Source organism: Giraffa tippelskirchi, chromosome 14 (assembly GCF_054371585.1).
Source record: "Giraffa tippelskirchi isolate mGirTip1 chromosome 14, T2T-mGirTip1v1.2.pri, whole genome shotgun sequence".
Taxonomy (NCBI): Eukaryota; Metazoa; Chordata; class Mammalia; order Artiodactyla; family Giraffidae; genus Giraffa; species Giraffa tippelskirchi.
In genome coordinates, this window is record NC_137288.1 from 67,873,376 (window position 1) to 68,160,188 (window position 286,813).

General features: G+C 44.6%; 3 protein-coding genes, 4 long non-coding RNA genes and 1 other non-coding gene across 21 annotated transcripts; 2 read left to right on the top strand and 6 right to left on the bottom strand.

Annotated features, from left to right (window-relative positions):
- Nucleotides 1–48,543: 48,543 nt before the first annotated feature.
- Nucleotides 48,544–55,549, top strand: LOC145534738 (uncharacterized). Of its 2 annotated transcripts, none has more exons than XR_014074934.1 (3): nucleotides 48,544–49,347; nucleotides 49,641–50,325; nucleotides 55,186–55,549. It is a non-coding gene; the product is annotated as an uncharacterized LOC145534738 (long non-coding RNA). The 2 variants fall into 2 exon arrangements; XR_014074935.1 differs by lacking the exon at nucleotides 55,186–55,549 and adding an exon at nucleotides 52,054–52,723.
- LOC145534739 (uncharacterized) lies at nucleotides 48,550–52,803 on the bottom strand. The gene is made up of 2 exons (XR_014074936.1): nucleotides 51,851–52,803; nucleotides 48,550–50,588 (listed from the first exon to the last, which is right to left on the bottom strand). It is a non-coding gene; the product is annotated as an uncharacterized LOC145534739 (long non-coding RNA).
- A 213-nt stretch (nucleotides 55,550–55,762) lies between the features above and the next one.
- FECH (ferrochelatase) lies at nucleotides 55,763–91,289 on the bottom strand. Of its 5 annotated transcripts, none has more exons than XM_081562923.1 (11): nucleotides 91,225–91,289; nucleotides 85,380–85,506; nucleotides 79,046–79,165; nucleotides 77,259–77,407; nucleotides 70,810–70,944; nucleotides 68,091–68,197; nucleotides 64,666–64,764; nucleotides 60,582–60,689; nucleotides 59,963–60,127; nucleotides 57,879–57,938; nucleotides 55,763–57,397 (listed from the first exon to the last, which is right to left on the bottom strand). In XM_081562923.1, exons 1-11 carry the CDS (start codon nucleotides 91,268–91,270, stop codon nucleotides 57,263–57,265), a joined length of 1,251 nt encoding a protein of 416 aa, XP_081419049.1. In that variant the 5' UTR covers nucleotides 91,271–91,289; the 3' UTR covers nucleotides 55,763–57,262. The 5 variants fall into 5 exon arrangements, with proteins under 5 accessions (XP_081419049.1, XP_081419048.1, XP_081419051.1 ...); XM_081562922.1 differs by having other exon boundaries at nucleotides 70,672–70,944; XM_081562925.1 differs by having other exon boundaries at nucleotides 79,046–79,168; nucleotides 85,365–85,506.
- A 12,007-nt stretch (nucleotides 91,290–103,296) lies between these two features.
- NARS1 (asparaginyl-tRNA synthetase 1) lies at nucleotides 103,297–119,807 on the bottom strand. Of its 2 annotated transcripts, none has more exons than XM_081562936.1 (15): nucleotides 119,687–119,807; nucleotides 118,488–118,567; nucleotides 116,226–116,291; nucleotides 116,033–116,125; nucleotides 115,860–115,949; nucleotides 114,584–114,662; nucleotides 113,624–113,694; nucleotides 112,131–112,217; nucleotides 110,695–110,916; nucleotides 110,383–110,582; nucleotides 109,825–109,960; nucleotides 108,138–108,251; nucleotides 105,896–106,027; nucleotides 105,476–105,607; nucleotides 103,297–104,461 (listed from the first exon to the last, which is right to left on the bottom strand). In XM_081562936.1, the coding sequence occupies exons 1-15, from the start codon at nucleotides 119,727–119,729 to the stop codon at nucleotides 104,330–104,332; spliced, it is 1,677 nt and encodes a 558-aa protein (XP_081419062.1). In that variant the 5' UTR covers nucleotides 119,730–119,807; the 3' UTR covers nucleotides 103,297–104,329. The 2 variants fall into 2 exon arrangements, with proteins under 2 accessions (XP_081419062.1, XP_081419061.1); XM_081562935.1 differs by having other exon boundaries at nucleotides 118,488–118,570.
- Nucleotides 119,808–120,784: 977 nt separating this feature from the next.
- On the bottom strand, nucleotides 120,785–124,390 carry LOC145534744 (uncharacterized). The gene is made up of 3 exons (XR_014074939.1): nucleotides 124,093–124,390; nucleotides 121,465–121,614; nucleotides 120,785–121,087 (listed from the first exon to the last, which is right to left on the bottom strand). It is a non-coding gene; the product is annotated as an uncharacterized LOC145534744 (long non-coding RNA).
- On the bottom strand, nucleotides 121,337–121,439 carry LOC145535011 (U6 spliceosomal RNA). The gene has a single exon (XR_014075179.1). It is a non-coding gene; the product is annotated as a U6 spliceosomal RNA (small nuclear RNA).
- Nucleotides 124,391–124,438: 48 nt separating the features above from the next.
- Nucleotides 124,439–170,525, top strand: LOC145534743 (uncharacterized). Of its 2 annotated transcripts, XR_014074938.1 has the most exons (4): nucleotides 124,439–124,617; nucleotides 126,465–126,541; nucleotides 151,856–152,014; nucleotides 169,316–170,525. It is a non-coding gene; the product is annotated as an uncharacterized LOC145534743 (long non-coding RNA). The 2 variants fall into 2 exon arrangements; XR_014074937.1 differs by lacking the exons at nucleotides 151,856–152,014; nucleotides 169,316–170,525 and adding an exon at nucleotides 140,322–141,778.
- On the bottom strand, nucleotides 135,269–242,628 carry ATP8B1 (ATPase phospholipid transporting 8B1). Of its 7 annotated transcripts, none has more exons than XM_081562931.1 (29): nucleotides 242,079–242,628; nucleotides 185,161–185,363; nucleotides 181,486–181,583; nucleotides 179,512–179,625; nucleotides 176,740–176,838; nucleotides 176,564–176,625; nucleotides 175,253–175,325; nucleotides 175,031–175,101; nucleotides 173,163–173,245; nucleotides 172,661–172,819; nucleotides 172,409–172,497; nucleotides 169,832–170,022; nucleotides 166,421–166,629; nucleotides 164,918–164,961; nucleotides 163,698–163,854; nucleotides 160,666–160,668; nucleotides 156,487–156,675; nucleotides 154,290–154,402; nucleotides 152,540–152,704; nucleotides 151,683–151,794; nucleotides 150,464–150,539; nucleotides 148,204–148,336; nucleotides 147,429–147,717; nucleotides 143,201–143,424; nucleotides 141,961–142,044; nucleotides 140,791–141,036; nucleotides 140,333–140,471; nucleotides 138,167–138,297; nucleotides 135,269–136,981 (listed from the first exon to the last, which is right to left on the bottom strand). In XM_081562931.1, exons 2-29 carry the CDS (start codon nucleotides 185,339–185,341, stop codon nucleotides 136,757–136,759), a joined length of 3,759 nt encoding a protein of 1,252 aa, XP_081419057.1. In that variant the 5' UTR covers nucleotides 185,342–185,363; nucleotides 242,079–242,628; the 3' UTR covers nucleotides 135,269–136,756. The 7 variants fall into 7 exon arrangements, with proteins under 7 accessions (XP_081419057.1, XP_081419054.1, XP_081419056.1 ...); XM_081562928.1 differs by lacking the exon at nucleotides 160,666–160,668 and adding an exon at nucleotides 190,944–191,122 and having other exon boundaries at nucleotides 185,161–185,359; nucleotides 242,079–242,377; XM_081562930.1 differs by lacking the exon at nucleotides 160,666–160,668 and adding an exon at nucleotides 190,944–191,122 and having other exon boundaries at nucleotides 242,079–242,376.
- Between the last annotated feature and the right edge of the window lie 44,185 nt (nucleotides 242,629–286,813).

The following is a 286,813-nucleotide window of genomic DNA, read 5'->3' on the forward strand; positions in this document are numbered from 1 at the left end:
GTTCCTTCTGTGTTCAGAGTTTCATCATCAGGGGAGGGAAGGAGAGTGAGGGTCAGGAGTAGGGGTCTTGGTGACGCATCCTCTCCCGAGCCACAGAACCAAAGAATTTACAGAGGAATTGACAAGCCTCGTCTTCATGTGATCGCTACTTCCTAACAGGGCTTCATTTGGGGGTGGGGGGAGACATGTAAAAATGATTGTCAGTTTCTACTTTTCTATTAGCTTTTTAAAAAAATCAGCTGTAAAGTTGCATTTCTAAAGAAAGAGATATATATAATATATGAATACATATATAGCTTCAACTTGACATTGGTGATAACCCAAAGTTATTGCTGTTCAAATTCACGTCTTGTTTTTGTCAAGTGCTTCATCACTTAAGTACTCAGTTCAGAGCTTTGCTCACTTTTCATGCCATCCCAGAGTGTGGATGATTTAGAGTATTCCAATTTCTGTGAAAATTCCTGGGAAAGGTTGAAAGTCAAGTTCAAGCATTTCACCGTTTTAACGTGTTGATAAATGGGTCCATGGGACAAATGAGTGTTATTTGTATTTTGAGTCATCTCTGTTCTCTGTCTCAGCCATGATCAGGGTGGTGAGGGACGTCCATCCACCACGGCCGGGGAGGCGGGTGTTCATCTTCTCTAGCTGCTGGGGAAGCTCAGTGGTCCGTTCCCACCAGTTACAGAGATGAGGCCAGCCCAGACACGTCTTCTCCAGGACCCACGTCCTGTCGGCGTGTTCGAGATGCCCCTCCATGAGTAGATCCCCTGAGGGGACTTCTCACAGAAGTCCAGCTCCTGCTGCGATGGGTTCATCAGGTTTCCTCAGGGTGGCAATCACCAGTTTGTTTGGACAAGCCCATGTGCAGCCACGGCTGGCACTGGGTGAGGCAGCGGTGTTGGGGGGTAGGGGTGTCTCAGTCCTGGAGAGCAAACACAAGGCAGGGTTTAGGGAGGATCCCCGATTCTTGCTTGGAGGACCTGTTGTCTGTGATGCCAGCTCTTTGCCCCCTCCACGTTGGTCTCCCTTTGCAGAGGCAGCAGCCTGGAGCCACAGAAAGAAAGTGACTTTCCGTGGCTTTTATAATTCATCCTACCCAGGGATGTTCCTTGACTTTGCCCTGTGTAGCTTTGTCTCTTGCTCATTCTCTGTGTCTCCTTTGTCAGATGACCAAGAAAAGAGTGTATTTCAGCAGGGATGCTCCTGTTGGGTTGATAAAAGTGAATTTCAACTTGGGCATTTCTTAGTGAAACTTTGTGACTCGTGGCCAATGGAAATGCTTGTTCTTCCCGAGACTGGGCTGAGGAGCGAAGCCTACTTGGTTTGGTTAGTGATTCTTTGGCACGCCAGTCTCAGCATTTGGGTCTCTGGCGTCCTCTGAAGATGTCTACACTGAAAGAGGCTGCCTTCGTGGCCTGAGATTTCAACCCTGGTCCAACCAAGTGTAGACACATACACCCTCAGTGTTCCTGGGGACCAGAGGGAGATGTCATAATGTAAAAAAAAGGCAAGAACTTCCCTCCGGGGTTTTGATAAATGTCTCATAGCAAATAATGCCATACCAGAGGGAAGTGCTTGCTTCTGAAAAATTATTTACGTACATATATAAATACATGTGTGTATCTATATATTTGTGTATTGAAAAGTTAAGTCCTACAGAATTTCAATTTGTTAAAAATCTGAAAAAAAAAAAACCCTGCAAACTGAATTATAATGGAATTTGACCCAGTATGTCTTTCCTCAAGCATTTAAAAACTTATTTTAGGTTAACAATTTTAGAAAAAAACTGTTTGGACTTAGTTATAGTTTAGGATCCATTTCCTCAATCCAAGAAAAATTCCAGGCATTAGCAATGAGAAGGGCAGGGCAGCGTGAAGGGACAGTTCCAAACCAAATTCACATTCTTGAGACAATGGAAATCCAAAAGCTATTGGCTGGAAAATTCTTTATTTCTTTAGGGAAATAGGCTTGCCTCCATTTTTGTTTTCAGTGTGATTTTTGTCCTGAGGATGTAATTCTTTCATTCCGGGAAACTTTTATTTAAAAAAGAGCCAATATATTTCTTTTTTAAAAAAAGAAAACAGCAACAACAATAAAAACTCATCCACAATATTTAAAGGTCTTTCCAAAATGTAAAATAGCATGTAGGTTGTAACACTTAACAGTACAGGTGGGAATAAGGTAGGTAGCCTGACACTTGGGAGAAATCTCCTCTGCAGAGTCTCTTTTCCTGAGGGCTCCTGGCAACTGTGGGCTCTGGAAACTCAAGCTCATTTTTATTTCTAACTAAAATAAAATCAAAATTAGGAGTAAATCTGATACCACACACACACATTTTTGTTAAGTCAAACGATGTATTTCAGAGCCAAACATAAATGCCTTTTAGGTGATCAATCATTTTTCTTTGTGCTGGGTGCCCACCTATTCATGCTGATATATTAAAGTTGAACAGCTTTTTGAAAAATATGACTACCATCTGGGTGCAGGGAGACACTTTCCCACTTTTGAAAATGCTGGTAGAATTATAGAAGTGTCTATTGATTACTGTTTCTGAAGCATCGTGACAGTATACCTTTGTGGTGAACTCTGATTTTCAGGAGGTTGTATAGTAGGAATAGGAATTTCTTAAAAATAGAAAAAGAACAGGCTGGGTTCCAGTCTTGTTGAAGAATAATGGAGTATATGAAAAAAAGCAGAGAAAAAGATGATCCACGTGGTCAAGCAAGGTTGACCCCAAAGCCCAAACCCAAGTACTGTGACAGTAACTGTCACAATTCCTAACAAATCAGAGCTGATTTTTTTGTTGTTGCTGCTGCCAACGCCTTGTGGTTCAGACTAGTTAGCCTAACAAGGAAGAGCGAGTGAAAGATGGTAGACCGAAGAGGGATACAGTTGGTTTGCCTATAACGTTCTGATGTTTACTTGTAAGATTGGAGAGCTTTTGTACATTTAGCGAAGACCAAGTCGCCTCTAAAACAACAGCAGATTCTAGTTTTCCAATAAGGCCACAAAATCCTGACTAAAAGAAGCAAGTGTACCCGAGTTCGCTGTATAAATCTTATCTAGTTAATGACGTTGGCTTTAAATATGGATGTCCCAATGCCCATTTTCTACCTATGATTTTTTTCTTTCCAAGGGCCAAGGGGAGGGAGGGTTGGTTTATTTGTTGTAGAAAGTCTCAGAATTGGTTATAAAATTTTTTTAATGTATTGAAATAACATAGAGCCTCACTTAGGTAGGCCCTGAACTTACAGTTGAGGCTGATGGGCTATTCCGTGAACCCCATGGGGACCGGAAGTGTTCCTTGTTCTCAGATACCAAAAAGGCTCTGACAGCCGGAGGCAAGTGAAAGCTGGAGCCTAAGCTTTCCTTACTGGTGTTGAGTCTGGTGGCCTGGAATTAACCAGTTCATTCCCTTTTAATGGAGGAAAAACACACATGCTACAGATCTGTCCATTCCACGGAAGTCTTCCACTTTGCCCCAGCCTTGGCAGAGCTATTTCCCACCACATAAACCTTGGTAGATACATTTGCCTAATCCTTGTACCTTCTTCAGCTTGAGTGTAGACAGATTGAGACATCTCTTTCACCATGTATTCTCATAGGCATCTTATAGCAACACCCATCACCTGTGAGTGTCCAGACTGCACAGACACCTCCATACGTCCATACGTACTGTCCCCTGTTACAATAAACACATTTTAAATAGTCATTTCACATGGATGTGGTACTTCTACAGTGTACACTGTTTTTATTATTTATTGTAACATTGAAAACGAAAGTGCAGGGGGAAAAAAAAATCCCAGCATCTTCATTCCATACACTTGGAATTCCATTCATTTGGTAACATCCAAGATAAACTCAGCTTTCAAGAAACCTTGGATTTTATGTAATCATCTGTGTAAGAGTGACATGCGTGCTTGCTGACTTCGGTTGAACAGCTTTATTCTGGATCTCATTAACGAAAGCTAAATCCAAAGACCTGAAAAGAGAACACACACCCAAAAAAAAAGAAAAAGAAGGAAAAAGTAACAAAGTACGAACTAATAAGGAAAAAAGCGGGCTCTGGTTTCCAGGGTTGAGAAAATGGTGATGTGGTCTTGGGGGGGCTGTGCCAGCTGGAGGGAGGGACATGGTGATTTCTTTTTTTTCATGCTTGTCACATTTAAATGGTCTTTTTGAACCTGAGAAAGTTCAGAGGTTATCATTTTCTGCTTTATTTTCATTTAGACTGTGGAAAGAGGCTATACGTTTTGTCCATTGAAAAATGAAGACAAAAGAAACCTTTTTTTTTTCTCCCTTTATCTCTTTGGGTTATAACCCAACAAGCTAAATACCATTAATGTAATTAATTTATTTAAATTAGTTTTTAGCACACTGAATGTATAGGATTACTTAATCATCTTTGCTTACTCTGATTTTACACTTTGTGCTTATTTATCAGAACCTAGACCAATGGTGCATCAGAGATGCACAATCCCTTTTAGAATCCCCTTGAAGGTTTGCTTTATAAAGCAGAGAAATTCTGTTACAGACAGGGAAGAAATACAGGTTACAAAAAAAAAAAAAAAATTGAGGTATTTTTCCTTCTTGAATTAACTTTGAAAATAGTTTAAGTAACAGTGATTAAATTATTGAAGTTCGCAGCCCCACCTGGTACCAAGCGAACTTCACCTTTTAATTATTGGGGCCCTCAGAGCCTTCCTATTGTAACTTATTTATTTAACTTATTCAGCATCTGCAAAAGGTGCACAATATAGTTTATATTTTTTATTTAAAACAACAGAAAGCACTGCAGTTTGTTTGCTGTCAGACGAACAACAAAGCAAAGTTTGTGGACAAGCAATGACTATTCAACCTGAACCTGTGCATTCAGAAAACGCAAGCCGAGACCCTGCTCCACCAGCCTGGATTTCGGGGCTTCTATACAGAAACTGGAAAAATAAATTAAAAAAAAAATCAGAACAGCAAAAGAAACCCTTACACTAGCTGCTTCCAAGAATGAACTCTGTGTGTGTGTAAAACAACAAACAAAAAAGGAAAAAAAAAAAAAAGCAGAAAAAAGAAAAAAAAAAAGGAAAAACTTTCTATTTCTAGTGAGAACCAAAGAAGGCTACCTCACTGACTTTTTCCATTTGTAATTTTAATCGTGTTGATGACACCAAAGATACCAAAGATTTCTTTCTCTATGCGGTCTGCATTTTGCTTCTGCTCTTTTATAATTTTAACTCTTCTCTCTGACATATGGCATGTATAGCCACAGCTCAGATACCCCAAAGAAATAGTTATCTATGCGACAGTGGCTGCTGATTGGGAAAGGGATGTTTTCTGTGTTTTTCTTCGTGTGTTCGCTGTCCCCTCCATGTGTTCAGGATGCACGTTCAGATGTTGCCATCATTGGATTCCTGAAATTCCAAATTGATGAAGAAGCCTGGTTGGAAGTGGCCTTTGGTCCCAGCCACGACCTCTGTTCCCTGCTTTGGAGCTGTCACAGTTGAGATTTCCAATGATAGGAATCCTAATCATTGAACAGTAGAGCTGGAAGGGACCTTAGGAAGTTTTTAGTCCAGCCCCTGGAGGCCCAGAGGAGTGAAATACTTACCCAAGGCAATTAACTGATCCAGAGGCAAAGCCCAGTCAAGACTTCTGGGTCACTACTGTGTTCATGCCTCGTGCGCCTCTGCCTGAGACGGGCCACACGTTGGAAAGAGGAGGAGGGCTTGGAGCTTGTCATGAACATTTTTACCCTGTAGAAATAGTCACAGGTATTTTGGTATCTGTCTAGCTAGAGTTTCAACATAAAGTCACATGAGATCAGTTGCTTGTAAAGGTGGTTAGCCTTGATTTATTAGAGCTTACAGAGGGGGTTTCACCCTGGAAGTACGCACTGTTCCACTGAGATCACTGTTGAACCTCGCGGTTCCAGAGTGTTGTAGAGATAAGCTTCTGATTCAGTGAGAAGAGAAAGTTCATTCTTGGCCTGTTGAATTGAATAGTTATGCATATTTTTAGGTCAGTATTTGTCAGAGAAGGGGAATTCAATCACCGTTTACACGTGTGACATTTAAGCTGTTCAGCTTTTCCCTTTTCCTCTTGACACAATACATCATTTCGAGGGCACCTCTGTACTTATGAGAGAAGTTTAAGCCTTGTATCATCAGATGCTGAAACATTACTCACTGGGAACAAAAGATGACCACAAAATGTCAGAGGAGTCGATATGCCAGTTTAGGAAACAAGTGCTTAAAATTACTTCTCTTTTTCCTTCTTACTCATGAAGTGAATTGGTCTTAAGTTTCTTTGGAGTCAATTAACTGATTGATTCACCACTAAGATTCAGTCACTAGAGTGATTTGTACATGAGCAAGATGAATCATTCTCAACTGTTGACCAAATGAGTTTCAGACATACGTGAAGATCAGCCTCCAGTCTGGATGGTTGTTTATTGAATACTAGTATTTTGCATTTCAACTAATGTAGTTCTCTTTCAGCTTTGTAAACGACCATTTACACAAAGACGCTAAGAAGGGAAAAGACCAGTCAACTCCTCCAGTCCATGCTTCGATGTGAGTATAGCTAATAGAGGAAATTAGAAGCTAGACTGACAGACTTGAAGGAATACTCAGTTATCCCTTCCTGTAGTTTCCAAGCAGCATACTGACCCATGTGAATCTTCTTTCTGGTCCAAACGGGCTCCAAGCTCCATCTGCACCCCCCTATGCCAGGCAAAGGTGTAAGGCCTGACTTTCGGATAGCAAATTGCTTTGGTTTTCTTCCCAAATTCCTATTGGAAGTAGCATTCTCTGAACACCTGGGAGACAGGTGTTCTCCCAGACCAAGACGATCTGGTGGTTGAGCAGCAAAGTGCTCTGTAAGCCAACACCGCCTTCCCCAGCCTTCCGGCCACCAGGCCCCTGGAAGAGGGGGCACAGGGAGACAGATGGCAACTGAACACAGAAAACATGCCCGGTTGGCAGACCCTCCTCAGCAATCCCCCCTCAGCCTCATGCTTCACTTGCAAAGTGTGACGTACCCACGGGACGAGTGCCTTGCTTGAACCAAAGCAACGATTTAGCCAGTCTGGACTTCTCTGTGCTTTTTTAATCCTTCCTGTGAATACCTCAGCTTCCACTGGGCCCCCATACAGTAAATTGGTGGGCTTATTGTACTGTGGTGCTTTGCAATGCGACCCTGCAAACAACGAGATTTGTACTAATACCAAAGGTTCTTTCTCTGTCTCTCCTCTGCCTCCCCTGTTCTTCTCCCTTTTCTAGTTCTTCACGGTTCCAAAGCTTTAATATGAACCTGGGCATGTTGGCAATGCAGACCGCGCAATTCCTTACCGAATTTTCTCAGATATACCTCATAGATAATAGTGTTTAGAGTAATGTTATTATAGTGTATGTAATAAATTATTCACTGTTTCTTTTGGTAACTGTGATTTAAAAAAAAGAAAAAAAAGCTTTCTACGTTTTAGGTTGTGCTTTTGTAATAGACAAAAAGGTGAGCTTAAAAAAAAAAATGTATGGTTTTTTTTCCCCCCTTTGGATTTTATTTATTCTGGATTGGGGAAAGTTGCAGAATGAGCCCAAAGTTTACAGTTTCATATTTTGCTGAAGAAACAATCTGTGTTCATTTGCTCTGTTGAAAAAGAAAATTTATTATTTTCCACATTCGTGCTACTTTGTCTGAACAATTAATTGTTCTGTGTTAACAGTGTAGTATTATAATTAGCAACTGCCAATCAGTGCTATAATTTTATGCATGAGGCTAAAAATTTAGCAATGTGATGCATTGTGGTCTTAAATAGCAACGTTTTTCATTTTGAACTAGATCTTCCCCTTTGGTTCAATGGACTTTATTTATGCATGGGCGCCAAATTGTTTGTTAGCGGTTGTGGAACGGTTGTGTATACATTAAACTGTGAAAATGTACACAGTTCAGCCTCAGACAGTGGTCATATTGGTTTTATTGGGAGCTGTCTCACCTCGCAAACACCTTGGCCTCTGCTGGGATTTCAAACCGAGTCAGACTCAATCGAGTTCAAACTGGATGAGAAGAGTCATTCCAAGTTTGAGTTTGCCAGCTCGCCTTCCCCAGTCAGATTCTCATAACCCAGCTATCTCACTCCATGCGAGAGGGGTTTGGAAACAAGCATTGAAAAACAGCTCTGCATTTTAAGTTCCCACAAAAGAGTCATTTTGACTTTATGTTCCTGACCTCAGACATAACTGGCCACCTGTATGAAGAAGCAGATTGATCCAGGCCTAGCCTCTCCTGGGTCTTTGCTTGGGAATGGCCACTGTGTGCTTGGTTTCCTGGAAGAATACTATTTTGTCAGGTCGATTCAGATGACATCAGTATCAATAATTGTTCTCTGGCTTTTCTGTCCCTTTTCCTGGACAACTCCACCAGCTGTTCCAGTTTTTTGGGGGCAAAGATAGATGGCCATTCCTCAAAGCTTCACCTATGCACCCATATCATGGATTTTCCTCCCTAGAGGGAAAGATGATTCTAGCTAACTCTTTTTTGCCCAACAATGTTGCATCTATCCTAAAGCAGGTATAAGAAGTTTTGAAACCTAGTTTAGTAAAACCGTCTTTGTGTAAACTCCCTAATTATCTGAGGCCCCTATGTCTCAAAAAGTATTTTTCACTTGCAGTGGATTGGGCAAACTCATTCTTTCCTATTTTGGGTCCTGAAGCCCATTCTCAAGTTTCATACCTATCCCCCCAATCAACATGCTTGACATAAAACCAAATCAGTTTCCGAGCACACTTTATTTTGCATAGGAGTGCAGCTTAGGAAACAGCAGTGGGAAGGCCGCAGCCTGCTCTGCAAAATGTTGGAAATCACCCACGGTAGCACATTCATATGACCGTCCATGAGAATATACTGAAAATGTGCTTTCATTAATAACGCCAAGAAACATTTTATTTGGCCTTATAAAGTAGATCGTGATGATGAAAGCTTTGTAATAGATAGTCTTGATATTTCCCCTTATTAATCTGCCAAAGACAGGAATGGATACAAGAATTTTAAGTCGATTTTTGTTAAGACCGTTTATGATTGTAATCATGTTTAATCTTCCAGAAAGCTTTCTATGTTCTTCCGCCATAAAACCAAATGGATGTTTCAGTCAAGTTCTCCTCACCCTCACAAACCCACACACAAATCCTCTCGAAGCAGGTGTTGTAGAATCTACGAAGTTCAAATGTATTGTCGATCCAAAGTAAACAGGAGAGTGTCTGAGACATGAGTGTGCCCAACAGTTTTTATTATGAGAGACGCATGGGTCTGGCTTATTAACTAGGATTTGCCAAGAAGACTTGTCTTATGAAACTCGAGGTATATTTTGTTATGCCATTTTATGTCCTTTTTTTTTTTTTTTAAAAAAGAAAAAAACTTTGTGGAAAGTGATATGTTGAATCAAGTGTAAGCTGAGTTTTCCAGACAACTGAAGTAGCTACATCGTGAATGTTATTTTGTTATTAAAGGGTTTTTACTCAATGCTTTGTGCCGGTGGATGTCCTTTTCCTTGGAGACACAGAACTATGGAAGTGCCTCACCTGGGCCTGGGTTTCACTCCTGCTCTCTTGGGGACATGTGGGCCTGGCCTGGGAAATGGAAGATCATGGGCTTGAAGGTAGAGTGTGGCTCTAGGGCACGTGAACGTGAGAGTGTTTGTTGCTCAGTCGTGTCTGCCTCTTTGCGACCCCGTGGACTGCAGCCCACAAGACTCTTCTGTCCATGGAATTCTCCAGGCCAGCATACTGGAGTGGGTTGCCATTTCCTCAAGATCTGCATAACTGTCAGCTTTTGAAGAGAGCTGGGTCCAAACTTTCTAACCTCACTCTCTGAACCCCAACACTTCTCTGAGATCCCTTGGCCTTAAGCACATGCCAGCATGAAGGCAGACCCCGGTTCTTACAGGAAAGGCCAGGAAGACAAAGTAGCCATCCTGAATCCTCGGTCGCCCACTGGGCGCTCACCTGTCCTCCACCAGCCAGGGTTGTGGGTGGCCCATCTGTTGGCTTGACCTGCACCATCGCTGTGCTGCAGGGAGTTCAGGTCCCACACTGCGGCAGGGTTCGTTTAAGTCAGAGCCCCCCACATCACCCTTCCTCTGTAGCCTGGTTTAGCGAGTCCATCTGTAGATTTTACAAACAGTTATTTGGAGAACAAAGAAAGGTATAAATGGGTTTTTCTGTTGTTTTGTTGCCAGTTTATATTTTGGTTATTCCCAGTTCTTTGATCGCGGAGAAGGCAATGGCACCCCACTCCAGTACTCTTGCCTGGAAAATCCCATGGACGGAGGAGCCTGGTAGGCTGCAGTCCATGGGGTCGCTAAGAATCGGACACGACTGAGCGACTTCACTTTCACTTTTCACTTTCATGCACTGGAGAAGGAAATGGCAACCCACTCCAGTGTTCTTGCCTGGAGACTCCCAGGGACGGCGGAGCCTGCTGGGCTGCCACCTATGGGGTCGCACAGAGTCGGACACGACTGAGGTGACTTAGCAGTAGCAGCAGTTCTTTGATCTGGAAAATAGACGAGAGGAAAGGAGATGCTGCTGCCTCTCTGCCTGGCCCCTCTCTCGGGGGACCAGGCATGTTGCCCGTGTTACTGGTTTTTCTTAGAGGACAGGCTGAACCACAGCTATGGAGCCAACCAAGAACATGGCCCATCGATGCCTACTTTAATCCCCGTTTGAAAGTCCTCTTCGAAAGCCTATACAACGTGGGGGCTTCCCCCATCTCCCTTGCACGTGTGTGTGCATGCGTGCTGCGTCTCTTCAACTGTGTCCAACTCTGTGCGACCCCATGGACTGTAGCCCACCAGGCTCCTCTGTCCATGGGATTCTCCAGGCAGGAATACTGGAGTGGGTTGCCATGCCCTCCTCCAGGGGATCTTCCCAACCCAGGGATCAAACCCACATCTCTTAAGTCTCCTGCCTTGGCAGGTGGGTTCTTTACCACTGGTGCTACCTGGGAACCCTCCATCTCCCTTGCTTTGATCCAGTTTGGCATTTAGCTAAAGAATCCAATTATTATGTAGCAAACATTTTTCCAGATTATGACAGGAAACCTGCTACCTACCTGACATCAGAGTTAACCCTTCAAAGACCATCTAGCTGTTGAATCGGTAGTCATACCATTTTCAGATTATTTCCTTGAAGCTAGAATATTATTTCCCTTGAAACTAGAATATTATCTCCCTCCTTTACCATGTCTTTTTGTGTTACACAAGTCTAAATGGAGCCAGCAAACTTCATACCATGAATGGTTATAACGTGCCTGTTAATTCGCTTCAGTCGTGTCTGACTCTTTGCGACCCTATGGACTGTAGCCCACCAGGCTTCTAGGTCCATGAGGTTCTCCAGGCAAAAATACTGGAGTGGGTTGCCATTTCCTCCTCCAGGGAATCTTCCCCACCCAGGGATGGAACCCACGTCTCTTACGTCTCCTGCATTGGCAGGCGGGTTCTTTACCACTAGCGCCATCTGGGAAACCCACAAAAGGTTATAAGATACCTAGCAAATTGGAATTCTGAAAACAAGATAATCTTCCCACTGACAAAATGATAAAAACGTCTGCGTTTGGCAGGCAGGAACTAAGAGAATACAGACTTAATCTTGGTGTTGGCTCCTCTTTCAACCCATGCCTCCAATCACCTACTCTTATTTTCACTCGCTCAGTCCTAGAGCCATTGAGTCTCCTCTGGTCTCAGATGCCAAAGAACTTCATAAAGAGATTCAGAATTGACCAGCATTTTCGTTAGTTCCTTTCTTCATCCTTTGCTTTTCTTCAAGAAGGTGTTTTCCCGGACTGCAGAGAAAAATCCTGACCATTTTTTTCATCCTTCCTATTCTAATATTTCTACCCAAATTAATATTTTACTGGCACAGGTGCTGTAGATTCTTACTGGGTCAATGACCTCTTACTAGAGAAACTATCCTTCCACCAAAGTGAGTGAGAACAAGTTCCAATATCTTCCTTTGGTTTTTCTTCTCAGGATCGAATCAGTTAGGGCTCTTTTCTCCCTTTGGCCCCCGATGACCTCAGAGATGTTAAATTTGGGTATTAAAAATGCCTTTTAATTTAACATGCTGGCCTGTAGGTCGTGAATCCTTTCCAAGCTGTTGGTTGCTGTATGCTTTTGAAAGTGACTAAAATGAGAGAAGGAAGAGGAAGGACAGAGAGAAGAGTTTGTCCCAGCTCTATTTAAAGTTTTAAAAGGGGAAAAGACTCATTAAGTCACAGGCAAATGGCTATACAATCAGAGCACATGCTCAGCCACGGGGCTTCTCAGTCAGCTTTTCCAGAAACCCAGACCTTTAGTAGAAATCCAGGTACCTTTGCTAGGTCTCCACCCAGATTCTAAGAAAAGAGATCAGAAAGTCATATACATACCTCTTACTCTATTTCCTTGCTTTTACAGCTATTATCTCCAAGAAAATCATGGAGGAAAACTTTAAACTTTTACTTCCGGTCAATCCCTTTGATATCAATCACCTCTCCTACCTAAAATCAGGAAAACACACTCCTAAAATTTTCATTCCCTTCTGTTTTGAAAAAAAAAAAAAATCACACACTAGTTAATCCACATTATTTCCTTTTAACCCTCAGCTATACTGACAAAGCATGTTATGACCCAGATTTTGCCCCATCTCAGACCTGTTAAGGCAGACTGTGCTGAAAGATTTTCCAAGGATGGTCAATAGGGTGAATGTTTGGTGGCTGCCCTGAAATTCAGGTGAGGAGGAGAATCACGCCGTTCTCGGGGCTGCTCACCCCTTGATAAGCTCCCAGTCTTTTGGAAGATTTCCTTGAATGTTAATTGCATTTTCAGTTCTGCTCATTTCCCACCCTGGTGTTTTGTCTGCAACATTACTTTCACTGGATTCTTTCTATTTTTATCCCTATCATTAAATGGTAGTGCTGTAAATTCTGCAATTAATGTCAAATAAACTGCTTTCATTCCTTGACCGTGTCTCAGCTGGCCTCTTTCTCTTTTCGTGGAAAGGTCTGAGTATGCTTCTCCCTGTTGCATCCAATTGTGGTTTCATAAAGAACAGTCAAGTTGCTCTGCTTCATAAGACGGCAGCTTCTTACCTCTTAAAGGATGCAAGGCAGGTTTTATCATCACCAAATCTGTCATCCTTGCCATCAGTTACAAAGGGTTAGGGATGCCCCTGTAAAGATGGCCTTATTCTTAACTCATAGAGATTAAAAAAAAAAAAAAGTTAGAGGTAACTCATCCTAACTTTATCCTTATACGTATTCCATATGAGCATCAGATTCCATATGAGCCTCCTAAACCAGAAATGGAACATAGGTTCCTTTAGGAATCAGACCTCCCTTGCATTCCCCCAGTGTCCAGGTGAGAAATTTCATGGATTCTTACATTCTGTGAAGGCAAGGGAGGGCAGGAGGGGTTCTTCAACCTATCTATCTTAGTATCTTTAATCTTACTAGTCACCAAAGTCCATTGGTTGCATTTCTCACAATAGTTGATAGGCTACCATTTTCACCATTAAGATGTCACTTCTGGCATTCAGTGTGCTAATTAGCAGAGCCTGGCATGGACTGAGATGTGGATGGCTGAAGTACAGACGTGAGCAATGGCTGCCCGGGAATAAGACCCTTCAGGAACCATGTTCCTGCACACCCTTGATGAGGACAACTTACTGCCCCCAGATTGAAGCTTGAACACACACACTACACCACGCTCTCTATGTTCAGCCTGCTACAGTAAGCCAGAGTCATTATGACAACAGTTCAGCCTTTATTCACATCCTATGTCAGAAAAGATCGGAGAGTATATGTTAATTTCCATATAAATAACGATACTTTACACTGGCATTTAAAAAATACTTTTGGGGACTTGGTCCAGTGGTTAAATATCCATGCTTCTTAACTGCAAGGGGCACAGGTTCAATCCTTGATCAGAGAACTAAGATCCCACATGCCGTACAGTGCAGCCAAAAAGGTAAACAAAATAAAAATTACTTTTCTATTCCTTTATCTATTCATCTTATTTTTCCTGCAACCAGTAGTGCAGATATTATTCTTCTCATGGAATAATTAAGTGCAAACAGTTTCATACTCACCTAATAATAACAACTCACACGGATGGATAGTTACCATGTATGAGACTTTGTGCAAAACATTTTACACCATTTATCTCATCTTGTTCCCCCAACTGCCTTATAAGGCAGGTCTATAATTATCTCCACGTTACAGATGAAGGAACAGGTGTTGAGAGACCAGGTAACTTGCTGCGGGTCACTCATGAGGCAGCCTGACTCCAGGGCTGAGCTCTTATCTGTGCAGTTTCCTTGGGTTAACTGCAGAGTTTAGTAATCACAGCCTGGGACTCCTACTCCTGGGTTCTTTCAATAGGAAGTCCTATTCGTTAAACAGCAGAGATAGGTGGCCGTGAAGACCAACAGTCCAAAGGTCCTTCTAGCATCTCCACCAGATGTGTTCACAGCTGAACACTGGTTCTGTTATGACTGAGAAGTTGCTCACAGCTCCAAGTCTTCATTCTGTTCTTGGGAACTCCATCCAGGACATTCATGTGGAACTCCACGGAGATGACAAGAAATGATTTGGGACTTCCCAGACCACAGAGAAGCCTGCGGAAGTGCAGGTAAGATCTCACTGTTGGCTGTGGGTACTCAAAGTGCCCACAAAAATGAATTTTTAAAGGACGCTAAGAGCTGCAGAACTGAAACCACAAAGAAAGTAGCAGGTTGTTGGTACAAACCAGTGGCTACAAATACATCTCCTAACAGGATTATTTTTGAGTAACCTCATTTGAGATTTATGTGGTCCTTGATACCGTCACTATTATTGTCATTATTACCTTCATCTTCAGCATCTTCAGGAGACCAATAAATAACTCTCCTGTCTTCTCCTTCAAGCTTAGAACTAATTAAGAAATAAGACACAAAAATTAAACGTGAACATTTTTAATCTGTGTTATTGGTAGAGCTGAGTTGGAGAACATGAATTGGCTTGGACTGGACTGTGGCCAAAGGGGCTTCCTAATATAATCCTGCTGGGTTGAACTTACCCCCCAGACTGCCAGCCAGTGTTGCCCTCTGTTCAGTTCTGCTCTCCTCCGCACTCACAGGGGTTGCTCCCAAAAGCACATCCCAATAAACCTGGCCTCCCAGGGGACCAAACCTACAATGACAACTTATGTGTATTTATTTTGTTGTTGTTGGGGCGTAACTGCTTACAGTGTGGTGTTGCCCTCTGCCATACAGCAATGTGAATCAGCTATGTATATACATGTGTCCCCTCCCCCGAAGCCCCCCCTCACCCCCATCCTTCCCCTCGAGGTCGTCCCAGAGCACGGAGCTGAGCCCCCCGGGCTATTCCGCAGCTTCCCACTAGCGGCCTGACACCTGGTAGCGTCCATGTGTCCATACTACCCTCTCACTTCTGCCCACCCTCTCCCCCTCACCCCACCAGGACACCTACTTACGGCCCCGTAACTCTCCCTTCCCATGAAAATGCCAGACACTCACCTGGGGGGCTGGGGAGAAAGGAAAGGGGAGGCATCTCCAAGACCCAGCTGTTTTCTAAACCAGATTTTTTTTTACAACAAGAGACTGAGCTATGTGAACTGGTAAGACTTGCTCTGCTTCTACGGGTCCAGCAGAGAGAAAGGAGGTGAGGAATGTGGTCCCACTCTGACTTCTGCTAGGCTGGGGTAGATGGCCCGCCTCCACCCACAGGGCGGGGCAGGGCAGAAGGCAAGAGGCCCCGGGTCCTTGCCCTCACTGGGCTGAGGAAGGCCAGCCCAAGGCCCACTGGACCAAAGGTGCAGCTGCACCTTCCAGACCAACCTAGCCCCACGGCGCTCAGGACGGAGCCACACTTGGCCGTTTCCTTGCCTTTCTAGTGTGCGATAGGGAAAATGTGAGCTGCTCTCACACACGTGCCAAAGCCCCAAAGTGCACGATGTGTTCTTTGGGTTAAGTACAGCCCTTGGTGGGTACAGGGCTCCCGGATGGATGCACCCCAAACCGGGAGTCCCCCACCTGCTGGCTTTCAGGCAGCAGCCCAGCCCGCGTCTCCTGCAGCACCAGCTCCCGCGTGCAGCGGCTCCTCCTTCAGCTGCTGGGCGGGTGACTGCAGCTCCGGGATGAGGGTGTAGCTCTTCCTGCACCACTTGCGTCGGGGAGGTCGGTCTGGACACAGTGAGAGACAGAGTGGATTCCTGCTCAGCCCCGGGGTCCAGCTCATCCTTGCTTTTCCCGGTTGACATCATCCTCCCTTTGCCAGTCTGCGTTTGCTGTCATGTCTCAGGAACCATTCCCTCATTCAAGGTCATGAAGATTGGACACTTAGGTCTTCTGCGAAGTGTTTAATGATTTTTCACTCTTCTGTGTGGGTCTTTGATCTACTCTAAGTTTTGGATATGGGGGAAGGTAGAGGTCTAGCTTCTGTCTTCACGAATTCTTCGTTTTCTCAGCACCATCTGTTGAAAAGACTATTCTTTCCCCATGAATTTTTCTTGACAGCTGCCTCATTTGATATTTTCTACCAATACTGTGAAAGGGTTCCAATTTCTCTCTATCCTCATCAACATTCACTTTTTTCATAATTTTTTATTTTAGCCATCCTAGTGAGTATGAAGGCAGATCTCATCCTAGTTTTGATCTGCATTTCCCTAATGACTAACAAACAAATGATTAACAATGTTGAGCATCTTTTCATGTAGACATTAATTTTTTTAGTAAATTTTAATTTTTAGAAGTTTTAGATTTACAGAAAAATTGTGAAGATAGTACTGAGAAGTTCCCATATACCCAGTAACCAGTTTCCACCACTATTAACATTGTACCTTAGTATGAATCATTGTTTACAGTTAATGACCCAATAATGGCATATTATTAAAGTCCATATTTCATTCAGATTCCCTTAGTTTTTACCTAATATCCTTTCCCTGCTTCAGAATTCCACGCTACATTTAGGCCTCATGTCTTCTGAGGCCCCTTTAATTTCTCAGAGTTTCCTAATTTTTTATGAACTTGACCATTTTTCCCTTTTTTAAGAAATTGAGGCATCATTGACATATGATATTATATTAGTTTCAGGTACACAGTATAATGATTCCATATTTGTGTATATAATCACCACAGTAAGTCTAGTTAACATCCATTACTGTACAAAGTTACAAAAGTATTTTTCTTGTGATGAGAATTTTTAAGATTTACTTTCAGCAACTTTCAAATATGCAATGCTGTGTTATTAACTATAGTCAGCTTGCTGTATATTACACCCCCATGACTTATTTACTTTATAGGTGAACATGTTTTGACCCCTTTCACCCATTTGGCAGCCCCCCTCCCAATGCTGCCAGCCCCCTGCCTCTGGTGACCACCAGTCTCTTCTCTGTGTCTATGAGCTCCGTTTGTTCATTTACTTTTTTTAAGATTCTACATACAAGTGAGACCGTACGGTATTTGTCTTTCTCTGTTTGACTTATTTCACTTAGAATAATGCCATCAAGCTCCAGCCATGTTGTGGTAAATGGACAGTTTCCCTTCTTCTTCATAGCTGAATAACATTCCATTTCACACACACACACACCCTCTTCCTTGACTCATTCATCCATTAGTGGACACCTAGGTTGTTTCCATAGCTTGGCTATTACAAATAGTGCTGCAATGAACATGGGAGTATAGATATCTTTTCAAATTAAAGTCTCTTTTTTTCAGATAAATATCCGGAGCAGGATTGCTGACCTGATCTGGACCGTTTCGAGGAGGAGGCCAGGTGTTTTGTAGACTACCCCTCTACTGGGTTTCACCTGACATTTTTCTAACGATTAGACTGAAGGCATGGGTTGGGGGGAGGAAGACTGCAAAGGTAAAGTGCCATTCTCATCACATCAGATCAAGGGCTTATAGTATCAGCGTGACTCACTGTGGTTGAGGTTGACCTTGACCACCTGGCTGAGGCAGTGTTGGTCAGTTTTCTCCACTATAATACTCTTTTTCCTCCTTTCCATGCCATCCACTTCGGAAGGCAATCATTGCATGCAGCCCACATGTAAGGAGTGGGGTCCCTTTCCTATCCCCTACTCCCTGCCTCCAGTTTCCCATCTTTTCAGAATCTCCAGCTCACGCAGCTCTAGACTGAGAGCCTAGAGCCTACCTGCACGGCACAGACCTGCAAACCTGCCTCCCTCCTCCACTCAGGCCCTCCCACGCTCGGACTGGGAAGGAGCAGCCCTATCTTTGTGAAAAGTTACCTATTAACAGAGAGGACAATCCCAGAGTTGCCAGGAAAGTTCCAGTCTCAGCAATTCCATACAGCATTCCCTAAATATGCTTTAATCCTCAACACGATAGAGGGGAAAAAAAGCCGTCATCGGATCGATAGCACACATGTGCGCACAGTGTGTGTGCAGGGCAGGCCTGCGGCAGAACTCGGAAGCAGATGAGGTTTCCCTTTGATGCCCTTCCTCCTGTGGTTTCGGGCTCCCCCCAGACCCCCCCACCCCCCCATGCCCCCACGCTGAACACCCCTCCCTGGCCTGCTCTCCACCAGCCCTAGATTTCTCCTTCTCCTACTTCCTAGGCCAGATACCATCACAAGCTCATTAGCACTTGGGCTTGCAAAACTGTATCCAGAACAGGAAAGGGTGTGTTGGCAAAAGCAATGATTTTCAATCCATTTACTTGTCATTTCTTGAGAATGTTGAAAGCAAGCTACCTCTCTGCTTTTAACCTATAGAAAAGGCAGTCATCCTCCAACAGTAAAATTGATTCTGCCTCTAGGTGTTTCTATCCAGCCTGGGCTTTAAATTTGCATTTCTATCGTTCCCTCCAAGCCCGAGGAAGGTAACCCGCGCTTCCCACTTGCCTCATTAATTTTCTACCACTTTGGTTTCTCATATTCCTAATCAAACCCCATTTTGGAAACACTAGTTATTTCTCAGAAACTTGAGAAACTTTCTGCTTTCTCCTTGTGTGAAGTTTTAGGGGAAAAAAAAGTTTATTTTCCCCTCTAGCCTTATTTTGATTTAGCTGAAGTCACTGGAGACAGCATAAACTTTGCATTTTGATCAGGCCTCTTTCGAATACTCCAGCACTGCGGTTGAATTTCAATGATTCTCAACAGCTGAGTATCAAAGAAGCCCACTCCCGGGCCTTCTATGTCGATAAGTCCAGACCGTTCAGCATTTGTTGTGTATTTATTCTGAAGACAATTACATTTCCTTCGGATTCCTTTCGCAAATAATTAGGAGCACTTTCTTTGGGGTCCAGCATCTATGTTAAGCAACCAAAAGCACACAAAAAATATCAAATAATCCACATTCCTTCAGGAGCTCATAATCCAGTTGAGGGTCAAGGTGCATACCTAACATGCTTAAATAAAAGTATAAAGTAACATGAATGTGTTTAAAGAACTACTCTAAATGTGCGAGTGGGGTTCTACACCTAAATTCTGATGTGTGGGGGGTGCTCCCCACATATCCAAAAGCAAGCAGTTGTCAGGCACCAGCTGTTCATCCTTCAATTGACACAATGTGGACACTAACACCAGTCCTAGCATCAGATTCCACAGGTGAAGGGCTCAGCCCTATAAAACTGCCCCCTAGCCCCACTTCAGACGCCTCTATCAACTGGATATTGAGTTCAGGTTTCCAAGACCCCCTCCTTAGGTTTGATTAATTTGCCAGAGGGGCTCACAGAACTCAGAGAAACGCTTTCCTTACTGGACTCAGAAACAGGCAGATGGACGAGATGCACAGGGCAAGGGATGGGAAATGGGTGCGGAGCTCCCATGCCGTCTCTAAGCCACCCCTCTCCCAGAATCGCCGCGAGTTCACCAGCCAGGAAGCTCTCAGAACACTTTCCTTTGGGGTGTTAAAGGAGGCTTCATCACATGGGCAAGACTGATTATGTCATTGACCACTGGCGACTGAACTCAGTCTCCAGCCTCTGTTCCTCTCCCAGGAGGTCTGGCAGGGGGGCTGGAAGCTCCAGTTCTCTGAGCACACAGTTGGTTCTCAGGACTTGGCTGTGCTCAAGGCGCTCAGTTGCGTGGTCCTCCTGACTGCTAACCCCCGACCCTCAGGAGCCTTCCAAAAGTCACCTAATTAACCTAAGAGACACCTTTAAGCTCTCATCACTTAGGACATTTCAAAGGATTTAGGAGCTCTGCTAGAAACGAGACGAAGACAAATATATTTCTTATTCTAAATCACAATAGCACATGTACATATCCAACTTGAGGGACAAACCTCCCATACCAAAAGCGCCCCTGTGGTTCACATGTGTTTGGAGCTTCTGCAGGGCTCATTCCAATGCCAGTTTAATGATCACAAAAGAAAACCCACCTTCTCTGTTTCAACATGAGCGCTTGGTTTTTATGGTTGTTTTTAATCTTACAGCTTCCTATTTGATCACACACCTTCTTCAGCAGATTCGACTAGGAATGACTTGAAACCATTATAACAAATAATATCTATTATAATCTATTCTCAAAGGAGATTTTCCCAACCTGCTCTGTTCTGTCAGTTAATCAGGCTCTTGCCATCTTGATTTCTTTTCTTATTCAATCTAGAGTGCTGAACAAGCTCTCTAGTGAAGCTCTTGCAAAGCCCTTAATTCCTTCACCTCTGCTGGCTTCCATTCCACATACCATGAAACACCCCTGAAATTTATCCTACTGTGCTGCCTCGACTCCACACTTGGGCCCAAGAAGAAACTCACAGGGAACTGGTGCCACTACACATGCAGGGTTTCCAAAGTCAGTAACCCTCCCCTCCTCTGTTTTGGGTCAGCTCCACCTCCTGCGTTGTGGCCCAGGTTTTACAAACGGTTTTCACTCCTCTCAAGCCTGCTGTACTTCCCCACCTCCCCTCACAATTTCACCCATACGCTCTAAGAACTCTCGCAACCAGTTGCCAGCCTCGCTTCTCACATTCTACTAATTCATCTCAGGAAAGAACTACCCATCCTGCCTAAGCCTAAAGCATCCCCTTGAGGTCTGGACATCACTCCTGCCTTCTCTGGGTCCTGCCTCTATCAACTGGCCCCTGTCTTTTTGCTTTGTCCTCTACATGTCTACCTCCAATCTCCTTTCCTACCAAATAAATGAAAAATTGAAAACCCAACTGTCTACCCTGTATCTCCTGCTAACGATCACCCTCTTCCTCTCCTTCTCTACACAGCAAGACCTTTGAAACAATCCTTGACTCTCACCGTCACCGTTGCCTCAAGACTCATTCAGTCCTTAACCCTTTGTGATCTGCTGTCTGCCTGAACCACCCTCCTGAAGAAACGCTTCGTCAAGAAGAAATCTAAAGCCTTCCTGCCTTGTGAGCCCAGTGGACCCTTTCCATTTGCATCTTACAGTCCCTTTATGCACCACCCAGCACCACGAACCACTCCTTCCTTCTGGAAACATTCTTCTTTGGCTCCCCAAACACCATCCTGCTACACCTCTGACCACCCCTATTGAGTCTCTTTCCTGGGGCTCCTCTTCCTCAGACCAACCGTGAAAAGTCCCTGGTGTCCTATCTTCCCTAAAGAGGCTTCCTGACTGATCTCATCCATATGCTGATGAAAACTTTATTTACAGCCCTAACTTTTTCCTGGGCTTCATAGAAATATATCTAATTACATATCACGGCCCCAGTCATTGACTTCACTGCCCTGATTCAAGGTCTCACATCCCTCATTATAGGATCTTTAAAAAGTGTCTTGACTCATCTTGCCTCCAACACTGTCTCCCTCCAACTCACTGTCTACACTGTAGCCAGGTCACTATTTCTATATCGTGAATCTGATTTTGTCCCTTCCTTGAACAATTTCAATGGTTTTCTCCAGTGTTCTAGGATGAAATCCAAAATCTTGAGCATGACTCTCAAGGCTTTTCTCCATGTGAAACTGGCCCACATCTCCAGCCTCACCTGTTAATTGTCACTGAAAATGTGGGTATCGATTTCACCTGCCTTCAAGAATCAAGGTCATTTTAAGACTTGCATATCCTTCAAGACCCATATAGCCTTAACGATAAGAGTTATTTTCTGGCACTTGGAGTCAGCTGGGTCTAGTTGGAGCTAGGCTGGTGGAGATTGGTTAGGACCAGTGATCCTTCAACTGGACATGCGCGAGTGTCCCCTTGGTGACCTTTTGAGGGTGCGGAGGCCTGTAGCTCAGTTACACTTGTGCAGAACAATAATTATCACACCTTTTCCCAATCACCTTTCTCCACCTTCCCCACGTTCCCCATGCCTCAGACCCCTCTGTTGCTTTATTCATTTTCCTATAAATACCCCCAGCCCCTTGCCCTGGGGAGGAAGACTCAAGGCTTGTTTTTCTGTCTCTTTGCTCAGCTACCTTGCGAGTTAAGCCTTCTCTGCTGCAAACCTCAGCTTTTGGGCTTGTTGTGTATCAGGCCAAAAGACCCTGGTTTGGTAGCATTACCATCTAGCCTCCCACTTAAAAGCCTAATCCTAAAGTGCTAGTCACAAGTGTTAATACGTAAAAGCTCTGTTTTTTCTCTGTTGCGCTCTCTTCCCGGAACGTCTTTTTTGGCTGATGGACTCTTGCTTGCCTTTGAAGGCTTGTGTCTAGATTGGAGGTCCCTGTAGCCCTGTGTTTCACCAGCTCAGTTCTCTGTTTTCCTCACTGCCCAGTGAGCTGCTTAGAAGCAGGGCTGAATCTTGCTCATTTTTGCATCACCAGCCTCTTGTCTTCGCACAGTGGGATACAATGAAAGCGGGAAGGGTCAGGCCTGAGGGGAGAGGAGCCAGGAGCCACCTGACAAGGCAAGAGAAGTGAGGTCAGGAGCTAGCCACATGGTATCCTGGGCCTCAGCAGAGAACTGACAAAAGCAGTAGAGCCGGGGTGAGCAGAGCTCTGTTGGGAAGAGGGGCCCTGAGCCCCGGGTTGGAGCCAAGGAAAGCTGGCTTCTGGTGGAGGAAATGTTCCCAGGCGAGGGCAAGCCCTGGAGTCAGCCGGAGGGGGAGGGCGGGTGCTTTACTTCCTGTGGGAAGGCTCTAAGAAGCACCCGGCCACAGTGGTCTCTGGGTGACCACTCGGCTGAGAACTTACTGGGGCTGCAAACCAAATGAAAGAAACAAATTAAGGCAGGCTTACCTGGGATCAGGAGATGGGCCCTGAGCAGTCCAGAAAGCCCTTGACTTTTCTCCTATTCCCACGGAAATGTATAAGCTCACTAAATTTCTCCCTCCAGTTTTTGAAGTCTTGGTGCAAATGTTTCCTATTTGTGTGTATCTCTGACAAATAAATACACAGTGGCCCTGATAAGAAAAATCCCTGTCTGACGAGCTCCCATCTCTCTTCATACCATCTCCTGCCAATGTTGATACAATATTTATTAAGGCTTAAATAGCACCGTTAAGTGCACACGTTGATTTAGAATGATGGAGTATGTCAACACAAAGAACAGGAACTCAGCCGCAGAGTAGCGACCCCCCAAAGGACAAGTAGATGCATCATTAGCTAAAGACCGAAGCTAGCAAATGTCACCAGCAGGGAAGAATGACTCTGTAATTAGGGCTTTCTTTATGCCTATTAACACCAATTTTTATAAGTATATTTTCAAAAACATTTTGAAACGTATGCACAGTTTCAGAATTCAAACACGCTATTTACTGTGCTGTTATTGAATAAAAACTACATATCATCTCCCCTACCCAATACATCAGAGGAAACCCCTTTTAAGCTTTCATTCTCAATTCTCTACATTACCACCATAATTCTAAATGACATGCTTTGATCTCAGTTTCTTAATTTACTAGCAGTAGAAATAGTCATTTCCATTATCTGATGGAGAAGGAATTCAGCTCACATCTGAGTGTTACTAGTTATATTCATGTGTGTGGTTTTTCTATTAGTTCCTTTATACTTTGAAGTCATGTACATAATTTTGTTTATTTTTGGGTCTGTCTTCTTTATACATATCTCTCATCTCATCCCAAAGTCAAATGAGGCGGGTTGCACCCCTGCACTCAACCCTTCACGCCTCCTGCTCTTGACTTCTGTCAGCTGGAGCGTTACCTTTACAATGTCTTTTATTACATACACACTCTATCTTACAACTGAAATTAGGTCTTATGTTTTGATCATAAAAACTGAAACTAGTAACCATCTAACTATAATTATGTAAATATGATCATTTAACTATTAGTACAGAAGTGGTGTGATTAGATGCACTGAAAATACGATGATTTGTCACTGACTCTCTCAAAGGAGGAAGTCCCCAAGGTTCAAGTCAAATGAATCCTCCTATATTCCATCCAGTGATCAGGCCACACACAGTTTTGCTCCTTTTGTATTTAAATCAAAACTTTCTTCTCTGATTTTTCAATTGTTTTCTTGGCATTTCTTATTTCTCAGACTGTTTTTCTGTTGAGAGGGAAAAAGAAAACCTGTCGTCTTCCCCACTGAGTTAAGAGCTCCGAGCTTCTTAATCATCCTGCCTGTTACTTAATCCTCTTTCTAAGAGGAATTCCTTTTAGGGTTTTTTGACCTGGTGTTTGGAGCTGGGCCTTGTGTGCTGCTGTAGAGGCGGCATCCCTCCTGTCTCACACCTAGTTTCCACCACTGTTTCCTGGACCGGGAGCTGCTTCTCTCGACAGCACGCACGCATGCTTAGTCGCTCAGCCGTGTCCGACTCTCTGCAATCCCATGGACTAGCCGGCCAGGCTCCGCTATCCATGGGATAGCTCAGGCAAGAATACTGCAGTGGGTTGCCATTTTCTTCCTCAACTCTTGATAGAGGACACCCTCAAGTAAAAATTTTTGAAAGAAAGGTTGATTGGGACTTTCCTGGTGGTCCAGTGATTAAGACTCTGTCCTGCCAATGCAGGGGGCATGGATTTGATCCCTGGTTGGGGGGAAAAGACCCCATATACCACGCAGCATTAAAAAAAAAAATGAAAGAAACATTGCTTAGTAGATAAAGATTCTGATTTCATTCTGAATCCCGCATGGCTGAAAAAGTGTTTCTTTTACCTACATATTTCATTGATAAGTTTAATATAAGAATATTCGAGATCTAAGATTTTTTTCCCCCTCAGAAATTTAAAGACCATCATTTATGTCCTCCAGTGTTTTGACAAGAAGTCTTATGCCTTATGCTACTCTTATTCTTTTATTAGTAACCCCTCCCTCTTTCTCTCTTTCCCTCCATTTCTCAAGAGAAATATAACGTGAGTCATACGTGTAATTTAAAATTTTTCTAGCTGACACTTAAAAGTAAAAAGAAACAGGTGAAATTAATTTTATGGTATGTTTTCACTTAATCCAATATATCCAAAATAGAATTTCAACATGTAGTCAGTATTTTCCATGTTACTGTTGAGATCCTTCCCATTATTTTTCTCATGCTAAATCTTTGAAACCTAGTGTATATTTTATGCTTATAACACGTCTCAGCCTGGACCAGCTACGTTCATGATCTCAGCAGCCGTGTGACAACTGGCTCGGCACAGTGCAGGCATGTGGCTGTCTCCTTATTTCTGGGGTATATTACTTCACCTAAAGACATGAGTCTTATCTTTTTTCCCTTTCCTGCTCGGAAATTGGTGTGCCCTTTGAATTTTAAAATTTGTGTTTTTCTTTACTCGGTAGACAAATACAACTACAACTTGTGTTGTCATTTCTCTCCTTTATATTGTCTCTCGTTGCCTGAATGCCTGATCTTTTGGACTGATGACTCTGTCTCTTAATTCTCCTCTCATATTTTTCATCATTATTTTGCTCTGAGAGATTTCATCAAATTCATCTTCAGCCATTTTATTCTTTTTTATTCATTTTATTACATTTTTAACGTTAAAGTCCTATTTTTCTTTTTTTCATTTTATTACATTTTTAATGCTATCAGTCATATTTTTAACTTTCAATGATTCTTTCTGGTTTTCTGGAGTTCTTTTTCATAGCCACCTGTTTCTGTTTTGTGGATAAAAGACCCTGGATCTCGCTGAGGATTCTAATCAGATTTTTTAAAATTCTCTCCATTCTCAGGGCCTTTTTCCTTTGGGTTTTATCTTAGTCTTCCCCTGTATAATGCTTGTTTGTGGTCTGCTGATCTTGGACTGCCCATTCGTGTTTATGAATGAAATGCTCAGTTGACTAGCATAAGAAGCTATGATGGGTTTTCTCTAGGAAGATGTGCGTTCCTACACATCATCTGACCTTGTGCCAGAATCAGGGCAGTAGTGGTGGCTGATGGGGATCTCAGTTCTTGAGAGCTGGCACCTCCTTGTACCCCTTCCCTAACTCACTGCCAAAAGTTTCAAAGAGTTTTACTATATGGTACCAGTACTCACAGGAGAAGCCCAGCCTTCTCCAGACATCTCACTTCCTCCCTGTAGATGGCTCTGTTTGGGCTCATTAACTGAATCTCTTAGTGTTTAGAATCTCTGGGCTTCCTTTCTTGCTCTGTGATAGATTTATTCTTCACTGTCACTTCACTGGGCTTCCTTTGTGTCTCAGCTGGTAGAGAGTCTGTCTGCAATATGGGAGACCTGGGTTCGATCCCTGGGTTGGGAAGATTCCCCTGGAGAAGGTAAAAAGGCTACCCACTCCAGTATTCAGACCTGGAGAATTCCATGGACTGTATAGTCCATGGGGTTGCAAAGAGTCAGATATGACTGAGCGACTATCACTTTCACACTTCACTAGGATTTTGTGTTCACTTGCCATCTTGAACCAAAAGACCACTTACCTTCAAAGAAAGTATTTCTCCTCTCCTAAAGCCATTGTTTCCCATAAAATAATGAACAAGGGTTTGACTTTGCAACTTGATTTTCATGGTAGAACTTCTATTGGCCAAGGCATAGTCTTTTTTTTAATGTTGTTAACTAGTGATCTGTCTCCGTGGAAGTTTAAACAGTCCAATTTTCCTCTCCAAGATCCTAAGCTGAAACATTTTTAAGGATGTACAGAGATGCTCCCAACCCTTTCCCCTCCCTTTCTCCCCTAACAACTGAGTGCTTTGGAATTGAGGGTTTGCCTATGCTCTGTCATCTACAGTATAGGGGAAAACACTGGCCTAATGGTGAGGCAGCATGGATTCTAGTCTCTACATGGCCACTCTTGGTTCTGTTGCTGATTTCCTAACACTTCTCAGCCTCAGCTGTCTCAGCTGTAAAGAGGGCATAAACACTTCCTGCATTACTCATGGGGCCATATAAGGAGGAGAAGAGCTAATGTATCGACACATAGTCGCTCAAATTTTGTTGGCTGATCCAGTGAAGGGTTTAAGGTACGTGCCTTATTTTAAGGGCCTGCTGCTCTGCAGCTAAAGGCCAACAGAGCTGATCGGGTTCCCTGCCAGTGTTCAGCGGGGCAGGCAGACTGGACCAGTCCTCTGCCCTCTCTCCCAGAGGACTTTCCAGAATGACCCCGGGTATCACCCCAAAGGCAACGGAAGCTAGCTCTGGTCAGGACCTCCCCTGGTTCACTGGCCACTGACCTTCCCAAGCCAGCAGTTTCTCCTGCAGGGGAGGAACCACGACCTATGTAGCAGATACCCATTAACCCCCTGGGAAGGCTAGGGAGATGACGGCCTATGGGAGGCTGGGAACTGTGAAAGGGCCTGTGGCCACTTAGTCTCACACCCTCCATTTAGAGATAAGGGCCCAAGTGAGCCTGAGTGGGAAAGGGGCTTCCCCGGTTAGTGACGGAGAAAGGCTCTAGAGGTGCTCAGGCTTGTGTGAGATGGTCACACGCAACATCCCCCCAACGCAAAGCCTCATCGTGAAGCACTTCCTGGAAACAGGCTTCTTTAACATGGCCAAGCTGGGTTTTGGGACAGTGACCTGAACTTCAAGCCCAGGAAGGCTTTGGGCCCCAAATCTGTACAAGCACCTGCCGGAACTCGCAGCTTGTAAGAGACCTCTTGGTGGGGGCACATTTCCCCTTGCCCAGTTTCTAGGCCATCCTCCTTTCTGGTGACCTGAGTCCCCACCTGGCAGCAGCACGCATGCCCACACTTTGCCCCAAAGTGCCTGGCACACTGCAGGCTCCCACTGTCTCCAAGGGGGGCCCAGGGCCTGGCCGGAGGAGGGTAATGGCAGGAAGCCCATAATATATTAAAACAGCGGATTAAAACAAGAGCATTTTGGATCATATTACACATCACTCTCCTCACGTCTGACAGCAGGAAAAAAAAAAAAGCAAAGGCGGTAAAAGACAATCGTAGACCATAATGGTCTCATAACTCAGTGATAAAAGTGCTTGTGGGAGCCGTCTGCTCCTGGTGCAGGAGCAAAGCTCCCCTGCAAATCCACAGTGGTGCGCTCAGAGGCATTACTGCTTAAGTGCTCGTTTAAGACTTCCTCGAAAATGCAGCACGCTCGCTGGAGAATCATAATTAGGCCTCAGTTGTGGGCCGTATTCACACATTGTGCATCATCCTTAAAGATGACAGAAAAAAATTACCCAAGGCCATGTGGAATGGACGTCAGATCTTGCGCCATTGTCCTCCATGGAAAAAAAACAAAAAAAACTCCACTTAATAGTCCCCTGTTGAGACATGCAGCTTTCTGCATATGGAACACTATGACCTCTTGTTTTGAAATAGGAGGAGAAAAGTCAGGAATGCGGGAAGGCTGTGAGCCCCAGAACCCTGGGATCTGCACGTGATGGGGATGGACATGGTCAGATCCACGGGCCGGTAAGAGTGCAAGGCTTCTTCCATTCATCAGGCGCTGTCAAAACCCGGAGAGACACAGTCACAGCAAAAATCACAGATCAGGTTTATCAGGAGTATACCAGCCCCCAGCTGACTCAATACTTGGAGGAGGAAATCTTCAGAAAACCACTTTTGTCTGATAGTTTGTACAATGAAATAAAATGCTACTAAAACATTCAACTATTTGTTACTTTTTTCTTCCCTCAACCTTATCCTCTCAAACCCATTCCCATCCTTAAGTTTCTTTATTTTTAATATTTATTTATTTGGCTGCTCCCAGTCTTAGTTGTGGCATGTAGGCTGCCAACCCAGGCCCCCTGCATTGGGAGCCCAGAGTCTTAACCCCTGGATCACAGGGGAGTCCGCCATCCCTAAGTTTCTGCTACGAGAAATAGCTTCCCAGGAAAGGACAAACCTATCCGACCATCACACCCTTCACACCAGCATCAGTCTCCCCCTGCTGCCTATTCGCCATCAGAGGAAGAATTTCATTGAGGTCGACTCCACAAGTGATCAGACTTAAGCTTGCTTTCAAGTCATCTTTGTATTCCGAACTGGCCTACTGCTGTCATTTCTTCATCTTTTCTAAACTGTTCACACACACCAAGGGGCATACATTTATATTTATTGGTTGTCTGTTTGGGGTTGGTTTTTGTTTTTCTGTTCCCCATCACCAAGAGCACTTATGATTCACTGGCTCTTCTATGATCTCGTTTGGCCCTCGGCCATGTATGACTTGAGTTCAATTGGCTTTTTCATGGGTTACAATCCTCTCTGCTTGAGCACACACTAGTCCGTTCCATTTCAGTGTATTTCTCACCAAGACCCAGGGCAGTGCTCACGGCAGAACTCAACAAACCCTTGTTCTGTTGACTGAACTGTTGAATCCAGCCAGGGCTCATCTAGAGGCCTGGGGAATAAGAACAGCAATAAATGAACATCTCTAAACAACGCCTAAATGTCATTTCTGTTAATTTTTCTTATAACCTCCCACTCCCCGCCCCCCCAAATATCCTTCCCATCTTCGTAGACTTGGCTGGAAAACAGTCCATCTTTTCTTCTCTCCTAACTTTGCAAAATGGGATTATAAGCAATGAGAGACATAATTATGAAAAAGAAAGTTTTTATAAAAGGCCTGTAACACTCATGGTGGTTCAAACCCAAAGTAATCAACAGTTGACTGGATGTCATCACATGTGTTTTCTTTAGAAAAATGGTAAACACTTTAGCATCTATGTTCTCTTTCCTTTCTCTTTTTTATTAGCCACTGAAGCATTTGCAGAATGTTTCAGAATTTGAGAAACCGTGTCACATAGATTTATCTCATTCTATTTTCATGACAACTCTGGGTGCTGAGTAAAGGATTATTTCCACTTTTACAGATTCTGAAATCTGCAATTTGATAAGCGCCTCATGGCTAATAAAGAAGGTGTTACTAGTCAGTGCAAAAGGAATGAATTATTCAAATGTGATTTTTAGAAAAATTGGCTTTCTTGGTAGTAGGAAACATCTAAATATTCCTTTCATAAAATAAATTGAAGGTGTGTTAAAAATTATATTACTTCCACAATTATAAAAAACTAAAAGAAAATATAGGTAAATATTTGATCCCTGATCGGAAGAATTCTCCCAACATCAAACAGTGTGGGAAACTACAAAGGAAGAGACTAACAGATTATACCACACAAAGATTTGGGTGTCTAGTTTTACAAAATTAAAAGCATACAATAAATGGGAAAAATATTAGCCATGTACGTGTCAGGCAAAAGGCTACTACTCTTACTATATAAGAAATCTATACAAATCGATAAGGAAAAGAAATGGCAAAATGGGTAAAAGTTATGAATAGACAATTTACAAAAGAGAAAATACACAAGTCCACCTAATACACAGAAGAAAAGCTATTCAGCCAGAAAAAGTAATCAAAAAAAATAGTCACCAAATATAGCTTCTTGCTTATCAAATTAGTAAAATATGGAAAGATTGATAGTACCAGGTGCTACAGAGGTGAATTGAGAGAAATATAAATTTTATGACCTTTCTGAAAGGCAGCTTGTCCATGTGTATCAAGAACCTTGAAAATAAATCATGTTCTCTGACATGGTAATTCCTCCTTAAAGAAGGACTCAGGACTTCCCTGATGGCTCAGTGGGAAAGAATCAGCCTGCAATGCAGGAGACTCAAGTCAATACCTGGTCAGGAAGATTCCCTGAAGAAGGGAATGGCAACCCACTCCAATATTGTTGCCTTGAAAATCCCACGGACAGAGAAGCCTGGTGGGCTACAGTGTATGGGGACACAAAGAGTAGGACACAACTAAAGCAACTTATTAGCGCACATACATAACGGAACTCAACGTTCAGTCACATATTTCCACATACCCTGTTCTTCCTACCTTATCACAATTTTTCATTTCACAGAAGAGGGAAAAGACTCTTAACAGCTAAAAAGTTCACAATGCCCTAAAATCACTTCTGGAAGTTCCCTGGCAGTCCGGTGGTTAGGACTCTGCACTTGTCCCTGCTGACGGCTGGGGCTCGATCCCTGGCAAGAGAACTAAGATCCCAGAAGCTGTGAGGTGTGGCCAAAATTTTTTTCAAATAAAAAAATAAAATCACTTAAAGGTTGGTGGCTCTGCAAAGTCATAATTATATAGTTACTAATCATTAGTCCTCATTGGTGCTTCTGGGTTCTGCTTTTTCTGTTTGACATTATTTAATATTTAAATCCCCACATCAGTATAGTCAGTATGTACATCACTTTAAGATGGGGCAGTCACTGCTGTGTTCGCCGAACCCTATCGCCCTTCCAGCCTGGGCAGGTAGTAATGCATTCCCCAGGCTTCCATGCAGTTAAGCGCGGCGGATTGACTTCTGGCCGCTCGAATGTGGATCGAAGCAAGGTTGCCTCCAGACCTCCGGTTCTGGTTCCTGAATTCTCCCTTGCCGTCTGCCACCCTTGTTCCCGAATCCACCTGTGTGATGTAGAGAGGAAGCGGTGGAGCCACAAAATGGCAGGAACCTGGGTCCCTGAATGACTGAGTGGAGCTGAGAACCTCCCCCAGCCTCCCCCGGTTGGAATGTGACATGGGCAAGAAATAAAATTCTAACTGTGTATTAGAGCAGTTATCCTACCCTGACCCCAAAGACATAGCCAACTATTCCATCATCTTTCTACATTTAAAAAAAAATTTTGGCCGCAACCCACGGGCACGTGGGATCTCAGTTCCCCGACCAGGGATCGAACCTATGCCCCCTCCAGTGGAGGCGTGGAGTCCTAAGCACTGGACCGCCAGGGAAGGTCCTATCCTATCATCTTAACAGATCGTAGTCTGATTAACCCCGCTCCTGTCTTGGGTGTTTTTATTGTTGCTATAATGCCATGATTATCTTTGAAAAAAAGTATGCTGTTTTATTTGTTCCTTCTGGCTTATACTCACTGAGTATATTTCCCCAGTTGGGATGACCAGGGGCCCTACCAACTCATCAACAGAGTTTTAATTATTTCATAGCTCTTGTTTGTTATACTATTATCAAACAGCTCTCTAGAAATCCTGATGCAAAAGAGTGCAGCATCAGCAACGTTTCGTGTTTCCCACAGCCTCAGCAGCACTGGGTTTTAATGTTTTCAGTTATGTTTGTTAATTCCTTTGCACCCATAAGAAAGTGCCTTTACAGAGATGTTACTGAAGTCCTTTGCACTTTTAACACTTTGTGGGAGTTCCTCTACCCTAGAGTACGTGGCAGATAAAATTTTGTTCTTCCAGCCCTAGCATATTCCCTACCCTTTGGCCTGCCCTCTGATGCAGGCAGCCACAGGGACATTCACAAGCCCTGCGTTAGAAAAGTGATGACATTGCAAAATGCAGGAACAGGAATCAAGCTTTCACTTCTGTTTTTACAAAAGAGGTTTTTGGAAACTCACAGCAGAGACTAGAGTTTTAAGGGGGGGAGGAAGAAAGCTTTCCAGGTTTCAAAGCTTGGCTTTTGAGCCTGAGAAGCCTCAGGCCTAAAGGACTCAGGGCATACGGTGGAAGCATAAATAATAGATTTGGAAGAATAGGTGATCAGTCAGAGCCAGACAGCTCTGCCCCGGGCTAAGTAAAGTTTCTCTGGGCTGAGGGAGCTGAGAAGTATAGAAGGAAGAGAGGGCTTAATTGGTGGGTCCCCAAGGGCGGGCGGAGGTCCATGACAGAAGCCCTGAGGGGCAGCTTGAAGGCCAGTCTCCCACTGGCCTTCAAGCGTTCTGAGCAGAGTGGGGAGGGTATGGATTCACCCATCCATTCAGGAAGGCACTGCTTTCTGGAGCTGACATCCTAACAAGGGGATAGAGATGCTAAACAAACAAACAAAGATCTATACATAGACGCGTGTGTGCGCTCAGTCTGTGTCTGACTCTGCAACCCTGTGGACTGTAGCCCACCAGGCTCCTCTGTCCATGGTATTTTCCAGGCAACAATATTGGAATGGGTTGCTCTTTCCTCCTCCAGGGGATCTTCCCAACTTGGGGATCGAGCCCACGTCTCCCGCATCTCCTGCATCGGCAGGCAGATTCTTCACCACTGAGCCACCTGGGAAGCCCTGAGTTCAGGAGTATAGACTAAAGTAGTCAGATTATGTGAAGAAGTACCAGGGACATCAAAATATGAATCAACCTTCCCCGGAAATTGGTTGCTAACTGACATAAATAAACCTCTTGATTAGGTGAACATGATGAAAGAGGAGTTTTGTGTTTTTTCAGCAGCTTCTTACCTATTTTTCCACGTGGGCAGGTGAAACACACACAAGCTCTAAAAAAAAGGGATCAGGAATCGGGCCCCAGCTATCGACAGATTGCCACTGCTGTTGTAAATGAACTGCCCACCTGGGCCTCCTTTTCATCTCAAAGGCCACTTGGCATCACCCCATTCATCTGCACAGACTGTCAAATTCTCTCTCCCGGACTTCTGTGACCTTCATCTTCTTCTCTGCTTGTGCCTGAGTGTGGCAGCTGAATTGGATTGATTAAAGTTTTAGCCCTGTCTTGTTTTAATTCAAGAGCTAAACGGAGCATTTAAATGAACTTGTGGCAGGACTGACTGTCAGGATCCTGAAACCGGTTAACCGTTCTGCTCGGCAACCCCACCTCCCGTTATCACTGTTCTGGCTCCAGGTTGGTTTCTGGGTGATGTTCACAGTTTGTGCAAAATGACATCATCTGAGCAAGTGAAAGTAGATTAACATTCATTTCCATCCATCCGTCCGTCACTGGAGGCCCAGGGTTCATCAATTGTCCTGCAGTCACAACTGGCCTCCACTTTCTGTAACTCACCAAGGGCTCTAATGAAGCAGGCTTGAGTTTGTCAGTTTCCCCCAGCTTTGACCAGAAGGGAAAACAGTTCACTGGTGCCAAGCGTCTTTTATCCTGCAGAAGGAATGTAAGGAGAAGGGGACAGAGAGCCTGGCATGGTGATATAGATGTCTAAACATGCTGATTCATCATTTCTACTTGCAAACACCAAGAAGGTCTGCCACCAGATCACGGACGCTGAACTTAAATCTTTCCTTCTGCTCCGGGTCTTCAGTCTGATTGATGTTTTTGGGGCAGTCCCTTGGTCCCTCCACTTTGTTCTTCCTCTATAATTACCTAGGGCTCTTTTAACAGTGGAAGGAGCACAAGAGAAGGGGTGCAGGCATCCATCACCCAGGCCTGGATCGGGCACATAACACCATATAGCCCCTGCTAAATTCTCAAGGGTCTGCTCACCCTTCCATGCCATCCATCCAAGTCAAACCATTCAATTCAACAAATACTTATCAGTCACTTTCTGTGTGACAGACACTCTGCCAGGTGCCAGTGGTGTCTGAAAATGTACCAAGGATCTTGGTTTTAATTCAGGTTCAGTGAGACCAGCAGATCAGGAGATGGCTGCTGCTGCAGAGACAGTTCCAGACCCTCATCAGCCAGACAGATTCCCTCGTAAAAAGAGAAGAAACTGAAAACACATGCAATGACATGGATGAACCTCAGAGAATAATGATGAGTACAAGAAGCCAGATGCAAAAACAAGTAGCATATATTAACGCATGTAAATGGAACCTGGAAAGATCGTACTGATGGACCTGGTTGCAGAGCAGCCGTGGGGATGGAGACTCAGAGAACAGACTTATGGACACGTGGGGGTGGTGGGCAGGAAGGAGAGGGTGAGATAAATGGAGAGTCGCATGGAAACGTATACACTAACATGCAAAACAGATAGCAGAAGGGAGTTTGCAGTATGACTCAGGGAACTCAAACGGGGGCTCCACGACAACACAGGGGACATGTGTATGCCTATGGCTCACTCAAGATGTATGGCAGAAATAATGTGACAAGGGCTCAGGGCCGGGGCAATGGGATGATCCAGAAGGATGGGATGGGGAGGGAGGTGGGTGGGGGGTCCAGGAAGGGGAACACATGTAAACCCATGGCTGATTCATGTCAATGTATGGCAAAAACTATTACAATATTGTAAAGTAATTAGCCCCCAACTAAAATAAATAAATTTATAAAAAAAAAAAAAAAAAGATGTATGGCAGAAACCAACACAATACTGTAATTATCCTACAATTAAATAAAAGTTTTTAAAAAGCCAGATGCAAAAGAGGTCCATTTATACGAGGTTCAAGAACATCTAAAACTTACAGAAGTCAGAACAGGGGTGGGTGGGTGGTGACTTTGAAGGCACGCAGAGTACACAGGAACTCTCTGGGATGCTAAACATTCTCCATAAGATGCTCTGCGTGGGTGTGTTATGGCTGAATGCAAACGTGAAAAAGAAAAGATAGCTTGATACTTACACTTCCCAGGAGGAGGGTGCACCGTGCCACAGTATACAGGCCCCACGGAGAAGCACCAAGGCCACTCAGGATGCAGGAGTGAGGGGAAAGCAAGGACAAATGCCTTTACGATGGTTTTCAAGGGGAAGGATGGGTGAGGTTGAGGAAGCTTGGCATTGGATAGTCTGAAGAACTCCCCCAGGCTCTGGGCCACAGAGGCGGTCCCCTGTTCTCTGGTACCCAGCCTTGGGGTGATTTAGGATGGGAGGATAATGTCCCGGACTTCCAGCAGAGCCTGATGAAAGCAAGTGGGTGGGGTGTATGGATTTGGGGTTGATGGGTTTGCATATCAAAGGCAGGCTTGCAGTCCATTGATTGCTAGCTCTAGGAATTAACACTGGGAGGGGCAGTTTTCCCCAGTCTGCAAGGTCCCAAGATGTCAAAGCATCATACTATATGGAAAAGAAAAAAGATGATCAGTACACTGGACTTCCCAAAATGACAGACTCGACCCTTGAAGAGCTCTCAGACCTCAAAACAATCGCAGGGGAGCTCAATTCCACAATGGCACAGGGTGTACCAGTTATCTCTGGGGGTGTCTGCCCAGCTCACAACCTCAGACTCTCAGGAAACAGACTGAATGTAAAGGAGCAGCAGTAGCCTGGCTGGTAATTCATGACTTTACCACCACCACTGCCACCCTCACCATGGCTAACTGGACCAAAGTGGACCCCAGTCACCAAGCTGAGCCAGTCAAATGTCCTTTCCCACTAACTTGAAATTGAGACTCAGAGATGGTAGACCTGTGTGGGTACAAATTATAACAGGTAAACAAACACAGGAGTGAGGAGACAGTCTTACTTCCCCATACAATCCAGCAATACCCAACCCTGATTACACGAGTCATTTGGGGAACTTGTAAGAAATATTAATGAGGTCAGTCTCAACTCGGATCACTTACATCAGATCTCTGAGAGTGGGGCCAGGTGTCCGAGCCCCCGTTTGCAGCCTGATTCACCCTGTACACCCATCAAAACTCTCTACGGACCCCCCGGGAGCTCCACTGTGTGGAAATGTCGTGGGACTGTACTGCTGTCATTCAAGTGGCTGCTCCGCACGTCCACCGAGTCAGGGAGCCCTGCAGTGGGGACGCTAGGGAGGGCTTGCAGTCACTGTTCTCTGGCCAAGCTTCTAATAAAACGAGTGTCCATCCAAGGAAGATGTGCGGTGCACCTAGGATGTCAACACGTCAATTAACCAAGAAGTATTTTTAGAGAGGAGGATGAATGGGAGAAAAGATGAATGTCCTGCTCTGGAGGAGCCTTTAATTAGGTTGTAGAAGGAGTTTTAATGTCAGTGTAGACAAACACACATAGATATACCTGTGCCCACATGCGGTCTATTTAACTGATGGCAGGAAACCAAGCATCATACACGTTGAAATGGATGGTACTCCACGTGATCAGAAATGAAAGATCACTATGGGCTGGCAGGTCCAGGAAGACTTCTGGGAGGTGGGGCCGGTTTAACCAGTTCTTTTGAGGAAAGGTGGGCTTCAAGCAGTGGAGAAGGCAGGCCACACGGCAAAGCTCCCAGACCACGGTCATCAGCTGGGCGGGAACTTGAAGGATCACCTTCCCGCCCGCGCTGTGGAAGAGGAGGCTGCTCCTAGCGTCTCCCCACCTGGCCGAAATCATCCTCCCTTTATTCCCCTCCAACAGACTCAGGGTTGACCCCCCTCTCCACCAGGGTGACTTCTTTCTCTATCAGGCAAACCAGGGACACTCAGGAGCTTAAACTGCCCCAGGTCTCAATCCAAGCAAGCACAGGGAACCTCCCACAGACCCGATGTCAGGAGATCTTGTCTCACCCACGGGCGGACACCACCCTTCAAAGACATCTGGGCATCATTGGTTGTTGCCTAGTCGCTAAGTCGTGTCCGACTCTTTTGCGACCCCTTGGACTGTAGCCCACCAGGCTCCTCTGTCCGTGGGATTTCCCAGGCAAGAATACTGGAGTGGGTTGCCATTTCCTTCTCCAGGGGATCTTCCCAACCCGGAGATCGAACCTGCATCTCCCGCATTGGCAGGTGAACTCTTTACCACTGAGCCACTGAAACAGCCTTGGTGCGTCAAATACCCCAAACGCAGTCAATTCAGAACAGCTGCTGTAAGGGACAGAGACAGACGCGAGTTTTTGGTCCAGCTGCTGGGCTTTCCCCAGGAGCGAATCCCTAAACGCCCAGGCCCTACAGTAAGTGTAACACCTTGTCATTCCAGAGAAAACGTTCTTCCTGCCCGCAGCCAGTCCCTCCCCAGCTTGAGAAGAACCTGCTGCCCTAGAGACAGCCGTCTTTCCTCTGAGCCCCCCCCAGTGCCCCTGGCCATCCCCAGGACCCCCATCCTCCTCCTCGTCTCCCTTCCTGGGCCCCTCATTGCTCAGCTGCAGCTGACTCGCAAGTATTTAGCCTAAAATTCTCAAATATCTGCTTGGCTCTCTGCAGCCTTCACACCCACAGCCCCCAGGCAGAGTTTCAGGTCAGGAGGGTCCCTTTCTGTGCCCCCCGAGACGGGGGGACCTCAGATTTCCACTCATTTCTGCTCCTTTGTTGTTGCTCTTCAGTCACTCCGTCGCGTCCAACTCTTTGAGACCCCCTGGACCGCAGCACACCAGGCTTCCCTGTCCTTCACCATCTCCCGGAGTTTGCTCAAACTCATGTCCGTTCTGCGCCTTTAAAAGTGTCCTTTTCCTGAGATAGTTAGGGAGTTGGGATGGACAGGTCCACACGGCTATGTTGAAAACAGGTAACCAGCAGGCACCCACTGTGGAGCACGTGGAACTCGGCTCAGTGTTACGAGGCAGCCTGGAGGGAGGGGAGTCTGGGGGAGAGTGGACACATGTATGTGTACAGCTGAGTCCCCTGACTGTCCACCTGAAACTATCACACCGCTGTTAATCAGCTGTGCCCCGATACAGAATAAAAAGTTAAAAAAGAATCCTTTTCTTCCTCTGGGTTTGGGTTATGAGAGCAACCTCTGGGAACATCTGGGAGCTGATGTCTTGGGTCCACTTGGTCATAGGGCTCTGTTCCCCTCTGTACAACCAAGAGGGGACTTACCTCTCTCTGAAGACACCCCCACCTTCTGATCCCATTTACGGGCTTCCCCGCTACAGCAGCTTATCTGCAGCCGTCAGCTTTAAGCCAGGCCGGGTTCAGGTCCTTCCTTCTGCCCTGGTCCATTTCCTAACCACTCCCAAGTGGAAACGCTCCTCACGTGCATTTTTGAAAGACCTTGGAAACCTCAGCAGAAATCAGTGGCAGCAGCCCATTTACGGTTTTAGAATATTCTGGATAATTCATTTGATGTCAAGGAGCCTGAGCCCTCCCTCTCCACCTGGGCCCCCGGAGGGCCCCACTGCCTTTCCCTTGCATGTTTGTTTTGGTTTGCCCTGAAATGCTAGCCAGCCACGTGGAGACCTTTATCTTTATTCCGAATAGATTTTTTCCCCTTTGTAACGTGACAGACTCCTGGGGAGGTTGGACACTGAGCCAATGCTTCTTCCCCTTTAAAAAAAAACAAACAAACAACAAAAAACCAACAGCTAATATAGACTTCTTCCTTCCACACTGGGCAGGCTGCGGTTCTCAGATTTCAGCCTCACTTTGCTGTCCTTCCTAAATGTGAACGCTGAGTGCCAGCACAGAGACCCTCTCCTGATAGCTTCCTGCCCCCTTCCTGCTGGCCAGGGCAGTCACACAGAAAAGTGAACCCTGACTACGGTGACACAGTTAAAAAAAAAATAACCTCTCACATCCAGCAGGCTGCAGATGGAGCATGGTGCATGCTCTTGGGGCTGTCCTTCCAGAAATGGCTGAGAAAGAGGCAGCTGACATTTCCAGCAATTTGCATAATGTCCATCCCCCAGGGCGCTCTCATCCTTCCTGGCTTTGGACTGAGATTCAGATGTGCGGCCCTCCCTGCCTTTTTGTGGTCTCAATACTGCCTCCACCCGGAATCGTGGGGTCCGGCCCAAAACTCCATGTTCTCGCAGGACAGTTGGAATGGCAGTTTTAGTGTTTGTGCCTGATTTTATGGCCTCGTGATCTTGTGCCCTTTGCAGTTCAAAGGTCACATCAGGCAGCAGGCAGGGAGGTTTTTGATGTAACCTCTGAACCCCAGAAAACAAAAGGACACAGGCCCACAGAGACAATCCATCTAAAAACGGTCATCTGAAGAATGCAACTCAATCAGCCCAGAGCGTGCAAATCACCGGATATTTTCACGGGGGCGTCTTGCTAAATCCAAACTGAGACTCACGAGAAGGGACACAAATCCCCTGATCTGAACACATAAATCAAAGCTTGAGAAGAGCAAAGAAAGGAGTTTACAACTGGCCCAGAATGCATGGATTTGCAAGATGTCATTTAGAAATTGGTTACCTCCTCTCCTCCTGCCCCCATCCAGATGCACGTGCATGTGTGCGCACGCGCACACACACACACTCACACACGTGCGCACGCGCTGGTCAGTACTCGGCCACCACTTGAAAATCAAGCATTGCCCTTTCTGTAGGTTTGCCCAGTGGCAAAGCCCACCGTGGACAGATGTGTGAGGCCTATCAGAGGCCAAGGGTTTTCTCCTTGGCCACAGGAATCATTCTCAGAAACGGGCTGAGAGGCAGTGGAGAAGACAGCCCACAAGAAGACCAGGACTTGTCAGACAGGTGAGAGGCTGGCCCCACAACGCAGGTGGTGTTCTGCCAAACAGATGTCACCTCCCACACCACACAGATTGTCCCTCATCAGCCCTTAATACCTGGTACACATGCCCCCGGGCAAAGGTCAGACTAATTTCTGAACCAATGAGAAATACGATTCGAATAGTTCAGGAGCTGAACAGGAGGTGCTCCCATCACTCATTACGAAAGAAGCTTAATTTCTTTAAAAAATAAACATCTAAGTAAGTGCATCTAGCGTAGCCAGAGCAGACACTGGTGCTGGAAGACAGATCTTGAGAACGTTGCCCAGTAAAATTTCTGTTGGGAGACCAGACCGTGGGGTGGGGACAATAGATGTGCCTTATCCTTTTAAATGAAGATTTGGTTTGCAGATAAAACACATGACCTCCTCTGCAGTGAAACAGAAACATTGTATAGGATCATCTAGGGCCTCATTGCACACCCTCCATTTGGAAGAAATTTCCTCTCCACTGTATCTAATCCAGCCTCATCCTTTTCTTTCAACTTCGCATCCAACAGTCAATGCCCTGGGAGTCGTGACTATGTTTTTAATTACATCTGAACAGGAACACAATTGTATTGAATAAAAATGTGTTCTAAACAATTGGACCCCAAAACAATTTCTTTTTTTCTTTTTTGTAATTTTTTATTCGGCTGCGCCAGGTCTTAGTTGCAGCATGTGGAATCTAGCTCCCCGACCATGCGTTGACCCTGGGCCCCTGCACTGGGATCGAGGCGTCTTAGTCACTGGACCACCACTGTGTATGGGCTCAGTTGCTCAGTCGTGTCTGACTCTTTGCGACCCTGTGACCTGTAGCCCACCAGGTTCCTCTGTCCACAGGATTTTTCAGGCAAGAATACTGGAGTGAGTTGTCATCTCCTGTTCCAGGGGATCTTCCCAACCCAGGGATTGAACTCATGTCTCTTGAGTCTACTGCATTGGCAGGTGGGTTCTTTACCACTGCACCACCTGGGAAGCCCTCTGGACCACCGGAGAAGTCCCCGAAAGCAATTTCAGATGGAATAAGAACCCTAGAAAGAAAGAGTCCTGGTCTGAGAGTTGGAAGACCAGCGCTGTGTGGCCTTGCCCGGGTTACCTCATCTCTCTGAGCTTCAATTTCTTCTTCTGTAAATTCAGGTCACGCTTGTGTCTCCCAAGGGCCTGCTGAGCACAGGCTCTGCCCAGGGGCCAGGACAACCTCTAAACTGCCGTAATTCGTCTGTTTCTGGACAACCTTACCTCAACATAGGAGGATGGACTAAAGAGTTGGCTCTCTAACCCTGCTCTTTTTTTAAAGTAAATTTATTTACTTTCTTTTGGCTGTGTTGGGTCTTTGTTGCTGCGCACACGCTCTCTCTAGCTGTGGAGAGCGGGGGCTCCTCTTCGTGGCGCGCAGGCTTCTCACTGTGGTGGCTTCTCTCGTTGCAGAGCACGGGCTCTGGGCGCTCAGTGTTCAGCAATTGTGGCTCCAGGGCTTAGTCGCCCCACGCAGGTGGGATTTTCCAGGCCAGGGACTGAACTGTGTCCCCTGCACTGGCAGGCGAACTCTCTCAACCACCGGATGACCTGGGAAGTCCTCTAATCTTATTCTTTAATTCAGGAATCCCACAAGCTGTTTCCTTCTCAGGGAACGTGAAGTACAGCCCACTGGAACCCTTTTCCACAGGATAACTGAGCATCAAACATTATTTTTTTTAATGGGCTCCCAAATTTTCCATGTTCTTTTGGAAGCCCAGTCTAAGATTATATAGGAACTCTACTAAAGCTGGTCAAAGTTTAGAGTTGCCAAAGCCCAGGAGGGCTCTGGAGTCGTTTCTGCCGGCTTGAGGGTTCAAGGCTGCTGTGACTGGAAAAGGCTGGGCATCACTTGGTCAGAGCACCCCTTCTTTATCTGCTTCATAGACACTCAGGGCAGGACCACCAGAGCTTGCATGGCTAGTTGGGACCAGGCAACATGGAAGCTCAGGTTTCTCCAACCCCAGCCCATAATAATGGTTACCATAGTGAGTGGTCACTCTGGTCCAGAGCATTTGTGTTTGACGTGTCGTCTTGGTTCATCTCTGCAACAGGCGGCTGGTAGGTATTACTCTCATCTGAGAGGTGAGGAGGCAGCGTCTTGAGAGGTTTGGTTACTCAGGTCTCATATCTGATACATAGGGAGCCAGGGCTGGGTTCCAGGTCATGCTCGTAACCACCCACTCCAGTCCTGAGACCCCGTTTCTATGCTCTGAGCCTACCATGCTGCCTCATAAGCAGATGGAAGCATCTCAGATCCTGAGGTGTGAGTCTGAGTGGCTTCTGGGAAAGGCAAGAAGAGCAGGTGCAGGGGGTTGAAAGTGAAAGTAAAATGAAAATCGCTGAGTCATGTCCACCTCTGCAACCCCATGGACGGTAGCCCACCAGGCTCCTCTGTCCATGGAGGTTCTCCAGGCAAGAATACTGGAGTAGGTTGCCTTTCCCTTCTCCAGGGGATCTTCCCAACCCAGGGATCGAACCCAGGTCTCCCGTATTGCAGGCAGATTCTTTACCAGCTGAGCCACCAGGGAAGCAGGGGGTTGAAAGGTATCCTCCTAAAATATGTCTATGGCTTAACCCGCAGAACCTGGGATATGATCTATTTTGGAAAAAGGGTCTCTGCAGATATAATTAAAGATCTTAAGCTGAGATCACCTTGGATTATCCTGGTGGGCTCTCAACCAATGATACACCTCCTTCTCAAAGATGAAAAAGACGATGCAGACAGAGGAGGAGCCGTGGGGAAATGGAGGCAGAGATCACAGTGGGGCCGCCCCAAGCTGAGGAGCACCTGATGCTCCCTGAAGCTGGAAAAGGCAAGGAAGGGCTTTCCCTAGAGCCTTCAGAGGGAAAACAGCTCTGCCAACACCTTCATTTTGGACTTGCTTTCAAAACTGGGACAGAATAAATTTCTGGGTTTTTCATGCCACGGAGTTTGAGGTACATTGTTACAGTAGCCCTGGCGAATGAGGTAGAATAAAGATTTCCTCTCAGAAGAGTTGTGTGCCTTTTTAGGGGGTGTGGATCCAGATCCCATCTGTCTGCAGCATCCTAGTCCTTCTTGTGAAGCCAGAATAGTTACTTAGGCTTCTAAGGCCAATGCACCCAGTCCTGTCAAACTGAAATCTCCATTCCTGTGGGAGGGCTGGGATCTGAAAGGCCACCTGGTAAATTCACACCACCTCCCAGTCCAGACTGCAACCTGCCTTCCTTAAGCCCTTTACCATTTCAAAGCTTCGAATAATGGGGTTTTGTACTATTATTCCATCCATTTTCACCTAATGGAGCCAGTTTCTTTCCCAGTAAAACTTGGCAACAGACCCCAGACATGTTCTAGCCTGAGTCCAAAATCCAGATTTACAAATTAGCCAAGGCTAGAGTGTGTTAGAGAAAGATTCTTGACTTCATCGACGGTTTCCTTTAGATTCTTTCGCCTTCCAAATACATGTTAAATGTAATTAGATTTACAAAACCCGCCTCCATAGAGGTATTTAGGAACACACTTCTTACGTAAATTATGATCCATGGCACAGATTGTGGGTTTATTCACAAGGAACCCTTGGGTTATGAGATGAAAGGAACTGGACGTCCTGCTAAGATGAATCTGGGACAGGCAAACCAGCAGGTAGGGCTGATGGATTGAATCATCCTTCCCTGTACCTACTCTTCTCATCTATAAATCAGAAGGACCATCTGCCCCAAATGTAGACAGTTTAAAGAATCCTGGATCAGTGCTGTGCTGATGGCCAGAGATGAACGTCCTGGGAGGTCAGGCTAGTATAAGTCACCTCTGTCCATCCTAAGGGCTGCAGGGCCAGCAGGCAGCCAGACCACTGAGAAACCTGCCTGAGCACAAGAGTCAGGAAGTTCTGCCTTACAATTATTTTTAGTACCTATTTAATATTTAATAAACTCAATTAAAAAAAGAATAGTCCCAATCATCAGACACAAACCTTGGAAGGACAAATATTTGAAGATGCCTCCAAAGCAGATAAAAGGAGAGAGAGGTTTTGTTTTTTTTTTAATAAAAGCTTATGTTAAGATTTTTGATAAAATGAAATCAGCACAATAGCAAATTCTCTGGGACTCTCCCTGTGAATACTCACATGTTCAAAGTTTGCAAATCATTTAAGAATGAAAAAAAAAATCCATGAAAACAAGTTCTGCTGATCAGATAACCATAAATTAATCAGATGCTATTCTAGGTTAGAACAATAGATACCTAGAAATGATTGTTATTGAACAATATAGAAATTTAAATGGAAATGAATTTCAAGAAATCCAGATGTATCAAGATTAGTTTTTGGATTTTAAAAGAAAACAAGTTAATATTTTGAGTTCTTTTATTTCTGAGGGTTATAATAAATTACATCTGCATGCAATATAGCAATTCAGTGACTTCTTGGGTGGTCCAGTGGTTTTAAGAATCCACCTTTCCACACCAGTCAGAATGGCTGCTATCCAAAAGTCTACAAGCAATAAATGCTGGACAGGGTGTGGAGAAAAGGGAACCCTCTTACACTGTTGGTGGGAATGCAAACTAGTACAGCCACTATGGAGAACAGTGTGGAGATTCCTTAAAAAACTGGGAATAGAACTGCCATATGACCCAGCAATCCCACTGCTGGGCATATACACCGAGGAAACCAGAATTGAAAGAGACGCGTGTACCCCAATGTTCATCGCAGCACTGTTTACAATAGCCAGGACATGGAAGCAACCTAGATGTCCATCAGCAGACGAATGGATAAGGAAGCTGTGGTACATATACACAATGGAATATTACTCAGCCATTAAAAAAAATACATTTGAATCGGTTCTACTGAGATGGATGAAACTGGAGCCCATTATACAGAGTGAAGTAAGCCAGAAAGAAAAACAACAATACAGTATACTAATGCATATATATGGAATTTGAAAGATGGTAACGATAACCCTATATGCGAGACAGAATAAGAGACACAGACGCATGGAACAATTTTATGGACTCTGAGGGAGAAGGTGAGGGTGGGACGTTCTGGGAGAATGGCATTGAGACATGTGTATTGTCATATGTGAAACAGAACACCATTCCATGTTCGATGCATGTGACAAGGGCTCGGGGCCGGGGCAGTGGGATGATCCAGAGGGATGGGAGGGGGAGGGAGGTGGGTGGGGGGTTCGGGAAGGGGAACACATGTAAACCCATGGCTGATTCATGTCAATGTATGGCAAAAACTATTACAATATTGTAAAGTAATTAGCCCCCAACTAAAATAAATAAATTTATTAAAAAATAAAAATAAAAAAATAAAAAAAAATAAAAAAAAAAAAAAAAAAGAAAGGAATATCATCAGAGGGTGCAGCCTCTCCCACATTGAACATCTAGCATCACTGGTAAATTCATTGATAAGGTAGTTAATTGACCATTTTTGTAATTAGGTATAATTGGAAATTTGCTGGTAATAATATAAGTTGATAACTAATTGGTGACTATTGGTAATTGGTAACTAATTGGTTCATTAATTAGTAAATTACTTGGTAAATAAATTAATTGATAAACTTTTTTTCTGAAAAAAAAAAAAAAAAAAAAGAAATCAGCACAATAGCAAATTCTCTGGGACTCTCCCTGTGAATCATGCCAAGAATTAATCCTTGGAGTCTGGAAAATCCTTATGGATGTATAGTTTGGGGAATATATACAAGTCCAGGTTTCCTCCACTTTCAGAACAAAGACACCTTCCCTCCAACTCTCCCAACCTTCAGGTACACACACACACACACACACACACACACACACACACACTCGATGAACCAAGAAAGGAAGGAAAGAGATCAGTAATGAGAGAGCCCACTAATGGGTTGGCTTAAGTATAAAACAACAGCCCATCACTGTTCTAGAAAATAATCAATCAAGCACTTAATTTTAAACATAAAAGTAAGCTGCCAGGAGACTGCTAATAGATAACCAAATAAATTAACAGTTGTAGGTGGGATTTGAAGCCAGGTCAGATTTCCTTCCCCCCACCAAGCTCTGAGCCCATGCGGATAAAGGGTCTCCCCAGCTGGGCACTTGACGTCACACGGTTTCCAAGTGGGAAATCTCCTTTTAGCCAATATCCCCTCTCAGCGGGCTGGTCACTTCAGGGGACTGTCCTTTGTGCATCTCCCATCCGTTCTATAACACGGCTACTCTACAGTATTGATGGGCGACTTGGCCTTGGCCCAGGTCCGCAGTGGGTAAGTGTGGACGTGAAAACCTTCGGAAGCGTAGAAACAGGAAGGAACACGCTCCCTGCTGACCTTTCTTAAAGGGACAATTGTGTAAGTGCTGTGGTTACGAGTTGGAGGCCCAGCCCAGGTCTGATGGACGGCGCTGCCCTCTGAGAGCTGGCTAAGAGCCACATGGGGACAGCTGGACGTGCAGGACACACACCGGCACCGCCCAGGTACCCGCAGAACCATAAAGGGTAAGTGAAACGCACACGTAATCCCCAAGTTGTTTCAACCCGAAGCTCAGTTTTCTCCCAACATTCAAACTCTTTGCAAAGTTATTGATGAAGAAAGACTAATAACTTTATCGTCTGCCTCTTCTCCCTCTACCCATGACATTCTCAGGGCAAGTGACCAAAAGTAGAAGCAACAAGGAACATGAAAGGCAGGACTAGAGAACTGATCCCTGATTCCTAGAAAGGGTTTTGCGAGGGCTCTGAACTTCAAGGATAACATTCGTTCTGACATCACATCTTCATGAAAAAACAACACAGTGAAATTCCACCTCCTAGAATAAAGTCACACTGAGTACAAGACAGCAGTCATCTGCTAACCAAATGAGTAATCCAAGTCAAGAAGAGCTACCTTGAACTGAGTCTTTAACACAGACACCAAGCACTGCACCTTACTAAATACATTATGCATGTGATCTCCTTTAATCCTCTTTTAAAAATTTGCAAAAATATCCTTTGATCCAGAAAACCCACTTCTAGGGATTTTTCCTATGGAAATGACTGAGGATATGCCCAAAGATTTTTTTGTCTATAAGGCTATTTATCAAATATAAGCAAAAAATGAAAATAATTTCCAATAATAAACAGGTGGTAAACAAATTACAATACAAATTCATACAGTATAATATTGTATAGCCATTTAAAATCATACTGTAAAAAAATAGGTAATGACAGATAAAATTTGTCCATGAGAACAGCAATCAATGAGTAATGAGTATAGAAGAGTAGAAACACGATGAGTATTTTTAGAAGTTTAAAGTATGCAACATAAATATGCATAAAATACATGGGATGAGATTCATCAAGTGCCATAGGAATATGAGTGATTCTTTCCCTTCATTTTATTTCTCCTTCTAATTTCTTAAAGTTTTATAATAGGAAATACCTTTTAAAAATGATGACTCAAGGGACTCCCCTGACATTCCAGTGGTTAGGCATTTTCATTGCCAAGGGCCGGGGTTCAATCCCTGGTCAGGGAACTAAGATTCCATAAGCCACTCCGCATGACAAAAAAATAACAATAATAAATAAAATTTTAAAAATGACTCAAGTACTATGTCCAGTCCCTTGGAGGGAGGGCATGGCAACCCACTCCACTATTCTTGCCTGGAGAATCCCCATGGATAGAGGAGCCTAGCAGGCTGCAGTCCACGGGGTCACAAAGTCAGACACGACTGAGCAACTAAGCACACACTATGCCCAATTGTTCATAGATGTTAACTTAGCCCAGTTCACATACAAAGCCCTTCTAGTCTACAGCGTGGTTTTGCAACATTGTCTCAGCTGACCTTCAGAGCAGTCTTTCTGGGTGGACAGGGCAGTTTTTTCAAATTCTGGAGATTTCCAAACATATAAAGAAATTAAAGAGAATGATACAAACAGCCCAGAGCCTCCCTTTGCCCCTCAGCGGGCAGCACCCAGGCCTCACTGGAGAAGGGCTGCCCAGGCTGTGGTCTACTGGCCTGGTGCTCCAAGCCCTCCTGTCCCCTGAGGGTGCCGCAGCTCCAGCTGCCGCCTCCTTGGCTTTCAAAGTAACCTGTCTCATTACTGTTTTGACTTTTCCCCCCATGGGCGCTTGGGTTTTCCAGAATTCTGCTCTGCTCTGGACAGGAAGGGAATGTGTGGGAGGGGAACATTTCAGGATACACGGTCAGCAAAGTCTCCCAAAAGAACTGGAGTCGGCAGTGTGATGGAGTTGGCCTATGCTCACCAAAGCCAATTATTAGCATCTCTTCCCAACTCTGCCATCAGTGACATCACAAAGGTAGCTCAGGAATCCGCCAAGGTGAACATATTTACACCATGGAAACCAGCAAACCCTGAACATCGCAGGGCCTATTCCCTCCCAGAAAGCCAGTTATTAAGTTTCCAGCACAGGGCTGAGTGATCTTAGAACTAGAAATCCATATAGCGGAAATGAAGTTTGACTATTCGGACTCTTGCTGTAAACACGAGTATGCCTGCAGAGACTAATGCAGGATGTGAACGTTGTTTTGAAATGATGTCACAATCCAGAAAACTGCTTCCATATTTACAGACCTACCAATTTGCCTCCTCTCCACCCTCCTTGTGGCCACTTAATTCGAAGAGGATCCAAGCAAGAGGAAACAGTCAGAAAAAGGCCATCTAAGGCATTTTTAAAATCTCCAAACTTGATGGACACAAGTGATGTTTGAAACAAGAGCCACTTAGGTGTTCCATCCAGGACAACTCCACTGCCTTGACCCAAGGTCCCTCTCCTCCAAGTGTCCTCACGGGGGCTGGCGAAGGGGCTCGCTAGTCCCTGCTTTGGCTCCCAGTCCTGGGGCCACTTCCACGGCTCTTCCTGAACCAGCCCGGCTCTTTTCTGCACTTGTGGATGACTCAGCGGGGAGTGAAACTTGATCAGGAAATAATTTGGTCCAGATGGTGCTGATGCAGACAGAGATAACGGGCAGAAGCATTCAGCGGGGCACATTGCTAGTCTGGGGAAATCCATTTACATTTCTTTAAGGAGTGTCTGTACAGGGATGCCCCTACCTTAGAAGCTACCTTCGTTTACCTAGCTGCCCGCACACATCTGTGCACACGCCGGAAGGGACCGTCTGCTCTCTGGATGAAGGTAGGACCAGACTGACCTTCTCTGCCCAGCAGCATTGTGACTGCTCAGCTGAGTACTTGGCCTTCGGGGGATGTGGAGCGGATCAGGGATAAAGCCCTGAAGGCATCCTCAGCTCCCAGGGATCAAGGGATTGCGGCAAGGATAACGGGGGGCTGAAAGCATCGCGGATGCGTGCGTGGCAGGGTGAAGGGGCTGCCCAGAGCAGCGGTCTCCATTTCAGTCAAGTTCGGAGGCATAAAAGAGGCTGGAATCCACCGTTTGACCCAGGGTTTTTTTTTTTCCTCGTGTCACAGACTCGACATAAAAAAAGACACAAAGGAAGGACACTCCTTGTCTGCAGAGCCTAACCCTCAGAAGAGATGACTTTGTTTCAGGAAAAATAGACGTGAAACCAGAGACGCCAGGGTGTGATGAAAGGGCTGCGATAGGACCGGGGGACTCCGGGCGGCCATCGGGCAGCCTGGACCGAGCCCTTGTCTCATCCTCTCCAGGGTCACGGTCCTCACGAGGTCTGGCCCATCAGGGGAGTGGACCACAGAAAGGCACTCGGAGCCACGGGTGACCTTGGGAAGTGCTGCCCATGTTCCCTGAACAGAGACCCGCTCACTCACTGCAGCCTGTGGTCCTCGGGGCGAGTGACCTGGAAAGTTGTAGGAAGCCCCACTTTCCATGCCTCTGATGCTGGAAATCAGGCCTCCATCCGGCCCCTCCAGCCACAGCTGATTGGGACAAAGAAACCTTCACTCTTCACGGCCTCTCTTACTACCAACAGGTCCATGAGAATTTGTTGGACATAACTGGAATTTTACTAAAAACATTAAAATCTCTAGTCACCATGGGGTAGCTTCCACTGTAAAGAGACTGATCTATATAATGAATCTGGGAACAGTGCAACCTTGAAACCCACACAGACCATCTCCATCATCCTGAAAAGTTCCCTTTCAGGCTATAATGTTTTGGTAAATGGTCACCAACCAGGTATCTGAAAAAAACTATATGTGTGGATATTTATTATATTAATAACTTTCACCAGTATAAAAGACATAGGATGCACAATTTACAGCTGATAACAGAAGACATGATACTCTTTCCTGTAAATTCCATATAGTCAATCAATCCTCAATGCTTTCGTTGATTTTTATCAAACTCTTGCCCACGTGCTTCCCTGGTGGGTCAGTGGTAAAAAAATCCACCTTCCAAAGCAGGAGACACGGGTTCCATCTCTGGGTTGGGAAGGTCCCCTGGCAGAAGGGGATGGCAACCCACTCCAGTATTCTTGCCTGGGAAATCCCATGGACAGAGGAGCTTCGTGGGCTGCAGTCCATGGGGTGGCAAAGAGTCAGACGTAACTTAGCAACTAAACAACAACAACAGTGTTTATCTGTAGTCAGCCTATACAGTTCTGACATGAATGCTGATGACTTTATTTACATTAATGAGTAATATAAATGTGAAACAACTTCACTTGGAGACATCAGATACTACTTTTCACATAATAGGATATTTCCTCAAAGTTTTGTGCTATTCACAATGACTACAATGGCTACTGGAGAAGGAAATGGCAACCCACTCCAGTATTCTTGCCTGGAAAATCCCGTGGACAGAGGAGTCTGGCAGACTACATACAGTCCACGGGGTCGCAAGAGTTGGACACGACTTAGTGACTAAACCACCACCACCACAATGGCTACAGACATGACACCTTTTAAAACACACGAACATTTTTTCCATCACTCTAAGTCTAGGTAATCAACAAAACAAGCAAGCCCCAAGTTGTTGTATGTGCTGATTTCCAGTGTAAACAGCCCTCCTGTAGTCAATGTCACGCTACCCACAGGATGTCACTGAACAAAGCTGGAAAGAGCGGTACAGTAACTCATCATTATACAGTAGCTTCACCACGTAGGTGTCATAAACACAAATAACCTCTACAAAAATGATAAAATGGGGAGTGATTATTGTTATCCTTTAGAATATAACTTTACGGAAAGATATAACATGTTTTTGAATACTTTTATATTGTTTTCGGCTGTGCCGGCTCTCCTCTAGGTGTGGAGAGTGGGCTTCTCACTCCGGAGGCTGCTCTTGCCGGGGAGCACAGGCTCCGGGGTGTGGGCTTCAGTGGTCGGGGTTCCCGGGCTCCAGGGCTCAGGCTCAGTAGTTGTGTTGCATGGGCCTAGTTGCCCCTCAGCCTGTGGGGTCTTCCTGGATCAGGGATCCAATCTTCTCTCTTGCATTGGCAGCTGGATTCTTCACCACTGAGCCACCAGGGAAGCCCAAGATAAAACATTTTTAATGATTGCTGTGTAACAACCTGAAATTTTAACACCTGGCCAGCAAACCCCCGCTTGTATGCCTGTGCAGTTAATCCCATCCCGTAAGTTATATATATATACATGCTGTGCGGTGCTAAATCAGTTCAGTCGTGTCTGACTGTTTTGTGACCCCAGGGACTGTAACCCACCAGGCTCCTCTGTCCATGGGATTCTCCAGGCAAGAATACTGGAGTGGGTTGTCATGCCCTCCTCCAGGGGATCTTCCCGACCCAGGGATCGAACTCATATCTTGTCTCCTGCATTGGCAGGTAGGTTCTTTACCATTAGCGCCACCTGGGAAGCCTATATATTTTTTTAACAAGGAAAAAGGTGAAAATATAGAATACCGCCTGTATTCTCAGGGTAAAATGATTATTTCTTAAAATACCAGGAAGATAAAACTTCGGCCCGTCGGGGAGAGTGGAAGGGGGAACGCCGGCCTCGGTGTTTTCCTTTCGGGAGCAGGCTACTGAGGGGGCGCCTGGAACATCAGACAGCTGTCAAACCACCTGAAACGGGAGCTGGCAACTCCTGCTGGAGAGCTTGTCACCAAGATTCAAGCCAGGCTTTTCTCCAAAAATGTTTTTCATTCCAACATCCCTCCTAATGGCCTACTGTACACTAATTTAGCCAGGAATTATGCTAAAAATGGAAGCTAATGATTTCAGCAAAAAGTAACTAAGCTGGTACCAACAGAGTATATTGTAAGAAACATGATCACGGGTGCCTTTGTTGTCCACTTCCTCTTCCCTGTAGGAAGGCTTAATAAGACTCCCACAGCAAATGCACACCCGCTTCCTCCTCTCCTGAGAGCCTAGACTGTGAATGTGGTCTCTGGGGGCATCAACTCCCCAGAGCCCTTCTAAGGCTCATCTCACGCTGGGAGCCGTGGTTCCACTAAAGAGCGCCCACTGCTGTTGCTTGTCCTGACTGCCTTTCAGCGAATCCTGACAGCATCAGCTTCCTTCTCTCTGAGTGCCCACCGGTGCCCAGCACTCAGCTCTGTGCCTTATGGCTTGGCACACCTTATCCTTTCCTAAATACAGACATTGTAAAAAGCATGCTTTCAAGGCAAAGATCCCATATTATTCATAACACACAACTGTCCAACAGGGACAAATCTAGCAAAAAAAAAAATCAAGTTTTCAGGTGGTGCTGTTTGAATTAACCAGGAATGTTGGAAACTAAGCACATACACCTTCAATATCATTGTTGCTGTTCAGTCGTTGTGTCCGACTCTGCGGCCCCATGGACTGCGGCACGTCAGGCTTCCCGGTCCTTCACTGTCTGTCAGTTTGCTCAAACTCATGTCCATTGTGACATAATTAAATATTTCAGCTGGCAGTGATTGAAGCAGAATTCAGGTTTCTTGAGCCATCCGATGTTCAGATTTAATTCATTTGATGTATGTATCCTGAAACCATATCATGCTAACTTCTACTAATATAAAAAAGAAATTTGAGTGTCGCAGAAAGCCACCTAAACTGGGAGAAGTTACTAATGGGGCTTCTTACAATGGAATCTCAATCGTTAGGTGATTAGAACAAAATTCCTAGGAATGATATTTACAAAGTCCAGGGCACAACCTTGATGAAAGGATTTTAACTGTATAGTTTTTAGAAATAAAAAGAAATGATTAGGTTTTGTCTTCCTCTGAGGATATTAAGACAGAAACTGCAGGATCCTAATTTAGGGCACTTGTTTTAGGATCAACTCAGAATTTTCTTTTTCCAGCTCATAACATCTCAGTGAGTTTCCCATTTCCACCCAATGTCAGGAAGCATGTTCTTGGGCCATCTTCAGGATCCTGACAGAAGGGGTTTCGCGGGCCAATTTAAGAGCTTAGAGGTGCAATACCAAGGATGCAGTCAAGGGCTCTAGGCTTACACACCGGCGCATGCCTACAGGCACACAGGTGTTAGTTCCTTCTTACGGTTGCCAGCTTTGAACCCTGCCCTCTGGCTAACAGAGAAGTTGGCTCCTTACCCCTCCCCCCTCCCCCCTCCCCTCCCACAGGCCCCAGCCCCGGAGTGGAGGAGAGAACTCAGCAGATTCCTAGGATCACAGACCCACAAGGCACTACATTCTGGGACGGGGGCGCATCCTACCGCTGTGCCTGCTGTGGACCCACCCTCACGGTGCAGTATGTATTTTGGATAAACACAGTGGCATGAGATTGAGCAAACAACCTCTCTTCTTGCACACTTTAGGGTTCCTTGAATTAAATACCCAATTTATGAGAACAGATTAGCCAAGGGAAAAAAAAATGCAGTGACTTTACTAGGAGACTCATCCCACCAACCCAGTGTATCTTCCCCTAAAAGAAATAAAGAAAACGAAATATCTATTATTATGTATATGTCCTAACGTAAATGTAGTATTGTTAATGTACCTTCTGACAGGCCAGTTGGGACAATTTGAACAGAAAATCCACTGACTCTTCATATAGCTACATAATCATCATTGTCTAAATAATTTCAGCCATAAAGAAAAATGTGACAGAACTCTGGAGAAATGTCACCTTCTGCTTAGGGGATTACTTGAGCAGGGATGTGTACTCTGAGGTACTATCAGGGAAAGTCTTGGCTTACCAGTCAACATCAACTAGCCACAGATGTACACTTAAAGGGCTTTTTAATAATGAGTTCCATTTCTCCTGACAAAAATTTTCTTTGGGTGCAAAAATTTATTTTAATTTTAAAAAGGTCAGTTGCTACAGAATGCATATTCTATAGAAGAGTTCCTTCCTCTTGTGCTAAATAGCGTTCTGAGCCTTATAATAACCCTGGCAAGCTAAACTGCCTCATCATCACAGCTTCTGCAAGTTTGCCATATAAGGTGATTCATCACTTAAAGCCAGGTCTGGACACAAGTGCAGCTTAAAGAAACTGCCAGCCGTACACTGCTAATTATCAGGGCAAACATTTGTATTTATTTCAAAGCTGACAAATAGGATAACAATTCCCAAAGACCATTAGTTTTAAAAAGAGCAACTGTTGATTTCATCCTACCAAATGCTCTGCCTTCAGATATGGGCCCCTACCCATCTTGAGTTAACAACAGTTGAAGGTAACACTTCTTAGATCAACAAATACCATGGGCATTGATCCTCATAATTAAATCTCCCTTTGCCCTCTTTGCTTCCCTGGTGGCCCAGATAGCAAAGAACCTGCCTGCAATGCAGGAGACCCAGGTTCGATCCCTAGGTCGGGAAGATCCCCCGGAGAAGGAAATGGCAACCCACCCCAGTATTCTTTCCTGGAGAATTGCATGGGCAGAGGAGCCTGGCAGGCTATATAGCCCATAGGGTCGCAGAGTCCGACACAACTGAGCCACTAACACTTTCACTTTGCCTCTCACTACAAAGGCCAGTCTGGCCCAACTTAGAGTCAAGGATGCTTTTCCTGACAGCTGAGGCACTGTTGATTTGGAAGTTTCCTTAGCAATAAGGGTCTTCAGACACCGTAGCAAGAGCTGTTGGTTGGAGTTTCCCCACAGAATCTCTAAGATAACATATATTCAGCTCTACAGCAGTGGAGGTGAGCAGGCGAATTTCCTGGAGGAGGGAGAAGGGCTGCAGGCAGGACCAGGCTTCCAGCGCCAGCCCGTAGAGTTCACGTCACTGCAGCATAGTCCTTCCAAGTCCGCCTTGAACCCAGTTCCCCCGAAGTGGGCAGACACAGATGAGGAAAACTCGAAACAACTGTCTATGCTTTGTACCCTCTTCTGGAAACACAATCTACTAATAGGAAAGCCAATTTGGGAAGAAGAAAAAAAAAAGTAGATGCTACTCAAATTTCAAAGCTGTTATCAGCAGGGGGAAAACTATTAACTAAAGTGAATGGTATGTTTCCCGTACTGCGAAGTAAATTCTTGTTACTGAAAAATTTTGACTAGTAACAAGTTTGGATTGCTTTTAAAACAATATATTTATCTATTTGGTGTGCTGGGGTCTTAGTTGCGGTGCGTGGGGTCTGGTTACCTGATCAGGGATCAAACCTGGGCCCCCTGCGTTGGGAGCACGGAGTCTTAGCCACTGGACTCCAACGAACTCCCTCAATTACTTTTGATTTAACAGAGACAATGAGTCACACAGGTTAAAATCTTAATAATATCATATTTATTAATAGAGTAAACCCTGAATATAGAAGATCTATGGCTCCACTAATACTTTCACTGGCTTTAAAAAAAAAAAATCAAATAAATGCTTTTTTCAAGAACAAAGTTGTAACGCTTTATGGAAAGAGAAAGTAATTATTACAATTCACTGTGGATCCATCAGAGATTTTTTAAATCTGTTTAAATCCAGGTATAGAAGATCCAATTCTGATCCTACCTTATTTCCACCTTTTAGAACAACTTTTCACTCACAAATTCAAGGTTACAGTGGCATCTTAAATATTCACAGAAAATGACTCAATGTGAAATATAATAATATGATTGATAGTTTTCACATTAGAGTGGTTCTTTTCCTTTTCTCTTTTCCAAATTGCCTATAGCATGGTTACATAATTTTTATAATAAAAATTGTAAATTAAAAAAGAATTTGAGGTTACAAAACATAGATGACTTTACAAAAATGTTCAAACAAATAAGGCAGGAAAGGGGACATTCAACCAAGATGAAGATGCTGGGTGGAGAGGTCCTGGGAGGAGCTTTGAGGGGAAGCCCTTCCCTTGGTTTCCAGCTGCATTGCCCCTGGAGGCAGCAATCAGCAGGAGCCCCCTCTCCTGTGCTGCCAGGATTCCCACCAAGGTGGGAAGGACAAATGCGCAACTGCTATATGCTTATCAGCCCTGTGTACCTGGGGAATCTCAAAGCACTTTTGGAACCTACACTTGATTCGGTTTGATGGTAAGGAAAGTGAGGTTCACACACAAAGACCAAAATGACCGATTAACAGTGACCTCCCAGGAGCAGCCACTGTAGAAACCACACCATCGGACCGGCATTCTGTAACCCACGGGCTGAGGGAAAGATGAGGCGCCTTTCTTTTCTCAAATTATATCTCCTTTACTCGACTATGTTCATTTCAGAAAACAAGTGTGAGACTTTAAACAGACCTCACGCACCCCGACTGGACAAGGAAATGTCAGCCCACCCCAGCGTTCTTGCCTGGAGAATCCCAGGGACGGAGGAGCCTGGGGGGCTACAGTCCATGGGTTGCAAAGAGTCGGACACGACTGAGCGACTAAACCTCCACGCACACTGACAGCCCACAAAGCGAACTCTTCGTACCCTTGCAGGGCTGGTTTTTTTTTTAGAGGGGGTGGCTACAAAACCAAAATCGGTACTGAGAACGTGTGTGCATCTCAGAACATAAATTTTTAAAACTCATTTCAAAAAATAGCCTAGTGAACATTCCAAACTAGTAACTTAACCCAGAGGAGGGGGGACCATAAATGCTTCCTGTCTTGGTCTATAAAAATAGAAAGCCCTCAAGAAGGACTTCAGAGTCCGTTCCTTGAGAAAGCACACAGTTTGTGGCCAGAGGCTATGCTCGCACGAATGTAACTTCCTCCCTAAAGGCCAGATGCAGCCTCCACCGCCTCGGAGGTGTCGGGCGCCCATCCGCACCTCCCAGCGGCGTGCCGCCGGGGTCACAGCTGCTGGCTGGTGAAGAAGGATTTGGTCTCCCTGCAGGTGGGGTTCACGCAGAGCGGACAGCTCAGGGTTAGCTGCGTGGAGCAGCGCTCCTTGGACTGGAGGTGTGAGTGGACCAGGTCGGCCAGGGCCTGCAGGACAGACGAGAAGGAGGACAGATCGTCAGAAGCGTAGACACCGCTGCTCCCCACGCCGCCTCTGCACCCCTGTCTGCCCAGAGGAGTGCTAGGGCGTGGGGCTCCTCTTCACCTGAATTATTGATGTGCATCCTTTGAACCCAATTCTATAACGTCTTCCTTTCCTAAGAATTCTCAGCTTAGAGAAAAGGCGAAAATTCAGGTTTTAGAAAACGAGATCCCCACACCCCACCTGCCGAACCTTGTCTCTGAAAGGCAGATTTTAAATTAGACGCTGTGATGGGTGGGTAGAAACAAGAAAACAGGGACTCTCTGAAGGAGGAGAGAGCCGGAGTATAAGGAATTCGATTTTATTTTTCTAATTAATTGGAACTCAAAATGTTCTAATATGTGAGAAAACCAATATTCTGTAGGAGTTTCTCAGAGGACCGCTCTCCGACATGTTCTACTAAAACGGTTGTAACATTAGAGATACCTTGGAGAACAGTGGGTTTCCATTAAGAGACTCTGCTCTTCTGATGTTCTCAAGTCCACACTGAATCAAATGAGAAAAGGGAGGAAAAACACATACACATTTTATTTTCCTTTTTTTTTTTAAAGAAACTGCTACAAAAAAATAAATACACATACAGATACATACACAACTCAAAGTCTTGGTACCAAAGTATTCGCAGACTACCCAGAAATGAAAAACAGTCCTGAGACCAGGCATAGACATTGATTTTCACCTCTTTATTATCAAATTGCTCATCAATTTCTATTCCCACCCCCTAGCCCATGACCTTCCAACAGGTGCTTTGTTTCCAAACCATTTTTGAGGCTCTATCGGATAGAATACTCAAATGATTTAGATCTGCTTACCATTCTTTTTTAGTCCAGCTTTCTAATGCCTACTTATAGACTCTACCTAAGCAGAATGTTGCTTTAATGACTTAAATTTTTATGCATGCTTTTATTCCAAGTGCCAAAAGAGATAAATTAATTTAATGTGTATTGAAACTAGATTGGATCTAATATGCAGAGTTGGGATTTTAAATATATTCTCTCCTAGAAAAATCTAAATTAAAAACCTAAGGATTATTTCACAACCATCCTTACTCCCCTCTCCAAAAATATCCTTATTTCCAGCTAATTATCCCACAAATAATTAAGAAATATCTAACTATTATTTACTCAGGTAGCTAGGATTTCTCTTTCCCTTTCTGAAATGCTGATGGCTTTTTGGTTGCTCTATCTTTTAAGTTAGAAGACTGGAAACGGGAAAATGGTGAGATTCAGCAAACACATAGTTCTCAACAGATCGATCCTATTCTAAAACCTCATGGAGAGGTAAGCTGGTTATCCTGCTGTAGGTCACTGCTCTCAAACACTGTTTTTGTTTTGGCCACACCACACAGCATGCAGGTTCTTAGTTCCCTGACCAGGGACCGAACCCTCACCCCATGCAGTGGAGGCATGGAATTTTAATCACTGGACCACAAGGGAAGTCCCTAGAAAGCATCATTAAATGAAGTCCATAGACAACCCTACAATCTCATTTTAGCCAATTACAACTTTCCCGTAAATTCCTTATCAGAACTGCTGACAAGCACCTCAGGCGCCCTCTACCTTTCCGACCATCAGGCACACACAAAAACAGGGCGTGTGGAGGGGGAGTTGCTGCTGAAGCTCCCCCCAAGCCACTCTCCACCCTGCCCTGCACCTGCCACCTGGTCCCAGAGAGGGAGACGTATTCTTCAAAGCCAGGCCCCCACCCAGCACACGTGGGATGACCAGGGCCAGGAGCTGGGATGTAGGATGAGCGGGGAGGTCTCTCTGGGTCCCCAGGGTTCCACAGTTCCCACAGAAACAATGCTAGGAAGGGGACTCAGAAGCCCTGAGATGGGTCAACAGTGGTTTTACTCCATGTAGATGACAGTCACATCCATCTTCCATTACAAGACACTCAGGATGGTTGGTATTTGTTATTTCAATAATCAGATTGATCACAGCATAGTAGCAAACAGCTAATTAAGTGAGTGCATAGAAGAGGTCAGGGAAATCACAGCACATAACTGCTCCAGAGTTCATCCCATGGTCTTTCTTAAATGAGGAGGATCCTGGTGCCTCGAAACCCAACCAGAAGCAGCGTCACAGCCTGAACAAAGGGCACTATTAGGTGAAGAAAGGAATTATATACAGAACAATAAAATTCTTTTCTTCCAAGCTGGTGAGATATACACTTATTTTTTTTCTCAAGGAAATGTGGTTTTTATTACTTTCAATGGGTACAGTAACTCAAACTAAACCCAATGATGTTGCCTGCAGTGATGCCTGGGTCACCTGTTTTGCAAAGGCACGAAAGTGCTTTCCCACTGCAAACGTGGAAATGAAGTTGATGTGCTTGGATCAGTACTCGGATGAAGTATTATCCAGGACGATGAGGCCACAGTACATGCAAACACACATACCAAGCAATATTTTCAAATGATACAATTAGATCACTAGAGAGTTACCTTTTAAAACAAATCACATTTCAAAAAACAATGAAATAAAAATCGGATTAATAACCACACTTACCTCATTGGCTAGAACTTGAGAGTACTCGATGTCCAGCTCATACAGCGTTTCGATGTGATCGCTGGTAAATGCTATCGGAACCAAAAGGATGTTCTTTCTCCCCCTCTTACAAAGCCCTTTGATGGCCTCGTCTGTCTGAGGACCCAGCCAGGGCATCGGGCCAACCTATGAGAAAGCAGGAGGAGTGCACACAGGGACCGCGTCTCACCACAGCCCACTGCTCCGGACACACTCGCAGGCACGTACATGCACGCGCGTGAGCACACACACACACAGCCTCCCTGTAAGAGTGAGGGCCATGCTTTACACCTCACTAATGGGTTTTGGTATTTCTTTATTAGGCTTGAATCCTTCTAGAAGCTGGCAAAATAGAAAGAATTTCTGTGATTTCAACTGAAAATAATCTATTGTTTCAATGGAATCAATGGAATTCTGCTCATCACTTGTTTTCCTTTCCATCATATTTGCTTGAGAGTTCCTCCTGCTCATATGAGCAGTCAGGTTATTACAGAACATTCTGCCTGCGTGAAAAGGCCAAATCTGATCGTTTTATAACTAAGTACTAAAATAGACATCCTCCAAAGAGCTGACCGCCTGCAAACGTGTGGAAGTCACCTACCTTGGACTGCCAAACCAGTCGGTAGGGATTGGAGTAACCCAGCTTGTCCATGACTCTCTGGACGGTGGCGCCCACCTCCTGAGGATAGGGGTCCCCTCTGTTGACCACCTGTAGCGGAGACACAGGAGTTCCGTCGCCAACACTGTGAAGGGTTCTGAGAGCCTGGGGCTGGGTGGTGAGGTGGCCTGAGCCCTGCACTGGAGGTTGCCCCTCATCCTCCGCACTAATGCCCACACCAGCTGAGCTCAAGGCCCAACTCACTTGGATGGATTTCATCGGCCAAAGGAGCACAGAGTACCAAATCAGCTCTCAGGTTCCGATGAAGGCATCAGACTCTACATCCACGTCATTCATAGGAGATTGACAACATACGCTGCTGGAGGATGGGTTTTTCCAATCCCCCAGCTGAATTAGGGACAATGACACAGAAGAGCTGGCAAGGAAGGGGCAATATGGGGTGGGCCTTCACTTTTGGTAGTTACCTGAGGGCTGATTTTATTTTAATTTTTGACTGTGCTGTGTAGCTTGCAGGGTCTCAGTTCCCTGAACAGGGACTGAATCTGGGCCATGGCAGTGAAAGCACAGAATCTTAACCACTGGACTGCCAGGGAACTCCCCGACTTTAGAAATGGAACTGAAAGAATGCTGTATGGACAGTGTACAGAATTACTGAGTTCATGGGGACCAGGTGAACAAAAGGGGTGAACACTAGCGGAGTAAGAAAAAGCAGCAGCACGTGGTTTAGATTCCAGGCTCCTTGAGAACATGGCCTGTGCCTTCGCTTGCCTTCCAGCTCCTTCTCCCCACTCGTCCCGCAGCAGCGGCCCATGGCCACGCTTTGAGCACAGTCAATGTCTGCAAGCGCTCCTCACCTTTTGAAAGTTAACAGCTTTGAAAGTGTGCAACAGAAATTTTCTTTTTATTGCTTTAATATTTAGCTGTATTGTTGCTCTTTAGTTTCTAAGGCATGTCTAGTTCTTTTGTGACTCCATGGACCATAGCCCACCAGGCTCCTCTATCCATGGGATTTCCCAGGCAAGAATACTTGAGTGGATTGCCATTTCCTTCTCCAGGGGATCTTGCTGACCCAGGGATCAAACCCAAGTCTCCTGCATTGGCAGGTGGATTCTTTACCATTCAACTACCTGGGAAGCCCATTTAGTTGTGTACCAACTTTCTAATCCCCCCATCCTGCTTTATCTCTTCCCACAACACTTATTACCTTCTAATATTTCATACTATTTTCTTATGTATTATGTTTATTATCTGTCCCCTCACCCCCATCCTCTGGAGGCAAAGGTTTTTTTGTCTGTTTTGTTCATTCCCCTGTTTTGCGATAGGGGATAGAACAGTGCCTGGAATAGAGTAGGTGTTCAATAAACACTGTTGAGATGAAACGATGAGCTATTTTATGACATGACTAAAAGTGAGTTTGCCATTTGAAACATAAAGGCAGAAGGAATGAGAGAAATACAAAGTCACCATTAAACCAACACAGAAATATCCACTGGAGGCTAAAATGTAGTGAGCAAAAGTCTGGAAAACAAGATATTTGCACAATCTCCAAGTAGCTCACTTAGGATATTTTTAATCACAAAGAGACAATAGTAACTTTATAATGGACAAATCCAGAAGACACCACCTTATGCAAATGACCACGGATAACGTCATGAGTAGTAAGATGAATTGCCAGCATGGACTCCCACATTATGCATTCAGAAGCACAGGCCACCGGCGGGGGGGTAGGAGGGGTTATTCTTTTTGATAATAAACAACCCCAGTCTACGCATGAGAAAATACCCAACATATCCAAAGGGAGGAGCATGCTGCAAAATAACTGTGTGTGTGTGCATGCGCGTGCACGCTAGTCGCTCAGTCGTGTCCAACTCTTTGTGACACCATGGACGGTAGCCCACCAGGCTCCTCTGTCCATGGGACTCTCCAGGTAAGAATACTGGAGTGAGTTGCCGTTTCCTTCTCCAGGAGATCTTCCCAATCCAGGGATTGAACTCGGGTCTCCTGCATTACAGGCAGATTCTTTACTGTCTGAGCCACCAGGGTTGCTACAAAATCATGCTTCAAAAACATCAAGTTCAGGAAAGACAAAGACAGGAGGAGGAACTGTCCCAGATTGGAGGAGCCTAAGGAGCCGTGACAAGTAAATGCCCTGTGAGATCCTGGGAGAGCAATGTGACACCTGAAGGAGAGCGGGTGAAACGTGTGTGAAGCGCTCACGTGACAGCATCGCGCCTCCGCTCAGGCCTCAGTGTCCATCGCTGGACTTCCAGTTGTGTGAGATGTCAACATTAGGAGAAGCTAAGGGAACTCTGTACTATTTCTGTAACTTTTCTGTAAGTCTAAAATGACTTCAGCATACATAATATATATACATTTAAAAGTTATTAAGGGGGAAAGGGGCTTCCCAGCTGGTGCTAGTGGTAAAGAACCCACCTGTCAACGCAGGAGACGTAAGAGACAGGGTTTCGATCCCTGGGTTGGGAAGATCCCCTGGAGGAGGAAATGGCAACCCACTCCAGGATTCTTGCCTGGAGAATCCCATGGACGGAGGAGCCTGGCAGGCTACAGTCCATGGGGTCGCAGGGCTGAACACAACTGAAGCGACTTAGCATGCAAGGGGGAGAAGTCATTAGGAGCAAATGCAGGAGAGCAGAGCCTGCAGTAACAGTTCTCCTGCTGGACAATCCCTCCACCTTCCCGAGCCCGTCCTGACCCTCCTGACTTCATGGTGCGCCTCAGTTCTGCCCAAGACCCTAGGCAGAAAAAAAGACAAACGAAAAAAACACACAAAAAACCTGGAAGCCATGTGCTCAGTCCTGAGGGGGGAGAAAGGGAAGTGAAGAGAGAGAAAAGGGGAGAGAAGACAGCACCCGGACCCGTTCACGCGTGAACATGTGTCTCCTCCCCTCCCGGCTTCCCTCTGGCCCTTCAGACGCGGCCTCATCATACACGGGCGGGTATAAAAACCACGAGGGCCCAGTGAAGGGGCTGCGGGCAGTACCGGACAGGCAGGCAGGCAGGCTTCCCGCAGAGCAGCCTCTCTGCAGAGCGGTCTACTCCCAGATCGAGCCCCCCGGGCGAGACGGAGACACAGGCTGCAAAGGGCTCGCCACCCGTTCAGAAGAGGGGCCCCAGAGTGGACCCTGGGTTAACTCATTAACCCCGCAGCTAAAACCTTCATGATGCCTACGGCGGTGATTCTCTGCCTCTCCAGCTTTGACAGCGATGTTTTTAAGACACAAGGCTACTGCGAGCTGAGGAAATGGGCTGCTCACCCCAAGTGTTTCTGTACATCATACAGATACCAGCCCCATCACTCTTGTCTCCAAAAATGCGATAGTCATGGCACAGAGGTGGTATTTTAACAAACACCTGGTGTAATATGAAAAACTAAGGAGCAACCAGATCATAACTGGATACACTGAATATTGAGTGGCCAAAGTGTGCTCCCAAGCCTTAGCAAGTGAAAAACTAATCTCTTCCTGGAATTCAAACAGCTCTGTCAAGTCTTGAGGACAAAAAGAATGCGGTTGAGAGTGCTCAGTCTGAATATGGAAGCCCTACCATCTGAGCTCATTGAACAGGACAGGTGAAAGCAGCCTTCTTTAACTGTCCTATTTAATAAAATTCTCACATAGGAATATATCTTCAACTTATCATTTTAAAGGGACTTAGCAAGATAATATCTACTCACAATATCATAGTCTGAATTGTTATTAGGTTTCAAGAGCTTCCCTGGTAAAGAATCTACCTGCAATGTGGGAGACCTGGGTTCGATCCCTGGATTGGGAAGATCCCCTGGAGAAGGGAAAGGCTACCTACTCCAGTATTCTGGCCTGGAGAATTCCATGGACTATACATCCATGGGGTTGCAGAGAGTTGGACACGACTGAGCGACTTTCACTTTCAGGTCTCAAGAAATGAGTCTAGCTAAATTAGCGCCAAGCTCAGTTTGAGATTTTAGAGTCCCTCCTTGCACGGGGCTTAGGCTGAATGGAAACTGGACCCACATTATACATTTTGAACCCTCTACCATTGGGTCATCCAACAAAATGTTCTTACTTACAGACATTGGCAGTGAGTGAGCAGAAAAAAGAATGACCACCTCGCGTCTCTTCTCAGGAGGAAAGTGATCCAGCTCTTTCAGAATATGGTCAGCAAAGCACTGCAGAAACACCAAGATGGGGGGGATATGGAGGGTGGGGTGGGGGAGAAAGACATGGAAGGAGAAGAAAATATTCTGTAAACGAGAGTGACACCACAAATCTCAACGAAGCCCTCAAACACTGGAACTGTCTCTGTTGGAAAAAAAACAAAACTGCCAACTGTACAGTCTCTCTAGCTTTGGTTCATCATCAGAATGGCTCATAACGGTTCCAGGGGCCTGGGGAATTTGATGGGAAACTTCTAAAGCTCACTAATGGCTCACTGAAAATGAATGCTCTGGACCTGCTTCCCCGCGGGAGGCACAGGGCACACTTCCAGATGGAAAGCAAACGCAGATGGGAAGGAGGAGTTGTTTGAAGACCTCTTGCTTGCTCGGTTAGCAGGAAAACCGCTTACAGGGTTTTTCTGAATCTCCCTTAGTTTGGCTTTCAGGCATATCACATTAAAATACATTAGACAGAAATAACTGAGGGATAAGAAAATATGGTTCCGTTTTTACGACCTTGGCCTCCCTGAGTCAGTCTTCACAATGACCTTCCTAACAGTAGACAAGAAGGTTGCACAACTCTCATTCAATTCACAGAGAGGGGAGACGCGGCCGACTGGGGAGGCCTGTCGGGTCCCATCTGTGGAACCTGGGCCAAAAGGCAGCTCCCACTCCTCCACGTCTCTGTCCACCAGACCAGTCAATCCCCTTCCTTGGCCGGCACGTCCAGAATCACATCAGTAGGTGCTGAAATACCAGATCTGAGGAGGCTTCCTTTCATCTCACTCTTTAATCATGCTATCATTCAACTTATAAAGCAAATGGCTACAAAGGACATGAATGGGTCAATTGACAAAATTGGAGTATGAACGTAGGGTGGATAGATTTCAGTATCGATATGAAGTTTGCTGAAGCTGAATATTGTATCATTGCTATGGAAAAGAATATACTGTTTAGGTGTAAAGAGTGGTTTTATACGTCTGTGTGTGTGTATACGTATATATATCTTATTCTCAAAAGGTTCAGGAAAAAATTATACATAGACACACACATGCACACACACATAAAGGGTACGCAAATGATAAAGTAGGATAAATGTTAACACAGGAATCTAAATAAAGAGACGAGAGTTCTTTACATACTATTCTGGTAAGTTTTCTGCATGCTTGAAATTATTTCCAAATAAAAATGTTTTTAAAACATAATATTAAAAAATTATAAAGGACTGTTCACCAAAACCATGTAAATTTGCACTTGTTGGCATTTTGATACATCAGTGGTTAATACGACAGGATGAGCAATTACTCCATAACAAATATTGGAATATTATTCTCAGAACCCTCAAATTTTGATAAATTAACGCTCAAAGGCACAAAATGGTGCCTAGAGAGTTCGCTCCCTTTTCAAAATGTATAATTTACCTACAGAGTCAATGTGATAGGATTAGACACCGACATAAACAATATTTTCTGGTGGTCTTTGCAGTGTTAGTGGACTAAGGATGCTCAGAAAAGATTATATTTGTACAAGCCCAGATGAGGAGGCCCAGTGCGAAGTTTAGAGAGCCTGCAACATACATTTACTCTAAATATTCCAGCAGTTAGATAACAGGAGCAAAATGACTATTTTCAGTAATTACTACCTGTCATAAGTAGAAACGTAGATTAAACACAAGATTTTTAGTTCCAGCTTTTATTTTTTGTTTAGTTTGGGTTTTTTTTCTTTCCATTTCCACTAGATATCAGATCTCCTCGTGTAATCCACATAATACTCATAAACTCCAAATTTTTCTTTCCTCAAGATTTTAGTAGGATTTCTCCTTTTATCATCTTGCATGCAAGTAGAGACACAATTTGTTATGGCTTACAGCAGACTCTAAGCCGTCGTCAGCGCCAAGGAGCCGTGGGCAAGCAGAAGTGCCCTGAAATCATCTAAAACCCATCTGCGGTATTTTCCAGGCGCAGCCCCTCTGCAGAATGAAAGCGGCAGGCGGCTCTCAGAGCCTTCAATCACACCACGGAGGAGGGCGGATAAATGCCTCTAAAATTCCCTTTCATTTTATGAAGGGAGACTTCCTCAGTTAAGAGACCTTTCCATCTTTCTGCTTCCCCCCTTTTCAAAGGACTGAATTTTAATGCAAATCTAATTACTGCCTCGATCAGGGCAGGCAGATGCTGCACAGATCCCCGCTTCTCTGCTGCCACATGGCAGCGCTGACCTGAGACACCCCTCGTTTCCAAGCCTGGGCCTCCAGAGCAGAACCGGCAGGCCAGGTTGGGGCTGCAGGCAGTCTGGACTGAACTGCCTCCCCGGAAAGAGCAAAGTCGGTGGGGACACCACACCTGGACCAAAACGACACCCATCCCTGAGGGAAGGCGCCTTCTTCCCACTTCTCGCTTAAAACTGAATTTCAGCCTTTGCGTTAACCCTTGACAGCACCTACGTGCCTAAGGAAAACCCTGCTCGGGGGCGAGCCGGCCAGCGTTCCGCGAGGTCTACCACCACCTAGTGGTCATAGATGTAAGTGACGCCAGGCTTCAAACAAAAGTGCTTAAGCAGGTATTTCGCCCGAGAATGTCCGAGGAACGAAACATAAACTAGATGAGCTCCACGTCACTTAGTATTTCTTCCACCTAAACTAAGTCAAAGGTAGAAAACTTCCACAACAGAACCAAGCAGTATGTGTATGATGAAGGACAAGACCCAGTAGTACTCTCATATTCAAAGGGTGAAATAGTATATAACACCATTTCAAAGCTTTGGAATTGTAGTTTTAACTGATTCTCCTAAAACCAAGCATCTGTTACTATAAATATTACATATATAAACTGCGTAGGGAAAATATGAAACTTCTTCTAATATATGATACTTTCTCAATTGAAATGTTAAATGTATTCTGTGTCTCAGAGCATGTAGATATATTCCCTTTAAAATCTTCAGGTCTTGATATTTTAACGGATTTAGAAAATAGAGAATCTACTAGTTGGCTATTCAATCTGTGAATGGAGATTAGATAAAACACCCTGCATAATTCTTTTCCCTTGCATATTCTTTAATGTTCTTTTGGTCACTGTGAAATACAAAAGTCAAAACATAATTCTGCTATAGCTTGTAATTAATACTATTAATCTGAAGAAAGGGAAGAGTTAAACCTTTAACCTTTACATTTCTTTTCTCCTGGCATAATAAATCAAGACTCAAATACCTTTTTTTGATTCCCCAGCGCACGATTTAAGGAGGAGAACAGTAGGCTCGGAAGGACACCCACAAAGCGGGCTGGAACACGAGCCTGAGCCACACCAGGAGCTGGGGCGACGGGCGGCGGGCGGCCGGCTTACCTGGATGAGGAGGGGGTGCGTCGGCCACCTGTCAATCGCGCTCCACTTCATGGCGGGCTTCTTGCCCGCTTCATTATAGTATCTGTAAATGGCGTTTAAGCTGCTGCCTGAAATATACAGGGGCCACTTAGTACACGCGTGTGGATTATGGTGAAAATAAAAAAACAGACTAGTAAAGGCAGTAATTACGAGTTCAAAGCAGGTAACTTCTGCACTGAGTCAGTCTAATTACAAGCATTTCAATACTCCAAAATGCATATAGATCTAACTACCCTGCAAACGAAGATCACTAAAAAGCAATCAATTTCAACGACCTTTCAAAGATTAGTGAGGCTACTTCTCTAGAGAAGCACAGTGGCAGCGGATTTATGAAATATAAGCGGTCGTTATTTGCAAGGACCAAGTCTTACAACGGAAAGCATGTTACATTTTTCTTCCCCGTTATGAAGGGAATCAACCCCATCTACAGGAAGCACAGGGGGTGGGAAAGAGCGGAAAAGGAGACAGCCATGACCCCAGCGTGCGAGCCCAATCACTGCGTGATTCTAGCTAGTTCTTTCTAGTGATCTTTCTCTATAGCTGTGATGCTTCACAAATTAATTTCAGTATATGGGCACTTTTGTATCCTGAATATTTACAGCATTTTTACTTAGCATTATGAGATGAATATTTTCCACATTATAATAAAGGCTTTGTAATCATCCTTTTTAATGGCCCATTGATAAGAATAAGAGCTTATTAAGGCTTCTAAGCTCATTCTCTATTTTTATCTGCTTTATCAAATTATCCTCACTCCCTAGAATAAGTTAAATGGATACCAAATCCTTGTAGGTAATGTATCAAAACTTGTATTTCTAAGCAAGAGATGGTTAACATGAAAATTCAAGGACTAAAGAAAGGAAGGCAGATGGTGCCAACCCAGGGCAATTTTTTTCCTGGCCTAGAGGATTTGGCACTGGGGCTAAGCCCTAATCCTATGAAACCAAGCCTAGCATGGGGCCTCCTCGTCAATCTTCACGTGGGGCAAATGCTCCAAAACACGGCCATGCTGCCTGACACTAGCTTCTCTACTAGAACTATTCATCAGTTAGGTCTCCAGATAAAAAATGCTTGCCAGCACAAAGCCATACTGACATCACATGTACTCTCAGACTAAGACTCGATTTTCAAAAAAAAATAAATTGAGTTCCGTTTTCCTGAGCAGAATACAATGAGTCAGATCAATCCAAATGGAGTCCATCCCAGGTTCAAAACCCGTCTCTCCAGAAATCACGAAGTAGTCTCCGCCACCTGCACGCTGCAAGCCACATTTCACAGGGTATATTCATTTTCAGATGGATTGGGTTGGCCAGAAAGTTTGTTTGGATTTTTCTGTAACATCACGCCTGAAGGAACTTTTTGGTCAAGCCAATACAAAAGGTCTTCCGGAAGCCACAGGAGGTCTTCTGGATCACTTAGAAACATTCGATGAACTGCCTAAAGTAGTAATTAAGGGGAGAGCATAACTAAAAAAAAAAAAATTGCCTGATTAAAAAAAGTGATTGATACATCGAATATACTGGTGCTGCCGCAACACGTGTCTAAGTCAACAGATAAACGACACTCTGGGGGCCTCCAAGAATGACCATGCCTTCGTATCTCTGCAGTGAAGCCGCACCTTCCCTTATGTCCTAGGGAAAACACACAGGCAGAGGCAGCTGTGAGAGGCAGCGGTGGGCAATCCTTTGTCATATAAATAACCATCCTGTTTAATTTTGAGAGCAGAGATTTACATGGTGAGGTATATTTTTTAAAAGCAGGCAAAAAGTATAGCTTAAAAAGGTCATAATATTTTTCTCCAATAATGTGTTAGACATGTAACCAGACATTTTAAAGACACATATCCAAAAGAAATCACAATTCAAACTCTTGAGGGTGTCTGAGAACTTGGGCACTTTCACGGGTGCTCTGAATAAATATTTAAGGCACACACCAGGCTTCCTGGTGATTTCTTTCAGTAGCCTTTTGTTTTCTCCTTCCTGTTATAGAAATAATACGCTCTAATGTCCAAAAGCAATTTAGAAGTAAAAATGTGCTGACCCCAGAGCCTTGAAAAAGAATGCAAACAAACATAATTGTGGGTGACATTAGATGATTGACCTATGCCTAAATGATACTGCTGCATCATCCTCCAGCTCCAATTAAATATCTAGGAAACAACACCTAATAATACTTCCCCAAATCTAGAACACTGAGAGAAGTTAGCAAAGGAAACCCTAAACTGGGCTTTGGTTTGACCAGGAACCAACCCATAACCAAAATACATATCCAAATTTCCAGTGCTATATGGACACCTCTGCTTGCAAAATGGAAACACCTATCACCTTTGCTGCGTTAATAAGAATACTGGCGTAGCCATAAAAATAAAGGTTTATTACACAAACACAGAAAGCGGCTTAAGGTACGTTACAGATCCATTCTACAGCTGCATTAAAGCACTGGACCCTGGAAGCCGCTGCCTTTCACCCACCATTTGTAATTCTCAGTCCACTGGCTAATAACTCAAGGGACAGATGAACCATGAGATTTCAAATAGACTGACCTGAACTCTCGCGTTTAACACAGACAGGCTGGATTTGCCATTCAAATCGAAAGAGATTTATCCTCTCCTCCTGCCCTCCTCTCCCGGTTCTTCTCGCCAGGCCCAGAGCCGCCCCCTGCCGCCAGCGGGCAGGCTTACCCGTGGTGGAGCAGCTGTACTGGGGATACTGCGTGAAGGCGACCGCCCTGTGCAGGCCGTCCCTCTCCATCTCTTCAATCGCTTCTTCTGTCAACGGATGGACGTACCGGAATCCAATATAGTATTTGTGCGGGGCTGTTAGGAAGCATGTGTGGAAAGGAGAAAGCATTCATCTTGACATAGATTCCGAACATAATGCAGTGCCCAGAACAAAGGACAGTTAACCTAATTTCCTATGAGGCTGATAATGTGGGCAAGGTTAGAATATTCCTTGGATCTTCTCCAGCCTTTCGCTGGTAGATGGATTTTTCACCACTCTTTTCTGTGATCAACCTCCCCCATCACACCCATACTTTCATGGAGCACGTGGTTTTTAAAACTCAAGCTTCTGCGTCTTATTCTCTGCTCTTGGCCAAGACAAGAGAGACTTGAGAGCAAGGAGTCAAGAACTAGCATTTATTCTTAAATATAACCTCCTCTATGGACCAGGCACCATGGCAGACACTGCGCTTTTTCTTCTCATCTAAACCCCATTTTTCAGGTAAGGAAGCAGACTCTTAAAGGTTAACGAGCCCACCCAAAGGCACACCTAGTGGCTGGTTCAGATGAGATTTAATGCGGTCTCTTCGCCCCAGAGCCTGCGCTCCGTCCATGCCCACCACTTCAGCCCAGCCTTCTCATCACCCAAGTCCCCTTCTCCTGTCCCCTCAGACCCCTGGCCACCTAGTCTACAAAAAAGCTCTAGGATACTCAATAGAAGTTCATTGACGACAAATGATTGAAATGATTCTCCTCACTTATATGGAAAACAAAACCAAACCCAACAACGATGCTTAAGCTGGAGGCACTAACTGGGATTTAAAATCATTCTTCTGGGACTTCTCTGGCAATCCAGCGATTAAGACTCTGCTTCCAGTGTAGGGAGCGTGGGTTCAACAGGGGACTAAGACCTCACATGCCGAGTACGGTGGACAAAAAGTAAGAATAAAATCATTCTTCTGGCCCCTAAATGTCCCAAGTCAGGGGGTGTCTTTGTGTTCCCTCTTCCATCACTTTGCCAATTCTATTTCCTCCTTTATTATTTTAAAATCTCCTCAACCAATTTTTTTAGGCATTTATAAAATCATAAGACTGGAAGTTTCCTAAAGTTACCCAGGGCTTCCCAGGTGGCTCAGTGGTAAACAATCCACCCACCAAGAGGGAGACTCCAGTTCTATTCCTGAATCGGGAAGATCCCCCAAGGAAGGAAATGTCAACCCCCGCCAGTATTCTTGCCTGGGAAATCGCATGGACAGAGGAGCCTGGTGGGCTGCAGCCCATGGGGTCACAAAGAGTCAGACACGACTGAGCACTCACGCATCTTGATTACTTGTCTTTTCATAGGATTATACACAATTTATACTCAGGGATGAAATTGAAAATACACTACATAAACATTAAGTCTACTAAAACCAAGGTCATCTTACTGTCCAGGCCTCAGCCAGGGCTGCCACTAAGAATATGATACTAAATTGCCACAAGAAACATTTAAGTTGAAGAGAAGAAAAAGATGATACATTAATTGTGTGTGTCTCTGTGTATATACTATAATGTGTATTTTATACATATGTATATATGTGTATTATATATAAATGTGTATTATATATGTGTGTAAATGTGTATATATGTATGCATGTATTATATATATGTGTGTATGGTGAATATAGATACATAAAACATCCCTCAGTAACTTGACCAGGGGACTGAATCAGTGGACCGTGCTGTCAAGAACAGAGGCAGAGTATCGACAGGCGGGGAGAAGCACGTCTGTGCGTGGGAAGGATGGTCTGACTCAACGTTCTCCAGTGGCGACTACAAAAAGAGGAAGGAAGGGACACAAATGAAATCGTTCTTGGCTGCCTGTCCCTTCGAAGCTACCAATTTTCTGGTCTCTTGCATAAAATATGGTGACCTGCCATTAGAACACCCCAGGAGACACAACCTGGTAGGCAAAGTCCCAAGGATGGGTTGTTCAAAGATGACGTGGTTCACACTAAAACTGTCCATGATCACAGTATCATCAGGCCCATTTTTCAGGCGCTCTTGGTGCTCTGAGCTGAGGCTGAAGTGGAATTTGCTTTCTGATCTATTTTGAGACAATGCAACAGTCAAACTGACAGAGCAAGATCCCCTGAACGCTGTGGGTCCACCAGCTTCTGGCATTTTCCTTTCCACTGCCGGGAGTTGAGAGCCGCAGCCTAAATGCCCGGGGTCTGGGAGTTTTTCAGATGTTACAGACTCAGAGAGGTGGAGAGGCCTCCGTCACAGATAAAGGCGGGGCGGCGACCATATCTAGGGGTGAGACAGAGTAAAATACTCTGGAAAGAACAGATAATGCTTTCTAAACGGTCCAGTTCAAGATGTCCTGCAAAAACATGTTTCAGAAAAAGTGACAAGGCACTGGGCCTGTCCTGAGGAACTAACAAGCCTTCACAGAGGCTCCCGGCTGCCTCGCAGAGAGGAAGGTGGCTCCAGGGGGTCAACCAGCACCCCGTCTTGTGGGCAACACACCCGGCCAGAGCAAGCCCGAAACATACGACTTGCTGACCCCGCCTCGTCCACCCTCAGAGCAGCCGCCCAGTGAACACTCTGGTGAGAACTACAGAGAAGTAAAAAAAAGAAAAAGGAACAAACAGAAAAACCATTTTTTTAAACAGTAAAACTTCATTAACCTCCATTCCATTCATTTAGCGACAGCGATAGTTCAACTATCATGGGTGGTACGTTCAAATATCTGATTCGTACATGACTCTTTGAGAGAAGGGCGTGAAGTTATTATGCTGCTTTTTAATTTGTAGCAGACCATGGTGAATAAGAAAAGCTCAAATCTTCTGAATCTCTATCACGTAACCATGGTAATGCCTCTCAGGATTATCTGATTTTATGTTCACGGTGATCCTAAGAGTGGGAATGTGTTATCATCCCCATTTTCCAGATGGGGCTCAGCGAGTTGAGTCATCTGCCTGATCTCACACAATCAGGAATGGGGAAGCCAGCTGCACATGAAATGACCCCATTTTACATCCAATAAAGAATCAAAGTCTTTTACTGAATAGCACTTACTCAAGAGCCTCACTAAAAGCACCCACAGTCCATATAACTAGATATCACTTTTAAAATATATTTTACTGTGTTCCTTTTTGTAAACAAGGATCATGTGTTTATTTTTGGCTGCGTGGGGTCTCCGTTGCGGCACATGGGCTTTCTCTGCCTGCGGTGAGCGGGGGCTGTTCTCCAGCTGCCGTGGGGGGAGCTTCTCACTGCGGTGGCTTCTCTTGTCGCCGAGCACAGACTTAGGCTGCTCTGAGGCAGGTGGAACCTTCCCGGACCAGGAATAGAACCAGCGTCCCCTGCACTGGCAGGCGGATCTCTAACCACTAGACCACCAGGGAAGCCCTAAAAATGTATTTTAGGTTTAGACTTTTCATGAACTGAAATGACTACACCTCTCATCTGTATTCCTTCTATATTTCTTAAATGACTTCGGTGCAATCTGTTCCCTCGTGGAGTACACTGTATTTAGTCAATACTCAAGTCTGTGCAGAGCCTGTGCAAGTCTCAAACTGTCTGTCCTGGCTACCAAGCAACAACTGTTTGCCCCCCTAGATGGGAATATGAAACATTCTTATCTGGTTGTAATCATCACATTTTTTTGTTTGTTTGTTTGCCTAAAGAGAACTTTTCCAAATATACATAAACAAATAGACACAGTTCAGAAATCAACTTGATAATTTTATAGGATAAAAACTATAAGAAGGGAGGAGGAATGAGAAAGAGATGCAGAGACAGGGAAGCAGGAAGCGGGGAGGCAGGGAGGGACCCTGTGCTAGTCTCCGAGGCGGCTGGGGCCCATTGCCGGCTTCGGGTCCACCCGGCCAAGCGTGAACAGCAGGACAAAAAACTTCCAGGTAATCTGGGTGAGCCCCTGAGGGAGCCGCAGAGCCACATCTGTAACCGCCTTATTAGTCTTTCATGCAAAGTTCCCCCAAAGAAGCTGCCAAACCTTGAGACTGTTTGCAACATCCTCGTCAGCTGCCATACTGGTTTTGTAGAGAATCGCTCCAGTAAGCCTTCAAAAGATTTTCCTCTCGGTCCCTGGAGTAGCCTGGCCTGTAGCAGCAAGGCTCCACGAGACTAGAAGCTTCTTGTGAGTAGAAGCCATGTGTTTCGACTTTGAGTAGCAGCATCAACCAGGGAAGGGCCCTGGCTGGGCCACTGCTGAGTGAATGTTTGGGTGGTCGTGGGCCTCATTAAACACCCACACCGCCCCAGAGCAGGCCTGCTTGAATGACGAGATGGTCATCTACCACGCAGGAAAAAGGCAGAGTTACACTCGTCTGCCTCAGAGAGTCCCAAGCATGGGCCGCAGAGGCTGGTGATATGCCCTAGGGTCAACACCAGCTGTCTGACAGTGAGTAGGTTATTGCTGTTCAGTCGCTAAGTCATGTCTGACTCCTTGCACATCTGAACCCATGGACCACAGCACGCCAGGCTCCTCTGTCCTCCACCGTCTCCCAGAGTTTGCTCAAATTCATGCCCATTGAGTCGGTGATACTATCTAACCATCTCATCCTCTGCCGCCTTCTCTTTTTGCCTTCAATCTTTCCCTGGCTCAGGGTCTGGGACCCCAATGATCAGGGAATGGGATGCTGGGGTAAACTCAGGTCATTCTATGGGGCTCTTTCCAGGCTGCCTGGGGAGGTGGAGGCCACGGCTGGCCTGCCTGGCCTGGACAAACCAGTAGCCTCACCACAGAGAGGACAAGGAAGGATGCATGGGTAATCCTTTTCCAAGGCTGACAACTCCACTAGGGCCTTTATGGTGACGGGCGCTAGACTAAGATGTCAACAGGAAAAACAGTGTCTTCCCAGCATTGTCCACTGAGGGCTGCACAGCAACTGCAGATGTGGTTCACACTGAACCTTTTATTGTGATAAACTGTTAATGACTAGAGAGTATGTTCTCTATCAGGTAGGTGCGAGGCGAGGTCAGTCAAGTTTCCCTCACTGGGCATTTTAAAAGACACACTGTGTCATGTGTGGCTGAACCGTGTCAGAGTGCCCTGCAGCCACAAGTGAAGGGAGCGAGCAAAGCGAATAGTCAAAGGTGCAACTGAACAGTTTTCCAAGCGAGGAGCCCGGCAAAGGGCTGGAGCCTTTTGTCCCACGTGTGACGCAAACCTGTGGATTCCAAGAGCAACTCGAGTGGATACTCAGTGAGATGCTCTCGATCCTGCCTAGCGGGCCTCTCTCCACTATGTCTCACTCCTGTCCTGATTCTGAACCTTAAACTGCAGCAATGAACACATTTCATGTATCCTAAGATGCACATTTTTTAACACCATGCATTGGTCTACAGCAGATGCTGTCTTAAAATTAACTGGCAGAGGTCTTACGTCTTCGTGAATCCATGGACAGAGGAGCCTGGTGGGCTACAGTCCACAGGGTCACAAAGAGTTGGACACGACTGAAGCGACTTGGCACGCACGCATGCACATTATGCAAAAACAATGGTGCGTCCTGCAATCAATGGTGTCTTGAACGCAGTTAAATACAGCACTTTGAGTTCCTTCGTGCAGTTACTGTTTCATTATGTACATTATGATTTGTGTTAGAGGTTCTCAGAGAACAGCCACCAGATATACGCAACCCTCTTTTTAGTGCCATGCCCGACGAGGCACTTAAATGACTCACAGTGAGGGTGTTGCCAAGAGCTGAAAGCAGTTGCTGAAAGTTGTGTAGAGACTCATGGCTGCAGTGACAGCTGCTGATTCTGCTCTAAAGGCTGATCTAATTAGCCATCCACACAGAACTAATTCACCAAGTCGCTCAGTCGAGTCTGACTCTTTGTGACCCTATGGACTGTAGCCCACCAGGCTCCGCTGTCCATGGGATTCTCCAGGCAAGAATATTGGAGTGGGTTGCCATGCCCTCCCCTCCAGGGAATCGTCCCAACCTAGGGATCGAACCTGCATCTCTTACATCTCCTGCATTGGCAGGCGGGTTCTTTACCGCTAGCGCCATCTGGGAAGCAGCAGCCTCAACCAATTCCCCAAAGGTTTCTTTCTTCTCAGGACGATGATATGTGCCTCTTTTTTTTTTTCACGGTTGGTAGCCTCTTCCTTATAAGCTAGCTCAACACACACCTCCAACTTCCTTTTGAGGCTAATGTTCCAAAACCTTAGTTTTCCATTTGTAACATACAGAAGTAGTAGAAGAGGCTATACAGCTGAGGACGAAGGATAATGATAACGCCAGAGAACTGAGGTTGGTGGCCAGGCCATCATGTAGGAACACTCACAAATTGAGAGCTGCTGGTACCCAGATCTGCATTTGGCATCCAATAATGTTATGAATTTCATAAGTAACCCTTGAAAGAACAACGCTAGTGGGACGTGAGAAATGCCCTACCTGTGTGTGGGGACAGCTCGTCCAGCAGCTTCACCATGCCTTCCCCCTGCTTGGAGGTCCACATCTTGATGGGCGATCCGCCTCCGATCTTGCGGTACTGCTCCTGAATTTTGGGGGTTCGGCGTTTGGCGATGAATGGTCCCAGCTTACTAAATCATTAAACATTGAAATCATTTTATTCCAGCTAACCAACTTCCTACTCGATTTAAAAAAAAAAAAAAAAGCCAGAATTTAAGAAGAGCCTAATAAAATCAAACCTTTAGAAACAGAAGCTCAAGGTCACTGACACCAGCCAGCTCTTTCGACCCAGGTTAGAGAGAGAGAACCTGATGGTCTCCGAGGAGCAGCCTCCTCTGCCCCACAAGTGGCTCTAGCAGCAGGAGCCCCACCACCGTGCAGAGCCTGCGGCTGTGTGCCAGCCACTAACTTAACCCCTCTTGATCCTGCACCTACAAGAACTGGGACAAACAAGACATTTGGCAGCGTACAGCCCTCTTAATTCAAGAAAATGCATATTAATTCCATAATATAGTTGCCCACGTGAGCAAAGATGTATGGGCAAGCATGGTCATTGTTAACACTGAAGACAATCCAAGTGTCCATCAGTGAGGCACTGGTTAAATAAATGAAGGTATGACCATACCATGCAGTTCTACACAGTCATGAAAACAGAATGAGCCAGATCTATACCATCTGTTACGGAATAATCTCCAAGATACATTATTAAGTTTCAAAAAAAATAGCAAAGTGACAAATAACATACATGAACCCATTCACATTTGTGTAAAAGGGGGGGCATTGTGTATGTGTGTTTGTGTCTTCTTGGATGTCCACGGATTATTTCTGGACCTAATAGCACTTACCTCTGGGGTGGGTAAGTGGAAGGCTAGAGTCCAAGGGGAAAGAGGCACCTGCTTTTTACTGTAAATACTTTTTAACTGTTTGCATTTTTATCGTATGCATGCATATTTTTTTAATTTAAAAACGCTATTTTAAAGAAAAAGGAGAGGGCTGCCCTGGTGGTTTAGTGGTAAATCCCCCGCCAATGCAGGAGACACAGGTTTAATCCCCAGGCCAGGAAGATCCCACATGCCACAGAGCAACTAAGCCCGTGCACCACAGCTATTGAGCCTGTGCTTTCGAGCCTGGGAGCCGCAATAACTGAGCCCACATTCCACAACTCCTGAAGCCCAAGGACCCTAGAGCCCATGCTCAGCAACAAGAGAAGCCACTGCAATGAGAAGCCTGCACGCCACAACTGGAAACGCTCGCTGCAACTACAGAAAGGCCTGTGCAGCAACAGAGACCCAGCACAGCAGAAAATAAATAAAATTATTTTTAAAAGACAAAGGAGAAAAGGAAGAAGGGAAGAAAGAATGAAAGGAAGGGAAGAAGGACAGCAAGAATCCACCTTCACAGCGCAAACGAATAATACTCATTGATTCTCTGAGTGTCAGCCAGTTGTCAAGTACCAAGCACAAATATATCTTCAAAGATCTTGAAAGGTCCTTCCGCAGTGTGTCCAGACCACCGCAATTTCCAGAGCTCAGGGGAGGAAAGGGCTCAGGGGGAATCCTTACTGACTGGCTCTCTCTCTCCCCTGCAATTTTTCTGATATCATAGCTTTCTCATAGCCAACAGAAAAAAATAATGCTGCTCCAGCCCTAACTGATATGCACTAAAACCATTTTTTTTTTTTCTCTTGGAAACTACAGAAATGAGACCCAAGGAGGGGAAAACGCACTGCACAGGTAATGGATAAGGACAGGCGTCCACACATATCTTACTTTTGGACAGGAAGTGTCATGAGGTCTTGATCCAAGAAGAGCCTCTGAAGGAAGTCCTGAACTTCTTCGACGGTTTCGGGGCCTCCCATGTTCAGCATCAATATTCCAGTTTTCGGCTTCCTGCATAAAACAAAAGGTAACAACGGGTTTGAAATACTTCTCATTTTCCTCTAGGGTAGACTCTTGGTTCAGCTGGCAGATTCTCACCTCGTGTGTTCAATGCAAAGATGAAAATGGCGGATGGCAGCTCTCGTCAAGGCCGTCGCAGTGAACGCAAGGGGCCAGGTCCGCTCAGTCCCAGTCCCGGCTCAGACTCTGACCCTCACCTCCTAGCTCCACCCTGGCCCCCGGACGTCCCTGGGCACCAAATGTTTCTCTATTAAATTGCCAGCTCTGAACAAAGACCCCATTCTTTGGGGACTGAGGGTCAAGGTAAAAACCTAAAATTGTCCTGAGGCGGAAACTCCTGTTCACGAGACTGCCTCATGACTACACAGGTTACCTGATCTCTCCAGGCTTAAGTCTCTTCATCTGTAAAACAGAGAGTTCACCGATTACCTCAGGAGGTTACTTTGAGGATTAAGCGGATAATGTACTTGGTCATTTAGCACAAGCCGGGACGTATGGTAGGTTCCATGCTACACATCGGAGAAGGCAATGGCACCCCACTCCAGTACTCTTGCCTGGACAATCCCATGGATGGAGGAGCTTGGTAGGCTGCAGTCCATGGGGTCGCTAAGAGTCGGACACGACTGAAGCGACTTAGCAGCAGTAGCAGCAGCAGTCTACACATAGGAGCCGTGGGCTTCCCTATAATTTTAAACCTCCACAGTAAACTACTAGCCCAGCTCTCTCTTTAAATAAATATGCCCTTATTTATTCCCTTCTCTTTGGTTAATTATTATATTATTGCTGACTAGTTATTTCCTGCTACTCCGCTTCCTTCTCCAGAGCCTGCCTGGACTCCTTTTCAGTCTCTCCTGCTGTGATGAACTACATTTCTCACTTTCCCCTCACCTCTCCACCCTTCACCTAAAACCCAACTACTTAAGCAACTCCTATGACACACTGGTCTAAACTACTCAAACTAGTTCCAAGCTAAAGAATCAACTATTACTGAATGAGCAAAGAGAAACAAAAAAGAAAGTCAAGCGGCTTCTGGGAACTTTTTTTAAAAAGGACTGTGCAAAAATGTAATATGTGCACAAGGTTAGGCAACCGTGACAACTTTCTAATTCCTAAACATTTTCGTCACCCTCAAAAAACTCTCATATCCGTCACAACTATTCCCTATTCCCCTTGGCACTCACCCCGGCAACCACTAATCTACTTACAGATTTGCCTATTCATAGAAATAGAATCATTTCTGGCCTACTGGCCTAAATAATATTATATGTGGTTTTCTGTGTCTGGTTTTTCACTTAGCATAAAATTTGCAAGGTTCATTCATGCTGTAGCACGAATCAGTACTTCTTTTCTTTTTTATGGCTGAATAATATTCCATCATATGAATATCCTGTCCACTCACTCTTGCTAAAGTGACTGAGAAATAAGCAACCTCACGTTTATTTAAAACACCATTATTACAAACGCTGAGGGGTCTACTTTCTCAGTCTCCTTCGTCAAAACCACCTCCAGCTAAAGCAGTGACTGAAGCAATCATGCTGAGATGGCTCTCATTTGGAAGATTGCTCATAAAGGATTCTAAAGCTAATGATATGATGACAGTTTAATTGCCATTTTTAAAAAAGTGTTAATCATGTTTGGCAATCATTTTAGGCAAGAGTGGGTCAAATTTATACAAGTGAAAACTGTTTTCTTGATAGAACACACTTTAGATGGATGAAGTAGATATCTGAATTCTCAGCTTAAATTTTCAAAATAAGAGCCAATTGCTGGGGAAAGGGAAGAGATGCATTATCATGAAGTCAAGGATTTTCTCACTTAGACCCCACTGTATAGATTAACCAAGGTCACTTTTCCCACCATTGTCTTAGGCCAGGGTTTCTTGACCTTGGCCCTGCTAACATTAGTAGCTGGGTAATCCTTTGTTATGGGGCTGACCTGTGTATCGTAGGAGGCTGAGTGGCTACCTTGGCCTCCAGTTACTAGACAGTAATAGCATATGCCGCACCCCAGCTGTGACAACCAATAATGTCTCCAGCCATTGCCAATATGTCCCAGGGGACAAACATACCCGCTCCCCACCCTCTGTTCAGAACCACTATATTAGAGAAAGGGGGTTTAATCTCCTTTTACCAAACCAAGCAACTACTTTCAAGTTACTGTTCCATAACTTTTTCATACCCTGTGACCAGGGAAGTCATATCAATGAATTAACAAACCTGTGTTGAGTTTTCTTTTCTTGATACCTGAAAATTCCAGATTCATTATATTGTGAAACTGTAATATTCCCTTAATCTTTCTACTTAGGCCACTGTTCTCCTGGGATTCTGTCTTTCACCCTCAAAAGCTGTGACTCACAATAAATTAAGTGCATTTTTCCGTGGATTGCTGCCAGTTAACAGATTACTGGTTAAGAGACTTACCTAAGCCACAGAGGGTATCAATGCGCAAACGGGATTTAGAACTGTTTTTCATCTATAACACCTGAGCTCAGAACAAGAGTGGCTTTAAATGGGATATTACTCTGTCCTGCAAACCCATGTTTTTGCAAACCATGTGGATCTTATACATGAAAGAGACACACGATGTGAAAATACCTAAATACGCGTGCACTTAATTCAAAACTGTGCTGTGCATGATGAATGGAGTATTAGGAAGCCCTAGTCCGACACCCTTTATTCCTGAATGTGAAGAGCAAATCTTTAGTCAAGGGTCACCGTCTCCTCTCCCCTCCAGACCCAGCACATCTGAGACCAAGGTCTGATTGGCCAAGGTCTGATTCCCTTTGTTTGAATGGAAAAGTGTACACAGCAAACATATTCAAAGTTTCTCACTTGAAAAGTTTGCCACATTCTGCCATTTGTATTCTTGACATCTCAAAATAGAAGGTTTTCCTTTTGAACTGTTAATTGGACAAAACCAAAATTGAAGCTTATTAATATATAAAGGAACAAAATAATTCTATTCTGCTGTATATAATCTGCATCAAGATAAAAAAAAAATACAAATACAAGCTCTTCATTAAATCCCCTAGATGTAATTGGCCAGAGGATCTATGCTGCCTCTAGAACAGGGTTTGGCAAACTCCAGTCCATGGGCCAAATTTGACCCCATGCTCCCTGACTGTTTTTGTAAATAAAGTTTCATTGGAACAGAGTTCCACTCGTTTGTTTACGTGTCACCAGTGGCTGCTCCCACATTGTGATGGGAAAGGACAGTGAATAGCAGTAAACAAGACCAAATGGTCCAGAAAGCCTGAAAAATCGCTCAGGGCTTTGCAGACAAATTTGTACTGTAGTGTTGTTCAGTACAATCTGAGCACTAAGCAGCACAAGGCCTTCATCATATCTGGCATCAGAATGACTCACAAAGACACCACTTCATTGTTGTTGCTGTTGTTTAGTTGCTAAGTCATGTCTGACTCTTTGTGACTAGCACTCCAGGCTGGACTGCAGCACTACAGGCTTCCCTGTCCTTCACTAGCTCCTGGAGTTTGCTCAAATTCATGTCCGTTGAGTCAGTGATGCTATCTAACCATCTCATCCTGTGCCACCCCCTTCTCTTCCTGCCCTCAATCTTTCCCAGCATCAGGGTCTTTTCCAATGAGTTGGCTCTTCACATCAGGTGGCCAAAGCATTGGAGCTTCAGCTTCAGCATCAGTCCTTCCAGTGAATATTCAGGGTTGATTTCCTGTAGGATTGACTGGTTGGATCTCCTTGCAGTACAAGGGACTCTTAAGAGTCTTCTCCAACACCACAGTTCAAAAGCATCAATCCTTCAGTGCTCAGCCTTCTTTATGGTCCAACTCTCATATCTGTACTTGACTACTTGAAAAAATATAGCTTTGACTATATGGACCTTTGTCAGCAAAGTGATATCTCTGCTCCTTAAGATGCTGTCTATGTTGGTCACAGCTTTCCTTCTAAGGAGCAAGCATCTTTTAATTTCATGGCAGCACTCACTTCATTATCTCTCTTTTTTTTATAATAGTGACTTTTTAAAAATTAATTTATTTTTAGCTGTACTGGGTCCTTGTTGCTGAGCACAGTCTTTCTCTAGTTGCTGATAGTGGGGCTACTCTCCAGTTGGGGTGCACAGGCTTCTCACTGTGGTGACTTCTCTTGTTGCAGAGCACAGGCTCTAGGCGTCCAGGTTTCATTGGCTGCAGTGCGTGGGCTCAGTAGCTGTGGCACAAGGGCTTAGTTGCTCCTCAGCATGTGAAATCTTCCCAGACCAGGGACTGAGCCCGTGTCCCCTGCATTATCAGGGGGATTCTTAACTACTGGAGCACCAAGGGAGTTCCCTCATCTCTTGTAATCAAATACAGAAATAACCAGTGTGCTCTATAACATGGATAAATAAATTAGGATTTAATAAAATACTCGAGTGAGTGAAAGTCGCTCAGTCATGTCCAACTCTTTGCGACCCCATGGGTGGTAAGGCTCCTCTGTCCACGGAATTCTCCAGGCCAGAATACTGGAGTGGGTAGCCATTCCCTTTTCCAGGGGATCTTCCCAACCCAGGGATTGAACCCAGGTCTCCCAATTGCAGGCTGATTATTTACCGTCTGAGCTACCAGGGAAGCCCAAGAATACTGAAGTGGGTAGCCCATCCCTTCTCCAGCAGATTTTCCCAACCCAGGAATCAAACCAAGGTGTCCTGCATTGCAGGCAGTTTCTTTACCAGGTGAGCTACCAGGAAATACTCTTGGGCTATTAAAATGATATAAACTTTTTATAGTGATGTGACAGTCATATTATTAAACAAAAACAGCAAGTTATAAAAATAATGTATGCAGTATTATCACATTTTGATAAATATATACTGAGTAAATTAATAGATACAAGTATAGAGACAAAATAATGGGTGGTGAGATTATCCGATATTTTTTTTTCCTGTCTGGATTTTCTAAAATGAACTGATTTCTTTTCTATAAATATGATATAAAGTTACCTACTAGAATTTGGGGGTTTTTTTTAGATTTTTTAATTCAATTTTAATAATTTAATCTTAAGGCTATTTATGTTGTTGACTTTGGCCACTAAGTATAACATAGTAAAGAAATAATTTTTCTCCCAGGGTTCCACATCCAATCAATTCTTAAGGTTACACCAAACCCTAAATATTTAAAGCACTCTGTACTATGGCTGGAGTGAGAAAAGAGGGAGGCAGGGCGGGCAGATGAACGGCTTCCTGCTGGGCACCCCCCAGGACACAGACTGCATCTGTGCTTCCGGTCTTTTAGGAGGCCCGAGAGTCAAAAGGAGTTGACTTGGGGCCCCACCCTAGTGCCTGATCCCCAACGAACCTCAGTTCCCTGCAGGTGCTCAATCATCATGCCCAGGGTCACATGCGATGGGAAATAACAAACACAAAATAAGACCATTTTATTTTCAAAGCTGTAGAACTCTGGCAGAACAACTGGTCTACCAGAAAGGTCACGGCATTAATGGCTCACAGCTCCTCTCTTTCTCTCTGCCCAGCGTTCAAGTGCACAACTCCCATCTGCGTGCTCATCTAAAAAGTACCCGTTATAGCTCCTAATGCCTCTGTACCAGAGGGAGACTTGGAAACAGCTGTGGCTTCTAATATTGAAAAGGACACTCAGCAGCAACGCCAGGCCTGCTGACGTCCCACCTGCAAACAGCAGAGGTGAGGGAGGGGACGTGCTTTGTGCTTTGATAAACCGTAAATCCTATTATGTCGTTTATTATTATGTTCAATGGGTTTAGCAGTTTACTACAGGAATTCGGGGTAGATTAGTTATTCTTTTTCCTGCACGGGACATGTATTTCATAAGTATAATTATATTAGGTTCATAAACACATTTCCAGCATACACATAATTTCTGTTACATGACATATTCCAGAACTAAGTTCCCACCTGATGGACAGACGGCACACAATGCTGTGTCCTTGAACAAAAGCCCTGTGGGATTTTGATTTGTCAAGCAGATCTCAGTGAAGCTGGGGAAAAAATTTTAATTAAAAAAATGGAAAAATCTATCAAAATTCAAAACAACTTTTAAAGCCTTCATTGGAGGTGAAATCTATAGTTTAACAGCTTTTGAAAGGAAGCCAAGAAAATAACATACCGCTTCTTACACACTGGGTTTTCCCAACACCTCTCCTCCTAGGTAGCTGGTATCCACTGGTATTTATGTCAGAAAAAAGGAAATCTTTATTAGTATGTAAAGTTGGACTCATACCTGTTCCCCGGCTGAACCTGAGGCTCGGGGCTTCTGGCACGCTGGGCGATTTCCGTGGTGGCCGCTGCTGTGGCCGCACCCGACTGGCACCTCCATGGCTGACAGGCCCTTGAGCCACCATACAGCACTGTGACAAAATTAAAGTGGCAGCATGAAATCTAGCTGGAAAGTAATTTCTTTTGAAGAGGCCCTCAGAGCATAATTCCTGGATTTTAAATTTAAAGGGATGCTACAGCAGAGGCGATTTCCCCAGCATTTCTCTGCAGGTGGGTGCAGGCTCTTAAGCCCCATCTGAGGGGATGGGGGGTGTCCCCTGGGATGGCTTATCGCAGCCGCCTGCATGGAACCTTCTTGGAAGCCTCCTCTCCCTGCTTTGGCCACCAGTTTTCATACGATCCCTCAAGAGAATCACTGCATGTTATGATGGCAGCATGCTACTCATAAAGGTAAGGAGCAGGTAGAAAAGGTTCAGACCACTGATTAAAGGAGTGGCATGCATGCGTGCTAAGTTGCTTCAGTCATGTCCAGTTCCTTGCGACCCCATGGACTGTAGCCTGCCAGGCTCCTCTGTCCATGGGAAGAACACCAGAGTGGGTTGCTATGCCCTCCTCCAGGGGATCTTCCTGACCCAGGGGTCAAACTCGTGTCTCTTATGTCTCCTGCACTGGCAGGCGGGTTCTTTGGCATTAGCACCACCTGGGAAGCTGGGCCAGTTTTCCACACTGGCATAAATCTCACATCTACCTATGAGCCTTCTCCAATACGGCACCGGGACTGAGAACCCCAGGATTGAACCTGGACTCTGACAAGCTGGGGGAATCCCTGTTTTCAAGGGCCAATTCTGGCCCTCCTCCTTATCCACTCCACTCCACGGGGTATGCCATCTGTACTGCCAAGGATTCGTGGGCTCCCAGAGCCCCGCCACCATTTCTGACCAGGCTCCAAGTGCCCAGGACCCCAAATTCCCTGACTCCAAAGCCCCATTTCCAGGGTCTTCAGGCCTCTTTCCAGCATCCATCCTCCTGAGGGAGGACTGCACTATCAGTATAAGTCATTCTTGACCTGAAGGGTAGCCAACGGGTGGCTGCTCATGGGGTAAGAGTGGAACTTGAACATGAACACTGGAGTAGGCACAAGACTCTTCAGCATGCCGGCAGGCCGGGCATAGAGAGAGAAGCAGGGAGGTCTGCCCACCAGAGGCAACTTGCTCAAGGCCCTGGCATTGACACGGCAACTGTGACGAGTTCAAGAGTTCACCCTTCCGGCCATGAGCAAGGTCTGTTTGTTAGCATAGCAGAACAGAACATAAAACAGTCCGCTCGCTGGCAAGACTTAGTTGTGGGCCTGGAGAGTAGAGGAGTGGAGGAGGGCATGGGCCATACCCCATTACAGCATGGAGAGTGTTCATCCTTAAACAACATGGAGTGAAGTGAAACGGAAGCCACGCAGTAGGTACTGAAGATGGCAATGCGAGACAGCCGCTACTACCATGCCCCACGGCATACACATGACTTCCCCACCCTGTTCTCAAACCAGCAGGTCTCAAACCAACGTGAGATCTATCTCCTTCTACCAGCCTCCCACTTAGGAGTCAAAGGCATTCTGGTGAGAGATTCGGGCTGTGGACCAGCAGGTGGGACTCTCGACCCATTTCTGCCGCTGACTCGTAACAGAACTGGGACTGGCTTGTAGCCTTTCTGACCCTTAGTTTCCCACGCTGAAAAATGATGACACCCTGCTATCCACAGCCTCCTGGTAAAGATTACAGCAGGTAGGACCAGTGGAGCACAATGCCTACAGGTGGCGTTAGCAGTAAAGAGTCCACCTGCCAATGCAGGAGCCTTCAAGACACCTGGGTTCGATCCCTGGGTGGGGAAGATCCCCGGGAGAAGGCAATGTCACCCCACTCCAGGATTCTTGCCTGAAAAACCTCACGGGCAGAGGAGCCCGGTGGGCTACAGTCCAGGGGGTCGCAAAGAGTCAGACACGACTGAGCGTGCACGCACACATATAATCAGTGCTGGTATCATTTTCTTTTGTGTCTAGAGCATCGGGGCTACACCTGCTCCAATTTTTTTTTAATTTTAATCACCCGGCATGTCTATAAAACATAGGAGAAGAATATTTCCCGGCCAGTTAGATTTCCAGCTATCCCGATTGTGCACACGGTCAGCAGAGCTAATAACGTGAGCTTGAGCCGAACAACCCTTAACTCAAAGCAGAAGCGCCAAGACTGAAATGAAGAGGTGCAACCCCACTCAAATGAAGTCTCAAACCAACTCCCATCTCCTTGTTTTAGACAAGCCCAATTCTGAACTGCATGATGAGGCCTAAGCAGGCTCTCAATCAAGCCACCATGTCCCCAGTTCCTTATACGAATGAGGTTATATCAGATTCTATGGGGTATCAGAAAGGAAATTTGGCGTCACACAATTTGACTTTTGGTACTATAATAAGATTTCCTCTGGCAAACTTTAAAAGGGGTTGGGGTAGGGGTGGGCAAAAAGGGTGAGAGTCTCCAACCAGTACATTAGTATTTCTTAGAACAATTTGGGAGCTGGGAGCTTTTTGAGCTGCTACACTATTGCCATGCCCTCTCTACTTGCAAAATTCTCTTCTCTGAGGTGAAACACATTCTCAAAGAAGGGTGATGCTGCTAAAAAAAAAAAAAATGGATCCTTTTTGCTCAGGACATAGGGTTCACACACCCACCTCTCAAGGACTTCTCTAAAACACTCCTATCAGAGTTCCCTAGTGGTCCAGTGGTAAAGACTCCCCCTGGCAACCCAGGGGACACAGGTTCCATCCCTGGTTCGGGAAGATCCCACATGTCCGGGGGCAGCTAAGCCTGTGCACCACAGCTAGAGAGTAGCCCCTGCTGACCACAACTAGAGAAAGCCTACACACAGCAGTGAACACGCAGCACAGCCAAACATCAATCAATAACTTAAAAATAAATAAAGAAAACACTCCTCTCCCCAGTGATCTGAAGACTCTAGAGAAGCAGTGTGTCTCCTACTTAATGATTAGTATTAATCTATCTAAAGGAGTTTAATTATTCAAAGAACAAAATGAGACTTCTGAATATACTCAGGTAACTGCTTAAGAGAAACTCAAAGGCACAGGCAGCAGCATCTGGTGTAGAGAGTGTGTTCTGAGCTAGAGAGATCCAAGTAGAAATGCCAGACAGGACCAAACAAAGTTATGTGACAGTACTTGGGCAACTCACTGAGCTACTCCAAGCCTCACTTTCCTCATCTGTAAAATAGTGATGAGGCCAAACTTTCAGGGCTGTTGTAACGATTAGGAAAATTTTTAGAAATCTATATCCAGCCTGAAAAACAGTGCCAGGCACAATGCAAGTAATTAAGCAAGAAGTAAGAACACTGAATAATAAGGATTTGCCCACTCATAAACTAAGACCAGGTAATTCTAACCCTACTCTTGGCATGGACAACTGGTCTACCTTTGGAAGGCCTACAGACAGTAAAAGTTATAAAACCAAGTGACACGCAGAAGAGAAGATGATGTAAGAAAAGAAAACTTCATCAATTCCTGGACACACCAAATACATGAGTCATTCAAAAGTATACCTGTGACTTAAGAAGTTCGTGAGTATTAACTGGTCCCCCCAAACCAAATTATCTAATATTTTGGATGCCTGGGGGTGGTATACAGGAGGGTAGAAAACAAGGTACACAAGTACCTAACACTGCCCTTTTCTACCACATAGGAGATGAGGATTATTTTAAAAGGTCCTTATAAATATGTGTATCATTTTAAAAATTAACAGAAATAAGGCTCTATGTTGTACCTATTAATAAGCACTTGGGGAGAGGAAGCTTTAAGAATTGTTATCTATCTGATCTGGAGCCAAAATGTTCTAATGTATTAATTTAAACATTATATACATATTTTATTATTCTAGATTTGTTTTTTTTCTAATTACAAAAGACATATATGCCTAACATAGAAAATCTGGAAAGGAAAAGGTACGAGAAACAATAATTATTCTACCAACTTTCTGAAATATACTATATACATATATACCAGGGAGCTTCTTATTAATTCTGTAATATGCTAAAAACACAGAATATAACACTTTGCTTTTCTACTTTGAAAATTCATTTTGAGAAATACTATTCAATTTTTCCTACCCCAGATGTTAATCCTTTCATATAAAACAAGATAAAGTAGTATGAAAGTGAAAGTGAAAATGTTATTCAGTAGTCTCAGACTCTTTTGAGACTCCATGGAGTATATAGCCCACCAGGCTCCTCTGTCTATGGGACTCTCTGGGCAAGAATACTGGAGTGGGTTGCCATTCCCTTCTCCAGGGCATCTTCCCCACCAAGGGATTGAACCCAGATATCCTGTATTGCAGCAGATTCTTTACCATCTGAGGCACCAGGGAAAATCAGTCTGTAATTCAACTAAACTTCAAATCTATTTCTGCTGTGGCTTCTGAATCCTTCCAGTTGGTTACTTATAACCTGGACAACAAAGCATTTAAAGATCCTCAAATTGTTCTATGACCTCAACTCTAGAGCCTGTCAGACTTTCTTTGCCACTGGAAAAGGTCAATGAAAGAAAAGACTAATTTGACACTTCTTTCAGCCCTGTTACTGGCACTGGGCTCCCTTTTCTTAAAAGATAATATCTTTCATCTCCCACTGCCCTTACTGACCTGACTGTCATTGCACCCTGGGTCCTAACAAAGGCACCTGCAATAACATATGGAGCTCAGAGTGGACTCTCTCCACTCTTTCTCAGTAGGCGCCATATTGACAAATTAGGGAACTTCTTTAAAAAAAAAAATTAATAAATCAGGTCTGGGTCCAACCACCATTCAAATGCACTAATCAAGCATCTTAGCAGGTGGCAGCCTTTTACGTAACAGTAACATTTTGAGGGTATCTATGTATCTAATGTGTGCCAGGCCCTGGGCTACAGGCTTTACCTGTAACCAGCTAATCTTCATGGCAAGCCTATGAGGTATTACCCTCTGTGTGTCTGGCAAAGTTCACCCTGGGGTGAATGCCTCACTCCAGGATGGGGGGAAGTGGGGGGGTGGGTAGAAATCGCAGGAATGCTACAGAACAAGAGTGTCCCAGCCAGGTGTGTCTGAACCAGGGTCCCATCGGCCCATCTTTTGGACGCATCCTACGTTCACCTCCGTATCAGAAACTCATGGTGTTCTCAGTGGGTCTTATTTATTCTCCAAATATCTCTAGGAAATACTGGCCCAGGCTGCCCTGGATTATTTATTCTCCAAATATCTAATTTGGGCTAGAAAACTATTCTCCAAATATCTAATCCTGGGCTAGTATTTTCTAGCCCTGGAATGGGTCCTGCTGCCAAGGACGAGTGAGCACCCGGGTGCTGCCAGCGGCCAGGGCAGGGCGGCAGTGGGCAAAGTGTGATCTCTGCCATCAGGGAGGGAAGCCCAGGGAGGAGACCTCTGCTGATGCTCCTGACAACGATGCCAACGTTACTGTCTCTGCGGCAGGCCCTTAACGCACTCTGCCTCCCGCGATCACAACCATCCTGCGACTCTCATTAGTCGTATTTTACAGATGAGATCCAAGACAGAAATTTCAGCCTATGCTCACCGCCACCCACCTGACCCATGGGGCTCCGGAACCCCTCCCCGCGGCCGGTCAGGGTCCCCGGGTGACCCACGTAGCCCCCGTCTCGCTCCTCCCAGGGGAGACCCCCTTTCGGGATCCCTTCTCCGCCCCTCTGCGCCCCCGCCGCCGGTCCGGGACGTTCCCCAGGCTCCGGGGCCCCGGCGTCCGCTGCCCGCTGTCCCCGCCTCGGCGGCGGCCGCCACGGCCCCACTTACGCCGATCGCGGAGCCGGACGCCCGCAGATCGCAGGGCCGCAGCCATGTTTGCGCCGACTGAAAGCGCTCCCGGGGCGGGCTGGGCCCGGGACCCGGTTCCTCCGGCAGCAGCACAACCAAGAACCCGCCCCGCCAACCGCCTAGCCGCGGAGCCCAGCACCAACCAGCAGCGCCGCCCCACCGTGCGGCCACGCCCCGCTTCCGGCTAGCACCCTCTCATTGGCTGGCTGGAGGGGCGTGGCGGCCGGAGGGTGGGGCCAGGCGGAGACTCTCCCCTCGCTGGTAGCCCGCCCCTCTGTCCGGTGGTTCCCAAAGCAAAGGCCCCTGCCTGCTAAGTCGCTTTAGTCGTGTCCGACCTTTTCTGACCCCATGGACCGCAGCCTACCAGGCTGCTCAGTCCATGGGATTCTCCAGGCAAGAATACTGGAGTGGGTTGCTATGCCCTCCTCCAGGGAATCTTCCTGACCCAGGGATCGAACCCATTTCTCTTACCTCCCCTGCATTGCAGGCGGGTTTTTTTGTTTTGTTTTGTTTTTACCACTGGTGCCACCTGGGAAAGCCCCAAGAAAGGGTCCAAGACTTTGCTATTGGCGTCTTCCACCCCAACCATCAAAAAGCTGTTCCAGTCGCCCTGAAAGAATGGCCCTGGTTGCAAGCACCCATCTAACCAAGGCAGGAAGTGCAGCAAAGAACTTTCTTGACATTTCCATTACTGTTAGTTATAAAGGACAATGCTTTTGCCTCAATGCTCCAGTTCTGTTGCCTAGTTGTAGCACAACTGTGCAGACCCTATTTTATTTTGATTTGAGAAAAGAAATTATTTTATGTCAGACTCTCATGACATAATTATTAAGTCCCTCTGTAGCATCTCTATGCAGCAGAGTTTGACAGCTGGGACCAGAAAACAAACCTTATGCTGCTAACATAAGAGCATTAGGAAAAGTGAAGGCCAGTCCGGCAAATGATTTTTTTGGAGGGCTGGGTCAGTGAGGTTTGTCAGTATCATGTCTGCTCACCTTTGCAAGGTGACCGCCAGGCCCCAAACCCGCCACAGAACAGGTGCCCCCCTCATTTATAGCCCTTCCTACATTCCCACACCTCTGCCCACCCATCCGGTTCTTACCTTCAGTACATCTCCAAGTACAAGATCAACCTTTGGAACAGAAAGGTGCCAGACACCGTTCTTTCATTCACTGAACAAGTACTGAGCACTTACTGTGGGCATTGGGGAGACAGCAGTGAAGAGAACAGACAAGAGTCTTACATGGGGACATAGGGGAGAGACAGAGAACAATCACAGTACGCAGAATTTGGGGTAACGATGAGAGTTAGAAATAATGAAGGGAGATGGGGGAGGGGGTCTAGTGCAATTGAAACAGATGGGTCAGAGAAGTCCTCACAGCAGAGACCTGAAGAAGTAATGGGGCAAGCTATGTGGAACATTCCAGGAAGATGGAGTCTAGATGGAGTGGAAAACCAGTTTTCTGTAGCTAAAATGCTTTTGATTGAATTCGTTTATTATTAAAGATAGTCCTGTTTATGGTTTCAAGCTCAATGTAAAATGTCAAATTAAGTGGATTGCCTTTACTATGTACATAATCTTTGAATCAAGCAGGAGATGTTCACTGAGAAGTGGACACTGCTTTCCTATACGCTTGGCTATACGCTTGGCTAACTTTCCATTCTTAGGACAAAAATTATATGAGTTTCGTTTGCCCTTTTGGAGGAAGAAATGACAACTCACTGTAGTATTCTTGCCTGGAGAATTTCATGGACAGAGGAGTCTGGCGGGCTACAGTCCATGGGATCGCAAAGAGTCGGACATGACTGAGTGACTAACACACTTTAGTTTGCCCTTTAAAGAGGTGATCTTGGACTTCCTTGGTGGTCCAGTGGCTAAGACTCCACTTTCCCAATGCACAGGGCCTGGGTTCGATCCCTGGTCAAGGAATTAGATCCCACATGCTTCGATCCCACATGCTCCAATGAAGATTGAAGATCTTGCATTCTGCAATTAAGACCCAGCACAGCCAAGTATTAATAAATAAGTAAATATTTTTAAAGATTTTTTAAAAAATTGAAAGGTGGTTTTTGTAGATAATATACTCTTCTACCTAAAGTCTAAACCTATTGCCTTTAAATCAACTACACAAAAAGTCTCTACATTTTGAAATGCTGTGCTGGAGGAAGTGTGGACAAGGTCAGAGCGCTAGAAAAGTTCAAGGGTTTTTAACAGCTGAGCCATGTGGGCTCTTCTCGGCTACTTCTGGGAGGCTCTGGATAAGTCACCTCTCCATCCCTGGTGCTGGGCCCCACCTGCTCAGTGAAGATAAGGAGGGTCTTCTGGCCCCTCCCAGGGAAATGCTGATGATTAGTGACAAGGCATAAAGGTGCCAAATCTCAGATAATCAACATTGGGGCGAGTTAAACTTGTATCTGGCCAGAAACAAGAAAGGAACTAGCAAAACATGCTTTATTAAATATATCTACATAATAACATTTAAAAAAATGAATTAGCACCATTTCATACATTTTCCTCACATCTTGTATTTTCATTTTTATTGACTTTTAAAAAAACTCATTCAAAATTATGTTCATGTATAAAACCCCCCAATACATATATTAAGACTCATAGGTTACAAATGGAAATAGAACTTTATTATTTTTCCCCAAAGAGAGGTTCAGGACATTTGTTATTTCTAATCTATGGCTTATTTCTTACACATATCAAATATAACAGCTTTTCAGTGAGTAAAATTTTATGTTCTTTTGAAATGAAAGCAGATAAAATATGCTTTGTATGTGTCCTTTTCAAAACTTATTGGAAAATACAGGCCTTACATCAGAAACTGTGAAATCTAAATATGGGTTTACTAAGAAATCCAGAAAATCTTTGAAAGGCTAAATGAACTTATAAAATTATATGAGATTTTTATATATTATGAATGTATATATTTATATGTATATATACACATATGTATGTATATATAAATGCATTTTTCTGGTTTAAATATCTGTAGCTAAATAATTACCACTTTCCTTAAGAAAAAGAAGGTGCAGTCTCTGGGACAGCTCAGATAAGCAGCACCCCCATTACACGGGAGAGAGGGTTTGTCTGAGCTCGGGTGACTTAATTAGTGAAGAAAGCATTCTCTTGTCACAGATAACACTCAAGAGTTCAGCCTGTGGTCCTAAATAAAATGAATTTGTTGGTTTCAGTTCAATGCTTCAACGCAGAAGGAGGCGGGAGGAGATCCCCTAATTCATTATTTGCCATGATTGGCACCTCCAGGCTGCACAGACTAAATTTAAACTACTCAATTCTGTCTCCTTAATCAGAAAAACAACAGAGTGAGGGAGGGATGCTGTTGAGTGTAGGGAGAAAGAGTGGCTTCGTGAGGCAGACAAATGGTGAGCTCTAATAACTGCTCAGGGAAATCTGATCAATGGTCCCCACGACTGTTTCACAGCAAAGAGGCCACCAAAGTCTAGGCCAGTGGAATGTGCATTCTGACTGCCCCCTTAACCACATAGAGTCTCAATATTAAGCCCACTAGTGATGATGGGTTTATTAGTTCATCTGCACATTTTGACGGAGCGTCTACTATGAGCCAAGCATTGTATCAGATACTGTGAAGGATAGAAAGTAAACGGTAGCCTCAGTGGTGACATATACACTACCATGGGTGGGGTGGACAGCTGGTGGGGGTGCTCAGCTCAGCGCTCTGTGATGACCTGGAGGGCTGGAACTGGGGGCGGGGTGGGAGGGAGGCTCAAGTGAGAGGATGCATATGCATATACATGTGTGTGTGAGCGCTAAGTCGCTTCAGTCGTGTCCGATTCTTTGCGACCCCATGGACTGCAGCCCGCCAGGCTCCTCTGTCCATGGGATTCTCCAGGCAAGAACACTGCAGTGGGTTGCCATGCCCTCCTCCAGGGGATCTTCCCAACCCAGAGATGGAACCCAGGTCTCTTATGTCTCCTGCACTGGCAGATGGGTTCTTTACTACTAGCGCCACCTGGGAAACCCAGATATGTGTATTACATAGAGCTGATTCACGCTCTTATAGAGCAGAAGGTAACACACCACTGTAAAGCAATTATACTCCAATTTAAAAAATAAGTTAAAAAAATAAACTTTACTCCCAAGTAGCTTATTCATTTATGAAAGAAATATGTATGGAGGGCCCTCTACCTATGTCAGGCACACGGTGGGCACAGCAATGAATTGGACTATCTCTACTTTCACGCCACTTACATTCTAGAAGGCAGGGCAGACAACAAACAGAAGATACTTACCACAGTGTTGGCTGTGACTAGGAACCGTGAGGAAAAATAATAAAGGGGGCGAAGGAACGGAGGGAGGCAGCAACTGTTCTTCTTGGGGGTGCTGTGGGACATGGCTTCCCTGCAAAGGTGCCAGTTGAGCGAGGGCCTGTGGGGAGTGAGGGACACTCTCTGTGGAGGGGCTTTGCAAGCAGAGAATCAGAAAGTGCTGGGATACGTTGAGGCTTGTGTTAGTTCCATGGGGCTGCTGGAACAGAATACCACAGAGCAGGGGGCTTAAGACCACAGAAGTGTACTGCAGAAATTCTAGTCTGGGGCTAGAAGTTCAAGTCCAGGTCAACAGCGCCATGCTTCCTCTGCAGTCGGTAGGGGAGAATCCTTTCCTGTCTCCTCCTAGCTTCTGGCAGCCTTGACTCTCCTTGCCTTGTGGCTGCCTCACTCTGATCTCTGCCTCTGTCATCACAAGGTCTTTTCTCAGTGTATCTCTTTTCCCGTAACCATCTTTCCTCTAGAAGGACACCACTCGTACAACCCAGTCCAGTATTCTTGCTGGAAAATCCCATGGACAGAGGAAACGGGCGGGCTACAGTCCACAGAGTTGCAAAGAGACACGACTGAGTGGCTAAACCACCACCAACATATTGGACAAAGAGCCCACCCAATTGACTTCATCTGAATTTGGCTACACTTGCCAAGAACCTCTTGTTAAATAAGGTCACATTTCCAAGTATCAGAGGGGAGGATTTTAATATGCTGGGGAAGGGGGTAATTTTTGAGAGGCGGGGGACACAGTTCACCCCAAGAGAAGGCCTTGAGGGACAGTAAAGGAGACTGCATGTCTTTGAGCAGAGTTTGTGGGGTGGAGGGAAAGGAATTTTGGCTGATTAGGAGATGAAAGATTTCATCTTTTGAACAGATCTCCAACAGTGATCCATGCTTTGAGTTCAAAATATTCACTTTACCTGCAGTGTAGAGAGAAAAGTAGGGCTCTTATGCCAATTTTAAGGCGTGTTATCAGATGACTAAATAAGTTCATTTCCTCCATGGGGCTCTAATTTTTATTTATTTATTTGAGATCATATCGGGCAAGAGTGTTTTTCTCCAGAGAGATCATTGGCCCTGGGGCGGTGGGACGGTCCCTCCACCCCTTCTGGCCTGCCTCTGCCAGGATCCCAGGGTCCCAGCAGTCTTAGGTGCGGTTGTGTTTATTTCTTGGCTTGGTAGTCCTGGCTCCTTGCAGGTACATTCACACCAAGGAAGTTGACTTGTTCCAGCAAGCTCTCGTTCCTGTCAGAGCCCTGGGCAGATGGCGGTCTTCCTTGTCTTCCTGTGCTCTACTGGGACACTTTTCTAGATTTCACAGAAAGGCCAGCCTTCCAAGGGCCCCCTTCATGCAGGGATGGGTCTAGCCCTTCCTCCACCGTCCTGTCTGGGTGTGGTGTGGGCAGTCTAGAAGCTGTGTATATGATGTGTTCACTTTGTGAAAATTCATAGTGTTGCACACTTATATGTATGCCCTTTTTTTGTGTATTTTAGTGAAGTGAAGTTCTCTCAGTCGTGTCTCACTCTTTGCGACCCCATGGACTATCCAGTCCATGGAATTCTCCAGGCCAGAATACTGGAGTGGGTAGCCTATCCCTCCTCCAGGGGATCTTCCCAATCCAGGGACTGAACCCAGGTCTCCCGCATTGCAGGCGGATTCTTTACCAGCTGAGCCGCCAGGGAAGCCCGAGAATACTGGAGTGGGTAGCCTATCCCTCCTCCAGGGGATCTTCCCGACCCAGGAATCGAACCAGGGTCTCCTGCATTGCATGCCGATTCTTCACCAGCTGAGCTACCAGGGAAGCCCTTTTCTGGGTATATTTTAGTACAACTTTAAAAAAGACCCCAAATGCCTTTATCTGGGTTCAATTCTCCCTCTAACTCTCGTACCTAACCCAACAGCTCTGGCTTAGAGACCCTCTCTATTCCTTCCTCCCCAATTCTGATGCCTAGAGGTGTTCCTTTCATTCAACTAAGAGGAGAGTGTGTGTGGAATTAATATATTTATTCAGTAAAGTTACCTGTTTATAGTGGGGGAGGAAGAAGTGAGTAGAAGTTTCCCAGATAAAAGTGAATAATGAGGGTCTCCCTGGTAGTCCAGTGATTAAGAATCCATCTTGCAATGCAGGGGACACCGGTTTGATCCCCGGTCCAGGAAGATCCCGTACGCCATGGGACAACTAAGCCTGTGTGCTGCAACTACTGAAGCCCGAGCACCCTAGAGTCCATGCTCCACAACAAGAGAATTCACGGCATCGAGAAGCCCTCGCCCCAAAACTACAGAGAGCAGCCCACGTTCTCTGCAACCAAAGCCCACACACAGCAACAAAGACCCAGCACAGCCAAAAATAAATAAGTAATTATTTACGGAAAAATAGTGAGTGATGAGGATACAAGAATGCTTTTTCATCAAGGTGATATCGAGCTTACAAGAAGGGCAGGCTGGTTATATACTGAATGTGGGGAGACACCCTGGAGGCAGAAGGGCTCCTGATAACTAAGGGCAAGGCATTCACTTGGCCACTGCACAGGGTCTGGGAAGGATTCAGAGATAAGGGTGGGGAGAGATGGCTGAGGACTGAGCCTGAACGTGCTAAGAACTTGGACCTGTGTAGGTAGGCGAACGGGCTCACGGGTGGACATGACGGTCACAGAGAAGAGGAGCCTGTTCAGTGCTGTGCTGTGAGGAAGAGGATTGAGCAAGCAGGGTCCAGGCGAGAAGAGGGGAGGGGCGGGGAGAGCCCACAGGAGACAGTGGCTACGGTTCCCAAGAGCCGTGTTGAGTGGCATGGCCAGGGGAAGTGAAGGACGGCTATCGATGGCACACTGGAGACCAGAGGGGGGCAGAGTCAGGTAATTCAAGGGCATCAGCAATAGTGAGGCCGAAAAAGAGAAACACTTTGGTCAGCAGGAGAGCTGGTTTGAGGCAAAGATGAGCGCACCTTTTCATTGTTGTTGTTTCCATATTGTCTGTTTGTGCCTGAGTATGTTTTACACGGCAGGAAGGACAAACAGCTACAGCCATCCAACGAAAGCACAGGTCATCTACACAGAAAAAAGGACTGAAACTGCTTTTCTTACAGAACAATTTACAGTGAATTCATCACTCTCCTTGCTGATCTCCTAATAGCTAATAATTGAGTTTCTTCACTTTCGCCTATGCCCTTTTGATTTGTCTTCAACTTCAGAGGGAAACCCTCTGTGTATAAAGAACATACAGATGTAATTTCACTCCTTCCCTAAAACCCCCCTAAAATGTCAAGAGGTTTTGCTGTTGGTGGTGGTGGTGATGGTGTGTTTTGTTTGCTTCCAAGCATAAGCCTAAAAGGCTGGGGAAAAAAGAAAAAGGAACCATAGCAATAAATTTCAGGAGCTGGAAGGCAGATGGATAAACGGTTAATGATTTAGCAAACTCAAAAAAAGTGAATCTAAAGATGGCCAACCTGAGACAAGAACCATCCAGATTCACATGACAGAATCCCTAGGAGGTTCCAGGCTGGCAGCAGCAGGTACCCCTGGACATGGGCATGAAAGAGAGAGATGCTAGAATGAGATAGGTTCAGGGAACTAGACTCTTCCCGCTCCATCCCTTTCCCTCCACCCTTTTCCCTCCACAGGAGATGGGAAGAGTCTGCAATCCAACCAGCCCAAGAGGAAGGATCTAAGGATGTTGACATCAAGGACTCACACACAACAGCTGCGGCAGCTCACCCTACGGGAGGGCTCACATCTTTGCCGACATACTTTTGGCAGTAGGGACTGGTTTGCCGAAAACAATTTTTCCATGGACGTGGGGTGGGGGTGGGGGATGGTTTGGGGATGATTTAAGAGCAGTGATGGGGAGCGGCTGTAAAAATAAACGAAGCTTCACTCACTCCCCTGCCACTCACCCCCTGCTGTGTGGCCCAGCTCCTATCAGGCCACGGACCGGTACCAGTCCACGGCCCAGGGGTTGGGGACCCTTGCTCTAAGAGGAGAGACAGAGGCCCAAACACACAGAAGAAAACATGGAGGGAACTGGGATGGTACAGGAAGAAGAAAACTTGGATAAAAGACCACAAAGATGGAAATTGCTGAGACCAGAGTAAAAAAAAATTTTTTTTCTTTTTCTATTTTCCTGTGCTGAGACGAAAAACTCAATAGAAGGATGCGGGAAGTTGAAGAAAACTTTCAGAAAATAGCAAGCAAAAAGAAAAAACTACAAGATAAAAGGATTTAAAATGAGGTTTACTACCTGAATAATAGTAGTCATAGAAAGAACAGGGGACATTTTCTAAAAAACAATTGAAACTTTTTCACAATGGAAAGCCATGACTTTCTGAATTTAGAAAGCCTATCAACTAACTGCCCAACAGAATGGGAGAACAGGCCCAAGAAATGTCATCATATTTCAGAACATGGGGACAAACTTCTAGAATAGACAGGTCTTATGTAAAAGACCAAGGATGAGAATGATTGGGAATTCTCCACAGCAACACTGGAAACTAGAATGGTAAAACTGAAAGCCAGGGTTGCAAAATCCTGAGGGAAAAATGCTTTCTAATCCACAATTTTATACGGAGACTATTTCAGACTCATGGAGTCTCTGTCTCCTGCATTGGCAGGCAGATTCTTTACCACTAGCTGGGAAGCCCATAGCATGTATGCATGGTTTCAGTGTGAAGGTAAGTTAAAAACATTTTTTAGATAGACAAGTTCTCAATGAACTGACCTTTCATGCACCCTTTCTCAGGAAATTACTGGAGGATGTGCTCCATCAAAATGAGGAAGTAAACCAAGAAACAGGGAAACATGGGAAACAGGATGTCCAATAGAGAAGGGGGTTCTCTGAGGGGCAGTGAAAGCAGATCTCAGGGTGACAGCTATGTTTCAAGGTGGGTTCAGACTACAGCAGACAAGCTCTAGGAGAAGCTTCTGATGAGCACCTGATGTGTCTGAGTACCTCTGGGGATTGAATTCATGATGAAAAATAAGATGACCGTTCGTTATACGTTAGTAGCTCAGTCGTGTCCGACACTTTGCAATCCCATGGACTATATAGCCCGCCAGGCTCCTCCATACATGGGATTTTTCAGGCAAGGATACTGCAGTGGGTTGCCATTCCCTTCTCCGGGGGACCTTCCCAACCAAGGGATTGAACCCGGGTCTCCCACATTGCAGGCAGACTCTACCATCTGAGCCACCAGGAAAGCCCGACTCTTTATTACGGGGGAAAAGTTAGCCAGGAAAGCATTAGTAATGTACAACATGGTCAACCAAAGTAATGATTTCCTAAGCTGAAAGGACGGAGAGACGAGAAGGAGGCACATGAACGGTGGGACAGGGAAAGGAAGAAGCAAAGTCTTCACAGAGGAGCAATAGAGAATGTCTAAAACTGAAAAATACAGACCTGTTTTTTTAGTAACATGGAGGTAAATGCCCGAAGAAGCTAAAACTTTTGAACATCTCCATCTCTGTGAGCTGGAGCTGGATTCAATACAAACTCAATTTTGATGCCAGAAACCAGAATCTTTGAACTGCAGAGTATAGCAATGTCTTTTCAAAGATAATACTCTTCACCTAATCATTAGTAACAGTCCAGGAAGTAAAAGGAAACTTTTGAGCATAAGAAACTGAATTATTTAATTGACTGGCAATTACCAACTACTACTGGAGAATGAAATAGTAACCCACTCCAGCACTCTGGCCTGCAGAAGCCCATGGACAGAGACTGGCGGGCTGCAGTCCACAGGGTCACAGAGTCGGACAAGATCAAGCACTCGGAGCACAGCATACCAAATACTGTGAATCACGGTATTCATACCTTGTAACGGACTGAATGAAATAATATGATCCTAAGTTTAAAATCATTCAAGCTTTGGAGTTTAAACTTCATTCTGTCACTTTTAACCATGCATCTTCAGGAACGAGTTTTAAACTTTCTCAGCCATTATCTCAGGAATAATAGCGCTGTTTATTAGAGGGCTATAAATATAAAATTTATATACTGTATAAATGTATTAATAATTTATGTAAATTATCACAGGTTATCGTGGGGTCTAAGGCATGTGACAGTACATGGCCGACACGAAGCAGTACTCCATTATTTTGAGAATTTCCCAGTATGACTTGAAAGCACAGGTATAGTGTTTTTGTGGCTATTGGTCAATATTGAACAGTCTCAGCCTTACCCCAGGGTTCCCTTTTCAACACTGAGGCTGGGAACACTCTCCAAAGAAATAAAATGTGAAGTAAATGAGGCCCTACAGTGATGATGAGAGGCTTAAGGTTGGCTTTAGAAGTGGGAGGTAGCTACTTGGTGACAGTCAACCTCACTCTGCCACAGCCTCACCTGCATGGGCTTTTAAAAAATATGCTGGGACTTTCTTGGTAGTCAGTGGCTGACTCCATGCTCCTATGGCAGGGGGCCCAGGTTCAATTTCTGGTCAGGGAACTACATCCCACATGCCACAACTAAGACTCAGCACAGCCAAATAAATAAATAAAAATTGATATTAAAAAAAAAAAAATCCTGGGTGTATCCTTGAGATCCAGATTCTCCTGGTCTGGGATGAGGCCTGAGCACCAGTATGGTTACAGGCCCAAGTGACCTCCATGTGCTTCTGACAGTCATATCACTCTACACTAAACGAGAAATTCTGGGGACTTCCCTGGTGGTCCCGTGGCTAAGACTCCCCGCTCCCAAGGCAGGGGGCCCAGGCCTGACCCATGGTCAGGGAACTAGATCCCACACGTCACAACAAAGGCTGACGATTATACGTGTCACAACTTTCACCTGGCACAGCCACATAACTTAATAAACAGGAAATTTCTAGAAAATGCTAGAAGCAGCCGGATGGAAGGAGTTAGGTGGCCAGAAATGGCTGCAGGACAACACTGACAAAAACGGAGAGCTGTTAGTATGGGGTTGGCCAAAGTTTGTTCAGGTTTTTCCATGAGATGGTGCAGAAAAACCTGAATAAACTTTTTGGCCAATCCAATACTTAAGTCATTTGAACTGCTGTTAAGATTAACCTCCCACCTGTCTCCAAAACTTTCAACAGGTCAGCTACACAAGTACCCAAGGTGCAGGGGGTTGCTGGTGTGAGAATCACACAACAGGAAGAGGTATGTATGGGCAGGAGAGAGCCGTGAGATGAATCCCACGAGAGCGGGAACTCAGACCCTGGGCGTCTCTGAGGTGGACGCTTCGCGGGCACGTGGCTGGGGTGTGATGCTCGGGTTTCAGTGACCACCAGAGTGAAGGGAACGTAAGCCCACGTGCCTACGGCCTGCTGCTTGGACTCCTGGTTTGGTATCCCCTTGACTCCCTTATCCCCCCCCAGTCCCACTGGTTTCCCTCAGTCTTTAAGATGCTTGACCAATTTATGCAATTAAAATGTATGAGTCTATAATCTCACCTAAATTCTGATCAAGTGAATTGCCTACTTGAATCCAATTGAGAGCTCATTCACATTCTAACCAGCATTTTTATTTAAAGATAGAGGCCAAATATACTACAAACGCCCCCATTTCCATCTGTCATTTCACCTAACTGCAAAATAAGATATACTCTAATGTGTCCAGAAACACACAAAAAATAAAACACCTTCCTTTTCCTTACCATGTATTTAGTAATACCTACTAAATTCAGTAATATCTAATTTCACATATACAAATCATGAAAAGTATTTTAAAAATACAAAAGGCACAAATTAATGTGAAACAGAGACATTAGCTTTAAAAAATTAAGTCGGCAAAGAGTTTTTACATGTGTCCATTTATTGATTGCTGGGAATACAGCTTATTGAGAATACACTGACATGCACTTGAGGGGAGAAAATAACCAAACCTGAAAGGTAGCTATTCAATAAGCCTGAGAGTTAATAAGGTAGGAGAGATTAGATCTAAAGACACAGTGTGTGGGGTGACTCCAAAACCACGGAGGGCTCTCCTTAGGATGCCAGGTGCAAATGTTTTGGGAACTTCTGTTCTGCATTACTCGGGAACTACCCGGAGAGAGACAAGATCACCCTATCTCTTTACACTAATTCGAGAAAGCAAGTTGTTCACTGATGTGCCCAAAACCAAAAAACTTGCTGTCAATTCCATTTTTACAAATTCCTCCACACCAATTTGCATGCTTTAGAGTTATAAGCAGCTATGAGATTTAGGAAAGATTCACAACTGATGCGAAAGACTATAGTCATATCATTCCCGTATCTGATTTATGCTCTGTTCTAATACTAGCAGATTTTTACAGCATACTGTCAATTTTTCCCCAAGGTGTTGAACTCTTTACTACGATAAAGTGATATAAATTGTAAATCAAAAGAATTCCAGTTACACTTGAAAGGACAGAGAGATTAAATTACTGGAATGTCTCAGATCATAATTTAAAATTATTTAATGATCTCTGTGGTACATACGACATAAAGATCATAACCTAAAGGTGAATAAAGCACTGAGACTTACTTCTGACTGCAGAGCTACATGCCACCGAGTTTCTCCCAAACTTTTTAACGGGTATTTTTTTCTTAAAATGATAACATCAATGTTACTTGATATTCAAAATGTTTTGAATTGCTTTCTGTGGTAGCAGGAATAAAAAAGAGAAAACAGAAACGGACATACCCCAGTGGAATTAAAAAAAAAGAGGCGGGGGGGGAGGATGTTGGCTTTTTTTTTTTTTAAGAGGCAGTCTGTTCCTTCCATGAACCGTGTTCTTTCCTTAAAGCTCTGGGCAGGGGGTGAGGGGGTGGGGTGGGGGTGGCGCGCGGGGCAGGGCGGGGACCGGTCATGGCTTGCAGCGCTGGACAAACCGAGGGTACAAGCACACGTCTCGGATGTGGTATCTGTCCAGAATCCAGGTTAAGAATCGTTCCAAGCCCAGGCCATAGCCGCCATGTGGACACGTGCCATACTTTCTCTGTTAGAAAGAAAGAGAGAGACAGAGGAATAAAGGCTTAGTTTACAATTTTGTCTAAAACAGTGAAAGTTTTCTGCTGTAAAATGAGTCAGCTTATTGTGGTTAAGGGATCAACCCTTGGACTTTCAGTGGTTAAGAATCTTGCCTGCCATAGAGAAGGAAATGGCAACCCACTCCAGTACTCTTGCCTAGAATATCCCATGGATGGAGGAGCCTGGTTGACTACAGTCCATGGGGTTGCATGGGGTCAACATTTTTAGAGAGGCTAAATTAGATAAGAACTAAAAATTATGTATTTTAAATTTGGTAATATTTCTGTTTTCAGTTTATGAAACTACTGTTTTGTAAATGTGCACAATTTGTGTTACACTTCTTGAAGAAATATATTTTATAAAATATTTAAAAAAAAAAGAATCCGCCTGCCAATGCTGGGGACACGGGTTCGACCCCTGGTCCGGGAAGATCCCACGTGCTCAGGAGCAGCTAGGCCCGCACAGCCTAGAGCCTGTGCTCCAAGACAAGAGACGCCAACGCAATGAGAAGCCTGTGCCCCGCAACAATGACCCAGCGTGGCCAAAAATAAACAAGGAATTCAACCCTAAGCTACACTCCTTCATGGACCACACGGGAAAAAATATTTTGATATGAAAAACAAACCAGGCATTTAACACCGTAGAAAGAAAAGATTTCACACTTCAAATTAAGCTAATGTCTGTTTATCAGAAGAAAAGGAACGACTAGATATTAGCAGGATCTGATGACACATTTTTAAAAACTCAGCAGCAATGAGCGAGGCCAGCAGTTAACAGGTTTTCAAAGTAAGTTAACATATTAGTGGCCAAAGACAAAACCCGCAATACTCACACGCCACATTATTACAACGAAGAGACTGAATACAGCTCCTTCACATGCTAAGGTGCCACCCTGAATTCTTCCCTTCTGACGATTTCAGTTTATACAGAACTATTATACTGAAAAAACGTTAAAGGGTTTATTTAATACAATAGTTTTTACCTGGTCCGTGTACCAGTAATAGGGAGTGGGGTCAATCCCTTCTCTTTTGTAACCTGCCAGGATCTCTTCATTATCCCAGATACGCATGGAACCGCCCACGATCTCACCAACGTTGGGCATCAACACATCGACCTTTCAGAATGAGCAAATAAAACAGTTACGACCAGACTCTCAGTCATGGCGCTGCTCTAGAGTTTGCATGGAAATCACTAAAAGCATCTGATGATCGTGCCAAACTCAAATATGACTCAAATGCTATAATTGAACGAGGCAGGTTAAACACTATCAGAGGGCAGAAAACACCTCTTGAAATGTTGAAGATTTATGATAAAGTATTTGCTGGGAGCTGTGTCTTATTCCAACGCCCCCCCAACCCCCCACCCTTCAAAAGCAGAATCACTGTCTGAGCCCTAAGCTGACAGATTCGGTGAGGCGGGCGTCCTCGGGACAGCGCTGCATGTAGAAGGACTTGATCTCCACAGGGAAGCGACACAGCAAGATGGGCGCGTTGATGGTGTCCGTCATCAGTCTCTCTGGAGCTTCCGGGATGTCCTGAGGTTAGACAGGGGCTTCATGAACATCTACACCTCGAAAGGCACCCTGGCAGAAGCAGCCCTCTGATCCAGCGGCAGTCCGTCATCTTACTCACTCAACAGCCCAGAACACATGTCCACCCATAACCCACGACCAGGCGGGTGTAAGGGACCATTTCTGTAAGCAGATCTGCCTCTTCCTACATTACATCTGGGCCACGTCACACGAGGAATGAACACACACACACACACACAAACCCGAATAAAACCCCACCCGCTGCAGGGGCAGGGTGATGTACTGCTCCACTCTCTCTTCCCAGTGGCCAGTTTCATCTGGGTCTGAAGCAAACGCAGTCCACCCAGTCCCATAAGGTGCAAGATAATCAGCAAATGCTTCACAACATCATTGATCTACACACACACACTATGTTATTAATAACACCGATCTTTAAACTCCTCTGTTAAATCCGCTCCTGTCCTGTTACAATAAATCTACATGCCTTCAACGGTCATAAGACATGGTTGTAAGACAAATAACCAGTGTCGAATTCTTAAGTGTAACCACACCTGGAGCAGTTAGCCAAGAGAGGTTAGATGATGATGAATCAAGTTAATCTGTTTTCCGCTCACGCATTTATGTGTGTAAACCACACATAAATTCAAGTTCAAACTGAAAAAACTTGTCCCGATAAAACCTGATTGGAGAGAATGGGGCAAGACTGATTGATTTAAGGTTAAGAACTGAGGGAGGCCCCCCCATCACCGGGCACAGTGGTTTGCAAGCTCTCACCCTGGAGCCCTGCGCCCTCTACAGTCCAGAGAGGAAGCGGGAGGTGAGTGGGAGAGCTCTTTAACACACTCGAGTCGTGAGTGCAACTGAACTGCAGGAAAAGGGTCTTACTGCACGTCCCAGGGTCTGAAGACCTCTGCTCTACCCTAGCCCCTCCTGTGTATGGGATGACGCTGACACGGGGAGGAAATGCTGACAGGCTCGGAGGACTGCCTGCTGGGCAGTGGGCTCAGTAAGTCCTCTGCCTTTACAAGCGGACGTTCCCTCCGAGGCAGAGACAGGGAATCAGACAGCGGGGTCGCTGGCCTCTGTTACTCAGCAGCAAGCACAGAGGTGGGACTGGAGCCCACCTGGGGGGCTCGTGTTCTTTCCACTCAATCCCACCACCTTGCTGTACTAGGTGATGCCAGCACTCAGGTTTTCAGCACAGAATCTGATTTTATACAAGGTCAACCGAATTCATGAAACAATTAAAAGTAATTTATATAAGCCCAGTACACTGTTCTCTCTGTAGTTTCTTTCTAAAAATGAAATAAAAATCACATATTTCATTTGTAAAACAGATTTGCAAATACTATGTAAGGAGTGGTTAAATGCACAAGGAAGAGGGTTTAGAATAGTGTTAATAACCTATTTCCACAAACAGTGCTGGGAGGGTGGTCCCAGGCAAGACAGACAGGCTCAGTGTATCCGGGGCGCTGGGCCACCTTCCCCATCAAAGCCTTCTCTCCTAGTTTTACATTTTAACCAGTGGCTATTTTCTTCTTTGAACCTCCTCCATACGAAGGAGTTTTAACTCGCTATTTTGGGGGAAGGAAGCACTCTTGCCTGGGAAATCCCATGGACAGAGGAGCCTGGTGGGCTACAGTCCATGGGGAAGCACAGAGTCAGACATGACGGAGCGACTAACACTTTCACTTTTCACCCTTTTTGAAAGAGACAGTTACTTTCTCCAGAAAACCAAAACAAACATACACACATGCCAACACTTGGCATGTTGCTTCGAAGTTCATAACATTCTGAAGCATCCTGCCGGTGTGGAGAATTACAACTAGAGCTAGGAAGAACATGGACCTATGGAACAGGAATGAGACAAAGGGTGGGGTGTGAAGGCTACAAACTGGCCAATATGTACTGAAGACCACGAAGAGGTACCGCCCTAAGGACCACTCCATACCTACTGAGCCATGGATCCTCAGACAGGCCCAAGAAGGAGGGTCTGTGGTCACCATTTACTTAACAACAAGCAGATGCCTCATACATTGCTGGAGAAGCAGAAGTAGCAATCCACTTAAGCATAAGGCTCCTTTTGACATAGTGGCTACAGAGGAATCCATACCTCTCCAAATTCATAGAAAGTTCCATCTTCTTTCTTTACGTTGTGTTCTTTCAGCCACACAATAGCATCTGAATAGTTCATCCGTTTGAAAGGCCGTTTAGGGGGCTTAAAATTCTACAGTAGAAAGGAAAAACACCGTGTATATAATGAAACCATTCACATGAACATTTCAAGAGACGCTATTTACCATTATCATCCGATATTATTTCATGAACGTCAGGACTCGTTCATTTACGCTGGCAGCAGAGGAGCAGAAGCATAAAGGGAGGGGTGTATGTGGATGTGTTCATGTTTATATTTTGATGATAACCATTAATGTGTGTAAATTTCTTGGTACTACAGGAATGCACTATTAAGTAATTAATTCAATCGAAACATGCCTCCTTGCTAACACTTTTAACAGTTTGGATCAGATAACAGTTTGGATCTTAGAAGTGTTATACTTTGTGTACTCTTGATTTAGGTCTCATTTTTAATTGAACATTAAGGGAATTTTAATCCTAACTCTGCCAATATCTTTATCTAGAGGCCTGTAGCCATTTTTGTCTTTTCTGAAATTTTTGTTGCCAAGAAAGGCTGGATTACATTCTTTTTCCTTCCAGATTGAGCTGGTGTAGTGTATGCTTATGATCTTAATTATATAAAAATGGACGCTTAGTTGTGAAAATACACACATAAGAGCTAGAAGGATTTATCAAACGGTAAACTGCTTGTGATTATGAATGACTTTGTTTTTTGCATCTTGTGTTGTTTTGGTTTCCTATTATGCGCATGTTAACTTTTAAGAAATAAATGCTATTTTTAAAGCTTAAAAAAAATTCTTTCAGACTTAAGTCGGGGAATTCTCTGGCAGTCCAGTGGTTAGGACTCTGCACTTCCACTGACCGCCAAGGGCCCAGCTGGAACTAAGATCCCACAAGTCATGCAGGGCAGTCAAAAAAACCCCCAAAAAACTGGACATCCCTAAAAATGAAACACACATACCAACTTTCTATGTAAGTTAAAATACTATGAAGTTATTGGCAATGACTAGTATCCAATTTTAGTCTTCAAAATATCAATCTGGAAATGGGTAAAGGGGATCAAAAAGTACAAACTTCCAGTTATAAAAGAGGTTAAGTACCAATAGGATGTAATGTATGACATGGTGACTATAATCAGTAATACTGTAGTATAAATCTGAAAGTTGGTAAGAAAGGACCTTGAAAGGTTGCATTACAAGAAAAAAGCTGTAACTACGTGTGGTGTGGGGAGTCATTTTCTGTTTTTTAAAATTTTATTTATTTTTGGCTGCCCTGGGTCTACGTTGTGGTGTGTGGGCTTCTCATTGTGGCGGCTTCTCTTGTTGGGGGGCATAGGCTGTAGCACATGTGGGCTTCAGCAGTTGTGGTGCCCAGTAGCCCCGAGGCATATGGAATCCTCCCAGGCCGGGGATCGAACCCATGTCCCCTGCACTGGCAGGTGGGCCCTCAACCACTGAACTACCAAGGAAGTCCCATATATATATATCAAAGCATTACGGTGTACAACTAAAAGTAATATGTTATATATCAATTATCATTCAAAAAACCAGTCATTTATTTCAAAGCTCACCAAGCTATTAAATCTATAAAAATCAAGAATGTGGACTTGGCTGCCTTCTAAAACAGAATCCTCATTCCATGTTTCCATACAACAGCAGACCTACCGGGTTGAGGTCACGCACTATGCTTCCTGCAGGTGATTTCAAGACTCTATCGACCACATCACACACCAAGTCCTCCAATCGGTTCAGGAGCTCCTCAAAGGTCAGGAAAGGACACTCAGCTTCCACGTGAGTGTATCTGAGGAACACGACACTAGCTCAGAGCTGCCCTTCTTTCCACTAAGTTTCTCTCAAGCAAGGATCTTAACGCTGGGAAACTGTCCAGAAAAGTAAAATTCCCACCTTGCTAATCAACTCCCAACTCTGCAAATTAGTTTTAGCCTACCCGATTTCCTTTCCCCCTTGTTAGTGATTTCTTGTTTATTCCCCAACACATAAAGGATCAAGAGAGAGCAAATCAACAGAACTTCGTGAGCTATGACCTAAGAAGTAGAACTTCTTGGACAGTTTCCATTAACTCATTCAAGTGCCCTTTTTAAAACCTCTTAATACCTCAGAGGTTTTACACAGACTGTCATTTACCTCCATGAAGATTGCTTTTCTGAACAGGTTTTCTCAGAAAACAAAATTTAAAACAAAAGCGAAAAGACAACCGCATACTCAGCCAGGTGCCTTCGTGTTCTGGACTGTTCTGCCCTGTATGACTGTGCGATACAGAAGACATCTCCCAGAGCCGGAATGCAGGTCTCCAGGTAGAGCTGAGAGGACTGGGTCAGATACGCCTCTTCCCCAAAATAGTCGAGCTTGAAGAGCGTGGCGCCGCCTTCCACTTGTGTTTGCACTAACGTTGGAGGAGTGATCTGTGCAAACAAACAGGAAAGGGGTACACAAGAGGCCTTCCGTGAGCACCGGGGCTCAAGTTCAAGCACGCGAAAAGGCGTCATCTGTAGAGGATGACCCGCGCACGCTTACTTCGTGGTATCCCCTGTCGAAGAAGTGGTCTCTGAAGCACCGGGTGACCACCGAGCGCGCCTTCAGGATCTTGGACACGTTCTCCCCCCGGATCATCATGTGTCTATTGTTGAGCTGCACGTCAACGTCAGACTCCTCGTTGATCAAGTTGTCAGCGCCTCCAGCGGGGGCCAATCCGATCAGTTCCCAAAAGTCACAGCTCAGCTCATGGCCCCCCGGAGCCTACACATTTAGACGGGGTGGGGAGGAAAGGAGGGAGGGAGGGAGACAGAAAATGTCCAGTGTGACGGGTTCTCACTTGTGTCAACATTTTTCAGTAAGCTCTTATTTCTAAGAACCTATCTTTATTAGCCTACCCTTCTAAACACAAAGACCCAGTAATTAAATTTCATATTGACAGATTTAATATTTCTTTCAGAGTAAATCATTCACACACGCACACCCTTTTTTAAAAAACAGAAAAGCACAAACTAGAAAATAAACTATAATCCCACGACCTGGAGTAACCATTAACTACTGTCAACATCTTAGTATATCTTTCTAGCCTTTGCCCAGTAATTCAAAAGTAACATAACACCCACACTGAAAAATTCCTTAAATACCAAGGTTTTACTAAAAGATGTTTCTCTCTGGAACATATAGATAGTAAGAATTCAAATTCCCCTAACAATCCCACTGAAAGCCTTGTGTTTGGGAGCCACATAGTGTGGAACATACAGCCATCTCGGTGCCCAACAATGGCAGCAAGGAATAGCAGGGCAGCCACCGCACTTTGCAATCACATTACTGACACGGAAAACCCAGTGAACTTGAACCACATATTCACCCTTAATACAAGTTCTTTATATGGGCTCTGGGAGACTCTTTTATCAATAGTTCTAGTCTCAGGAGGACCCTATGGGCTCCCTCTGCTGGTTAATATGTCATGTTTGTTTTCTTTCCCAAGAACAAATACAACCACAGTTGTTACTTGAACAATAATTACCAACAAGTAGCTCTTACTGGTACTAGGTGACATGTGTGTTGGCTGGGGAACAAACAACTCTCTGTCAGAGTTCTATTTAAGTTTGTTTTTTTTAAGAGTCTTTCAAATTCTATTTTAAAAGTTTCAAATTTAGATTACTGTTCTTTCCTGAAACACTTCTGGTAAATGAAATTTTTATTTTCACCTAGCTGAAAAATTATTCACATACAAATACCAAGTTATTCTCGCCTGTGAAGATTATTCAGTAATTCTCTAGGCTGAAAATCACTGAGATCGTTATATCATACAAGCTGTACGGCACGCCTATTTCACTGGAAAAGGAAAAGGCAGTCTAAAGTTAGCAAGTGCATCACATCTTTATATTTATAATGCTAAATTCCAAAAAACACAAACAAAGACACTGGAAAACAACAAGCACACAACTCTTCTCTCAGAAACTCAGCACGCTCACCTGCTTGCCCTGTGGGGTAAGATTCAGCACTCCATACACGGCAACACTGCTCTCAGTGGACAGGACAACGCCGCCGTAACACTGACACTACAGGAGCATCAAGCGCACATTTAGTTGTTCACATTTATAGTCAAATATTCTACCATACAGAAAGCAAAGGGGATTATTTATAAACAAGTTATCTAGTCCAAAACTACTAAAATAAAAGACAGCCATTCAATCAAATGTTTATCTATATATAGATACACACATATTATGTGCATACATCCTTTACACATATATATATGCATAAATAACACTAGTCCACATCTCTTTAAAAAAGTGAAGGAGAACTTTGTAAGGGAGGGATCAGGCCATCAACACCTGAGTCCATTAATCATAAGGATGACAGAAACTATGTGATTCATGATGTGATGTAATTGAAAGAAGACAGCCATGTCCATGAAATACTTATATCAAGAAGACCTGAATCGGATCAGACCTAACCTTCAGCTTGTAAGAAACACAAAGGAGAGAGGAACATTTACATCTTATGATGCAATCGACCACATCCAGAATGTGACAAGTCCCACAGGACAAATGACCCAATTTTTTTCCAATAAATAGCATGGGGGAATGCGATGGAGAAAAGAGAATGAAAGGGGAGATCTGCTACAGATTGAGAGATTTCAGAGACATTATCAACTAAAGGCAATATGTAGTAGCTCTTGTTCGGATCCTCATTTAAACTAACCAACTGTAAAAAGACATTATGCATCAATTGGGAGAATCTGACTGGATATTTTTTTGCGGGAGGGTGTGATAATGGTAGTGTGGTTATATTAAAATTATTTCTTCTTGGGGAAGCATATGCAAGTATGTTTACATGAAATATGATGTCTGGGAGATAAAAGGGGGGGAAGAGTAAACCAGAATTGGCAATATATTAGTTACTGGTTGTTAAAGACTTAATGCGTATCCCTCCCAAATCCCTATGTTGAAACCCTTTCCTGCCACGTGATGCTGTTAGGAGGTGGAGCCTTTGAGAGGTAGTTAGGATTACATCAGAGCATGAGGGTGGTGCCCTCATGAATGGAAACAATGCTTTCAGAAGAGTCAGGAGAGAGTTTACTTCCCCTCTCTGCAAGCCAAGGATGAGGATACAACAGGAAGTGGCCAGTCTGCACCAGAAGAGGGCCCTCACCAGAACCTGACCACGCCAGCACCCTGATCTGGACTTCCAACCACTAGAACCGTGAGAAATAAACTTCTGTTGTCCCCTCGCCCCCCAGTTTATGGTACTCAGTCATAGCGGCCCAACTAAGACATTACTGAGGCTGAGAGAGGAGCCTGGGAGGTTTCCTCCTCCTGTTCCATTTTTGAGATGTTTGAAATTTCCCACAATAACAGTTTAAAATAAGTATCCAGATGCCCAAATTCCCTAAACTAACAATAAAGAAACCTATTGAAAATAATCAAATATTCAGCCATTGTGAATATGAGAAAATGTTTACCAAATCATCTGACAAGACACACTGGAGAAAACCTGTACCATCGCGCAACACCAGGAACATTAAATTCTTTCCTAAAAATGAGAAAGAGGAAGTTTAGCCGGACTGTTCTTGAGGCACCTGAAAGTACTTTCTCATAATTTAATCTTATATGAAGGAACTGCCAAGTTTAAATGTGGAAAATTCAAACCTCCTATGGGGCCTTGTTCCTTTGTAGTAGTACCACTACTCAGTATCTGGGAAGTATTTCACCTTCTTTACTGTGTTTTCAAACCCTACACGAGCCTCCTGACCCACAAGATCATGGGAAAGCAGGACAGTAAATATGTGAATCGAGGGACTGAGTCTCCTTCACCTCCGAGTCCCCTGCAATGCCCAGCACAGTGTGTTCCGTGGAGGGTGATACACACCGCCACACAGAATCACTGGTGGCTTTTTATGCCCTATTTCTTTTTTTATGAAAGATTTGATAACCACTTACAATAAGAGACATGCAAAAAAATAATAATAAAAAGAGAAAGCAAAACATCAGGACCAAGTACAAATATGCTAATCATAAAAATTAACATCACTGACATCAATGAAGTTTCAGATTTGGCTCTGCACTTTCTGTAGTGTACTTTTCATTAGATAATTAGATACTTCAATTCAATTCATTGATAATTTTCATTAGATAATTCAATTCAATTCAACAAATATTTCCTGGATACCTCCTGATCATTGTATCCAGGATCAAAGGATACAACTGACTGTATACATTATGGTTAAGCAACATTTAAATAATTTTTAAACTTTCAATAGTTGTAGTAAAAGAATGAACTTAGGATATAAATCACTGTTTCCTTTAAAGAGCTAGCATTCCCAAACAAAAATACCCTCAAGTAAATGTTTTTTTTTATGGTCTTCTTTTAAGACTACGGATATTGAAAATTAAAGAGAGAAAAGTACAACTTGGCCAGTTACCTTGCCTACGCAGCCTGTGGACCCAGCCAAATACCTTTACCCTTTGGCCTCTATATCCTTCTAGTTCCCGAATCTTCACCTGTCAAGTTAAAACAAATAACATTTGACCCAGCATGTCATTCATCACATACCAAGTTTGTCACATATCGGATAGATGGCAGTAAAGTGTTAAAAAACCACAAATGATGTAAAACTGCAGAGAGCCACTCTACCGCAGATCAGACAAAAAATCTCACCACACCAGAGGGGTTTAAAATAATAAACATCCAAGTCTTCCTTCTCTTAGTGCAAAAGCAGCCGAGAGAAACACCCAGTACTTCAGATATTGCTATAACAAGTCAGTGAGTCAATGAAATTCATGGCAGCAACAACCCTAGTCCACACAGAGCCCCTTCCCTGACCTCACAGACCCTCCCGCCACCCTGGGAGGTGGAAGCTATCAAGGCTGGCTTTTCATCCGGTGAGGGGGACGGAGAAGAGAGGGGCGGGGAGGAAGGGGCTGGTGGGTGTGGCCAAGCACACAGCTCCCTCACTAAGGAAGTAAGAAAAACACAATTCAGCAGCAATAATTATTCTGTTCTAGAAAGAACATAGATATAATTCAATTTTTTAAAAAAAATCACAAAACCCTTTTTCTCTTAAGAGGTCATGAAAATCATGGATTTCAACCTCTCCTTCTACAGTGAGGAAACTGCCCCCAGGGAGGGTAAAATCACTGAACTGAGACCCACAGCCCACCAGGCCTGGATGCCACGACTGGCAGCTTTCAGTGGGGACAGAATGTGTTCAACAAGGCGACTACTCAATTTTATTAAAAAGTGAGCCCCACAAGGACCAGACTCACAACTCTCCAGCACTATCGCTCTCTCTCCCTTCTGAAAGAAGAGACAGACACCGCAAAGACCCGAGCATGCAGCACGCCCCTCAGACAGCAAGTAACAGCGTGACCCGTGGGCCCACCATCTGAAACAATACGCATCACACTTCGGAGAAGGCAATGGCACCCCACTCCAGTACTCTTGCCTGGAAAATCCCGTGGACGGAGGAGCCTGGTAGGCTACAGCCCATGGGGTCGCTAAGAGTCGGACACGACTGAGCGACTTTACTTTCACTTTTCCCTTTCATGAACTGGAGAAGGAAATGGCAACCCACTCCAGTATTCTTGCCTGGAGAATCCCAGGGATGGCGGAGCCTGGTGGGCTGCTGTCTATGGGGTCGCACAGAGTCGGACACGACTGAAGCGACTTAGCAGCAGCAGCAGCAGCATCACACTTACACATTTTGGCTCTGGAAGACTTGGGTCATTTTTAATGGTAATCTTCTTTGCTTCTTCCAGGTTCTTCTCTCTTCGCAAATTGTCTTCTGCCTAGTTTTAGTAAGGGGGCAATCTGTTAACATGGCATGTGGTGTCCTCATCTGAAAAACGCTCACAGAGCACTCACTGCTCACCTCCTTCTTCTCCCGGGACTCACTCTTCATCTGCTCCCTGTGCCACAGCTTCCTAATGTTCTTCATCTGGGACTTAGAGATAACATCCCACCTCTGGGGGGATAAACAGACATTCAGTGTTTTCAAGACCTCTGTATTCTAGTGAAAATTTCTTCACAAAATCAAATTCTGTGAAGTTTCGGGTTCACCTTACCTCATTTTCTTTTTGTGAATCTACGTAAATGGTAGGAAAGGGTTCTTTTCCAACTGTCATCAAAGCCTTGGGGAAGGGAGAGAAAGGATATTCTTTTAACATCATTCAATGTTTAAAATTAAGGTTACACCTGACTCACGAGGTAACTTCGATCACCTAGAATATTATCAAGAGCCCAGAAGAAAACATGAAGACCCCACTAGCCAAAGGTCAATGCTGACAGAAGGCACGGCTGAATGAACTAAGAAGACCGTGCTTAAAGTAGACCATCCTTTCCTGAACAATTCTAGCAATGTCATTTTACAAAGGATATAATTTCCCATACTAGTGAACAAGAAGCAACAGATTTTAAGAGGCCACAGGGACCAGCAGGAAGTATGCTGACAACCACAGACGGGACAGCTGACAACAAAGGCCACCTGCCGAGCGCCTCTGGGTGGCGAACTCTCACCAAGGATCTAGGCGAGTCATTTCAGAAACTCTCAACATAATGGTCGGGGAAGAGGAAGGCTAAGTTTCATTTAACTGGAAAAATTCCTATGTGTAGAATATGTACCCCTTTTCAACCTTTCCAGATATACTGGAACGTATCTGATATCACCGTATCATTTGATATCTTATAGTTTATATTCTTTTCTAAAAAAATTGATGGTTGGAAATATGTAAAAAATAAGTATTTTATTAACTGCTTCAAATATTCCTTCAAATCTGCTCCTAAGTTATCATCAATCAAGAAACGTAATGAGTTGTTGTCTGTAGTTCTGTAGTGTAACATCTGAAGCTTATGAAAACCGACCTTTTCTAAAGATCTAGTTTCCAAACCCGAAAAATACTTTTCATCTTGATTGAACACCTGTCTCAACTGCATTACTGCTAGAGAGGAGGGAACCTGGATCTTCTGGAAACATCCAACAGAGTTCAGTTTCTCCTTTTAACAATCAGACTTTGTAAGATGCTTGTAAATCACTAAGAACTGATTTACTAGCTGACAGTCTGTACTGATTCCTTCTTTGCTATCACACATTGAAAGAACCCAAGTGTAATTCTCCAAATCAGACTGCCACACTTTTTGCTAACAGCGTATGTTCATCTAAATACTACTGTCCGTTTTGGGGAATGACCCCAACAATCTGAAATGAGAGACTTTCCGCTAAGGTTTAAAAAGTAAGATCCGTGTGAGACACACCAAAACATAATCAGAGTGTGAGCTAAAAGAGGAGCCAATGGTTCTAGGACAGGAAGACTTGATAACAACCTAAACAAATACTGTAACACAGCTCACAGGAAGGGGGACTGGACAGCCAAGGATACAGAGCAAGGTCAGGGCAGTGCTCTTCCTGGTGCTGTCCTGGGGACAGGGCCTTATCCAGCTTCCTTCTGTGGCAGCTGTAGCCATTCCAGTCAACAGGCAAGGCCACAGATACCTTCAGAGGGATGGCTTCCTGGCCCTACACCATAACCTGATACAATCAGATACCTACGCCCTGAGTCAAAGCTCTTGAAGAACTCATCCGAACTGTATTTGGCCTTTCATGCAAGCTGGCTTAGAGAACATGCTAAACTTCCTGATAGATTCTACTACCCTGAGAAATAATAATTTACTGTTAAATTAGCATCCTGGCTTTAGGCTCCAGACTCATGAAATCCTGAGAGTCTGTTCTGAGGAATGGGTCCCTTTCTTGGTACTGATATAAATTAGGTTCCTTAATCTCAAGATTCAAGATCACACCTGGATTCAAGTGGTAAACTCACCAAGAGAACTCTGAGGAGTCAGTTTGGAAGAAATGTTTGGAATAAACTCAGTATGACTATGGGAAGATAATTTTTATTTCTACAAGAATTAAAAAACTGATCATTTGACTCATTGGAGAGAAAAATTCCAAGATGCAATGCTGATGGTAAGGAAGAAAAGAAGACACCTATTAAAAATGTTCAAGGGGAATTCCCTGATAATCCAGTGGTCAGGGACTTGGTGCTTTCACTACCAAGGGCCTGGGTTCAATCCCTGGCCGGAGAACTAAAGATCCCACAAGCCTCAAGCCGTGTGTGTCCCCCCTCCAAAAAAGAAAGTTCAAGTAACTTTAGGCATACAGCATCTAATACCCGTAAAGCGACACACCTGTATACACCCCCTACTTGCCCTTTTCCAAAAGGTCTCTTCAAATCTAGTGCTTAAGATAAAACTCCTGACAAGTCATATAATAACTGGCAGGAGTCATTAATAAATACAAAGTCGTTTGCCTAATGAGGAAGAGGCACTACCTTAAGGCCTGTTTTAAAAGGTTTCTCCTTGGTTCCATCACCAGTAGCATCATTTCCCTCTCGGTCGGAGACATACAGCTCTGCTGTTTTACAAAAAGAGAGTAAGTTACTTGTTTGATCGATAATTACCAGTCACCTCATACTGCAGCTACTTTATCCATTCTTTATCTTTGTAAACAGAACATGTATCTGATTAGTGAAAATTATCAAACTCCAGGAGCTTCCCCACTGGTCCAGTGGTTACGACTCCACGCTGCCAATGCAGGGGGTGTGGGTTCCATCCCTGGGTCCCTGAGATCCCACATGCCATGAGGCGCAGCCAAAAGATTCTTACATTTTCTCTAATTAAAAAAATGTATCAAAGTCCAAAAGAAATTATATCATAACTTATTTTCCCACTCTCCTATCCAAGGACATCCATTCCATAAGAGACTGATCAAATTTAGCTTTTCAAAATGAACTGTGATCATTTTCCTTTGGGATACTGCTTCTATTAATATCTACTTGAATCCCAACAACAAAGCAAGGGCTTTGTAGTTAGCCAGACAGGCCAACTGGGATGTTGCACTTTAACAGCCAGGGACCCTGGAGAATTCACTTTCCGGGCTTGTTTCTGAGCCTGTAAAATGACGGAAACGATGCCACATGTTGAAATACTGAGAATGAAATACGTGAATCGGATATCCTGGTGCCAGAGCACAGAAAATCAAAATAAACATCAGTTTCCTCTGGCCTCTAAAGGAAACCAAAAGCTCCGAAGGTAAACGAATTGCACAAGGGCCTCACAACTGTGAGCGCGCAGAGACATCACTTCGGATCTCCTACATCCTCTCCCTTTCCTACTGCACCAGATGGCCTCCCAGGCCCTCTCCACATAAACGAGGGTGAGCGAGAGGGGCATTCTCGAGCCCTCTCCTGAGGGTCACTCGGAAGACGCACACACTCGGGGGCGGCCCTGAGGTCTGGCCGGGCCTCGCCGGGCCTTCCTCGGCGGAACCACGAGCTTTCCCTCAGCGGGGCCGCGCGGCGCCCGGGAGAAGCCCGGCCCGGCCTGGCCCGCGAGCGTGGTCCAGGCCCGCCCTCCCCATCTGCCTCCATCCGCGCGCGCAGCGCTGAAAGCTGTACTCGGCGGGAACGCGGGGCCTGCCCGCAGCAGGGGCCCCACTCACACCCCCCCGGCGGCCCCCGGCCTCACTCACCGAGCACCATCCCTGCGGCCGCCCTCGCCACCTCCAAGGACATCGCCGCCAACACGCAGCTGCTGCCTGGTCTCCCCGCGGCGTGCACCGGCGGCCTCCTCAACTCAGAGGTTGCATCAGCGAACGTCGCGCGGAAGCCGTCGCCGTAAGTCACCCCAGCGTCGCGGCTCCATTGGTTACGGGAGGTTACGCAGCTAGGGCGAGCGGCGCCGCAGCCGCCATCTTCGGTTCAGGCAGAGGCAACTTCCGGTTCCGGCGCCGCCTCCGTGCTACCCGCTCCCTTCCGGTTGCGCTGGGAGCTCGAGGGGCACCGTGCTGGGGCACTCCTTGGCAACGCTGTTGTCCCAATATCTGCGGCCTCCATCTCCCCAACTTCCCTGCTGAGTCTCTCAGTTCCGCCCCACCCCTACGCCTGCTGTGGGCGCGGTCAGGCCCTCCTGGAAACCAGACCTAGGGGTTCATCCCAGATCCACAGATCCTGGAGTGGAATTTATGTCGTCATCAAATTAATGACGATCCATGTCGTCATCAGCCGCGAGCTGGGGCGGAGGTAGGGGTGAGGGGCAGAGCTAGGGGTAGTCTTGTCTCCCATTCATTGTCTACCTTGAACATGACGCTTTAACGTTGTTGTTTCAATGAATTTAGGAGTGTAATTCTGTGTCACTTGGATTATAGTGTGTATTTTTTAAAATTATAAATTGGAGGATAATTGTTTTACAACGTCGTGTTGGTTTCTGCCCTACATCAGTCTGAATCAGCCGTGAGTGTACATATTCCCTCCCTCCATAGGGTGTATTTTCATTTTAACTTAGAAACGTCAGTATTAGGGAGGTCGTAACAATACCGTGTGAAGAACTGGGGCTTCAGATCTGGAATTCTGGTTCTGCCTTTTGCTGTGACTAGAGCTGAAGGCGCTAACCTAAACTTCAATTTCCCTGTTTGTGAAGGATGATTAAGTTCAGGGCCCAGCAGTCACAGATAGTAAATAAAGGGTGGTTAAGGTCATCATTCTCCTTACTGGTATACCAGAGTTTGTCTCTGAGTCAAAGGAAAACATACTTTGGTTACGAAAAGAAGTCCATAGGTAGGCTCAGAGTCTATCAAAAATGTAAAGCAGATACTTTTATTTAAGAATATTTCACCCAGTTTCACGGACTTTCCCCTTTCCCTCATGCATTAGTTACCTACAGCTGAAAGGCAAATGTATTATCTCAGGTAGCTTCTGAGGGTGAAGCACTGGGGAGTGGACGGAGGTGGGGGTGGTATTCAGACCCAGGGTCTCTTCGGAATCAAGCTGCAGGGCAGGGGCTGCAGTCACCTGGTGGCTTGAGTAGGTGAGGATCTGGCTCTTGGCAGGAGGCTGTGGTTTCATGTCAGGTGGGCTCCTCAATGACAGGACAGCTGACTCCCCAGAAGTAAGTGGAGGGAGGGAGAGAGGCAGCGAGACTGTTATTGGTTACCTAATAAGCTACCCCCAAACTGCAAGCAACAGTCGTGTTCTCACACTGCCTGTGGACCAGGAATCTGGGCAAGGCTTAGCTGGGGCCTCAGGCGCTGGGTCTCTAAAAAGGCTGCCATCGAGGTGTCATCTGGAACTCATTTAAGATTGTTTTTTAGCAGTTTGTGATGAAAGCGGTTGTGAGGTAACGCAAAAATACACAACACTTCACTCATTTGTGTGCCATCTTCGTACGGGGGCCATGCTAATCTCTGTTACCATTCCAGTTTTAGGAGACGTCTTGCTGAAGTGAGCAGAGTCTAAGATTCTTAAGTCTCACCTGGGTGATGCTCTTCGCACACACTCCTGTGGGTGTCAGGAGGACTCAGTTCCTCAGGCTGTTGGACTCAGGGCCTCAATTCTTTGCTGGCTCTTGGCCGGAGGTCTTCCTCAACTCCTTGCCGTGAGGGCTCTTCCGGTGGGCAGCATCCTTCATCAGAGCAAGAAGGCAAGAGAGTATGCAGGCAAGATGGAAGCCACGGTCCTTGGTCTTCCATCCCTTTTGCCGTATCCTGTTGCTTAGATTCAAGTCACTTGGTCCAGCCTACGCTTCAGGAAAGGGTTGTACACCAGGGCATGAATCCTAGGAGGTGGCAGGGATCCCAGGACCATCTTAGGAAGCTACGTGCCACAGCAACTAAAACCCAAGCTGTAGTGCCTTTTCATAAGCCAATGAATGACGTTTCATCATTTCTGCTGTATTGTAACTGGCCGCACAGACCAACCCTACTACAGTACTGGAGAGGGCTACACAGGGGGTGAATTCCAGGGGGCAGAGGTCAGTGGGGCCATCTTAGAGGCCGCCACCACAGCCCAGGCAGTGACTTTCTCCTCTTCATCCTGCACGGAGACCCCAGAGGCTGGCTCATGTAGACACATCAATGGGCTCTCCATCTTTTGGGCGGATGCAGCTAGTGGGGAGCACCAGGGATGGGGTGAGGTCAGGTACTTCCTGCTCCAGCAGGCTGGCCGCACCTTCACCTGAAGGCCACAGACTGTCACCTGAGCTGCCCTTCATGAACTGGGTGTCATCTGACCCATAAAATTGGATGCACAACACAGGGACATCCCACTGTAAAGAGGAAAGAAAGCGTGTCTACAGGACTGGGCCTGAAGACAAGATCCCCAGAGCACCTGCTTTGATGGCACTGTTGCCTCTTCCCCAAGCCACACCCACAGACTCGGGGGATTTCCCCACGTCCAGTCTCTGACACCTGCATAATAGGCTGGCAAGAGCCAGTATTACAGCCTCGCTCGGGTGTGGCTCTGAAAAGACAGTAGTGGGATTCTCCCTGGCCATCTGATGGTTAAGATGCTGTGCTTCCAACGCACGGGGCACAAATTTGATCCCTGGTCAGGGACATGCCACATGCTGTGCAGTGCAGCCAATAAATAGATAAATTAAAAATAAAAAATTAAGATATAGTTTTAAAAAAGACAGTTTCAAAGTGGAATCAGCTCAGATGCTAGAACTCTCAGTGGATGACTGGCTTACCACTTAGGTGAGTAGAGCTAGCACGAGGGACTGATGGACACTGGCTAAAGGGTTGACCAGTTAATCGGGCTTAGAAGGAACAAGATTAGAGGTTAGATATGGTGGTCTGGTGGGGAAGTATGTGGATGAATTTTTCTGAATGGGCACATAATGTGAAGATATCTTGCTCCATGTAAACACTCCTTAGAAGGCATTCGGTAGAGAGGAGGTCTTAGTAAACTGTGGATGTTGGCCTTCCCTCCCCAACCCTCCACAAGTCCCCCAGTGCTTGTTCAAAGAAACCATACACAAAGTGGCTACAGTAACAGGCTGGAGGCTATGAATGGGTTCAATTACATGGGCTGTCTTTCATCAAGGCTGAACTGGCTGGCTGATTACCACTACGGAGGACCCAGCTGACAACAACGGAAACTGACTTTGAAGACTGAAGTTCAGTTCAGTTCAGTCACTCAGTCGTATACGACTCTGTGACCCCGTGGACTGCAGCATGCCAGGCTTCCCTGTCCATCACCAACTCCTAGAGCTTACTCAAACTCATGTACATCAAGTCGGTGATGCCAGCCAACCATCTCATCCTCTGTTGGCCCCTTCTCCTCCCACCTTCAATCTTTCCCAGCATCAGGGTCTTTTCAAATGAGTCAGCTCTTTGCATCAGGTGGCCAAAGTATTGGAGCTTCAGCTTTAGCATCAGTCCTTCCAATGAATATTCAGGACTGATTCTCTTTAGGATTGACTGGTTTGATCTTCTTGCAGTCCAAGGGACTCTCAAGAGTCTTATCCAACACCACAGTTCAAAAGCATCATTTGAGGACTTGATGGGACACTAATCTTTGAGGCGACCCTGTGTCCAGCTGGTGGCTGGTGAATTGCATTTAACCCCTGGGTGAGTGAAGGCCCTCAGTGGTGTCCGACTCTTTGTGACTGCATGGACTGTAGCCTACCAGGCTCTTTCGTCCATGTTATTTTATAGGCAAGAATACTGGAGTGGGTTGCCATTTCCATCTCCAGAGGATCTTCCTGACCCGGGGATCAAACCCAGGTCTCCCGCATTGCAGGCAGACACTTTACCATCTGAGCCACCAGGGAAACCCTTTAACCCCCCCAGGAGGCAGCAACATGCCCGTCAACTATAGAGTCACCGTGCAGACAGTATGTACCCTCCCTGCCTACAGCGCCAGCATCTGTGGACTTAGGGAATGCCCTGTCCATCTCCACAGTACATAGCATCTTCTCTAACCAGGGAACACACTCAATGAAGAGTGACAAGGGGCTCATACCTTCTGGGGCACTTAGCACAGAGCCTTACACTCCGTAAGCGCTTGATAACTAGCTGTTGGACAGACTGGTTTAGTCCAGCCTGTCTCTCCGGAAGCTGAACTTCCCTTTACAGCATCGCGGAAAGGAGTCACTTACAAGGACAAACTGAAGTTTGTCGGTGCTCACGAGGGAATGAAGGAATTCAATGAATGGCCTCGCTCTTCTCTCCTCCTCCGACTCTGGCCAGCTGGGGGTGCCCTCTTCTGGTGGTTTTGGCTGTTCCGTCCCGCGCCCGCTCAGGGTTCTTCTGATAACTGGGTGGAAGTCCCCTTGGCTCCACTAGGAGCCAAAGGGGAGTCAGTGTTCTAACACTGTAAGGGCCCCCGCGGGCCAACGTAGCCGGCTGCCGGCTTGGGCTCCGGGCTCGTGACGCCGGAGCCGCCATGTTGTCTCCGGGCACTTCCGCGTTCCCGCCCCTGGGCGCGGTTTCCCTGGTGCGCGCGCACCTCCCAGGTGCGGCGGGAAGGCGGGGCCTCACGCTGTCCTCCGGGCGACGTCCTCGGGGCGACGCTCTCGGCGCGCCGTCTCCGAACAGAATCACAGGCATTATTAAAGCTGCCTCGTTCACTCGGTTATTTGCTCCTCGAAACAGTTTCGGAGAGAGAAGAGGCGAAAATCCCTGTGAGCGTCTCTCGGGCACGTTTCCCCGTCCCTGAGCCGGGAACGGGGTGGGGGGGGCGGGGAGGGGAGCTTAATTGTTTGTTTAACTAACAAATCGGTCAAGCAGTCCAAAAAAAACAAAAAAGCTTAATATTTAAAACTGGTTTGAAATTGAAGACAAAAAAGTAGGGTTATGATTACGGTGAAGCTATTGATTTAAGGAACTGAAAACATAACTTTCCTTTTCCTTGTAAAGTTAAATTTAAGCACTGCAATTTGTTCGTTAATTTATTTCTGTGATTCCCAGAACCCCTTCATGGTTGTCAATTGCTACCTTTATCTTATCATGTCTCCCTAAAAGTGAGTGAAGTTATTTTGAAGTCCTGCTGTCCTTTAAGGAGGATGAATAATGGGGCTCTAAAGCCAAATATCCCAGGACGCAGGGCTCGGTGACCCTGGTTGCATTCCTTAACCTCTCGGAGCCTCAGGGTTTTCGTCTGTAAAATGCTAATAACCACCTGAAAAGGTTCCCTTTGTGAGGTTAATATGAGGTCAAGTTACACAGAAATGCCTAGTGTGTGCTCGGCTTCTCGAGAGCCTTCTGAATTAGGACATAAATGGTATTGATAGTTAATCATTGTTCTTTTGTTCCATGATCCTGCAGAATCAAACCTTCAAGCCTTCAAACTGCTGAGGGCCCACCCCATTCCCTGTCCCACCTTGCTTCACCCCCAGTGAATTCTGGCCAGTATTCTGAGTATCTCAGACTTTGCAGATCATTTCCACTGCCCCAACTCTCAGGCAATGCCCTCTCTCTTGCTTCAGGCCATTAAATAGCTTTCTGAGTCTCAAAACCCTAACTTTTCAGCTTCAACACCTTTCGTTACCTTATAGTTCAATATAAGAAGTACAACAGTTGACCCTTGAACAACATGAGTTTGAACAGACATGTATCCCCCACCCCCTCTCCAATAAATCCTGGCTTCCCTAGTGGCTCAGTGGTCAAGAAACCCACCTGCCAGTGTAGGAGAGGCAGGTTCCATCCCTGTGTCAGGAAGATCCCCTGGAGAAGGAAATGGCAACCCAATCAAGTATTCTTGCCTGGGAAATCCCATGGACAGGGGAACCTGGTGAGCTACAGTTTATGGGGTTGCAAAGAAGAGCCGTACATGACTTAGCTACTAAACAGTAACAGCAATAGCATACTACGGTGCTACACCCTGGGGGTGGTTGAATCTGCAGATGGTTGATTATAGTTATATTTGGATTTTCTGCTGAGTGGGGATTAGTGCCGTGATCCCCCAACCCCCGTTTCTTTGAGTTGTCCTGGGTATAAAGTGGGATTTGGGGAAGCCTAGAAGAAAGGTAAAGACAGAGCCAGTTGCAAGAAGAGCTGGAGAAGCTTTCAAGGCGGTGAATTGTGTTCTCTGTGAGCAGTGAGGTGGGCCTCCTCTAGATGATTTTGAAGAGCAAGTCATGGTACCAGTTTAGCAAGAGCTGAGGCTCCTAGGGGTTCTCTGAGAGTCCCAGAGGCCCAGCTGATAATTTCTTGGTTGATGAAGATTGTTGTTTGCTGTTGGAGCAGATCCAGGTGAAGGTATTTTCACCCCAAGTCAGAAAAACTTAAGAAATAGCCCAGTCTTGGGCAAACCCAGTAAATTGAAAAGAGCTCTTCTCGGTCCATATTTCCTCAGTGTGGCCTCAGTCGCTTCAGTCGTGTCCAACTCTTTGCGCCCCCATGGACTGCAGCCCATAAGGCTCCTCTGTCCATGGGATTTTCCTGGCAAGAATGCTGGAGGGAGTTGCCATGCCCTCCTCCAGGGGATCGTCCCAATCCAGGGATTGAACCCGAGTTTCCTGTGTTGCAGGCCAATTCTTTACCTGCTGAGCCATGGAGGAAGCCCCCAATATTTACTCAAGATGTTTATAATGATGAAGTCCTGATGTAAGTATTCAAAAAGCTTGAACCATCGCTCTATTTTTAGAAATAGTCCTTAGTGTTACCTCTGTTAAACTCTTCAAGAAGCCTGCGCTTTATGTTGGTCACACAAAATAAGCGGAGGGTAGGTGAGAATTTGAAAGCAAATGATTACCAAAAGCCTCCTGTAGCATTTCCATAGACTAAGTTACTTGTTACACAGCTTAGCTCAGCACCCGTTTTGTAATGAACCTGCAAGATGACTCCCATTTGGCAAATTGACCTCTAGCCTAAAGGTTGATTCTTAGCACTTGGGAGAATTGATTCCTGATGCAAAATGCTACACTGTGGAGCCCTCCTTCCTTGGCTTCACAATCCAGATCTAGCATCTTTAATCCCTGGTGGGAAGACATAGAGGCATTCCAGGGCTTGTGACAGCACCTTGAGAATGAAGATCATTGATCGTCTCTCCAGGTGGAGATGATAGGTTATTCTGGAGTGAGCGACCTGTATCCTGAATTTGGCAAGAGCACCCTGGCTTTTTCACCACCGTATTTGGTTGGGAGGTTTAGATTTCTCTCCATGTTAGAATTTCTCTTCCTCTTACATTTATTGTAAACACTTTCCTTATAATTTGATTCAACTTTTGAGGCTGGGGAATTCCCTGGCAGTCCAGTGATTAGAACTCCTTGCTTCCATTTCAAGAAACACAAGTTTGATCTCTGGTTGGGGAGTTAAGGTCCTGCAAGCCATATGACCCCCCCAAAAAAGTTTTGAGGCCATTTTTTTTCCTCTTTCTCTTTTTTTTTGCCCCACTATTCAGCTTGTAGAATGTTAGTTCCCCAGCCGGGGATTGAACCCAGGCCTTCAGCAGTGAGATCGAAGAGCCCTAACCTCTGGACTAAGAACTAAGAGTTTGACTATGAGTGCAACACTTTAACAGCATCATCTTTTAGGATTTTAAATAGCTCAGGTGGAATTCCACCCCCACCACACCCCCCCTACACACACTGGCTTTGTTCGTTGTAATGCTTCCTGAGGCCCACTTCATACTCCAGTATGTCTGGCCCTCGGTGAGTGACCACACCACTGTGGTTATCTGGGTCACTGAGACTTGTTTTGTGTAGTTCTTCTGTGTATTCTTGCTGCCAGTCAGTCTCTTCTGCTTCTATTAGGTCCTTGCCATTTATGTCCTTTATTGTGCCCATCTTTGCATGAATATAGCTTTATAATAATTCTTGAAATCAAGTGATACTAGCTTCTCTGACTTTATTTTTCTTTCTTGTTTTGGCTATCTTAGGTCCTTAGCATTTCCATTTCAATTTTAGAATCAGTTTGTCAGTTCTTACCATAAAAAAAAAACCTGTGAAATTTTGATTGGGAGTGTGTGAATCTGTAGATCAATTTCATCTCCTTCCCCTCTGTGGTTTTGTATATAAAAGGTGGCCACCACACAGAGTTCTGCACCTGCTCGTCTCACAGCACGATGAATGGTGGCGATCTGGTCCTCTGGGAGCCTCTGCTGTAGTTGCGCGGCGTTCTGTCGTCAGCCCACACTTGACTTCCTTTAACCGGTCCCCGTGATGGGTTCTGGCTCCCTGCCGGTGTTCGCTTTTATAAACAGCGCCGCAGTCTAATAACTGCATACGTCATTTCCCCTGTGAGGAAATTTAGCTGCAGGATAAATGTGAAAAACGGGATTGCTAGGTCACAATATATATACATTTGAAATTTTAATAGATATGACTAAGTTGCTAAGGGTTTTATCAATTTATATTCCTACCAGTAATAAAATAGGGGGTTTGTTTGCCATAGTACCAATATTGCATTGCCAACCTTTTTCTTTTTTGCCAAGTTGATAGGTGAAGGTGGTCTACTAAAATCATTTTGATTTGGATTTCTTTATTACAGATAAGATTAAACATCTTTATGTGTGTGTAAGAGCCATTTGTATTTCTTTTGCTGTGATTTCTTTGGGTGCTTTGCCCGTATTTTCTTTTTTCCTGTTGGATTGTTGGAGTCTTTCAGATCCAAGGAAGTCTTTGTTTATTAGGATAATTAGCTTTTTGACGTGAGTTGCAAATATATTTTTATCCACTTTACTATTTATCTTCTTGTCCTTTTTTTTTTAATAAGGAAGGCTTTTTACATTTTTATGTTTGAACTTATTAGTCTGAGTCTTTCTTTTGAAGCTTTGGACTTTTAGTCTCTTTTGTTTTGGATGTGCCGCGGGGCTTGTGGGATCTTAGTTCCCCGACCTGGGATTGAAACTGGGTCCTCAGTGAGTGTGCAAAGACATACCCACTGGACCACCAGGGAATTGCCTAGTCTTAATTAGAAAGCCTTTCTCTACTCAGTCTATATTTGAAGTTTCTCATGTTTTTCTTCTAGTGGTTTTATGAGTATTTTTACATTTAAATCTTTTATTTACTTGAAATTTATTCTACTATAGTGTAAGGTATTCAGTTTGTTTTCCTTTTGTGCCAGTACTGTTAATTAAAAAGCCTGTCTGTTTCCCAGTGACCTTTGATCTCACCTTTATGTGTAGTAAATTTCCACATATGTTTGGAGCTGTTTCTGGACCTTCTAAACTGTTCCATAGAATGTATAATCATGTATCAGAATCACATTGTTTAAATTACTTTTTAAATTATGATATGATTTAATATATGGTAGACTACCAGTCTCTCCACATTGCTTTCTCTTTTAGTTTCCTGGCTTTTATTGTGATAATTTTTCATGTGAACTTGAGTCTGTCTATTAAAAAAATTACTGGCATTTTTATAGAGATCATATGCCTTTTATATACTAGGAAGTCTCTACTCTTTATGGTATTATAACTTATACAAGAACACAGCATGGCTTTCAGTTGCTTAACTATCCTTCTTAATTCACTACTGTTTAAAGCTTTGTTCATATAGGTCTTAATTGTAAACTTGATTCCTCAGTATTTTATCTTTTTTTTGAAGTTGTAAACAGTTGTGAAGAAGGAAATGGCGACCCACTGTAGTGTTCTTGCCTTGGAAGTCCCATGGGCAGAGAAGCCTGGTGGGCTGCAGTCTATGGGGTTGCAAAGAGTTGGACACGACTGAGCAACTAAACAACAGTAAGAGCAAACATTCGACCTTGAACAACACAGATTTGAACGGCTCAGGCCCACTGTTTAGATAGATTTTTTTTTAGTTAATATTGCAGTCAGTGCTGCATGGTCCATGGTTGGTTGAATCCATGGATGTGGAACTACCGATAGGGAGACCCAGCTGTCAGGTTTTCTGCGGATCTTCAGCTGTGCAGGGCCAGCCTCCCTAGCCCCTGCCCTGGTCAAAGGGCAGCAGGACTCTCTCTTCCCCACCATATCTTCTGTTTGCTGTTGGTGACAAATGAAAGGCGTCCGTATGTTTCTTTTGTCCGCACTGTCTTGTTGAATTCTCACTGTCATGGTTTCTTTAGCTGACCTTCCTGTGTTTTCCAGAAATACACCTGTTATCACCTTCAACGATTACAGATTTATTTCCTTTCCCACAATTATTATGCATCTGATTTATTTTTTTTTCTCTAATTGCATTCAGACCGTTTTCCCCCTTTAAACGTCTTCCTTTTTATGGATTTGCTGTTATTTTTTTGCATTGTGTTATTTAGAACTGCTTTCAGCCTCAAGTAGCAGAAACCCTAACACAGCTTACACAGGGAAGAATTTATCGTTCTCATGGTAGTCCGGAGGCCGGCAGTCGGTCAGCAGTTCAGCCACGTCAGTAATCTAGTCTTCCCTCTGCCGTCTGTCAACCCAAGGTGATGCGTAAAATTAACCATCACAATGGGTAGGAGGTTTTCTTCTGTTGTAATGAAAATGTTTTAGAACTTGATCTATGTGGTGGTTACACAGCACTGTGAACTAATGTACTAAATGCCTGAGTTGCGCACTGTAAAATGGTAAGTTTGCATTTTATGGTAAATGGTAAAGTTGCACACTTTAAAATTCATGTAACTTTTAAGTTACATGAATTTCACATCAACTGAAAAAATGCTAGAAAAACGGATTTTCTTTTTTATACAAAACAAAAACAATGGTAAAACTACCATAGCGTTCAAGGTTATAAGTGCTTATTTTGGAATCAGTTTAAATGTCTTCTCTCCATATAAATATGAAGAAGTCATGATGCCTCTGATGGACACTGCTGATGACCTCACTGCTCATTCCCAGTGTGATGGTTAATTTTATGTGTCAGTTTGAATAGGCTGCTGCTGCCACTATCTAACATCATACACAGAAATTAACTCAAAGTGGACCAAATATTTGAATATAAGACCTGAAACCATAAAACTCCTAGAAGAACACATAAGTGGTATAAGTGGTTGATATCAGTCTTGGTGATAATTTTTTTTTTTTGGATTTGACACCAAAACCAAAGGCAAAAAAAGCAAAAGCAAACAAGTGGAACTATGTCAAATTAAAAAGCTCCTGAACAGCAAAAGACATCACTGAATGGGAGAAACTATTTGCCAATCATTTTCTCTGTGGGGTTAATATACAAAATATATAAAGAATGCATACAATTCAACAGGAAAAAAAACCCTAAAAAACAGACATTTTTCCAAAAGAGACACACATGGCCAAGAGGTACATGAAAAGATAACCTCACATCACTAATTATCAGGAAAATGTAAATCACAGCCACAGTGAGATACCACCTCACACTTGTTGGAATGGCCATTGTCAAAAAGACCACAACTAACAAATGTTGGCAAGGATGTGGAGAAAGTGAACACTGGCAGGCTCCAGTGCATGGGGTCATAAAGAGTCAGACGTGGCTGAGCAGTAGCAGCAGACTCATGAATATCATGCGAGTTGGGCACGGACACCCCCCAATGCACCCCCCCCGCCTCGACACACACACACAGTCAAAAGTCTGTACAACTTTACAGCTGGCCCTCTGCATCTACAGATTCAACTGTTAAGACCGTATGGTACTATAGTGTATTTATTGAAAAAAAAGTCACGTAAAAGTGGATTCATTCAGTGTAAACCTTTGTTGTTCAAGAGTCAACTGTATTGATACTGTATCCTGCAACTTTACTATTTTTTGTTAATTAGTTTTTACAGTTTTTTGGGTGGAGTCTTTGAAGTTTTCTGTATGTATATCACATCACTGGCATTGACTCATTGGTCGTTCAGTAGTATTTTATTTAAAGTTCACGTATTTGTGATTTTTTCCAGTTTTCTTCTTGTGATTGAGTTCTAGTTTCATACCAATGTGGACAGAAAAGATGCTTGGTATGACTTGTCATCTTAAATTAAGAAGACTTGTTTTGTGGCTTAACAATGAGCTACCCTTTAGAAAGTTCCATGTGCACTTAGGAAAAACATGTATTCTGTAACTTTTGGATGAAATGGTCTGTGTGTGTCTGTTAGGTCCGTTTCCTTTAACATATTGTTTAAAACAAATGTCTCCTTATTGGTGTCCTGTCTGGGTGATGTATACATTCCTGAAACTGCGGTATTGAAGTCACCCACTAAGAGAGAGTGAGATAGTGTAGCGGGACCTTTATAGTCAAGCCTTCAGCCTTCACGGACTGTTGCCTCTTGCTGTGCCCTGGAGGTGGGAGCCAGTGAAAAGCTTTCTCTGTTGGTTACAGTTCTGTGGGACCTACTGAGCATAAGCCCCACTCGGCACCACAGCCAGATAATCAAGGGTGCCCCCTAAGCTGTAGTCACAAAAACCAGGGTACCTGATGGAAAGCAAGATACCAGATACATGTGAAAACTCCCTCTGGGACACGCTGGTGCTCCAGACTGCAGCAAAGGGAGGGATCAAGATGGTGCTAACTGCGGGGTGAGAAGGAAACCTAGATTAAAAACGAACAAAAAGGATGGTGTCCTGCCTGCAGGAGTGAGACAAAGGGAGCCAACAAAGATGGTGTCCGCCAACCTCTGCCCTGGGAGGGCGCCCTGGCAGGCCCCCAGACGGGCGTTAAAGCAGACGCCTGCCCCTCAGACCGACACTTCAGCATAAGCAGTTAGCCTCTTACATAAAGTCTGGGTGCATCTCAGTTGGCTCCTTCTGTGCTGGGCCCTGGTGCGGGTGAGCCTGAAGGTATGAGCTCTTCAATAGCAATTTCTGTTTGCTGTGACCTTCGGGTCTTAGAGATGTGAGTCCCGTTGGCTTTCAAAGCTGGTGTGTCCGGGCCTGGTCTCAGGTGCAGGTCTGAAATGTTGGGACGCCCGATGGGAGTTATGCTTGTGTTCCTCGTGGAGAAGCTCTGAGTTTAGGGTACCAGGGGTGGGCTTTTCAGTAAAATTGTGTCTCAGCTTTTCCCACCTGTTGTGTTTTGTGTTTTTCCTTGAGTCTCTTAGCAAGTTGTTGTTTTGATTTGTTTTCAGAGGAAATTGTTCCATACGTAACTACAGAGTTGGTGTGTTTGCAGACAAGTGAATTCTGGGTCTTCCTATGTCACTATCTTAAACTGGCCTCATTTTATGGCAAAGTAGTATTCCGTTATATGGATACACCCCATTTGTTTACCTGTTGGTGGATATTTAGGTTGTTCTTCCTGTTGTTTAGTCACTAAGTCGTGTCCGACGCTTCTGCAACCCCACAGACTGTAGCCTGCCAGGTTCCTTTGTCCATGGGATTTCCCAGATAAGAATACAGGAGTGGGTTGCCGTTTCCTTCTCCAAGGGATCTTTCCGACCCAGGGATCGAACCAGTGCCTCCTGTGCTGGCGGGCGGATTCTTTACCACTGAGCCACCAGGGAAGCCACAGCTTGTTTCTACCTTTAATATATATATATATATATATATGTATATATATATAACTTATTTTTGGTTGTGCTGGGTCTTCGTTGCCGTGTGCTGGCTTTTTCCAGTTGGGGTGATCGAGCTTCTCATCTTGGTGGCTCACCTCGTTGCAGAGCATGGACTCTAGGGCGTCTGGGCGCAGCCGTGACACACGGGCTTAGTTGCCCCATGGCATGTGGAATCATCCTGGACCAGGATTTGAACCCATGTCCTCTGCATTGGCAGGCAGATTCTTAACTACTGGACCACCAGAGAAGTCCCTGTTTCTGCCTTTTTGGCTGTTGTAACTAGTGGTTCTGTGGACATTCCAGTGTTTAAGTATTTGAGTACCTGTTTTCGGTGTTTTGGTATATGTGTATATACACCACACATCCAGAGAACTGCTGGGGCATGTGGTAATTCTGTGTAACTTGTGAGGAACTGCCAAACTGTCTTCCATAGTGGGTTCAGTGTGTTACATTTCCATCTGCAATAGATGGGGGTTACAATTTCTCCATATTTTTGTGAACACTTGTTATTTTGTTTTTTTTAAATAGTCATTCTAGTGGGTATGAAGTGGTATCACATTATGGTTTCGATTTGTACTTCCCTATCGACTAATGATGTTGAGGATGTTTTCATATGCTTATAAGACATTTGTAATCTTTGGGAAAAGGACTATTCAGGTCAAGAAAATTATTTTTACAGTGTTTATTTTTAAGGGCCCAACCCAATCTCTACTTCTTCCTGGAAGTGCTTCGTTTTCCTCTCAGTGTTGGTCAGGCCTTTTTGTATTTGTAAATGCACCACCAGTTTTATTGCAGCTCTAACTTACTGGCAGATTCTGACAAGACTTTTAGAAGCTGTCTTAAAATTTTCCTAAGCTTCGTTCACATCATATGAAGGCAGCAACTGTTAAAACATATTTAGGTTCCATCGGGTACATTTTGCTATCACAGTGGAGTCTCTTAAGAACCGTTTTATCTCCACCAGTTGTCTTTACTCAATGGTTTCTGGTCCTGAGCATCAGCAAGGACCTTCAGGTGGTGCTCTTGTGTTAAAAACGTTTATTCCTCACCAGTTTAAACACAGTAGTATAGCCTAAGGAAAAAAGGCCTTTTTTTTTTTTTGTAAAGGGACCATCTCCCAGGCCTGCTCAGGGTTTCTCACACCATTTCCATTACAGAGGCTAATAATCTGTCTTGTCTCCAACCCCCTCCCCACCTCCAGCGGGCTGCCTTGATGCAGACGTGAAATTCTGCTCCAGAAGCAGGCTGTCTGGTGTAGAATAGCAGAGAGCTAGGGCCTGATTTCCTACCTTACAAAACACCCCTAGAACTAGAACTCTCTCATCACCTACCACTACTAATGATACCTCCCCCGAAAGTCCTCCATTTCTGTCCTCCTTCAAAGAACCTCCTCCTCTGTAATGTAGAGGGGTCATTTCCCTAATGGGGTTACAGCCTGCCTTCCTGTCCAGAAGCTGACCCCCTGTCCTGCAGCCGTGTGTCAGACTTGGCCCTCCCGGTCCCTACCTGCTCTCGTGCCCTTCAACATCCTGATAATTTCCCTTTGCTTATTTTTCTGCCAGCCCTTCACCAGTCCAGACAGCCTTTCTGGACTGTCTACTCACGTCCCAGCCCCTGCTTTTTTTTTGGTCAGGGGTTACCGATGCTTTTATTCTACCTCCAAAGAGCTGAGGTCACTTGGATGAATTGTCCCCCTTCTCATACCCTAAGATGCGCACTCCCTGGATAGTTGTTCTTACCAACTGTTAAATACTCTGTAGTCTAATCCTCTCATCTCAGCCACTTCGCCCCCACACTTAGTACCCCGTCCGCAGTACCCTGTCCGCAACTTTTCACCACAAAGGACCCCTGTGTTCCTTTAGAAGCCAGGCAGGCCTAGATTCTCTATCATCTGCCACACTCTAAAATAAAGAACTAAAAAATACTTTAACAGATTGTACTTCCCCCAATTTTACCAAAGCGTTTATTATTTTTTAAACAAAAATATACATTCATCTCAGATTTACAGAATATAGAAATAATTTATCCAAAACAATTTGCATTTTAAAATTAATATTGCACCCACCCATGGAAGTCTTTGACACATTTGCATTGTCGACCTTTCCCACAATTCGCAAAACGGGAGAGAAATCTGAAACTGACAGAATTACACAAGCTAACTTTTCTTTACAAAAAAAAAGTAATAACCTTACAATTTTTTTTTATTTACAAGATAAAAGTTGTAAACTTCCAGAAATTTACTTCCATAGAATAAAGAGCTAAACATTCTTTGCTTATACCTGGACAATGAACTATTTACACACTGCGATTTCCTCATAAGGAACTCGAATGAATATTGTGAACATTCACAACCTAATGGTAAAGAACAGAATTATTGAAGACACTTCTGTATCTTCACTGGAATACGAAAATGAAAGTGTGAAACACACAGAATGAGAAAAGCCCCTGGATAAATAACTTTTACCTCTTTGAGGCCAGTTTCCATAATTGCCAAAGTTATCTTCAATTTTAGAAGGATACACTATTAGTCTTAGGAATATGGCTACCAATAGCCGTTTCTCTTAAGTAGACAAGAATGAGGTCTCTGTTTTATGTCCCTTATAAAACACTTTACACATAGGCAGGCACAAAAGTTCGCTTTTCAAAAGAAAGCGTTGCAGAATATTCTGCAATTTATCACTGATACCCTCAGTTTTTAAAAGCTTTTTTAAAAAAACCCATAAATATTTAAATGCATTTTTTTAAAAAATCGACAATAGACAATAAACTCACTTGGTTCTACAGGAAGAGGCTGAAATAATGTACAATAGTAAGAGTAAACGTAGGTAATGTACTCTTTTTAACCTGGTAGTAAACCAAAACAGACCCAGACCTTGTGTTTATGACATGTGAAGTCATTTTTGTTGACTGAGCTGAATTAAATCCACATGAGAACATGAAATCATGCCGTCCCAGTATCAACTCTGAAAAAGTCAGACCACTTAGCTTTTAGGAGATGAAGATTCATGAGTCTTCTGTCATTACTGTTATAAGGTCTTTGTTACAGTAAGGTAGACTCCAGGAAAAAAAAAAAGAAGCCTCTGGGAAATTCCTGACAAAGATCCCAGACAGGAAGAGCTTACTAATTTTATAAAACGATACCATTTGAACTGAAATAGAAGACGTTTTCAAGTTCTCTTGTCCTAGATTGAGATGGAGTTAAAAATGTTCACTTTGAATCATACAAAACATCAGCATCTGAATAATCTGACTTTTCAAAAGGTCTTGGGTTGGACGATTGCCACAGCAAAACCAAGTCGTTTGCTGAAAAGGTTCTTGTCTTCAGCATCCTCGTGACAAGTTCAGTTTTCTACAAAAAGTTCCCAGTCTCAGAAAAAAAAAGACAAAGACGTTTCCTTCATGTGACTTTTTCTGCCGGTCACCCGGGAGCCGGCGCCTCAGCTCTCCGCCGTGCGCCTGTACTCTGCCGACCCGTCGGCGATGACCCCGTCCAGGGGTGAGCGCTTCTTGCGGATGCTGCGGCCGGAGGAGATGAGGTCGGCATAGCCGCGCTGGTGCGAGAAGGCGTAGGCCGAGCGCCGCGTGGACACGTCCCGGCGGAACACGTGCTGACGCCGCTGCCACTGCTCTTCGGCTTTTAGCTGCTTCCGGTGCTTATGAATCTGCAGAAGCAGGAAAGGCAGGACCAGGTGAGGGAGAGCCGGGAGGCCGAATGGGAACGCGGGTCTGTGCCCGCAGAGGGAGCCCCTCGGACTGACCGGGACGCTGGACCGGGCTTCCCCTCACCCGCCTCCCTGAGGGGCAGGCATCCCCTTCTTGGCTTTAGAGAGGAGGAAGCGGAGGCAGAGGTTCCATGAGGCTTGCACGCTCTCAGAGCTGGAAACAGGGCAGCCAGGACTCCCACTCCGCAACTGGTGCTCTTTCCAGTTCATAGGGCGGACTGGCCCCGTTTTAGAAAAGACCCTTAGTGTCTCTGGGTGTTGTAATGTACACTCTAGTCAGTGGGGGAGGAAGACACAGAGGACATGAAGGTCCTTGCTTGCCTGGCAGCTTCTCTCTCCTTTCTGATGGAGATGGAGCTTATCCAGGTGCCCTCCTCCTCACAGCTACACTCCTGGGATGTGGACTCCACCCGCAGGGTGGGACCGATTGATTTCCCCTGTTCTCCACTAGTCCAGGAATGGGCATGTGCCCTAATTCTGGCCCAGGAGACATGAAGGGAGTGTGCTGAGCCCTCCCAGAAGTCCCAGGCTCCTAAGGGAAAGCTCCAGGAGAATCAGTCTCTAATTTTCTCCTGGATACTGACATGGCAGGATGCAGTGCCAGGAACTGCTGTAGCCATCTTTCAGAAAGATGAAGCAAACAGTGGAGACTGTTAACAGAAGGGAGAGAGAGAAAAAAAACCCAGTCCACGGCTCATCACCTGAGCCTGAAGCCTGTTCTGTGAGTGGAGGTGGTACATTATCACTGAGCCCTTTTGAGCTGCATCTTCCTAATACTTGTGGCTCAAAGGATCCTGCTGTAAGAGGTGACGTTTGTCTTTAAATGGAAAAAAAAAAATCCCAACCTGTATGCAGGGCAAAATACTAACAGTATAATTGCTGAATATATAATTGCTAAATTGAGAGGGTAGATGTATATACTGTTCTTCCTTTTTTATAATAAAAAACAAGCAAACAAAAATACCAATCCTAGGGGACTTATTTGCAAGGTGGATTTAAAAAGAAGTCCTGAAAACAGACCAAACTTCCTAAGAGCTGAGAATTTTGCAGGAAAGCTGCTTTGGAGAAAGGCTCTGATTCCTGTGAGAGACACTCAGAGTTAGGAAAAGTCTGTTTTTTCTATACCTTATCGCTTTCTGATGGCCAGATGGTCATTGACAAGAAGCGGATGGCAACAACAGGCAGCAGGCACACAGCAACGGTCAAGATGATGGTCAACCAGATATATGGCTGTCTCAGAGCGTTTGAAGCTGTGCCTGGACAAAGCACAGAGAAGGATTCACAACGGTCCTTGCATCCCAAGGAGGGGAGGGCATGGCTAATATGCCACAGTCCACAAATGGATTCTCTCCGGTAAACCTTTACAACCAGATTGCCCTCCCCAGAACATCCCATCACCACTCAAGGAATGAACATTTTAAAACAAGACTAAGCAAAGCAGGATTAGGAACATAAATTCTTTGGAACAAGGCAAATGTATATAAGTGAATAAGGGAAAAAGGTACATTTGTTGGCACTGGATTAATTAGAAATGCAAAAGTAGGGAATTTATACCTTTGGATTTTTTTTTCCAGGAACCTAAAAAAGTACTTTACTAAATATACCTATGGCTGATTCATGTTGATGTATGGCAGAAACCAACACAATACTGTAAAGCAATTATCCTTCAATTAAAAATAAATTTTTTAAAAAAGCACTTTCCAATTTATACCTTTGGTTTGAAATTCCACATATTAACAGCGGGCACTACTATTTGTGGGTAAGCTTTATGCTAGGTGTTTTATACAGATCATGCCATTTACTCATTTCTGAGAGGTAAGTATTGCCATCTTTACTACATGAAGAAACCAAGTCGTGGAGAAGTATTAATAAAAAATTGATCCAAGGTGACAGAACTAGCTATGCAACTCCTGAATTAAAATCCATATCCAGCCAGCTAGAGCTTGGCTTTTTCCACTGAATTCGGCTTCCAGTTTTTTATGTCAGAGGAAGTAACAATTCAATTCAGTTAATACAACCAGGTAATCATATATACTACTTAATTTTAAAACTGAGCCAAATTTGTTACAATATTTTCTGTACTGTGAGTTTATAAAAATAAGTGTTTATTTTTTAAATGTGGTTTTAAAAAACACTGATAAATACGTATGGATTTAAAAAACACTCCCTATGCGAATATCCTAAGTAACTGGGTACTAAAATTTTAAAACACAGTCACAGTAAGGAAGAACACGGGCAAAAAAAAAAAAAAAAAAGAGCTCAATTCCAATAAGAAAAGGGTTATTACCACATATGTGCTCAGTTGTGTCCAACTCTTTGTGACCCCATGGACTGTAGCCTGCCAGGCTGTTCTGTCCCTGGAGTATTCCAGGCAAGAATACTAGAGTGAATTGCCATGCCCTCCTCCAGGGGAACTTGCAGACCCCAGGATTGAACCCACATTTCCTGCCTCTCCTGCATTGCAGGTGGGGTCTTACCACAGCTACTGCCTTTTATAACCAAACAACTGGTCATTTAAAAAAAATTATTTTACAGGGAAACAAGTTTATGGGGCATTTTTTTTTCCATTTTGAATCCAAGCTACACTATCCATAGTAAGTTCATAAATTCTGACTTAGGCTGTTTATAAATTTTATATTTATCAGTTCACTCTAACATTTGTCCATTTGTCATATTTTATACAGCTGTAAACTATTGTTTTCATAAGTTTACTTACTGCTCTGTGTGCATATTTCTGATGATACAGTCCACTTTTAAGTTCTAGAATTCCATCATAATTTCTTTTGCTAATTTGATATTCTTAGGTCTTTGGGTTATTTCCAGTTTTTAAAAGACAGAAGTGTTGTAGTGATACAGTGTACAGATTACCTTTCCAAAATTTGGTGTGTTTCATGTTAGGGTATATTCCTCATGTGGAAATACTAAATCAAAATGTACCCCAAAATTTATTATGTATTTCTAGGTAGTATTTTAGAAAAATTAAACTATCATACTATCAGTATGTACTATATTGGGAAACATGTATCCCTAGTTTCCCAGTAACCTTCCAATATTAGATTTTATGGAAGAAATAAAAAGCACAGTTACAGCTTAAAGTTACTTTAATTTGCTTTCCTCCCATCATGTTACCCGGCTTCCAACCACTAACCACCATTCAGTCTCTAACCAGGACAGTAATTTTCACTCGCAGTAATTCACACTTCGTGTTTTTACTTACCCTGAAGTTATGTCAGAATCTAAATTAATGACATTTTTCTATTTATTTATTTTTGGAATTTAGAAAATACCAACCTGTAAATTGAAATGCAGATGGAAAGAGAACATGTATCCCAGCACTGTGAAAGTCAAACATGATGCCAAAATAAAGTGCAATGCTTCCAAAAATTGAAAATGCATTCACAAAAGTCCAATAAGAAGTATCCAAGCCAATCTGTTGGGAAACCAGAGAAAAACAGAGCATTCATTTTGGGAAGTTAGCAAGAAATAAAGGATCTAAGGATTCTGAAAATAGAATTCAGCAATTTAGGCATGATTTGGCTTTTGAACAATCAGAAGCTGCTCTTGGCTCAGGCAAGAGATAGGAAATACGTTTGTTATAAGGGATGAAAATAGCATCCATTCACACTTGCAGAGCGGCAGAGGCTCGGTGGGCAGGAGAGTGGGAGCCAGGCAGATGTGCCTGCTGGTCTACGCACAGAAATGGATACAGTCTCAGTGGGTGCTGGACACAGTCAGCTAAAGCCGCATACCTGGAAGTTGACTGTTACTATGAGAGCAGAGGCGATCGTGACAGCGAAGGACTGGTAGTCTGAGGGTGCCTCCCCGTCCTGCCCCATGGTCTGCGTGTAGGCCCCATACGGTATGAAGAAGAGGGCCAGCGAGGTCAAAACCCCGTGCAGCAAGCTGACGAAGAACCTCCTGTAGTTGAACAGCAGATCTCTCTGTCCCACCACGTATAAGCCGGGGAAGCGGAGGCTCAGTTTGTCGCTCACGTCCTTAAGGGGAAAACACGGAGCTGAGTGCTGCCCGTCAGGATCCAAGAACTCACATACATTCATTACAACTTCCATCTCACAAAGAATTGCAACTTGTTAAGTTTTAGGAAGGCAGAAACTAAAGATAAATCCTGAATAATTTCATTGTGCAGACAGCAACTTCATTACTGTGCTAAGTTGCTTCAGTCATGTCCCACTCTTTGCAACCCATGGACTGTAGCCCACCAGGCTCCTCTGTCCGTGGATTTCTCCAGGCAAGAATACTGGGGTGGGTAGCCATTCCCTTCTCCAGGGGAGCTTCCTGACCCAGGGATTGAATCCAGGTCTCCCACATTGCAGGGAGATTCTTTACCATCTGAGCCACTAGGGAAGTAGCCCACCATTATTTGATACTTACTTTTGAGAGACTAGGTAAACTACTATTTTCTACTTACAGAAAGCAATTAGTAATGTTAAAGCATAGGAAGCCTATTTTTACCTCCATGTTTCTCATTCTTTGAGAAAGCATTTTCACATTCATGATGAACTAACTCCAGATTATTCTTTTTATTCTTTAAAGCAGCTTCTATAAAAATTGCAACTAGATAGAATGTAGATTAAATCAAGAAGTTTGGGGAGGTATTAAAATACTTTAAAAATGTATAAGTCATTATCATAGAGACCTACTATATTGTTAGGTATCTAACAAGAAAACCTCAGCGTCCAAAATGAGGATAATAAACTCCCTTGTTAATGGATTCAACTCAGGCACAGAAATCTTCTTTTCTTACTACAAAACAAGAAGCACAACAGTTGTTGCCTGACAGCAGAAACTTAATAGGGCTCACTCAGAAAGAAGAGAAACCCAAGAGAATACACTGAAATATGTGCTTAGATACAGGCGCTCAGCCTGTGCAGAGCACCCCGTCTGTGCTGGGCTCCTACCTGGTCGAGCAGCCCCATGAGGAGCACAGGCAGGCTGGAGTAGAGCACGTTGTAGAGGGTGATGAACCAGTCTTCGTACGCGGTCTGTAGGAGATGACAAGGCCTGTGTGTCACCAACCAAGAAACATTGCCAGGCTAGCCAGCATGCATGCACCTGCCCTCTCAAAGCAGGGAAATCCCCAGGGAGAGGACACCCGCGCCCCCGCCAGATACGCCCGCAGTAGGCATGAGTTTGTTTCAATGGAGTGGGCAGAATCAAAGGGCTTCTCACAGTCATCTTCCTCCTCAAATAAGTGGGGAAAAGAATCTGGTCTATTTGAAAAATGCTGGAAAACAAATCCGTGTTCATCTTCTTTATTAATGAATTAGATTTCATCCAACTGGTTCAAAAGTACCTTTGTACCATTCAAATTTGCTTTTATCTTGCTGGTCCAGCATATCCAGTTAAACATTATAAAAAAATATTTTGAGCATAAGAGGCTTCTGAAAGGGAAAAGCAAGACTGTGCACACACCAGTCCTCGGGGGGCGGGGGGAGGATCAGGATGGATAGAGGAAACGGGCTGACTCAGCACCAACATTGATGCACAGTCCTGCACAGAAGCAGGAAGAAGGTTCCAGTCTTGCTCAAGACCCCCTGGTCCAGTTTCTACATCGGCCCTCCTCCTGCCAGTTGTCTGTGGCATAGCATCAGAGGTTTGGACAACCACAGGCACTGGCTTAGGTTCATATTTTACTAATGGTATTTTTCTGCCATATCACCAATTTAACATGTTAGATATGTTCCCACTCCTATTTCAGCAAGAGATAAAATTTAAAAACCAACAGCAATGGAGACATAATGGGTCTATGATCACCTGAAATTTATATAATCCCTTTAGTCACAATATAACTATACTTAAATCTGAAGAGTTTGTTCAAAGCTGACAATTTGTTATCACTATTCTTAAAGGTAAGATGACTTGGGAAAAAAAAAAATCTAAGGTGAAGGCAAAGACACACAGAAGTGAACAGCCCAGGAACAAATCCTGCCTTTTTTTAAAGGCAAAGTAAGTTCAAAGCACCAGAAACATTTTAGAAAATTCATAAACTTAATTGATCTATGTCTCAATTATTAAGAGACAGCATCAAAACTGTGAACGTGGAAGGGAAATATATAAATTTTTTTTTCAGAAGTAGTGTTATTCATGTAAGAGAAGAGCATTACTCATTTAATAATAATGATGATGGTGGTATATTACCTGTGCAGAGTACCCATTGAAGAAGGAGTACCAGAAATGAACCAAAGTAAATGCAAAGTTTTTATAAAAGAAGTATCGCAGGAACTTGCACATCCTTATGTAAGACCACCGGCCATGCACCAACAGCAGTCTCTGCAGGTATCTGAACTGTGCAAAGGAATAGTCGCTGGACATGACAGCTTGCATGCCTTCTTGTCCACTTATTCCAACACCGATGTGGGCAGCTATGGGGTGAGGAAGCAGATACTGTGAATCATAAGCTTATTTTAAAGCAAAACATTGAGATGATAAAAATATTTCTATGGCAATACAAAAACAAACAAAAAAAACCCCTGACATTTATGAAACAATAAATGTGAAAGCTATTGCTCACAATCCTCTACCCCCAGGTTCTGAACTCAGTCACAGGTACAGGTTGCTACACAGAGCACATGGTTGGGCCTCCATAAATATTTGTGTAAGGATCTCAATAGGTGATGAATTCCATTTGGATTATCTGCCCAGCTCATAAGCCATCCTTCCTGACCATGGGGTGAGCCCTAAGCACCCATTTATATACCATGTCTCCCTGCCTCCCTGGCCACAGCTGAGTCAGCCATGGGCAGATATGTAATCTGTGGTAGTTACTATGAATTGGCTCTCATTCTTCATTCTAAAATTTTACTCTAATTAGAGAGGTGGGAAAGCAAATAAAACCCCTACATTGCTCAGACTCCCTTGCAGCTAGGTCCTCCTTGTGAATTAGGTTCCACTTGTTTGGCCCCACTTGTGACTTGGAAGCAGAAGTAGATGGGAGCCCAGCATCCCTTCCCTGTTTGGCATTTCTGCAGCAGACTCTATGTATCCATTCTCTAGCTTCCTGGATGCTGATAAACAGCTGCAAGGGCTTCTTGACTGGACAGCTCTTCAGAGGAGCCTCAACTCTAAAAACTCCTCTGGCAAGTGACCCAGACTTGGAGACACCACCTGGAACCAACCTCCCTCAGTCCATCCAGAATCTCTATGAGCACCTAGTTCCCTGTATTAATCACTTCCTACTCAGAGTGCCTGTAGGGATTCGTTTCCCTCAGTCTCTCTTGGTGTTTTGGAATTAGGACTTGTGTGTGTTTGTCTGGAATGTTAGCATGTAAATTCTTGAGTTGTGGGATGGATATACTTCTTTCTGAGGCGCTGAGAAATAACGTAATCTAGAGAAAGGATGAGAGAGAGAGACACTGGGCTCTTGGTACTGCTTCTTGGTTCTAGCATTATCCAGAGACCTGGCTTCTCGAGCAGCACATATTTACAGTTTTTAAATTAGGCTTCTTTTTCTCGTATGCTAACTTTAATTGTTCTCCAAGACTTGCAATCAAAAGTGTTTTAAGTTAGATACTATTAAACTTTCAAAGGCTTATTCATGGCCCACTGAGAGCTTAGGACAGACAGTTGTTTTAAGGGGAGGAAGGTTTCCAGAATGGATAAAAATAATAGTCCCAGTTTTATCCATCTTTCCAATAGTCATTAAATTATATGTTCCACTTAGAGAATTATGAGTTTGATCTAGGTCTTAAAAGTCATGGAAGACAAATAGTGAGATCATTTTGAGAACATGTGTTGGAGAACACAGTCTACTGTGCTCAGACCCTGAGAAGTGTCTGCCAGTTCAGCAGAGTTTCCAACGAAAAGCTCCAAAACCCCTGCCCCAGTTGCAGAATACAAGGTCTGACAAATTCAAGACGTTAACACAGTGACTTGTCCAAAACCTACATTTTTAAATAACACTCAGCAATTCTAAAAAAAAACCTGCATCTCGATCAATATTTATGACCTCTTTCTAAACACATAAATAGTTCTTAATGACCAGTCATGGTTGCCAGACTGCTCTTTCCTACCAAACCATGGCCTTTTTTCCTGAACAAGTAACAGGGAAATGTTGCGATTCCTTCAGAGCCAAGGACGAGGAGCCTCTGTGCTTGGCCATGACATCCAGGTCAGCCTCTGTGGTGCAGACCAAGGACAGTATGTGAAGTGAACATTGCCACAGTTCACAGGGTGACTCAAGGCAACTAAACAGATGGACTTTATAAGGCCACACTGTTTGTGTTTTCTTAAAAACTAAATACAGACACTTAGATTTTCCTGAAGTTTCAGATGTGGTTTTAAATGCCTTCTGATTAGATTGCTTCATAATTCCCTAACAAACTGATAGTTTCTTCCTCCCTCTTTAATGCCTGTTGATCATTCTCAGGGTTTAGGCCAAGTAAAACACCACCTGCCAGCCATCTTCAGGCAGAAAAGAGGGAGAGGGCAGCCTCTGAGGGTCCTTGGGTCCTTGCTAGGGGCAAACTGGTAGACTGCAATTCCCTCCACTTCTGCTGGACTACACCACTAACCATGAAACATATTAGGAAATGGTCAAGATTTTTTTAGACACTTAAATTCCACTGTACTTCTTTATAAATAATTTATTTCTGTACATTGTTCCTGATGCAGGTAAAAGAGATAACAGTTTTCACAAAGTTCAAAGAGGTACTTAACAATACCTAAATTAAACTACGACTTTGAAGGAGACCTGAGTTTCTCTGATTTTCATCCCAAAAGGATGCCTCCTACATTATATATAAAAGCATCTACCATATAACATGGCTTAATAAAATGCTTAAAACAACTTAAGAAAAAACAGTCTCTAGGAGATTCATCTATGCCGACTCTCTGTGATCCCTTTTGCTATCAACTAGTGAACACAGAGGAACAAAAACGTTTTCAAGTCTCTCACATAATCAGATGTGTAAGTCTGTAAGGTAATCCCCTTTCCCCAGTACCTAGAAGTCTTCGTTATAGCTGAAGAAAAATCATGTTTGAGTTACTTGCTTTTTTGGCAGAGGTATTTATGTTAAGGTACACAATGGAAAATAAACTAGAACTGGCTACAGAGGAAGGAAACATCTGATTCATAACAAGAAATGCCATTCGCATGGCAGGATGAGCATGTGCAAAACAGTGCAGAGAAATCAAACCGGTAGAGGCCACAGACATACACATGGTAAGGAAGCAAGAAGACGTACATCACAGAGCCGACTCCTGTAGAGGAAGATAAAGCTGGAATATTCTTAGTATATATCAAGGAGGAGGAAGAGGAAGAGACTCTAAGGAAAGAAAGAGACGCGTGAGTTACAAAATAGGCTGAATTCAAAGTCAAGTTATATACATAATTCATTTAAGCTACCCAGCACTACAGGACATGTGTATACATGCCATGGATTGTTCTTAAGAATAATATCACAAAGCTAGAGGTGACATCAGAGACAATTTTCTTGTTCTCAAATGAGAAATCTGACGCCTGAACATGAGCCCAGGGTGACACAGCATGTTGGTATTAGGATGAAGGCAAGTATTCAGATCTCATTAGTTCAGGCATTTTCATTACAAGTTCTACAGGGAAACAAAAGGACCAGGATTTAGACATACTGATATGGATTTTGTTCTGAATGCTTTAATACCAGCAAAACTGTATTTTTACAAGATAGGACTCAGTCCTTTCATCTGTGGATACCTAGGGTCCTCCAACAAGCAAAAAGACCTTGGGAGGTCAGGAGAATGTTGTGGCCACATTGGAACTTTGCTTCAATGCCAGGTGTGTTACTGTGAGCTCACACAAGGTCACCCAATGGTGAAGTTCAATAATTGACCAACAGCAAGAAGAAAGCCCCAGAAAACAATGCTTAGGTGTGGGAGAGTAATATTCCCCAAACAAATAACAGAATTCATTAATTTATGCCAAGCTCAGCAGAGATTTTTGCAAAACTTACTATATAGTAGGGTTTTCAATAAACCCTAAAGAAATACAGGAGGAGAAGCGGCAAGAGAAAAAACCAAACCCTAACGTATGCAATAGAAGGAAACAAGGATAAGGTCACCCACGTGAAATTCATCTCCTACTGGGCTAACTAAAAGGTTTGTGTGGGTTTTTCCATTAGGCGTTATGGAAAACTCTGATCAAGCTTTTTGGCCCGTTTGGCCAACCCGAAACTTGGCACCGTGTATAGCATAGTCATGCCTGCTGCACTCCTACTAGATGGACTGTAAGCTTCCTGAGGGCAGGGTCACAGGTGTCGTCACCACAGGTAAGTGCCTTTGTCAAAGGTCTGCTTTATGACAGCCCAAGCAATGAAAGAGACTACCCCCCGAAATGGTCCTGCCATTTCCTTTCTGGCAGCTCGGGTGGCCCCGGCCTGTGAGCGAGACTCACTTTTGATCATGTTGACGTCGTTGGCGCCGTCCCCGATGGCCAGCGTGATGGCCTTCTTGTACCGCTTCACCAGGTCCACCACCATGGCCTTCTGCTTGGGGGTGACGCGGCAGCAGATGACTGCGCTGCACTCGCAGGCCAGGTCCACGAAGTTCTGCTGCTGCTGCTCCTTCTTCACCTCCAGCTTCCTCATGCTCTGTGTCCGCAGGCGTCTCTCTTCTTCCGTCCTGGGGAACTTCAGCTTCAGAATCTTACTTCTCTTGGACTTTTTCTCGAGAAGAATTTCATTCTGTGAAATTAAGGAGGGGAAAGGATGACAGTCTATTTGGGGTTTTATATCAAGAGTACCATTCCCAAGATTTTAATCATCTGAGGGATAATTCTGGGGCTATGTCATTAATGATATTGTTCTGATTATGAAATATTTACTACAAAATTATAGAAAAATTTTAAACGTACAATGAAGAAAATTAAAATTTTCTGTTAGTTGACAAACTAGTAGTAACCACTGCTACCAGTTTATATCATATATTATTATGTATAATATTATGATCATATAATATGTAGCATATACACATCATAATACTATATACATCATTGTATGTGTCACTTATTTTATGCATCATATAATATTAACTCTCAGGCTTAGGAAATTGCCCTTTCATTTATAGGCTAACAGATTTTAACATTGGTAATTAATATGAAACCATCTAAAATTAGTTCAGAATGACCTGCTTTAGTTTGAGCCAAAGGGAGAGACGCTAATGATACATACCAACCAAGAACCAGTGATTATTAAGGCACGGTTTCCACCAGATGGAAAAAAAGGTTCATACACTTGGGGTACGAATTTTGCATAGACTCCCCCTCTATTCCTCTGGTTTTCCATCCTTGTATGAAGAAGAGCACTGGGGAAAATTTAAGTGTGTATAAGACCATGAACATGCCCTTGATTGTGAGATAATTTTAATATACAATCTTTTTAAAATAACAATTAAAAAACACATTAGCATAACAGTTATCATCTTTAACTATATGAGTATACAGTTCAGTAGCATTATGTATATTCACATTGCTAATCTCCAGAACTTTTTCATCTTTAAAAATGAAACTCCATACTCATTAAATACCAACTCCCTGTTTCCCCTTCCCCCAGCTCCTGGTAACCACCACTTCTCTTTCTATGAATATGACCACCCCAGATAACTCACATAATGGAATCATACAGTATATGCTTTTTTGTAATTGGCTTATTGCAGTTAATAGTGGCTCATTTCACTCTTCTTAAGGTCCATTCATGTTGTAGTATATGTCAACACTGTCTTCCTTTTCAAAGCTGAATAATACCCTGCATTGCAGGCAGATCCTTTACTGTCTGAGCCACTAGGGAAGCCCCAATATTCCACCATATGGATATATCACATTTTGTTTCCATTCATCCGTCAGTGAACCCTTGAGTTGCTTCCACCTCTTGGCTCTTGTGATTAATGCCACTATGAACATGGGTGTGCAAATAGCTGTTCAAATCCCTGCTTTTCATTCATTGGGATATATATATATATAGAAATGGAACTGCTGGATCATGATAATTCTATTTTAAAATGTTTTGAAGAGTCATCATACTGTTTTCCATAGTGACTGCACCATTTTAAATTCACCAGCAGTGCGCAAAGGTTTCAATTTTCCATATACTTGTACAAACACTATTTTCTGTGTTTTTAAAATAGTAGCCATCCTAAATCAGTGTTAGGTGAAACTGGTTTTAATTTGCATTTCTTTAGTGATTAGTGATGTTGAGCATTATTTCATATGCTTATTGGCCATTTATACATCTCTTTGGAGAAATACCTATTCAAGTCTTTTGCCCATTTTTTAAATCAAGTGACATATAATGTTACTAAGTCTTGATTCCTCTACCACAGAGGCACCATGTTCTGGGTACTTTATTATTTGACAAAGGTGGCTAAAAGAAGATACAGTTGAAAATGTGTTCACAAGCAACAGAAGGCAATCTTGATCAGAATTATAATATACTGGGGTGAACCCTAGTGTGCTATGAACAGTGACCACTGTTGGACAGAAAAGAATAACTTATTTCCACATAAAGTTATGTCTGCTTTTGAGTTATTCTCCGAGCTTTATATCAACAAATTATTGAGAAGACCACATACAGCTCACTCATGAGATATGAAAATGAGTCATGGAATTTTGGAGTAAAAGGGTCTGTAAATACCCAATCTCTTCATGTTAACAAACAAGGAAATTAAGTCCGAGACAGATAATATGATTTGCCTGCAACAAGCTGATGGGGAAAATGCAACGAGGACTCAGGTCTCCTAACGGTCAGCCAGGATTTTCCGTCTTACACACATAGAAGAAGGGGTTTCTCACCTTCAAGAATGGGTTTCTCAACCTGGCACTGCTGATGGTGTAGACTAGTTGATTCTTTGCTATATGTGGCTGTTACAGGTACTATAGGATGTTTCACAGCACACCTGGCCCCTACCCCACTAGAAGCCAGGAGCACCCCACCTTCCCCACTGCGACAACCAAAGATGTCTACAGACATCGCCAGATGTTCCCCAGAAGGCAGAGTCCCCACCTCCCCAACCTGGCTTGAGAACCACTGCACTAGAAGATGAGGTAGCTATTATTCTTTTTCCACATTAACTTCTCATTTTCAAGTTGAAAATAAGGAGTGATTGAGACATATCCCTAAAGGCTTGGAGAGGAAAAATATGAAATCTAATTCATAATTAGTGATGTCTCAAGCCCACTTCCTTTTTCAGCAGGCAAGCGCTGAGGGCTTGCAAGGAATACAGAAAAACAGCCCCTGAAAGGGCAAATAAGGGCGCAAGTTTCACTATGACAGAAGGTTGAAGTGTGGTGACTTGGAGCTGCCTGTTGTCTCCTGTTTCACGGAAACTGTCGCAAGTGCCACATTCTAGCTCCATCTCTGTATCTGTGTGTACTGTCCAGTCTTGGTTTTATAAAAATGAGATGTTACATATTCTCACCGCAGGCCCTTCACTCACCTGATATCTTCCCCGTAGCAGATAGTGGTATCTTCAGTAAGAAGTTCACAGGCAAAGCCTATATTTTCAGCAGTTTCTACAACAGAAAAAAATGAAGTCAAATGTCATTCCTACTGATGAATTTAATAATGGGCTTCATCTAGTAACGATTTTTTCAATTAGTGAAACAACCAGATTCAATCAAATATACTTTTTGATTTTTTTTGTAGCAATGTCTAGACATCACTAAAGGAAAAAAATCCTTTTCTCTGTAATAAGTCTAATAAGTCAAAGTCTGGTCGAGATGTTTTTAATAATGAAATATGCTATAATATCAAATGTGAAAGCTGGTTATTTAGTAAAATCAATGTTCATTGAAATACTGAACACATCTAGTTCATGTGGTTTAATCTGGGTCGGGAAGATCCCCTGGAGAAAGGAATGGCAACCCACTCCAGTATTCTCGCCTGGAGAACTGCATGGAGAGAGGAGTCTGGTGGGCTCTCGTCCATGGGGTCGCGAAGAGTCGGACAGGACTGAGTGACTCACACACACACAAGATGGGAAGGGTAACCATTTCCACAAACCCTCACGTGTGGCTCCTACTGGACATTTTCTCCCCTTTTCCACCACCACCACCACTTGTTTGAGGTGGGGACTAATTCCTTAGCTTATCAGAGTGTGTAATCCATCAACAATGTCAGGGTAAGACAAATATCTAGTTTCCCATGGAAGGCTTCTGGAGTAAAAAATCAATAGAAATGATAACACAACAATCAATTCCTTGTTGAGCTCTGAGTTTAAAAATTAGAATCTTCCTGTGGGGATAAAATTACAATTTTCAAGCAATAGAGGTAAGAAAACCAAAGCTGCTGTTCAGCATGTTATGCTCTTCTGCTCTATGCCCAACAGATTTAAAGTGCTGGGGAGGAGAGAAGGGAGCAGAGGGCTGGCCCTTTGAGGACAGGAGCCCATGGCGGGCAGAGAACACAGCCAGCAAGACATGAGCAGGAGCTCAGTTACAAGGAATAAACTCTGCCACCAAGGGAGTTTCGGGAAGGAGGCGGTCAGGGTAGGCTGGAGTAACACAGAAGGATTTCTCAGGGAAGCATCTCTGCCCCAGAGGAACAGACAGTGCTTGTGCAGGATGGGAAGTCCGAGAAGGTCACCTTGAGCAGGGGAGACAGGAGCTATGGATATTTGTGAATTAACAGATATGCTTCCCTGCAAACTGACTTACCCTTTTTGTCTCCAGTGAGCACCCAGATCTTAATATCAGCTTTTGAAAGTTTTGAGATAGTTTCTGGGACTCCATCTTGTAGCTTGTCTTCAATAGCTGTTGCTCCTAATAGCTGGAATGTACATTCAAAGAAAGAAATTAGCAAATAAGCCAAACATGTTCTGTATTTGCAGCCTGCCAACTTGTAAAAAGCAGAAGGGCTAAATACACCCCAGCTGCTGTACTACAGGCGCCAGTGGCCAGCATTAACTGGGAAGGCTGCCGTGTTCCACATTCACCAAAACCAAGCAGCCCAAGTCTTTTTCCTTACAGTAATTCACCAAAACAAAAATGTAAGTACAAATCAAGGACATTAAAAATATATAATTTTGTTGTGTGTATACTACTTTACACGGATACAAACCAATTTCTTTTGCTAAAGGTCAACGCTCACTATCTGTTGAACATTTCCTTTTCATCAAAACTCTACAAGCAATAAGTATTAAACTTGGGAAAGTCTCTACAAATGGTGTGTTTTTCTTATTTCAAGATTTTGCACAATATAAATCATCTGAGTAATTCTCATTATGTAATAAGTATATGCTGGCTTATTAGTGTATAAAATGAATTTTAATAAGTGATATAAAAATAATAGAATCAGAATCTCATAGTGTTTTCCGTCTTTTGGTTTCTCATAATGGCAACTGCTATTTTGCTTGCTGAAAAAAAATTCAAATGACTGAGTTCCACTGTACCAGTTTCAAATACTACAGTTTGAATTGTATTTCAAGAGTGAGATCAAAAATGTAATAAAACTTACTAAGATTTCCAATTCTGTTCAGAATATCAAGGGAAGAGTTACAAAGGTTAAAACTCACAATTAAATCTTTTTCAATCTCCTCATATACTTTATCCAGAGCTTCGTCCCGGTTGGTTGAGGCTATGCTGGCAGCCATAAACTTTTTATTCCATTCTTCAAATTCTTTTTCTTCAATTTCCTTATAGCAAAGGCACAGTGTTCTAAGAGTCTCACTTGCAAAGATCTGTTTAATTTAAAAGACAATCCAACCACCCAAAGAACAGTTATTTTTATGTAAGTTTGAAACCTCATTTAGCAGTGATACAATAAGATAATTTAAAAAGAGACTGTGAAATGATTCTGTACACACACATTCCATAGAGGAAAGTAAACAAATATTAATACTTTGTTTTCCTAAGTATTCTCAAAATCATAGAACTGTTTATTTGTAGTTCCCTAATTAAAGGGAAAAGTATAACTTTCTTCTAAATTGAGTCATGAGAATGAACAAAACCCTTAACAACTAAGAAAATAAGAGTCCAAGGATGGTGCCTTGTGATATAAAGGTTTTATAAACCAGACCTGACAACTTTACAATTTGTTTCCACAAACGGTTACAAGTTCAAAGACTATGAACTCTCAACCAAGCGTTATTCCCTCAAACCAATTCTGAAAGACAGGAGCCGTGGTTAAAGCTGAGACAAAACATTTTCATGAAAAAGGGTCTGTAAATTTTAATCATGGTGAACCAAATTTAAGCCATTTTAAAATAGCTTAAATGTGAACCAGTAAAAATGTTTCATTACTTCACAATCACATCTTGTCTAGTCAAAATAGCAGAACTGGTTCACCCATGTGAGGGTTTGCTTTCAAAGACTCTTTGGCAAGTTCTGCATGTATTCAATTAGACCGCCCTCATTCAAATTCTCGTGAGGAATTATCCACTGTAACTGCTTCAGCAACACACATATAACCTTAAAATGTGACCCCACTTAGTAAACAACATATTCATGGGGCTTTTTCTGAAGGGCCTTTGGCCCCATACGCAGACCCTCCAAGTGGAGGGGAACAAGGCCCCTTCACTGAGCGCTGACTAAGCGCTGGGGACTGTGCACCTTGCTTTCCCTCGCACCAACCCCCCATGTATGAACTGTCCCCCTGCGGGGATAGTTCATGCAGGCAATTAAGGACTCATCCTCCTGGCTTCACTGCCATCATTATATAAACACAAAACAATATGGGGGTGGGTGTACAATTCTCAGATTTCCAGAAGCATTCTGAAAAACTGCAGTATCACCGGACCAAGCACATGTGTGCGTGCTTAGGTGCTCACCTGTGTCTGACTCTCTGAGATCACATCATCCCCTAAAATAGCAAGTTTGAAGTAATGAAGACCAAACTGATTCTCTAACAAAGACATCGATTATCCAGCGCACTGCTTTCTCATGCCCTATCCTATAGGAATGTTTTCTTGACTTCACTGTTTGTAGGACACTGGAATTCTGGGAGGCCACACAGATACTGAGTCTAGGGCACAGGATGGTTATGTAACTCGCTTAAGGTCCCCGGAAGAAAGACCAGCCTTTGTCCTGGGTCAGTCCTGCAGGTCCTGCCAACCTAGATGCACTGAGCTCGTTTCCTAGGAAGTCAGCCTCTGTGGCAGAATCAGAACCAGCCTGCCATATTCCTACTTGGGTGCTCTTTCCACTCAGCTACACCAAGACGACAGAAGGGTCAACAGGTAGCACAAAGCTTTCACTCCAGCTTCAGAGATAGTACTAAAAAGTAAGTTTGGAATCCATGGCATAAAGAGTGGAAGTGAGACTTACATCCAGGGCATCCTGCGTTTCTTGTTTCGTAGGATTCGTTCGATGTAACCGTTCATAAATCACAGTGTCAGCACCCTTACAGTAAAGCCTGATATTGCCTTCTGGGGTTCTTACTAGCAGTGAGAGAAGGAAAAGCCAATAATCAAGTTAATGTTTGATTTCTTAAGGAAAACTATACAGTTAATCTTCTGAAGGGTTACAGTGCTGATCATTCATAATTAGTTTAAAATAAGCAGTGGACCTAGAAAAATGTTGCTCTCAACAATTGGTAAGCCTACATAGAACGCAATAGTGAAATAAATATGAAAAGATTCCTTTAGCCAGCTCAGTTTTCCAGATGCCTGCTTATTCTTTCAGCAAATATTTATTGGCTCCCTACTACGTGTTGGTTTTTTCGATATAGACTTCTCTGTCCGTGCCAGCCAGTAGAAACCCTTATCTATAAATCCACAACAGTCACTGCCTTTAATTCTCAGACCATTAACATGACTCCTTATGACCATTTTCTTGGCTTTTTTGATCTCTGAAGTACTTTAATTGCATCACGTGTCTCACCACTAACTAGATTTTAAGTTCTCTAAGGTAGACGCCAGGCATGATCATCAGCCCAGATCAGTGTTAGGACCACAGGAAGCACTCAGTAAAAATGAGACTAATCATTTAACTCAGTAATAGTATCAGTAAGATGAGACTAAACCAGGAAGCAGTTAACCTATATATTGGTTAAAAAGTCCATCTCTACTCCTGCCCTGCAAATAGAACAGACTTGTGGATGTGGCGGAGGAGGGGAGAAGAGGGTGGGCTGAACTGGAAGCAGCACTGATATACACGCCTCCACGTGTACAATGAACAGCTCGCGGGAACCTGCTGCACGGCACAGCGGGCTCAGCTCTGCGCTGACCTCGACGGCGGGGACAGCAGGATGGGAGGAAGGCCAAGAGGGAGGGGATATGTGTATACTTATAGCTGAGTCACGTTGTTGTACAGCAGAAACTAACACAACATTGTGAACTGCTTATACTCCAATTAAAAAATAAAATGTAAAAAGTCAGTCTCATGGTGGAAAATCTTATAGATGTCACTTAACCAAGTGATCCAAGCTGATGTGACCTGCAATCATGTACCTTCTGATATGCCGTGCTGGGAAGGACACGGCACCAATCTAGGCACCCTTCCTGCCAACAGGACATCATCTGCATCTAGTCATGAGGGAACATCAGACGGGCCCAAACTGAGGGACTTTCCGCAAGGTAACAGCCCTGTGCTTTTCAAAAATGTCAATGTGCAAAAGATCAAAAACAGGTTGTGGAACTCTCACAGGATAAAGGAGACCAGATCCCTGAATGCAATGTGGCATCTTGGGTGGAGTCCTGAATCGGAAAGAAAATCCCTGGTAAAATTTGAAAACACTCTGTAGGTTAGATAATAACACTGTAATGTTGAGTTTTCTGATTCTGATCACCATACTGGACATAACAATAAGTGAAGTTTCTTGATCTTAAGAAATACCTACTTAAGTATTTGGGGGAAAGGGACATTAGACCTCAATGCCCTTAATCGACTCTCAAATGGTTCAGAAAACAAGAACCTCTAAATGACAATGACAAAGAACTTGTGACCAATGCTAACAACTGGACATGGAAGAAAGTACAGGATTCTTTAAAGCGTTCTTGCAAGTTTTCTGTAAGTTTGCAATGATTTCAAACTATGAACTTAAAACATTTCAATATTAGGAAGTGATCACGGTTTCTTCTTGGGTTCCTGTTACGTTGTGCCTGAGCTGGAGGGAGAATTTTCATTTGTAAGCACAGCCTCGCTGTTCTCAGAGCTCCTCTCCTGCTTCTCTTTTCCCTTCCCTGACGTCCTGCAAGGCCCCAGCAGAAATGCGTGGAGCAACTCACGATAGAAAAGCTCATGCTGTGGGTCTACCAGCCACAGAGCTGCCACCCAGATTTCACAGCTGACAGCCCACATCGTTGAAGACATGACGCAAGACTCAGATCTACTGCAGTTTGTCCCTTTGAGTGATGGACATCGTGTAGAATGAAGCAAGGAAACACTAGTTTCAACAAGTCTGCAGAAGTCCTCCAGGAGCCAAGGGGTTCATTCATTGCCTGTTTTAATCCTGGTGTTGCTAAATGTGCAAGAGGTAGCATCTCAGTGAATGATTGACAGACATACTCTGAGGGAGACCTACCAATTACAGACATCCGCTTCCGGTCACTGTTGAAGTCTAAAAGGGCGAGAACATGGTAGGTCCTCTCCGTGCCCAGCTCACTGATGGTGATCGTGTTCTGGGTCCTGGCGAGGAAGACAAAGCCGAAGTTCCTGGCGGCGCTTACCAGAGCGCCCTCGTCAGGGGAGGCTGCCTGGTAGTTGAGTTGACCTAACAGAAGAGGCAAGAGAGAAGACCAGAAAAGCTGAGCTGGCCAGCGAGTGTTCACCAGTGTGGTTCACACGCGGGGTGAGGATGTCCAGTTATCCCTTGATACCTACGGGGGATTGGTTCCTGGAGTGCCCACAGATAACAAATTCCATCGATGCTCTGGTCCCTTCTAGAAAGCGGCAGACTACAGTAGATACAGTTGGCACTCTACATCATGGATACAGAGGGCCAACTCTGTTGCAAAGCCCAAAACATTCCCAAGAATACACATCACTGATTCTTCAGGAGTGTGCCAACGTTCACAGTTTTTAAACTTTTATTTCTAATTATAAACTAATATAAACTAGAAGTGAAAAAATAAATCTGGCCAAGAATAGGGGGAAAAAAAAACCTCATAACCCTACCATCCAGAGGAAGAACAACACTATTGATAGCTTTTTATTTCTTTCTGTCCTTCTGGAAATGCCTGTTTCTCTAATACTTTCTAGCATGCTAAATATACATTTACATCCTGATTATTTTAACATTGTATTTTGAGCATGTCATCACAGCTTTAACAATTCTTTCTATGCATTATTTTAAAGAAATGTAATCTGTAAATGTAACGTGTGACCGTTTTCCTATTACAGGCACCAAGTGCCTTTCCATAATATTTTTACTCCCCAAAATAACACTGTAATAAGTATTCTATATGTGTATAAAGGTTTTCCTATTTTCTAAGGATAGCTTCCTAGTAATGAAAATACTGAGGTAAACAACACTGATAATTTTTAAGCCTGCTGTCACATGTATTACTCACTTGTTTTCTAAAAGGGTTGTACCAGGTTATCCTTCTAGAACCTTCTTCACCTTAGCTATATTCTCATAATTTAAAAAATCTCAAAATGTATCAATCTGTTCAATATCTTGATTTTGAAAGTTAAATAATGGGAAACCACATTTACTTCACAACTTGCAAACTTGCTTCACAACAGAAGCAAACCTCTCAATGCTGAGGGAAGCCAGACACCACAAGTACATAACCACGTAATTCCATTCACGCGGACCCCCAAGCAGACAAAGCTGACCCACACTATTCAAAGCCAGGACAGCAGTCCCCTCTGGAGGGGCAATGACAGAAAGGGGACAGGAAAGGGCGTCTAGGGGACGTATGATGTTGTGTTTGTAAAAATCCAGGCATTCATGACAAGGGAGTATTCGGCTGGTGAAAATTCACCAAGCTATATGCTTCTCTTTGTACGTCAGTTTAAAAAAACATTTTTTTTAAAAAGCTCTGCCTATCCAAGAGTTGGTGTTTTTCGACTCTTCATTCTTCCACCTCCAAGTAGAATGAAAAGTATGTCTATTGTCAGACGAATTTTCACAGGAAAGGCATTTTGTCTCCACCACGGGCAGCTCTTGACATCGTCTCTCCACAGGGGAGGGCGGATGCTCCAGGGTGAAGGGCTGTGTGCTTAGTCGCTCAGTCGTGTCTGACTCTTGGCGACCCCGTGGACTGTAGCCCGCCAGGCTCCTCTGTCCACGGGGATTCTCCAGGCATTCTCCACTGGAGTGGGCTGCATTCCCTTCTCCAGAGGATCTTCCCAACCCGGGGATGGAACCCAGGTCTCCTTCATTGCAGGCAGATTCTTTTCCGCCTGAGCCACCAGGGAAGCAGGCTACAGGTAGAGCTAAATGCCCCATCCCCACACTCTCCTCCCTTGACAGACATACTCAGATGGCTCGCTCTAAGCCAATACTCATCACTCCCAAATAGGAATTAAAGATGGGGCTGCTATCTGTTTGTTCACCCAGAAAGACACACACCAGAAGTTACAAATGTACTTGCTAAATCCAGTCGTTCTACAAACACGCACACATGCCAGAGGGTAAAATATTTAACCAGAGCTAAACAAGCAGCAGTGAGAACACGGTCCCCTCCCTTCGGCAGGTTTCACTGGTGGGGACATATTACATCATACTGAAGGCAAACGTATTCCAGCAGAAAAAAAGGAACAAAATGATAAAAGGTGGTAAAGTCCCCATGAGTAAAGACAATCCTATCTGGAGCAAACACTGATATTTTTATCATTAAAAGAAAACCCTTCCATTTTGTTCTAGTAATGGAATCACAGAATTGCCAACTAACAGAGATGGGAGGAACTTCAGAGATCTGGTCCAAATTCCAACTTGATGTTTGCAGGAGGAAATCCGGACTAAAAATTAACCCCTGAAACCTTTCCTGTAAGAAAACTCTTTATTTACCACACACTGAGACACAACCAAAGAGACTTTCTTTTCTTGTACAAGCTAATTTGTGGATCACGGAACTGATTCCAATAAAAAAGATGCTCAAACAACAAACCCCACCTCTTATTATCCTGATTCCATAGCTTTCTCTGGCTGATAATTCTAGTCACCAGTCTTAAAACAAGTTACCTCTCAGACTGAATATCCCCCTCATTTGTAACTTGCTCGTCCTTCCTAAAAACTCCCACTAATCCAGGTCCTAAGTTTCCTTACTGATCTGATGTGTCCTGGCTCAAAACTTCTAAAACTCAGCTCTCTAATCACAATCTCATGGTGCATCCATACTTCAGGTCTTCAAGTGAAGACATTATCTCCAAGCCTTTCAAACTCTGGAGATGGCAACCCACTCCAGTGTTCTTGCCTGAAAAATCTCATGGACGGAGGAGCCTGGCAGGCTACAGTCCGTGGGGTCGCAAAGACTCAGACACTACTAAGAGACATCATTTTCTTTCTTTCTTCTTTCTTTTCAAACTCTGTTCTCAGCCTCTGCAAGGGCAGGAGTCTATGATGGCCCCCACCCTGCCCCTGTGTACACACACTTTCTCCCAGTTATTCAAGCAAACTCTAATCACGGCACTGCTGGGAAGGGATTTTACAGATATAATTAAGGTCCAAACCTGTTGACCATAAGATAAGGAGATTATCTGAGTGTTCCTAAACTAATTGGGTTAGTCTCAAGTTCAGTCAGTTCAGTTCAGTTCAGTCACTCAGTCGTGTCTGACTCTTTGTGACCCCATGGACTGCAGCACACCAGGCTTCCCTGTCCATCACCAACTCCCGGAGCTTGCTCAAATTCATGTCCATTGAGTTGGTGATGCCATCCAACCATCTCATCCTCTATCATCCCCTTTTCCTCCCACCTTCAATCTTTCCCAGCATCAGGGTCTGTTCAAATGAGTCAGCTCTTTGTATCAGGTGGCCAAAGTATTGAAGTTTCAGCTTCAACATTAGTCCTTCCAATGAATATTCAGGATTGATTTCCTTTAGGATGGACTGGTTGGATCTTCTTGCAGTCCAAGGGACTCTCAGAGTCTTCTCCAACACCACAGTTCAAAAGCATCAATTCTTCAGCGTTCAGCTTTCTTTTTAGTCCAACTCTCACATCCATACATGGGAGAAGGCAATGGCACCCCACTCCAGTACTCTTGCCTGGAAAATCCCATGGACGGAGGAGCCTGGTAGGCTACAGTCCATGGGGTCGCTGAGAGTCGGACACGACTGAGCGACTTCACTTTCACTTTTCCCTTTCATGCACTGGAGAAGGAAATGGCAACCCACTCCAGTATTCTTGCCTGGAGAATCCCAGGGATGGCAGAGCTTGGTGGGCTGCCATCTATGGGGTCGCACAGAGTCGGACACGACTGAAGCGACTTAGCAGCAGCAGCACATCCATACATGATTACTGGAAAAACCATAGTTTGACCAGAGGGACATTTGTTGGCAAAGTAATGTCTCTGCTTTTTAATATGCTGTCTAGATTAGTCATAGCTTTTCTTCCAAGGAGCAAGTGTCTTTTAATTTCAAAGTGAAGTGAAAGTCACTCAGTCATGTCCGACTCTTTGCGGCCCCGTGGGCCACCGTCCATGGACACCCCAATCTCCAGGCCAGAATATTGAAGTGGGTAGCCTTTCCCTTCTCCAGGGCATCTTCCCAACCCAGGGATCAAACCCAGGTCTCCAGCATTGCAGGCAGATTCTTTACCAGCTGAGCCACCAGGGAAGCCCTGGTCCTCAAAAAGGGACTGGCTTCTTCCCAAGGAGAGAGCGATTGAAGCATCAAAGGGGTTGATGGCAGGGAGATTCTTGGTTGCTGGTTTTGACGAGAGGAGGAACCATGAGGCAAGGAAAGACAGAGAGGCCCATGGGAGCAGAGAGCAGCCCCAGCTGACAGCCAGCAAGGAAATGGAGACCTCAGTCCTGCAACCTCAGAGAACTGGATTCTGCTCTCAGCTTGGAAAAGGATGCTGATCTCCAGACGACAGAGTAGCCTGACCTGGATTTTAGAGAGGGCCTTGGCAGAGAACCCCATCAGGCCCTGCACAGACATCTCATCTAAAGAACTGTGAGTGAAGGAATGGATGATTTAAGCCACTGCACTGTGGGGATCTAGTGTAGAGCCACAGAAAACCAACCCAGCTTCTCCACACTCAGCCTCCACGTGCCCTCCTACACATACTCAACACGGGGGCCACACCAACTGTCTGCTGAGCGTGTCTGAAAGAATTCTGTTCCCTCGTTGTTCATATTATGCATAATGACCGAAGAGCCAGTCCCCACTCTTGTAAAAGCGGGAAAGTGAGACTGGATGAGCACCAGCAGGGCAGCTCAGCTACACTGAGCTCTAACCTGCCGTCCAAGCTCAAGGAGGTACTGGGTGCTTTCTGGGTCTGCATTTCCTCAGCTATAACGTTTGGAGGAGTTATCCCCAAGGTCTCTTCCAGTGACCCTTTCAAGGTGCTTTTATTGGTCAAAGCCAAAATCAGCTTCTCCTTTACTTCCTGTGCTTAGAAATCCAACTCGCTTCCACTTTCAGCGTCCAGAGCAGTTGCCTGTGATGTGCTGCGTGGGGGAAGATGCCTCAGGGTGTACAATTCTGCCTCGGCAGACAGTGGGACAAAGAGCTGCACAATATCAGGCTGGAAAGGACTTTGAACTCCAGCCCTCCTCCCGCGACATGCAGGAAGCCACTGCCCAAACAGAAAACGCTGGTCTGCATTGTGTGTTATGGCAAGAACCGAGACAGGGGTGGCCCATCTCCAGCACAGAGCCCAGGACTCTTCCCATGAAATCCCAGCGGAGAAAGAAGGAAATGGAGACCGTAGATGTATACACATTTGCTTAAGTTGGCAGGTTAGCTTTCAAAATAATACCACCACACACTCCAAAAAAAAAAAAGTAGAATAAATTTACTAATGAGCCAAAAACTAAGAGAACCCAGTTGCTTAAAAATATCATACTTGGTTCTTATCATATGAGTAAAATGTGCTTAGCTAGTCAAACAGATTTTGACCTCTGCTTCAGTTATTTGTGACCCGATCTTACCCTTTTCTATCTCCCTGCTTTGGCCTGTTAATAGCCCCTTCCATGTATCTACCCAATCTGAATTCTGCTGTTATCTCAGCTTTGTTGCACAATTAGATTCATCCTTGGAGAATGAGTGTCTTTGAAACTTGCTGCAAGATATACACATATCTTCTACACATTTAGTTTTTTATGTCTATTTCTCCTCTGAAGATTTCATCCTCTACATATGAAACCTCAGAATCAGAAAACAAGAAAGGACATTCGTTCATATGCTGGGTTGATTAAAGTGGAGAATAAGTAAGTGATAGTCACTCAGTTGGATTTGACTCTTTGTGACCCCATAGACTGTAGCCTACCAGGCTCCTCTGTCTGTGGAATTCTCCAGGGAAGAATACTGGAGTGGGTTGCCATTCTCTTCACCAGGAGATCTTCCTGACTTAAGGGTCAAATCCTGATCTCCTGCACTGCAGGCAGCTTTTTTACCATCTGAGCCACCAGGGAAGCCCAAAAGTGGACAATGCACATAACAGAGGGGCACTTTTGGCTCTTCCCAGAATGCACATATGTATTTATGTAATGTATCATTGTGTGACTAGGTGATAAGATACCTAGCTTTCATTGATACTGGACCATCTTGCTGTAACAAAGCTGGCACAAGCTGCATTTAAGAATTCTGCAGATATGGAAACAACATAAATGTCCACTGACAGATGAATGGATAAAGAAGATGTGGTATGTGTATACACACACACTGGAATACACACACAAAAAAATGAAATAATGCCATTTGCAGAAACATGGATGAACCCAGAGGTTATCATACTAAATGAAGTAAGTCCGAAAGAGAAAGACAAATATCATATGGTATCACTTACATGTAGAATCTAAAATACAACACGAACTTATCTAGGAAGCAGGAACAGACTCACAGAGAAAACAGACTTGTGGTTGCCAAGGGAGAGGAAGTGTCGGGGAGGAATGGATTCGGAGTTTGGGGTCAGCAGGTACAAACTATTCTATAGGATGGATAAACAACAAGGTCTGATTGCACAGCACCGGAAACTATATTCAATACCAAACCATAATGGAAAACACTATGAAACATAAAAATGTATATACAAGTGTAACTGAATCACTTTGCTATTCAGCAGAAACTAATACAACAGTATAAATCAACTATACTTTTCTTTAAAAGTTAACAACAACAAAAAAAAGAGTTCTGCTTTTCAGAATTCACTTAATTTTCAGAAGTCACTTAATTTGGAGGTATCTGGGTTCTGTGAAGGACTTGATGACAGTTGGACTGCTCTCCATTCGGTTGTTTTCTCCAGGTGCAGGGAGAAAGGATTTGGTGACCTGGCCTAATTGTTTTGTCTGCTGGCCTTCTGGGTACACAGACCAATGACATTTGCTAGGAAGAAGAAACCTTACATCTGAAAAGCCTTTTGCAGGGTATCTATGGCAAAGACCTACCTATAAGAAATAGAACCCAGGATCTAGAAGGCAAGTCTCCCTAGAGAATGCCACGTAAGCCATGTACTTCTCTGGGTATAAGATGAAGATGTGTCAGTAATTGAAACCTAACTGAAACACCTCTAGTTCACACAGCTCTTCATATGCATTTGAATCCCAAGCACGAGTTAGCTGTCAACTAAAAAGAAACAAACAAAAATGGGTCTCCAGTGTCCAAGATGTGACGGCCATACCCACCATCGAGCCTGTCCACCATGACCGTGTGGCACACTGCCAGCAGGAAGAAGAACTGCTGCACCTGCGGATCCTTCCCCGACTGGATTTGCTCAATGAGATAATGGTCGTAAAACGCAAGCTTCCCATCGGCGAGCGCATTCCAGCTGAAATCCACTGGCTGGAAGAGAAGGAAAACTGGTCATTTAAAACAGACAACTCGGGCTTCACAAATGATGGGAACTTTTCTCGGAAGCCGTGTCTTCCTGCAAACATCACCTTAGGATTTTAATATGTTCTCAAGTGTCAAGAGGCTCATATCTGTTTTAACATAGCCTGGTGTGAGTCGAATTGTGTCCCCCCCAAAAAAGATATGTTGCAGTCCTAACCCCTGCTACCTGGGAATAGGACCTTCTTTGGAAATAAGGTCTTGGTAGATGCAATCAAGAGGAAGTTTATACTGAGCACAAGGAACTATACTCAATACTCCGTAATAACCTAAATGGGAAAAGATTTTGAAAAAGAATAGATACATGTATATATAGATAGATAGATAACTGAATGACTGCTGTACACCTGAAACTAACACATTATTAACCAACTATACCCCAAAGTAAAAAACAAAAAACAAAAAAAGAGATGAGGTTAAATGGATTAGAGAAACCCTAATCCAGTGACTAGGGGCTGGTCCAGTGGCTCAGTGGTAAAGAGACCACCTGCAATACAGGAAATGCAAGAAATGTGAGTTTGATCTCTGCGTCAGGAAGATCTCCTGGAGGAGGGTATGGCAACCCACTCCAGTCTTCTTGCCTGGAGAATCCCATGGACAGAGGAGCCTGGTGGGCTACAGTCCCTAGGGTTGCAAAGAGTCAGACACGACTGAGGGACTGAGCACACACACAGCACACACGCACACAGTCCAGTGAGTGGCATCTGATAAAAGGCAGGAAACCTGGACACAAACACACAGGGAGAAGGAAGGCCATGTGATGACTGAGGCAGACTTCTGAGGAATGTGTCTGCCAGCCCAGCAGTGCCCCGGACTGCAGGCAACCACCAGAGCCCAGAAAGAGGCAATGACGGATTCTGCCCCAGAGATCCCAGAGGGACAGTAGGCCTGCCGACTCCTCCATTCAAACTTCAGGCCTCCGGAGCTGTGTGGGAATACATTCCTATTGCTGTAAGACACCTATTCTATGGGAGCTTGTTACAGCCCAGAAAAGTCACACACACCCCAAACTCACCTCTATTTTTCTATGACTGTTCTGAGAAGCATCTCGATGGTCTCCTGGGAACAAACAGGACAAAACAAATTGAATCAACAGGTCTCACAGCCTGTCTGGGCAGCCCTTGAGTTAAGAATGGTTCTTACATTTTTCAAGAGTTGTCAACAAACAAACAAAGCATAACAAAGGAGAATATTTGATACAGACCATATGTGGCCTGAAAAGGCTAAAATATTTCCTATCTGGCCCTTAACAAACAAAGTTTGCTGGCCGCTGGTCTAGAGGTTCACTTACGGACACCCGTGTCCCCTTACACTGTGATCTCCTCTGGGACCAGGATCATGTCCTGTGAGGGGCTTTACCCCCGTCCCCCCCCAAGCTCAGAAGAAACCACCAGCTACAGCAGAGCCCCTTCAAGCCCTCAGGATCCCGCCTTCCTCACTGACATTCTGTGAGCCTGCAGCTCACAGCAAAACGTTTCCTTCAAGAGGAAAGTTTACGATGTTCTCATAGCTTTTAAAACAATTATATGGTTTTTAAATGTTAGGGGCCTCCACTTTGAATGCAGCACTAGCCTTGTTATTTTTATAAGTATATAGCACATTTCAGAATATTAGAATGGAAATCAATTTTTAAAATATAATTGTGATGAAAAACAAAGTTTACCATCTCAACTATTTCGTTGTTTGTTTTCTGGCCGTGCCTCGAGGCTAGTGGGATCTTAGTTCCCTGATAAGGGATCGAATCCAGGCCCCCAGCAGTGGAAGTACAGAGTCCTAATCACTGGACCACCAGGGAATTTCATCTCAACTATTTTTAAATGAACAGTTCAGTGTCAGAAAGTACAATCACACAGCTATGCAGCCTTCATCACCATCCATCTTGGTGGCTCCTTCATCTGTGAAAACTGAAATGCTGTTTTCATTAAACACTGATTCCTCATTCCCTTCTTCGCTTAAACCCTGACAATCACCATTCTACTCTCTAGCTCTCCTTGACTTCTCCAAGTACCTCAAAGAAATGGAATCATACAATATGTTTCCTTTTGTGTCTGGCTTATTTCACATAGCATAATATCCTCAGAGTTCATCCATGTTGTAATGTGTCACAATCTCCTTCCTTTTCAAGACTGTATAATATTCCATTGTGTGTATACATTACATTTTCCTTATCCATTCATCCACTGATGGACACTTTAAGTTACTACTACACCTTCCCTATGATGAGTAATGCTACTATGGACATGGATGTACAAATACCTGTTTGAGACCCTGCTTTTGGTTCTTTTGGGTGTGTAACCAGGAGCGAACTTGCTGGATCACATGGCAAGCTGACTTTTTGAGGAATATATACCTAATTCTGACTCCTGACCTCCCCCATTTGTGGTCTCAATGTACCAGTGATGCTGCTTGAGAAACATCACCAGAATAACCACCGGAGCTTTGCACTGGGAGGGGACCACTCCAGGGAGGCAGCCTCTGGTCGCACATGTCCAGAGACAGAGTAATAGCTTCTGCTCACCGTAAATTTGCCCGTTGATGCAGCACTTCTTAAAGGTCATGACATTCTGCGTGAGGGTCCCCGTCTTGTCCGAGAAGATGTAATGGATCTGCCCGAGCTGCTCATTCAGCGTGGTGGTTCTCGCCTTTGCGGGCGTGTCCTTCTCAGGATAGTACATCTGCAGGTCCCAGTTGATGAAGTAACTCTGGCCAAGACGAATCACCTCCACACTAGCAAGATAAAAGATTACTTTCGACCGAGCTCTCAGATATGAGTGGCAGGCAGTGGATTTTGTCCTCCCTTTGCTATAGTTGCAAGCTACTTATCTACAGGGAGAGCAGCCCTGCAGTGACCCCTGTGCCCAGTCTCTGGGTTCTCCTGGCCAAACACACCTTTCTCCAGCTTCAAGGTCAAAGTGTCCTCTCGAGGTGATTTCCTACAAACTGCTGAGTACATCCAGCCATGGAAGCCTCTGTTCAGAACACACAGCCCATGGCGGGTGACATGGTAACTAACACTGCAGGGGTACCCCCTATGGGACAGTTTCTCCTCTTTTTGCGCAGTCCCCGTCGCACCCAGGGATGATGGAAAGGTGTGTTCAACTCTGCCCTCAATTGGAGGCAAAAGGAGTGAGAGCCCACTAGGTTATGTGCCCCTGTGTGCACTCGAGGAGCACAGAGGACTTTTGGCCAACAACCCATAAGGTGCAATTTCACACTGTTAACAAGTAAATTCTTTTTTAACATTTTTTAATTGAAGTACAGTTAATTTAGTGTTGTATTAGTTTCCAGTATATAGCAAAGTGATTCAGCAATACACATTTTTTGAGGGACGTGTACATATATATGTATATTCTTTTTCAGATTCTTTTCCATTAAAGGTTATTACAAGATAAGGAATAGAGTTTCCTGTGCTAAACAGTTGGTCCTTGTCGTTTATCCATTTTGTGAGTGAAAGTGTTAGTCGCTCAGTCATGTCCGACTCTTTGGGACCCCATGGACTGTAGCCCACCAGGCTCCTCTGTCTGTGGAATTCCCCAAGCAAGAATACTGAAGTGGGTTAACATTTCCTTCTCCAGGGGATCTTCCCAACCCAGGGATCAAAACTGTCTCCTGAATTGCAGGCAGATTCTTTACCATCTGAGCCACCAGAGAAGCCCATTTTGTATATAGTCCTAAATTCTTATAAGATTACAGAATGTCCAAAATATAGTATTCCAAAATACAGTATTCTAAAAGGATCATTCCCTACTTAATCTCTCTCAGTTTTAAGGAAGGTGCTTACACATCCAGCCACTGTTTCAGTCTGTAAAGGATGGAACTAAACAGATGGGAAAATAACTCCCTTCTTCTCTGCTCCCTTATATGGTTCCTGAGTGCCTAGTATTACCAGACATCATCCTAGGTATGGGGGATACATCGGTAAACAAGAGATAAAACCCTCGCCCTCAAGTAAACATACACTATATTAGATGGTGAAATCGTCTGCAGAAAATCAAAGCACCATGAACAGAGGTAGAGACCGACAGGCAGAGGAAGTGATGTTTAAGACAGGGCCAGGAATAGCCAGGGGTATAAGGTGAACTTTGAGCAGAGATCTCAAGGAAATGAAAGAGCAACCATGTAGATATGGAGGGGAAAGGATATTCTAGGCAGAGTCCAGAGCAAGTGCAAAGGCCCTGGGGCAGGTGCTGATACCGCTGAGACGTTCAAGGAGGCTCCAGGTGAGGGAGCCTGGGGAGTGGGTGGAGGTGCAGGAGGTCATGACTGGGCATGCAGGGCAGCGCAGTGGGTCCCCTGGGCCTTGTGGGTGCAGTGTGACCACAGTGGGTCTATTTTGAATGAGACAGAAAGCTACTGTGGGGCTAAAAACAGAGCAGAGATACTACCTGAAATGACCTGACTGACTTATCCTTTAAAAGGACCTTCGCTTCCAAGAGAAACAAACCAACAAAAAAATCATATTAATCACATGACATGACTTTTTAAAACCTAAAATTCCAAACATGCTTTATGTATAATATAAAGGTGTGAAAGTGTCAGCCGCTCAGTCATGTCCCACTGTTTGTGGCCCCATGGACTGTAGCCCGCCAGGCTCCTCTGTCCATGGACTTCTCCAGGCAACAATACTGAGGGCTTCCCTGGTGGCTCAGATGGTAAAGAATCTGCCTGCAATGCGGGAGACTCAGGTTCGATCCCTGGGTTGGGAAGATCCCCTGGAGAAGGGAATGGCAACCCACTCCAGTATTCTTGTCAAGAGAATTCCATGCACAGAGGAGCCTGGAGGAATACAGTCCACAGGTCACAGAGTCAGACAGGACTGAGCAACCAACACTTTTACATTCAAGAACACTGGAGTGGGTTGCCATTCCCTTCTCCAGGGGATCTTCTTGACCCAGGGATCAAAACCAGGTCTCTTGCATTCCAGGCAGATTCTTCACCGTCTGAGCCACCAGAGGAGCCCTAATACACGTGTATAGATACAGACAAAATAGTCTGTATAATAGTTCCCCTAACAAAGGTAAAAGTCATCTCAGTTTTTTTTTTTAAAGTAACTGCAAACACATGGCTCCCCAGGGCTTTACTTCACGTGAAAAGAGCAATAGTAACTATAGCTAATAAAATTAACAATAAAACAAATGCACGTGTAATAAAATTAAAATAAAACAAACGCTTCTAATTACAGGTGTGCATGTAGTCCTATATGCCTCTGGGCTATTACTTATTGGAACCAAGAGCAGACTCTGGCTGCTGGGTATATTTCAAGGCACAATTTCTCTCCCAGTGGTCTCAAGTTCAACTGACCAGAGACAGTGAAACTTGATATTAAAAAAATAAAAAAGGAAGAAGTATCAGAAAACCAGGTGATGACCATCTGTCAGATATATGACCCTCTTTTATTACTCTTTTATCACAGTTGGGGTTGAGATGAGAAAGAGAACACTTCGAGAGGCTAACTGTGGAAGGCAGCATTCAGGAAGCCCAGTGAGTTTTACAAGCTGGAGGTATACCAGGTGATAATACAGAAGACACAGAAAAGAGGTGAGGATGGCTCCTGGAAAGGAAAACAACTAAGTTATTCCATGACATTCTAAATCTTCATCCAGCTCTTTCTGATGCTTGAGCTTGAGCTTTGGAGCCCAGTCAGAAGGAATCCTGCCAAGAGAGTGACTGCAGGAGTAGTTTGATCTCTGAACTCCAGTAGCTTTATCTGTCAAGAGGTCAAGATACAGGATGCTGTGCCCAGCACAGAGCAGACATGCAGTGTTACTTTCCTTTGCCCGGATCACCCTCAATTCTGAAGTGAAAGCTCTTTTCTTATTTGTTCCTTATGACCTTTACAACAAGTATTGTTAAAACTGAAGATGCTGAATTGGGAAGGTGTACCAAGTTCTTCTCTTAAAGCAGAAGGCCAAAGAGAAGACAGTCTTACCTGACATAGAGAGAGATGGGCACCAGGGTGTTGAGAACAATGATGTAGCCCCAGAAGTTTAGGAATCCACGGTAGGAGGGCGTAGAGTCTTCTCCATCATAGAGGTACCAGGAAAAATTGCCAACTTGAGCTTCCCAGTAAGCATGGCCAATGGCAAGACCCGCAGAAAGCAAGATGAGAACAACAAAGATCTGAAAGACAATGGTTAGGCTTAACTCTAAGGACACATTCCCAATCCCGTGCATTGTCTAGACGCTGATTTACCTTACTCAATACTTTACATGTGTATGATAACTTAGTACTCTGTAAAAGCCACATAAAAGACGCTGATGCTGGAAAGATTGAAAGCAAGAGGAGAAGGGGACGGCAGAGGACGAGATGGTTAGACAGCATCACTGACTCAATGGACATGAATATGAGCAAACTCTGGGAGACGGGGGAGGACCGAGTCCATGGGGTCACAAAGAGCTGGACACAACTTAGCGATGGAACAACAACAAACACACGTAAAACAGAAACCCTGCCATGACAACACCTTGAGGGGACTTTTCCGGGGGTCCACTGGTTAAGACTCTGTGCTTCCACTGCAGGGGGCGTCGGTTCAACCCCTGGTCAGGGAACTCAGCTCCCATATGCCCCATGCGGCATGGCCAAAAGGTAAATAAATAAATAGAAAGGATGCTTTGAAAGCTTATTTATTTCTGTGGTTGATTAATTTATCCTTCTTAGCATATACAAGGTAAGGTTTTATTCCTAAAATTATCTTTCAGAAGAGAAGGTGGTGTTTTACATTCACATCCTTAAAACCTTCTCATAATATGGAACATTATCTCAACAACTTTTCCTCTGAGCAATAACATACTGTTTGGGGAAGATAACCTTACTTTAGCATGAACAATTTCAAGGAAGGCTAAATTGGGATACTTATAGAAAATGTTCGATGGAAATGACTTAAAAAAAAAAAAAGAAGGCAAGGAAATTTTACGCAAATTTCGGTAATTATTCCTAAAGGTTTAAAGATCACTTAACATTTAAGATCCTTTAAGAAGCAATACAATAGGTATTCTATTGTGGAACCTGAGTATATACTGAAGGAATGAATAAAAAAGTCAACAGCCCTAGTGCTATTTGGGTATTTAAGGTAACGGCAAACATTGGGGTATCTGTGAGGAGGAAGAAAATTTCTATGGCAAATTTAAATTTCTGGACACAGATTCCAAAAGTGCTGTATTTCAAAAGCACAGAGGAGAAATGACAAATTCCTTGCGAGGGCTCCAGCCATAAGCAAGACAGTGACATGGAAGATGCACCACAAAAGTTCAAATGAAGATTTCATGAAATGTGAGAGCAGGGAAAAAAGAAGTTTTTCTTAAATTAACATATTACTATTATACGCTTTTGACCATATAAAAGTACTAGAAGTATTATAAGTCCCTAAAATGTTTTGTGTTCAAATTAAACTGGATCAGATTGATGAAGACGCTGGAGTAGAGGGACAGGGACGTCACCTCCTCTCGTGAACACATACTTGAAAGAAAACCCTTACCGGAGAGTTGGAGGACTGTCTAATATTTAGGGCCACTCTATGTGCAGAAGAGAGGACATAGCAGGTTTAAGACTGCCATCCTCAGAGGCCTGTTTACACAGTGGGCCATTGGCTGGCAACAGGAAACAGATTTTGGAAGGGCTTCCTGGTTTCTTATTTCTTATTCTCTGGTAAGAATGACTCATTGTGCCCAACCGTTTGTGTAAAACAATATGTTTTATACTGACTACCCAGATTCCATTAGGGAGTCTGGAATTTTGGTACACACCCGGCAGACAGTGCCTACATGGCCAGACTCCAATAAAACCCAGGCAATGTGTCTCTAATGAACTTTCCTGGAGAACCAACATTTCACATGGGCTGACACAGATTGTCGCTGGGAGGATTCAGTGAGTCTGGTGTGAGTGACCCCACTGAGAGAGGACTCTTGGGAGCTCACCCCTGGTTTTCTCTGCACTTTGCCCCATGAACCTTCTTCCTTTGCTATCTTGCTTTGTAATAAGCAATACTTATCATAGTAAGTCCTAACTATGAGAACAATTATAGACTGAATTCAAGTCCTCCTCATGAATCATCAATACTGGGGGTGGTCTTAGAGACAGACTCTTGACTCACCTTACATCTAAACTTGCCTTATAGTTGGACTTACACAGTATATTTTGGGGGATAAAGGTTTGCTTTTAAGAGAACTATCCCTATGGGAAATTAACAGCAGTAAAATCAATCCTACATTGACTTCAGGGGTGTAGCCCTACGAACGTATCTAAGATTCCCTGGTTTCCCAACTGATGACTCTATAGGGTGATCAACTCAGGTATCAACTCAGGGTACCCTACAACTGGGATTCACATTCCCAGAGAGATTCTCCTATTGGAAATGCGGCATTTCTGAGAAAAGGCGAGGGAATCTCTTCTCCCCGACCTTGTGAATTTTTCTACTTGGCCCACAGAGGTAAAATTTCTTCGCATTAGAAAAACATAAAGCAAAACTAGAGCAAAAGATAGTAATCTACCAAAACAGAAAATAAATACCGTATAAACCATGTAGTTCATCAAGTAATCAATTTTCGTTCTTTTAAATCTGGTTTTCCCACTATTCTTCATTATTTTAGAGTCGGCACCTAGAAATGGATAATTCAATCTGATCAACAACTAGGAAAATCAATTCACTAGCATGTCAGTAAAATAATTCTCTTGGGTTTCAACAGAGAAAGGACAATCAGTTTCCTCATTTACATCTTTAATGAGCCTACAGATCAATTTCCCAAGAGACTTCAAAAGTACCTGCAAAAATGACCAATCCATGGCAGAAATCGGTGTTCCTGATGACACAACCACGTAACAAAATTTTATCAGCATCCAAAGGAAAACTTGTGTTTTTCCAAAATAGTGTTCCTGTAAACTTATCTAGTCGGTTATTTGGTTCCTCACATTCAATAAAACCTTTTAAAAGAGATATGATTCACGTAAGTACTCACATATGAAAGATTTTCTGGTTTTAATTAATATACAGACTGAACCAAGCAACGAAAATTTAATACAAAGTGAGACATGTTAGGGCTTCCCTGGGGGCTCAGTGGTAAAGAACCCCTCTGCCAATGTCGGAGACGCAGGTTTGATCCCTGGGTCGGGAAGATCCCCTGGAGAAGGAAATGGCAACCCACTCCAGTACTGTTGCCTGGGAAATCCCTTGGACAGGGGAGCCTGGTGGGCTACAGTCCACGGGGTTGCAAAGGGTTGGACACAGCTTAGTGACTAAACAACAAAAAGACATATTTGCACAAACCATCAAATGCTGCCAACGAATTATCCTCTTGGAGATGTTGGTGTGTGATTTCAAGTGCCATTTTGAACTTTAAGTTGGTTTCTCTAAAGGGAAAGGAAAAAAGAATTAAATGAACAAATTTCAGAGTTGGAAAAGGAATATAAAGAACACTGTACGAAGTAACATTAGGTATACCAGGAAGTGAAAGCTAAATAATCAGCCTTTTCTGTTTCAAACTCTCTGTTCTCCTTGGAACTTCAGCTTTGGATGAAGTTATCCCCTGAACTAGAGTAAAACTCCTGACCCAGGGAACGTTGGCCCCCTTTTACTGTTTGCTACTATGAGGCAGCCTGGGTAGGCCCGAGGCACCCAGAATCTTTCTGTCTCTCTCCTTACTAACTTAATTCTTACCACCAGCCCGGACTACCAAACTGCTATTTAAAACGTTCTTTCTACCATTTAAGCACACTAAGATAATTCTAGGATACATATTGGTTACAGAAAGGGTCGAGACTCTATCAACTTAATATTTCCCAGAGTGAATAACCAGATCCCACGTCTTTGAAAGGTGAATTCTATCTAAGGAAGGAGGTGGTCACCTTACCCCCAGTACTGAGCATGTTCCCCCACACACACACAGTGGAAGGCAAAACACAGGCAAGAGGACCCCCAGGGCCAGGCAACCACATGCCCTCTGGGGAACAAGCCAAGCCTCCTGCAGTAAATCACTTCTCAAGCCCCACGAAGACCGACTGGGGAGTCCCATCTACTAAGAGGTCGACCAGCAGTCCTCAACTTTCCATTCTGTTTGTAAAACTTCAGGATCTCTCACTTGTAGGAATAAGAGCTGTTTTACAGTTTAGGTTGAACGATCAACCGGCTGATTTATAGACCAAGGACAGACCTCGCTTTTACTCAGATGATCTCAGTCTCCACAGAAGCTTGTGCTCATCTAGGGTGTGAAAAAGGGGTTGACACCAAGAGAGAGACACAGGCAGTGGCCTTGGGGGTGAGCAGAGGGGAGCAGCGCCCCAACTCTGCCATCCGCTGTGTGATCTTGGGCGGGCGACCTCACCTCCGGGGCCTCAGTTTCCTCATGGGTTACGTCAAGGTGATAACACACATCTCGTAGGGTTGCTGAAAAGATTAAATGAGGAACTTCCCTGGTGGTCCAGTGGCTAAGACTCCACGTCTTTAATGCAGGGGATCCGGGTTCGGTGCCTGGTTGGGGAACTGGATCTTACATGCTGCAACTAAAGATCCCTCATGCTGTATAAGACCCAGTGCAGCCAAATAATAATAAATAATAATGATTTTTTTAATTTAAGAAAAAGATTAAATGACCTACCATGTAAAACTAATGCAACCTAGTAGGTATTCCATAAATGTACAGAAAACTGGTCAAAATGGTCAAAAAAATCCTTTCGAGTGGTAGCACAGTAAGAAAACCCAACAAAGGGAGAAAACTGTCTACTGGCAGAGACTTTAAAACTCTATTCTTTTTTTTCCCCCGAAATAGTTACTAGCAGCCATTTGTCGGTGTCTGATGCTGCTCAGCAGCTGGTAAAGGGCTCAGGCACAGAGTCTGTCATCAGAGCTTTACATTCCCTGCAAGATAGGCTCGCAAATACCGAATAAGGCAAAGAGAAGTTGGTCTACTAGGGAGTCAGACCATCGCTGTCTTCTTGCTCGTCCTACCTGGTACTCACTAGGGGAAAAAGCAAAGACAAAGAGAGGCTGCTCTCCTACAAGGAGAGGTTGCTGGACATCCAGGGGGTAGAGGCAAGGACAGACCTCAGGGCTTCCTGTCCAAGTACACAAGTTTCACTTAACAACGGTTAGCCTTCCAAAGATGAGCTTCCCAACCCGCCCCTCTAAGGCCCACTCACCCGTCCAGTTCGGCTGTTTCCACGTAGCAGAGGCTGTTAGGTTCGGAGCTCGACAGCAGCAGGATGTCAGCCTGTTTCAAACAAAACACAGCGGTCACGCAGAGACCCCGCGCCCGAGAACAAAACACAGCGGTCACGCAGAGACCCCGTGCCCGAGGCAGACCTGGGTGCCAGGTCAGACAGAGGGTAAGGGATGAGGTGGCAGAGCTTGAGCCCACTTACTGGGATGAAGTCATTTTTTTTTAGGCGAATGACATCTCCGACTTGAATGTCTTTCCACTTGGCAACTTTGAACCTGAATGTGAAAAAGAAGGACAGTTCAGTGGCACTCTTAAAGTTACTGGCAGAGGATTTGGATTATGCTGTCTGGGAGCCAAAAATTCTGGGAAAACATGTACATCCCAGGGGAAGGTCAGCCAGCTGACGATTAAGGGGTCATGAGGATCGTCTTCTCCTCTGGAGGAAGTAATAAAGGCGGTGCTAACTTTGATGTGTTCCTTTCCATTCTATGTTGCATAATCGGCGGTCACTGGGGGCTCCTTAAATGTGCAGGAAGGAGACACATGCCACCCCTTTGTTTTTGCTCATCCCCTGTGCTCCCAGCCCTTCTGCTTCCTTCCACTCAGGTATCCATCACCTGCTGATCCCAGGAGACAGAAGCATTATGGATCCCACATAGCCATCTGGAATCCTCATGACGCTTTGGTTTTTATACATATTTGGCTGCATTGGGTCTTAGTTGCAGCACTCGGGATCTTTGATCTTTGTTGCAGCATGCAGGATCTTTAGCTGTGGGATGCAAACTCTTAGTTGCAGCAAGTGGGATCCAGTTCCCCAACCACGGATCGAACCTGGGTTCCCTGCATTGGGAGCCTGGAGTCTTAGCCACGGGACCACTAGGGAAGTCCCCAACTCTAGTTTTTAACTTGTCTCCTCTCTATTATTTAAACTTATCTTTTTAATGAATGTATCACTTTTCTAATAAATCTCATAAAAATATTGATAAAATAAATAGATTGCTTCCTCTGGTATTAAATTCTCCCAGAAACACCCATTTGACTGTCTAACAAATGAAGATTAAAAAAATTTAAAATATAGTATGGGCCGACCTCAGAGATACTGCAGATGATGACATTTCTACACAACTAATTCTAATAAAACTCAGCTCATAACAAGAAAGATGAAAACAAAATGCTCTGAAAGCCCAGCGAAGAAAGAAACCACTGTAGCTGGGGATTCATGAAGGGTTTCAGGACATTTGGGCAAATCGCTGGGGGAGAGCGGAGATGGAGTTGCACATTCCAGGCTGAAGGAACTCAGGGGGACTGAGGACACAGCCCTCCAGCAGCCAACTGCCTGGACTCCAACCTGGGGAGAGCCTCATCTTCAGAAGTGGAGAGGGGCCTTTACAAAGAAGAGGCTCATGTGCCATTAGACTTCCAAGTTCAAATAGTTATCTCTAAGGTTGCTTCTAGATGTATTTGTATATTACATCCTTGGATGAAAAGTCACACGTTCAGAAAGGCACGGTACCTGCCATCCTTAATGACTTCACACGTCCTGTTGTTGATTTCCTTGTCCATTTTATGGCGCGCCTTGAGAGGAGGGATGGGAAAAAGTTATTTTAATCAACTCAAAACGGCGAGTATGAATGCCACTAGAAAATACGCTTGCAGCAGTAAGGAGCTGGTTGCATGAGAAATCCTTACCACATCATCCACAAGGTCTTTGATGGCCGTGATGCCCAGCACCACAAGCAGGGGCACCAGCGTGGTGTACCATGCCAGGGTTGAGATTTGAGGGATTGCCTGAAAGAGATTAAAAAAAGGCAGACATGTGTGCCTAGGAAGACACAGCAGAGCTACAGGCAACTGCTGATTCTAAGCCTAAGCTCCACCGTCATCCAGCTGGCATCCTGCACAGCAGGCATGGAAAGGTGCCGAAGCATCCAGCTAACCCTCCTCCTGCCTCTCTCTCTAGCTTCTGGCTTCCTCCTAGGCCTAGAGACAGAGACAGACGTTACAGAAAAACCCACATGAACTTTTCAGCCAACCCAGTACTTAATCTCGCAGACTGCAAGAATTACGTGAAGGACACAGTGCAAGGAAAGGGCTGAGGCTGTTACTAGTACCCGCACCTGGATGGCTGTGCCTTCAGGAAGGATAATCAAGGTGTGGGGAGATGGGGGGAGGAAGTTCATTTCCCACATTACTGTGACTATAATAAGCTAGAACGCCCTGTTTCCTTCTAGAAGGAAGGAAGGGAAAGTGGCCCACTCGTCATGCAGCAGTACTGTAAACCTGGCAGTGCTCTCTACACGAGCCTGTCTCTAAGGTCCCGCTTGATAAGACCATCCCTTATGATCAAGTCAGCAGGTCTCAGATTCCACTAAGCCTGTTGAGGGTCTAGTTCTCCCTCCTGAGTCTTCCCTCCCCCCGTGCGTCCACCATCTCCACTCAGACACACAGGTTACAGTTTCACAAAACTACACTGGGCAAATCCCAGCGGTGAGACTGTTTTCCCAATCAAACACTTGACATAAAGAATCTGATGAGAGGTGGGTCATGGAGGATCCTGCTGTGATTTATGTCGGAGAGTGTTTTGCCTATGTTTTCCTAAAGCAAAAATAAACAAATGGGACCTAATTAAAATTAAAAGCTTTTGCACAACAAAGGAAACTATAAGCAAGGTGAAAAGACAGCCTTCAGAATGGGAGAGAATAATAGCAAACGAAGCAACAGACAAACAATTAATCTCAAAACTATACAAGCAACTTCTGCAGCTGAATTCCAGAAAAATAAACGACCCAATCAAAAAATGGGCCAAAGAACTCAACAGACATTTCTCCAAAGAAGACATACAGATGGCTAACAAACACATGAAAAGATGTTCAACATCACTCATTATTAGAGAAATGCAAATCAAAACCACAATGAGGTATCATTTCACACCAGTCAGAATGGCTGCTATCCAAAAGTCTACAAGCAATAAATGCTGGAGAGGGTGTGGAGAAAAGGGAACCCTCTTACACTGTTGGTGGGAATGCAAACTAGTACAGCCACTATGGAGAACAGTGTGGAGATTCCTTAAAAAACTGGGAATAGAACTGCCATATGATCCAGCAATCCCACTGCTGGGCATACACACCGAAGAAACCAGAATTGAAAGAGACGCGTGTACCCCAATGTTCATCGCAGCACTGTTTACAATAGCCAGGACATGGAAGCAACCTAGATGTCCATCAGCAGACGAATGGATAAGGAAGCTGTGGTACATATACACAATGGAATATTACTCAGCCATTAAAAAAAAATACATTTGAATCAGTTCTATTGAGATGGATGAAACTGGAGCCCATTATACAGAGTGAAGTAAGCCAGAAAGAAAAACAACAATACAGTATACTAATGCATATATATGGAATTTGAAAGATGGTAACGATAACCCTATATGCGAGACAGAATAAGAGACACAGATGCATAGAACAATTTTATGGACTCTGAGGGAGAAGGTGAGGGTGGGACGTTCTGGGAGAATAGCATTGAAACATGTATATTATCATATGTGAAACAGAACACCATTCCATGTTCGATGCATGAGACAAAGGCTCAGGGCCGGGGCAATGGGATGACCCAGAGGGATGGGATGGGGAGGGAGGTGGGTGGGGGGTCCAGGAAGGGGAACACATGTAAACCCATGGCTGATTCATGTCAATGTATGGCAAAAACTATTACAATATTGTAAAGTAATTAGCCCCCAACTAAAATAAATAAATTTATTAAAAAAAAAAAAAGAATCTGATGAAACCAAGTGGAGATGCCATCCTTTGTAACCGGCACATCAAGCGCTAAAGGTGGAAACTCTGAGTGCCAACTAGAGGGTATACAGTTTCTCTGATTGTAAAACAGTTCCTAGACAGACAAAAGTGATGCTCTCCAGATTAAGTGGACTTCTTGCCCCAAGTAGGAAAAAAAAACACTTTTTTTTCAGGAAAAAAAAAAGGTCTTTCCAGTGTAAAACCAGGTCAGAAAAATAATTTGAGAATTATGACCAAAATCCTAATAGAAATCAATAACCTTTTGGCAACTAAATAAAAAATAAAAGCCAAACATAAAAAATAGATTTAATTTTAAGGTACAACTGTTTCACAAAGTGAACATTTGAACTTGACTCACTTCAGGAAAACCAGTTTTAACAATGACATCAGTATGTTTTAACTCTGACATCAGTATGAAACTGAACTTTTTAAAATACAGAATTAAAATAACATTCGCATTTGCTCAGGTTCAGTGTTCATGTAACACTGTTCATGAACTGATTCTGAGTATTAGTCACATTGTCTTACATCCAGAACCCAGATAACCATGTAGAAAACTTTCAAGATTGTTTGTATTTTATATATAATTTAAACACTAACAACCTGAATGTTGTTGAGTCATCGTAATTCAAAACAGATTTAAGATATCAAAGGGTATTATTACCTGTAAGATGAGAAGGACCAGGAAATAGAAATTGGCTGCTCTCTTAAACTGCTCAAACAAATTCATTGGTAGAAAGGTCAACGCATTGTACTTGTATGTTTTAATTGCGTTATTCTGTTGGAAAAAATGAGAAAATCATTCTAAATGGTCCCACACTTACCACAATACACAATGTATGAAGTGAAAGTGAAAGTTGCTCAGTTGTGTCTGACTCTTTGTGACCCCTTGGAATTCTCCAGGCCAGAATACTGGAGTGGGTAGCCTTTCTCTTCTCCAGGGGATCTTCCCAACCCAGGAATCGAACCGGGGTCTCCTGCGTTGCAGGTGGATTCTTTACCAGCTGAGCTACCAGGGAAGCCCAGACACAAAAATCAGCCCTCTGGCCTACAGGCACACAAGGATATAATTTGTTTGAAAGATGCTGAGATTTTCTTTAAGTTTTTATTTCTAACTGGGCCTTGAAATGACGCCTTGGAGGCTTATGTCAGAGAGAGTCACAAGACACAGACATTTCACCTCAAAGGTCTCTTTGGCAACTCTCACTGTGACCAAACAGATCCTGCTGTTGGGTTCCTTGATCTCTTAGAGCCTCTTAGAAAACAGGGCAAAGATGAGGAGAAAATGAGAGATGTCAACATGGGTGGAAAAGGAACATTCTTATAAGAGCAATGGAGGGTGTGTAAGAGTAAAAGACACAGGTGTGGGTTGAATTGTATGCCCCTCAAAGATACACTCAAGTTCTGACCCTGTTACCTGCGATGGTCATCTTATTGGGTTGGCCAAAAAGTTAGTTCGGGTTTTTCCATCAGATGGTACAGAAAAATCCGAACGAACTTTTTGGCCAACCAAATATTAGAAATATGGTCTTCGCCAAGGTGATCAAGTTACAGTGAGGTCACGCTGGATTAAGGTAGATTAAGGTCTAATCCAATGATTAGGCCTGCTGGCCTTTGTAGAGGAAAATTGGGCACAGACAGAGAAACATACAGGGAGACAGATTGCAGTGGTGTGTAGCCAAGGGTCACCAAGGACTGTCAGCCAGAAACCAAGGAGAAGTTTGCAGCAGTCTCTCCCGCAGATCCCCCAGAAGGAATCAGCTCACTGACACCTTGATTTTAGACTTCAGGCCTTTTCAAATTGGAAGAGAATAAATTTCTGTTGTCTTACACCACCCAGCTGGTGTTATTCTGTGGAGCAGTCCCAGAAATCTAACAGACAACATTTCAGCCCAAACTTAACTCATGTTCTTTATATTTCAATGGTAATAAGCATTTGGGGGGTGAAAATATCTTCAAAGTTTCTGAATCCATCACAGGCCAAGGATGGAGAGATAAGTTACCAAGATTCCTTTCAAATTCTTATTACTGTCAAAAAGCAAGGCATCTGTGATATTACTGTATGCTCTTTTATAAAATTTTTTAAAAAGAGCTTTGTATATTCAGAGGGAAAATTTCAATCAACTTTATTTTGTTTCACACTGCCCCATACACCCTTAAGGTAGTTCATCTTAATGCAATGAGAAAAAAAGGACATTCTAGGAAATCTACAATAGGACACAAATAGACTCACAGACATAGAGAACAGATTTGTGACTGCCAAGGAGAATGGACTGGGAGTGTGGAGCTAGCAGATGAAAACTGTTATATATAGGATGGATAAACAACAAAGTCTTATTCAATGTCCTGGGATAAACCAGAATGGAAAAGAATTTTTTAAAGAATATATATATATATATATATATATATATAAACTGAATCACTTTGCTGTATAGCAGACATTGCTACAACACTGTAAATCAACTATACTTCAATTTAAAAAATGACATTCTAGAGAACTAACAATGACTGTCAGTGGCCCCAGGCCAGGGGTTACCCGGAAGGCAGGTGTCACACAAAGCAAGTAAGCATCATGGCTATTGGGGAAAAAAAACAACAACTGGCTTTTAATAAAGCTAACTAATTAAAATCAACTTACCGCATATTTGCTCTCCTTAATGCAAAAGAATACTGTGTTCGTAAACTGAGGTTGTTCATGGAAGCGTCGATCATTGGCTTTGACTTGCCATGTACAGTCTTTAAAAAAGAAAGAGAAAATTAGCCTGTTGCTAAGGGTTGAATTACGTCTTTCCTAGATTCACACATTAGAGCTCTAACCCCATCCCGTACCTCAGAGTATAACTTTATTTGGAAACAAGAGTGACTCAGATGCAATTAAGTTAAAGTGGGGTCATCAGAGAGGACCCGAATCCAGTACGACTGTTGTCCTTATAATAAAAGGAAACCAGGACACAGAGATACCCATGGAGGAAAGACAGTGAAGCCAAGGAGAGAGGCCTGGAGCAGTCCCTTCCCTCACAGCCTTCAGAAGGAACCAACACACCACAGCACACCGATCTCAGCCTTCTAGCCTCCAGGACTGTGACATCACACACTTCTGCACTCAAGTCACCCAGTTCGTGGTAATTTGTTAGGGCAGCTTCAGCAACCCAATGACCATGTTAGAAATTGAGCACTGTTCATTCCCAAGGACTTCCATCTCTATGCTGGTTCCTGACTGGCACAGAGCTACCCAAGGAGTTGACCTGGGGCTCCCAGGAGGGTGGAGGGGTCAGCTACATACACAAACAAAGCAACAAACCACCTAGAGTCAAGGAATTTCAGGAACCTGTGACTGAATAAAATTAAACTGGTTTCTTTAGAGTCAAAGCTTTCTGAGATTCTTGTATGCTAATGGATAACCTTAAACTTCAAGAGGATAAAGAATTCGAGGTTTCCAGTCTCAGGGACCGAAGAATCTGTGTCCAGAAATATCTGGCAGAAACAGTGTTTCCCAGAACATACTTGGGACATACCATTCTTGTGTGTTCACAAGAGAATGTCCATCCCATCGCATGGAAACATTCCCCCTTAGTTTTGTCAACAGCTGCACAAAGGAAACCAAGAGTACACATACGTCAACAAAATCTGCGGGTTCTTCTCTCCCCTCAAGGCACACTCTGACGGCAGGCTTACGTCTGTTCTTGATTCTAGCAGCACACAAGAAATGTCCTTCCACTGAAAAGTACTTGCAAGGGGTCGCTCAAAACACTTGCTTACTAAAGTGGGGCTAAGCATCTTTAAAAAAAGCAGAACCAACTTTCTGCACTAAAATATGGTTAAGAAAAGTGAACGTGGCTCCCGCCCTCTTAGACACGGCTCCGCTGGAGGAGGCCCGGGCCCCTGGTGTCACTCAGCTGGAGGGTGCTTCACCGAGTGACCCATGTTCCGTGTTCTAAAGAAGTGAGTTCTTTGAAGAAAATTGCCCTTCATGTAAAATGTCAAGACAGACAGATGACAGTTAAAAAGGAAGTCAGAATGACACTGATCTGTACTGGGAAAATTCCTAAGTAGGAATATGGGGGGAAAATTAAGAGGGGGAAGGAAGGACGCAGAGGAAGAAGGGAGAGAAGGAGACAAGGCAGGAGGAGAGGACGCAGACTGGCTGCGCGGGTGCAGGGCGGAAGCAGGAATGAAAGGGGTCAAGCACCTGCTGAGTGTCCTCTGTGGGTCTGGGAAGGGCATCCAGAGGGGTCAGAATAATATACTTGGGGAGAATTCCACTGGCCATCCAGTGGTTAGGACTTGGCATCACTGGGGCCTGGGTCCCATCCCTGGTCAAGAACTAGTGGTCTCTCGGTCACATAATAATAATAATGATATTTTTAAAGTCATCTGAAAGGGGTTTTGAGGACCACCAAATTCCCCTATCTTTGGAAAAGACTCTGGATAGCCAAGATCAAGTCTGAGCTCCATGCAATGCCTGTGTTCTGAGGGTAGCAATCTACTAGAAATATGACCTGGGAGCCGCATGATCAGCAAAGAGCCCTGGGCAGTAGAATGTGAAGGCAGAGCTGGAAAAAAACAGAGGTGAGCGTTTCTACCCACTACGTGCCCCTCTGACAATTCCACAGGCACCCAACCCCGTCCATTTCCTTGTCCTGAACCACACATCTGATAACATGGCAGCAAGCCCAACAGCAAAGTTCATCCCTACATGCACCAAGCCTATTCTCAGCCAGCTCATCGGATACCTACATAGGGTAGATTCCATGATGGCTATATAAAACTTAAAAGTACAGTGAAAGAAGGAATGAGGAAGAAACACGTTATTTACTATTTGGGCAATCAACTAGAACTCCCCTTGCTAACTCGTCCGGCGACTTCAGCTTTATCCGCGTTTGAACACTATCCAGTCTGGACCTGTTATGACAGAGGCCACATTCCTCATCAGACTGGCAGTAATTCCATTTCAGCGAAGCTCAATTATAGTGATTTCAGTGCCTTCTGATACTCAATAGCTTAAAATTACAGCCAGACATCCACAGGAAGACCTGATCCTGCCCAGTGTTTGAGACAGAAAGCTGAGGAGGGGAAAACGGTGTAGTTGAGCAGATGGCCTCCCGAGGTTTCGGAGCCCGTGGCTGGGGGCGGCCCTCATGGGCCCACCTTCACATCACCTCCCCGTCAAGACCTCCCCACACAGAAGAGAAGACGGGCACCTTCTGACCAGAGCAGGAGGAATCACTACCTAAGTGGGATTTCATGCTTTGTGTGTTTTCCTACAGGTGAAACCTCTTTGGAAAACAAACAAACAAATCAGCTTAACAGGCAGCAGAATCCTGGAGGGAGAGACGGGGGGGCCGGGAAACACAGGGGAAGCAGGCTTCTGGCAGGCCTGGAAGGGGGGTCGGCAATGACGGGGAAGCCAGACAAAACCAGAGGTTATTCTGACTGAGGCTGGAACGAGGTGCAGCTAGAGAGTCAGAAACAGAACAACTTCCTGGCAATTTCCGTGAATGGGAAACCAGTTATGTCACTGGAACTGAAGGGACCCGGGGGGAAAAACATTTTCAGCTTGAACTATGGAGCAAACCTGGAGTGTAAAGACGAAAGGATTGGCTTCCTCCTGGAGTGGAAGAGCTAGAAGAAAAGACCGCAGGCATTTGCAGGGTGAGAGAACTAGTAGGAAATGAAATGGAAAAGTCACAGGAGAGAAAAAGCACAGCCATAAAAGTCAGCTACGTTCTATAACCCCAAATGACAGGTTGTCTATGGCCGTTTTCAAGAAACATCACTGGTGCTGACTAAGTTGCGACAGAGGCCATATGAGTCACAAAGCCTGAAATAGCTACTACCTGTCCCTTGGCGGAAAATGTCTGCCAATCCGTGGTCCAGAGCCGGCCTTGAAGCGGCCCTGATTCAGGGCAGGGAGCACTCTTTGCTGCATCACAGCCCCTCGTGACAAACAAAGACCTACACGTTTTCCCCGTTACTAAAAAGTCAAAACCATTTTATATTCACAAAGGGCTGAACAAAAGTTACAGTGATTCCAAGGTTCCTGGGTGTGGTAACAAGCAAATTCTTCCACACTCAGCTCCTTTCTAAAAATAGAGACATGAAGCAAGAACCTTCTGTTTTCTCTGCAGAACTTGACGGCTATGGTCCACCAGCCCTACCACACTGAGGACAGGGTGTACTTGTTGCAGCCCATCAGGTTTCATCCGAAGCTAAGAGAAAGATGCCGCCTCCTGGAGCATCCGTCCTTTGCACCTGTTGCTACTGCCCACGTGAGGACAGACAGGTGCCTGGTCTCCAGATCCCAGCACGTTACCTTTTTTGAACGGCTCCCGGGTTTCCTCTGCTTCTTTGTTGACCCGATTCTGCTGTGGTTCCACCGCAGGCTCCTGGCCGTCAAGCTCATCTTCCGTCTCATCGTCACTGTAGGGGACCACTTCATCATTGGGCTGAGAATCCTCGTCAAACGTCGTTTCTGAGTCCCTTTCTGTACTCATTCTGCTGGCAAACTGGAACTACCTGGTTTAAAAGAAAGGGAAACCAGGGTGAAATAGGACCCATGCCTAGTTTTTGGTTGAATTCTTCCTGCATTTGCTTATGACACTTTTGACAGAACGTTATTTACCCACATGGAAATATGACTGATGAAGGACCCCCAAAATTCAACCTATCATGCAAATAAGAACAAAACCATTCATTATTGATGAAATGCTTGGGTGAGAATTTACAACAACAATAATGTAGCTGCCAACTTTTTTTAAGGGTACACAAGCTTTAAGGTTTTATTTCAAATCGTGTGTCTCTACCCAGCACGATTAACTGGTTCACAACCAACATTAAAATAAAATGAAACAGATTTTAAAATAGTACTGTTTTTAAAAGATTTAAAAGATTAAAAGATTTTAAAAGAGTACTGTTCGGTTAAACACTTTTACAAAGCTGACACATACATATGTTTATTTGCATTGTGGGTCTTAATGGAATTGAATTTCTCTTGGGAAGTGTGCCCTGCTTTCAAAGTTTGAAAACCACTGTCCTACAATATCTGGTTGCTATTAACTTTAATATTCTGAGATTTTACCGTGTGATGTATTTTAAATACCAGCTTAGTCCTCAAATTTTCCTAATGGATTCTTGAAAACACATTCTAGCCTATTTTCCTAACTGTCACCACCCTCTCCTTATATTTAGAATTTGTGTTTGTGTATATACCACTGCATAAAGTGACACTACGCGAGGGCCAAGTGCAACCTCAGTCATATTTATATTAGGAATATATTTACACTAATACTTTCTGGCATTATTTACTGACACATTAGCATTATACCTACATGTACTCGATATCATTAATAGTGGCAGCTCACATTTATTTAGTGTTAACTGCATGAGGGACTCTGCGTGAAATGCTTCACAAACATTGGCTCCTTGAAATGTTCCACATCACCATAGTGAAGGTATTATTGTTATTCATAGTCTACAGAGGAGAAAACCAAACCTTTACAACACTGGACAACTTGTAAAATATTTACTGAAATTTGGAGGCAAGAACAATTGCTTTCCAAGGAGACATCTTTTATATTCCACTTTCATGTTACAGTTTGTTAGATATTTTCATCAAGGTTAGTTGCCTTGAGTGGAACTATTTAGCTGGCTGCAGGCTTTATACCAAATCTAGCATCTTAAACATCTAAATATTTATAATCATAAGTGTACATCTAAGAAATGTTCAGATATTTAAGTGAGGATTTTGTCCAATATCATTTAAAATAAAACCCAGAAGCAATATGGATATCCAATGATTGTTGCTGTTGTCTAATCACTAAGTTGTGTCTGACTCTTTTGCGACCCCATAGACTATAGCCCATCTGGCTCCTCCAGTATTCTCCAGGCAAGAATACTGGAGTGGGTTGCCACTTCCTTCTCCAGGGGATCTTCCCAACATAGGGATCGAACCCACAACTCCTTCATTTGGAGGGAGGTTCTTTACCACTGAGCCACCAGGGAAGCCAAGTAAAATACTAGACTACTACAAAACTTAAGGACAGGCAGATTCGGGGTTAAAACCTTTAATTGCCAAGTAAAACATTTTCCCTCTTTCCTAATTATCTATGGGTTAGTAAATGGCTGTTTCTTGGGATTTTTACACTTGCTTAATTGGCCTTACTCGCAGTTTTATGGTTTACCTAGTATTTAAATTTAATACACTCCTTAGGGCTTCCCTAGTGGCTCAGATGGTAAAGAATCCACTTGCAGTGCAGGAGACCTGGGTTTGATCTCTGGGTCAGGAAGATCCTCCGGAAAAGGGAGTGGCAACCCACTCCAGTGTTCTTGCCTGGAGAATTCCATGGACAGAGGAGCCTGGTGGGCTGCAGTCCATGGGGTCACAAAGAGTTGGACACGACTGAGTGACTGACACACACACACCCTTTAAAAAATTCTCAAACTCTTAAGGGCAGACTTTCATCAGAAATCTTTCAGAACAAAAATAATAAAAGTGGTGACCATGTACTGGACACCTATTTTATATCAAGCAGGACAACCTTGTGAGGCAGATATCATCTACCCATCTTTCGGATAAGGAGATTGAGGCTCAGCTGGTAAGTGACAGAATCAGGATCTCATCTCTCCATTACAAGGGCACATAAAATATGGAAAGGTCTGAAAGCACCACGGACAAAGTTTCTTTTTTGTATTAATAGTAAGGGTGTGAAAGTGTGTTAGTTGTTCAGTCACATCAGACTCTTTGTGACTCATGGACTGTAGCCCACCAGGCTCCTCTGTCCATGGAATTCTCCAGGCAAGAACACTGGAGTGGGTAGCTATTCCCTTCTCCAGAGGATCTTCCCGACCCAGGGATCAAACCCAGGTCTGCCGCATTGCAGGCAGATTCTTTACCAGCTGAGCCACCAGGGAAGCCCATATTATTAATAGTAAACACACACAACATAAATTTACCATTTTAACCATGCTTAAGTATCCAGGTGAGTAACATAAATGCATTCTATAGAAACACTTCGTAAGTGATCATTTTGTCATCATTACTGCCAAGCGTCTGTGTGTTTATTTCCCATGTTAAGATGGATCCAGTCCTTTGAGTTTGAAGGAGACAAACCAAAAGGAGTAGACTTGATAACCACAAGCCATGTGACCCAAAGAAAATAAGCCATTGCACAACCCACCCACTCACCACCCAAACATCTATTCCAGGCCAGATCTGTGTGGCTGCGTTGGAAGGCTGGGCGGGGAGCTCTAAGCTGAGCAGGAAACTCTCTGCTGTGTGTGTGTGTGAGTGTGTGTTTGTGTGATATGCAGACGTGTGTGAGTGTGTGTGTGTGTGTGAGTGTGTGATATGCAGACACTCAAAGAACAGTTAAGCTCTGTCGTCTTAGACTACCGAAGAAAGTTAGAAATCATTTCCTTGAAGCCCTTGGTGACATTAAGCAGCTTTCCAGGTCTAAATCATAATCCTTGTCAGGCAGGCACTACGTAAAATACAGAAACTTTCTGTGTCTGCCCACCACTCCAGCCCATCGCAGACACCTGTGCATTTATTCAACCTTCACTGGGCATCTGTTAGGCACACACTGCGACCTTAGGCACTGGGAACTGAACCGCCATCCAGGTTACTGAGGGATGAAAGTGAAAGTGTTAGGCACTCAGTCATGTCTGACCTTTGCGACCCCATGGACTGTAGCCCACCAGGCTCTTGTCCATGGGATTCTCCAGGCAAGAACACTGGAGTGGGTTGCCATGCCCTCCTCCAGGGGATCTTCCCAGCCCAGGGATCGAAAACTCATGTCTCTTATGTCTCTCAGTGAGGGATACAGATAAGTAAATTATGTGTGACAGCCCTGAGACATTTCTCCCCAAACACACACCTGCAACCCATTCCCTCCTCTTCATCCCCGCAGCCACCACCATAATGCAGGACACCACAATCTTGCTCCCCAAATGCCACAGGTGGAATCTAACAGGACTTCCCACCATCAACGTCCACATGTCCATCAGAGTCATGCCATTCTCCTGCTTAGACCCTTCCTGTGGATTATGGACTAAACCACTTCTGCCAAACTGAAGGATTAGCCCTAACTCTTAATGTGACTGCACTTGAAGATAGGGCCTTTAAAGAGCTGCTGCTGCTTAGTTGCTTCAGTCGAGTCCGACTCTTTGCGACCCCATGGACTGTGGCCCGCCAGGCTCCTCTGTCCATGGGATTCTCCAGGCAAGAATCCTGGAGTGGGTTGCCATGCCCTCCTCCAGGGGATCTTCCTGCCCAGGGATCGAACCCATGTCTTCTTTACCTCCTGCATTGCAGGTGGATTCTTAACCCATTGAGCTACCTGGGAAGCCCTTTAAAGAAATGTCTGAAGTTAAGTAACATTATACGGGTGGGCCCCCAATCAGACAGTTCTCGTGTCCGTATAAGAAGAGGAAAAACCACCCAGGAGCTCTCTCTTTCTGTGTATGCACAGAGGAAAGGCCCCGTGGGGACACTGCAAGATGGCGGTCAAGGGGAGAATCCAAAAGCCACACAGGAGGCACTTCCGTCTCTGCCATTGAGAGTTTACAGTCTAGACAGGAGTCAGCACACAGCAGCCGGAGGGCCAGAGTCATCTGTTTGTGTAAATAAAGTTTTATTAGAACGCATCCTTGCTCATTCCTTCATGTACTGTTTATGGCCAATTTTGCACAATAACAGAGTTGAATAGTTGTGATAGACAACAAATGGTAAAAATACTTACTATCTGGCCCTTTACACAAAAAAAGTCTGCTGACCCCTGAACTAAAACAAAAGATAATAAGAGAACAACAAAACAAGTGGTCAACAACAAAGGCCCACAGCCAGATGTAATTATAACTGACCTGGACAAATCATGCATGTTTTTTGAGGCTGTGAAATAAACTACCAGGGGCAGTGGTGGGTAAACATCCCTAAATCATACAGTTGCCCTATTGATTGTTAACGGTACTCTTTCAACTGCAGCACAGTTGTGTAACTGGAGGAGACACACAATTCCAAATACTGACGGAACAGCGCACCGTCATCTCTGGCTTCATGTGAGGAAGCTGTGGTTATGGGTCTTCTCATACCCAGTCCAATATGGCATTTCATCATTAATCCATGTGCTTATAATCATGGCTTCGGATGGAAAGGCGAATAAATGTTGGAGCAAGGCAGCAAAAGATTTATCAGGATTTTTTAAAAGCTTATCAGTGTGATATAGCATTCAAGGATTTTTCTCGTCACATGATCTTAGGAAAACGTCTTTAGTTCCTGCTCAGGCTGAGAAGCAGCATAATTTCATTGAAAAGAATATAGGTCTGGATTCAAATCGTGGCTCTGCTGTTCACCAGTTTACCACTTGGGTGGGTTGTTTAGCATTTTGGAAAGGAAGGGGAGATGATGTTTCCTTCTCCGTTCTGCCTTCTGCAATATTCAGTCCTCTTGGTCATAAACCCCAGAAGACAGGAGGAGTAAATGGCAGGATTTCCAAACGTGAACCCCTAACATCTATCATTTGTCGTCTTTGAATACTTGGCTATGAAATACTTGTCAAGTGACTGAATGCCTGAAATTCTCTGTTCCTTTTGTAGGGGGCGGGGTGCTAAAGGAGAGAGAAAAAGGGGACTCAGGCACAAAGAAATACCTTTCTGCCCTTGCAATAAAACTCTGAAGTCAGACGCAACGAAAACACAAACTTTCGCTGCTATCATAAGGTTCCTAGATTCAAACGAAGGGAAAGGAGGAACAAAGAGCGTCCTGACACGGCCAGGGTCTGATCTGTACACAGACACACTCAGAGGCTGGGGAGGCAAGAGTCCCTGGTCAATGATATCTTTGTGGTATAAACAGATTCATGTCCACGGTGACCCAGCCTAAAACAGGAAGGAAGACTCACAACAGTCATGTTTGTTTGTTCTTCATCATTTTTTTTATGGCTCTGTAAAGTCCTCAGCAAGAAAGGGTATTTCTGAAATGGATTTTTCTTCATTTCATTTGCCTATTTATTATTATTATTACAGATAAAGCAAAATCTTTAACATGAGATATTATCATGATATGGGGATTCCCCAGTGGTTCAGCAGTAAAGAATCCACCTACAGTGCAGGAGCTGAGGGTTCAGTTCCTGGGTCAGGAAGATCCCCTGGAGATGAAAATGGTGACCTACTCCAGTATTCTTGCCTGGGAAATCCCACGGAGAGAGGAGCCTGTCAGGCCGCAGTCCATGAGGATGCAAAGATCAGACACGACTTGGCGACTCAACAACAGAGACACCCTAAAGCAGAGGACACAGTTAAACAGTGCTCAGATTCCTGATGCACAAAAATCGTGAGATAAGTTTAAGCTGCTAAGTTTTGGAGTCATTTGTTATGTAGCAATAGAAAACTAAAACATATACCATTAATCACAAATAATGAGAACTCTATGGTAAGGTACCTAATACGGCTGCTATTATTTCCATTTATTCCAAGAGGAGCCCCATTAAAGAAGCAGCAGGAATCTTTACCACCTGAGTCAGTCCAGACACAGGACACACACCCAATCTGGAATCTGCTCAATACTCTTGAGAGCAAAATCTGACAAGCTTGATGACCGTTGTAATTAGACAAGAATAATCTCACGAACCAAGAGTAATAAAACCTATCTAAGATCTAGATTAAATTCAAACTTTACACTGTTCTAGAAACAACATGATTACTGTTCCTAGGACAAACAAGGTTATATCTTTTATTTTCTTCCAAACTGAAGCCTAGAAAACCTAGACGTCTGGGACAACTAACATAAAATTGTGCTCAGTCGCATCCGACTCTTTGCGGACCTCGGACCATAGCCCGCCAGGCTCCTCTGTCCGTGGAATTTTCCAGGCAAGAATACCGGAGAGGGTTGCCATTTCCTTCTCCAGGGCATCTTCCCAACTCAGGGACTGAACCCGCGTCTGTCGTGTCTCCTGCACTGGCAGGCGGATTCTTTACCACTAGAGCCACCTGAAAAGCGCCAACATAAAACTAAGGGCCCATTAATATCACCGTTGTGGGGACAGCTCAGTCAGGTCTTTACTCATGATACAAAAGGCTTCTCTGGGTCCACGGCTTCATCCTCTGTTCCTCAGAAAGCCCACCCCAGAGCCCTTTGTCACAAAGGAAGACTGACCCCCACTTCATATCATACAACTGGGACGACTACATTAAAAAAGGCGCAGGGGAAATCTCGAAATTTTGCCCTCTCAGTGAAGGGCAGTTTTGTCAGTTTCCTGATAAAACTTAAAAGGATTTCTTGGTGACACTCCCACCCCATCTCTGTCACGGGCTCCCTAACATATCCTAGTAATGGTGGCTCCTTCCTGTTACTATGAGGCGGCCCCTTGCCCTTCACTCCCAAGTATTTGCGTACGCATTGTTGCGCACAGTCGACATGGAATGATTCTGAGATGGGTGGTCAGACACTACCACTGCCTTTCTACCAAAGAGAAAACTAAGGTGCTTAAGGAATCTTCCCAAAGTTATTTAGCTCCGACTGGATTTGGCCCCTCAGCGTATCCCCAGCTCTGGGCTAGGTGTGGTGCAGTACACGCATCGAGGCTTCAGACTGGAATTGAAGATCCATCCAGGAAGCATCAGGCTTCCCCGCTGGCTTAGTGTCCCACCTGCAATTCAGGAGACTCGGGGTTCAATCCCTGGGTTGGGAAGATCCCCTGGAGGAGGGCACAGCAACCCACTGCAATATTCTTGCCTGGAGAATCCCATGAACCGAGGAGCCTGGTGGGCTACAGTCCATGGGGTTGCAAAGAATCAGACATGACTGACATGCACGCACATGAGGAAGCATCAGAGTTCACTCCCCGACTGCAAGTGGCAACTGCTGTCCTTGTCTACAAACCAACTTAGCGCCTCCTAAGTCACAGGAAAAATGTAAGCAAAGGATACGGAGAACTTGACAAAACAAAGCCAACTTCGGCGCCTAGAGACAGGTTTCTCCTACATCACTGAGTTGCAAAAATTTAAAAGCTTCCCCCTTTATATCACGTTCAAGTGTATTGAAATCAATAATCAATTCCTAGCTGTCTTGAGCTGGGCAGGGTGTGTGGGAGTCACAGAGTGGATCAGGAACTCAAGGTGGATGGAAGAGAGAGTTTCAGAAATGAGGAACAGCTGGAGTGAAGACCCAGTCACAGGAAAGTCTAAGCTACCCACCCAGCTGAAAGATTTAGGGGGCCGGGCTGGTGAGCAGCTAGTTAGAGTCCACTCCCCCAGCCTAAGAGGACCTGACAAAGACTTCATTCTGGCGACTGGAAGGAAGCACTGTGCATATCTACAAGGAGAGACATCCGATCTGCCCAGAGCTTCAAGAGGATGCATCTGATAGCAGAGGGTGTGGAGGGCCAGGAAAGTGACAGCTGGGCAGGGAGACCATCCAGAGGTCACACTGGACACTGAGCACCTCCCAGGCACAGTTCTGTCACCTGTAAAACCAAGCAGTTTTGTCCTATGACTCTGCGGACACATTTAGCAGTAACACTCGGCTGCAGCAAGAAGGAACACATGCCTAACTTAGGGTGGTGGCAACTAGAAAAATGTGTTTCAAATTAAGATCGGGTGGGGCTGCCATTCTTTTGTCTGGAAAACTAAGGGGAAAAAAAAAGTAAAATAAAGACTAGAATGGATTCTCATAGGAAAACAATGCCAGAATTCCCCATATGTTTACTTTGGAGATTCAGCTTCAATCCATAACGTGTTTTTATAACACATACTTAAAGTTACCAGGAGAAAAGCATGGTTATTTTTACATTCAAGCTTCATCCTTGCTTATTAGAGATCATGGTCCCATTTTACTTCATTACTATTGCTGCTATGATTAGGTTTTTCAATTATGTTCATGTTTGAATGATATAAAATCATTGGGGCTTCACAACTGACAGTTGCCTGGAAGCCAAACCTCCAAGGTAAAATAAGTTAATCTGTTGAGTTGAATTCATTTTACTATTTGAAGAGTCACTAGCCTATTGATGGATGGATACAATTAACAAAAAGATCACACTACAAAAGGATATAAGAATCCACATCATTTTGCAAAACTGAACATAAATCTTAAAAAGTTTGAAAAGAGATGATTTGTATTCCCCATTCATATTCAAGAGGAACTGCTTGTTTGAATAAAAGAGTAGGAAAAGGGCAGATATGATAAGTAAATGGGAACAAGCACACAGGAAAAGATTACTCTTGCAAGTAATCAAAGGGCATTCTGATGAAATGGTAAGACACCATTTTATGTCTATTAAGTTAACAATATTCAATGACTATATCTAATGCTGGGGAGTTGTAAAGCTCTCTCTCTCACACACCTACATACACACAAACACACACACATGCACAATCACTGCTACTGGCATTGAAATTGACACATTCCAATGGAAAACAGGAGGAGAAGGGGACGACAGAGGATGAAATGGCTGGATGGCATCACCCACTCAATGGACACGAGTTTGAGTAAACTCCGGGAGTTGGTGATGGACAGGGAGGCCTGGGGTGCTGCAGTCCATGGGGTTGCAGAGTCAGACACGACTGAGTGACTGAACTGAACTGAATGGATTCAGACTGAACTGAACTGAATATTGCAACACTTTATATACCAATAGGGAGTCCCTGGTGGCTCAGACGGTAAAGAATCTGCCTGCAATGCAGGAGACTTGGGCAGGGTTCAATCCTTGAGTAGGGAAGGTCTCCTGGAAAAGGAAATGGCTATCCACTCCGGTATTCTTGCCTGAGAAATCCAACGGACAGAAGAGCCTGGTGGGGTCATAAAGAGCTAGACAGAGCTGAGCGACTAACACTTTCACTTTCCTGTACCAATACACTAAAGATACTTATAACGTGTGACCCAATAAGCTCATTCATAGACACTTCCAACAAAAATAATTCAACAAGTAAAATAACTATTCACAGAAAAATTTTAGATTGTTGTCAGCTATATAAAGCAGGAATAGAAACCACCTGAATGTCCACCAGTATAATGGTTTTGTAAGTTATGATTTTAGAGTAGCAATTAAAATGACAGCCCTAGAAACACAGGAAATGCATTAAATACAATATTAAATTGGAGGAAAGACCAAAATCAGAATTGTGTCCCATTACAGAATCTCTATAAATAATACATACATGTATATTTTGGAAAAGAATGTTTGCTCTGGAAAAAGAAACCCAATGTGTGTGCTTATTTTTCTAGAACAATCAACAATCTAGGGCTTCCCTGGCAGCTCAGTGGTTAAGAACCTGCCTGCCAGTGCAGGATACACAGGTTCCATCCCTGGTCCGGGAAGGTGTCACGTGCCGCGGGACAACTAAGCCCATGTGTCCAACTACGGAGCCTGAGGCTAGAACCCAGGAGTCGTACCTTCTGAAGCCCACGTGCCCTAGAGCTCACGCTCCACAACAGGAGAGACCGCCGCAGTGAAACGCCCATGCACCCACAAACAGACTGGCCCCTGCTCGCCACAGCTAGAGAAAACCTGAGCAGCGGTGAAGACCCAGCACAGCCAAATAAATAATAACTCAACAATTGATGATACCTAACCCCCCTGCCTTATAACTGAAGACCATTCAGCAGTCACTTAGGCGCTGGGCTCAATTCCTGAAAGCCTCACGACGTAACTAAAAAGCAGGTGTTATCCTCATTTTGCAGGCTTTATAGAGGTTAGGTAACTGCTCCAGGGTCATAAATGAGATTTCAATCGATGTTTTTGCCCTCAAATCTCTTAAGATCTGTCTCAGAGCTGGTCAAAGAGGGAGAAAAGATGTGTCAGAGCACCCACCCATACCTTTTTTTCTTACCATCAATCCTACTTTTTTGCAAATGATTGCAAAGCCAAAAGTGGCAGCGTGAAAGGAGGTTGCTTTCATGCAGAGGCGGTCTGAGACCAAAACAGGGCTGCTTGGCATGTCAGGGCAGGAGAGATGAAACCTACCTTTTTATCTTTCATATCATAATCGTAATCACCTTCCCGGTGCATTAGCCAACGTCCAATCCCAATTCCCTCCTAAGGACCGTGTGGTGCATGTGTCAGTCCCTCAGTCCCGTCTGACTCTTTGCGACCCCATGGACCGAAGGATTATGGGATGCCACGACATCTAGTCTAGGTCCTTCTTTTCCTTAGCGCCCTGGCTGACCTGTACTCTGTGCCGATGGAGACCCCAAACCACCAACCTTCACTAAACTTCCAGGCTTCCTGCAGTAAAAACAATAGACCTCAAGAGTCTTTGGCAGAGGTCCAGTGACAAGATGATTTAAAATGTTAGTTGTTCCTCATCCCATTATAACCTACATCTGAAAGGTCTGTTGCTGTTCAGTCACGCAGTCGTGTCCGACTCTGAGACCCCATGGACTGCAGCACGCCAGGCTTCCCTGGCCTTCACTGTCTCCCAGAGTTTGCCCAAACTCATGTCCATTGAGTCAGTGATGCCATTCAACCATCTCATCCTCTGTAACCCCCATCTCCTCCTGCCTTCAATCCTTTCAAATGAGTCAGCTCTTCGCATTAGGTGGCCAAAGTATTGGAGTTTCAGCTTCAGCATCAGTCCTTCCGATGAATATTCAGGACTGATCTCCTTTAGGATGGACTGGTTGGATCTCCTTGCAGTACCAGGGACTCTCAAGAGTCTTCTCCAACACCATAGTTCAAAATCATCAATTCTTCAGTGCTCAGCTTTCTTTATGTTCCAACTCTCACACCCATACATGACTACTGGAAAAACCATAGCTGTGATTATACAGACTTTTGTTGGCAAAGTGATGTCTCTGCTTTTTAATACACTGTTTAGGTTTGTCATAGCTTTTCTTCCAAAGAACTTCAACTGAAAATACAAACTCCCTCCTGGTAGTTTTTCTAATGTAAAGATATTATAAATTTTCTAAGTATTCATATGTAAAGATATTTCAAGTTTTAAGTAGATGGTATGTATGACTGACACATCCAGGATGATCAGTGCCCATATTTGGAATCTTTTCTAGACTCTGTCATGGTTTCATGAATGTCTACACTTGGTCACAGAGTCTTACTTCTTGGTGCATTTGAATGTTAACATCTTCACAAATTCCGGGTCCCAGAAGTCGAAGGGATGAAGGCCACACCTGATATTTAATCAATGTCTCCTCTACTACATTTAAAGTCAGCTTAGAAGGCTCAGCTTAGGTTACAAACTCTACCCAGACAGCTGAATTCACACCCAAAGCTTGGGACCAGGATTGTCCTACAAACATGTGGTTAATATTTCATATGTCCTCTGGACACTCATTTGGTTTAAACAATCTCCAGAGTTTCCTACAGACAGTCAGCTATACTGTCTCTTCTGGCTTTCAGATTTTTGGACAGGTCAACCAACAGAAGTGTCTAAGTTTCTACATATTCAATAGGTTTAAGGATTTATGAGAATATTTATAATATTGTTGTTGTTCAGTCACTAAGTCATGTCCAACTCTGTGTGACCCCATTAACTGCAGCATGCACAGGCCTCCCTGCCCTTCACCATCTCCCAGAATTTCCTCAAACTCATGTCCATTGAGTCAGTAAGGCCATCCAACCATCTCATCCTCTGTCGCTCCCTTCTCCTCCTAAGACTCTCCAGGGTCTTATAATATAGAGCTTCTGTTTTCCTGAGATGATGATGGTGAGTGTTTAAAAAGAGCTCACTACACATTCTATAAGGGCTCCCCCAGTGGCTCAGTGGTAAAAAAATAAAATAAAATAAAATTCACCTGCAATGCAGGAAATGTGGGTTTGATGCCTGGGTAAGGAAGATCCCTTGGAGGAGGAAATGGCAACCCAATCTAGTAATCTTGCCTGGAAAATCCCATGGACAGAGAAACCTGGTGGGCTACAGTCCATGGGGTCACAGAAGAGTCAGACCAAAACAAAAACAAAACAAACACATCCTATGTATCAGGCAATGAGCCGAATGCTTGGCAAGTACTATTTTATTTCATTTGCTCAGGGTCCAATTGTTAGCCCCATTTTACAGATGAGAAAACTGACAGAGATGTTAAGTTCCCTGCCCAAGGGCATATAGGCAGTACGTGGGATCAGAATCCCTGTTGAAAGCCTAGGCTCTTAGTCAGAACACTCAGTGCCTTAATTGTACCTAATAACATTACCATGGGGTTAAGCTGGAGAAGAGATAATTAATCCAATTTATAGCTGAGGAGACACATAACTAAGGGACACACAGTTAACTTTGTGCTGGAGCTAGAATGGGAGCGTGTCCAGTCTGGATACCCTGGACATCCTCTGATATCTCCACTCAGGGTTCGACTTCTGAGGACACTGAGCAAGGGGAGGAGCATAATACGGAGGTCGTTACAAGCAAGCAGGGCCCACCCTTGCCAGGGAGTTCCTCAGTGTCACCTAGAAGCCAGGCCTCTGACTTTACATCAACTGCCTTTGCCCTCTGTTTACCTGGAGGGAAGCAGGCCTTGGAGCTGCCTGGCTCCCACCCTCTCTCCTGCCCAGCCTCCCACGCTGGTTTCCCCAGGGTGCCCCCTGGCAGCGTCCTTAGCAGAGCCCTTGGGGCAGCAGGAGCTGGCAGTTCAGTTGCCATCTCTTTTAAATCTATGGTGCACAATAGAATTTTTATTTGAAGAACTATGGCTTTCAAAAAAAAAAAAGATATCATGACCACTGCCCTGGCCCATTCTCCCAGAAACTAAGAATGAGAGATATGTGTGATATCGTGACTTAAATAAGAAGAAGTAGCTCTTTGGTCCTTGTCCTATTCCTGGTATAGATCTCCTAAAAACTTGGAATTTCCTGTGGTGAGAGTTACAAAAGTATCTTTTGCTATTTAATGAGGTGACTTTCAGAAAGCATCCATGGATTGGGGAAGGGGCTAGACATTGAATCAATCACCAATAGCAGTGATTTAACCAATTGCGCCGTAAGATGAAGTCTCGTAAAAGCCCTAAAGGAGCCGGTCTGAAGAGCTTCTGGGCTGCGGACAGGTGGAGACACGGGGAGGGTGGCGGGCCTCACGTCTTGCCCTGCGCATCTCTTCCCTCTGGCTGCTCCTGAGTTACAGCCTTTTGTAATAAACCAGTAATCTAGAATCAGTAAATCATTCCAGTCCTGTGAGCTGTTTTAGCAAATTAATTGAACCCCACAAGGAGGTCGTTGGAACCTCCCATCTACAGCCAGAAGGCGAGAAGCACAGGTAGCCACCTGGACTTGCCTCGCGTCTGGATTGGAGGCAGAGCCGCCTCGTAGGGCTGAGCCCGGAACCCACGGGATCTGAGGCTCTCTCCGGGCGGATAGTGTCAGAATGATGGCAAACTTCAGGACAGCCAGCGGGGGTCAGAGAACTGCTTGGCGGTGTGGGAAAAACCCACACACATTAGAACTGGGTGTAGAATCGTTTAATATGACTCATCCAAGTTCCCACAGCCAGTCAGGGGCAGGCTGCAACCGCAGAGATCTACAAAGGGGACTTACAAAGGGTTGGTTGGCCCAGGTTTCAGGTAATAAGGAAATGTATTCCCTGTAGAAGATTCAAAAACAGTAGTAAAACCAACTAAAAAGTCATAATTTTTATTATTTTATTATTGGCATGAATGGATGTCAGTGATAAAATACTCCTCAAAGATCTTTCTATTGTAGTTACTGCTCAATTTTAATAATACAGAAGTAAACTTTTTAAAAATACTTTTTCTACAATAAATGTGGGATTCCGGGGGCTTCCCTGGTGGCTCGATGGTAAAGAAGCCGTTCCCTTCTCCAGTGGATCTTCCCAACCCAGGAATTGAACCTGGGTCTCCTGAATTGCAGGAGGATTCTTTGCCAGCTGAGCTACCAGGGAAGACCCCAATAATATAGAAGTAAACTTTAAAAAAAATACTTTTTATTCAGTAAAGGTGGGATTCTGGAGGCTTCCCCCATGGCTCAGTGGTAAAGAATCTGCTTGGCAGTGCAGGGGACATGGGTTCCATCGCTGACCTGGGAAGATTCCTCATGCCACAGAGCAACGAAGTCCATGCGCCACAACTGGTATTTAATGTGAATAAGGGCAGCCTGCTCAAGCAGAAATGACTCACGCAGGCCTTGCACAAACAGCTATTCTGATTTGCATTATAAGAGAAGACACCAACCCGTAGAGGCATCCAACATTTATTAAAACAGCCTCAAAAAGCTCGAAGGTTTTAAAAAGTACCAATTAAATAAGCTCTCCGCTCCATCTCCTAAAAAACATGGCCCCAGGAAAAATGCCAATTCATTCTGGAGCTTTTTTTCCCTCTTGATCATTACTTGCTTCTCTTTAAAATCTTTGTGTACCTTTTGGGAGCATGAGCACATAGTGACCAGCTGGCGTTTGATTTAGCAATACCTACCCCACTCCCTTTCTGCCTTTTCACACTTTGGCCGCCTGATGCGAAGAACTGACTCACTGGAAAAGACCCTGATGCTGGGAAAGATTGAAGGCGGGAGGAGAAGGGGGTGATAGGATGAGATGGTTGGATGGCATCACCGACTCAACGGACATGAGTTTGAGTAAGCTCCGAGAGTTGGTGAAGGACAGGGAGGCCTGGCGTGCTGCAGTCCATGGGGCTGCAAAGAGTCGGACACGACTGAGCGACTGAACTGACTGACCCCACTCCCGCCTCACCCCCAACACAAAGGCATTGTGATACAGAGACAACATTTCCTTTTTAAGACGCTGAAGTGAAATAAAAAGTAAATACATTTGAATAATTTTTGCGGTTTCCCATGCCCCCTGCTCTGAGAGCCCAGAGTTCAACCCCAACCCCCTGCAAGGACTTGCCCTAACGAACAGAAAATTTACTTCCTCAACCCTATTGTTATCGACATACTGTTCATAGCTTTTATCATACTGCTATGAATGCTAATAAAGTTTTGTAATAGTTAATGTGTGACTTCCCCTGGTTTAGGTGCAGGCATGCTCTGGAACTGAGTTGAGGCGGGAGGATCGTTCCTCTATTTAGGAAACAAGGCTCATGGCCAGTGTCCCCTCTGGGTCTAGGGAGGAAGCAGGCTCTGACTGAGATGTCCAGAGGACTCTCCCCATCACCTCCCATCCCCACCTCCACTCTCCAGAGGAGATCCTCAACTGTCCATCATCAACCAATGCCGGGGATAAACACTCAACAAGTAGCAAATCTCACTGTCCTGAACTTAACATTTCAACCCAATAATCCTCCTGACTGCCCAAAGCTCTTTAAAAGAAAACAACAGTGTAAGAATGAAGAGAAGAGCATTAATCAATCAATCAATCAATGAGAGGCTTAAATAATCCATCAATCTCCATAGCCAAGTCAGGAATGAATATGTGCACGTGGTACACAATCCAAGAAAAAACCACACAAAAGTCTTTAAATACTATGTGGATTTGAACTTTAGATATCTGGAACAATTAAGATCCTTTCAAAGCGTGTTTCTAAAGCACTCTGAAAAGCCTGTGCTCTGGATTTACAATCGGCTGGTCCTTAATATTTGAGTTGTGACGCACGTGCTCGGTCATCCTACAGTCAACCAAAAGCCAAGCTACGCTCAAGACCCAAAGTTGGTTGTTGGCCACAAAACAGGCCACCTCCAGACACTCCTCAGCCAGACTTGCCTAGCAGGTCAGCCCTTGGGCTCCAGGCTGGCTACAATCAGACTCAGAGGCCACGCCCTCTCCTCCTTCGCTTTTTCCAACCTCAGACATCTGGCGATGGTGACTTTGTGAGTTAGATTTCTAAAGTCTGTGCACCACACACAGAAAACAATGTTGCCCGGCCCTGATACGGCTAATTCTGCGTATGTTTGCACGTACCACATGAGGATCTACCTTTATGAATGTTTGCCACAGTTTAAACACTTAGGCACTTTTCCCTTTCATGCACTGGAGAAGGAAATGGCAACCCACTCCAGTATTCTTGCCTGGAGAATCCCAGGGATGGTGGAGCCTGATGGGCTGCCGTCTATGGGGTCACACAGAGTCGGACACGACTGAAGCGACTTAGCAGCAGCAGCAGCAGTAACAGCAAATACTTAGGCTATCAGTAAGAGGAATCATTTGAAGAGATTGAAATTTTGCCATTGAGATCAAATACAAAATATAGTGACCATCCAATACATTCTGAAATCTGCATCAGTGACTCTCAAGAAATGGCTGTCCTAGGTCCAATGGGGGAATCTGGGCAACCATTCAGGTTGTCTTCAAAAACTATGGACCGATGGTTTCTGTCAAGCTCCATTCCGGAAATGATCAGTTTCACATCGGACTAGAAATGAGAAAGGCTGTGTGGCTCTCTGCTCTGGGCTCACCCATCGGGCTCACCCACCCCCAACCCCACTGCAGCCTCCTCTTCCCAGCACACAGGCACACACACTCACAAAGGCAACAGAGCACTTCCATTCCTTTTGCAGATCCTCAAATCCTGATGCAGTGGCTTTTTTGTTTACGAACTTGCTGTCTACCCAACCCATCCTTTGTACACTGCCTTGGACTGTGGTTGCTTTTGTCTCACACGGAGAAGTAAATTCCAAAGGCTCAGGACCAAGCCCTCTTTCTCGTATTTCCCAAGTGAGGCAGGATGGTCAAGGGATGGTTAAGGGCTTCTGTCTGAAGACCAAGAGACAGACAGAGCTAACATCCCAGCTCCACCTCTTACTGCTCCCGGGACCTTGAGAAAAATAGCCTCACTAAGTCTCCTCATTAGTACAATCAAGGTAAGGCCTATCTTACAGGTCCCTGTGAAGCTCAATCTTGATCTCATGTAAAACTCTTAGCAGAGTACACAGTAGCTCAGACTCAAGGAACTATTCGTAACAAACTAAGCAAGACAGTCCAGCTATGAGAGAATGAGTAATATTTTTCTCCTCAATAAAACTTAAGTTTATTATAAACTACTATAAGCCTAGAATACTTGTGAACTGAAGTTTTCAAGTGAAAAGCAGTGCAAGAAAATAAAGGTAATAATAACTATCATATTTTACTTGAGAGTGTGCAACAAGTTTTCACGTACCATTAATGCCCTTGAGCTATACAATGTCACTGAAAAGTAAATTATTTTTGTTTTATTCTCTGTGATATCGCCATGATCCAGAACAGGGTCTGACACACAGTGGACCTTTGACTAGAAGAACTACCAAATGAATGAACTTTGTACATAAAGAACCAAGCTTAGAGTTCACTGTTGTATCCACACTCTCAGAGCTTGTAGCAAGCAGGGGACCAGAACCAGGTCTTATCTGAATCCAAATCCTGTATCCCTTCCCCTCATCACCTCGTCCCTGGACACTGGGGTAAGGTTTCAGAAAACTAGGATCATTTAAGGCACTATTTTCTAGAGGATAATAACTCCAAGAGCCCCTAAAAGTGGACTCTGTTGAAACAAACAAAACCATCACTCTGGTATCATCTAGGGAAGAGTTACAGCTAGTGACCTAACTACTTAGACTTAATGCAGATGTTTGCTTTTCTCCAAGTCTGCCTGGCAAACAACTATGACAGGAAAATGTGAAACAAACGAATTTCAAAACAGGTTTGAGGGAAAGTTACATTGACTAAGTTTATTCTGAAATAATATGGGGGAGGGAGGAAACAGAGGTATAGATGAAAGACCACCGACCATGGCCAAGAAAAAAGAGGGTTGATTATACGATCCTATTTTTCTACATGTTTACAATCTTCCTCAATCAAAAGTAAAGAAACAAAACCCCAAAAAAGCCTTAAAATTAATGTATTACCATTAAGTCACCATCATATGCAGCATACCGTGTCCTAATTCATAACATATGCTCTGAAGGGACCGCGTGCTTTGTGCAGTCATCATGAGAACTCAGATATTAAATAACTCATGAAATAAGCCTCTTCATGGTCAAAAGGAGAGTATTTTTAAGCAAACCTGAATATTTCATATTTCCTAAAGTGAAAAGTGAATTTCACTGAATATTGCATAAAGTGAAATGTCACGGAGAACTTTTTCTAAGTTGGGGCTGCCCTATTTGTATGGGACCTGACGAGGCACGTATGCTCTTTGGATCACTAAGAACATTTAGCATTTACTTTGCTTTAGTGCATTATAACTTTACAAAAATTTTTATCAGAGTATGATTGATTTACAATGTTGCGTTAGTTTCTGCTCTATAGTAAAGTGTATCAGTTATACATGTACATATATCCACTCTTTTTCGGATTTTTTTTCCATATAGGTCATTACAGAGTAATGAAGAGAGTACCCTGTGCGATACAATAGATCCTTATTAGTTATCTAGTTTATATTTAGTAGTATTTGTCAATCACAGTCTCCTGATTTACCCCTTCCCTCCCGCACAACTTTTTTTAAGAATCACTTTTAGCTCAAATACCATGTGCTCAGTTGTGTCCGACTCCCTGAGATCCCATGGACTGTAGCCCACCAGGCTCCTCTGTCCATGGAATTTTCCAGGCAAGAGTACTGGAGCGGGTTGCTGTTTCCTTCTCCAGGGGATCTTCCCCACCCAAGGATGGAACCCCCATCTCTTGGGTCTCCTGCACTGGCAGGCAGACTCTTGACCACTGTCCCATCCTTTATTATTTTTTTTCCTCCCCCATAAGTGAGTAGAATATCAGCACCTTCGCCACCTCCAGGATGCACAAAGAGGCTGAGAAAGGTCCATAGCTGCTTGCCGCAGGGCTGACACTGGAACCAAGTCCAAATTCTCCAGTTGCCAAGGTCATGTCCCCGTGCCATGACCCAGCGTCCCCACCACGGGCTCGGCTCACCCTAGTACAGCAGTGGCCAAGGGCGTGGGCTCCGGAGACACACCCCCTGCAGCCACCAGGCCTCAGAAGAGCTCGAGTAATACTGCTATTCCTCTGTTTTCTCATCTGTCAAATGGGCAAGATAACAGTGTCTGCCTCTGGGGGTTGCCGTGAGGCTGCAGTGGGCAACTATTTAGACATTCCTGGAATAGGAATGTCTAAATAGTTTAAACTCTAAATGTTTAAACTCTCCACAGGGAGAGTGCCATAAACACTAGCTGTCCTAATTTTTATGCAAGAGGAGTAAACACTAGAAGAAACGTGGACGAAAGCAGCAGTTCAGGAACAGCTGAGCAGTTACTACAGCCCAGACTGAGGCTCAAATTCACCTTCATTTGTTGAATCATTAATAGGGAGGGGAATGCCTAGCTCGTAACTCGCCATGCTGGGGCCACAGGAAAATGTCACCCTAGGAGTGAGGAGACATTAAATATTTTACTCTCCCAGCCGCTCACAACAAAGCAGCCTAGGGTGTATCCATTACCTGCTTTTTCAAATCTCCCAAGTAAAGGAAAAACATGTCACAGAAACCAGACTCTGGAACTCAAAATAATCTCGACAATACTTCCTCTGGCCTGGATCGCTGCATAATGGATAAAAGTGGGATTTTTCAGAATGAAAAAGTGTTATTTTCAGAAATAAGAAACTGTCTTGACATCTGACACCTCTGCCACCATATACGATGTGTATCTTGCCAGCCAGAGACACTCTATACCCGCCAGACCAAAATAGTCTTGGGTTGTTTATCAACAATGTGTAATTGTACATTGGAGATCCCCAAGCTGAAGGTATTCTTATACTCACTTGTTACACTCCCACCGGAACTGCTTTATTAGACTGTTCCTATGATAGCATCCTATTTTAGCAGTAAAACTCATGCATTATATAATCACACCAACCTTGGGGAAGGGAAAGATTAGAACACAGACTGACTCCTCTCATTTTTCCTACCGAGATAAAAATCCTTGGTAAAATTTCCTATGGTTTTGGCAATTTCACATCAACCGCTTCATCAAGTTAATCCTTGATTACTTACATGTTTAATGATTGATTTCTTCACTATCTATGGATCCGAGGCTGGGCTCCCTCTCTGGTCAGCCACATGGACTCACCTGTTTACACAGGCAAGCTCCCAGAGGGACTGTCTAACTTTTAACTGTTTGAAGAGTGGGTAGAAGTGGTCAACATCATAAATACCCTAATCATTTCCAGGCCTTAAAAGCAGAGAATTTTTCTATATTCTGTTACATTCTCTACAGAGTCATAGCACACTTATCCAGTTATTTCCTTAGGATAAACTCTAAGGCTGGAATAGTTGTCCAAAAAATCTCTAAAGATGGAGTTCTATTGCCACCGGTTGTATCAGGAACTAGTAGTAACATGTCAGCATTTGAATTTTCATATGCTTTTTTCGCTTCTCGACCTTTTGGCTAAGATCAAGTGTGGTATGGGGGCTTTCCAGGTGACACCGTGGTAAAGAACCCACCTGATAATGCAAGAGATACAGGTTTGATCCTTGGGTCAGGAAGATCCCCTGGAGAAGGAAATGGCAACCCACTCCAGGATTCTTGCCTGGAGAATCCCATGGACGGAGGAGCCTGGGGGGCAGAGAGTCGGACACGACTGAGTGACTGAGCACCAACTCACATGACTTTTCTTTTTAATCAAATTCTAACAAACATTTTCAAGGACCAACTGGAATAAACTCTATTGATTTTCTTTCAATTTAGCAATTTATTATACAATAGGTACTCAATGTATAAGTTTTAATTGATCAAAGAAATACATTTAAGGAAGTTAAAGGCTCTTTCTCTGACGCTATCCTAGTTAACTCTTCTCTTTCAAGTACTCAAGTATCGAAAACAAAAAATAACAAGCGTTGGTATAAGGGAGGGATGGATTGAAAGTTTGGGATTAGCAGATGCAAACTGTTATATATAGAACGGATAAACAACAAGATCCCACCATATAGCACAAGGAACTATATTCAATATCTTGTGAGAAGTCATAATGGAAAAGAATATGAAAAATAATACACATATATATTGAATATATTGTAATGTATAATCAATATACATTGAATATATTAGAATGTATATATAGAATGTACTTTTTTTTTTAGAAAAAATACTCGGTTCTTCATCTCTTCTGGCGAAAGGAGAAGAGATTTAAATTGGTTCCAGGTAAAAATTTCCTTACAGGATAAGCAGCCCAAAGCATAAGCAAGGTATCATGTTTGGAGGTGTTTCTTGAATATTTACTCCTCCGAGCCATGTAGTGTGCCAAAGGACACACTGTCGAATAGGAAGTCATAGATTCCAACTTTCATGCAGCTTATGGTTTAGCTCAGTGGTTCGGTAACTTGAACTGGCATCAGGCTCGCCTGGACGGCTTACTAGGCCCAGTCTTTGGAGGTTTTGATTTAGGAGAGCTAGGCTGGGAGCTGAGAACCTGCAGTTCTAGCCAGTGCCTGGGTGATGCTCATATGGTCGGTCCAGGGACCACACTTTGCAAAGCTTTAGTGTGAGTGGGGGCCTTCCAGAGGGTGGTAGTGGTAAAGAACCCACCTGCCAATGCAGGAAATGTAAGAGACTCGTGTTCAATCCCTGGGTCGGGAAGATCCCCTGGAGGAGGGCATGGCAACCCACTGCAGCATTCTTGCCTGGAGAATCCCCATGGACAGAGGAGTCTGGTGGGCTATAGTCCATAGGGTCGCAAAGCATAGGACATGACTGAAGCAACTCAGCATGCACACACAGTGTCAAGGGAGAGACTTACAGGTAAATAAGTGACTTTAATCAAGTGTGGTAGGTGGTATGATTGGGATCCACTTAGGATGCATATCAGGAGGGGCACCTACCTGTCCAAGGAGGGCTCCAGAAAGCTTTTCCCAGAGGAGATGCTATGGGAACTGACATCCAATCTGAGACCCACAGGACAGGGAGGAGTGAGCTGGGCAAAGGGGAGGGAAAGGGCATTCCAGGCAGAGGGCACAGTGTCTGCAAAGCTCTAGAGGTAAGGGTACACACAGCCCAATGGTGGGACGCAAGTCCATCCATGTGATGAGAAACCACCGGATGATGGGGAAAGTGATGGGCAAGAAAGTGAGAGGCGAACAGATAATAAAAGTCATTAGGAGCCTAGAGCTTATCCTCAGAGTAGTGTGGAGGCTTAGGAGAGCTTTCAGTATTAAAGCTCTGAGGACTAAGGGTAGAAAAGCACTTCCCAAGGAGGCTTACTTCCAGTAGAGACACTGCCCCGGGGGGTTGCGGAGGGGACAGTGGCACCTGTCTCCCGATTCTTGGTTCATCCCACCCCTAAGGAAGCTCAAGTTCCTCAGAAGGCCAGCTGCTGCCTGAGTTATAGGCCATTTCTGATAGGAACTGTCCAAGCCCGGGGCGAGGTCCCACACAGACATGTGAGGGTATTTACACGTTATTAACTCAAACCAAATTAAAGGCCAGTTCTTCAGTCAGTTGCACGAGCCACATTTCAAGTGCTCAGTAGCCATGTGCGTATAGTGACTAGACATAGGACACGTTCATCATCACAGGAAGCTCGAAGAGACCCACTAGTCTGGGAGATTAGGCAGGACGGGATCCAGAGCTTGCCAGAAACTTGGATTTATTGTAGGAAACCAGCACATAACTGGTTTGAGCCTTCATTCATGAAAACACGCTCACATACAGCCCTAAGTTGATTTTATTTTTAATCACAGAGTAAAAACTTAGACAATCGGCAGTTCTTAGTAACATATATTCAAGCTATAAGTACCCATATCACTTCCATAAGAAGAGACAAGGAAACTTTTTTCCCAAGTCACTAAGAAGAATCCTAGAATCACACGTATTCCCCAAAGCCATTTTGAAATTCTCAGAGTCATTGGCCAAGGGAATTTAGGGAAGATAACACACTACATTAAAATTCTAAAAGGCCATTTTTACTGCTTATGTGTCAAAAAAGTCAAGCTTTTACAGCTTTTTCTCTATTGTGTATTTTACCTAATTCAATTCACAGATTCTTAATATTACGTTGCTAATCCTTACTCAAAGTTCTAAAAATAAAAGGCAAGAGGCATTGCCTGCCAAGTTGGTAACAAACCCCAAGCCAAAGACAGAACTGGAAATTTATGCACGGAGAGAATGAGTTAGGCTGTAAAACGAAAGACACGCCCAGCAGAAAGTTTTAACCCTTGCGTTAATCATAACAGCCATCATTGTTTGCCACTTGAAAAGCCCAAGAAGCCAGAGGTCTGTGATAATTTCTGCAAACAAAAATGCAGAGAGGTTGTTACTTTCTCAGCTGGGAAATTGACCAGGATGTAACTGACCAGCCTGAGTAGAGAGGCAATGGCCAGGAGCCCATCCTGCAAACCTGCTGAAGAATCTGGTAGGTGAATTCCCAGTGAAGAACTGGGTCCTCCCAGGTCACCCGAGTGTTCTGGTCCTGATGCCAAGGTAGGGGGGCTTTGGGAAGCATAGCAGGCAGCCCACATGTGGCCTCTCTGTTCCCCATTCTCCTGGCCCAGGCATGTTACAAAGAAACAGGAGCTGGCATCAATTAATTCATTGCTCAAAAGCACGGACCAGGAGACGGCGGCCAAACCCCCATCCCCAGCCCTGTTTTCTCCAGCCTATGTGCAATTCCAGGCTTCCCTGGTGGCTGAGCAGTCAAGAATCTGCCTGCCAATGCAGGAGACACGGGTTCGAAAGATCCCCTGGAGAAGGAAATGGCAACCCACTCCAGTATTCTTATCTGGGAAATCCCATGGACAGAAGAGCCTGGAGGGCTACAGTCCATGGGGTTGCAAAAGAGTCAGACACGACACAGTGACTAAACAACAACAGCATGCAACTCCGTCCTCCTCGGCGCTCCATCTCTGTCGGGAATCTGTCCTGCGGGGATACGGAGACTGAGATCTAATCAGCTTCCTCCTTCAAACGCTGTGACTAGAATCCCTCCTCACATTAAGACCAGTTATCTAGGGCAGAGGTCCCCAACCCTGTGGGCACCAGGGTCCAGTTTCATGGAAGACGGTTTTTCCATGGACCGGACGAGGGGAGGGGGGATGATTTCAGGGTAATTCGAGCCCATTACATTTACTGAGCCCTTTACCCCTCTCATTATTACATCAGCTCCACCTCAGATCATCAGTCATTAGATCCAGGAGGTTGGGGACCCCAGCTCTAAAGCCTTTCCAGAGATGCCCATGAGACTGCCTACAGCAAGCCACCAGGAATGAAGGCCATTTATTTACCAATTCCTGGCTTAGTTAAAACCAGAAACAGCCAGCAAGAAATGGCGTAAGGCTCCTTGGAGGTGCCGGGGTAAAGCAAGAGGCAGTTAATATGTGGATTATCTCAAAGTGGCAGGGAAAAGCCAGACAGGATCTTGGAATAGACAGTCAAGATGGGAGTCGAAGAAGGAAACTGACTCACAGTCTGACGCTGACAGCACAGCAAGCGGCGTGTACTCTCCAAAAATAGATTATCTGTAATTCTGATTTAGTAATGTATTAATGATAACACTAGCCAGCATTTATTGAACTAACTCTTGGTGCCAGGTACTGGTCCAAACACTCACGTGTAGAAATGCATAGAGCTCACAAAGACCCAGTGAGGTTGGTCCTCTCATTCCAGTTTTACAGATGAAGACACTGAGGTCAAGAACTCACCCAGGACCTCACAGCCCTTATGTGGTAGAACCTAGATGCGCATCGAGTCAGTCTGGTCCCAGAATGCTGGGAATCAGCATGTCTGGAACTTGCTGTCTTTGTCCTCAGGCAGAAGCACCTTAGCCCAGCGGTGCTCCCCAGTACACTACCCACCCATACTGCCTACAGGAATTACATTCTAAGATTGTTGTCTGGAAATAAGACAGGCTGGGGTTCCCTGATGGCTCAGTGGGTAAAGAAGCTACCTGCAATGCAGGAGACACCAGAGATGTGGATTCAATCCCTGGGACAGGAAGATCCCCTGAAGAAGGAAATGGCAACCCACTCCAGTACCCTTCCCTGGAGAATCCCATGGACAGAGGAGCCTGCTGGGCTCCTCTACGGTCACATGAGTTGGACACGACTTAGCAACTAAACCACCACCGGCGGGGAAGCCAGGTGTGAGGGACAGTCTGCCTCCTGTAGCACACTTCAAGTGCATGGCAATATACCTACTGGGGGAACCACTGACTGAAGCCCCCCGCCCTGGCCAGGCACCACAGTAACCACTTATCTTAAAACAGGAGGTCCCAGTAAGGAACGCAGAACTAACAAGCTACCACCAACCAGAAAAATTTGGGAAAGGTCAAAAGGAGACTTCAGTCCACATGTCCTGCCAACCTCCCAGAATCCTTCTCGCCGGAATCCATCTTGGCTGAGTGATGCAAGCACCACCAGGACGGCCCCTGAATCAGAGTGACTGGCCAGAGACAACCCGGAAACTAACCCCCATCACCATAAAACCCAAGACTGTAAACCGCGTGGCACAGCAGTTTTCCTAGGTTCCCTTATACTGCTGCTCTCCACCCTTGCACCCCTTCCCAATAAAGCCTCTTGCTTTGTCGGCATGTGCGTCTCCTCAGACAATTCATTTCTGAGTGTTCAGCAAGAGCCCACTCTCAGGCCCCGGAAGGGGCCCCCCTTCCTGCAACATGCCTACAGGTGACAACATCTGGACACGTTAGAGAAAGAGAGAGAAAAGGGACAGATGTGGGTTATTCAGTGTCTCCCCTCCACTAAGAATATGAATTTTCATTTTTATCAGGAGGAAATGTGGATTCAGTGCTGATACAACTGATGGGAGTATTAAGATGGTAAACCTTTTTTCACAACTGCCTCATCAAATCAAAATAGAACTTTTTCCACTGGAGTCAATTCCCTCCTTCAAAGGATAAGTCAGTCATCCTTCACACACTCAGAAGGTGGTTTCACCAAGCATGACACAGCTCACCCTCTGCAGTGGGCTTTGACCATCTCATACCGTGAGATAACTCCTTCTGTGGCGTATTCTGACTCTCCAATTCGCCTCTTTACAGTCCCCAAGAGATCTGAGATAACCAGTTTCCCATTACTTAAACTTCCAAGAATCAGGCTGAGGAGTCCTTTTTAGGCGTGCGCCCTTTACAAGTCCATTGTACAGTTTCCTTTTTAATAAGTGGTGAGCTGTCAGTGCCTCATGAGTCACTCGGGCCACAGGCAGAGCAGTGTGTCCTGGAGTACTGGCCTCAAGACTAAATTTTACTGCAATCTCTGATGATAGAAACCAATGAGCTGATGGGAACATACCCAGTTTCCGAAGATCTGTTATCAAACAAGATAAATTAGTTTTCCGGTAATGTTAAGAGGCACACTGAGTATTTTGCCTAGAACAACCAGAAAAACCACATTCGAAAGGGAACACAGCCTGAGGCCCAGAAATTCATGATAAATAGCTGGGAGGGGAGACTTCTGGCTTTGAGATAAATAAGCCAGATCCTAGAGCCCCAAGATCAGAAAGAACCTTCCTGGGCTCTCTGATGTCACACTTAAAATTTTGCTCCTTATGTCAGTGCTTTACGAAAAGAGTAAAGATTAATCATAAGCAACACGCCTCCTGAAACACAAAATTGCAGCATTTCCTCTGTGTGTGTGTGAATGTGTGCTCAGTGATGTCTGACTCTCTGCAACCCCATGGACTTTAGCCTGCCAAGTTCCTGTGTCCATGGGATTAGCATTTCCTCTATTAGCCCCCAAAGTAATGCAATAAACAAGTTATTAGTTATATATAAAGTATATAAAGATAGAGCTACATAAAGATGTAAAGTACATATAGTGTATGAAGCATATCTAAGTATGAAGAATATACAGAGATATAGAATACAGGCCCTGCCCTCACAAGCTTACGGCCCATGCAGTAAGAGGGGCAAAAACCACTTTACCAGAAGGTAATTCACTGTGACAGATGCGAGGAGGGGAATCCACGGGAGAGAAGCGTCAATTACAGCTCCATCTGGAGAGCAGGGGCTTCTGGGGAGGACAGAGAGGAGAGGACAGAGCTGGGCCTTGAAGGTCAAGCTGGTCTGGGATCAGGCTAGGAGAAGCCAGACACTTCAGGAGAGGAAACGGCGGGCAAGAAGGTTCTGCAGCCCAGAGGACTCAGGATTAGTTTAGTTACGGAAGAGAAGGCAGGTGTAGGAAGAAGATGGTTGGAAGGGGCTGGAGAGGGTGACCCAGGTAAGGCTGTGAAGGCCTTGCCGGTCAGAGGGGTTTGGATATCTGCTGAGGGGATGCAAGGTCACCTTGTGAACGAGGCACCCAGTCACCTGTGTGAAACAGGAAGCCCTCACCTCTTCCATCCTAACTCTTTTTTGCCCTCATGCCAATGTATTTTTTTCTTTGCATTTATCACTGATAGCTGACATTCCACTTCTTAAGGTCCTTATTCTTTGTCTCTCCACATGAGAAAAGAAGCTCCATGTGGCCAGGGACTATATCTCTTATCCTCACCGTGGTATCCAGAACTTCTAGCTAGTGGCTTGTATATAGCATTTGGTGAGATGGAATGAAAGAAGGGAAGGGAAAAAGAATGAAGAGAAGGAAGGAAGGGAGAAAAAAGAGGGGGAGATGGAGGGAGAGAGGGAGGGAGGGAGGAATTCTCACTCTATATCTATCATCAGGGTCCAGATGAGGGGCCTACCACAAACATTAAGTGGTTCTTCTACCTAGAAAAACAGCTCTGTCAGGGAGCAGTGAGATAATTAAGCATTCATTGAAAATGAGTATCTCGCAACAAGGTCAAGACAAAAATAGACAACACATTGGATCCCAATCAAAGGAATCATGCATCACCAAATCCTTTAAGGCCACATTCCTCTATGGTGCTCTGAACAATTAATGCAAAGAACTGGCCAATCTTATAAGTCAGCATAACAAACCAGGTGAGCACACTTGATGATTCAATTCCATTTAAAGTCAATGCTATACATTAGGGAAACACATCTGTGTTCAACTGAACTCCTGCCCAATTGTTCTTTTGCCTCCATCGCAACTTGTTTGGCAGGCAGTCTAGAATTTTAAAGGAAATGACTGTAATGACAGTACTACCTCCAATTCATAAGGCGCCTTTCTTCTAAGGCATCTATTAGTCTTCCAATACCATGTTAATCAGGTTTCTGCCATTCTTGAGAGTTACGGTGTAATCACCCTCACCTTGTAGGACGGAAATGGAGGTGCGAGCAGGTTAAGGTGTGTGGCCAATGGCTCAGGGCCAGCCAGAAAGGCGGTACCCCCTGTCCTGGCAGCCTGGGGCATCGCCCACACAGTTACCAAGTCTTCTCCTCCACCAGCCACCAGGACCATCAGGACCACAACCACCACCACGGGGGTGACAGAAAGAAGGAGGCATAAAACAGCAGGAGAAACCCTGTCACTTTGTGCTTCATTAACTGTTCTCAAGACTCATTACATGTATATTACCATATGTGAAACAGATCACCAGTCCAGGTTCGATGCATGAGACAGGGTGCTCAGGGCTGGTGCACTGGGATGACCCTGAGGGATGGGATGGGGAGGGAGGTGGGAGGGGGGTTCTGGATGCGGAACACATGTACACTCATGGCTGATTCATGTCAGTGTACGGCAAAACCACTACAATATTATAAAGTAATTAGCCTCCAATTAAAATAAATTAATTAATTTAAAAAAAAAAGACTCACAACACATCTAACCCAGGGACATCTTAGTTCCCTAAAGTGACCAGAGGCAAATCACATACACACACATACACAATCTAACTTTTCATAACATAAAGGGCTCTTGGGAAGAAAATGGCTGGAAGATAAGGGGAGAAAAAGGCTGGAACAACTGATTTTTTTTGTGATATTTATTTTCTGTTTTTGTTTATATTTATTTTTTATTTATTTTCTGATATGAAGAGTTATTTTCACTGCTCCTTTTCCCACAGATCAACAAGATGCCTCCCTGTGGAAGTCTCTCAAAAGCAGCTTACCTGGCTGTGTTAAATATTTACTATGCTAACCACAGGGCTTCCCCAGTAGCTTAGCAGCAAAAGAATCCACCTGCAATGCAGAAGACACAAAAGATGTGGGTTCGATCCCTGGGTCGGGAAGATGCCCTGAGGAAGAAATGCAACCCCCTCCGGTATTCTTGCCTGGAAAATCCTCTGGACAGAGGAGCCTGGTGAGCTGCAGTCCAGGGGGTCACAAAGAGTCGGATACGACTGAGCAACTAAGCACATATGCTACCCACAGGCAAGAAGACAAACCAGATGGCTTCTCTGGGTCCCCTATCACTCTCTCCTATCATTATGCAATATGCTATCTTCCTTTCTCTCAAAGGTCCTCAACTATTTCCTCAAGTTAACTTCTTATCTATTAAGAACAGAAACCATTGGCAGAAATTATGTAAGTTTTCAATCTGCTGTGTATCAACCATACTCCCATTTCAAGAAGCTGAAAGTCAAATCCCACTGCTGTTTGTGTTGGGGGAAAAAAGAAAGATGGGTGTTCACATCTGTAATGCAAAGACCAAGACCGGTTCTAGAAGCTGTGCCAATCAACTCATAACGGCTGTTACCTTGGAGGAGGGAACGGGGGACTGGGGTGGAAGGGGGCAGAATAATTAATTTTACATTTCACATTCTCTCATACCTTTTGAAGGTTAATTAAACTGGAAAGCAACAAATTCACGGGACAAAAACTGAAGCCTGGAAACTATTCTCATTGGAGCCCTTCATCAGAAAACAACAATGATGATGACTTGGCATCTTGGTTTACCTGCAGTTTGGCAACTGAAGAGCTTACAGGATAAATAGTGAACTCCCTGAAGGCAGGGGATGCTTAAATTACACCTGAAATCTTTGTCCTTGTATTAATTATCAATTGCTACATAACAGTCCCCTAAATTGAGCAGTTAAAAGCACAAGTATTAGCTCAGTGTCTGTAGCCCAGGAGCTCCGTACGGCTCGTGGCCCCTCACAGGCTACCGCCCAGGTGCCAGCTGGGATGCAGCCCTCTGGGTTCCCCTGGGAGGCTCTGAGCTCACTCAAAGGGCTGCTGGTGGGATTTGGGTCCTCAGGGGCTACGACGGAAGCGACCCGAAGTTCTCTGCCATGTGTCTCTCCCCAGGGCAGCTCACAACCCGGCAGCTGGCTTTGCTCAGGGCAAATCCACGGGGGGGTCTTTTTGAACCCTGACCTTGGACATGACATCCCACCCCCTTTTACCATATCCTATGCATTAGAAGCACATCACCAGGTCCAGCCCACACACGCGAGGAGAGAGGATGCCCAGAGACAAAAGCCACAAATTGCGCTTAATGAGAATCCTGAGATGTAGCCGGGTCCCAAATTTAGTCAAAATATGGTCAAGACAGCTCCCAAGGAATAAGTGTGAGGTCTCGAATTAAAATGAGACCAGACTAGAGAGACACAAATTCACTCAGACCAGCTTTGGGAGATAAGAGACATAGACGCGCTCGTGGATGGAGCTGGGGGATCCCAGAAGAGACAAAAATAAAACTCACAATTCGTTTTTAACATCAAAGTTGATATCAACTATGGTCCAATGTTCAATTTATGTTCACAGCACCAGACATGATGTTTATATCTTATTTGGGGGGATGATTAACTACCAATTCTTAACTTATGTTGTGCAATGAAAGAGAAAGAAAATTCTCAGGAATAATGCCAAACATTATCTTTCTGGGAAGCCCACTGTAAATCACTGTGGAATCTAAAGGCTAGAGTTCAAAAGCTGAAGAAATCAAGTGATCTTGAAGTCCACATTTCTGATCGCCATGTTTGATTACAATGAATCTCAAAATCGCAAATTTATCAGTCTATGTTAAACAGGCTAAAAAAAAGATTTTTTTCTTTTACTCATGTGAGTAAATCCTTGAAAGGGTTACTAAATATTCAACTTGTCAGTTTCTTTCAAAAGTCCTTTTAAAATGAAAATGTCTAAATTTGCCTTGACTCAAAACATAGCTGAGGGTTTTTACAAGATTCGCTCTGTAAATGGCTCCCTCTGGCCCAGCTCCCAGGTCATCATGTGCAGCTGCAACGAACATCCTGTTGTATGTTGACATATATTAACAGCTTCGGGAATATAACAATTAAGAGAGTCAGATCTTATCATCCTGCAAAAATATGGTAGGCTGGCTTCCAATTCAGGACAGGGCTGGGGGAAGCAAGAAAACTTCTCGGAAGCAGTGTGTGGGTGGGAGCAGGAGTCACAATTATATTGGCCATTTACCTCTACATTGACATGAGAAATTATTTCATTTAAACTTTCAGAAATACTTGCCTAGGCTTCACATTTTGTAACATTCCACATTTGTTTACTGGTTTTAGCCAAAGGGGTTGCTTGACAGCAGTGATATTGCACACAAGATGTGAACAACTTATTTTTCCTGTGAATGGTTTTATCCCGAGAGAAAGATATGGTTTCACCTTTTGTTTCTAGCACACCCGCCCCTCCTCCCTCACTCTAACTGATTAGGAGATGATGATCTCTAAGTGGTCAAGAGTCCAGTTTCAGCAGGCACGTCCCTGATTCCATCATGATTTGGACAGACAACTTCCTTGTCTCAGCAATGAGAGCACGATTTATGCGGCCTGGCCAATGCTGGCTGTGCAAACAGGCGGCTTTGGGGTCAGCCAGGTGGCTAAAATTCAGAAGACAGACTTACAGACTATTCACATAACCACTGCTGGTCAGATGTGAGCAGTCTCCCAAACAGCAAAAGGCAGGCCTTGATTTCAATCAATTTCAAAATCACTTGGGGAACTTCAGAAAAAGAAAAGGGCAAGGACCCAGGAGAGCCGATTTTCTCAGCCTCCAGAGAAAGTAGATTGTGTTGATGAATAAGAATTAGGACTGCATTCCTGGCCTAGGCTAAAACGTCAATATGAATTTCCGTTCTTGCCAATAGATGAGTTACCTTGATCATATTCTTTACTCTTCATCCTTAAGACTTTCATACGCATCTGGATAGCTTTGTTGAGTTTTTACACCACTATCAAGCAGTTAAGACCTTAAAATAGAAACACCTGTTTTAGAGTCACAAGGATTGTTAAAGAAAATGTCCAAACACTTCATTTTTACAAGAAGAATCTGGAGCTCAGAAAGGTTAGGGGAAGGGACAGTGCCGGACCTGTATTAAGTCTCTCTCAACTCCAGTGTCTCTATCTGTAAAGCAGTGACTAATGGATTAACTAAATTTCCAATAGTTACTGAATGCCTACTAGGCTATGGACAACGTGGGATAAATATGATATAATGACCATCTCCTCAAGAGGAGAGAAACCATCACAGAGATTATCATAGTTCAATATGCAAAGTGCAGGAGAAGGTGGCATGCCCCAGAGGGGGTGGACTACAGACTTGACGAAGTCACACCTGACCCAGCCTGGTATCTGACGCAGCCTGGTACCTGACCCAGCCCAGCATGTACCTGGGAGGGGCTCCAGGCCAGAAGAACACTGAACTTGAACCTAAAAACAATAAAGCATTGTGCTCCCTCAAAGAAAGGGCAAAGAGGGCAAAGGGACTCTGTCCTCCCTTTAGAATTATTGTGAAACTAGTGTCCAGCACATGAAGGGGCTTGGTAATCAGCAAATCACTACACAGATGTGAGCTATGAGGTTAAGGGATTCAATCAAGGCCATTCATAGCTGATGCTTTACACAAGCTAGTCTGATGTCCTTGAGTTACTCCTTTCATTTATTTCAATCACTTCCCTCTGTGTTTATATCTAGACATTTCTGTAAGCCTGAGTAAATTTTTGATATTCTAAAAGACATCTCATAGACAGCAGACTCTTACAGCATCTACCTTCTGAACAGTTCTCTGCCTTGACTTCGCATTAGAATGACCCCAGGGGAACCTCAGTTTGGTGATCAGAATCTCCAGCATCAATATATTTGATGCTTCACAAGTGATTCTAATTTGTAGCCAAGTTTGACAGTCTCATGCATGGCAAAACCAAGAATGGACTGTACACTCCCTCCCACAGACAGGTCCACAGTCACCTTTGGTTTATGCATCTTAACGAAGGTTACAGAGAACATGAAATCCATTTGAGTCTGGACCGTAATATGGTTCTTTAAGGAAAGTGATTTACCCCCTGAAGGATGACTGACTGAGATTAATACTAGTTTGTCTTTCCTGAAGACACACAGGTTGATAGGGGAGGAGGGGGGAATTGCCCAGAAGTATGACGAGTGGCAGAGAACAGACTGTCCAGGCTAAAAATGCTCTACAGAGAAGTCATAAAATAGATAATGGTCAGATTAGAGTGTAGAATGGGGAAAAAATGCTCCTGGAGGAATGCAGTCATGGAGAAAACAATATCAAAGTGAATTCCTATATAACAGAATTACTACTGTATTTATTGGGGTCCTTTGAAAAGGATGACAGTCATAAAACAGGACAGATGCATCCGTCTCAAAACAACTTTATGTTTCCATTTCTTTTAATCGTATAGGCAGGTCCATGTAAAATAAGAATTTTAAAAATATCAAATACACCTGGTAGTTGCTGCTGAAAATGAATCTGAAAATACTTCTTGACACAATTCACAGGAAAATCTAAAAGAAAATTAAGTATTGGAGAAAACACAGAAGTCATCTTTTCTACTGTTTATCAAAGGGCTCTGATGCCAAGGCTGTTGTTCTTTCATCACTATGTCTGGTCCTCCCCATCCTCATGATCAAGGGCTCATGAGAATTATGGAACTTTGCCACCAATCAAACCCAGAAGCCACTTATGAACAGGAACCCCCTGGAGAGTCACATGCACATCTATGTTTGAGAAGCCATTGGTCTACATTGTAGAAGTAGCCACTTTCTGGAAGGTCCTTCTCAGCCATGGGTGGGCGCAATCAGGCACCAGATTGTCTTTAAAATCCATTTAATTCCCAGCATCACCCCCACTCCAATCAGAATTGTATTATTAATATTTCCCAAGTCATTCTTCTGAGGAACCCCAATCATTCTTCAAGATGCCCTCCAACGTCACCTCTTCTTGGGAGCCTTCCTGAACACTTCCAAACTGAGTTACTGGTTGATAACTCCCTCCTCTGTGCCCCCACAGCCTTGAGTTTCACGCCCCCTCCCCTCACCTCTGAAGATTGGTCTACATTCATTCCCCACTCACCCACTCGGGCAACACCTGCTCCCACTAACCTTCCGCTAAGAGTCATCAAACCACAAGCTTCGGCCATTCTGCCGGCCGCTGAGCTGTAACAAGCAGGACACAAGAGTCCAGGCTCACAGGGCAGCACATCAATCACCCCACAAGCAAACAAAGGGTCTCACTCTCACGAGTACAAGGAGAAACAGCAAAGGGCATTCCTCGGGAGAGACCCATTTCATTCGGGTGGTCAGAGGACACTGAAGAAATGACACTCCAGCCAAAAGGCAAGAGGTAAGTGAAACGGAGCAGGACCCCACAGCCGCTGCCCACCCCCACGTTTTCAGCTTGCCTTTCGTCTGTGGAAAAATGCCAGCCCAAGAACAAGCTGCCTCAGAGAAGTGAAAAAATGCATAAACAAAGGAAAACAGTGAAAGCAGGCCAAATAATAATAATGTACTCATTAAACACAGTCAGGGACCTTTAGTTCCTCTTTCAGGCCTACAGATAATACTCTGAGCCATATCCTGTGCGTACCATATCCTGTGCGTTGTCTTGTAGATACTGAAATGCCAGGTGGAGAAGTTAACTATATGATGACTAGACTGCAGCTGTACATAAACTGCCATCATTCCAAGAACTGGCCTCAAAAAAAAAGGAAACAAACTGATGCTGGAACTTAAGGTTAACTGTACCTAAAGCAGTCAAGATGATGCTGGTCAGACCATCGATGACCAATTTCAAGATGACTGTCAGAACTGACTGTGCTGTTTCTGCATGTAGACTTCTCTCTGTCTATAAAAGTTCTTGCCCACTGATTGTCGGGGGTGGGGGAAGGAGGGTATAGCAGGCCTTTGGATGGACATCCACCCTCCCTTGCTGGTTGTGTGTGTGTTAGTTGCTCAGTCGTGTCCAACTCTTTGCGACCCCATGGACTGTAGCCCACCAGGCTCCTCTGTCCATGGAATTCTCCAGGCAAGAATTCTAGAGTGCGTTGCCCCCTCTCCTAGGGATCTTCCTGATCCAAGGATCGAATCTGGGTCTTCTGTATTGCAGGCAGATTATTTACCCTCTGAGCCACCAGGGAAGAACCCACCCCACCCTAGTTGCCAGCATTCAAAATAAAATGAACTTTTCTCTCCACCAACCTGGCCTCTTTAATGGCTCTGAGTGGGCAGGCAGCCAGACCCCACGTTCAGTAACATAAGGAGGAGTCATTTGTGGGGAGAGCTTTCCCGGTGAGAATGCAACAAATTTGTAGGTGCGGAGACAGGAAGGGGTTCATCGGGCTACAGAACCTGAAACAGGACAAGAATAGACCTAGTGGGAGGAAGCCGGGCCTGGTGATCCCTGTTAAGAAGGGAAATGTCCTTGAAACTGCAATGCTGAGCTAGAGAAAGGCTTTGCAGCTGGGTGTGGACATGCTTCGGGATAAATGGCTGCTCTGGGTCGGAAGGGGCAGAGTGAAGATGGAGACACCACTCAGGAGACCCCTGAGGTGGTCCGGGAGAAGGAGGGTGGGGCTGGAACTGAGGGGATGGCAATGGAGAGAAGCGGGCAGATCTAAGACCTTCTGGCAGTAGAAGCAACAGATCTTGGAGACGGACTGGAAGTGGAGGTCAAGATGGTGGAGCGTGGGAGGGAGAGCATCATCGATCAAGTCCAAGTCCAGGTAGAGAAGAGTCGTCCAAACTGATTGGGGTTCAGGGCTGGGTGTGCTGTGTGTGGAGGGTGAGGGGGCCTCTGAAGATACTCAAGTGCAGAGAGCAGGCTGGCAGAGAGAAAAAGGTGGCTGTAACGGGAGGTCAGCAGAAATCGGCACATTAAAGTAATAATATTTAGTTAGTTATTGGAGAAGAGAACGGCAACCCACTCCAGTCTTTTTGCCTGGTGAATTCCATGGACCGAGGAGCCTGGTGGGCTACACAGGGTCACAAAGATTCAGACACGACTGAGTGACTAACACTAACAAAGCCACAGAAACAGACGTGATTACCTCATGGAGGGGAAAACAAGGCTGGGACTGAGTCCTGAGGAACCCCAGGGTTTTATGACCATTCTCGTCCACCGTTCAGAGTAGGATTTCTCAGACTTAGTATTACTGACGTTTTGGGTGGGAGAGATCTTCATGGTGGGGGCTGTCAGAGGTTTAGCAACACTCTCGGTCTCAGTCACTAAATGTCAGTAGCAAGATGGCTGGATGGCATCACTGACTCCATGGACATGGGTTTGGGTGGACTCCGGGAGTTGGTGATGCACAGAGAGGCCTGTCGTGCTGCGGTTAATGGGGTCGCAAAGAGCCGGACACGACTAAGTGACTGAACTGAACCAAGTCGTGACAACCAAAAATGTCCCCCTGGGACCCAAACCACCTGCGGATGATTAGGTGGGGAAATTTCTGCAAAATGTTTTAATAAACCTGGTGCTCGTTTCTGTCTCAACAAGTTCACAGCCAACTCAGGATAAGGGCTCTACAAATGACATCAACTTTCTCACATTCTGACTTTGTGGACAAGCACATAAAATTGAACACAACCAGACCAAGTATTAAACTTGACTTGGCTCCACCTACTAGGAAACAAATGCAGTTATACTAACCCCAAGATACGTTCAAGATCCTGGAAACTCATTATCATCTTTTGACAATAACATAAACCCAAACCAGAATAGTGAGTGAATACAGGCATTAGTTGTCTTCCCTTGGATGCAAATATCTTCTAGCTCAGAGTTACGGAATGATCTAGAAGTTTCCAAGTACCATTAGTAAAAAGATCTCTAACCCAGACCAAGGTATCACAAGAGTCCATTTTTCCTGAACAGGAGTTAATTAAAAATAATCCTTAGTATTATGCGGCATTTGCAAAGGATGGCAACAAGTTACAAAAGCTGGTACCAGAATCTTAAAATATCTATTTTTGTTTGTGACTGTTTTGCTACGTAATAAGGTCTAAGAACGTGCACCGTCTCGTCTGGCATGAAAGCCATACAGTTTGTTCTGTCAGTCCACAGTGGGGTCTTTTCACGCCAGCTGTTGTCGCGGGTCAGTCCCTACGTCACGTCAGGCTCGTTGTGACCCCACGGACTGCAGCACGCCAGGCTTCCCTGTCCTCCACTACCTCCTGAATCACTGCAAAAACAACCAACTTAATACACTTAAGAAGTAACTGTGGAAGGCATCAGAACCATCCGGAAGTTTTGTTCACCCACAGAACGCTGGGTGAGCCTTCCTGAGTTTCTGACTCAGTAAATTTGGATGGGGCCCTCAGTTGTACTGAGGCTGCTGCTTCCGGGACCATACTCTGAAAACTAGTACCTAGACAACTACTACACATCAAGCCACGCGGGCGTGTGAAATAAACAGCTGGCCTCTCTCTGAGATGGCGTGATCCAAGCTGGGACCAGAATATACAGAGAAGGACCGGAGCAAAGGAGGGGCCCCTCACTTTGACCGGGGAGCGTGAAGAAGCAGGAGGTCATCCAGGAGGAGGTAACACCTGGTCAGCAGGCGGAGGCGGGGCGGGAAAGAACGTCGCAGGTGAAGGACACAGTATGGCGAAGACCCCGAGACACAGGGAGTGCGCTCCGTGCCTATGGAATTCTAGGTAAAAGGGGAATGCCATTTGTTACCAGGCAGCTGGGAGAAGCAACGACACAATTAACATCAGGAATGAAAATGTTCCCTTTCTATGGGGAGTGTTTCAGCGATCAAATATTTCACTATCATCCTTTTTCCTTTTGCAATGAATGCTTTCCTCCTTAAACAACAGGCCGTGCTTTAAAAGAGTGTATCACAACACCAGGATTATTAAATACAAATAACCCTGCCATTTTAACATCACTAAGGCCAGGTGCAAACACAGCGTGCCCGAGTTACTCTGAAGATGGCACCCGCAACAACCCGGAGACAAAGACAGAAGCATCTCAGGAGCACTTTTTAAGCAGAGTTTGGGCAGAGGCAGAGGGAAGGATCTAGGAAATTTAAGATAGGAATGTTGGAGCTGGGAATTTTACGGGATACTTTTATTCTTATTATTTATCTATCTATTTATTTTTGGCTATGCTGGGTCTCGGCTGCTGCACACGGGCTCTCTCTAGCTGCGGCGCGTGGGCTGCCCACACTGCAGGAGGCAGAGCCTCCTCACGTGGCAGAGCAGGGCTCGAGGGCACATGGGCTTCAGTAGCTGTGGCAAATGCGCTTAGCTGCCCCGAGGCACGTGGGATCTTCTGGGACCAGGGATCGAACTCATGACCCCTGCACTGGCAGGCAGATTTTTAACCACTGGACCCCCAAGGGAAGCCCTGAATATCTTCTAATCTAAGCTCCTACATTTCAGAAATGCGTCTAAAGTTCAAGAAAACTAGGAACTACCCAAAAATGTTAAACTTTTTTAAAAATCAAGATTTGCTTGAATGCAAAGGAAAGATACTATCATCTTTGTCTAGTAAGCAGGGTTAAAATAAAGCCAGATAGGGAACATTGACTTGAAAATGCTGGGGCAGAAAAATGTTCTCCAACAACTCAGAGCTTGTCAGACAAATTCTAAAGTATACAAGGACTGCCCAACCGGATGTTAGAATATTTAAAAGATCTGAAGTATTCAAGGATACAAGTTTGAAGACAATAAATTAAGACATTAACATTAAATTCTAGGAGTGCTCTGGACTGGAAATCCTTACACAACGCCTACGACAACGTGGCAAACTAAATTTTACTAGCAAATAAAATGTACTGTAGTTCTTGCAATAGTCGCCAACCTTTACATTCCCTGAGTTCTGTGCCAAGTGCAATAAAAGCCACATTATGCTTACTTATTTCCTTACGACATACGCAAAGGAGCCCATATATAAGAAGACATAACTTCATCGGATGAGAGGTGGGCATGAAGTCCCAGCTAGAACTCAGACTGGGCAGCACGTCGCCTCCTTATTCCGGCTCAGTCTTTGCCATGAGCTTCTTCTCCCAAACTGGTTTTTAGTGACTTGTTGATTTCACAACTTGACTGATTTTCAACTTTTAAAAAAGGAGTCTCTTCATTTAAAAATGGTCTACCCTCAGTGGTGAAGGATACAAATGTTGGTATTATTTAATCTTTCTGAAGATTTAAAATGTCTCAAAATAGAAGGAAAACCCATTTAAAATAAAAAGACCTCATTTGGAATTTTATAAACTTTCTAAAGGGACATGTGGTATTCACTGTGTAGACAAAAAAAAATAGCTGATAAAAGCGAATATGTAATGAACAAAACAGAACCCACCAGGCATCCCTGCCACCAGAAAAACGTGTTTCTTAAAAAGAAATGAAAGACATTTCTCCAAAGAAGAAATACAGATGGCTAACAAACACATGAAAAGATGCTCAACATCACTCATTATTAGAGAAATGCAAATCAAAACCACAATGAGGTATCATTTCACACCAGTCAGAATGGCTGCTATCCAAAAGTCTACAAGCAATAAATGCTGGAGAGGGTGTGGAGAAAAGGGAACCCTCTCACACTGTTGGTGGGAATGCAAACTAGTACAGCCACTATGGAGAACAGTGTGGAGATTCCTTAAAAAACTGGGAATAGAACTGCCATATGACCCAGCAATCCCACTGCTGGGCATATACACCGAGGAAACCAGAATTGAAAGAGACGCGTGTACCCCAATGTTCATCGCAGCACTGTTTACAATAGCCAGGACATGGAAGCAACCTAGATGTCCATCAGCAGACGAATGGATAAGGAAGCTGTGGTACATATACACAATGGAATATTACTCAGCCATTAAAAAAAATACATTTGAATCGGTTCTACTGAGATGGATGAAACTGGAGCCCATTATACAGAGTGAAGTAAGCCAGAAAGAAAAACACCAATACAGTATACTAATGCATATATATGGAATTTGAAAGATGGTAACGATAACCCTATATGCGAGACAGAATAAGAGACACAGGTGCATAGAACAATTTTATGGACTCTGAGGGAGAAGGTGAGGGTGGGACGTTCTGGGAGAATAGCATTGAAACATGTATATTATCATATGTGAAACAGAACACCGTTCCATGTTCGATGCATGAGACAAGGGCTCAGGGCCAGGGCAATGGGATGACCCAGAGGGATGGGATGGGGAGGGAGGTGGGTGGGGGGTCCAGGAAGGGGAACTCATGTAAACCCATGGCTGATTCATGTCAATGTATGGCAAGAACTATTACAATATTGTAAAGTAATTGCTATGCTATGCTATGCTAAGTCGTTAGCCCCCAACTAAAATAAATAAATTTATAAAAAAAAAAAAAGAAATGAAAAGAAAAGCACATTTCATTTCTTCTTTGTGTGAAGACCACGCTGCCTTGTACTTTAGTTAGATGTGGTTTTGTCTGATTCCCCTATTAAATATTAAATATCTGAAGGGCAAGAACTATTGCTAACACAGTCATAGTTCCCTAAAGTCAGTACGGAAAGTGAAATTAATGACCATCCAAGCTGGTCATCAAGGATAGGGTGTTCTCTTCATTCACTCACCACACATTTGTTGAGTTCCTTCCATGTGGAAGGAACTGTGGTTAGCACAGACTGCACACAGCAAATTCCAAGAAAAACAAAGGACAAACTCCCTTCAAAATAGAATATGCTCCATCCAGATCTAGGTATTAGCAGTATCCACTGGGACTGCTACACTTTAAGTACCAGGATTTAAAAAATCTGAATGAGTATCATTATTAAGATAATGCTTCATCCTGGAAGAAACTGAGCTTGCCCTTTCAGAATACTGAACCCTAATTCTTCCCCAATACTACCTACAATATCATAATTCCTGGAAATCTGGCTGCCAAATTCCATGGCTGCCAATGAAGCATACGTTTCATCGTGTTCTTAACCTACCATGCTTGACATTGTTTCCACCACGTAAATTTTCAAAATTGGAACCTTATGACAGATGAGATCACGCAGAATCATGGAATCACATCAAGAAGATACCCTTGTCCGACTCTTTGTGACCCTATGGACCACAGCCTGTCAGACTTCTCTGTCCATGGGATTCTGAAGGCAAGAATACTGGCGTGGGTTGCCATGCCCTCCTCCAGGGGATCTTGCCAACCCAGGGATTGAATCCACATCTCTTAAGTCTCCTGCATTGGCAGGGGTTTCTTTACCACTAGTGCCACCTGGGAAGCCCATAAAACATCAGAGCCATGATTTGAATCACAAAGAAATGGGATCTTAAAAAAACAATGGGCTGATCACTGAACTAAAAGTTGATAAGAATGTCTTAGCCCAGTTTTGGCCACCCACCCAAACCTTACTTTCCCTTTTGTTTCTCTTCTGTTCTATGGAAACAATACCTGTCCTAGTAACTCCCAACTGAGAAGGTTTTAAAACTATGCAGTGATCTAAAACGACAAAACACTGTTATTTCCAGTCGAGGTCAAAGAACTAACTGGTCAGGGACTCAGTCAGATCTGCCAGCTCCTGAAGTCAGAGCCTATTCCCCAATACCAGGCTGCTGCTAATTACAAATAAGGAATATCCACTAAAATTCAGGAAAGTAACACTACACAGACATTTCAAGAGACTAAGGGGGGAAAAAAATCAATTCTCTTCTCATGCCCAGCTCCAGATTTTTAAAAAATGCATGGAAGATCCAGTTGTCAAAGGGAGCTTGAATATACACGTAGTCCTTAATTCCAAACATCTCTGCGTTCCTAAATTTTGATTCTGAGTAGTGTTGCCAAATAAAACACACAGGATGCACAGTCAAATTTGAATTTTAGATAAATCATTTTTTAGTCTAAGTATGTCTCAAATATTGCATGGGAGGAACATACTTATGTTAAAAAATGTACTTATTGTCTAGTTAAGATTCAAAGTTAATTGTGTGCCCTGTGTTTTTATTTGCTTCTGTATTTCAGAATTGTTTGTACTGCTTTTCCAACCATTAACTGCAAGGTCCTGGAGGGAACCCTCACCTTGGGTGTCATGAAATCCTCAATCAGCTCAATTTCTGCTTTTGTCAATTACTAGTTCTGAGACTTCAAGCCACCTACAGTTCCTTCACTTGGAAAAAAAAGAGGCCAGTAAATACAGACAGGGCTTCCCAGGTGGCTCAGTGGTAGAAAATCTGTCTGCCAATGCAGGAGATGCAGGTTCGATCCCTGGGATGGGAACCTCCCCTGAAGAAGGAAATGGCAACCCACTTAAGTATTCTTGCACAGGGAAATCCCATGGACAGAGGAGCCTGGTGGGCTACAGTCCATGGGGTCACAAGAGTAGGACACGACTTAGCAACTAAACAACAAATATAGACAGCACAGGACTGAGTGGGTAAACGCTACTTGTGCAAGCACAGAACTCTGTCAACAAAGGCAACACCGTTTTGTCATACACCCTATGTGCTGGGCTGTGCTTACTCTCAGTTGTGTCTGACTCTTTGTGACTCATGGACTGTAGCCCACCAGGCTCCTCTGTCCATGGGGATTCTCTAGGCAAGAATATTGGAGTGGGTTGCTGTTCCCTCCTCCAGGGGATCTTCCCAACCCAAGGAGTGAACCCAGGTCTCCACACTACAGGCTGAGCCACCAGGGAAGCCCAAGAATACTGGAGTGGGTAGCCTATCCCTTCTCCAGCGGATCTTCCTGACCCAGGAATTGAACCAGGGTCTCCTGCAGGTGGATTCTTTACCAGCTAAGCTACCAGGGAAGCCCCACACACCTCATACACATATTTAAAAGCACAATTTGGTTTTTAGACAAGGCCACACAAGCCAATTTAAATACCCTACTGTTGAAATTAACACAATATCGTACATCAACTAAACTGCAATAAATTTCTGTAATTAAAAAAATAAATACTGCACTGTCCATGAGAAATTCCCAAACTTTAGTGAGTTCCCATTAAATATACCAACTGCCCCTTTCCCATGTGTAACACACACATTTGACCTGTGTATGGTGGTCCTGCCAACTAGATAATACTGTACCAGCATTCCACTGTCATTCTCGTCCATAAAACAACACTAGAGCATTTCCACAAGTGCTTTCTTTGCTCAAATTTAAATGCTTTATTGCTTAAAAAAATAGTTGAATGTACTATTTCACAAAAAAACAATAAAAATTAAAAGGATGACCCTAAGGTTAGAAAGCACTAGTTTCTAAGGTTTCCAGCATCCCTGCCCGTCCATGCTCAGACTCCATCATATCTAACTCTTTGTGACCCTTGGGACTGTAGCCCTCCAGGCTCCCCTGTCCGTGGGATTTTTCCAGGCAAGAATACTGTAGTTGGATGCCATTTCCTCCTCCAGGGGATCTTCCAGGAATCAACATCCCAGCCCAGGAATTAAACCCGCATCTCCTATGTCTCCTGCACTGCAGGTGGATTCTTTACCACTAAACCATCAGGGAAGTGCTCAGGTTCGTAAGGATTCCAATGTCCCAATGGAATTCATTAAACCAATCTCCACGCTGCCGGTTCCCGTGGTTGCATGTCTCCAGGCAAAATTCCTGAATCTCTCAGAGCTTGACCTCTGGCCACTCCTGGGTGTCCCAGCAAATGGAAGTGAACACAACCAACGCTAAATTCATAATCGTCCAGCCTGCTCCTGTCTCTGACATCCTATCTTCCCTCCCTTATGTCAGAAACCTGAGAATCGACTGCTCCTTCCCTCCCACGAGATCCTGGACTCTGATCCGTCACCCAGGCGGAGACTCCACAACCAAACCGCAGCTTCTGCCCCCTGCTTCACATCTCCACCATCATCCTGGCCCAAGCCACCCCCCCCCCCCGCCTCCGGTCTCGTCTCTCTCTCTCAGACCCTGGCAGCAGCCTCCTAACTGGTCTCCTTGCTTCTGCTCTTGGCTCCCTACCCCCGTCCATTCTTCACATCATAGTCTGAGTTTTCAACTGAAACTCAAAATCAAATCATGTCACTCCACGGCTTACAAATACATCGACGTCTTCCGACCAGCTTGGTCCCTGCCCACCTCACCCCATGCTTCTCGGTCCCAACCATCCCTCCCCCCAGCTATCCTGACCTCACTGGTCCCAGGACACAGCAGGAAGCTCTCACCGCAGGGTCTTTGCACATACTCTTGCCATGAGCTGGACCAGGAAATGCCTTACCTGATGCCGTCTCATCCTTCAGGTCTCAACTTAAGAATAATCTCCTTCAAGACATCCTCCTGGGCTAAATCTTTTGTTGTGGTAAAATATATACAACATAAAATCGACCATTGTAGCCATTTGTAAGAGAATGCTTCAGTGAAGTTCAGTACTTTCACAGTGTTGTACAACCATCACCGCCACCCACCTTGGGAACTTTTTCATCCTCCCAAACTGAACCTTTGTCCCCTTAAACAGTAATTCCCATTCCCCCTCCCTCCACCTCTGGTAACCACTGTTCTCCTTTCTGCCTCTGTGAATTTGACTATTCTGTGTCATATAAGTGGGATCGTACAGTAGTTGTCCTTTTGTGTCTGACTTATTCCATTGAGCATAATTCTTCAGGGTTCATTTATGTCGTGGTGTGTGTCAGAACACCTTCCGTTTTAAGACTGAATAATATTCCATCATATGGATGTACCACTTTGAATTTACCCATCCATCCTTCCATGACCATTTGGGTTCCTCTGGGGCCATCCTAATGTCAGCCCTCATTACTCTTTTTTTTTTTTTAATTAGTTTATTTTCTATTTTTTAACTTTACAATATTGTATTTGCCATACATTGACATGAATCCACCATGGGTGTACATGTTTTCCCCTTCCAGAACCACCCCCTCCTCCTCCCTCCCCATCCCATCCCTCTGGGCCATCCCGGTGCACCAGCCCCAAGCACCCTCTATCATGCATTGAACCCGGACTGATGATCTGCTTCACATATGATAGTTTACATGCTTCCATGCCATTCTCCCATATCATCCCGCCCTCGCCCTTTCCCATACAGTCCATAATACTGTTCTATTTATCTGTGTCTCTTTTGATGTCTCGGCCCTCATTATTCTTAGTCATGTCTTATTTTCCTGTAAGTGCTTATCACAGATTCTAATATCAGTGTATTTCATATCTCTTTTGTTCAATATTGACTCCTATTACCCCTCCTCCAACAACCCTGTAAGCACCACAAGGGAAAGGTCCCTGTTTTGTTCATCCTGGCATTAACCACCAGCACCTGCCATGTGGCCTGGAATGTAGTGCGCATTTAATAAGTAAATATTGACTTTTTTAAGTGAAAGAAAATGATAAGGCCACTCAAAAGCCACCAGTTTTTAGATGCAGTCACAAATTCCATGTACTCTGTAGTTAGCTATGAAAGAACAAATTAATGCACACACACACACCCCTTCACAGAGAAATATTTGGCTCTCTGGGCACAAACAATTCCTTTTCTAACAACGTTAATCGATCTATTTATGACTAACACACATTTCCATTCCCTGTGACCCTTTCAAGAATGCGTCACGTGCAAAAGTAACTTTTGTACTCAGCAATTAAGGACTTGAATACGGCTAAATGCTACAACACGGATGATTATGCGAAACAAAACACCATAGAAACATTATGCTAAGTGAAATAAGTCAGCTCACAAAAGAACATATGTTGTATGGTTCCATTTAGAGAAAATGTCCAGATTGGCAAATACATAGATTCAGAAAAGCAGAGGTTGCCAGGAGCTAAGGGGAGCAGGAATATGAGTGACAGCTCAAGGGTACCAGACTTCTTTATTGAGGTTATAAAAGCTTCCAGAATAGACTGTGATGGCACTTCCCGGGGCCCAGGTTTGATCCCTGGTCAAGGAACTAGAGCCCAAATACCACGATTAAGAGTCTGCAAGCTGCGATGAAGATCAAAGATCCTGAGTGCCACACCTAAGACCAGTGGGGCCAAAAAAGTATTCAGATACTAAAAAGAAAAAACACAGACTGTGGTGATGGTGGTACAACTCTGTCAATAGACTAAAAGCCATAGAACTGTACACTGTAAAAGGCTGAAATGTACAGTACAGGAATTATATCTCAATAAAACTGTTTGAAAAAAGATAACCCACGTGTGTGGAGATGGGGGCGGCTGGCCTGTGTTTGTGGACGAGAAGCTTGCCTTCCCCACTAGACAACGCGTGGTAAGGTTGGGAGCGGTGGGAGCAGGGATCAGGGCCTTACCAGCAACTTCACCTGTTTTCTCTTGCAGGAGAGGTCTCCATGCCCTACACCCCCTGTGGAATACAGACCATCTTCCTTCCCAGGTGGAGCTAGTGGTAAAAACTCTGCTCAGTCCCTGGGTCGGGAAGATCCCCTGGAGGGGGGCATAGCAACCAACTCCAGTATTCGCGCCTGGAAAACCCCATGAACAGAGGAACCTGGTGGGCTACAGTCCACAGGGTTGCAAAGAGTCGGACATGACTGATCACCTAACACATTCACTTTCCTTCCAGTACAAGCAAAGGCCTCTGCTTCCTGGAAATCATCTTTTCCAGCACCTCCCCTCGCCCCAGCAAAGAAGACAGACATGCTCTGATGATAAAGTTCTCTGCTGAAGTTCTGTGAACGAAAATGTTATACAAATGTGTATTCTGAAGAGCCTCTTTATAACCTATTATGAAGAGTGATCTGAACACAGCCCATTGAATTTACTGCATTTTGAAAATTCAGATTTCCGTTTGTGACCCAGACTCTGCCAAGAAAGTTATCTTTGGCTCCTCTTTCTCTTACATCCCAAGTTCAATCAGTCCGGAAATCCTGTTTGCTCTATCTTTAAAAAATATCCACAGCCTTCTCTGTCTCTCAGACGTCTCACCTTGGTCCCAGACTCCAACATAGTTCACCTGGTTCAGCTTCCTAACTGATCTTTGATCTTCATCGCAGCTTGCAGACTCTTAATCGTGGTCCCAGTCTAGGAACCGTCCCATGGTGTGGTCTCCACACAGCAACCAGAGTGACTGAAATACGCGTCAGAGGGTAGATGGTGACCCTCCATGGGCACCGTCCTCCACCAACTCCCTCCACCGCCCCATCCTTCTTGCACAAAGTCAGAGCCAAAATCCTCACACTGGTAGGAAGCCCTGCGCCAGGGGCTCCACACCTTCTCGCTCTGTCTTCCCGGGCCCTGCCCCTCCGCACTCCCAGGCTTAAGGAACAGCCAATGACCTCTTTGCCTTCATCACACCAGCCAGGCACCGAGTCATCTGTGCCTGGGACGCTCTCCCCACCCCTGCTCTGCCAAGATCTTCCTAATTCACTCTCTCCCTGCTGAGTCTGCGCCCAGATGCCACCCTCTCCATTGTCCACCTGCATCTCGCCCCCGCCCAGATTCTTTTACCCGGCTCAGCTTCCTCTTTTCCGCACTGATCATCACACACACCATGTAATTTACCTGTGTGCCGTGCTTGGGCACTCAGTTGTGTCCGACTGTTTGCAACCCCTTGACCATAGCCCTCCAGGCTCCTCTGTCTATGGGATTCTCCAGGTAAGAATATTGGAATGGGTTGCCATTTCCTCCTCCAGGGGATCTTCCCAACTCAGGGATGGAACCCAGATCTCCTGCACTGCGGGCGGATTCTTTACCGTCTGAGCCACCAGGGAAGCCTGTAATTTACCTATTCACTATCTTTATTATCCACTGTCCTCATCTCACTAGAATGTGAGCTCCTTAAAGGCAGGATCTTCACCTCCTTGATTAATTGACCGACGCTGATGCCTGGCATGAAGGAAGTGGTTTGTAAGTAGCTGTTGGCCAGCTGTCTCAGACTTTGTAAGGCTAAGGAGGAGTGTCCACGCTGCGGAATGACTGAGGAGACAGGAAATTCCCTAAGAGAAGCCACAAGTTGTCTTCCATTCAAGCTTCCATTCAAGAAGCTTGCTCAGTCATGTCCGCCTCTGGCAAGCCCATGGACTATAGCCCGCCAGACTCCTCTGCCCATGGGATTTCTCAGGCAAGAATACTGGAGTGGGTTGTCATTTCCTTTCCCAAGGGATCTTTCCAACCCAGGGATCCGAATCCTTGCTTCCTGCATTGTCAGGTGGGTTCTTTACCACTGAGCCACCTGCTGCTGCTGCTGCTGCTGCTAAGTCACTTCAGTCATGTCCGACTCTGTGCGACCCCATAGACGGCAGCCCACCAGGCTCCCTCGTCCCTGGGATTCTCCAGGCAAGAACACTGGAGTGGGTTGCCATTTCCTTCTCCAATACATGAAAGTGAAAAGTGAAAGTGAAGTTGCTCAGTCATGTCTGACTCTTAGTGACCCCGTGGACTGCAGCCTACCAGGCTCCTCCATCCATGGGATTTTCCAGGCAAGAGTACTGGAGTGGGGTGCCATTGCCTTCTCTGGAGCCACCTGCTAGAACTCAAGAAATGAGACCAGTAGTGACTAAGAGTACAGGGCCTGAGCAAACTTTCTTAAGCTTTTTTTTTTCAAGTGTTGCTCTGAATGATTTCAAGGATCCAGGTCACACTGGATGCTACTTATCTGACTTTTGAGAATTTTCACCATATTTCTCTATGCAACAGGGGAAGGCTAAGACTGATTTTAAAAAAATATTCTAAATCTCAACCAAGTTGAGCTAGATAATGTAGCAAAGCTCCGATAGATTAATATCCTTTCTGTGGTTGGGACTGGCACAGGATAGGAAGATGGAATGATATCCAAGGATAGTGATATTGGGGTCAGTGTGAAATGTGTGTATGTTTTACTTTAAAAAAAAGTCTTGCTTTTAAAATATGCAAATCCTTATCTTGGCTAATTTTCAAGACACCCTATGAGCAAAAGATCACGTAAGAGTCTCTTGTTCCGATTAAGATGTTTTTAGCCTAATAGACATCTAACCATGATCGAAAGGGTTCTGGTTTTGATCCTGCTCCATGAATAAGCACATTAGTACACAGATGCAACATCTGACAATTCTGCCACCCTGTGAGTGATCTCTTGCCTTGAAACTTATTTTGAAAACCATGGGTTCTACCCTAAGAAAACAATCTGATTTTTAAGTATCCCATTTTCAAACATTACATATAAGTTTTTCTCTCATTCTAACCCTCCTTCCATCCACCAAAAAAAAAAAAAAAAAAAATTTTTTTTTTCTTTAAGTCAATTCTGGAGGAAAGTTAAGGATTTTTACCTCTACTAGGAAATAGCCTCCCTGGAAGGCAGCTGTGGCCTGCAGAAATCTTCAGATGGTGGAAGCAGGCCTTCTGAGCTTTTATGCCCACCCTGGTACAGAGCATGGTGTCACCCACACCGCAGGTCAGCGGGTGATGAAATTCTAAAGGACCGCCAGCTTTGTGAGAACAGCCACAGGCCAAAAGGATAAATGTGGCTGCCCCGCACGTGTCTTCCACGTAACCAGCCTCCTCGCAGTTTCCCACATCCTTATCTCCAAGATGCTTTGGAGGAAAATGTGATACTAAATTCTACACATCTCTGGTCATCTTAGCCAGGTTCTATGTTCTATGAATGACAAATCTCACAAAACTGAATCACATCTCAACAGCTCCCAGGAAGAAACAGATTTTCATATGTCCATGTTCACAACAGCCAAAGGTGGATACAACCCAAATGCCCCTCATCAGACAACTGGATAAACAAAATGTGGTATACACACACTGGGGAATATTATTTAGCCTTGAAAAGGAAGTGAAAGAAAATTCTGACTCATGATGTGATGTGGATGAACCTTGAGGACATTGTGCTGAGTGGAATCAGCATCATAAAAGGACTCGTGTTGTGTGACGTAGCTGAGGGACCTCAGAACAGCCAACTTCATGGAGACAATGTAGGACAGAGGTTATTAGGGGATACAGTGAGGGCGAAACGGGGAGTGACTGTTTAATAGGTACAGTTTCCAAATGGGATAGTGAAAAACTTCTGGATATGGACAGTGGTGAGAGCCGCAAGATATTGTGACTATGCTTAATGCCACTGAAGTCACACTTTAAAATGGCTAAAGTGACAAATTTTATAAATATTTTACAGTGATTAAAACAAAACTCCCATGAAATAAACTACTGCACTAGGATGACATCATGAGGAACCTCCCTCCTCCCAGGGTTGTTCTGGTACCAAAACCAGAGGGTAGATTTTTACTTCATTCTCACCATCTCAGCAGCTGATGACCCCATACACATTTAATTTCACTGTTTTATCAAGAGTTCTGAAGGCTTATAGAGCATCTGTTGGTGCCTGGCTTAGGGGTCCACACGTGTGATTTCCACCATGGTGGCTGGGCTGATCTGTTCCAGGGTGAAATATACACACCCCCACCCACCTCCCCACCTGAGTGCCTGTTTCAACCACCCACATTCAACGGTTATCTGTTTTCTTAGAATATCAAATGCTTCTTCTGGATCCACAGATCATATACCAGTCTCAGAGAGTGGTCTCAGTAGTTCCCCGCATCACAAGAAGACAGGGTAGAGGTTTGTACATGGATCACAGCACAGCATGGGCTCCCCTGGTGGCTCAGGGGGTAAAGAGTCCGCCTGCAATGCAGGAGACCAGGGTTCAATCCCTGGGTCAGAAGATCCCCTGGGGGAGGGCATGGCAACCCACTCCAGTATTGTGGCCTGGAGAATTCCATGGACAGAGGAGCCTGGTGGGCTATAGTCCACGGGGTCGCAAAGACTCAGACATGACTGAGCGACTAACAGTTTCATATCACACTATAAAATAAGTAATGCACCCAAGCCACAGGAGCTTCCCCAAACAGCAGGAATGGGCGATCAGGGACTGTGAGCCAATAATGCTCAGTGCCTGAGTTGTTCCCGATGAGGATATTCCAACTGGGCACCATCTGAGTAAAGGTTAGAAAACTGGTTTCCAATGCTTCCTTGCTTTAAATCAAATAAACTTCAACTCTGGTGAACAAAAGCCACTCAGCAGAGAGACAAAGCCATAAATGACAGTTCTGTAAACAAAGACCATAGCTGCTAGCCAAAGGTCAGGCTACACATGTACTCGATGAGAAGCACCAGGCTTCTCAGTCGCACTAGGGAAGGTGGTCATCACTACCGAAGGGTGGCCCTGGAGCAAGGGTGACCTCTGATACCCGGGGCCTCCAGCCCCACGAGTCCTCTCCCCAGACTGAGAGCCAGCTTCCTACCTCTGATCTGCCACAGCCTCCAGGTCCAGCTCTCCCTTATAAAGTGTGAATTCACTGGACTTGAAGACTGATAATGAACACAGAGCTTCAGAGCTGGGAGAGGCCCAGGCCACCTCCATGGTCTAAGGCAACCACCTCTCCGTGTAAAGAGGGGCAAAGTCCAGGGCAGGAAGAGAGAAAACAGCCGATCTACTGTCTTACCAAAGAGGAAAAGACAAAAACACAACTCAGGCCCTCCAGGAACCTCACAGGCTTCCACATCCCCGGTCCAATGCCTAGAGAGTAGGCTCAAACCATTTTTTAAATGAATGAATGGGATGGACAGGTGGGTGGTGGATAGATAGGTAAATGGGATTGTACCAGTGGTCTCTTGTCATTAGTAATGCTCACCAGGTGCCACAACTCAGAAACCAACAGAAAGCACTGATCCTTTAAAAAGAACCCAAGTTTGGAACAGAGAAGAGTTTTTGTTTTTTGTTTAAGCAAGAATACAGGGCTTTCTCCATAGTCTTCCTAATTGTTCCTAATCTTCCTAAATGTTCCTGACTTAAGACTCTACCTTCCAATGCAGGGGATGCAGGTTCGATCCACAGAGAGGGAACTAAATCCCACATGTCATGGGGTGGGACCAACATTTTTAAATAAAGAACAAGAGTACAGAAGTGAAGGAGATGAAAGACAGTCAGGAAGTGGGGGCGAAGGAGACCAGCTGTGTCCCGAGGGCCGCCCTCCACTCTGCAGGAGGAGAGCGCACCCAGGTGGGGGCAGCCACCCCTCCCAGCTGTGACAGGGTATGCACACCCCTAGATCACCGTGCTCCCTGGTCCTTAGACGCTTGGACCCCAGAACCCAAGCCCTGGGTCTAGAAGGTCAGAACCTCACCCCTGCTCTAGAGGACTTTTTCTTGCCACTGCCTGGTGCAAATACACACCTATGTTTGCTAAGTGAACACTAACATACGGAGTGATGTCCATTTCCTGAATCGTTTAGGAGAAAGCCAAAGGCGGCCTGACCATGAGTATTTACTGACCGGTATCGACAACACACCAGGCTTCCCTGGTGGCTCAGACGGTAAAGAGTCCACCTGAGATGCGGAAGACCTGGGTTTGGTCCCTGGGTCGGGAAGATCTCCTGGAGGAGGGCATGGCAACCCACTCCAGTATTCTTGGCTGGAGAATCCCATGGATAGAGGAGCCTGGTGGGGCTACAGTCCATGGGGTCGCAAAGAGTCGGACATGACTGAGTGACTAGGCAGCCATCAATAGCACAACGGTAGTAACACTGATGACGTTTGACTGAGGTCTGTGCTAAGCCCTTTCAGATTCTCTCCGTTGGAACTCATCACGTGACACTGAGGTAGTACTGTTCCCCCTCCATCTTACAGATGAGTACACTGAATCTAGAGCAATCAAGTTAACAACTCTCTGCGGGTTATACAACCAGGGAGCCACGAGGCCAGGATTCCAAGCCAGATCCCAGTATTCCAGCACAGTTGCACCAGTCCCTAACTGCTGCCTCTGGGCTCAACTTCCACGGGACCATGTAACAAACATAGTTCCCATGGTGCATGGTTTTGGTGACAATTTAAAGTGCAATTATGCATGAGGTTGCAAAAGAGTCGGACACGACTAAACAAATTTTTAACAATTAGGAAAAGTATTAATGTGTTCCTTAATGATCAGATGAGAAAAAACCCTTTGTTTTCTAATAAAGATGAGATACAAGACTGTTATATATATACTATTATATACTAGTTATATATATACTATTAATTATGTGTGTGTGTGTGTGTGTATGTGTGCTTTCTGGACTCTTCTTCCATAATGCCAGCTCTTCAGCAACATGGGACCTCCGAAGATCTCATACTGGATGTGATTTTTAGCTGGGCACAAGGATGGGGATTTTGGAGGACTATCTTCTTTTCACGTTATAAAAACTCTTCTGGTAGCAAATTAACTTCCACTGTTGCTGTTCAGTCGCTAAGTGGTGTCCAACTCTTTTGCGACCCCGTGGACTGTAGCCCGCCAGGCACCTCTGTCCATGGGATTTCCCAGGCAAGAACTGTTGTTCAGTCGCTCAGCTGTGTTCGATTCTTTGCAACCCCATGGGCTGCAGCACACCAGGCTGGAGTGGGAAATCCTCTCCAGGGCTCTTCCTGACCCAGGGATGGAACGAACCTTGCACTGGCAGGTAGATTCTTTACTGCTGAGCCAGCAGGGGCTTAAAACTCTTAAAACTCTTCTGGTAGCAAATTAATTTTTACTGATCTTAGTAGGTAACAAAACAACACCTACAGGCATGAATACAATTAATCTAATTGAACAATGCCAACAAACAGGCCTGAAAACTCACAAGACACCTAAAGGCACCACATACACACACAAAAAACTTCCCAGAAGACTAACCTGGAGGTATAGAAGTAAACTCTAAAATTAACTGCCTGAGAAACTTTAAAGGCACCTCTTTAGAGACACAAAACATGAACAGACCCCATAAAACTTGTTCTGGTATCTAAAAAGCAAGTTCCTCTGCATTCATAAGTGAACAGGCATTTTTTTTTTTTTTTGCACAATGATTGAAACTAACTAGGAGATTAAAATCTCAGGTGAGTTGTAAGAATCACCTGGACTCCATGAATCTACTGAACAGCCACACTGGATTCAAGCTTTAGTAAGGCAATAAAATACAAAAAATACACTAACCCTAACCCTGGGCATCATACTATTTTTTTAAAAATATATTTAATAAAACTAAGAAAACAACAAACACCTACTATGTATAAGCAAGGTTTACTTGTTTTCTTATTTAATCCTCCGCAACCCAAGGAGGTTGAAAATATTTTTTTTCAGAAAATTTAGGAATTCATCTAAAGTTACATAATTTCAAAAATAAAGATAAGAATAAACTGTAAATATTAAATACAATTTAAAGTAAAAGAATTGAAATCTGTGGGAATCTAAATACATATGTTTTCCACAACTCCTTGCTTCAGGAAAAAGACGACAGAAGAGGAAGGAGCTAAGAAGGGAAAAAAGGAAGGAAGCAATGAGGGACAAGCCAACAGGCGGAGAAAGAAACATTCCACAGCTGGATGTAGTCAGCGCTGTTAGTGCCAAGACTGGAGAGAAACCCCGGCAAAACAGAACCAGTCCTGAACTTACTTTATACCTGCAGACTACTTACACCTGCAACTTTTTACCAAATTGTTTTAAAGCCCCAATTATTATAAAAATAAAAAGAACCCCTCCGAGTTCTATCACTAGCGAGTATCACTAACAAGAGCATTGTTGTTTAGTGGCTCATGTCCTGTCTGACTCTTTTGTGACCCCATGGACTGCAGCCCACCACGCTCCTCTATCCATGGGATTTCCCAGGCAAGAATATTGGAATGGGTTGCCATTTCCTTCTCCAGGGGATCTTCCCACCCACCAGGAATCAAATCTCCCTCATTGCAGGCAGATTCTTCACCACTGAGCCACCATAAGTGCACACTGATATGCATTTTCCTTAAAATAAAACAGAAGGAAAACTTGAAAGTGGCCAAGGCTGCTTTCACACATGGTGTTCCTGTTCACTAGTATTAAGCTGTCTGAGTCTTGTTTGGCCCCCTATAACAGACCAAAGAATCCCTAAAAATTATCCAAGCATGGTCACCAGAAAATGGCAAGTGAATAAAGGTTAAGATTCCTTACCTAAAATTAGAACAAGGAAGCCTCCACTACCTAATGAATATTATTAAGAGGATTTAGAGGAGTAACTGCAGGCAGGCAGACATCTCCCCCGGAAAGTAATCAGCATCAGCTAATAACCATTCATCAACTTTTGCACAGTACATGCATTTATAACAGGTTTTAATAAAGCCTTCAACAATAGGCCCGGAAGTAATGAATGGCATTTTAAGGTCTGACACAAAAGTACTCCCCAGACATGAAAATTAGAACCTCTACTTCACACTTGGTGCTGTTTTCTCTTTTTGTCTGCCTCGCGTTTACCATCACTGGACACTTGATCACGCATCCTTTCACGTTCGTTTCCAAAAGCGGGTAACCGTCCTCCGTAACCCACAGTGCGCCGCCCGTGTTGTCTCCTTTCATTCTCGAGGAATGGAAGCAAGAGACTTGCAGGCAATGCGACCAGGAAGATGGGAAAAATCTCTTCTTAGGCCCTCGGGGCGGGCAGTTTCCGGGAGGGGGAACTGGCGGCGTCCGGAGCTACCCAAGAAGGACTTGGAGAGCGCCAGGGGCCGCGGGGGCAGGCCGAGGGAGCCGGGTGGGGCTGAGCCTGGCTGGCTTAGCGGAAATGGAGCTCAGGTTCCCCTTCCCCGCGCCTGTCAACCCGCCTCCCGCGTTCGGCCTCCCCCACAGCTGTCACCGATCAGCGTCCCAAGCCCCCCCCCCCCACTCCGGCGGGGCCCAGGCGCGCGCACTCCCTCGGAGAAGCTGAAGGCACAATGACAACTCTTCCCCAACGTGGGGAGGCGTGGGCAAGAGCGGCGGGTAAAACTCGCGCCTTTCTCTGCAACACCCCTTCCCTGCAAGTGCCATTCCGCAGTCAGACAGCCAGGTGACAGCGCCGGGCACCAAGGTGGAGAGGGAAGGAGCCGGGCTGTTGGCGGTGCCTTGGGAGCTGGCGGATAAGCCCCTACAGTCCCCGGCGGAAAACAGGATCCCTCCTCCCCATCACCTCCCAAATTGCAATAAGGCTCTCGGAAGCCGTCTGGAGGGCGCCGGTCCCGCAGTAGGCGCGGCGGCGGCGAGCTCACTCCTCATCCCTCCTCGAAGGCGCGGCCGGTACTTTCAGCCTTGGAGGTCTTTTCCGGACGCGTGGGCATTGGCTCCCAACGGGGCCCCCAGCAGAACCCTGTCAACGGGGGCTACCCGAGGGGCGACAGACGTCGCAGAGAAGCCAGCGGCGCCCCTCAAAGAGACACAAGCCCGGCCAGGTTGGATCTTCGGCGCTTAAGCGGGGACCTCAGCGCAGCAAACGAGCGCAGAACCCGAACGCCTGGCGCACAGGTGAAGAGCCCGGCCCGCCCCCGCGGTGCCGCCTGCCCCGCCAGCTGTGTCTTCCCATCCCCGAGGCCGCGAAAGCTCCCGGCACCTCCACCCAAATCCCACCCGTGTGGGCTCCGGAGACCGCGGGCGCCGACAGCTGCTGTCCCCGCGTCCCGGTTCCCCGGGGTTCGTCGCCCCCCGGGACGGCAGGGGACCTGCGGGGCACATCGGGGGTCCGGCCGCCGCGCCCCTCCTCACCTGGCGCTCGCTGGGCCCCGGCTGGGGCATCCGCCGGGTGCGCGCCTCGCCGCGCGTTCGGTGCGCACCTGCCCGCCGCCGCCCGCCGGCCCCAGCGCTGGCCGCCGCGCTAGCGCTTCATGGCGCACGGGGCTGGCCGGGGCCCCGGGAAGCGTGTCCAGTTGGCGGCGGCTCCTCCGGCTCTCGCAACTCTCCAATGGCTCCCCGCCTTCCCCCGCCCCGCGTCCGCGCCCCCTTCCTCTGCGGCCGCCCTTTTCCCTCGGCTCGGCTGGACCGGCCAAACTGGTTTCTCCGCTCCGGGGTGGTGCCTCTGGTCTCCTTTTAGCAGCCGCAGCTGGGGTCGGGGGCGGGCCCGGCCGTCGGCCCTCCCTCGGTCCCTCCCGGGGGCGGAGAGGAACCGGACGGCGAGCCACGAGACGGGCCGACGCGTCCCGGGTCCAGCCCCCAACCCTGCGCGCTCCGGCGGCAGGTGGGCACCCTGGCCGCGGCCCGAGCGCGTCCCCCGCTTCGCCGGGGCCGCTCTGGCTTCCCCGGACGCCCCCGCCTCCCTGGGGACGCGCTTGCCACCCCGCCCCGTCCACCCCGCGTCACTTTCCCGCTGCTCTCGGGCAGCCAGGCCGCCCCCTGGGGTCGGTGACCGCGCCAGCCCGGAAAGCTGGCGAGGCCGCAGCTCGACCCGGACCTGAGCTCCCTCGGTAAGGGGAACTGTACCCTCTCGATGCCAAGTCACGTTCCAGGACCGGTGACCGAATGCGCGTCGCGGCTCGCCGCATGGAGGGTTGGGGAAGAGATGGCGCCGAAAGACTTGACTGGTTTGGAATCAAAACGAGCCGGAGTTCCGCGTGCAAATGGTTTGGTGTCAACTGGAACTTTTGGATTCACGTGCATGGTTGCTGGCTGGTGTCTGGGCGCTTGAATCACCCCTCCCTTACATCATAGAAACTCGGTTCCCGCAGAATGTTGCTGCTCACCTGCTATGGCAAGTCTCTGGGATAAGTAGGGAGGAAATTCAAAGCTGAATCAAAGAGTTTGCTGAAAGTATAGTAGAGGAGATAGGACTCAGACACCAGTAACTAGTTATCTACAGATCAGAGAGGCCAAGAGTTCAGACTCGCAGCTGGGAGCTTAAGGAAGATGTCATTGAAGTGGCAAGCTTGAGTTGGGACTCAAAGATCCACACATTCAGGAATCAGGGCTGCATGGGGAGGGTGTTCCAAAAGTGGTCCACTAACTTGATCTTCAGCAGATGAAAGACTCTACTGATCTTGTTAAACACTAGACTGCCTTTTGTTTCTTTTTCATTAACTACATTTGTTCTTTGACTCAGTGGGGCTGGTCAGTCATCTAATCTCTGGGGCTCTCAGTTTTCTCATCCCCAGAATGAGTCTGCACCACATGATCTCAATGGTCCCTTTCAGTGCTTCTTTTCTGACCCAGCAATAGAGTAAAGGTCCAGAAGCCAGACGATACAGTGACCGTTTAGTGACAACGGGGTAGACCAGACTGGCAGTGCAGCGGTAAAATCAACACTAGGGAGGGGGTTGGAGCCTGGAAGCAGGCCAAGATTGAATGCAGGCAAAAGAATTGGGGACATCATACGAAATGCCCAGCTGGGTGAGTCCAAGCTGGAATCAAAGACTGTCAGGAAAAATATCAGCAACCTCAGTTATGCAGATAATACCACTCTAATGGCAGAAAGCAAAGAGGAACTAAAGAGGTTCTTGATGAAGGTAAAAGAAGACGGTGCAAAAGCTGGCTTAAAACTCAACTTTCAGAAAACTAAGATAATGGCATCCAGTCCCATCACTTCATGGCAAATAGATGGGGAACAATGGAAACAGTGACAAATTTTATTTCCTTGGGCTCCAAAATCACTGCAGATGGTGACTGCAGCCATGAGATTAAAAAACGCCTGCTCCTTGGAAGAGAAGCTATGACAATCCTAGACAGCATAGTAAAAAGCAGAAACATCACTTTGCCATGATTTTTCCAGTACTCCTGTACAGATGTGAGAGTTGAACCATAAAAAAGGCTGAGCACCAAAGAATTGATGCCTCTGAACTGTGGTGCTGGAGAAGACTCTTGAGAGTTCCTTGGACAGCAAGGAGATCAAACCAGTCAATCCTAAAGGAAATCAACACTGAATATTCATTGGAAGGACTGGTGCTGAAGCTCCAATACTTTGGCCACCTGATGTGAGGAGCAGAGTCATTGAAAAAGACCCTGATGCTGGCAAAGATTGAAGGCAAAGGAGAAGGAAGCGGCAGAGGATGAGATGGTTGAATGGCATCATCGACTCATTGGACATGCGTTTGAGCAAACTCCGGGAGACGGTGAAGAACAGGGAAGGCTGGTGTCCGTGGGGTCGCAAAGAGTTGGACACAACTTAGGGGCTGAACAGCAACAAAGAGTTGGGGGCTTGCTTTTGGCAGCACACGCAAGTGATTGAAGGTTTATGGCCAAAGCAGTGACACGATCAGGTTGTGTTTTATGGGAAGTAATGGGGATAGTTTGGAAAAATAAGACTGAGGATTAGGGTGCAACTTGGTACCTCATATCATAGAGTGGGCCTGAAGGAGCTGAGCTGCCAGTGGGAGTGAAAAGGAGGAGACAGGAGGGAGGGACAGGAGGGAGGAGAAACGGCCAAGGTGCAGGCTAGAACCTGCAACTGACTAGCAGGTAGAAGCATGGAAGATGAGCCAAGTTCTCCAGGCTGGGTGATGGTGTTAGTAAGGACAAGAGAGCTGGAGGAGAGAGAGGCTGCTGAGAAAGGCAAACGCCAGTAAACCCAGGAATCAAGAGATGACTCCAGACTAACGGAGAGATCCCTTCCTCCTTGCAGACATCCCAGCAAGAGCTCAATCTGTCCAGGAAAAAGTTGCATAGGAGAGAAACTATGCTAAGATACATCTACTCCAGTCCCATGCCCAGATCTGATAAACACCATTCCCATGGCTGCATTTAACTTCCCTGTGTCGGGGCTTCCCAGGTGGCTTAGCAGTAAAGAATCCACCCACAGTGCAGATGATGCAGGTTTGATCCCTGGGTGGGGAAGATCCCCTGGAGAAGGAAATGGCAACCCACACCAGTATTCTTGCCTGCAGAATCCCATGGACAGAGGAGCCTGGTGGGCTCCAGTCCATGCAGTCACAAAGATCAGACACGACTGAGCACGCATGCACACAGGACAGGTGACCCATGGACAGAAAGTGTCCTCATAGTCTCTCTGCCCGGTTCCCTGAGGGGTCCTTGGGGTCGAAAAAAAGTTGAACACAACAGTGTCTAAACGACAAGTAGACCCTGAAGATTTCAAGCTAGGTTGCTTCTCTTACAGGCCCCAGGGAGGGGGAAGGAGGTAGGCATGGGAAAGTGGGGACAATGCAACATGATGGGTGTTGTTTCAAAGAGGTATTCATTTAACAAATGTTTACTGAGTGCCTACTATGTGCTAGGCATGGTTCTAGTGGCTTGGGTACATCAGTGAACTCATCAGGCAAATTGTACCATAAAAGGTGACAAATGCTTTGAAAAAATAGACCGGGACTGGCTGGGAGGGGGGGCCACTGAGGACACCTTCTAGGGTGCTGTCAAAGTTCTATATCTTGTTCAGGTGGTAGTTATACTATTAACTGTGTGTGTGTGTGTGTGTGTGTGTATACATATATATATAGAGAGAGAGAGAGAAGTTTATCGACCTGTGTACTCTTGCCTGGAAAATCCCATGGACGGAGGAGCCTGGTAGGCTGCAGTCCATGGGGTCGCTAAGAGTCGGACATGACTGAGCGGCTTCACTTTCACTTTCCCCTTTCATGCATTGGAGAAGGAAATGGCAACCCACTCCAGTGTTCTTGCCTGGAGAATCCCAGGGACGGCGGAGCCTGGTGGGCTGCCGTTTATGGGGTCACACAGAGTCGGACACGACTGAAGTGACTTAGCAGCAGCAGCAGCAGCAGTACTTAAGATTTGTATACTAAAAAATTAAATAATAAAAAAGACCAAAATCAGACACTAAAACTCCTTGTGAAAAACATAAACAGAGCACTCTGACATAAATTGTGGCGATGTATTATTTGGTCTAAGGCAGGAAACAAAAGCAAAAATAAACAAATGGAACCTAATTAAATGTAAAAGCTTTTGCACAGCAAAGGATGCCATTGACAAAATGAAGAAAATGTACTGAATGGGAGAAAATGTTTGCAAATGATGTGACCCAAACGGGTTAATATATAAAGAGCTCATATAACTCAATATCAATAAAACAAACAACCTGATTAAAAATGGACGGAATATCTGGAGACATTTTTCCAAAGAAGACATACAGATGGCCAACAGGCACATGAAAAGATGCTCAACATCATTAATCATCAGGGAAATGCAAATCAAAACCACAATGAAGTGTCACCTCCCACCTGTCAGAATGACTATCAACAAAAGACCACAGGTAAGAAACGTTGGCAAGGATGTGAAGAAAAAGGAACCCCTGTGTATACTGGTGCAAATATAAATTGATACAGCTCCTATGGAAAACAGTATGGAGATTCCTGAAAAAAACTAAAAACAGAATTACCGTGTTAGTGCTGCTCAGGCGTGTCCGACTCTTTGCGACCCCACAGCCTGTAGCCTGCCAGGCTCCTCTGTCCCTGGGATTCTCCAGGCAAGAACACTGGAGTGGGCTGCCATTCCCTTCTCCAGGGGATCTTCCCAACCCAGGGATGGAACCTGCCTGCATTGCAGGCAGAGTCTTTATCATCTGAGTCACCATATGATCCAGCAATTACAGTCCTGGGTATTTATCTGAAAAAAAACACTAATTTTAAAAAGATACGTGCACCTCAATGTTCAAAGCAGCATTATTTATAATAACTAAGACACAGAAGCACCCCAAGATCCATCAACGGATTTCAGATAAAGGAAAAGCGGTATATACACACACAATGGAAAACAACTCACCAAGTGAAAAAGCATGAAATCTTACTATTTGCAACAACATGGATAGACCTAGAGGGTATTATGCTAAAATGAAATGTCAGACAAAGACAAATACCATACATCAACACTTACATGTGGAATCCAAACAAAAAAAACACACAAAGGAATGAATACAACAAAACAGAAACAGATTCAGATATAAAAAACAAACTAGTGGAGAATTAAGAGGGAAGGGCAAGCTAAGAGAAGGTGATTGCGAGGTACCAACTAGTCCGTATAAAATAAAATAAACTACAAGGATGTATTGCACAGCACAAGGGATGTAGCCAAACATTTTGTAATAACTTTAAGTGAAGTTTAATCTATAAAAATTTTGAATCACTATGTTGTAGACCTGAAACTAATATAGTACTGTAAATCAACTATACTTCAATTTTTTTTTTTTTTTTTAAAGAGCAGGGTTAAGGATTAGAAGTGGGAGAATTTGATGCAATTTTAAATAATGTGGTCAGGGTAGACTTCATGAAAACTTACATTTGGCTTGCCGGGAGGTAAAGGAGTTTCATCCTAATTGAGAGAAATTCTTGGAAAACTCTTATCTCACCTGGAACCCACCGGAAGGGACGTGGTCAAACCTTGTCCTATTGCATTTCCCCCGCGTAAGTCTTCTGCATCTTCCTGGTTGCGAGGAATGAGACTCGGTGCATGTCTGTTGATGTTCCTGATAAAGGCGGTCATTCACCTGTAAGCTCTGTCTCTTGACCTTTCTGAAAGAACTGTGCCAAATTTCAGGGTGCCTTGTCAGGGCAATGATCAAAAGTGTCTCATGGATGCAGCAGAGGTTGATTTTGAAATGTGCCTTTCATGAGCCCTTTGAGTGATGGCTTCTTTGTCCAGGACAGGGGCCCTGATCCCACCAGCCTCAGCCCACACTTGCTTGGCGTCCCAAGATGGGACTGAATAAGTGTTCCGGTTTTGTTTAGAAGCGGCTCCCAATCAGTAACCAACACCTTTACCTGTGAGCTGCTGGGGGAAATTATTAAACAATCATTTCTAAAAGAGGATGGCAACGCTTTTCAGGTTTTGTAGTTCACAATTCCCTCTTGTTTCTTTCACTCTCTTTCTTTTTTCCTTTTCTTGGCAACATTCCTGTGCATTTCCATGATGTAGGTAGGAAGGCTGGGGAAGGTGCCAAAAGACATACTCAATTTTACTAAAAGTTCATTTCCTACAATTTTTTTTCTATAAGAGCTAAAGGATAAAAGATATGCTTAAAGAGAGGTGATACTACCTGTATTCAGTTCTTTGTTAAGCTCTGTGGTCATTTAAGCTAAAGCATTTAATGCCAATGGAAAGGTGGCATTTCATGCCACACTAGGTGCTGTTATAACCCGTGCTTGGCAGTTAAGATGAATTCATTGGAAGGAGAATTCTTCACAGTCAGTCGAGACTAGCTTCAGAACAACCTTCAGAATGGGAGAAAATAATAGCAAATGAAGCAACAGACAAACAATTAATCTCAAAAATATACAAGCAACTTCTGCAGCTGAATTCCAGAAAAATAAATGACCCGATCAAAAAATGGGCCAAAGAACTAAACAGACATTTCTCCAAAGAAGACATACAGATGGCTAACAAACACATGAAAAGATGCTCAACATCACTCATTATTAGAGAAATGCAAATCAAAACCACAATGAGGTATCATTTCACACCAGTCAGAATAGCTGCTATCCAAAAGTCTACAAGCAATAAATGCTGGAGAGGGTGTGGAGAAAAGGGAACCCTCTTACACTGTTGGTGGGAATGCAAACTAGTACAGCCACTATGGAGAACAGTGTGGAGATTCCTTAAAAAACTGGGAATAGAACTGCCATATGACCCAGCAATCCCACTGCTGGGCATACACACCGAGGAAACCAGAATTGAAAGAGACGCGTGTACCCCAATGTTCATCGCAGCACTGTTTACAATAGCCAGGACATGGAAGCAACCTAGATGTCCATCAGCAGACGAATGGATAAGGAAGCTGTGGTACATATACACAATGGAATATTACTCAGCCATTAAAAAAAACACATTTGAATCGGTTCTACTGAGATGGATGAAACTGGAGCCCATTATACAGAGTGAAGTAAGCCAGAAAGAAAAACACCAATACAGTATACTAATGCATATATATGGAATTTGAAAGATGGTAACGATAACCCTATATGCGAGACAGAATAAGAGACACAGATGCATAGAACAATTTTATGGACTCTGAGGGAGAAGGTGAGGGTGGGACGTTCTGGGAGAATAGCATTGAAACATGTATATTATCATATGTGAAACAGAACACCGTTCCATGTTCGATGCATGAGACAAGGGCTCAGGGCCAGGGCAATGGGAAGACCCAGAGGGATGGGATGGGGAGGGAGGTGGGTGGGGGGTCCAGGAAGGGGAACACATGTAAACCCATGGCTGATTCATGTCAATGTATGGCAAAAACTATTACAATATTGTAAAGTAATTAGCCCCCAACTAAAATAAATAAATTTATAAAAAAAAAAAAAAAAAAGAAAGAAAAGAAGGTATCTTTTATGGGGAGCCTGTCTTTGCAATAAGTGAAATTAGAAGCTTCAAATAGTCTGTTTTAAACAATAGATACAGATGATACATTCTGCTATTCCTGCACAAATAATTTTCCAGATTCCTTCGGACTTGTATACTTTCCACTTCTTTTACTACTAAGTGACTTTTTTTTTTTTCTGACCAACATTTTTTACTGGATTTGCAAAAGCAATGTTAAGCGTCAGGTAACAATATATCTCAGTTAATTTGTTACTACTAGTGCTTAACATGCAAGAGATTGTAGGGCAGGTATTATTCCTGGGTCTATTACAAAAATTCACTGGCCTTTTTTTTCATATTTAAGAGTTTGTAAATGTATGGGACTAGGCTGCATCCTTTCTTCAGGGAGGAGATTTTAGTAACCTCTTGTTGCTCTTGTCTAGTGTCAGACTCTCTGTAACCTCATGGACTGTAGCCCACCAGGCTCCTCTGTCTATGAGATTTTTCCATGGCCATTTCCTTCTCCCAGGGATCTTCCCAGCCCAGGGATTGAACCTCCATCTCCTGCATTGGCAGGGAGATTCTTTCCACTGAGCCACCAGGGAAAAAATGGAAATATGTTAACTGTTCCCTCTGACAGATTATTCTGTGATGTTACCAGGTTGCAAATGTTGAAGTTAAAGTTCAGAAATAGGGATGTCAGGGACAAATTAAGGGTACAGTACTAACAGATTAAAAAAAATACTATAAGTAAAATAGATAAGCAACAAGGATTTACTGTATGGCACAAGGAATTATACCCATTATTTCATAATAGCTTATAATGGAATATAATCTGCAAAAATACTGAATCTCTATGCTGCACACCTGAAACTAACACTATATTTTAAATCAACTATGCTTCAATTAAGTAATAAAATAAATGACTTTTTACCTTAAAAAAAAAAAAAAGGAATAGAGATCAGTGGCCAGCCAGCAGCCCTGGCAAGACCTCATAGGGTCAAGGATCTTTGAAGAGTTTTCTCAGCTCAGTATCTGGTCCTGAGTGTTGTGGGACCAGAAACTTGATTTGGTCAATGTAGCCAAACAGCAATCCATATTTAATACATTCTCCAGGGACTGATCTATAAACCCAGATGCAGATTTACTCCTTTATAATGGTCAGAAGAGCTTGGGCAATGAAGTCAGCAGACCTGGGTTCTGATCCAGGCTCACCACTAAGCTATTATCTCTGTGGAAATATAGTCATTATATGATATATCAATATTTAATATGATATATTAATGATAGAACACTAGTTAAACTTAATATAGTTAATGTAGACATTTAATTGGCAATTTTTGAAACTACCTTGGCGTCAGTGTTTGTATACATAGCCATGTTTTTATGTAATTGTAAGAAGTTTGTATGTATTGCCTTATGCTCTCTTTTCATCACTGACCATTGTGACATGAAAACCCGGTTGCCTTTCCACCTTCATGCCCTGTCCTCGGAGACCTAAGCTCCACCCATTCCTAGCTGCTTCCGATTCACTAAATTCTGAATAGCCCATGTTCCCTCTGCTTGAAATGCCCTCATCTGCTGGGTCTTCAATTCCAAAGCGACTTCCTCTGGGAAAGCCATGCCCTAGTCTCCCCCAGAGAGTAGTATTCAAAGCACTTTGCACCTAAAGTCTAGAGAAACCTTTACCCATGATATTTTATTTGTTCGTCTTGCTCATCCCCCACGGCACTGTGAGCCCTTCAAGACTCCCATACTGGATCTTATTCTTTTAGTGTCTCTTGGTCCAGAATATTCCACTGGTATCCCAAGTGCCTATTCCTTCTTGCAGAATGAATGAATGGTCTGCAGAGTTCTATTCTCAAATAGTTGTATTTTCTTCTGTGGTTTCTCTGTCTAAGCATTTGCTATCATTGAATATTTATGCATTTATCAGATCAACTTCCAGAAGTATCTGATCAGTCACAACCCACCAACTATTTTAAGGGCTTCTAAACATCTTATTTCTCTCTGGTTCCTATTATTTAATGGGTTGTGATTTGTCCTTCTTTCCTTCATTCTAGAAACAGTGTGCCTCCTGTATAAGAGAAGTCTTTGTTCTGTTAGTAATAGAACATGAGTAAGTCTTTGATGCTGTTATTGAAACAATAAGAAGAATGGTATTCAAGTTTTCCATTAAGTCATAGCAATCTATGCTTTGTATGAGTAGTGCCTTTTTATTTTCTTAAACTGGCAGCCAACATGAGTAATTATTATTCCTCCAAATTAAAGAAAGAAGATTAAATGCAAAAAAACCTCAAACAGTGAGAAAAAAGTTTTTGCTTATCACATTGGCAAAGATAAAAAAAAATAGTCTGGTATTGCATGGCATTGGCAGTTTTATAAGGAAATGGGCTTTCATACATAGTTGGTGAGGTACAGATTATACAACTTCTTTGGAAAGGACTTTAGAAACACATACCAACATTTTAAACATACCTTGTACCATAAGAACTCATGCCTAGGAATTTATCTTAGAGTTGTATTTGAGCATTTACCCAAAGGTAAATGTGCATAAATATTCACTGCAGCAAGTTTTTCACTGCAAAAGACAGGAAGTGACCTCAGTGTCCACTAACAGAGGTCACATCCATATAATGTATAATAATCAAGAAGATCTGGTTGGGCTGTTAGGAACATCTCCAAGATGTAGTTACATGAAATGCAAAGTGAAAAAGAGTATGTCCCTATAAATAACACCTATGTGTTCTCCTTGATTTCAAACTGTATTACCAAAGCTATAGTAATTAAAACAGTGTAATATTGGCATAAAAACAGACACGTAGACCAACAAAACAGAATAGAGAGCCCAGAAATAAACCCACATATTTGGTCAATTAACTTACCACAAAGGAGCCAAGAATATACAATGAGAGAAAGGACAGTCTCTTCCATAAATGGTATTGGAAAAATTGGACAGCCGCATGCAAGAGAATGAAACTGGAACACTATCTTACACCATACACAAAAATTAACTCAAAATGGATTAGAGACTCAAATGTAAGACCTGAAACCATAAAACTTCTAGACAAAAACATAGGCAGTAAACTGCTTAACATAGGCCTTGGTGATGACTTTTTTAATTCAACAACAAAAACAAACAAAAGCAAAAATAAGTAGGTGGGACAACATCAAACTAAAAAGAATCATCTTCACAGCAAAGGAAAACATCAACAAAATGAAAAGCTAACCTCCTGGATAGGAGAAGATAATTGCAAATCATATATCTGATAAGGGACTAATATCCAAAATACATAAAGGACTTACACAATTCAGTAGCAAAACTATCTGATTTTTTTTAATTGGCAGAAGATCTGAATAGACATTTTTCTAAATAAGACATACAAGTGGTCAACAGGTATAGAAAAAGATGTTCAACATTATTAATCATCAGGAAAATTCCAGTCAAAACCACAATGAGATATCACTTCACGTCCACCAGAATAACTGTGATCAAAAAGAGAAATAACAAATTCTGGGTAGAATGTGGAGAATAGGGAAAACTTGTGCATTTTTGGTGGGGACATATATTGGTGCAACCACTATGGAAAACACTATGGAGGTTCCTCAAAAATTGAAAGTAGAACTATCCTATGATCCAGCTTCTGAGTATTTATCCAAAGAAAGCAGAAACACTCATTTGAAACCGTATGTGCACCTCCACGTTCATTGCGGCATTATTTACAATAGCTGAGACATGGAAACAATCTGCACCCATTGACAGATGAGTGGATAAAGAAATTCTGAGGTATGTATTTATATACATATCAGTATATATTTCAACCATAAAAAAATGAAATCTTGCTATTTGCGAGACTACATGGGTAGACCATTATGCTACATGAAATAAGCCAGACAGAAAAAGACAAATACAAAATTGCTCTCTCATTTTTTTGGCCATGCAGCTTGCACAGACTTAGTTCTCTGACCAGGGATCAGACCCAGGCTTCAGCACTGAAAGCTCCCAATCCCAACTACTGGGCCACCAGGGAGTTCCCCAAACGATTTCTCTTACATGTGGAAACAAAAACAAAAAATAAGCTCACAGCACACATAACGTTGTGCAAGCTTTGGGTGTACAATTTTATGATTTGATCACATATATATTGTGAAATGGTTGCCACAATAAAGTTTGTTAATCCATCCTTTCCCTCTTCTTCTTAAAAGCTGGGTATACAAAGCATTGAAATATATTACATACCTTTATTCAAGACACCACAAATGGGAGAAATACAAAACACATCTTCTTTTTCCTACTGTACAGAGAGTTGCCAGGGTGTCTTTGCTGTACATTCAACATGTATTTGTTCCATGATACCTCCAATTTGTCCTGTAACCAAGTAGGACCCTATGGGTCCTTGCCAGGACAGAGTCCTCCCCCACACTCTCTGTTTCAGCATCTCAATGAAGCATCTAGATAACACTAACAGATGTACATTTCCTGAGATGTTATATAGAGGCTAAAACCTCCACCAAATGGAAGACTGTTAACTACTTAATGACCATGAACTGGTAGCCCCCAGACCTACGGAAGCCTAAGGATGGATAATGTTAAACCCTGTGACTCCACCCTGTTACCCCACCATCAGCCAATCAGAGAATTGTGCATGAGCTGGTCACACACGTGGCAACCCTTCTCACCAGGCCTTTAAAAATGCTTTCCTGAAACTCATCATGGAGTTGAGGTGTTTTTCAGTACCAGCTGCCCTGGACTCCTTGCTTGGAGCCCTGAGGTAAATGCACTTGCCTTCACCATAATCGGGTGTCAGTAGATTGGCTTTATTGCACCCAGGCAAGTGGAATTGTCTTGTTTTTTAGTCACTAAGTCATGTCTGACTCTTTTGCAACTCCATGGATTATAGTCGGCCAGGCTCCTCTGTCCATGGGATTTTCCAGGCAAGAACACTGGAGTGGGCTGCCATTTCTTCCTCCAGGGGATCTTCCTGAGCCAGGGATCAAACCTTCATCTCCTGCACTGCAGGCAGATTCTTTACCTCTGAGCCACCCAGGAAGCGCGATTAGAATAAGACAAATGTTGGTGGAGAGTGTGCTTTGGGAGTTTTGTCCCTTTGTTTTTTGTTTTCTTGGTTTTATGTGTTTGTTTCCTGTGTTACATATTTCCCTTTGGAACAGAATTTGACTAGAACTGTAGAATTTGAATCTGAGATGACAGAAAAATTACCTCTCCTATGTTTCCAGGGCTGACTCTCACCTACCAGTACAGAGTTCTATAAATTCCTCAAATGAGTTATGCAGTCCCTGGAGGTCAGCTTGCAAGAACACATTGACATAGCTGGTTATGCCCTGGGAACAAGTCCCTCTTCCTGTGGCTACTGCCTCTAAATAGGCTTCCCTGGTGGCTCAGATGGTAAAGAATCTGCCTGCATTGCAGGAGACCTGGGTTTGATTCCTGGGTTGGGAAGATCCCTTGGAGAAGGGAACGGCAACCCACTGCTGTATTCTTGCCTGGAGAATCCCATGAACGGAGGAGCCTGGCGGGCTACGGTCCACGGGGTCGCAAAGAGTTGGACATGCCTGAGCGACTAACGCTTTCTCTTCTCTTTCACTTTCACCAAGACCCAGCATCTTCCATCAGCCACTGCTGTCCACAGTCCCCTGGAGCTTCAAAGCAAAGAAGACCTGTCCCTGGGCCTGCGGGAGAGAGGGGAGAAACCTCGTCACAGAGGCAATGCCTTTCCCGCCTTTTTCTTGTCGCCCTCTCAGCAGGGTCCAGTAAGGTCTTGGTAAGACCCAGGGTGGACCCTGATACCTTACAACACTTTTAGAATCCAAGAGCAGTCCACAGACTAGGGATGGAACTAAGCCAGAAGATCCACACTGTTCTTGGGACAGCTCTTTCCTCTAGATTATCAAGGATGTGAAGGTGCATAAAGCTTGTTGCTCTAATCTCCCTCTTTTTCATTAGGATGAGGACAGTCCCAAGATGTTCCTCACCTTGTCTGAGAATGCACCGAGAATTCTAGCTGACACACCTTCACCCACCCACTAACGGGAATAAACGCCAGTATTTGAAACACCCACCATGGGACGTCCCTGGTGGTCCAGTGGTTAGAAATCCGGCTTGCAATGCAGGGGACGTGGGTTCGGTCCCTGGTCAGGAAACCAAGATCCCACATACCGCTGAGCAGCTCAGCCTGAGTGCCACAACTACCCGCACACACTGGGGCCCATGTGCCACAACTAAAGAGTCTGTGTGCCATAACAAAAGATCTCACACGACACAATGAAGACCATGCTTGCTGCAGCTAAGACCCAATGCAGCCAAGTAAATGCATAAGACACACCAAAAAAAAAAAAAGGCTTTTGAAGGTACACTTCATTTGAAAGTAATTTTTAAATCCACAGATTTTAAAATCTAAACAAGCTAGACCACTGATTGCGGGGCCCTTGATCAAGAGTTACTCAAATTCCATCTTGTGAGTCAAAGGTCACTGTGCTTCCCTGAGTCCCAGCATGTATGTCCAATACAAACATATGCCCACGACTCACTCTTTAATTTCTCAAAAATGTTGACAGTGAAATGCTGGTGGGTGACTGTTCCTGCTCCTGGGGCTCATCCTGAGCAGCACTGAGTGACAGCACAGTGATTGTCGAACTTTTTTACACGGGTGTTTTTTGTCATTGCTGTTAAGTGTCACACCTTAAAGCAGGAGTGTCCTCTGTCCATAAAACAGAGGTGGGGGAAACTGACCTGTTTGAATCCATGGTGGGGCCCCCAGTGGCAGGTTCACCAAGAAGCCAATGGTAGTGAAACTTCAGTGTCCCTCCAAGGCCTTCTGCCTGATTTTGTATGTTTAATGTTTTTTTTAAAGAGCTCACCCCTCCACCAGTTATATAAACTTCAGGCCCCGTAAAACCTGTTTCTACCCCTGGTAGAGGCCCTCAGAGCCTCACCCCTTCCCCTCTTCCCTTCAGTCCTTCTCCAGCAAATCCTAATCCACTGTGGAACAAGGTGAACGGCACGGAAGGTGGAACCATCCCCGGACTCAGAATCAGGAGACAGGGTCTGAGGCCTGTGCCTGCTGCCAGCGTGTGTGTGCCCCCGTCAGGTCATGGGACCTCCTTCGGACTTGGCTTCTGTTGAGTCCTGCCCTCAAGGCCGCAGGTGTGAGGCCTTGCACCGAGGCCACAGAAGCGGAGCCCAGAACCAAGGTAACCTCCAAAGTTGACTGAGCCCCTTTGTAACCATTGCCAAAAGCCCCTCTGATCATCACCAGCAGGCTTCCTGACCCAAATTAGGCAAAAATGCCCACCCCAGTAGTCACCCTATAGTGCCGTAACCAATCACCTAATGCCAGCCTTCCAGCAGGCATTTTGTCTTGAGTCTATAAAAATTGGCTGCTGCTGCTTCTACTAAGTCGCTTCAGTCGTGTCCAGCTCTGTGCGACCCCATAGACGGCAGCCCACCAGGCTCCTCTGTCCACGGAATTCTCCAGGCAAGAATACTGGAGTGGGTTGCCATTTCCTTTCCCCCAAAATTGGCTACTAACCCACAAAAAGCATCAGCTCACCCTGGTCTGTCAGGAGGCCAGCCCGCTGCGTTTGCAGTGCCCACATTATTTCTGCTCTTTGCTCTTAATAAACGCACTCCCTTCTGAAAGGCTCTGTGTCTGGAAATTCTCTTCCAACCCATGCTCAGACTGCCTCAACAGTTTCCTCATCTGTAAACTGGCTATGTGTGACAAGATGATCCCCGAGGTCCCTTTCAAAACTCAGTCTTGGGACTTCCCTGGCGGTCCAGTGGTTAGGACTCCACGTCTCCACTGCAGGGGGCGTGGGTTCAAACCCTGCTCAGGGAACTAAGATCCTACAGGTCACACACTGTAGCCAAAAAAACCACCAAACAACAACAAAAAAGCAAAAGCAACTTAAAAACAAAACCAAAAACCCTCAAAGTCTTTGATCCAAAATCCACGGGGTCTACTTCTTACATTCCCTCCCAACTCCCACTCCCAGGCTTGTTCTTCCTCCCTGAGGTGCTGGAAAACCTCAGGCCCTGTTCTGACGACCCACCGGCTTTAAGAAAGGGCCTCAGCGATAGTGACGAGATGGGTCTCTCTCCGCCCCACGATTCACTGCACCCTCTCCCCCTAGATGTCAGCTGGAAGAGAGAAATGACCGTTGCAGCTGCATGTGTTAGCCCCTTCAATGGTACCTTCATTTTAAATAGAAGTCAATGTTTTGTCTCGGTGGAATAACTCTTCAGCGGAGGAATTTTAGGCAGCAGCTACAGTCAAGCCTCAGGAGAACTTCGAGGAACAAGCATTCCTCAGAGGCCCTCATGTCACCTGGGGCCACTGCCCTTTGTTCTGGAAGCGAGAGACCAGCCTGGATTGAAGGACTCGAGAGTCCTGTCAGCCTGGGCACGAGAGGAGCTTTATCTCACTTGGAAAGCCATTCACACTAACAGCTGTTTGGGTTAAACACTAGTGTGGTAGACGCTTCAGGTACAATTCAGTTCTCCATCGCTCATGGCTAAAGGCAGTTTCTCACCCCGGAAGCTGAGACTAAATGGTACAACTAAGATTTTCACCTTTTTAAGAAAGGAGTCAGCAAGCAAAAATAGAATGCAGCCTTGGAGAAACAGAAGCCGCCTTAAAACACCCAAACAACAACCCCCCCCCCCAACTGTACGCAGAGGAAAAGAGTAGCCCCTGGGGAGGGTATAACAGAGCCAAGCCGGACAACCAGTCAGCCGGACAACCAGACAGCCGGACAACCAGACAGCCGGACAACCAAACAACCAGATAACCAGACAACCGTTTCAAAGGCCCCAGTGCAGTCACTTTGCTCTTTTAAAGAGGAGGTGAGTAAAACGTGCTTCAATTACTTGCAAATACTCTTTTAGCTATTAATAATGCCAAATGATGACATCAATTATACTTCAATTAAAATAAAATGTGTTCCCGTAAGCAGGGAAAAAACAAAACAAAAATAATGTCAAATGACACTGTGCTGCAGATGGTGGGAGCCTAGAACTCTTGCAACTTTAAAGGAACCAAAATAGGTTCGTATGTGTTCATTTTCCTAGGTAAGGTTTTATGGGGACCCACTCAAGAAGACAGCTTCCCCGGCGGCTCATCGGTAAAAAATCCGACTGCAATGCAGGTGATGCGTGTTCAATCCCTGGGTCAGGAAGCTCCCCTGGAGAAGGAAATGGCAACCCACTCCAGTATTCTTGCCTGGAAAATCTCATAGACAGAGGAGCCTGGTGGGCGACAGTCCATGGGATTGCCAAGAGTCAGACACGACTGAGCCAATGAGTATACACACACACACACGCATGCACGCACACACAGAGACATTCATTTAAACCTAGTCCAGAGGTATAGGATGGGAAAAGAAAGAAAAAAAAAAGGGAACCAGCTTGGTAGCAGCATTGGTGGATTATTGCTTCTCCCCCACAGGGAGAAGGAGGTAGGTCAAGTGTCATGGCCGTTACAACCTGGAGTTGTTTAGGAAGGGAGATTCTCAAAGCATGAACAATTGAAAAGCGATTGTTGCTTTGGGGAAGCATGATGTCATCTGCACGTGCTGATTCCTGTTCTCTTTGCTCTGTGAAGGGTCTGTCTCCTCAGCACCTCCCTGAAATCAATCTCTGTTTTGGCCACGGCAGCTGCAAAATCTTTTCTGATCTAAGATTTCATGAGCCGTTTTGGGAAAGGAGGGATTTTGTCTCCCTTGTAAACAGATCCAGGGCTGCGTTTGCTTCATTCACTCAGTAGAGACTCATCGTATGCACAAGCCTGCAGAACTAGGGAGTACAGCTAGTGACCCAGCCCCCACGCTTGCCCTGAAGGATGTGACAAAGTGGGAACTTAGGTAAGGCAACAAGCAACCCTGGCCCAGGAGGGTTAGTGCCTGTAAGAAAAAAAGGCAGATAGGAAGGCAGGAGGGGCCCCTGACTCACACTGAGAAATCACAGAAGGCTTCTTAGAGGAGGTGACATCTAAATAGAGACCTGGAGGATGAGTAGGAGTTTCTGTCCTCCCTGAGTCACTCGCTGTTCAGTGGCAGCTGATGTCATGTGATGGTTCTTCACTCCAGATCCACAGAGTGAAATATATAGCAATGAGATAGCTAAAAACACAAATGCCCTCTCTCTTCCTTCCCTTGAAGTCTGCAGTCTGGAAGACTTATTACTCCAATTATTACTGGAAGCAATAATCCACCAATGCTGCTACCAAACTATCTCATTTGTTCTGAAAGGAGTCACAAGCCAGGGTCAAGAGTGGGGCCAAGGATGCTCCAAAAATGCCAATGTGGACACCTTGGATGTCATGCCCACTGGATTCTTCTGGCCATGGGTGGCAGTGTTTATGACTGTGGGCTTCTCACCCCTGTAAACATAAAAACGTGTGTGTGTGTGTGTGTGTGTGCACATGCGCTCAGTCGCTCAGTCATGTCTGACTGTTTGTGACCCCATGGACTGTAGCCCACCAGTTTCCTCCGTCCATGGGATTTTTCAAGCAATCATACTGGAGTGGGTTGCCATTTCCTTCTCCAGAGGATCTTCCCAACCCAGGGATCAAACCTGGATCTCCTGCATTGCAAGCAGGTTCTTTACCACTGCGCCACCTGGGAAGCCATAAATATAAAATATATAAACATAAATATAAGTATGTTTGGGGCTTCCCCTGGTGGCCCAGCGGTAAAGAATCCACCTGCCAATGAAGGAGACATGGGTTTGATCCCTGATCTGGGAAGATCTCACGTGCAGCAGAGCAACTAAGCCCGTGTACCACAACCCCCGGGCCTGTGCTCTAGAGCCCGGGAACCGCAACTACTGAACTCTCACACTGCATCTAGTGAAGCCTGAGTGCCCTGGAGTCCGTGCTCTGCAACAAGAGGAGCCACGGCAATGAGAAACCCACCGCACGACCGCTAGAGAGTAGCCCCACCTCAGCAAGCAGAGAAAAGCTGGTGCGGCAGCAGAGACCCAGCACAGCCAAAATACATACAGAAATAAAAATTTAAAATATACACACATATAAGTGTGTTTTCGTGACAGATTTATTGAGACATAATTTAAAAATCATAAATATAATTTTATATAATTGACTCATTTAAAGTGTACAACCTGGGACTCCCCTGGTGCTCCGCTGGTTAAGAATCCGCCTTGCAATGCGGGAACAATGGGCTCCAGCCCCAGTCGGGAAACTGAGACCCCATGTGCTATGGAGCTCCTAAGCCCGTGTGCCACCACCACTGAGCCCTCGAGACACAACTAGAGAGTCTGTGTGCCTCAACAGAGATCCCCCATGCCCCGGTAAAACCCAACGCGGCCAAATAAATAATCAATAAAAAAATCACGTGTGCAACTTACAGAGATCCCCCGTGCCCCAGTAAGACCCAATGCGGCCAAATAAATGATCAATAAAAAAATCAAGTGTGCAACTTAATGGTTTTTAGCACATTCATAGAGTTGTTCAACCATCTCCACATTCAATTCTGGAGCATTTTCATCACTTCCAAAAGAAGCCCCTGGGGCTTCCCTGGCAGTCCAGTGGCTGAGACTCTGTGCTCCCAATGCCGGTGAAGTGAGTGAAAGTCGCTCAGTCCTGTCCGACTCTTTGCGACCCCACGGACTACACAGTCCATGGAATTCTCCAGGCCAGAATACTGGAGTGGGTAGCTGTTCCTTTCTCCAGGGAATCTTCCCAACCCAGAGATCGAACCCAGATCTCACCCGCATTGCAGGCGGATTCTTTACCAGCTGAGCCACCAGGGAAGCACCCCCAATTCAGTGGCCCCCAGTCAATCTCTGGTCAGGGAACTGGATCCCACATGCTGAAACCAGGGATTCAAACACTGCAGCTAAATATCCCAAGTGCCTGCTGCAGCTAAGACGTGACGCAGACAGATAGACAAATAAATATTAAAAATCAGTAAGCCCACACCCTTTAGCTGTCACCCCCGAATTCTCCCATTTCCCTCAGCCCCCGCAGTCACTAATTTACTTTGTCTCTATGGCTTCTGCCTATTCTTCACATTTCATGTAAGTGGAATCATATACTATGTGGTCTTTGTGACTGGCTTCTCCACTTAGCATAATGTTCTCAAGGTATGTCTGGGTTAAAGCCTATGCTCTGTTCTTTTTTATGGCCAATTTATACACGCATATCACTGCGTGTGTTTCAGATTGTCATCTGGGCTAGCCATCAGTCCTATACATTAAAAAGGCCACTGATTCCTTGATTTGTTCTATAAACACATAGAAAACGTGATGCCTAGGGTTTTACTTTCCCCCCAAACTTTCCATTTCATCTCCATGTTTCCGTCTCCATCAGCACCATCCCAGTCAACCACCGTCTGTCTCCTGGACCAGGGAGGGAGCTTTCTAAAAATGAAATGGTACCCTTCAGCAGTGACCTGCCCACACTCATGACTTCCTTTGGCCTCGGGATAAAGACAAACTCCTGGGTGTGGCCGCAGCCCTCCCCCGGCCCAGCGCCTCCCCCACACCTGTCCCAGGGTGTCCCTGGCTTCTGGCTGTCCTAGTGGTCTCTCAAGTTCTCTCACTCTCTGCAGTCCACCCTTCCCCCCCATCTGGAAGCCTCTGCCTGGAACAGCGTTCAATCTCTTCCTCTGGCCGACGTCTGTTTATTCTTCAGGTCCCAGGCCAGTCTTCCCTTCCAAGAGAAGTTCTTCCTGAGAGTCCCATCCACACCTCTCACAACCCTCATAGCATTCTGTACATTTCCTTGTTACAGAGCTTGACCCAGAATCAGCTGGACATTCGTGACTGTTTGATTAAGATCTGCCACCCCTCTAGACTGTAAGCTCTTTAAGGGTAGGTGGTTATCTAGGTTTGCCACCACTGGATCCTTTTTTTTTTTTTAATTTATTGCTTATTTAATATTGGCCGCAGTGGCTCTTTGCTGCTGCAGGGGCTTTCTCTAGTTGCAAAGAGCAGTGACTACTCTGGTTGGGGTGTGTGGGCTTCTCATTGTGGTGACTTCTCTTATTGTGGAGCACAGGCTCTAGGCACGCAAGCTCAGGAGTGTGGTCCAGGAGCTTAGCTGCCTTGCGGCATGGGGGATCTCCCTGGACCAGGGATCGAACCCATGTCCCCTGCATTGGCAGATGGATTCTTAGCCACTGGACCACCAGGGAAGTCCTGGATCCTCCTATTTAACTGTGGCCGGAGTATAAACACCGAGAGGATGTTGGTACCAATATTCACAGAGTACCTCCTATAATCAGACACTTTTACAAACACTATCGCATTTAATCCTCATAATAATCTGATGTGGCAGGTAGCCATAGCTTCATTTTACCAACGAGATCAGTGAAGCTGAGACAGTATAAATAAATAACTTGCCCAAAGCTGGTAAGTGGCAGGGGAGGATTCTTGAATTATAAGGCCACTAAGATCTTTCCACTAATACCAGGCTGTTTCTGGAATCAAAAGCACAAATCCCTTCCACTCCAGTCATTAGAGAAGCCTGTGTTCACAAATGAGAATTAAACAGAGAAAATGAGCAACAGGTCAAAAGTTTATGCTCCAAGGATGGCATGAAACAAGGATAGCAGAGATCACAGTCAGATTTATGTGAGGATCAGGCCTTCAAGGAGAGCTTCCTGATATTTGAGACTCATGAAAAGAACCTCATCACTTAGTTAGTTTGGTTCCTACTGGTTTTCTTGAAGTGAAATCTCACATTTCTAAACTGAGACAGAGTGTTTCCTTTGGAATATTTTTTACATTGTTTTCTTCTTGGGTGTCAACCTTTCCATTTCAGTCCAGCAAAGTAGTCACTGTTTATTTCCTTTGGGGTTTTTTTTTTTAATCCTTTTTTAGAAAGACAGTACTTCTACCAGGAAAAAATGGTTACCAGAGCTGTCCCTAGAGGTCAGCTGCTTTTGTGCAGTTGTCATTGGGCGTTTCCTCCTAAAGAGTCTCTGTCACTCTGAGCCGATGCTCAGGGGTGACATCACCTTCTGGATCTGGTCCAGAGGCCACTCCTGATCCGGAAGTCTCGTCATCATGGGCGGCTGGCTGCCTTCTTTCTGCCATGCTTGTTGTTTTAGTTTAGTCAGTAAGTCGGGTCTGACTCTTTGAGATCCCATGGACTGTAGCCCACCAGCCTTCTCCATCCTTGGGATTTCCCAAGCAGGAATACTGGAGTGGTTTGCCATTTCCTTCTTCAGGGGATCTTCCCGGATCAGGGATTGAACTGCATTGGTAGGCAGATTCTTTACCACTGAGCCACCATGCAAGCCTGATACCATAGCTAGGTCATTAAAAATTCCTTTTCAAACTAGGAATTTCCCACTTAATATTAACTGGGAAAAGAACGGTCAGTCAAGGTCCCTGGCAATAGGTGGTTTTCATATTACAAAGGGCGGCCCATTTAGGACAGTGACCTTTGCCCTACCTAATGGATTCCTTTTGTACTGAAGCACTCTGGGTGTGTTCTGTAGTCAAAACTGGTGATCCCATTCATTCCTACAGAAATAGATCTACCAAAAAACTGATGTCTGCTGAAGCTGAAACTCCAATACTTTGGCCACCTGATGCAAACTGCTGCTGCTGCCAAATCGCTTCAGTCGTGTCTGACTCTGTGTGACCCCATAGACGGCAGCCCACCAGGCTCCCCCGTTCCTGGGATTCTCCAGTCAAGAGTACTGGAGTAGGGTGCCATTGCCTTCTCCAGATGCAAACTAACTCCTTAGAAAAGACCCTGATGCTGGGAAAGATTGAAGGCAGGAGGAGAAGGGGACTTCAGAAGATGAGATGGTTAGATGGCATCACCAACTCAATGGACATGAGTTTGAGTGAACTCCAGGAGTTGGTGATGGACAAGGAGGCCTGGCGTGCTGCAGTCCATGGGGTCGCAAAGAGTCGGACATGACTGAGTGACTGAACTGAAACTGATATAGACAATGGAATTTCAGGACCGAAATTCTGACACACTCCACAACATGGATGAGCCTTGAGAACAATGTATCAAGTAAGATAAGCCAGTGGCAAGAAGACAAATATTGAATGATTCCACTTACAGAGGTTCTCAGAGTCAAATCCATAGAGACAGAAAGCATCATGGTGGTTGCCAGGGGCTAAGGGGAGGGTAGGAATGGAAAACTAGTGTTTAATGGGTACAAAGTTTCACCTGGGGAAGGTGAAAGGCTGTGAAGATGGGTGGTAGTGATAGTTGCAAAAACAATGTACTTGATGGCACTGATTGTTTTGTTGCTTAGTCACTCAGTTGTATCGACTCTTTTGCAAACCCAAGGACTGAAGCCCACCAGGTTCCTCTGTCTTTGGGATTTCCTGGGCAAGAATGCTGGAGTGAGTGGGTTGCCATTTCCTTCTCCAGGCGATCGTCCTGACCCAGGGATTGAACCCACATCTCCTACATTGATAGGTGGATTTTTACCACCCAGCCACCAGGAAAGCCTTGCACTGAACATTAAATATGGTTAAAATGATGCGTTTTAATTTCTATATATTTTATCATAATGTAATAACAATGTGTCTGAAGAGCTTTCTCTAAAGTCTTGCCTATTGTCCTTATAATTGTTCACTAGTTGCACTTTCATGTAGGTGCCACTTATTATTTTGAACCTTGCTACTCAAAGTGTGGTTCCTGGGCCAGCAGCATCAGCTTTACCCGGGAGCTTGTTAGAACTAGAGACTCTCAGGTTTGCCCCAGACCTATTGAACTGGAATTTGCATCTAACAAGAGCCCCAGAGGATGGTGTGAAAGTTAATGTTTGAGAAGCAGTGCTCCAGACCAGTGTCATGCAAGCTTGACTGCACGTTGGAATCACCTGAGGAGCTTTAAAATTACTGATTTAATTGTTAGGTGTGGCCAGGCATCAGGAGTTGCAACCACTCACCAGGTGATTCTAATTTGCAGCCAAGGCTGGAATCTACCAACATGGAAATAGACTGGAGTGACTCCCACACCAGTGTCCTTAACTTCATCATACTTGCAAAGTCCATTTCACAGGTTCTAGGGTTAGGACACATGGACATCTTTAGGGACCATGATTCTCTCTACCACAGTACAACTATGATTACTAGCCAGTCTCTACATTATCATTTCCATATACAACCATCAACACACATCAACAAAATTTCCCCTCACTTCTGACCTAGAGTTGAAGCAATTAGAAATGACTGAGTTTAGGGAACCAGAGACCTCCAACAATGAGGGTTTTTCTTCCAAATGCCTCTTTATCACATGTTGATATTGATATGTAACATGTTCCCAAGGCAGGAAAAGATGCAAGATTTGCAAATCTAACTCAAAATGATCTTTACCAGATTGGCCTATATCTAATGAAAACTTTCTTTTCTGCAGTACATCAAAACTTCCCTGGTGATCCAGTGGTTAAGACTCCATGCTCACATTAGGGTACGTGGGGTCAGTCCCTGGTGAAGTGGGATCCCACATGTCACATGCCAAGGTCAATTAAAAAATAATTAATTTTTAAAAATAGAATGTAGTACATCAAGATGTTTTAATAATTTTTAGAATGCTATTAATAAAAATGTAAAAATACACCAAACTTGATTTTTCATCTATTTAGAACAAGAATTAATCACACCCCCAGTTAGAAGAGAACTATTTACAGAGTACCCTGTCCAGGTCCCTTTTAATTTGTCATTTAGTAACAAATCACTGAGATTACTTTTAGAATGAAGTGAAAATGTCCAAGCATGAGAAAATTAATTAATACAAAGCTTTCTTCCCTCAGTTCAGTCACTCAGTCATGTCCGACTCTTTGCGACCCCATGAACCACAGCACGCCAGGCCTCCCTATCCATCACCAACTCCCAGAATTCTACCCAAACCCATGTCCATCGAGTTGGTGATGCCGTCCACCCATCTCATCCTCTGTTGTCCCCTTCTCCTTCTGCCCCTAATCCTTCCCAACATCAGGGTCTTTTCCAATGAGTCAACTCTTCGCATGAGGTGGCCAAAGTATTGGAGTTTCAGCTTCAACATCAGCCCTTCCAATGAACACCCAGGACTGATCTCCTTTAGGATGGACTGGTTGGATCTCCTTGCAGTCCAAGGGACTCTCAAGAGTCTTCTCCAACACCACAGTTCAAAAACATCAATTCTTCGGCGCTCAGCTTTCTTCACCGTCCAACTCTCACACAATATCAAACTCTAAAAGAGGCTTAAGAACTTAAAGTGATTATGTAATATATTATAAAAGATAAGTGCATGCTTACATTTTCTACAATTTTTTAAAATATTTTGAGTCACAGTTGGCAGTGAAAATGAAAGTGTTAGTCACTCAGTGGTGTCTGACTCTGCGACCCCACGGACTATAGCCCACCACACTCCTCTGCCCATGGGATTTCCCAAGCAAGAATACTGGAGTGGGTTGCCATTTCCTCCTCCAGGGGATCTTCCTGACCCAGAGATCGAACCCAGGTCTCCCTTATTGCAGGTATATCCTTTACTATCTGAGCCACCAGGGATGTCCTACACTTGACAAACCTTAAAATATCACACAGTATCACAAAGTTCTACTAGCATTTGGTACAACCATAAGTGACTCAGCACCTGAATTCAGCCACACCTGAACTCCTCCTCTAAATCCTGAATAGTAAGACAAATCCTCTGGTAATAGTCTTGGATGTTGTAAGAGTGTCAACATTCTGGAGGAAGACCCTCAAAACTTCTGTGCTTAACTTAGAACAAACCAGTAAAAAAAAAAAAAAAAGCTCCAGGGTGTTGCCCCACTTTGAGTAGCATCATTTTAAAGAGACTGGTCAGAGATTGCCTTTTGAAACAGTTGACATTTGAGCAGAGACTTGAAAGGAGTCGGGGGAGCCAGCCTAGTACATAATTGGGAGAAGAGCAATTGAGGCTGAAGAACACCGAATGCAAAGTCGCTGAGGCAGAAACACGCTCTGGGTCCTGTAGAGACACCCAAGGGCGCCACAGCGAAGGTGGGGTGAGGCGATGGGAGATGGAGTTGGAGGATGCAGGTGGGGGCCAGATGAACAATGGGCTTTGTGGCCAAGGTAAGAACTTTTGACTTTGCTTAGAGTGTAGAATTTGAGCTGAGGAGTATCATGTTTTGACTAAACAACGTAATTAATTCGCTCCTGATGTAAATTTCTCAGGGACTCCCAGGATCCCCCTGCACATGGTAATCTTGCAAATGGTCAGGAAGGTCTGAGTGGGAAGGAGAAAGGGAATGCCACAAGCCCCCTTTTCATAAGCCCCCCAGTTTCTCTCCTTTACTTATGGCTTCTCCTTCCCAGCCAGAGGGTCACTTTCTGTCACCACTGAATCGGTCAGCATCTTCTTAGTGCACTCAGGTCTTCCACTCTCCTCCATAGCACAGTCTCAAATTAATCACCAACTTATCACATAGTGAACAGACATAACCTTTTCTAAATCCCTTGGGTCTTCATTTTGAACCCAAATGACTGTCCTGTGCTTTAAACTAGCCCTCCCCTTACCCTTTGCCTCTTAGTGTGTGCATAGGACTCAATTCTGGCCAATGGGGCTTGAGCATAAGTGATGTGTGTAATTTTCAAGTCATGCTTTTGACTGAGTGAGTTAGCAGGACTAGAGTAGCTAGGTTGGATCATGAGATTAAAACAACTGCAAGTTGGGGATTTCCCTGGTGGTCCAGTGGTTAAGACTCTGCCTTCCAATGCAGGGGGTGTGGGTTTGGTCCACGGGGTGTAGCCAAAAACAAAAAAAAAACACAAGTTGAAGACTGCAAAGTAACTAGGTAAGCATTTGGGGCCCTACTAGCTTAGACTTTTCTGTGTCAGAGAAATAAACCTCTTACCTAAGAGTGTCTTACCAGTATTATTTTGGGTCCTCCCTGTTACGGCAGATGGCCTGATGTCCTAACTAATTTCACCATCAAAAGAAGGTAACAAGGCAAGGGGAGGGGACCACGAGTGAAGAAACAAAAGTCAAACTTGACTCACTTCATAGTTCAGCTTGAAAGCAATCTTGGATGTTTGGAAGAACAAAATAAATAACTGTAATTCATCCAAAGAAATTAAAAAATTTCTTAAGTGACAAATGCTTTTGCCCTCATTTCCTCTCATGTGAATTGATAGAATAAAATGCAGATCCACATACAGATACCCAGCTCATGTCAGGGACCTCAACCGTCAGGGTGGACCATGGCGATCCTGTCCTTTCGTCTCTCTCTGAGGGTAGACTCATGGCCAGTATGTTTGACAGCTGATGGCCACAGATACTAAATTCCCATCTCAGAATGCATGGTCTAAGTCTGTGACACTTGACCATCTTCCAAAGCAGATAAGCCTTGCGGTCACAGTAGACTTTTCCATAAGGGATCCCTCAACGTTCACATCAGGGCTAAGTTGAAGGTCAGTGTCATGCCCAAGACCTTATCAGGTTGGAGTTTATGTTCCACGTAGCAGGAACCACGGAGGCTGAGTAATCAGACCTGGCTCTTCACAAGGTGGTTTGATCACCTGTCCTGTATCTCAGAGCACCATCTAGCCTCCCTCTCTTTGCTGCCTGCCACCAGGGTAGGAGAAAATGCCAGCTATCAGTTCCCAACACTGTCTACTGCAGCTCTCTCAAGTGAAGGGCTCTTAGAAGTATCATTCCTTTCTTAGCTGATGGGTAGAAAGAGCTGCAGATTCAAGTCTGGCTTTTTTATTTTTTTTAGGATTTTTTGATGTGGACCATATTTAAAGTCTTTATTGAATTTGTTACAATATTGCTCCTGTTTTATGTTTTGGTTTTTTGGCTGCGAGGCATGTGGGATCTTAGTTCTCCAACTGGGGATCGAACCCACACTCCCTGTGTTGGAAGCCAAAGTCTTAACCACTGGACCACCAAGGAATCCCAATGGTGTTGTCGTTTTTAATTCCTTGGACTTTTAGCTATGAAATAGTTACGATAATTGCAAAGGATGAGAGGCACTGTAAGAAATATCCTTACTCTCACTACCCAGTGGAAGGAATAAAATGTTACTAACAAAGGTCCGTCTAATCAAGGCTATGGTTTTTCCAGTAGTCATGTATGGATGTGAGAGTTGGACGGTGAAGAAAGCTGAAAGCTGAAGAATTGATGCTTTTGAACTGTGGTGTTGGAGAAGACTCTTGAGAGTCCCTTGGACTGCAAGGAGATCCAACCAGTCGATCCTAAAGGAGATCAGTCCTGAATGTTCATTGGAAGGAAGGACTGATGCTAAAACTGAAACTCCAATACTTTGGCCACCTGATGCAAAGAGCTGACTCATTGGAAAACACCCTGATGCTGGGAAAGATTAAAGGCAGGAGGAGAAAGGGACGACAGAGGATGAGATGGTTGGATGGCATCACCAACTCAATGGATATGAGTTTGAGTAAGCTCCGGGAGTTGGTGATGGACAGGGAGGCCTGGCGTGCTGCAGTCCATGGGGTCGCAAAGAGTCGGACTCGACTGAGTGACTGAACTGCTATAGGAGCCTTCTGTGTATTCCTTTCTTTCTTTTTGAATTTGGCTTATCCTTAATTTGGAACTTACCATTCCCAGGCAGTTTTTAATGTTATGTTTTAATACATATACATATAATTCTAAACAATATGTTACTTAATATTGTACATTTGAAGCATTTTATAAATAGAGTAATACTACCTGCATTCTACTGCAACTTCCTATTCAACATCGAGTCATCCATTGGCTTGATATGTGGAGCTCTGTTTCATTAGTTTTCCCTGCTTTGAGAAGGACATGGCAACCCACTCTAGTATTCTTGCCTGGAAAACCCCATGGACAGAGGAGCCTGGCGGGCTATAGTCCATGGGGTCACCAAGAGTTGGACACGACTTAGTGACTAAACCACCACATAATATATATATTTCATATAATATGTGAATATTGTATCTTATATATGACATACATACTACAGTTTGTTTATCCATTCTCCTGCAGATATGTATATAAAACATCTTTAAAAAATAAACGAGTCTCTGAACACTGTGTAAACTGTGGCACTTAGAACTGTGTTTCCTAGAGCCGTACCATCTCATGCAGTAGCCATGCGCTGTGTGTAGCTACTGAACACTAGACACCTGCCAGGTCCAAACTGAGACATGCCATAGCTAGAATATATGCGTCAGATACCTAATACATAGTGCGAGAGAAGGAAAAGAAAATATCTCCTTATTAATCTCTTGGATATATTGTTAAATAAAATAGATTATTATCAATTTCTCCTGTTCCTTTTTGCTTTTTAAAACTGTACTTAACTAGAAAATTCAAAATTACATATTTACCTTGCATGTGACTTTCATGGTATTTCTATTGGTCAGCCATTCTCTAGACTGTTTGCTTTTGGTGGCCTGATGCCCAGTTTGTCCCATTCATCTTTATAAAGCCAGTGCTCAGAACAGCAATGGTGCAAAGACGTGCATGGGATACACCTACTGAATAGATGAATGAATTGATGAATGACCACAGGAGACGATTACTGAAGACGATTAAATGGAGATAATTGTTTCCATAATTCCACTTAGTTCAACCCTTCACCCTCAAGAAGTTTGCAAATGGAATTCTTTTAGGAATCACATCTGAACCTCATTTTGTCCGTCAGCTCCTAGGTTGACCACAGGTGGACACAAGACCCTCCCCACACTCAGGTGAGTGGAGGTTGACTGTTGCTCCTGGGAAGGCCCACCAGCCATGGCAGCCTAATGTAATTATGTTTGTGCTCAAGTCTGTTACTGTTCTATGGTGTCACTGAGCCCAACAGAGTGTGTGTGTGTGTGTGTGTGTGTGCGTGTGCGTGTGCGTGTGCGTGTGCGTGTGCGTGTGCGTGTGCGTGTGCGTGTGCGTGTGCGTGTGCGTGTGCGTGTGCGTCGAAGTGGGTGGGGAAATGGGTATATTTTCTTCCAAGCAGTAAACCAGAGAGGACCATCCATCCCCTGGAGTCTGACATACTCATTTTTGTTCTCAAGAACATTTCAGTCAAAAATAATAATCTTCCTGTCACCTACCCTCGACTGATACTCTTTGCTTGACTCGACTATTGGCAAGAAGGTCAGTTCTTTTTGCTGCCCTTGCATAATTCCAGTGTATCAGGGGGTTCCTGAGCCACAGTGGAATGATTGAAGTTATAAGCACTTGAAAACATGGACGGTAATATAGACACCAAGATAACCATGAAAGTGGCTTATGCCTCAACATTGTTGTATTCTTTAGAGAAACCCAGCAGATGAAAAACCGAGTTACCAAACAAACGAAGAAATTGAAAAAAAAATTACATATGACTCTATGCACTATTTAAAGAGTGCATGCTCCTTGGGTATTTTAAACACAATTGCACTACTTTAGAAGTTGCTTCAGATTTCTTCAGGGACCTTTGACTGCATAGGACTGGGGTGGAGTCTCTGTCCCTGTTTGGCCCAGGGTGAGTGGTGTGGGTAGCTTCTTTTACCAGGGTAAGTGATAGAGAAAAATGTTGACTTGTGTTATCTAAATCCAAGGAGCATCTTTGTGGGTGTGGGGTAGGAAGGAAGCAGATAAAGCTTTCTCTCCTCCCTGAATCCACAAGGAAGAAGAGGGAACCACAGTTTCTGAGGCCTGGCCCAAATCTAGGAAAAAAGGTCTCCCTGAGGAAAAAAATCACAAGTTCAAAGGCTGGGACACTTCTCAGAGTGACTGACGGTGTATTCCTCCATTTCTTTTACTTCAGTGAACACAATCATGAAAATAGTGAAGGCATAAAATGTTGCATGTTGACGATCATTTTAAAAATTCAGGCAATTCCCTGGCAGTCCAGTGGTTAGGACTCGGCACTTTTCCTGCCTGAGCCTGGGTTCCATCCCTGATTGGGGAACTGAGACCCTGCAAGCCGACAGCATGCGCCGCCCCCTCAGCCAAGCCTAGCTGCTCACTCTGTCGCTCTCCAGGGGCCCCTGCTTCCTCATCAGTGTAATGAGAGGGTCACCCCAGCTGAGGGATGGACGGTTGCTTGTCTAATGTCACCAGTCCCCCTCCTGAGCATGGGCAAACGGGACTCTCTTCTGAGCCCAGAGCTAAACTCTGAATCCTGGTCAACACTATGATCTAGGAAGCCACCAATAGTCACTGAGATGCCACAAAAATTACATTTTGCATGAAATAAGCTCAGCATCTTCTTTGACAAAACAAAAGGGAAGCCTATTGAATGGGAGAAAATATTTGCAAATTATATACGACCGATAAAGGGTTGATATCCAAACTATACAAGCAGCTTATACAACTCGGTTTTAATAAAGGCAAACAACCTGACTAAAAAAAATGGGCAGGAGACCTGAATTAGAGATTTTTCTAAAGAGGGTGTGCAGATGCTGCTGCTGCTGCTAAGTCGCTTCAGTCGTGTCCGACTCTGTGCGACCCCATAGACGGCAGCCCACCAGGCTCCGCCGTCCCTGGGATTCTCCAGGCAAGAACACTGGAGTGGGTTGCCATTTCCTTCTCCAGTGCATGAAAGGGAAAAGTGAAAGTGAAGTCGCTCAGTCGTGTCCGACTCTTAGCGACCCCATGGACTGTAGCCTACCAGGCTCCTCCATCCATGGGATTTTCCAGGCAAGAGGACTGGAGTGGGGTGCCATTGCCTTCTCCGGTGTGCAGATGACTAACATGCAAAGATGGTCAACATTGTTAATCAGAGAAATGCAAATCAAAACCACAATGAGATATCACCTCACACCTGTCAGATCGGCTGTCATTAAGTCGTCTAGAAATAACAAATGTTGGAGAGGATGTTGAAAAAAGGGAACCCTAGCACACTATTGGGAGAAGGCAATGGCACCCCACTCCAGTACTCTTGCCTGGAGAATCCCAGGGACGGGGGAGCCTGGTGGGCTGCCGTCTGTGGGGTCGCACAGAGTCGGACACGACTGAGGTGACTTAGCAGCAGCACACTGTTGGTGGGAATGTAAATTGGTGAAGCCCCTATGGAAAACAAAACGGAGGTTCCTCAAAAAACTAAAACTACCCTATGATCCAGCAGTCCCACTCTTGGACGTGTAGCCAAAGGAAAAAAAAACATGAATTCAAAAAGATACATGCCCCACAATGTTCACAGCAGCCTTGTTGTTTTTTGCTTTTGCTTTTGTTTTTTACCATTATTAATAGTAGCCGCTATATGTAATCAACATAGGTGTCCATCAGCAAATAAATAGATAAGGAAGATGTGGTACATATGCCAGTGGAATATTACTGAGCCATAAAAAGAATGAAATGTTGCCATTTGTAACAACATGAATGGACCCTGAGGATATTACACTTGGAGAAATGTCAGAGAAAGATAAATACTGTAAGTTATGATGCAAGTGGGACTAAACACAGAGCCAATAAATAAAACAGAAAGAGACTCACAGGTGTAAAGAACAAACTAGGAGGCAGAGGGAAGAGAAGAGGGACAGAGCAGGTGCAGGAGATCAAGGGGTTCACTCCGGGATTTCCCCGGCAGCCCAGGAGTTAGCAGTCCCTGCTCCCACTGACAGAGAAGGCAATGGCACCCCACTCCAGTACTCTTGCCTGGAAAATCCCACAGACGGAGGAGCCTGGTAGGCTGCAGTCCATGGGGTCGCTACAAGTCGGACACGACTGAGTGACTTCACTTTCACTTTTCACTTTCATGCATTGGAGAAGGAAATGGCAACCCACTCCAGTACTCTTGCCTGGAGAATCCCAGGGACGGCGGAGCCTGGTGGGCTGCCGTCTATGGGGTCGCACAGAGTCGGGCACGACTGACGTGACTTAGCAGCAGCAGCAGCAGCAGCAGCAGCAGCAGCAGCTCCCACTGAAGGGTGTCTTAGTTCCTGGTTAGGAACTAAGACTTCTGCATGCCACATGGCCAAATATATAAGTATATATAAAATCAAACCAAGCAACTGGCTAGTCTGCAGATTAAAAATGAGAGACAGAGAGGTATAAACTACTATGTATAAAATAAGGTACAAGGATATATTGTACAGAGCAGGGGATACAGCCAATATTTTATAACAACTTTAAAGGGAGTACAAGCTATAAAAATATTGAATCACTGTTGCCTACCTGAAACTGATACTGTAAATCAACTATACTTCAATTTAGAAAAAGAAAGATTAAGACATTTTATTGCAAAGAATATACAAATGACAAAGCACGCAAAGAAATTTCAGCATCATTAGTCATGATGGAAATGTAAATTAAAGCCATCACAAGAGACCAGAACACACCTATCAGAATGAGTAAAAAATGTGTGATAAGACAAAACGCTGGCAAGGGTATGGAATCATTGGATCTCTCATACATTGCTGGTGGGAATATAAAATGGTGCAGCCTGTCTAGAAAACAGTTTTTCAGTTTCTTAAAAAACAAAACAAGCGTTTACCGTATGATTCAGCAACTGCACTCTTTGGCATTTACTCCGAGAAACAAAACCTTACATTCATGCAAAACCTGTACACAAATATTCACAGCAGCTTGATTCACAATAGCCTCAAACTGGAAACAACCCAGATGTTCAATAGGTGACTGGTTAAATAACCTGTAGTACATCCGTGTCATGGAACACTGTCCAGCAATAACAGGGAACGAACTGCTGACTCACCACAACCTGGATGGATCTCAAGCAGAAACAAGCCAATCACAAAGGTTCTATATTGTATGATTTCATTTATGTAACATTCCTGAAATCACAAAATTACATGTAAGGAAAACCGATTAGTGATTGCCAGGGCTGAGGGTGGGAGTTGGGAGATATGAAAAGGCAACACAAGGCTGCCTGGTGGTGATGGAACGGCTGTGTAGCTTAATTATGCTGCTGGCTACGTGAAGGCACACATGTGATAAAATTTGCATCAGATGCCTCCCACACATGCACAAACACATGGACAACATACACACATGTGTGCGTGCATGCTCAGTCACTTCAGTCATGTCCCACTATTTGCGACCCCATGGACTGTAGACCACCAGGCTCCTCTGTCCATAGGGATTCTCCGGGCAAGAATACTAGAGAAGGTTGCCATTTTCTTCTCCAGGGATCTTCCTGACCCAGGGATCGAACCCGCGTCTCTTACATCTCCTGCATTGGCAGGCAGGTTGTGTACCACTAGCCCATACACATGAGTGTTCGTAAAATTAGTGAAATCTGAATAAGCTCTCTGGATCCTCTCACCATCAGTTTCCTGGCTTTGATACTATCCTACAACATTCCTTCTTTTTTTTTTTTTTTTTTTGCTAAGCTGCTCTATGAGCCATGGGGAATCTTAGTTTCCCCACCAGGATCAAACCCACGTCACCTGCAGTGGAAGCTCAGAGTCTGAACCACTGGACCGTCAGGGAAGACCTGACACTGTACCATAGATTTTACCACCGGAGGATGTTCCCTGCATTTTTTGTTCTCCTGCAACTTCTTGTGATCCTATCATTATTTCAAAATAAAAAGTCAAAACTGCAGTTGGATGTAAAACAATTTTTTAAATTTAAAACTGCCTTAGGATAGACACGGAGAAGGCAATGGCATCCCACTCCAGTACTCTTGCCTGGAAAATCCCATGGGTGGAGGAGCCTGGTAGGCTACAGTCCGTGGGGTCGCTAAGAGTCGGACACGACTGAGCGACTTCACTTTCACTTTTCCCTTTCATGCACTGGAGAAGGAAATGGCAACCCACTCCAGTGTTCTTGCCTGGAGAATCCCAGGGACGGCGGAGCCTGGTGGGCTGCCGTCTATGGGGTCGCACAGAGTCGGACACAACTGAAGCGACTTAGCAGCAGCAGCAGGATAGACACATTTATAGAACTAACATTTTACATACATACTAATTTGCTTCAGTAAGTATTGTTATTTAGTCACTAAGTTGTGTCCGATTCTTCTGTGGGCCTCATGGACTGCAGTCCACCAGGCTCCTCTGTCCAAAGGATTCTCCAGGCAAGAATAATGGAGTGGATTGCCATTTCCTTCTCCAGGGGATCTTCCCAGTCCAGGGATCGAACCCACGTCTCCTGCACTGGCAGATGGATTCTCTATCTCTGAGCCACCAGGAAAGCGTTTTCCGTAAGTGTGTCTCCTTGTAAATCTATCCTGCCTTTTCTTTGCCTGGGATCTGTTCCGCCAAATGTAGCCTCCGACATTTGGTGTGATCCTTGCAGACTGTTGTATGATTTTCTAGATTTCTGCTAGATGGATCTAGACGCGATCTGTGGGCAGTCAGCTGGATCAACTGGGTTGAACACCGTGGTTACTTTTGTAAACATCTCATGGGAAATCTTGTTGCAGCATAAATAGATTCTGTGATTCGACATAGGAGGAGTAAGCTTGCTCAGCCTTGCGGAGGCCAGAGGGTTATGAGTACCTCTCACTTCCGGAACTCAACCTTTATTGTACTCTCCATGTTTGCTAATACATCTGATACCCTTGAGGTGTGTCTTTAAAATAATGTGACTTTTTAAAAGTACATAATCCCATGCTGATCTCCTGTTAAGTGCCAGCTATATTGTGTGTATTATTTACAACCCACACTAATCCAGAGAAAACACATGTTTTCTACTTTTCCTTAAGTTATAGACATGAGAAACTCTTTATCTTAAATCATTCTTGAATAGCGTTCCAGTAATGCTGGTACTGCTCACAGCACTGTTGAAACTCTCCTCTGGGGCTTTATTTTTATTTTGACTCTGTGGCATATTCTTTTTTTAACTGATCTCAATTGTGGAGATTGTTCATCTTTTTAGTTTAGAATTGAGTTATCCACCTACCTATCCATCCATATTTATCTTTCATCAAAAGCAATTCAGCACAAAGTAAAACATCGAGGTGTTATTTTTTCACTTGCCAGGTTATAAAAATTGATCTCTGGTAGAACTGTGGTGATGGAGAAGACTCTTGAGAGTCCCTTGGACTGCAAGGAGATCCAACCAGTCCATCCCAAAGGAGATCAGTCCTGGGTGTTCATTGGTAGGACTGATGTTGAAGCTGAAACTCCAATACTTTGGCCACCTCATGCGAAGAGTTGACTCATTGGAAAAGACCCTAATGCTGGGAAGGATTGGGGGCAAGAGGAGTAGGGGATGACAGAGGATGAGATGGTTGGATGGCATCACCGACTCGACGGACATGAGTTTGGGTAAACTCTGGGAGTTGGTGATGGACAGGGAGGCCTGGCGTGCTGCGATTCATGGGGTTGCAAAGAGTCGGACACGACTGAGCGACTGAACTGAACCAGTATGGATGCTGAGGAAACGGAAATCTCTGCTTGCTGGGGTGTGTTTTGCTACAATATTTTGGAAATCAGTTTGGCAGTATATATGTGGAAAGCTTTCAAAACAGTTCACTCCTTTTCCTGAGGGATTTCACTTCCAGGCACGTGTGCTTCCCAAGTGGAGGTAGTGGTAAAAACAGGTTGGACAGGAGACGTAAGAGACACAGATTCCATCCCTGGGTCGGGAAGATCACCTGGAGGAGGGCATAGCGACCCACTCCAGTATTCATGTCTGGAGAATCCCATAGACAGAGGAGTCTGGCGAGCTACAGTTCATACGGTTGCAAAGAGTTGGACACGACTGAAGCAACTTTGCACACACATGATATATTTTACAATTTATCCAAAGTGATGTTCATTGCAGTTCATATGGAATAGAGGGAAATAAAAACCCAGTCCATTGCTGACAGAACATGTTCCAACCCCTAGTTTACTGGAATGGCACTCTTTTCTTGGACCACACTGCATGGCTTGCAGGTTCCCAGATCCCCAACCAAGGATCAAACCTGGGCCCTAGAGGGTGAGAGTGTGCATCGTGCTCAGGCGTCTCCGACTGCAGCCTGCCAGGCTCCTCTGTCCACGGGATTTCCCAGGCAAGAATATCTAGGAAGTGGTTGGCCATTTCCTCTTCCAGGGGATTTTCCCAACCGGGGAATGAACCCGCATCTCCTGCATTGACAGGTGGATTCTTTACGTCCGAGCCACCAGGGAAGCCGGGAGGTAAGGGCACAGAATCCTAACCTCGAGGCCACCAGGGAACTCCCTGTAGTGTTAACGCATCTTCTCACGGAGGGAGTCACTGTGGGGTGACCCAAGGAAGAAATTAAGCCACGCTGCCGCCCATAGCTAGAGGTGGTTGGGGAAACTGCACCCCACCTACCCTGCAGCAAGTGGAACAGAGTTCCAGCTAGTATCATTGGCATCTCAAAGTGCAAGGGATTTTAGCTGACTTCTCTTTTGCATGTGTAAAGGGCCCAGCACACATCCTGCAGTAAGAGTTCAATACATTCAGATTTTGAACATGTGAATCATAAATGCAGACCTTCCAGGACTACTATTTTGATGTAAACAATTATTTAGATATGCGTATTATCACATGCTCATTTGCAAATCACTCTCATTCAAAAGCTTTTCTTCAAAGCCTTTGGTAATGTTTTTGCCTTTCTTTCTCTTCCTCCACCCCCTTGCTACCAGTGATTTCATCCTTCTTATTCATCCTGCCCTTTTCATACAAAACAACTGTGTTCTTCAAAGATGCCAATACTGGGAAAGACAAAAGCAGAGGAACTATTGCATTCTAAAGGAAACCAAATGCATTTAATGACCCTGCACTGGACTCCATGCTAAAAAAACTAAAATTGCTGTCAAGTACATTTCCGATACAACTGATGCAATTAGGAGAGATCCACAAAGGACAACTGTATTGTTTCAATGTTAAATTTTTGATTTTGGTAATTGTACTATGATAATGTATATTCTTAGGAAGTAAACACATTTAATCTTTCAGGATGTCTCCAATTTTGTTTTAAATGGTAGATAAATGTGTGTTATGTATAAAATAGATAAATGTATACATGTTATGCATAAAATAGATAAAACAAATGAGGCAAATGCTTTTCCACAGATTAGACTGACTAAAGATACTGGACAAGGTTTTTAAAATGCAGCCTATAAATTAATATTGATTTATGTAAAACCATGCTGTGAAATCCTGCTCAGTTAAACTAGCGTCCTTAGCTGTATTAAAAGAAAGAAGACCTCTTCTTTGCTTCCTTAGCAATTGCCCATAGGTCTCTTCGATGGCTGGTTACTGGCTGCCTTTTCAGACATTCTAGATGTCCAGAGAGGTCTCCCAGTAAGTTGTCCAGCTCTGTGTGGTAGAAAGCACTGAAGTTCAATACACTTTGGCTAATGATAGTGATTAGCCTTTCCATCCTAAAGGAAATCAGTCCTGAATATTCATTGGAAGGACTGATGCTGAAGCTCCAATGTTTTGGCCACCTGATGCAAAGAACTGACTCATTTGAAAAGACCTTGATGCTGGGAAAGATTGAAGGTGGGAGGAGAAGGGGATGACAGAGGATGAGATGGTTGGATGGCATCACTGACTTGATGGACATGAGTTTGAGTAAACTCCAGGAGACAGTGATGGACAGAGAAGCCTGGCGTGCTTCAGTCCAGGGGTCACAAAGAGTCGGACACGACTGAGTGACTGAACTGAACTGAATGGTAGTGATGTTTGCAAATAATAAAAGAAGTTTGGGTTGATGAATTCATTGTCAAGATTATATCTGGGGCTTCCCTGGTGGCTCAGTGGCAAAGAATCCTCCTGCCAATGCAGGAGACACAGGTTTGATCCTTGATTGGGGAGGATCCTACATGCCGTGGAGGAGCTAAGCCTGTGTGCCACAAGAGAGACCACCACAATGAGAAGCCCAAGCGTTGCAGCTAGAGAGTAGTCCCTACTCACCACAACTAGAGACAAGCCCTCACGGCAGTAAAGACCCAGCCCAGCCAAAAATAATTAAAAAAAAAAAAGATTATATTTGATAGCAGTGTCTTGCTAGCAGTGTTCTGCTTTGCAAATCTAGTTTATAGTTTTGAGGTACAATCTAAGGCTCTTCATCCATCAAAGGAAAGTTAGAAGATGTCATGGTCCTTATGAAGGCAATCATTAATACTTTCTTTTTGCCCAGGAGCTTGTCCGTTTCAAAGCAATGATACATCCATGTTATACATGTTACCATTTTCCCTGCATGCAGATTCTTAGTCTCCTTCTCAGCTGAAGGAAAGAACTGCAGTCAGAGTTATAGTTTAAACTGATGGCACATTTCCTGATGCCTAGCCCAGCTCTGTTTACTAGGCTGGGCAATCTCTTCTACTGTTAGAACAGTAGAACCATATAAACATTAACCACTACAGTTTTTTTTTTCCTTATTCCAAAAAGGGAAAAAACTTTGAAAGAAAATCATTCCCACTAGATATCATGTTCTTTAGATGATCCACAGCTTAAAATATGCATGAGGTCATATGCACTTATATTTGCCTGAAGAAATCCTACGAGAATACACTTGAAACTGATCAAACAAATTAGTGAACTGCAAGGGCTTGGAGATGAAAACTGGACTCCACAAAAGTTGGTTTCTTTTCCCGAATGGCTTTAATTTTATTTTTAATTTTTTTTTCTGAAAAAGTTTTTGCTGTAAAGTATTTCAAATTCATGAACCATGTGTATTTATTATTTATTATCGAGAAGAAAAAAATCTACTGCTATCTGATGAGCTCCAAGAAGCAACCTTGACTTTCAATTGTGTAACTGTAGTTCTGTGCCCCTGACTACTTCTTTTGTTACATCCATCAAGCAGGTGTTGTCAGTAACAGATGGCAAAGAATAAGTTGCTTGTATGAAGCTAACTGCATGGAAAGTACATCTGCCCTCCCCACTGTTCTTCGGCAATCTTCTGTCCAAAGGTAAACATAACACATTGAAAATGAAGTTTGTGGCTTTGTTCAAGAGAAGCAGCATCATATGAACTCCTCTCAATGCCAAATGGAATTTTTTCAACTCTGATTTTTCAAAAATCACATGAAAGAAAATTGTAGTCTTTTTCCTTTAAAAAAATTTTTGTTATACTCTTTTTCTATTGGCAAAAAGAAGATGAAATTCATTGTTGTAGAAACTTAGGAAATTCACAAACATTAAAGAGGAAAGTTCACTAATACCTAAGTCAGCATTTCACAGGGCTGAAGTTAACCTTTTATAACAGGAACACATTTACAAGGCAGGGAATGAATTTGAATTCTGTTGTGATAATTTTTTCACATAAGATGTGATACTAAAGACTAAACTACCATATGATCTGGCAATTCCACATCCGGGTATTCTCCCAAAGAAAACAAAAACATTAATATGAGAAGATATAGGCACCTTCATATTATTGCAGCATTACTTGCAATAGCCAAGATATAGAAGCTATCTAAGTGTCCACCAACAGATGACTAGATAAAGAAAATGTGAATATATCCACAATGGAAATTTTTCAGCCATAAAAAAGAACAAACTAGCTCCATTTGTAACAACATGGATGGACCTCAAGAGCATTATGCCAAGTGAAATAAGACAGAGAAAAGATAAATACCGTATAAGCTCACTTACACATAAAATCTTTAGAAAAAGGATGACAACAAAAAAACAAGCTCACAGAAGCAGAGAATAGATTGTTGGATGCCAGAGACAGGGAACCGGGGGACTGGGCAAAACTTGGGAAGGGGTCAAAAGGCACAAACTTTCAGATACCAGTAAGTCATGAGGGTGTAATATACAGCCTGGCGACTACAGTTAGTAATACTGAATTGCATATTTGAAAGTTGCTAAGAGTAGATTTTGAAAATTCTCATCCCAGGAAAATAATTCTAGCTATGTGTGATGAGTGGTACCAACTAAGACTTATCATGGTCTGAGCCCCAGCGGCCCAGCAGTAAAGAACCCCCCTGCAATGTAGGAGACACAGGAGGCCTGGGTTTGATCCCTGCATCAGGAAGGTCCCCTGAAAGAGGGAATGGCAGCCCACTCCATCTTCTTGCCTGGGAAATCCCATGGACAGAGGAGCCCGGTGGGCTACAGTCCCTGGGGTCGCAGAGAGTCGGACACGACTGAGCGACCTGAGTGCTGCACTGCACCGTGGTCGTCATTTCACAAAATACACAAATGTCAAATCATGGTTTTACACGTGAAACTAATAATGTTGTTTCTCAATCGTACCTAAAAAAAATCTTGTGTATAGAAAGCACAGAAGTTATTTTTGCCTAATAATAACAGAAGTTATTATTTTGTGGGAGACAGTTATTTTTGCCTAATAATAACAGAAGTTATTATTTTGTGGGAGACAGTCTCTGCACCTTCTGGGGGGCTATAATGTGGTCTGAGTTCCCCTTCTCAACAACGAGTGTTTCAGAAACATGAACATCAGCAACAGAAACAATAGCAACAGCGATGACAATATGAGAAACAGCAACGTGACTTCCCAGGTGGCCTAGTGGTTGAGACTTTGCCTGCCAATGTGAAGGGTGGGGGTTCAACCCCTGGTCATCTCACACATGCCTGTGTTCAGTTGCTCAGTCACGTCAGACTCTCTGCAACCCCGTGGACTGCAGCCCACCAGCTCCTCTGTCCCTGAAATTCTCCAGACAAGAATACTGGAGTGGATTGCCATGCCCTCCTCCAGGGGCTCTTGCCGACCCAAGGATCAAACCTGCATCTCCTACATTGGCAGGCGGATTCTTTACTGCTGAGCCAAGATCTCAGGGACCAAAAAACCAGAGCATAAACAACAGAGGCAATATTGTAACAAATTCAATAAAGACTTTAAAAATCATCCACATTAAAAAAAAAAATCTTAAAAAAAAAAGAAAGAAATAATTATGACCACTTAGAGCTCACTTACCCTGTTCCAGGCACTAAATTTAAAAGAAAAAGTGCTTTTTTTTTCCTGCCTAAGTCATAAGAATCACTCTCTCAAAGCAAAAACATAGGCCACCAACTGTCTCTGGGTAATGAGTTACTTTGCTAGGGTTAATATACAAGATGGGCTTCCCTGGTGGCTCGGACTGTAAAGAAGCTGCCTGCAATGTGGTAGACCAGGGTTGGACCCCTGGGTCGGGAAGATCCCCTGGAGAAGGGAACGGCTACCCGCTCCAGTATTCTGGCCTGGAGAATCCCATGGACAGAGGAGCCTGGCGGGCTACAGTCCAGGGGGCTGCAGAGTGTTAGAAGTGACTGAGTGACTAACACACACACACACCATACAAGATAAGACCTACTAGAGGTTTCTCTCTCACCGTTCTGAAGGCTGCCCGTCTGACAAGGAGGCGCCCACGGGTTTGTCTTCCCTGAGGCCTCGGGCTTGCAGGCAGCACCCACTCCGGGTGTCCTCACACGGCCGGTCCTCCCCCGGCACCCGCTGCTTCCTATAAGGACAGCAATTCTGCTGCAGTCGAACTTCACCCAGAACTGCCCAGGACCTTGTTTAACCTTAATTACCTCCTTAAAGGCCCCGCCTCCAAATGAAGCCCAATCTGGGGGTTAGGGCTTCCACGTGTGAATTTGGGTGGAGACACAGTTCAGCCTATAGCAAGCAATACAGTCCTGCATTTTATCTCTACCCCTCGGGCCCCCACCAGAGCTGACTAAGCCTCTGACCCGCGCAGGGTCTCCGGAGAGTTTGGAATCGGGCAGAGGTGTTGGCTACCTCGGCTGATTGCTTCTCTGGGAGGGCTGCAGGCCCGGGTTGGAGCAGGCCAAGCCTGGTGGTTTACATCTCAACAGCAGCAGCGGCGGCATAACTTCCTACGTGGTAAGAACTGTTCCATTTTTTATATGTGTGGTTTTCTTTGATTTTAACACTAAACCCTATGAAATATTAGTATCTCCAATTTATAGTTATGTAAGGGAAACAGAGAAGTTGAATAATTTACCCAAAGTCTTCCAGCTTGAATGTTAACTTTACAAAAAGAAGCAGAGAAAAATATGAGCAAGAGAGAGAAAGGCTGGTTGATTGAGAAGATCCACAAACCAGAGGAAGAGAAAGATTCACAAACCAGGAAAAGCAAGAATTCAGGCAAACAGAGAGAGAAAGCAATAGCTAGATAGACATTGGGGCTTTCTCTGTGGCTCAGTGGTAAAGAACCTGCCTGCAACGCCGGGTACACAGGAGATGCAGGTTTGCTCCCTGGGTTGGGAAGATCCCCTGGAGAAAGGAAATGGCAACCCACTCCAGAATTCTGGCCTGAGAAACCCCAGGCCAGAGGAGACTGGCGGGCTGCAGTCTGTGGGGTCTCGGCGAGTCGGACATGACTCAGCACGCACAGGAACACGACGACAACCAAGAAAGGCATAACTCTGCCCCCGTAGGACTTGCAGTATATTAGAGGAGGCAAACATGAAATGAATAATCACACCGAGTGGGTGGGAGAGGGAGAAACTCCAGTCAGCAGCACAGCAGAGGCAGAGGCCCAGGGCTGAGAGAGAGAGTCTGCAGGAAGGCTCTAATTGTAATGCTTATTTTTTAATGTAAGTATAGTCGATTTACAGTGTTGTGTTAGCATCTGGTATACAGCAAAGTGATTCAGTTATACATAATGTGTGTGAATGCTCAGTCATGTCCAACTCTTCGTGACCCCATGGACTGTAGCCCACCAGGCTCCTCTGTCCTTGGAATTCTCCAGGCAAGGATACTGGAATGGGCTGCTATTCCCTTCTCCAGGGAATCTTCCCAACCCAGGGATCAAACACATGGCTCCTGCATCTCCTGCACTGTAGACAGATTCTCGACACTGCACCCCCTGGGAAGCCCCAGTTATACATGTGTAACAAACCAAAACAAAGCCATGTGAATGCTATGTACATATCTATTATTTTTCACATTCTTTTCCATTATAGCTTATTATAAGATATTGAATATAGTTCCCAGTGCTATACAGTAGGACCTGTTGATTATCTATGTTATATATACTGGTTTATATCTACTAATCCCAAACTCCTAATTCATCCCTCTCCCAAACCCTTTCCCTGGGTCACCCGAAGTTTGTTTTCTATGTTCGTGAGTCTGTTTCTATTTTGTAAATAAGTTCATTTATATTATTTTTTTAGATTCCACATATAAGTGACATCATATGACATTTGTCCTTGACTTACTTCACTTAGGATAATCTCTAGGTCCATCCATGTTGCTGCAACTGGCATTATTTCGTTCTTTTTTATGGCTGAGTAGTATTTCATTATGTATGTATATATAATATATATACATATATATGTATATGTATGTACACACCACATCTTCTTGATCCATTCATCTGTTGACGGACATTTAGTTTGCTTCCATGATTTGTTTATTGTAAATAGAGCTGCTATGAACACAAGGGTGCATGAGTCTTTTTGGATTAGAGTTTTCTCCAGTTATATGGCCAGGAATGGGATTGCTGGATCATAAGCATGCATGCTAAGTCACTTCAGTTGTGTCCAACTCTTTGTGGCCCCATGGTCTGCAGCCCGCCAGGCTCCTCTGTCCATGGGATTCTCCAGGCAAGAATCCTGGGGTGGGCTGCCATGCCCTCCTCCAGGGGATCTTCCTGACCCAGGGATTGAGCCACGTCTCTCATGTCTCCGGCATTGGCAGCCAGGTTCTTCACCACTAGTGTCACCTGGGAAACCCTTGCTGGATCGCATGGTAGCTCTATTTTTAGTGTTTTAAGGAAACTCAGACTGCTCTCCATAGTGGCTGCACCAGCTTACATTGCCAGCAACAGAGTAGGCGGGTTCCCTTTTTGGAAGGCTCTTTTGTTTGTTTGTTCTGAAGGCTCTTTGGATGTGGAGCGATGGGACTGAAGAAGCAGTAGGATCCAGATTACCAAGCACCTGGTAAGTCATATTATAAACTAAGTAAATGAAGTCGCTCAGTCGTGTCTGACTCTTTGCAACCCCATGGACTGTAGCCTACCAGGATCCTCTGTCCATGGAATTTTCCAGGCAAGAGTACTGGAGTGGGTTGCCATTTCCTTCTCCAGGGATCAAACCTGGGTCTCCAGCATTTCAGGCAGACACTTTACCGTCTGAGCCACCAGGGATATTATAGTGTTGGTTTTATCCTCCCAAACTGCAGATCCCCTGCACAGAGTGGTCAGATCTCCAATTCAGAAAGTCCACCTGGGCTGCTCGGGTGCTGGATTAGAGGAGTAGAGGGGCTGAGTCCAACTGAAAGACTGTTGCCCCAAGCCAGGCAAGAAGGGGTGGTGGTTGGGATTAGGCTGGTGGATGTGCTGCAGGGAAGGGGAGGGACAGGAAAGGTACTCAGGCTCTAGTAGAGAGTGATTGCCCCCATCCCACTCTGGTCTAAGAAGGGATTCTTCCTCATCCTCCCTCGTCCATTTAAGGGAAAAGAGGCTCCCACTCTTCCCCACTCCTGAGAAGCAAGACTTTGTGCCTCCCTCCTGAGCCAGGGAC

Coding starts and splice junctions, on each gene's coding strand:
- FECH (XM_081562922.1), bottom strand. CDS start 91,270: ATGGCTGCGGCCCTGCGATCTGCGGGCGTCCGGCTCCGCGATCGGC. Junction 70,945..77,258: donor CGAGCTGTCCCCACACACAG/GTAGGGCATTTC, acceptor GCTTCCTAACAG/CCCCGCACAAATACTATATT. Junction 68,198..70,671: donor TGTTAAACGCGAGAGTTCAG/GTCAGTCTATTT, acceptor TGTATATTTCAG/GCAGCAGCTTAAACGCCATT.
- NARS1 (XM_081562935.1), bottom strand. CDS start 119,729: ATGTCCTTGGAGGTGGCGAGGGCGGCCGCAGGGATGGTGCTCG. Junction 116,292..118,487: donor CTTTTAAAACAGGCCTTAAG/GTAGTGCCTCTT, acceptor CCCTTCCCCAAG/GCTTTGATGACAGTTGGAAA. Junction 116,126..116,225: donor ATTCACAAAAAGAAAATGAG/GTAAGGTGAACC, acceptor TTATCCCCCCAG/AGGTGGGATGTTATCTCTAA.
- ATP8B1 (XM_081562931.1), bottom strand. CDS start 185,341: ATGAGTACAGAAAGGGACTCAGAAACGACGTTTGACGAGGATTCTCAG. Junction 179,626..181,485: donor TTAAGGAGAGCAAATATGCG/GTAAGTTGATTT, acceptor TTTTTCCAACAG/AATAACGCAATTAAAACATA. Junction 150,540..151,682: donor GCTCACTGGAGACAAAAAGG/GTAAGTCAGTTT, acceptor TTTCTGTTGTAG/AAACTGCTGAAAATATAGGC.